Raw genomic sequence first — 288,358 nt, 5'->3', positions numbered from 1 at the left:
GTGAAGTGGGGAAAAAGTAAAGGGGATCAAGCAATAATTGAATCACTGACTTACACACACATACACACACACCCCACACCAGCCAATGGTTCAAGTCTGAGGTACGTGAGAAAAGGAAGCCAATTTTTCCTCTGACCAATGCAAATGAAATTACATGATTATTGATTATTATTATTTGCATTACTGTAGTGCCTAGAGGCTCCAACCTACATTGGAGACCCATTGTGGTATGAACTGTACAAATAATAGTTATAAGAGACTGTCCCTGCACAGAAAGTCTAAATTGACAAGACAACAAAATGGTGAGAGAAAGGGACACAACACACAAGCTGGAAATGGGGAACTGAGTCAAAGAGAGATTGATTGATTCACCCAATGTCAAAAAGAGTGTGTGGCAGAGCTGGGAATTGAATCCACATCTCTTCAGTCCCGGTCTGCTCCCTTAACTCCAGACCATCTTCCTTCCCTCCTTCCTTCCATTCAGAATAATATTGTATTGTACATACTTGTGATGGCTCTTCTTCAACTACAGTTTGGACATCTCTCCTACAGACCATGCTCCAGCCCCTGGCATAACATAGGCACTCAAATGTTTTTGTGCCTGCCCAAGCCTTGGAAAATGTTGCCTTTAATCTCTCTTTGCCTCAGATCCCTCTCTTTAAAATGGGGATAATAATAATACTAATTCTCTATCCCAGAGAGGTATTGTGAGGACAAATCTATTAGCAATTGTGGGGCACTCAACTCGTCAGTGATGGGGCCACACAAGCCTGTTGGTACAATGTCTAGCACAGTCCATGACCAGAGTTCCTACATGATATACCACAATACAAATAATAATAATAATAGCTATATAGAAAATAAAAAAGGAAAAAACCTGACTTATTGGCTCTCCATTGAGAGAGAAACAAAGATCGAAAAGGTGAAACCACAAAGGAGTGAAGAGGAAGAGAATGAATGTTCCCTCAGCCCTTGCCAGCAATAATACTTCAATATGAAATGCAAACAGCACTCCATATACACACAAGCACTTGCCATTCCTGTATGGACTCATACATTAAAAGGAAGCACCACATTTCATTGTAGTACAATTCTGTTGTTGTTGGAACACACTATTCTCTCATTCAAACAATTTTTGCCATTTGTGAAAGGATGGATGATTCATAGTCTCCCTCCCTTGATAAGCAGGGTCACGTAGCAGCTTGTGTGTGTGCTTTCAAGTGGTTGTTAGAAACAACAGGGAGAAAAACGTTATAAAAATATCTTCCCCAGGACCCTTTTAACTAGAACATGCCAAATGCCAGGTTAGGGTCCATGAACCTGAGAAAGGACATTCATTTCTTTCAGAAATCACTTATGGGAATTACTGAAGGATGTTAGCACAAGCCTCAAAGACAAAACATTGATCAGAGGGAAATTTTGTGGACCTGTACCATTGGCTATAATAGTTACACAGTACAAGCTATACACAGTAGGAAAACTCCTGCGCCATCATCTTGGCTGACACTGCCTACATCTGGGTATATCTATACTACAGCCAGACATCGATTGGGCTTATCTTGATTTATTTAGCTTAATGCAAGCTAATAGGAGGCAGTGTCTCCACATTCAACACACAATCCTGTGCAGCACAGTTGCTGTGACATCTTGCAGCCATGCTAGTGGTGTACTCCCTCCACAGCTGATCTTTCAGTACTTGGCCGCAAAGGAAACCTTCACACCACCTTCAAAAGGCAAAGCCTGGGAGCTTCAATTCATACTCTTTTAGAGACTAAAAACCATGCACTTAACAGGGATACTGGTTTGATGGCTCTTTACAACAATTTGTAACAGACACCTGCCTACTAACCTTAATGGCCCAATTCAACCTCCTTTCGGATAATAATCTAACACTTATTGCCCACTCCCTTTCAAGTGGCCCCCTACAACATGCATTATTAGCCCTTATGCTTAACAATCTGTCCCAATTTGTATTTAGATCAGATACTCTGATTTCCTTCCCTTCCCCAGATCTGAAGAACTCTGTAGTTCGAAACCTTGTTCCTGCCACCAACAGAAGTTGGTCCAATAAAAGATATGACCTTACCTCACCTGTCTTGTCTCTCACAAGGTCTTCTGGGCATCTATCTCAACGTCCTATACTCTGTTGCCACCTGCAGCACTCTGGGTATGACTACGGTGGGAATGCTGGGAGAACTTGTTTATCCAAACCTTGGAAGAACTCCCACAAGGAATGCACATAGGCTGTTGCTGGAAGCCATATTCCATATTTCATTTTTCACTCTGCCTCCCAGCCTGTGTCCATCCATGAAGTCTGCACTGGGCACTAATATGCTGCTATTAGTGGCAACTTTCATGGAAATCATGGTGTTTTGGCAAGCTAGTTTTTAGGGCTTTTGTAGATTTTTAAAATCCAATAATACCCTCATTCATCTTGTTCTAGCTCCACAAAAACTGTTCATGGTGGTGAGCTGACACCTCTGTAGGTTTTTTTTTTTTTTTTTTGCTTGGGGCGGCCAGAAAGCCAGAGCCGGCCCTGCAGACAAAGGAAGGGTAGTGTAAAGGAAAAAAACTCAAACTGCTCTCTAGTTGAGAATGTAGTCCATGATCTTTCAGGTAAAGAAAGAAGAACATCTGTATAGGTATTGTGTTATGAAAGTATCTCACCTAAACTTAAGCGCAAGTAACACAGTCCATGTAATAAACAGCATCTGTAACACCAACTTTATCTCTCCCTCCCATTTAAATGTGCTCGTAGTAGTAAGTGAAAGTTTGTAAGGGTAAGATGACAGTTTTGTGTCATAATAAATAATATATCCCTCCCATGATGCGAATATGCATCTATGATGTATTTAGACGTAATACATTCTACTTTACTGACATACTGCAATGACATTCTAATGATCACTTAGCTCAGTGCACCATTATGGAGGGAAAGGAACAGCTTTTAATCAGTAAATAGTGATCAGCATGGAAGGAAACACAGGTCACCGGATCTGTTCTTCCCTTGATGCATGTGTATCAGTTTCATTCAAGGACATGCACTGAAGGGAGCACCTAGCCTTTTTCTTTAGAGTATGAAAGTGTATTCTTTCCAGGGCCGCCTCTGCTTAAAAGGTTAGTGAATTAGACCTGCCTGAAGCTCTAATGGGAACGGTGTACACAGCCATCTGAGTCCAATCCAACCCCTTCCCTCTGTTGCACAATAGGATCCAGGGATAATATAGCAGCAATGCCTGTTCACCAGGCATAGGTGCTGGAGGGAGGGTTGCTGGGGGTGCTACTGCACCCCCCGGCTTGAAGTAGGGATAACAACCCAAATACATGGTTTCTGCCTTTAACATCCCCATTATAAAAATTGTTCCAGCCCCACTGCTCTTCGGAGGAAATAATTGTCCTACATCTCTCAGTAGTAGCGTCTCTAGCCTGTTGAAGATGAGTGCTAACAGGTGCCATTATCATAACCAGTCTTTGTGCAGTCCACCCTCAGTACAGCTGATCAACATTTTCCACAGTTTCAAATGTCAATGAAATTTGTCTAATCTTTCACACTAGAACAAAAAAAAACTGAGGTGTGTATGTTCAGCTGACTTTACAGCTTAGCCACCAGAGGAAGGCTGGGACTTAGAGGGAGAGGGAAACCAGAGGAATTATAGGGTCACTGGAAATCTCCTCAGATTATAAGGAATTTACTGGACCTAGATGTCCAAGGCAATTTCCATAAAATCTGTTTTAACAAACTTTACTAGCAAGAGTAACTTCTCTATCAGTCAGCTTGAAATGAAGTGATCAAATGGAAATATTTTGTTGCTGTTCTGCATATAAAGTGCTAAGCACCTTTGTAAGTTGCTCCAACCAAATTCAGCTAGTTTTTAGGGCTTTTGTAGATTTTTAAAATCCAATAATACCCTCATTCATCTTGTTCTAGCTCCACAAAAACTGTTCATGGTGGTGAGCTGACACCTCTGGAGAAGTCCACCCACTCCTATTAGCTTTCCTTAGAATTATAGCCAGAGTCTTATTTTTCTGTATCCTGACATTCCAAGGGTACTCTTAAGCAGCTTTTCCATACCTCAGAGCTAGTGGGAATTGGTCTACAAGTGCAGTACTGTTTTCTTGGCTGATCTGAAAACAGTGTTGTTTTTTTTTAAAGCACTTACTTTCACAGCCCTGATAGAGGGCTGCCAACTGCAAGAGTTTTGTTTACCTATCAGAAACCACAAATTACTGCCAAGTTACTAACAATAAGCTTTAGAGACTCTGCCTTTCAGCTGGATCTGATCACAGTTACAGAGACAGAGCTACAAACCTTCAGAGGCCCTATGATAGGACACGCTGCTTATCTTTAGAACTGCCATTCCTTGATCAAGGACAATTTTTAATAAGGAAATCTTGTGATCACCATGCTGAAAACCAGTTCCAGACATCTTGCTTTAAAAAGACCACTCAGCATGTTGGCAGTAAAAAATCCTGTTCTACAGAGCATGAGGTAAACAGTAGAAAGCAATAGGATAATAACCAGACACGGAAAAGCCTTGGTAGCTCATCCAGTATGTCTCCCTGCCACTACAGATTGTTACCTATGCATATTCACCATTCATTTTCATCCACTTCTGTATTGCATACCTCCTATATAATGGAGCTGCTAAGAACTTCCCTAGGGAGAGTGCTATGGGACTTCACTGTTACTGTAAGTTTTCCATTGGTCAATTTAATCTGCACTATGCCTAATTATACACATTTGGAGCAAAACAAATAATTTCCCCTCTTTCAGTGGTGGTTACACATTTTAAGTGTTTGGGGGGGTTTCATATTTTCCTGAGTCTTCAGTTAGCCGAGCTACATGTACTTTGTTCTTTTAATCTTTCCTCACCATTCACTCCTTCCAGCTGCTGACCCTTTTTTGTTGCTTTCTTTACATTCCCTCCCATTTGACAATATCTTCCTGATATCAAAGGGCTCATAACTGTACACCGTATGTTAGGTGCAGCCATCATTTTCTTGTTTAGTAACAAGATTCCTTTCTATGGAGCTTGATCCTGTACTCACTGAAGTCACTGGTAAACCTCCCATTGATTTTAGTGGTACAGCAAAATCAGGCCTCCGATGCAGACCACAAATCATACTGACTGTTCACTGCCATGTTACACTGCAAATAGCTAACTAGTAGGGCACTATTGCTCTGAGGTCTTTTTCATTACATAGGCACAATGGGGTCCTGGCCCATGACTAGGCTCCTAGGTGCTACAGTAATACAAATAAATATGAGTTTTCAAGTACTGAATCTCCTACCAAAATACACTTGTACACCTCTACCTCGATATAATGCCGTCCTCGGGAGCCAAAAAATCTTACTGCGTTATAGGTGAAACTGCGTTATATCGAACTTGTTTTGATCCGCCAGAGTGCGCAGCCCCGCCCCCTGGAGCCGCTGCTTTACCGCGTTATATCCGAATTCATGTTATATTGGGTAGCATTATAGCGGGGTAGAGGTGTATTTAGCTTGTTGCAGGTTGGACAGTCTATGGATGAAATACTCGCCCCATTAAAGTTGATAGGAGTTTTGCCATTGAACTCAATGGGACCACAATGTTTCCTTATGTTTCTATCCTCTCTAGGTCCCATAGCGTTAAATAGGACCTTTCCATAAGGAAGAAATAATTTAGTAGACAGTGGTAATCTTTCTATAGGTTTTTAAGCATCCTATAAAATTTAATAAAGAATTACATCCCTATTATATTAGGATGGTGAAAAGAAACTTACACAAAGAATATCATTATCTTTTAAATTCTGTAAGCTTTTCAGGTAACTTCTATAGAACCCTATTACATCTAATGCAGATCTAATGCATCCAAGGGTGCTGAGGGAGTTGGCTGATGTGATTGCAGAGCCATTGGCCATTATCTTTGAAAATTCGTGGCGATCCGGGGAGGTCCCGGACAATTGGAAAAAGGCAAATATAGTGCCAATATTTAAAAAAGAGAAGAAAGAGAACCTGGGGAACTACAGACCAGACAGCCTCACTTCAGTCCACAGCAAAATCATGGAGCAGGTCCTCAAGGAATCCATTCTGAAGCTCTTGGAGGTGATCAGGAACAGTCAACATGGATTCACCAAGGGCAAGTCATGCCTGACCAACCTGATTGCTTTCTATGATGAGATAACTGGCTCTGTGAATATGGGGAAAGCGGTGGATGTGATATATTTTGACTTTAGCAAAGCTTTTGATACGGTCTCCCACAGTATTCTTGCCAGCAAGTTAAAGAAGTATGGATTGGATGAATGGACTAGAAGGTGGATAGAAAGCTGGCTAGATTGTTGGGCTCAACAAGTAGTGACCAACAGCTCGATGTCTATATGGCAGCCGGTATCAAGCGGAGTGCCCCAGGGGTCGGTCCTGGGGCTGATTTTGTTCAACATCTTTATTAATGATCTGGATGATGGGATGAATTGCACCCTCAGCAAGTTTGCAGATGACACTAAGCTGGGGGGAGAGGTAGATATGCTGGAGGGTAGGGATAGGGTCCAGAGTGACCTAAACAAATTGGAGGATTGGGGCAAAAGAAATCTGATGAGGTTCAACAAAGACAAGTGCACTTAGGAAGGAAGAATCGCGTGCACCGCTACAGGTTGGAGACCGACTGGCTAAGCAGCAGTTCTGCAGAAAAGGACCTGGGGATTACAGTGGACAAGAAGCTGGATTTGAGTCAGCAGTGTGCCCCTGTTGCCAAGAAGACCAACGGCATATTGGGCTGTTTTAGTAGGAGCATTGCCAGCAGATTAAGGGAAGTGATTATTCCCCTCTATTCAGCACTGGTGAGGCTACATCTAGAGTATTGCATCCAGTTTTGGTCCCCCCCCCCTCCCACTACAGAAGGGATGTGGACAAATTGGAGAGATTCCAGCGAAGAGCAATGGAAATTATTAGGGGGCTGGGGCACATGACAGACGAGGAGAGGCTGAGGGAACTGGGGTTATTTAGTCTGTAGAAGAGAAGAGTGAGGGGGGATTTGATAGCAGCCTTCAACTAACTGAAGGGGGGTTCCAAAGAGTATGGATCTAAACTTTTCTCAGTGGTACCAGATGACAGAACAAGGAATAATGGTCTCAAGTTGCAGTGGGAGAGGTCTAGGCTGGATATTAGGAAACACTATTTCACGAGGAGGGTGGTGAAGCACTGGAATGGGTTACCTGGGGAGGTGGTAGAATCTCCATCCTTAGAGGTATTTAAGGTCCGGCTTGACAAAGCCCTGGCTGGGATGATTTAGTTGGGAATTGGTCCTGCTTTGAGCAGGGGATTGGACTAGATGACCTCCTGAGGTCTCTTCCAACCCTAATATGTAAAAGTCTGTATATTTGTTTCATCCTTTCATCCTAAATTTGCTAGGATTGTACATTTTTTCAGATTCTTGTGGCTAACTAACCTTAGCAATTGCATTAATGTTTTGGGTTTTTACATTTAATATTTATACATTTCTATAAACAAACTTCTAACTCAAAAAGTTTAGAGGGGAAAGTGTTGGAGTCTTTTTTTATATAACAAGGGCAAAATTATTCCCATGAACCCCAACCAACCCCATACCCAAACTGTAGATGGGGAAGCATGCTCAGTGGAAAAATTTTACCTGGAGCCCTCTCCTAGTGGCCAGTCAGCTTTTCAGCTGAAAACTGGTTAGTCACCCGATGACTTATTAAGTTAATGCAAAACACATCAGGGATCTGTGCAGCGTGTGAAATTTTGATTAAAATATATGTGATTTTTGCATACATTTTCATATTTAGAATGATCACATTTTATATGGGTTGAGTGGGAAATTCAATGTAGTGCAGAGGATCTGCACAAGGCTGATTGCTCCAATTTAAGTCTTGTTGCTCAGCTGTTCTGCAGGGGTAGGGCCTACCGGCAGAGCACCCATGCACAGGGACGTCCACACAATTGTGTGGCAATACAGCCATAGAGCAGTTCTCCTTAGCATGTCTTCATCTAGAAGTATATAAAATGGGGGTTGGCAGTGCTTTGAATTATACTGGTGATGTCATAACTTTAAACTACCTTATAAATGCACTGTTGCAATGGGATACAAAGCTTTTCAAGACTTTGATATGGATTCAAATCCAGCCCTGGGGTGTGCTATAAGCAAAGGTAACACTATTTTCAAAATCAAAGACCAAGACATTTTTCAGGGAGGCTAGCGGGGCAGGGGGAGGGAGCAGGGGGAGAGAGAGAAGGGGGGCAGCCAGGGCTTCAGCGGGGCGCTGCCACGCGGCCCCTCCCGCCATGCCCCCTGCCGGGAGGGCTCCACACCGCTCCCGTCGGCTGGGAGGGAAGGACGCAGGCTGCCCTGCTGGGCTTGCTGCAGGGGGCTCCAGTCCTCCGCGCCGCTGCCCCCTACAGGGAGGCCGGAGTGGAACAACAACAAACAAACAAAAAGCGGCTGTGCCACCCTAGGATTGGGCGGAATGCCGCCTCCTACAAGCTGCCGCCCCAAGCACCAGCTTGCTCGGCTGGTGCCTGGAGCCGGCCCTGTTTGTCTGGTATCACTTGACGTTATATCTAAATGTAGACCAAGGTTCGGCTTGTTTACCTGCTACATCTGCAGGTTCGCCGCTCCAGGACAATGGGGCTGTGGGAAGAGGTGCGGGCCGAGGGATGTGCTGGCTCCCGCTTCTCGCAGACCCCATTGGCCTGGAGCGGCAAACCGCTGCCAGTGGGAGCCGCGATCGGCTGAACCTGTGGACGCGGCAGGTAAACAAACCACCCGGCCCACCAAGGGCTTACCCTGGCGAGCCGCGTGCCGAAGGTTGCCGATCCCTGATGTAGACTGTAAGCTCCTCAAGGTGTGGACCATGTCTTATCTATGTTCTGTGAAGTGCACAGTACACTTCACATGCCTCTATGGAAGCACCAGTCACAGTTCTATAGTTAAGACTGCATTGATTGTTTCCATTTAAAGTGGAAATTCAATAATTTTATTATTTAAAAATATAGCATCACTTTCCAAAATTATAGTGCTTACTCTGAGCGCAGAATGAATTTTCTGAAAAATCTACACATACATGTCAGTTTGAGTTAAAATTAATTTTTAAAAATCTTTAACACATAGGTCCTCAAATGATGGGGTATGCCTCTCTGGGGCTGGGGGGCACAACAAGGTTATCAGGGGTGCATGTGCTATAGGCCAGGATGGGTGAGTAGAGGCTGGTCCCAGGGTCCCTGCCTCCTCTGGAGCCTCCATTGCCCATCACTGTGTTGACACCCTTCTGCCTGTGGGCACCAACTTTCCCCCCAATCCCCAGCTGTGCGCTGCTTGCACTGGGCACTCACCAGATAGTTTTCAAGCAGATAGACACTGACTCAGCATCTTCCTGTGGGTCAGGCTGCAGGAAGTGACCTCATCTTCCAGGAGGGCATCCTGGGCACCCCCAGCTTTGAGGCCAGTCACAGCAAAGAGTGGGAGAATGGGGATCTGGGTATGGAGAAAATAGGCCAGCCAGGGGAAGCTGGGGGAACAGGGCCTGGGTAGGAAGAACAGGGGGTGGGCACATGGTAGCAGCGCTGGGGAGAAGTGGGGGCTGACAGGGAGGGAAGGGACTTCTGCTGCTGCCAATGGGACCCAGGCTGGGGGCTCCTGCCACAGAGAGGGGGCCTAGGCAGGGGGTTGCATCTGGTTGTCTGCTGAAGGGTCAGGCACTGGATTTCCCTTCCCCAGTGGCTCTGGCCTCCCATGCACCCTAGGGAGTTGAGAAGTAGCTCCTGTGCTAAGAACGACCCCTCGCCTAGAGTGAACCCATGGGGACCAGGCACCCCCCACACACACACAGGCTCCTCTCCCTCTGCCCTAGTGACTGAGCCCTCTCCATAGGAGAGGGACCCTGGATCTCTCTAGTGATGTGGGGATTTCCCTCTCCACCCTCTCATGGGTTCTGAACTTGGCACCATGTGGTTCCCCCCTTTCCCCTTGCCAAGAGCGGGGGTGCATGGGACATGACACTCCAAAGAGGAGCACAGCAAAAAAGTTTGGAAACCTCTATTTCAAGATATTTGGGTATTTTATTGTCCTGAATGATCTCACTAACAGACTACCACACTCCCCACTGAAACTCTGAATCCACTGCATTGGCTACATTTGGAGAATATTGTTAGGATTAATGGTCATGTTATGCTGTGTTATCCTTTACAGCTGAAAGTTTCTTCTTCAGTAGACCTGTAGCAGTTAATTGATAGACCTGTGCAGACCTCCTTAATAGTAGGAAACATGCAATGATTGAGAAATGGCCTCTTCTAGAGCGTGAATGTAGCCCGAAGAGCATGCTGGGGGAAAACACAATCTCAGAAATGGACATGTTAAGATCTAGCAGAAAAGCGTGGATGTGGGAGTTCAGTGCAGCAAAAAAAGCCACCAGATATACAGTAATAGAAGGCCTCACCAAATAGTGTTGCCACACACCTGACCAACAATCACTAAAGCTGACAGAGAAAATTTGAGGCGTCCATCAAAAAAGAAAGGCATCAATACAAGCAATTGCAGCACAATCAAGATAAAAAACTTCCAACCATTCTCTAGGGAAGAAATAAGAAAGGCACTGAAAATAGGGAAAGCCTGGGTGGTTTGACAATGTATTACCAAAACTACAGCACCACCTTGGGAAGAAAAGCCAACAGTGGTTGTCCATCTTCATATCCTGCATCATACAGGAGAACATGATATCCAAGACATGGTGGAAAACTAAGGTGATACCTTTACCAAAACCAGGTAAAAAACACTCTTTAGCAGGCCGCTTTGCCCAATATCACTCCAGATCTCTATCTACAAACTTCTGGAATAGATGATTCTACAGAGAACTGCACTCCTGACAGAACAACTTTTGAGTGATGATCGTTCAGGTTTCTGAACAAATCGAAGTACCTGTGATCATGTGTTAGCATTTACTATATGCATTGAAAATGGATTTCAACAGAAGAAAAGTGGAGATGCCTTTTGACCTTACAGCAGCCTATTACACCATCTGGCACACTGGTCTGCTTTATAAGTTGTCAAGAGTTCTTCCTAGGTGGGTTGTCATGGCAATTGAGCTGATGCTCCAAGGTAGACATTTTCAGGTGACTTTGGGCCACAAAACCCACACATGGAGGTCCCAGAAGAATGGACTCCTGCAAGGCTCAGTGCTGGCACCAACTCTACCTAATGTATTCACCACTGACCTACTAAATGCCATCTCCAGGTGGTTCATGTACGCTGATGATATCTGTTGGGCCTCGAGGGACTGTGACTCCCAGAAGATTGACGAGAACTTGAACAGTAATATGGCTGAGTTCAGTGACTATTGCAAGAAATGGAGACTGAAACCAAGTAGTCAAACTGTGTCAACATGCTTCCACTTACACCACGCTCAGAGCCAGCTTGAGTTTCTCATCTTTTTGGATGGTCAGCAATTAGCACACAAGACCCTAGCAGGGTCACCCTGGATCATTCACTCCCTATCTCGCTAAAGTAGCTCAAAAGATCAAGCTCAGAAACTGTCTCCTAAACAATTAGGGTCCCCCTGGGGAGCCAATGCACCAATACTGCAAGGGGCTCACTTTCTCCTATTCAATTGGTGAATACTGTGCCCCAATTTGGTTAAACTCTGCCCACATTAGACTATTAGACCTACAGTTTAATCATACCATGAGATGTATCACAGGAACACTAAAGCTAACAAAACTTGTATGGTTACCAGTCCTGCTCAATATTTCTCCAACTAACACCTGGCATCAGAATGCAGCCAACAAACTCATAGCAAATTACACACTTGCCACTGTTCAGGGATATGTGGGATGCCCTTACCACTCACTGTGTGGCAGAAATCTTATCGGGATAGTATTGCACACTCTCCACCCAACCGAGAATATCCACTCACTATGTCAGCCAGAAAGGGAGAGAGCCTCTGCCACCACCAGAGATTCCTACATCATCATCAGGCCAGATGAATGGCTACATGGCTTTGGCCTTCCACACTGCGTCTGGAGCCAGCTTCACAAGTCCAGGTGTGCTGTGACTTGCTGTACCAAGGCAGACTATGCCTGGGGCAACAAGGATAGCCCACTGTGCATCTGAGGTTCTGTGGAGGATGCTGCACACCTGCTTGAGGGTTGCTCTTTTCATATTGGGCTTTGTGGATGTCTTAAGGGGAGCACTGCTGCCTTAGAGGCCATTGATTGGCTCAAAACCATTTAGCTGTTTTTGTTTGTTTTGTATTTATTTTAAACCTTACCTATATTTGTCTTGTCCACGTGTAATTTCTCTCTCAGGGCACGATATACTAACAATGACTTCACAAAGCTGCTCACCAGTGATGTTGAGGCTCTTGCAAATTTTCATAGGAAAAGGTGATATTGCTTAATAAGGAGTAGTCACATTTGTGTCATTTGAATCATAGGGCAAAAAGCATTAGCAAATGGAAAAGGAAAAAAATCAATAATGAGAACATTTTCAGGCTTCTAAGATGGTAATACAAATAATAGAAACTAAACAAAAAATTACAAGTGAACTGACCATATCCTTTAAAGTGCATTACTACAGTCCAGTGGTTTGCCCTGATACATATCTCTCTCTCTCTCTCGCACTCACTCACACACACACACAGAGCCTTGAGTCTAATATTATGCTCCAATAGGCTGTAACATGGCCTTTTTGGCAAGCAGTTTCATTTTACTTATAACAACTTGAATATATATAATGCAACTAATCTCTCACCCCTAACCTCCCAAACCCACCCTCTTTTCCATATTTCTCTCTAACCTTAAATGGCAGCAAATAGAACCAGCAGATCAAATCTATCTATATCTGTGATAAATGAAGTGGGGGTAGCTCCCTTTTATGGACACCCAGCCAGACAGTTAGCTATAAAATTCCTCTTAGTAGCTGTTCTGTACTTGCTTTACCTGTAAAGGGTTAACAAGCCCACCGGTAAAAGAAAAGGAAGTGGGCACCTGATCAAAAGAGCCAATGGGAAGGTAGAACTTTTTAAAATTGGGAAAGAAACTTTCTCTTTGTCAGTTGTTCTCTCTGGGCTGCAGGGACATGAGCAGCAATGCTATAAGCAGGATTGCTGTGTAAGGTTTGAACCAGGTATGAAAAATTATCTTCCATACCTAGAAGGAATCATTGGAAGGCAGGAAATGTTTAGATAGACACAATCAGGTTTATTTTGGCTTGTGGACTCCTCTGTGCTAACCCCAGATGCTTTTGTTTGCTTGTAACCTTTAAGCTAAACCCCCAAGAAAGCTATTTTGGGTGCTTAATTTTGGAATTGCTCCTTTAAAATCTAGCAAAAGCCTAAGTTCCAGATGTATTTTCTTCCTTTTTGTTTTTAATAACATTTACCTTTGTTAAGAACAGGATTGGATTTTTGGTGTCCTAAGAGGTTTGTCCATGTTGTTTGATTAACTGGTAGCAACAGCTAATTTCCTTTGTTTTCTTTCTCAGCTCTTCCCCGGAAGGGGGCTGAAAGGGCTTGAGGGTACCCCAAAAGGAGGAATTCCCAAGTGTTCCTTCCTGGGTCCAAGGGTATTTGTTTTTTGCATTTGGGTGGTGGCAGCATTTACCAAGCCAAGGTCAGAGAAAAGCTGTAACCTTGGGAGTTTAATACAAGCCTGGAGAGGCAAGTATTAATTTTTAAAATCCTTGTGGGCTCCCATTTCTGCACTCGGAGTGCCAGTGTGGGGATTCAGCCTTGACAATATCTCTACCCAGAAAAGGAGTTGGGCCCCCTTGCCATAATAGGAAAGTAGTTGAACTGTGTTCTGTTCTTTAGTTTAGCCTAAGCCCTTTCTATCAAAATAGAAACATGTTGTACTTCCTGTCCAGGTTACTGTTTTAAAGTCTCCTTGCCTGTACTGCTAGCAGGCTGCTTTTTTAAACACTCCACCTCCTCCCGTTTTATGAAATGCTTAGTACTTATTTAGAGGAATTAGATTGTTAGCTCCAGGGCCAGAACAGGCTCAGCTGCAATGCAAGTTTCCCCCTACACTGCCCCACCAATGTGCCTCATCCCTGACCTGGAGAGACCACCTCTAAGGTGAGAGAGCAGTTCAGTGTCTAAGCCCATTTAATTCTTGGTCACGCCACTAGGACTCCCCACAAGGATATCAATCAGTGCCAACTGTCTTGGGGTGGGGGTGTGGATTGTGCTGTAGATACTTGCCAATTAGAACTGGACTGAGACCAATTAACTTCATTTTCTTTTATTAGAAGAAAGCTTATGCTAAAGCTTGGTATGGAATACACCTCTACCCCGATATAACGCTGTCCTCGGGAGCCAAAAAATCTTACCGCGTTATAGGTGAAACCGCGTTATATCGAACTTGCTTTGATCCGCCGGAGTGCGCAGCCCCGCCCTCTCGGAGCGCTGCTTTACCGCGTTATATCCAAATTCGTGTTATATCAGGTCGCGTTATATCAGTGTATCTACAATTTAGCATTTCAATGAAGAAGTGAATGTAAAAAAAATCAGCCATGTAAGGGTTGGGGTGGAAACTTCAACTACAGCTAGGGAAGTAGTTTGTTTTGTGTCTACATTATTGCCAGTGATATTGACCATTGTGTTGATAAAACATTGAAGTAAAGTTGGTGGAGCAATATATCCATAGTTTGCCTCTCCAATGGCTTCAGGGGGCTTTTGCCTGAGTGAGGTGGGCAGAGGGAAACTATAAACACATAAGAAGTATACCTTCATATAGATTTCTAAACATTCTCACAGAGCAGAAAGCATCAACCCTTATCAGTTCAATCTTGAAACGTTTTCTGTCTTCACAGCTCAGGGGAGAGGTCTGAGCAGGCTGTGAGAAACCTTGGTGAATGTGGGATTCTGGGGCCAGACAGCGACTAGTCTGTTTCCTGCCATAAGTTATGCCAGCCCGAAACCTGCTGTAACTCGCCCCCAGTGACCACTCAGATAGTCAAGAACATCCAAAGTGCAAAGGTTCCCCAGTCTTGTGGTTGTCTGGAGAGCGTTGGTGTAGAACTGCTGCACTGCCTAGGTGAGTCCTTCTATTGCCAACTGAGCTAGCTTTCCAGCTGCTCTGAGACATGGAAGCAGGAGTCAGAGCCTGGCCGACTGTCTCCTAACTCCCAGGCTCCTTCCATAATCACTAGACCATCTCTAGCTTCCCTTGTGGCAACAATATACATCTGTCGTTCATTCCATCACTAAATATTTACAGCTGGGTGCATAATTCCACCCTAGAATGTATCTGAAGGCAGAATTTGGCCCTATGTACAATATACAAGAATCATTTTACATACCACCTGAGGGAGCCACAGCTGGAAAGCTACAACTGGTTACGAGTGGACAGTAACACTACATGCAAGTTTATAGCAGTAGCTTAATAAATAGCAAACCGTTTAAGCTGAGGGAGTTTACAATAGGTAGGCAAAAAGCATTTCTCCAGACTGGCCCTTGGGCAGGACACTGGGGATAAAACCCCTATTCTTGCAAACATTGCCTGGGATACTTTATTGACAGAGGGTGAGGACTTTGGTTCTAGGTCTTATTCCTCCTTCCCTACATTGTAGCACTGGTTTAGCATCAGATATGCCTATATGAGGGGACGCCATCCTACCTGTGCAAAGGGTCAAGTTAAAGTATAGGCAATATGGATGTGTGCCTATGGCCCCATCTTATGAAGTCATGTGACTACATCAGCACCTCAGATTTTTTTTTTTTTAAGTATGCATGCCTAGTTTGTTAAATGTGTAATCAGAAACTTCACTCAATTTAATACAATCACTGGAAATGACATGCCCTGGGTGTTATAGTGATGCTTACTCTGTAACATGGTGATGCCCTGTTAAACAGATTATCTATACTCCTAGTGCATAACATCTCTTTAAATAAAAGCTCATTGTTGTAATCATTGTTTGGTTTCTGATATTTCCGTGGCAAGGATTTGAAAATGTGTTAATACTTTCTAATACAAGATACATTTCTAGCCCTCAGGGTTGCATAGACAACCTTGAAAACACAACCCAACATAACTAATGCAGGGAGTCTGCAGATAGTCTGGAACAATAGCCCTAAGAGTTGTAAATCTCATCTCAGTGGGGTGAGAACTCCTACACCCATGTCTCTTGGAGACCCTACCAATGCCACCCTTGCAGGTGTGTGTGTGTTTATCAGGAGGGCCAGAGGGCAGCAAGCTCATCCCACCCATCCAAACACATACAGTGGAGCTCCTGGGGTAGGTAGTGCGGGGAGGAGTACTCTGCTGCCACTCTTGCCTCTCTCTCGGGGAGTGTGACAGGGTCCACTCACTGCTACGGGCACCTCCTCCTGGTGGATCTGGGGATTAGCTCCACTCAGGTGCTGTGTCCTCCTCTGGTGGATGCTCCATCTGTCTCTGCAACTCCAGATGCTCCTTCTTTGCTACTTGGCCCTTTGGCCAGGTCACTATGCATGTTGCCACCCTTCTGGGGTATCAAAGTCTTTCAGGGCAAACCATCCCAGCCAGTCTGCTCTCCACTGTTTGTTCTGTGCCATTCCCCAGTGGCTGGTAGGGGAACCTAGGCCTGCCCTCCACCCTGGGTTCCAGCTCAGGGGCCTCTTGTCAGCAGCTAAGATCTGCCATATCCTATCCCTAGCGGCTTTGCCCCTAAGACTTTCCTACCTTTCTGGCTTTCCCCCTCCTCTGGGTTTGCGACCCCAAACTTCCTCCTCCCAAGGAGTAATTATAGGCCACTTATCTCTATAGCCCCAAACACACCTCCCTTCTCCCAGGGAGACTACTTCCCCTGGAGCCTCCTCTTTGCTCACAGCTTCTGGGCTTTCTATAGGCCCAACCTGTTCCTATATAGCTGAGCTTCAGCTAACTAATCCCTGCACCCTGGCTCCTCCTCCAGGTGCAGCCTGTGCAGTTAATTGGCCCATCTGGCCACTGTAGCCACTTCAGGTCTTATGGGTAAACAACACCCTATCACAGGGAGAAAGGGGACCCCTGCAGCTGCAGGCAGAGGGCTTCCTGTTGCCACTTCTTGGGGGGAGAAGGAATGCCCTATGCCATTGTCCTTGCTTCTCTGGGAGGAGTCCACTGCTAACACAACTCTAAATGGGGGAGGGCCATGCTGCTGAGGCCCTTCTGTGGGGGAGGTTGGGGGCCATGTGTCACGGTGTGCCCAAGGCACCAGGTTGAAATGCTCTGGCATGGCCCTGGCAGAGGGGTAAATCTAGTGTGTGGGGGGAGAAGGGTGTTCCATCTCTTATAACACCCCTGTGTCTGCGTCTGTCCTATAGATTAACATATAAAGAATGCAAGACGACGTTAAGTGAGTGATGACCTTGAGCCACACAAACTGATTGTGTCCTGCAGCTCTTTGAAACTGCTGGGGTTTGGTTTGGTTTGGTTTTTAGTTGTCAAACAAAATCCTGTAACCACTCCTAGGATTCTGAATCAGCCTTGGGGAAAGTGCTCTCTGCACACATATTGGAATACGAGACTTGAATTAAAGCAGAGAGAATTTGTTTATCCAGTGAACACACCGGGGCACAGTGAAATACTAGATTCATAGATTCCAAAGTGAGAACAGAGCACTGTGATCATCTAGTCTGACCTCCTGTATAACCCAGGCCATAGACCTTCCCCAAAATAATTCCTAGAGCAGATCTTTTAGAAAAACATCTAGTCTGTATGTAAAAGCACTGCTTGTGCTCATTTGATATGCAATGCTGACTTCTTCAAGCAAGACACCTTTCACATTATGGTAAATCAAAAAGAAATGAACAGAATTTTACCAAACTTTCCAAAATCATTTACATTTTGGACCAAAAAGTTTGAAAGTGACAATCACCTAAGCAACCCTCAGGGTGTGTCTATAGCTAGGTCCCTACCAAATTCACGGTCCATTTTGGTCAATTTCACAGTCATAGGATTTAAAAAATCACAAATTTCATGATTTTGGTTATTTAAATCTGAAATTTCACGGTGTTGGAATTGTAGGGGTCCTGACCCAAAAAGGAGTTGGGGGGGGGGTTGCAAGGTTATTGTAGGGGGGGTTACAGTACTGCTACTCTTACTTCTGTGCTGCTGGGCTGCTGGAGAGTGGCGGCTGCTGGCCAGGAGCCCAACTCTGAAGGCAGAGTATGGTATGGTATTGCCACCCTTACTTCTGCGCAGCTGACTGCAGAGCTGGGCCCTCAGTCGGTAGCTGTCGCTCTGCCATCACCCAGCCCTGAAAGCAGCACAGAAGTAATGGTTGGCAATACCGTGACACCCCCCTACAATAACCTTATGACCCTCTTGCAACTTCCTTTTGGGTCAGGACCCCCAATTTGAGAAACGCTGGTCTCCCCCCTGAAATCTGTATAGTGTAGGGTAAAAGCACACAAAAGACCAGATTTCACTGTCTGCAACGTGTTTTTCATGGCCATGAATTTGGTAGGGCCCTATCTATAGCACTTCAATAGCAATACTGTGTTTTGTGCACACACATCTGTGCATTAGACTGATGATGCATGCCCACACAATTTCTATCTACTTTATCTTCCTACCTACTGGCTTATAAAGAGACTTCCTCAGGCTGATTCCAAATTCCTGAAGTGGAATAAGATTCTTCAACAGAAAGAAGGGGCGGGGGGGGAGGGGAAGAGGTGGGAGAGAACGCAGCAATTTAACAAAGCTTTAGGACAAAATTAGTTTGTACTGCTTGAGGTCATGTGTTAACATCTTGAATTATAAGTCAATTCACCCTGAAAAGGACCACACCCCACTATTCTTCCTTGGCCTTTTACATGCCCACACATTACATAACAAGGCTAATTAAAGCTGCACTCCTGGAGATGCAAAGAGGATCAAAAGGGCCTTTAAGAGACAAGTTTTGTCTCTCTGCCCAATATTCTCATATCTACAAATCAAACAGTGTTCGGACAAGAAGGCAGGACTGTACAGTACCCTCAAGCTCAGCTTCCCTTCACAGAGCTTTGAGATAAGATACATTCATTCCTGTACTGTACTATAAATATTGTGGCTGTATAGCATTACTACTGAAGGTGTGCATTCTCAGAGTACCATGATAGGTCCCAGTCCAATAATGGGACATCTCACGTACTTGAGATAATGCAGATGCTGAATGTGTTGCTGGATTGGGGCCTTACAGCATAAAGAGTTAAGCGTATATTTTAAGCATCGAGACCATCATTCTATATATAACATTGTCAAAACAAAGCTTACTCCAGTGCATCTCTTCCAAAGGAAAGGAAGCTTTTTACCTTATTCTAATTTGTCCTGTATTTCCGCCCTTCCCCATCCCTCCCCTCAAATAACACTGACATTTTGCTATTTTTAGACGTGTTTGTCAGAATCTTGGACAATCTCTATAGTCAGGTATTTTGTTTACCCCTGGCTTTTAGGACTGACAGCAGATCTCCCCGGGGGCCACGAAAAGTCTGTTATCCTTAAAGGAAAATGGTAATTTGTTTTCTCCTGTGAGAATATTTTTGAGATTTTGGACAAATTTCCAGCATAACTAGAAAACACTGATTCATTTAAAATGCTTTTATTACTGAAATTTGCCCTGCAAAATATGCAAATACTGCATCTTCTATGGAGGGTTTTGTTTTGTTTTGTGAAGAGCAGCGCAGTGGAACTTCACAGTGAGGTAATGAAATGAACAGTTATGGAATAACCAAATGGATGAAATCGTGTCTAGCTCCGTCCACAACAGTTTCAAGACTAAATAAAGCATCCTCCAATAACAACCCTCCACATACAACCTCTAAGGCGTTTACTTCACATTGCACTAATGGCTTGGCTACACTTGCAGCTGTAGAGCGCTCTGGGTTAAAGCGCTCCAGTCTGTCCACACGGAGAGCTGAAAGCGCACCGGCGTGGCCACATTTGCAGCACTTGCAGCTGCATTGGGAGCGGTGCATTACGGGCAGCTATCCAAGCATTCAAGTGGCTGCAACATGCTTTTCAAATGGGGGAGGGGGGTTGGAGTGTGACAGGGAGTGTGTGGGGAGAAAGGCTGGGGTTTTGGGGTGCTGAGAATGTGTCAGCACGCTGTCTTATAAGTTCAGACCCCCCTCCCTCCCCCGCCTCTCTCTCACTCACTCAAAGCAAACATTAGCTGTTTGGTTTTTTTCTTGGAGCAGCCGGCACTCCGAAATGGAGCCCTCCCGCCTCTCTCTCACTCACTTAAAGCAAACATTAGCTGTTTGTTTTTTTCTCAAACCAGATAAGCAGCAAGCACTCCGAAACGGAGCTTTGAAAGGGCACTTCCGCATCCCGAGTTCACAACAAAGACAAGAGAGGCCATTTCAGTTAAGGGGATTATGGGACGTTTCCGGAGGTCAATTAGAGCGTTGTAACATTCTCGTTTACACTGGCACTGAAGCGTCTCACCTAATACACAACAGCTGTTAATCCTCTCGGGGAGGTGGAGTACCAGGAGCGCTCCAGCCAGGGAGTCAGAGCACTGTACGTGCCTTGCCAGTGTGGGCGGGGAGAAAGGTAGAGCGCTCTGAGGGGCTTTAATGCGGTATAACGTGCAAGTGTAGCCAAGGCCTAAGGAGCCTGAGCTCCTTCTATCTATACTTCTATCTATGCTACTTATGTGGCCCCTATATTGTAGTATCTGAGCATCTCTCAATCTTTAATTTATCATACCAACATCCCCGTGTGCTATTAACTTCACGTTGCAGATGGGGAACTGAGGCACAGAGATGCTAAGTGGCTTGCCTAAAGTCTCTCAGGGAATATGGAACAGAGCAGGGACCTGAACCAAGTCCCAGACTAGCACCTTAACCCCTGGACCCTCCTTTCTCTCAATGCAAAGACACCCACAGACTTCACTTGGAGTTGGATCATTGAAGGAACATAAATCCACACCGTGTAGAGGTGAAGCATAGGAGTTTATTACGCACAGCGCTGGCGGAGTGTCACCTTGCTTATTAGGCTCAGAGACACTGTCAATCAATTGATTAAAATAGAATATATAGATTTTCCATGGGCAGGGGCAAGTGATGGGGTAGGCAGTTCCATACCCCTGGATAGGTTTTGCAGCAAGACAAGATAGCACATTAGCCAATGGTTAACAGGTTACATAATGTCTCCGCCCATGGTCTCAAGTTAGCAAGTTAACATTTAATTAATACTTTGATAAAATGTATTAGTATAAAATATATATATGTTGAATTCAATTTGAGGTCCATAGGAATGAAGCAACTCCTTTGATTGTGCAACAGGTACAGTCCTAGGGGTTAAAGCAAAGAAACAGTGAAAGTATATGGCAATCAAGATTGTCTCCTTCGTGCTTTAAGACAGGCATTGGTCCCTGGGAAAGGGAGGTGGGAGGAGGCCATATCTTATACTGACATGTGCCAACCTTTCATAAACTCAAGGTTGGATATGTGGGAACAACATCTCCCCACAGAAGAAACTAATACAATAGGAACAGGGATTCTTTGTTCAATTTGCAAACCCTGAATAAGACACAATTATTTAGTTCTCAGCTCCAACACCTGGCAATTTGCTGACTAGGCTTATTTTGGCAAAGGAAGGTTATCTGTTTACCCCAGCTTTCTCTTAGCTAATCGCTATTTGCTAGGCCTCTGGTCTCCTGACCAAACTCTGGACTTCGGGTCTGGAAAAGAACTGGCACAATCCATATACCAGGTTGTTATATAAGATGCACATGGATTTTAACCCTTTAATCATGCCTGGTGAGTGCCCAGTTGATGTCAAGGGGAATTTGCCTTTGTAGGAAATGAAGGAAAACTTTGTAATAACTTAAGAACTTGGCCCAAGAGGGGAACACTACACAGAATGAAGTTTCATTGGCAGCTTATTTTTTTCCTTACAGGAAACATGTGACTTTCTAACTCTGCCTGAAGGGCATGTCTTCACTGGCAACGTTAAAGCACTGCCGCCGCAGCGTGGCTTGTGTAGTCGCGGCAGAGCGCTGGGAGAGCTCTCTCCCAGCGCTCTAGAAAACCCACCTCCATGAGGAAAATGGCTCCCAGCACTGATGCACTGTCTACACTGGCGCTTTACAGCGCTGAAACGTGCAGCGCTCAGGGGGGTGTTTTTTCACCCCCCTGAGCGAGAAAGTTGCAGCGCTGTAAAGTGCCAGTGTAGACAAGCCCAATCTATGTCATACCAATCACCCTGGCATTTGAGCATCAGACAAAGCAATATAAATTCAGCATGCAAATTAGCTTTAGGTTCTATCCTGACATCACCAGCAGAGATGGAAAATTTCTCCCCACTTTTTCCTTCTCTCGTCTATTCCTTTTCCTCCTTCAGAGTTTCACTAATATGCTCTACTTTTACCACTTTCTTTTTACAGCTGTTGGATATTGGGGAAAGAATTAAAAACAATGGGAAATGATTAAAGGAACTTATGTTTTTCCAGTAATATTGTAAGACAGTGTTTTGACAATCAGTGGAGGCTAGTGACATCTGAAAAAGGATAGGTAAAGTAGACATGGAACGGTGTACAGTATTCAGAGCCATCTTAGCAGACAAAGAAAGATCATACTGTATAACAACAGCCTAAGAAAAGCTTATCTTGAGGAGCTGCCACTGTTGATAGCTGGATGTGCTCACAGCTTGACAAAGTCTAATTGATAAATTATTATAGAATCTCTCTGTAATGACATTAACCATGACTAATTCCTAGTACCACTATGGATGTAATATAAAGTGATCAATTAAGTCCTAATCAACAGTGGCAGATTAAACTGCCACACTAAGACCAAGGCTTTTCATTCATAGCTCGATCGTTGGTAAGTGGGAATCTGCTGTAGAAGTTTATATTATGAGATCACTTTAAAATAGATTAGGCCAGTGTTTCCCAACCTGGGATGCACCAGATGACTTCATCAGGCAGAGGAGAGAAAGAGTGAAGGTGGGAATACCACAGGATCCCAAATACATCCCAATGCCCTCCACCCCATGCTGCCGCATTTCTTTACCTATTTATAAGGTCTCCATCACGAGCAAAGCTGAGAGCCTCACAAGCATTAATGAATATATCTTCACAACACTTCTATAAGATAGAGAGTATTATCATGCCCATTTTACAGGGGGAGAACTTTGGCATGGACAGTTTTAAGTAATTTGCTTATGGTCCCACAGGAATTGTCTTCATGAGCAGACCCAGCAACTGAATCCTGAGCTCCTGAGTCCCAATCCAGTGCTTTGACCACAAGACTATTCTTCTTATCAGGTAAAGTGGCAGGGGGCTCCTGGACAGCCACTCCTGCTCCTTGCCCCCTGTCTGTCCCTTTCTGTAGCTGGCTGTGGGAATAGCTCATAACGTCTAGGCCTGCAGACAGCGGCAGCAGCCTGCCAGCCCAATCTACTTTTCTGTGTTCTGGTGCCACAGAGCTCAACCTTGTGTTGACACCGATGCACGTCCTCTCCACCCAGCAGCATGTAGCCTTCTAGTGAATGGTGGTTGGGAGGCAGGCACTGATCTGATAGGGGTGAAGCAAGGAAAGGAGACGAGTCAGTAAAAGTAAAGGAGGAAAAAAGAAGTGATGAAGAAGACAAGAAAGAAAACAGAAAAGAGGGAAAGGGACAGAAATTAGATGGCGAAAAAGACGGTGCCAGTTGTGTCAGGCTGTGGTACTAGCAAAAGAAGGCTGGGAACCACTGACAGAATTGGGCACTATTTATAAAATCCCAGTTCAATGACAGTCACTTAAAAAAAATTCCTCTCATGGGAGGGACCAAGATCTCTGCCCCTCTGACAGGAGCTTGAAAACAGTCCCTCATCAGTGTGTCCAGCTACGGCTCAGATCCTACCCATAACTATAAAGTCTGTATAATGGAAACCACTTCAAACCAGGGGGTGTGGTAGCACCCCCAGTACCCCTAGTTCCAGCACCTATGAAACCCACTGACTTCAGTGAGACTACTCATGTGTTTAAAAATTGCAGGACTGGGTTTTAAGGAGAGGGAGGGAGAGAAGGAAATGGCTATTACCTTATGTACATCTAACAAAGAGGAATGTGTCCTAGACACGTTGAAAAACAAAACAGTAGCACTGCTGCCAAGTGTCCAAAGTGAAAATATCTTGTTCATAGTAGTGAGAGCAATATGGATGAGAATTCCCAGTTAATATATAATTACAATGCTACAACTACATCCAGGGGAAATCACCTGGCTTAAAAGTACTGACGCTTGATGGGAAAGGGAAAGTTTATAAAACAATATTTGTTGGAAAATCAGCTTTCAATACCAAGCAGCACTTCTTGGCAAAAATTTGCTTAAACCTAAAATTGATCCATAATGAGGGATTTAGGTATGTGCCTTAAAACACACATTTCACCTGTTTTTTACAAATAAATATTTTATAACTGAGGATTCTCATAAAAATCTCACTCTTGGTGGTTCTGGCGCCAAGTTAGCAGATTACAGCTTTTACATAAAAGGTAAACTGAAAGGCTTTTTACTTGCCAAAACCTGCGCTTAAGGTTCTGTGTTTCCTTGGCTACAGCTGATAGCATCACTAATATCCAAAGAGTAGGGAGTATTTTCATTTTAGGTGCTTAAAATGTCATCAGTTATTGCTGGGGTAGCTCAGAACCCTAAGCTTGGATCTTGGAATCTAAATGAAGGAGAAAAGGATTTTCTGATGGTCTGTTTGTCATATAACAACTGGGTCTGAAATCTTTAGGCTCCCTGGAAGGACAAGGTTCAGATCCCAGCAGCAGGATCATCTCAGCCCTTCTCCTTCAGAGGTCTGGTAGATGAAAAGAGTGCAGTGCAGGTTACTGTGTGCAGGACCCTCAAAACCAAGATCCCATCAACCCTGGGGAGACATTAAAGACTGCTTGAGCCACTTCACATAAAGATGGGGCCTTGCCTTGGTGTCTGGCCCAAAATTCCCCTCCCTCAGTGTTCTGTAGTGGGCTGCTGCCCGCCACTCGAAAGGTGGCTGCATTTCCAGGGTGCTGCACGTACACACTGTGCGATCGTTTGGGGTGAAGAGTGCCAAGATGATTATCTGTCATATGTCTGCCCACACATGTATTCTGTTACTGACTTGCACGCTTAAGCCATTGACTACATATATTTATTTTGAAGCAAGCTTTTCAGTTCACCTTTAAATGTAGCTATTTCCTGCCCTTCTCCAGATGTCGTGTAGAGCTGAGGAAAGTGAGACCATGGACGAGCTTGTTGTGTCGGATTCCTGTTTAATGATTGTGGGGTCCAAGGTTGTATCTCTGGCCCTATTTGGTGGCATTCATCACATCCTGGTGTCTTTGTGTTGTCACTATGAGCAATAGCTACTCGCCAGAGCTCATGCTGCTTCTTTCCTGACTTGGTAAGCCTCTATGGTGCTGGGTTTTGTGTGCACATTGTATGAAGCACTGTCAGCTATATCCCTGATGGTTTTGGACTCAGGGAGATCATCCACTGAAGTAATAAACATTTCACCATCCAAGGGCCCAGTGCCAACAATTTTGGGGATAACCCTTTTCTTCATTAGTTTATCCAATGTCTCTATAGGAAAGGGATAGAGAAAGAAAACCAAGCCTTGTATAAAGGACTGAATTCTCTCCTGCATGCTGCATATTTACATTGGAGTATAAACACAGGGGGAAACCCATATGCCCACTTGTGAGGAGACATGATGGTACTTTATAGGGGCCCACATCCAGCAATCAGGTAAATTATTTATCCAGACAAACACCCAGGCTTCAGCAGATGTTCATCCAATATAGACAGAAAGGCATATGGGTCTGAGAGATGGCATCTCCTCTAATGGGCTTTTACTGAACTAAGAGTTCAGAAAAGCTTGTACTAATGACGAGAGGACACAGGGAGAGTCAGGTACAGGTACACAGGAAACACTTCCAAAGGTGGTGGTACAGGTGGGTTCAGGCAAAGTGAGCACAGGTGCCATTCTAACCTGGAGTCCCCTTTCCCCTCTCTCTCCACCCAAGCATCACAAGTCCGATCTGTGGCACCCATGAATAGTCTGAGCCTCTGATGAGCGCAGGTCACTAGTACAAACTGCATGGCCCTTTTAAGAGGACTGAGAGTGGGACCTACCAAACAGGTTTCCTTGCGACTCAGTCCAGGATTTGAACCTCTCTCTAGGAATAATGGATTATGCTGTATAATCCAGGGCAGTGGACTAGGAGATAGGACAGCTGGGTTCCACTCCTACCTTTGCCACTGACCTGAAGTCTGACTTTGGGCAAGGCCCTGCCCCTCACTGTGTCTAAGTTTCCCCATCTTTAAAAGGGAAGGAGTAATACACTCCCTTGTAAAGTGCAGTGAGATCTATGAGTGAAAAACATTGTGAGGACTCCGTATTCTTGTTCTATAATTCACGGATCGAGTATCAACCTATTTTGATAAGACTAGAAACTATATGTATCATTTGGGGAGAGCTGGCACTGAAAAAGCATGTAATTCAAAGATAATTACTATCCAGTAATGAGAAGTCCTTTCTATGGGGAGGAGAGTTGCAGTGAGTCTAGGGATGACAGCCCTGACTGGGATGATTTAGTTGGGAATTGGTCCTGCTTTGAGCAGGGAGTTGGACTAGATGACCTCCTGAGGTCCCTTCCAACCCTGATATTCTATGAATCTATTTCCTTGGCCACATGTATTGTGTCCTTTTTCTGGTGGCTAGTCCAGAAAAGGAGGACAAGAGCTCACTACTGCTATCATCTGAGGGATTTGCTGGGTTGAAATCAGCTGGTAGAAGCAGGCAATAGCGTCAGAATCGGGGAGTTCTCACTGTGATCTGTGCTTTGGAAGCCATCACAAACCAGTCAGAGCACAGTGCGTATTAGCCTAGGGCCTTGTATGTTTGTATATAGATGATAAACATGGTTGTTTGGGGACCAGCTGGGCCAGTGTAGTTTCCTCATATAATTTTTGTTGTGTAATGAGCAAAAGACACAACACTAATTATAAAGTTTTTTGTATTTATAAGACAATCAGGGGGGAGGGATACCTCAGTGGTTTGAGCATTGGCCTGCTAAACCCAGGGTTGTGAGGTCAATCTTTGAGGGGGCCATTTAGGGATTTGGGACAAAAATCTGTCTGGGGATTGGTCCTGCTTTGAGCAGGGGGTTGAACTAGATGACCTCCTGAGGTCCCTTCCAACCCTGATATTCTAAACAAGTTTTGATACCTGTGACTGTGTTCCTGTTCCTAATTTGTTTGAAAACCAAGTAGGGTTCCTATAAACGGCATAATTTATAACTGTCCATATAATTTCTGTGAAACTATCACACAAAAATGGCCATATTGGGTCACACCAAAGGCATAGGGTTTATGTCAGTGTAGTTAGGGTGATGCAGTGTCCATGTGGACACTGCGTGTTACTTTCATTGGCTGTTGGCTGATGAACTGGCCAATTTCCTTGGCTCCTGGCTCCCCGTTCCCTGCTGGGAGCCTGGCTGCACCAAGGCTCCCCAAGCATTGGGAAGCGCCCATGAGCAGCGGGTATAATAGGCCTAGTGCAGCCAGTGCCACAGGACCCTGGTTGCGGGCTTGGCAGGGAACATTTTTGCTTTTTATTATGGGGCAGGGCAGAGCAAAAGCACAGGTTCTTCTGCCAGGAGAGACAAAAAGAGAAGAGATTTTGATTTTTCACAGGGCGGCTTGGGGCCTGGAGAGGGGAGGCGCGACTGCGGAGGGTCTGGCCAGCCTGGGGCTCCTCCAAGCAGGTTGGATGGGGGGGGGGCTTAGGGCTCTTGCTGGCGGGGGGTGGGTGGCAATGGGGCTTGGGGCTCAGGTGGTGGTGGGGGGTGTCTCAGGGCTCCGGCAGTGGACTGGGACCAAAGCATCTTAGGGCTCTGGCCACAGAGGGGAGGCGGGGGGCTTGGGCCTTGCGAGGGGGGGAGGTCTCAGGGCTCCGGCCGTGGGAATGGGAGAGGGGCTCAGGCCACGGCAGGGAAGGGGGACTCGAGGTTCTGGCCACAGAGGTTGGAGGGGGCCTCGTGCTGCGAGGGGTATGGGGGGGGAGTGGGAGGAGCTCGGACCATAGGGGAGGGGCGGGCAGAAGGGGCAGAGCTGGGGTCTAGCCTCCCCAAAGTGGGGTTCCACCTGTTGCCCCTGGACCCACTCAGCGGGGAGCCAAGAGCCCAGGGAGCAGCCTCCAGACTACTGAATGGGACCTGGGAGCCTCGGGGCAGCACCTGGGCTGCTGGTGGGGAGCAGGGAGCCTTGGTGCAGCTGGGCTCCAGGCAGAGAATGGGGAGTCAGGAGCCCGGGGGTCAGCCCGGCTGGGGGCGGGGAGCCAGGAACCCAGGCAACAGCCTGGCTAGGAGTGGGGAGCCTGGGCAGCTCTCAGCCCCCTCCCCCGCCCACACACGTAGTGCCCCTGTTAAGGTAGTGGAAGTGCTCCTGGTGAGGCCGCACACCACCGACAGAAAAAGGGCCGTGTGGACATGAACCGCCGCAGGAATTACTGCGGTAGTTTTACATTGACCTAACATAGTTCGACTTAAGTTTTTAGTGTTGATATGCCCTCTGTCATCAAGACACCTCAGCTGATGAGTCCCAGGTCTCCTCAGTGTCTGGGGAATCTGCACTGAGACAAAGGGTCTTATGGTTAACACACACGTGCACTGGGCGAACGTCAAAGCAAAGCAATTTCCCCAACACGATTGTTAGTCACTGTTGGACAGTGGGTACCACAATGCATAAGAGGGAAGGCTTCTTGAGGCTTGATGGTTACTTTGTCTTTTGGTGGCACAACCGAGATAGTGGCCCCATTGTGCCAGGCGCTGCACAAAAAACAGAGATTGTCTCTTTAGAATACGAGCTCTTCAAGGTAGGGACAAAGGGGGGGAAAGGAACTTTAGGCAAAGAAGAAACTTGCTATTGTAACAAGTTACTGGAATTATCAGCTGAACTGTAAAAACTTGGAGAAAGTTTCTAAAGTGTTACAATAACCTCATACAATAAATGCTGGTGGGAAAAGATGTAAATGCAAACTAAAAGACTGAATGAGGTGTCAACCACCCACTTCAATTTAAGGGGTCCTCTGCAACGTGTGTGTATCCCTTATGCTTAATCTGTATCACCTAACTTGTAACACTGGACATTCTGGTTCCCTTCTTCAAGGTCCAGACATGAAAGAAGAGCTCTGTGAGGCTTGAAAGCTTGTCCCACCCACCAACAGAAGCTGGTCCAATAACAGATACTACCTCACCCACCCCGTCGCTCTCATATCCTAGGATCAGCAGGGCTACCACAACACTGCAAACAAATGGGTGTGTCAGAAATTAGGCCTAATTGGTGAAAACAATTACCCGGAGATGGGCTATTTTGCACTGTATTTCTTCTTGGGGTTTTTTAAAAAGAAAAAACTTTTGGGGACAAAGTAGAGGAGGGGGAGTGAATGCAACAACTCCTGATCGAAAGAAGCAGCAGCTGTGTTCCAACAACTGCTCCAGTGAACTTTACCACCATGGTTGCAACCTCCACCCTCACTCAAGACCCCAAATCTTCTTCATCTTAACCACTAAGAGATGTCCTAATCAGATCAGGCCACTGGACAAAGTCTGGCTTAGCTGGACAAAACTGTCATAGTTTGCAACATTGCTGTAAGCCTGTGGTCAAAGAGGCAGCAAAAGCACTGCCCAGAACAGCCCAACACTGGTACACGTTTGCCAGGTAGGCCTCCAACTGGCTTATCAGACTGCGTGCCAGGCCTGTATTTTTCCAGTTGCTGAGGCCGCAAGGAAGAGTCAGTCAGAGACAGAAACTGCATGTTCTATCTTTGCTGTTCTTTTCTCTTCCCTCTTGTGTAGGTTTGTCTTGTTTCATCTCCTAGGAAACAAGATCGGACTTTAATAACAACATCAACAACATTTCAACTAACTGCTTCTCTTTTCCCCAAAAGGACAGTTATTAGCATCTTTAATACCATCTAAAAGATGGTTAAACAGGGGGTTTCTTTGTAAAGACTCTCTCTAGCTAAAGGGAAAGGGAACAAGGGACATTGTTCAAATAGGAGCCTTATTTAATATTTCACATTTCAAACGCTTTAACTGTTTTTCCTTCTTTTTCTGTATCTTTAATAAAAGGTTAGAAAGAATTTTTCATGGTGTTTGCCATGGTACTAAGCAGGCTGAAATCTCCGCATACCAAACACCAACCCTTATTTAACAGTGCTTAATGTTGGCCAGTGAAGGTTCATGTTAATACCATTGATTCCTTGGACCCAGACACTCTACCTGAATTAATACAACATTGCCTAAGTTCATACAGCAGCTCAGTTGATATGAATAAGTGAAACCAGGGGTTACTGGTAAGGATGGATGAATCACTGGGTGAGATTCTCTGGCCTGGGATATGTGGGAGAGCAGACTGGTTGGTCAGAATGGCCTTAAAATTTTGCCCATTGTGGTGCTCCTAGTGCTGTCTCATTTCATCGGTGTCAGCACGGTAACCAGCCAGGACAGCTTCAGTGAGAGAGTGTATAGAACAGGGCAATTCTGGAGAGATCCACCCAGTCCCCTTCTGGCAGTCAGAGGTATATTGTCACCCTGAGCATGGGGTTACATCCCTGACCATCTTGGCTAATAGCCATTGATGGACCTATCCTCCATGAACTGATCTAGTTCGTTTTTTAATGCAGTTTACTTTTGGCCATCAGAATATCCTACAGCAATGAGTTCCAAAGGTTATCTGTGCGTTGTGTGAAAAAATACTTCCTTTTGTTTGTATTAAACCTGCTGCCTATTAATTTCTTTGTGAGCCTCTGGTTTTTGTATTGTGGGAAAGGGCAAATAACACTTTTATATTCACTTTTTCCACACCATTCATGATTTTATAGATCTCTATCATGTCTCCCCTTAATCATCACTTTTCTAAATTGAACAGCCCTTTTTAGTCTCTCCTCATATGGAAGCTGTTCCATATCTTTGATCATCTTTAGTGCCCTTCTCTGAAACTTTTTCAGATCCACTATCTCCTTTTTGAGATGAGGCGACCAGAATGAGATACAGTAGTCAAGGCATGGGAGCACCATGGATTTATATAGTGGCATTATGATATTTTTTTGTCTTAATTTCTATCCCTTTCCTATAGTACCTAACATTCCGGTATGATTTTGGACTGCTGTTGTGCATTAAGTTGAAGTTTTCAGAGAACTATCCATGACAACTCCAAGATCTCTCACTTGCGTGGAACAGCTCATTGAGAACCCATCATTATGTATATGTAGTTGAGATTAGTTTTTCTAATGTGCTTAGCACTCACCTCTCATTTTGTTGCTCAGCCACTCAGTTTTGTGAGCTCCCTTTGTAACTCTTCACAGCCCACTTTGGGCTCAGCTGCAGCACCCTCGCATTTCACTGTGAAAAGTTTGCTGGTGTTACCAGAACCAACCTGGCATTATTTTGCAATTCTTGTGAATCCCGGAGCTGTGCTGCACCCCTGTGGTGAGAACAGGAATTGCGCATTTCCACCTTGCATTTGAACACACGGCTTACAGTTTCGTTAGCTGGCTTTCCGCCCCCCTTTCCCCCCCCGACTATAAAAAGTTCTCCAGCGCCACTGGGCTTGTTTCAGCAATAGGTTACATACCACAGATAATAGTTCTGCAATTTCTTCTGGCAACTAGCAGAAGTTGCTAGATCGCAGGCCCTGGTTCTCATGGGAGACTTTAATCACCCTGATATCTGCTGGGAGAGCAATACAGCTGTGCACAGGCAATCTAGGAAATTTTTGGATGGTGTAGGGGACAATTTCCTGGTGCAAGTGCTGGAGGAACCAACTAGGGGCAAAGCTTTTCTTGACCTGCTACTCACAAACAGAGAAGAACTAGTAGGGGAAGCAAAAGTGGATGGGAACCTGGGAGGCAGTGACCATGAGATGGTCGAGTTCAGGATCCTGACACAAGGAAGAAAGGAGAGCAGCAGAATACGGACCCTGGACTTCAGAAGAGCAGACTTTGACTCCCTCAGGGAACAGATGGGCAGGATCCCCTGGGAGAATAACATGAAGGGCAAAGGGGTCCAGGAGAGCTGGCTGTATTTTAAAGAATTCTTATTGAGGTTGCAGGAACAAACCATCCCGATGTGTAGAAAGAATAGTAAATATGGCAGGCGACCAGCTTGGCTAAACAGTGAAATCCTTGCTGATCTTAAACGCAAAAGAGAAGCTTCCAGGAAGTGGAAGATTGGACAAATGACCAGGGAGGAGTATAAAAATATTGCTCAGGCATGCAGGAGTGAAATCAGGAAGGCCAAATCACACTTGGAGTTGCAGTTAGCAAGAGATGTTAAGAGTAACAAGAAGGGTTTCTTCAGGTATGTTAGCAACAAGAAGAAAATCAAGGAAAGTGTGGGCCCCTTACTGAATGAGGGAGGCAACCTAGTGACCGAGGATGTGGAAAAAGCTAATGTACTCAATGATTTTTTTGCCTCTGTCTTCACGAACAAGGTCAGCTCCCAGACTGCTGCACTGGGCAGTACAGCATGGGGAGAAGGTGACCAACCCTCTGTGGAGAAAGAAGTGGTTCGGGACTATTTAGAAAAACTGGACGTGCACAAGTCCATGGGGCCGGATGCGCTGCATCCGAGGGTGCTAAAGGAGTTGGCGAGTGAGATTGCAGAGCCATTAGCCATTATTTTTGAAACCTCATGGCGATCGGGGGAGGTTCCAGATGACTGGAAAAAGGCTAATGTAGTGCCCATCTTTAAAAAAGGGAAGAAGGAGGATCCGGGGAACTACAGGCCAGTCAGCCTCACCTCAGTCCCTGGAAAAATCATGGAGCAGGTCCTCAAGGAATCAATTATGAAACATTTAGAGGAGAGGAAAGTGATCAGGAACAGTCAGCATGGATTCACGAAGGGGAAGTCGTGCCTGACTAACCTAATTGCCTTCTATGATGAGATAACTGGCTCTGTGGATGAGGGGAAAGCAGTGGATGTGTTATTCCTTGACTTTAGCAAAGCTTTTGATACGGTCTCCCACAGTATTCTTGCCGCCAAGTTAAAGAAGTATGGGCTGGATGAATGGACTGTAAGCTGGATAGAAAGCTGGCTAGATCGTCGGGCTCAACGGGTAGTGATCAATGGCTCCATGTCTAGTTGGCAGCCGGTTTCAAGCGGAGTGCCCCAAGGGTCGGTCCTGGGGCCGGTTTTGTTTAATATCTTTATTAATGATCTGGAGGATGGTGTGGACTGCACTCTCAGCAAGTTTGCAGATGACACTAAACTAGGAGGCGTGGTAGATACACTAGAGGGTAGGGATCGGATACAGAGGGACCTAGACAAATTAGAAGATTGGGCCGAAAAAAACCTGATGAGGTTCAACAAGGACAAGTGCAGAGTCCTGCACTTAGGACGGAAGAATCCCATGCACTGCTACAGACTAGGGACCGAATGGCTAGGTAGCAGTTCTGCAGAAAAGGACCTAGGGGTCACAGTGGACGAGAAGCTGGATATGAGTCAACAGTGTGCTCTTGTTGCCAAGAAGGCTAACGGCATTTTGGGCTGTATAAGTAGGGGCATTGCCAGCAGATCGAGGGACGTGATCGTTCCCCTTTATTCGACATTGGTGAGGCCTCATCTGGAATACTGTGTCCAGTTTTGGGCCCCACACTACAAGAAGGATGTGGAAAAATTGGAAAGAGTCCAGCGGAGGGCAACAAAAATGATTAGGGGTCTGGAGCACAAGACTTATGAGGAGAGGCTGAGGGAACTGGGATTGTTTAGTCTCCAGAAGAGAAGAATGAGGGGGGATTTGATAGCAGCCTTCAACTACCTGAAGGGGGGTTCCAAAGAGGATGGAGCTCGGCTGTTCTCAGTGGTGGCAGATGACAGAACAAGGAGCAATGGTCTCAAGTTGCAGTGGGGGAGGTCCAGGTTGGATATCAGGAAAAACTATTTCACTAGGAGGGTGGTGAAACACTGGAATGCGTTACCTAGGGAGGTGGTGGAGTCTCCTTCCTTGGAGGTTTTTAAGGCCCGGCTTGACAAAGCCCTGGCTGGGATGATTTAGCTGGGAATTGGTCCTGCTTTGAGCCTCTTCTACTGACATGTCAGTGTGGGACAGTACTTCAGATCTGTCACCCACATCAGAGCTGTTATTTTGGGGTATCTCCCCTATATCCTAAGCAGCCAATACTGATGCAAAGAATTCATTTAGCTTCTCTGCAGTGGCTTTGTCTTCTGGAGTGCTCCTTTACCACCTTTGTTATCTAGTGGCCACTGGCTCTTCTGCAGGCTTCCTGCTTCCAACGAATGTAAAAAAAATTCTTATTGCTAGTTTAGCAAATTGCTTCTCAAATTATTTCTTGGCCTGCCTAATTATACTCTTACACTTCACCTGCCAGCATTTGTCCTCCTTCCTGTTATCCTCACTAGGTTTTGACTACGGCCTTGGCTACACTTGCAGATGTACAGCTCTGTGAGTTAAACCTGACTTCGTGCAGCTGAGTAGGGAAAGCGCTGCAGTCTGTCCACACTGACAGCTGCCCAGCGCACTGTCGTGGCCACATTTGCGGCAATTGCAGCGCTATTGGGAGCGGTGCATTATGGGCAGCTATCCCACAGAGCACCTCTTCCCATTCTGGTGCTGTGGGTTGTGGGAAGGGGGCGTGGGTGTGGGGGATTCTGGGTCCTGTCTCAATGCCCCGTGATGCATCGCTTCGCATCCCAGAAATCCCTTTGTTTCCGTCCACCTTTGGCACCATCTTTCAACGGTTTCTGTGCAGCGCGATCTGTCTGTGGGAAATGGAGTCTGAACTGCTGAGGCATATGCTGATGAGTCTCGCCAGCACGTCACATTTGGTTGTCGAACTATTCCTTAAGATCCAAAGTGACAGTGAGAGTGAGGAGTCCGATGATGCTATCGAGCCGCTTAACGTGTACGACACGAAATTGCTTGTGGCATTCACGGACATGCTCAGCACCGTGGAACGCTGCTTTTGGGCTCGGGAAACAAGCACCGAGTGGTGGGATCACATCGTCATGGAAGTCTGGGATGATGAGCAGTAGCTGCAGAACTTTCGGATGAGAAAAGCCACTTTCATGGGACAGTGTGAGGAGCTTGCCCCCACCCTGCGGCGCAAGGACACGAGATTGAGAGCTGCCCTGCCAGTGGAGAAGCAGGTGGCTATTGCAATCTGGAAGCTGGCAACACCAGACAGCTACCCTACACAGGGAGCCTTGACAGCAGCAAGGAACAGTTCAACTACAGGCTGAGCCGGTGCCGAATGACTGTGGAGTGTACCTTTGGCCATTTAAAGAGCCACTGGCGATCTCTGTATGGGAAGCTGGACTTGGCCAAAAACAACATCCCCGCGATTATATCCGCATGCTGTGCCCTCCGTAATATTTGTGAAGGGAAGGGTGAAAGCTTCACTCAGGCATGGACCTCTGAGGTTCAACACCTGGAGGCTGAATTTGCACAGCCAGAGAGCAGGGCTATTACAGGGGCCCTGCGCGGGGCTGCAAGGATTAGGGATGCCTTGAGGGAGCAATTTGGGGCTGAAAACCAGCAGTGATATCTGGTGCCCTGCATGGGAGTGAAGTGCAGTAGTTCCAATATTTAAGAATCAGTGTCTGCTTAGCAGACAAGCAGACTTGAAGTGCCTGTTTATTTCCTGGGCTAAGGAGTCTTTTACTTTATGCAATAATAAAGAATGTTTTCAAAGCCAAAGAATCCATATATTGAAAAGAAACAAAATTTATTTATTGAAAAGAAACAAGGGGGTGGAGTGGGGAACGGTACAATCACAGATTCGTGTATGTCCTGTCTGGTGTGCTGTGCAGTGAGTGCTGCACTTCAGGATAGCTATACTGCATGGTGATGGAGGTTGAGTGCAGAGAGTAAGGGTCGTGGTTTTCAGGGCTGGGTGGTGAAGACACTGGTGTTGGAGGCAGCGGGTGGCGTGAAGAACAAGGAAGTTGGGGAAAGTGGGCTAGAGGTGACAGTGGGGCACAACAGAAAGAGTTTTGGGACAAGGGCTGTAGGGGGGGTGGCGTTTGCGTTTGCGGTACTGCTCCTCTTTCTGCATGGCTACCAGCTCCTGGATAGCGTCTGCTTGGCGCTCTAGGATGCTTATGAGCTGATCCGTGCTTTGCTGCCAGTGCGCTGCGTTTTCCTGGCGGATCCTGCTTTCTCTCTCCCTCCAGTCCTGTGCTTTCTCATTCTCTTTAATAGATTGCCGCATCACTTCTTGCAGCATGTCTTCTTTCCTTTTTCGCGGTCTCTTCCTGAGTCTTTGCAGTGACTGAGCAGGCGATAAGAGGGACAGCTGAGGTCTCAAGGTTGATGCAGCTGTACAGGCAAAATGCAACATTTAACAGAGGCAGCATTGTTTATACCAGACAGAGTAATGATTCCCCCCGCTTTTAAGGAGTAGAAAACACACAGGGTCTACACAATAGCATAATTTTCCCGTCCGAAACAGAGCACACATATCCCATGGGAGCCTCAAAATGGTGAGTAAGGGGGACTGATTGTTTCAGGGCTGCACTGTCCTCTGGGTTTCTGTGCCTTGGGGAGAGCCAACAGCTTCAGGGGGCACCTACACTGAACACTGTCCCAACATTTTCCACAGGAGTTCGTCCTGGACGATATCTCGCTGCTGAGGGTGACCTGGGAAGCAAGGGAGGGTCTTCTACTGCAATGCGGCTTTCGCCCTGGCCCATATGCAGCTTGCCTGTGTGCAGCAATGGTCCCCCTACCCCTCGGGCACAGTGGCGCGGACACGTTAGCCTGGCTGGGACAAGGACCACGGTGGCTCTCCCGATAAACCTGCGCAAGTGCATTGCACACGTTCTGGATGAGACATTCGAGGAGATCACCGAGGCCGATTACCGCGATGTGATAAACCACATTAATGCACTATACTACATCTAGGCATGCATGCCTAACCCTCCTCTCCCAAAGAGCCCGCACCGAAAAAATTCCTTCCCGAAAAAAAAAAAAACACTTACCGGGAACCTGCTCTTTTGTTTGTCCTCCACCAAGTACCGGCCACTGCGACTGGCTACCTTCCTCCTGGCTCGAGAAGAGCTCCTGGCTGCATGGCTCCAGGGATTCTGGGGTGTCTCCATCTGGCCCACCACCATCACGCCCGTTTTCCTCCTCGTCCCCCCGCCCCCCAGCTCTGAATTGTCCATGGTGCTGCTCAGAGTGGAGGTGGGGTTAACCCCAAGTATCACATCCAACTCTCTGTAGAATCTGCAGGTCGCGGGGGGAGCACCCAAGCGGCCGTTTGTGGCGCGGGCTTTGCGGTAGGCACTCCGCGGCTCCTTCACTTTAATCCTGCACTGCAGGGCGTCCCGGTCATGGACCCTTTCCATTATGTCCTTTGATACCTTCCTGAAGGTATCGTAATTCCTACAGCTGGAGCGCAGCTGGGACTGTACAGCTTCCTCCCCCCAAACACTGATGAGCTCCAGCAACTCGCCATTGCTCCATGCTGGGGCTCGCTTGGCGCGTGGAGGCATGGTCACCTGGAAAGATTCGCTGATAGCACTCCACGCCACGCTGGGCTGAGCAAACAGGAACGGGATTTTTAAAATTCCCGGGGAATGTAAAGGGTGGGTCACATGGTTGGTTACCTGAGGCCAGGGCAGTAGAGTTTGATCTGATGACCAGAGTGGCTAGAACAGGCATTGTGGGTGTGACGGGTTGGATCACAGAAACCCCCTTGGGAGCTGCCACCCGATGTGCAAAAGACCACCTCTGCTCCTGTCCTCCCTGCCAGCTCAGGACTCCAGCACCCCATCCTGTCAAGCCAGACACCCCCGTCTGATCCAACACAGACCCAGGGTCTGAACCACTTGCCCCAAAGCTGCAAGTTCACCTGAAAACAGCCCACAGAAGTGCGCCTGTCCCCAGCTCTCAGACGCCCAACTCCCAATGGAGTCCAAACCCAGATAAATCCATTTCACCCTGCATAAAGCCCATGCAGGGCAAACTCACAAATTGTTCGCCCTCTATAACACTGATAGAGAGATATGCACAGCTGTTTGCTCCCCCAGGTATTAATACATACTCTGAGTAAATTACTAAATAAAAAGTGATCTTATTAAATACAGACAGTAGGATTTAAGTGGTTCCAAGTAGTAACAGTCAGAACAAAGTAAGTCACCAAGCAAAATAAAATAAAATGCGCAAATCTATGTTTAATCAAACTAAATACAGATAATCTCACCCTCAGAGATGTTTCAGTAAGTTTTTCCTAAGGCCTGGTCTACACTACGACTTTAATTCGGATTTATCAGCTTTAATTCGAATTAACCCTGCAACCGTCCACACAACGACGCTATTTAATTCGATGTAAATGGCCCTTTAAATCGATTTCTGTACTCCCCCCGACAAGCGGAGTAGTGCCAAAATCGATTTTAGCAATTCGAATTAGGGTTAGTGTGGCCGCAATTCGATGGTATTGGCCTCCGGGAGCTATCCCACAGTGCATCATTGTGACCGCTCTGGACAGCAATCTGAACTCGGATGCACTGGCCAGGTAGACAGGAAAAGCCCCGCGAACATTTGAATTTCATTTCCTGTTTGCCCAGCGTGGAGAGCACAGGTGACCACAGATAGCTCATCAGCACAGGTAACCATGCAGGCTGATAATCGAAAAAGAGCACCAGCATGGACCGTGAGGGAGGTACTGGATCTGATCGCTGTATGGGGAGAGGATTCAGTGCTTGCAGAACTTCGTTCTAAAAGACGAAATGCAAAAACTTTTGAAAAAATCTCCAAGGGCATGATGGAGAGAGGCCACAATAGGGACTCTGAGCAGTGCCGCGTGAAAGTCAAGGAGCTCAGACAAGCCTATCAAAAAACAAAGGAGGCAAACGGTCGCTCCGGGTCAGAGCCGCGGACATGCCGCTTCTACGCCGAGCTGCATGCAATTCTAGGGGGGGCTGCCACCACTACCCCACCTGTGTTCGTGGATTCTGGGTCGGGGATAGCCTCATCAGCGACGCCTGAGGATTCTGCCGATGGGGGAGAGGAGGAGGATGAGGATGAGGATGAGCTTGCAGAGAGCACACAGCACTCCATTCTCCCCAACAGCCAGGATCTTTTTATCACCCTGACTGAAGTACCCTCCCAAGCCTCCCAAGCCAGTACCCAAGACTCTGACCCCATGGAAGGGACCTCAGGTGAGTTTACCTTTTAAAATATAAAACTTGTTTTAAAAGCAAACGGTTTTTAATGATTACTTTGCCTGACTTTGCATTCGCGGTCAGTTCAGCTACTGGAAAAGTCTGTAGCTACTGGAAAAGTCTGTTAACGTGTCTGGGGATGGAGCGGAAATCCTCCAGGGACATCTCCATGAAGCTCTCCTGGAGGTACTCCGAAAGCCTTGCCAGAAGGTTTCTGGGCAGTGCATCCTTATTCCCTCCTCCATGGTAGGACACTTGACCACGCCATGCTTGCAGCAAGTAATCTGGTATCATTGCCTGACAAAGCCTGGCAGCGTATGGTCCCGGTGTTTGCTGGCATTCAAGCAACATCCGTTCTTTATCTTGTTGTGTAATCCTCAGGAGAGTGATATCACTCCTGGTAACCTGGTTGAAATACGGGAAATTAATTAAGGGGACAGAGGTGGCCGTTCCTACTGGGCTGTTTGCCTGTGGCGGAAAATAAATCCTTCCCTGCAGTTAGCCAAGCGCAGATGGGAAATTGGCCCTGAGTTTTTCGCGTTTGGCTAGCAGGGATCTTCCCTGTTACCAGCCACGCGGTGGGGGGAGGGGTACCGTGATCATCCCAGAGAATTCATGGCGGGAGGGGGGCGGCGGCGGGGGGGGGGTAGTTTGGTGCCTGCAGGGATCTTCCCTGATACCAGCCACGCGGTGGGGGGGAGGGGTACAGCGATCATCCCAGAGAATTCATGGCAAGAGGGGGGGGTGGTTAGTTTGTTTTCTGGTGCTGCTGAATGTTAACAGAAAAACCGCAGCACTCTACTTGCCTGAAGGGGCCCAGACAAGCCCCCCCACACTGCCCCCCCCCCAACTGGCTGAGATTGGCCAGGCTTCTGCAGCACTCTACAAGCTATGCTTGGTATGTGGGAAAGGAGGGCGCAGAAGCTTACCATGGCCGCATGCAAGCCGAATTCTGTTGCCCAGACCTGTGATCTCTAGCAGCAAAGCCACAGGCACTCAGCATTAAGAGGCAAAATGCGACCTTGCACAGAAATCACATGTGCTATGTAATGTGAACAGTGTTGGTCACCGTGAAAGAGTATAAGCATTGTTCTGCAAAATGTAGCTTTTAAAACAATTCTCTCTTTTTTCCCCTCCCTACAGCAGCTGCAAATTCCTCAACCCTCCCTCCTCCATCCCGAAGGTTATCACAGATAAGGCGTCGTAAGAAGAGAACGCGAGACGACATGTTTTCGGAAATTATGGAATCCAGCCGCAGTGACAGAGCTCATCTGAATGAGTGGAAGGAAACAGTTTCAAAGTATAGGAAAGAAGTCAGTGAACGTGAGGACAGGAGGGACCAACGTGAGGAGAGGAGGGACCAACGTGAGGAGAGGAGGGACGCTCGAGATGAGAGGTGGCGGCAGGAAGACCAGAGGATGAAGGATGCAACGCTGGGGCTGCTCCGGCGTCTGGTGGAGGTTCAGGAACAGCTGCTGGAAAACAGACTGCCGCTTCAGCCCCTGTTCCACCCTCCCCCCTCCCCATGTTCCGTATCCTCCTCACCCAGACGTGTAAGAACGCGGGGGGGAGGCTCCGTACACCTTCCCATTCCACCCCAGTAGACAGCCCAAGCAAAAGGCTGTCATTTTTTTAACCTTTTCTTTGTGGCTTTTTCCTTCCCAGCAATCCTCCTCCCAAATACCACCCGGGTTCCCTCCCTCTTTTTCTAATCTATTAATAAAAAATAAATGATTTTTAAATGATAGTGACTTTATTTGGTTTGAAAGAAAGCTGGGGGAAGGGGCAGGGTGGGTTCCTTACAGAAAATCAGTCAATAAAGGGGGCGGGTTTTCATGAAGGAGAAACAAACAGATATTTCACACTGTAGCCTGGCCAGCCATGAAACTGGTTTTTAAAGCTTCTCTGATGCACAGCGCTTCATGGTGTGCTCTTCTAATCGCCCTGGTGTCTGGCTGCGCGTAATCAGCAGCCAGGCGATTTGCCTCAGCCTCCCACCCCGCCATAAAGGTCTCCCCCTTACTTTCACAGAGATTGTGGAGCACACAGCAAGCAGAAATAACAATGGGGAGATTTCTTTGGCTGAGGTCAGAGCGAGTCAATAATGATCTCCAGCGACCTTTTAAACGGCCAAATGCACATTCTACCACCATTCTGCATTTGCTCAGCCTGTAGTTAAACAGTTCCTGACTCCTGTCCAGGCTGCCTGTGTATGGCTTCATAAGCCATGGCATTAAGGGGTAGGCTGGGTCCCCAAGAATAACTATGGGCATTTCAACATCCCCAACGGTTATTTTCTCGTCCGGAAAGTAAGTCCCTTGCTGCAGCCCTTTAAACAGAGTAGTGTTCCTGAAGACGCGAGCATCATGAACCCTTCCCGCCCAGCCCGCGTTGATGTTGGTGAAACGTCCCTTGTGATCCACAAGTGCTTGCAGCACCATTGAAAAGTACCCCTTGCGGTTTATGTACTCGGTGGCTTGGTGCTCCGGTGCCAAGATAGGGATATGGGTTCCGTCTATTGCCCCACCACAGTTAGGGAATCCCATTGCAGCAAAACCATCCACTATAGCCTGCACATTTCCCAGAGTCACAAACTTTCGTAGCAGCACCTGAGTGATTGCTTTGGCTACTTGCATCACAGCAGCCCCCACAGTAGATTTGCCCACTCCAAATTGATTCCCGACTGACTAGTTGCTGTCTGGCGTTGCAAGCTTCCACAGGGCTATCGCCACGCGCTTCTCAACTGTGAGGGCTGCTCTCATCTTGGTATTCTGGCGTTTCAGGGCAGGGGACAGCAAGTCACAAAGTTCCATGAAAGTGCCCTTACGCATGCGAAAGTTCCGCAGCCACTGGGAATCGTCCCAGACCTGCAACACTATGCGGTCCCACCAGTCTGTGCTTGTTTCCCTTGCCCAGAATCGGCGTTCCATGGATAGAATCTGCCCCATTAACAACATGATCTCCAAAGCACCGGGGCCCGTGGTTTCACAGAATTCTGTATCCGTGTCCGTGTCCATGTCCTCATCATGCTTGTCGCTGCGCTGCCGCTGCCGCTGCCTCCTCACCTCGTTTTTCTGGTCCTGGCTGAGCATAAACTCCACGAGAACGCGCGAGGTGTTTACAATATTCATGACTGCTGTCTTGAGCTCAGCAGGCTCCATGCTTGCCGTGGTATGGAGTCTGCAGTGTTCACCCACCCAGGAAAAAAGGCGCGAAAATGGTTGTCTGCCGTCCGTTGCTTTCATGCAGGGAGGGAGGGAGGGAGGAGGTGAGGCTGTACCCAGAACCACCTGCGACGATGTTTTTTGTCCCATCAGGCACTGGGATCTTAACCCACAATCCCAATGGGCGCGGGAGACTGCGGGAACTATGGGATAGCTATGGAATTGCTACCCACAGTGCAACGGTGCAGAAATCGACGCTAGCCCCGGTACTTGGACGCACACCACCGAATTAATGTGCTTAGTGTGGCCGCATTCATTTCGACTTTATACAACCTGTTTTTCAAATCCGAATTATCTAAATTCGGATTAAGCCCGTAGTGTAGACATACTCTAAGATTGGACACCTTCCAGGCCTGGGCACAATTCTTTCCCCTGGTACAGCTCAGGTGATAGCTAGGGGATTCTTCATGATGGCTCTTCTCAAGGGTTGAGCTCACAACCCTGGGTTTAGTAGGCCAATGCTCAAACCACTGAGCTATCCCTCCCTCCTATGCAAAGTCTAGCTCCAAGATGGAGTTCTGGAGTCACCTGGGCAAGTCACATGTCCCTGCATGACTCAGTCTTTACAGGCCGAAGCCATCGTCCACGTGGTATCTTGCATGTCTCCAGGAAGACTTCTTATGTGGATTGGAGCATTCCAAGATGCATTGTTCCCCAAGTGTTTCCTGATCAGGTACTTAACCTGGCGAATTCCTTCCTAAAGAAGCTGACCAAATGCCTCCCAAAGCTTACTTAGAAACCAAGCAAGCATACAGCCCATATTCTTAACCTCAAGTAGAAAATGATATACATGTACAAATAGGATGAATAGATATAGTAGACCATAACCTTTACGGAGATATATTACATGGCACAGGCAGCACAAAACATATTCCAGTTATGTCATACATACATTTATAAGCACCCCATCCCCATAAAGCCTTATGGGGTACACTGTCACACCCTCCCCCTGAACTTACTGCCAGAGACTTGGACACTGTCCATGGCGGAGGCAGTACCTGTAAAATTTCTGTTGGTCTTTGGTCACACTCGTTTTCAGTACCTTGAAACCATATGATGTCAGTCCTAGGGGTTCTAGCCCGTTTTGGGGTTCCTGGTCCCCAGATGCTTGCAAACAAGTTGGGATGTATTATTGCTAACAGAATGTAGACAGCAATATCTGTTAAAGTGGAGGTGTCTTGGCATGTAGCCACCAATGCTATGAGGCAGTGTGCTCCAGTTTCCCCTCTACACACCAGCATGGGCCTGTTATGCTTTTGCTACTTTTTACAGGTATGGACTGTAAAGTAACATGCTGGTGGGGCTGTCTTGTGACCATACCCAGCAGGTACAACAGCTTCTTCCACAATTTAGGTATGTCCCACATCTTTAAAGGGTTTACCACTAGTGTGAATTCTTTTGTTTTATCCCATAGGTGAATTAGCAAAAGACACAACGTTAACAGCAAATCTACGGTGGACAGGCTTCGTTCACTCAATTTGACTTGTTTAGCATTGTAGTGAGGTGGTGGGCTACCCCACAGCCCTGCTGAGGGCCGAACCTCCCCTAACTCCAACGTGGGCGGAGCCACCAGGTCCGGCGCCCGCCCCTCCGAGGTCACGGCCCCGACCCGGAAGTATAAAAGCCCGCCTGCAGAGCTCAGTGGAGCCCAGGCTGGCAGAGAGAGCAGATGTCTGTGGCCGAGCTCCCGCTTGGGAAACAGCCGCAGGCTGTGACCGGCCTGCTGTGTCACCGGGCCGGTCAAGCCTGCCTCTTGCCAGGTACTCCAAGGAGGACTGGCCAAGCCTGCCCCGTGCCAGCTACCCTGAGGAGGAGCCAAGCCTGCCCTTTGCCACCTACCCAGAGGAGCCAATGCTGGTGGAGAGCACCGACGACAGCAAGATGGCCCAGGTACCATCCAAGGGGGAGTGTGGAAGTAGCCCGGGGGCAGCCGACCCCAGTCTGGCTGCTGCACTGCCAGAGCCGATGTCAGTGTGTTGCGGCCAGGATCCCCACTGACAGCAGTGAGTTTCCGTCACTGCTAGGGCCCCGGGCTGGGACGCAGTGGAGTGGGAGGGCCTGCATCCCCTGCAGTGGGAGGGCCCACCCCCTGCATCCTTGGGTGGCAGACTCCCCCGTTTTTCCCTGGCCTAGAGAGGCTGGGGGCTGCCACAAATTGGCCCAGACCCTGCTTAAAGGCCTGGATACCTGATTGACTATTTGATTGCTGCCCCACCCTGATTGGGGGCTCGGGGCTCTTTCCTGACTGTAGCAAGGCGGTGGGCTACCCCACAGCCCCGCTGAGGGCTGAACCATGGCCCAAAACTACTACAAGCATCTATTGCATTTTCCCAGTTCTCTGTGCCCTCTGGGAGACACTCTGATGCAGATTCTTCTACCTCTTTGGGGAAGACTTCTAGTTCAGGCATGTGCTTGGGTCTTTGGCCAGGAAAGGGTGTACTACAACCATGCTTGCCTTCAGCCCCTCCCTCTGGAGTTTCTCTGGGCTGGACCCCACTCCCTTGTTTCAGTAAGTTTTTCCTCAGACTGGACACCTTGCAGGCCTGGGCACAATTCTTTCCCCTGGTACAGCTCGTGTTGCAGCTCAGGTGATAGCTAGAGGATTCTTCATGATGGCTCCTCTCAAGGATTGAATTCGCAACCCTGGGTTTAGTAGGCCAATGCTCAAACCACTAAGCTATCCCTCCCTCCTATGCAAAGTCTAGCTCCAAGATGGAGTTCTGGAGTCACCTGGGCAAGTCACATGTCCCTGCATGACTCAGTCTTTGCAGGCGAAGTCATTGTCCACATGGTATCTTGCATGTCTCCAGGAAGACTTTTTATGTGGTTTGGAGCATTCCAAGATGCATTGTTCTCCAAGTGTTTCCTGATCAGGTACTTAACCTGGTGAATTCCTTCCTAAAGAAGCTGAACAAATGCCTCCCAAAGCTTACTTAGAAACCAAGCAAGCATACAGCCCATATTCTTAACCTCAAGTAGAAAATGATATATATGTATGTAATCGGTCCTAGCCGGGGCTCAACCCTTCCGGGCAGGAGGGGAGCCACACTGACTCACTACTGTGGGAACAAGCAGTCAGTTAGTCCCGAAGCTCCGGCTCTTTGATGCAGGGCCGGAGCAACCACAGTAAAGCTCAGGCCCTTGACTGTAGGGGCGGAGCGAGCAAACAGTTCAGAGCCCAGGCCCTGGATCAGGGCGGGGCAAACACAGTTAAGCTCAGGCCCTTGTTTGCAGGGGGCTGAGCGAACAAGCAGTTCAGAAGCCCAGGCCCTGGGTCAGGGCGGGGCAAACACAGTTAAGCTCAGGCCCTTGTTTGCAGGGGCCTGAGCGAGCAAGCAGTTCAGAAGCCCAGGCCCTGGATCAGGGCGGGGCAAACACAGTTCAGCTCAGGTCCTTGTTTGCAGGGGGCTGAGTGAGCAAGCAGTTCAGAAGCCCAGGCCCTGGATCAGGGCGGGGCAAACACAGTTCAGCTCAGGTCCTTGCTTGCAGGGGGCTGAGCGAACAAGCAGTTCAGATATGGCACGCCTAGGCTTTCTGTAGCTGAGCGTTGGGTGAGGGGGAAGCCTGCCACCAATGAGTGGGGGTGGCAGGGGGGAACGCAGGCCCACCCACTCCACTGCGTTCCAGCCCGGGGCCCTAGCAGCGGTTACTGCCGCTGTTGGTCAGTAGGGTATCCAGACCGCAACACACTGACATAGGCTCACACTCTGTTGCAGCTGGACCGGGGTCGGCTACCCCCGGGCTACTTCCACGATCCCCCTCAAAGCCTACCTCGTTCATCGCACCGGGCTCGGGCCAGTCCATCTGCATGGGCTCCTCTCTGCCAGGGCTCGGTGGCAGGTCCGGTAGCTCTGCCGGGAAGTCAGGCCAACGGTCCTCAGGCGGCTCCTCTGGGTAGCAGCAGGGGCGGAGGGGTTCGGGTACAGTCTCACCCTCAGGGTTGGTGGGGTGAGGTCCCCAGGGATTCTCCCAGTGACGGGAGCGGACGGGCTCCGGTGGCTCCTCCTCGTAGCGTGCCCGGGGTAGCTTGGGCCAGCTAGGGTCCAGGCCTCGGTCTTCAGCGGTCTCCTGGCCGGGAGCTCCCGACCACACGTCTGCTCCCTGCGGTGGCTGGCCGCCAACTAAGCTCTGGCGGCCGGCCTTTATACTTCCTGTCCCGCCCCTTGACTTCCGGGGGGCAGGGACAGGTGGTGGTGGTCCCACCCACTCTGGTGCCTGCACGTGGGCTCCCTCTTCTGGGCAGGAGGGGATCCACACCGACTCACTACAATGTACAAATAGGATGAATAGATATAGTAGACCATAACCTTTACGGAGATATATTACATGGCACAGGCAGCACAAAACATATTCCAGTTATGTCCTACATACATTTATAAGCACCCCCTCCCCATAAAGCCTTATGGGGTACACTGTCACAGTGGGATACTGCCGAATAATTCTGGAGGCCACTCACAGCGCATTGGGCGGCCACACTGGCGCCGCAGCGCTGCAGTGGCAGCGCAATACACGCTATTCCTCTCGGAGAGGTGGAGTACCTGCAGCGCTGCAACCACGGAGATACAGCGCTGCAAATGCCTTGCCAGTGTGGACGGGGAGTGAGTTACAGCGGTGGGGGCGGCTTTACAGCGCTGTAACTCGCAAGTGTAGCCAAGGCCTTCCAAATTTTAAAGGTTTTACTTTGTTTTGTTTTTGTTTTTTGGGAGGGGTTGTTTGTTTGTTTTTGCCTCTAACCACCTCCATTACTCTGCTGTGTAGCCATGGTGGCATTCTTTTTGTCTTTTTATTGTCTTTTCTGATTTGGGTATACATTTAATCTGAGCCTTTGTTATGGTGTTTTTAAATAGTCCCCAGACTGTTTCCAGGCACTTAACCCTTGTGACAGCTCCTTTTAATTGCCATCTAACAAGAGCCCTCATTTTTTTTGTAGTTCCCCCTTTTAAAGGTACATGTTACCATAGTGGGGGGTTTTAGTATTTCTCCCCCTACAAGGACGTTACATTTAATCACATTATAGTCACTATTGTCGAATGGTTCATCTAGTTACTGCTTTGACCATCCAATCAGGATTTGAAAATATCAAAAGATGCAGAATCTACTACTTCCCTTGGTAGTTTGTCCTAACAGTTAATCAGCCTCTTTGTTTTAAAAAAAAAAAAGTGCTTTATTTCTAATTTGAATCTGTCTGACTTTAACTTCCAGCCATTGGTTCTTCTTATGTCTTTCTCCACTACATTAAAAAGAGCCCTTTAGTACCCGGTATTTTCTCCCCATGAGAAAGTTCTTAGACTACACTAGGCTTAGTCTACACTACAGTCATAGGTTGATATAAGGCAGGTTTTCAGTGTATACACTACAGCCTTTCTCCCACCGATCTAAGTGTCCTACCACACCGACATCATAACTCCACCTCCACAAGAGGCGTACAGCTTATGTCAGTGTAGTTAGGGTGATGGAGTGTCTGTGTGGACACTGCGTGTTACTTACATTGGCTGTTGGCTGTCATACTGGACAATTTCATGGGCTCCTGGCTTCCTGTTCCCTGCAGGGAGCCTGGCTGCACTGAGTCTCTCCACGCATTGGGAGCCGTCCAGCGGGGAGCAGACACAAGTTTAAGTGCTGGGTTTGTTAAAATAATTTGTGTGGTCCTGGAGATGGGACCATTTAACCCTAAAGATACCGAAACATTCCATTGTGGGCATTATGGGCTGCAGCTGGGACAGAGATGACTGGAGTCAGGACTGCACTTTGGAGGCCCTGGTTTCTCCCAAGCCATTTGCTCACTGTGGCTCCCATCCTCTCAGGCTCCACAAATAGAATTAGTTGTTTTATTTTTTCTGGGTTTTTTTTTGTTTTTTTTGTTTTTGTCTGTTTGGAAAAAGGAAAAATGGGCAAAGATTCTGGCAAAGAGACTGAGGAGAAAGAAAGAAAGGAGCTTTCTTCTCCTGAGTTAATGAAAGGCTGTGACATCACCTGTGAGCCCCCTCATAGTACTGAATCAAAACGAAGGGCATTTTGATTTGGCTTTGAGATAAAGTTATGAAGCAAACTGTCCTGATAGTTGGCTGTATGCATAATAATAGTTGAGCCTGTCAGACAGTACATCAGACACAACATTTCTTAGAAAACAGCGGCATCAGGTGGTGTGTGACTATACTTTGGTTTGATGCTGCCTTTCTTGGTGGATAGACAAGTCTCTCTGAATCAGCTCTCACGTGCTCCTCAGAATAATCGTATTAACTGAAAGATCCATCTTCATTGCAACAGGATACATTGTGGTGACAGGTGGTTTAACTTATATCTTTACCCATTGGGGCTTCTTCGGCTCCCCATCCTGTTCCTGTGGGTCTCAAGAACAAACAGCATGCCGTTTGGTTATGGACTGTCATCATGGACTTTATCATCTTGATGGTAGATGCAAACGCTTGACGTCTACAGATGCTGCTGCCATGATAGAGTGACTACATCACTTACCCAACATCTAATTCATTGTGCCATCAGAAGCCATATGCCAGAAAAACGGCAAGGTCGGGGGGGAGGGATTGATACATTAGAGATGTCAGTTGCTTTCTGTTATAATGGCTTTATATATATATATATATATATATATATATATTCAAGCTTGTGTCCCTGGAAGAATAAGTGGCACTTTAATGCCACGTAGGGCTTGTTTACACTAGAACTTATCACTTACCAGAACACTAATCCACATCCCTGAGCGATGTAAAATATACTAACCTAAGTGCTGGTGTAGACCGAGCTATGTTGGCGGGAGAGCTTCTCCCACCAACATAGCTACCCAGGGCTGCCCGGGGGGAGAGTGAGGGCGAGTGGGGCAATTTGTCCCAGGCTTCGGGCCCCGCAGGGGCCCCCATGAGAGTTTTTCGGAGCCCCTGGAGCGGGGTCCTTCACTCGCTCCAGGGGTTCCGGAAAACTCTCGCGGGGCCCCGGGCCCCGGAGCTTCTTCTGCTCCGGGTCTTCAAGTGCAATTTGGCGGCGGGGGGTCCTTCCGCTCTGGGACTCGCTGCTGAAGTGCCCCAAAGACCCGCAGCCTGGGGTCCTTCTGCCCCAGGACCCGCCGCCGAAGTGCCAGGTCTTCAGTGGCGGGGACTCCAGTCCCTCTGAATCCTCTGGGCAGCCCTGTAGCTACCGCCTCATATAGAGGTGGAGGTGTTATGCTGACAGAAGAGCTCTCTCCCATCAGCTTAGAGTGTCTTGAATGCTAGCGAGAGCTGTAGCACTTCTAGTGTAGATTAACTGTAACACTGGATCTCAGCCTTGACACCAAGAGGCAAGGGGTGTGGCAAAATCTCTCTTGGCAACTTTGCTCCGCTTTGCAGGCTGGGACTCATGTTTGCTGCTAGTTGTAGGTGTTTTCTAAAAAGAACTTGTGGAATTGCAGTCCGAGCCCAGAGTGTGACATGGGTATGAAACAGCCAGGGGTCTTGGGGCAGGGGCAGGGACAGAGATGGGATCCTGTGTGAGAACAGACAGCCCAGAGAGCACTGTTTCAGGAGAGAGAGAGAGAGAGAGAGAGAGAGAGACTCCTAAATAGAGAGGATTAGAAACCAGTCCAAGCAACATCAACAAATCAAACTGATCAGCACACAGGGCCAGTGTCTCCCCGTTCCTCAAGCTGGGGAAATCCATGTCCACACCTCTCTGTTGGAGGGCGATGATGAGCTGTGACTTTATCTCACTGTTGTCTCATCGTTCCTGGATAGAATGAAACAATACAATAGAATTATGAGTCTGAAATGGCTGCACTGCCATGTGCGTAACAAGACCTGCAATCTTCCCTGCAGTGCTGACTTTGCCATGTTCCAGTCACTCTTGGAAGATGATGTGGAGAAGCAGCCATCTTGCCTTTCTTTTTGGTTATGCCAGCTGCAGTTCAGCTGAGTTGTAATCTGCTTTAAACCATTATTCCCACTCAAGAAATGGAGGTGTTAGAAATTTGAACTAGTTAAAATCTCCAAGAATACTCTGTGCTCATGCTAAGCTTTATTGTGCAAATTTACTAGTAGTTAAATTGTTCTAACCTTGGTCATTGTATATGTGACATCTGTCAGACGCAAGATGTATGCTCTGTTAAGGTTTGCCAGATATGAACTGTGTGCTAGGTACAGTTAGTACAAATATTTCTTTGGTTTTATGCTACTTGTGTGCTATCCCCAGCTAAATTGTTGTGTGCATAATTAGATAAGAAAAGGTGTGTAAAGTCTGTGGAATCTGGAATTTTCTGTCTTCTAAATGAGGACAATATGAGCAAAACATACAAATATGAGCAAAACTGAGCTCATAGTTTGGAACAGGGTGAAGACATGACTGCTGCAAGACAGTTCTCCAGATTGGGTATATACTGACCTTTCTGTATTACTGTGATAGTCTGTACCTCTATGTTCACCCCTTATCGGGATTATGATAAATTTTGTACAAAGTATGCCTTTTGAGGTATCCTTTGAAAACTCAGTCTGCTGAACATCATTGTCCTGTTAAAATATGTGTGTGGCAACATTGTATGTAAAGTGATATGATTCTACTGTATGATGTTACTTAGACATGTTGCAGTTCTGGAGAAAACCCACAGACCAGTTCCTCAGCAACAAAAAGGCAGACTGACCCCTCAGCCAGATGTCAGCAAAATCAAATAGACTATCACCTGGTTAAGTGGCTGTTCTTTGGTAGGAAAAAGGGTGTGAGTGAGAAATCTGCATTTTAACAAAGGAACAGCTTAAGGTTATATGAGCTTTATATGAGTTTGTATTGTCCAGGAGAAGGCTGGACAGTATGTGAAGTACATTTCTGATGTACATTTCTGGGACGAGGAATTTGCTGGTATTGCTCTGCAGTATAATTCAGGAGTCACTGGCTATAGGATTCATACAGTATTGCTGAGAGTAATTTACATGCTGGAGGCTGTGTGAGAGCAGACCAGGAGTGGTTGCTTTCACAGCGAAGCAGTGTAAAAGGCACCCCTGATTGGAGAACAAATAGTCACAGCTGTTCAACATTCCACATTGAACCACAGGTAAAGTCACAATTTATTGATTGGAAATAGTCTGGTTATCTGACATCTCAACTCACTTACTATGAAACCCAAAGCAGATAAGAGTTATTGTGCGTCTCTCTCCCCTTAGTGACGCTGAACTGTACTAAGACTGAACTGCCTCAGGGGTATTTGTTAGTTTGCCAGCCCCAATTGGTTAAAACTCATATTATTTTTCTAAAATAATAAAAGTTGGAGGTTTTTACTTGCTTTAGGTTTCTGAGTTGTTAGGGGTCCGTGCCCTGGTTTCAAGTTTTCAAGGTTTTCTCTGCTACCTTGAGGGTTAGAAACTTACCTTTTGTAATGAAAGCTGAAAGTCTCATGCAATTCAGCAGAGACAACCTGAACCCCTGCTCCACCCATACCCCCTGGGTGCCATCCCCATCCCTCCCCTCAACCAGCCTTGGCAATTTCTGAAGCAGACACTCTCCTGGTGTGTTATCTGGGCTTATGTGACAGTTGCTGAGTGATCAGCATGGGCTCCAACTCCTATAAGCTTTAGCATCAAAAGCCCTTCAAGAAATTACAGAGAGGGGGGACATTTTCTTTTTGAAAACCTTTTATAATGAAATTTGGACATTTTTGAAAAACTGAATTTTTGGAAAAATATTTTGATTTGAGATTTTCTTTTTTGTTTTGATTTCATTTACTACTTTCAGTTTTTTAAGGGACTTAGGCAGTAGCCCTGTTAGCTGCTTCACCACCTAAGATGCTTGTACTGGCCAATTGCAGTGGTTCAGTAGCTGCATTGAGATGGTTAGGATTGCATAAAGTCTGAGAGTGAGTCTGTCGCTTTCAGCTCTCACGCAAAAGCTTTTTTGGTGCCGCATTATTCAATATCATAGAATCATAGAATATCAGGGTTGGAAGGGACCACAGGAGGTCATCTAGTCCAACCCCCTGCTCAAAGCAGGACCAATCCCCAACTAAATCATCCCAGCCAGGGCTTTGTCAAGCCTGACCTTAAAAAGCTCTAAGAAAGGGGATTCCACCACCTCCCTAGGTAACCCATTCCAGTGCTTCACCACCCTCCTAGTGAAAAAGTTTTTCCTAATATCCAATCTAAACATCCCCCACTGTAACTTGAGACCATTACTCCTTGTTCTGTCATCTGGTACCACTGAGAACAGTCTAGATCCATCCTCTTTGGAACCCCCTTTCAGGTAGTTGAAAGCAGCTATCAAATCCCCCCTCATTCTTCTCTTCTGCAGACTAAACAATCCCAGTTCCCTCAGCCTCTCCTCATAAGTCATGTGCTCCAGCCCCCTAATCATTTTTGTTGCCCTCTGCTGGACTCTTTCCAATTATTCCACATCCTTCTTGTAGTGTGGGGCCCAAAACTGGACACAGTACTCCAGATGAGGCCTCATCAATGCAGAATAGAGGGGAATGATCACGTCCCTCGATCTGCTAGCAGTGTCCCTACTTATACAGCCCAAAATGCCATTAGCCGTCTTGGCAACAAGGGCACACTGTTGACTCATATCCAGCTTCTCATCCACTGTAACCCCTAGGTCCTTTTCTGCAGAACTGCTGCCTAGCCATTTGGTCCCTAGTCTGTAGCAGTGCATGGGATTCTTCCGGCCTAAGTACAGGACTCTTCACTTGTCCTTGTTGAGATATATATTCATCTTGAAGGCAGTCTGAGGCATAATGGACATGGGGACACACACACACACACACACACACACACACACACACACACACACACACACACACACACACACACACACACACACACACGTATTTCCCTACCTAAGTGTCTGCAGAGGAATGTGTGTGTAAGTAGCATCCACACAGTGCTTGAATAGTATCTCTATGCAATGAAGTGTCTATTTTTGTTGAAAGGAACACCCTCTAGTGTCTGTAAATAGAACAGTCCATAAAGGGTCATTTTAGTTAGCAATAAACAATCCAAGTTGTCCGTATCCCACTAACCTTATGGCATTAAAAATAGTAAAAGGTTACTCAGATTTCAGCACTGGGAGCTGCACTCTCTTCTTTTCATCATCAGCTAAACATAACTAAAATATAGCAACTACTAACCATTGCTCCTCACAGACTCCCTCTCAACACTTCCTCTGACTCTGTTGGGTGGTGCAGTATTCATCTGCTCCTTTGAATGACAATGGATAGTCACCAGTCCAGGGTAAGAGTGCCTTATAATTAGCTATTCCATATTTTGTGCTTTATTCCACTTAAAGGGAAGTTCATTTAATTCAGGCACGCAATCAAATGCTAAACAGGACATGCAGAAGTACTTAAACCCAACACACGCGCTCTGAGCTGCACCCACTCAGCCCTGGTAGAAGAGCAATCCAAATAGACTAGAACTGAGAATCTCATCTCTCTATGAATAAATGGCGGAGCTTGCGTTTGAAAAGAAGACGGCCCAGACATAGCTGGCACTTACCAGCTGACTGCTAGCTCCAAAGTTAAAAGGGGCATCAGTCAAAACAGTGAGTAAAATTTTCAGAAGGTCCTGGGTCCCAGTAACCTGCAATGAGTGTCCAAATGGCTGTTGAAACTGGTACTTAGGCCCTTTTGGAACTTTCACCCACTATCTGTAACTGTCTGATGTGCTGGCAGAGGGTGTCCATTAGCCTGTAGGTTAGCTATAGAGAAGCTTTGTGTGATGTTTCACTCCATATTCTTTATGAAAATATGCTTATAATATGGATCTGACACAACAGATATACTTACACAAGATGGCTCATATAAGATATCATTGGAAAGGTTATGATTTACTGAATGTGATTATCCAATTTGTATGCCTGTATCATGTCTGTATCTGAAGTAAGGAATATTAATTATGTATCTATTTCAAATGTGTTACTTTGGGTGTCACCCCCAACCAGCCCTTCAGGTACAACAATGAGAAAGCCAGACAGGCTAATGGGCCATTAGCAGAGACAATGGACTGTAAAAGAGCTTAGTCTTCCTGTTGACGCTGGAGACAGCCTACGAGCAATGGCTGCCACAGCCATGCAGAGACATGGGGTCTGAGTAACCTGGTATGGATACCCTTCCTCCCCTTTTGGAATGCTGTTGTTTTTTCCACTGGAAGACAAAGGGTTCTTGCCTTACACAAGAACTATACAAGGCAGAGGGGTGACATCATCATGGTTCTCCTCTGCCTCCCCACCCTAAAAAATACCTGGAACCAAGAACTGAATTGGGAGGAGAAGAGTTGAATCATAGAATATCAAGGTTGGAAGGGACCTCAGAAGGTCATCTAGTCCAATCCCCTGCTCAAAGCAGGACCAATTCCCAGACAGATTTTTGCCCCAGATCCCTAAATGGCCCCCTCAAGGATTGAGCTCACAACCCTGGGTTTAGCAGGCCAATGCTCAAACCACTGAACTATCCCTCCCCCCTAGCTAGAAAGTGGTCCAGTTTGTGAGTAATAATATCTGAGGTCGCAAGCTGGAGACCAGTGCAGTTGCCTTTCAAGCCTTTATGTAATCTGACTGCAACAATATCTAGGGTGAGAAATTACTATTTGTAACCAATTTCTTTAGTGAAACAAGCTTAGTTTGTGTGTTTGGTTTTATTTGCTTAGTAATCTGCTTTGTTCTGTTTACTATCTCTTTAACTACTTAAAATCCACCTTTTGTAGTCGATAAACTTATTTCCGGTTTATAATATAACCCAGTTTGTGCAATTCATAATTGGGGGTGCAAGAAGTTGTGCATATCTCTCTTCACATTAAGGAAGAGGGCAAATTTTATGAGCGTGCGCTGTACAGATATTTCTACACAGTGCAAGACAATATTATTTTGGGTTTGTCTCCCAAAAGGGGTGGGCACGTGAGTGCTGGAGGAGTCCTCTCACACAGAGCTGACTTCAGTCTGTGTCTGTAGCAGGGTGTGACTCTACCTGTGTGTGTGTTGCAAGAGGCCGGAGAGCCTAATTCAGCAAAACAGGGAGAGGGAACCCAGGCTGGTTGAGCAGAAGAGGCTCAGTGAAATCCCAGTACATCAGGCGGTATCCGTCACACTTTGTTTAAATATTAACGAGAGAGCTTAATTTTTAAAAACATGAGTGTGCTCTTTGCATCAAATGAATATTGAAATAGGAAGAGAAATGGAGTCACCAGCTCTGCCTTGCTGTCCATGCCTTAGGGATCTCCCCAAAGCCAGCTGCCGTCTGTGTCAGCTGAACTATTTGGAAATGAGTGCAGGAACATAGGGTTTGGCATATCACTTCACACCAGTGCTACATCACATCTAGACTCTGGCCTCCAGCAGTGGCCCATGCCTGAACCAGAGGGAGAGCACCTTCGCTAAAACAAAGCTACTGAATCATGCAGTGCTGGACACTGGAGGCTGGAGACCAGGCATGTCAGATTCCTTCCTGGCATCGCTGTAAAGTTAATAAATAGACTCCTGGAACAAGAGATCTGATTATTGTTGTTTTAGCTTGCGTAACTAAAGAATGTTATTAATGCTCACATAAGCGTCCTGCTCTCTTAAATCCCCTTGCTGTATTTGACCCATAACCGCCTGCAGTAATGAACTCAAAAGGTTGCCAATACTCTGTGAAAGAGTATTTCCCCTCTGTTCATTTGAAAACATTCCCGTCCATTAATTTGAGTAAGCTTTTGTATTAACAAGAAAAAAGGAACAATCCGCTTTTATCATCTCTGCTACCACCTTAAATACCTCCATGCAAACCCTCTGCAACTCTCTTCCTTTGCACAGTCACACAGAGGTTTTTGGGGGCTGGGACAAAATTTGAAGGCCCCCACCTCTTTCCAAAAACTTTACCATCGAGATGAAAGAGTTTAAAAAGAATACTGTTGAAAACTTTAAAGGGGATTTATTATCACAAAAGACAAATCACATTAGGTGTAGCTTTCTTGCTTTTTTGACGCTATCATAATTTAAGCTCATTGCAAGATCACACACTGTTGACAGCATCACTAAGACTGATATGCAGTCCTGGCCCATGGTAGATGGGAGGCAGTTTTTCTTTTTTTTTTTTAATCAGAGCTAACTTGCTAAAGGAGCATTTCCCCTCAGAAGCCAAAATCGGCATTGAGTTGAAAATCCTTAGAGTGACACATCTGTGGGAAAACATTCCACAGTCCTTTTTCATAAATCTTGTTTAATCACAGAATCATAGGACTGGAAGGGATCTCAAGAGGTCATCTAGTCCAGTCCCCTGCACTCATGGTTCAGAACTAAGTATTATCTAGACCATCCCTGACAGGTTTGTCTAACCTGCTCTTAAAAATCTCCAATGACAGAGATTCCACAACCTTCCTAGGCAACTTATTCCAGTGCTTAACCACCCTGACAGTTAGAAAAAACTCCAATATCCAGCCTAAACCTCCCTGGCTGCAATTTAAGCCCATTGCTTCTTGTCCTATCCTTAGAGGTTAAGAAAAACAATTTTTCTCCCTCCTCCTTGTAACAACCTTTTACATATTTAACTGTTATGTCCCGTCTCAGTCTTCTCTTTTCCAGACTAAACAAAGCCAATTTTTTTTCAATCTTCCTTCATAGGTCATATTTTCTAGACCTTTAATCATTTTTGTCGCTCGTCTGGACTCTCTCCAATTTGTTCACATCTTTCCTGAAACGTGCGCTCAGAACTGGACACAATACTCCAGTTGAGGCCTAATCATCGCGGAGTAGCGTGGAAGAATAACTTCTTGTGTCTTGCTTACAACACTCCTGCTAAAGTCCCAGAATGATGTTTGCTTTTTTTGCAACAGCATTACACTGTTGACTCATATTTAGCTTGTGGTCCACTATGACCCTCAGATCCCTTTCCGCAGTGCTCCTTCCTAGGCAGTCATTTCCCATTTTATCTGTGTGCAACTGATTGTTCCTTCCTAAGTGGAGTACTTTGCATTAGTCCTTATTGAATTTAATCCTATTTACTTCAGACCATTTCTCCAGTTTGTCCAGATTATTTTGAATTTTAATCCTATCCTCCAAAGCACTTGCAACCCCTCCCAGTTTGGTATCGTCCGCAACTTTATAAGTGTAGTCTCTATGCCATTATTGAAGTCATTTTTCCAAATACACCTCTACCCCAATATAACGCGGTCATGGGGAGCCAAAAATCCCTACCGTGTTATAGGTGAAATGCCATTATATCGGGGTAGGGATGGCAGGGCTGCAGCGGTGATTTAAAGAGCCCGGGGCTCCAGCTGCAGGGAGCCCCAGGCCCTTTAAATCGCCAGCGGAGCCCCGCTGGCACAGCCCTGGGGTAGGGGAGGCAGGGTTCCAGTGGTGATTTAAAGGGCCCGGGGCTCCCCGCAGCAGCCAGAACCCCAGACCCTTTAAAGCGCCGCCGGAGCCCCACTGCTACCGCGTTATATGCGAACCCGTGTTATATCAGGTTGCTTTATAGCGGGGTAGAGGTGTAGTATCTCTCCCAGCTTGTTTAAAAGGTAAGTTTCTTAAAAAAAAAAAAAAAAAAAAAAATCCTTTCCTATCAAATCTCTTGCATAACATTTTGATAAATTTTGAGTTTTGTGTGATGCTGTAATTTGGCATCATTAGTAATCTGGCTCCAAATAAATGAAAACATGCTGTTGACTTATGTTATTGTTGTTTCAGATCTCCTTATAATTTCATGGATAAGCAAGTTTAGAGCAGTGTAAAAAATATCAACCTTGAACTTGGTTTTCATGGCTATAGAGAGCGGTCCTGTCTCATCATGGATTTCCCCCCTCTTTTTGCCTCTTTTCTTCTTGAAATCTTGTTCAAGGCTCAGGTGAGCTGCTACAAGTTTTGACTCGTGAAGAATAAGAGGCCAGGATTCTCAAAGGCACTCCCATTCGCTTAGAAGTGATTTCATCAGCCTTTAGGGTGACCAGATGACAGGAAGAAAATATCGGGACACAAGGGGGGGTCACTGGCGGAGCAAAAAAACCCAAAAAACCGAGTGCTGCCGGTGTAAGGATACAAACAGCTCCCTCTCCCAATTCCCTACTGTGACCCAGTGCTGCCGGCAGTCGGGGGCGGGAGCTGAGAACAGCCCAGGGCTGCGGGCAGTCAGAAGAGATTATGCACCCTTCCTTAGGTATGCATACCTTCAGCCTCTGGTTTTTAGGAGGGGGAGGGGGGAGAAACCAACAGAGAACAGCTGAGTGCTGCCGGCAGTCAGAGGAGAAGAAAAAAAAAAAGCCGAGAACAGCTGAGTGCTGCCGGCAGGCCGGCAGAGAAAAAAAAAAAAAAAAGCGGAGTGCAGCGTCCCGACCGAAGATCAATCGGGACGCGGGACAAATGCCTAAATATCGGGACGGTCCCGATTTTATCGGGACGTCTGGTCACCCTATCAGCCTTGGGAGCATAAGCTTTCGTGGGTAAGAACCTCACTTCTTCAGATGCAAGCTTATGCTCCCACGAAAGCTTATGCTCCCAATACTTCTGTTAGTCTTAAAGGTGCCACAGGACCCTCTGTTGCTTTTTACAGATTCAGACTAACACGGCTACCCCTCTGATTCTTCATCAGCCTTGATTCTTTACCAAGTGTAAGCCCAGAGTTTTGAAGAAAACTACTTACGTTGTCAATAGCTTGTAAAGTTTTAAACCAGAAAGTGGCCAGTAAAATGAATATGAAAGATTTTAACCAGTCAGTCAGGTTCTTCCTCTGGTTTCACCAAAGCTTGTAGAATTTCCCTCACGCTCTTCACTAGTGGTTTCACTGCTTCAATCCTCTCACTCCACCGAGTCAGCGACATACCATACAATATAATGTTTGCCACTTCCTGTCGGATTTCCATTGTGAAGGAAAAGAACTGCACAAGTCCACTGATGGCTGGTCAGGGAGACAAATTTTTTTGTACCTTTGCTTATTTCTACTGAAATATAACCCCTCTGCCCCCTTTCATCTGATTCCCTGTGTGTGACTGGCATATTTAGAACTGTAGCCCATCCTTTTACTAAAACTGAATGCAAGCTGGATCTAGGCTGGAGCTCCTTCGGCACTTGCCCTTACGGAGCTTAGTAATAAGTAAAGGTTCATGCTATTCAAGGACTGTGACCGTGTCACATGCAGGCTGCACAGAAAGGACTGCAGCAGGCCCTCCCGCATGTGTGTGGAGTCCAGCACAGTATTCTCAGCATTTCCTGCATGTTATTGTCTTTCAAATTCATGTATAACCAGGCACGGAGGACTGCCATTGTAAGTGTAAGTGTGTGTGTGCCCTTAGTGCCACCCCCTCCCCCTGGCTATACCAGCACCCCCCCTTCTCTTCTCCTCTCAGGTGCCAACCCCCTGCCACCAGCAGCCTGACCCCCTGGACCCTAAGCCCCTACACATACCCCTTCCCAGGAGCCTCAGGCCTCGAGGGAGCTCTCCTACTATTTCCTTCCAGAAGCCCCTGCCTTCCCACCCCATTCCTTACCTTACCCCTCCCTGCTGGCAAGCCTCAACCTCTGGTGGCAGGTCCATTCTGTTGACACAGGCCAGCCATGGGTGTTTAATTGCAGTGTAGACCTACCCTAAAGTGCTAGTGCAAACTACCGTTTTAGGTATCTCACCTTGGAGAACTGCACGCAAGATTGTCTCCACCAGTGCCAACAGCAGCCATGGTAGAGAGGCCACTGTATTTTTCTCCCTTTCACCCACTATCAAACTCCAGTCCTGTTCAGTGGGAGAGCCCAGCCACACTAGTAGAATATCCATATACAGCTTTGCCTCTACTCAGCTACTTCTTGGAGTAGATTGAGATTGTCTATAGCGAGATATTTCCATAAATCAACCACATGACCCCATAGATAAGGAGTCGAAGTGGGTCAATAAGCAAAATGGCTCTAGATAATACCACTTAGACACAGATAATAGCTCCTGACACAGCTATTGCATAATAGATTTATTTCAGAAAAGGAATCATTTCAAGAGTTTTTTTTTAAGAAGATGGATAAAAAAGCTTCAAGAACACATTAGGGGGACTTTGGCTTATTAGCCCGTCACATATCAGAATGCAGCCTAATGCAGCTTGCAGATCAAGACTCATACATTCTCTTCCCAGCACTGTCAGTTACCTATCGAGTAACTTGGTCAAATCACAATGTGGTGTTGTGAGGACTGGGCCTACAAATTTACTCCAATTGTGAGTTTAACCGTAAAAAGTGAGTGTAAATTCGTAAGGTGTCACAATAACCTAGAAGAACAAATGTTGTAACAAGTGTAAGAAGCTGGATTGGTCTAAACCAAAAAGGCCATGCTGATATATTCTAAAGGCTGTTAAAATTATGCTTGATAAAAGCAGGAGATGTGAAGCTTGAAGTTAATGAGCCAAAATTGGTATATTAGATATTAGGCTCAATTGCTGGACAAAATAATGAGGTGATGGAATATTCTACCCATCTCTCCCTTCCTGAGTCCTTAAAAGAGATTTTGTGGGACAAGTATGAAAGAACAAAAAGGACAGATGGAGGTTACTGGAGCAAACATAACCCCCATGGAGGCGACACACACACACACACACACACACACACACAATCTCCTGGGACCCCAGGCCTTCTTCAGCCTAATTCTGAGGGATGTCCTGAGCAGATAGAGCCAGAGAGAGCGATCCAGATGACATCACCACCCCTACCACCTCCAGCACAATCCCAAACTCCTTCGGGGATGAAACTGGATCGGACTTTAACAGCAGCAGTTTCAAGCTGATCTTAACCAACTTCATTTCTTTTCCCCAAAAGGATAGTTATTGCCATCTCTAATACCATTTCAGAGATTGTCAAACAAGGGGGTTTGTCCTTCTAAAAACTCTCTTCAGCTAAAGGGAAAAGGAACAAGGGATGTTGAAATAAAAAAAAAATATTTAATACTTTTCATTTCAAATGCTTTAACTCTTTGCCCTTCTTTTCTGGATCTTTAAAAACATTGTGTTTGACGTGGTACTAAGCAGACTGAGGTCTAATATACTACATTCTTTAACACTGTTTAATGTGAGACAGTGATTAGGTTATGGTAACACCTTTTGCCCATGTATTCAACCTAAACTGATGCAACATTATATTAATACAGTTAAGACAACCATGTCTGTGCCTCATTATCTCCACTTACCAGACAGGAAAAGACTGACCTACCTGTGAAAAGTGCCAGCTTGACACCTCCAAAGAGAAGTCCTGTATTTATCCAAGGAAAACAGAAAGCAATTGCAGTGAAAATTTCCACTGCTAGTGCGCTTTTAACTCTGAAATGGCAGAACCCCTCCTAGAGATTGACTCTGTCTGAGCACCTCTGCCAAGTTTGCTAGTTGCTGTCTGCTACAGATGATGGTAGGTTTTTTTGCAATGTGAACAATCTGTGTACTAGGAACTAGACAAATCACCAAATGCATTTCACCGAAGTCAGTAAAAAACCAACACATGCAATATGCCAACCCGCATGTTTCTTTTCTCCCACCTGCTTCTAAAAAAGCATGCATTAGCCCCAGCTAGATTGGATGACAGATTGCTTTGATCTAATATGGCAGTTCCTATACAGGACTAGGTTTATTTAGTGCAACGAGACCTAAGGCTCTCCCATGAATTCTCCTATATTATTGACTCTCAGGTTGGCACTCTCCTGGGCAGGCAGAGGGGCATGTGCACAGCCAGGGTGACAAGACGAAGCGGGAAGCCACGCTGACACCAGCGGGATATGGTGTGAGTCAAGCTGACATGGTGAACAAAATATGGCAAAATAGCAGCATTAGCAGGGTCTTGCTAACAGTAGGGGGCACTTTCATTCCAAACACTTCAATTCAGTTGCTCATCACATTCAGCTGAAAATCATCTTTTCTGAGAAGTATGGCATTGTTCTCTAATCAATATTTCCTTTAGAATTAATGACCCCAAAGTGTTCCTGGGCTGTGAGGCATACTTTGACACAATAAACATTCAAGAAATAAATACAACTCCAAAGTTACCAATTGTTCCCGTAGCACACACACAGAAGTGGACCTGCATTGAAGTGAATAGCCATATTATTCTGTTAAATTATAGGGAATTCACATCTACAGAGAAAGTTCTCGCTGCTGTTTTTTCTTTCATTGTGATATAAAGAACACTCAGCAGGTTGATGCTTTGCTTGCTCAGTAACATAATTGCACATAAGGTGATGCTGGCTGGACATGGATTCATACTTGCACCTCATCAAACTGCATAAGTACATCTGGATTTTTTATGAAACCCCTCTATTGATTCAGAGAGCAAATACAGCATCTGCAGGGTGAGCTTCCCCACAACTATGTCCCTATGAGACTACCTGGAACATGAGGAGATAGGTAATCATTTGTATACCTTTCTTCTGTGACTATCAACAAGATGCCCAGTTGTGGTGGGGGCTGGGACAGGCTGTGAACATTTGCCCACCAGACATTGGAACGAGACCTGTCACTTGTTCTACAAAATAATTTAAGGCTGTTTGGTGAAACTTTGATGACTACCAACTTGGAACAGATACTGACCAACGCCTCAATCCTCTGAACTAGAGGCTTGCAACCTGACCTGAACTTGATGGAACCCAACTACAAGGGTCAGGTTCAGGTTGGAAAACAACCAGACACCCTCGGCTCAAGTTGGGTTGTCTCTCACCTTCTCCTGCTTGTGGGGTTGGTGCAGCTGCAGCCTCTGCTCCTGTCAGCTGCTACCTCCTCGCTGTGCTGCGTTTGCTGTACAGTGAGCGTGCCGAGTCGCAGCACCTCTCACTCCACAGTGCACATAGTCCAGCAGGAGCCGGTGGCCGGCAGGAGTGGGACTCGAAGCTGCCACTGCACTGAGCCCACGGGGCAGGCGGTGACTGGAGATGGATTGCAGGCACAGGGGGTGGGGAGTGGGAAGACCCCACCAGGCCTAGTCCCAAGGAGAAGACAGTGGTGCTGACATAGGTTTGAGGGGAAGTGTCAGGTTCTGCTCAGGTCTGAGAACGACTTGACTCTCTTGGGCTTGGAGTGGGCTCAGGTTAGGTTTCAAAATTAGCCCTGAGCAGACCTCTACTCTAGGGACACTTTCCCCCTATTTGTCTTTGTCACCATTAACAATATACCGTGTGCATTGCTTAAATACCATCCTTCTGCTTTACAATGATGATTTGAATTCTAAGGAACAGCAGGAATTTCACCGCAAGTTAGATCAACCAGTTAATGTCAAACAAGTTACCCCTGGATACAGGGGTCATTGTGAAGTTCTCTGGCAGGTGTGACACAGGAGATCAGACTAGATGATCTAATGGTACCTTCTAGTCTTAAAAATCTCTGACACTAGCCCGGGGGAAGGGGTGGACTTGAAAGCCCAAGCCACGTCTCCACAGCTCTTTTTAGCTTCCTAACATAAGCCCGTCTAGCCGGGCTGGGAGGCTCTCTCAACAGGTCTTTTGCTCAGTAATCTTTTACTACTTTGACAAACTACACGGTGGCTTGCTGTGTTTTACCTTTCTTGTGATTGAGCAAGAGAAAAATCATAATTAACGATGCATGTGAGGTGAGCACTGGCCCCTCATTCTACTATACTCTTAGTGAGATTTGCATATGAAGGACTCCAGAGATAAATAGGTCATTAAAAAACTCCAGGTAAACCGTTTAGGAAAAGAAACATTTTATTGAAAAAAAAATTACATTTCACGTATACACCATGAAAATAATTATTTGTGTTTAATCTTCATAAGAAGAGGTTAAGACTTTCACAAAAACATACACTCTGTATTACAGCATTACTCTATTTGATAACAGATTCTGGTGGCCTCTGCCCTGTTCATTTACACTGGACAGCAGTACAGCAGGATTAAATGTGCTTCAAACTAAAGTCCTACACATTGGCCTCTTCCAGATGCTACCACCTTTTGTTAAGAAGAAGAAAAAAATCACCAATTGGGTCAATATTTAAGGTTCATTTTATATATTTTAAGTAAGGCCAAACTTCAGTCCTCCTTTTCTTAGTTAATTCAGAAATCAACAGCCTGGAGAAAACACCAATGGAAGATGATTCCAAACTCCTTTTTCTCCAGCGATTGAATAAGTGAAAAGCACAGTAAAATGGCATTTAGGAAATAATGTTTCTTCATTTTCCAAAGTGAAAGTGACATAAAAAGGCTACATTTAAAATGGCGCCAACAGCAAATTGTAAGGTCACGATTCAATGGCATTAGAATATCCAGAACTTAAACCCTTCTATCACATCATCTCTCTCCTAAAATGACAAACCATACTATAGTTTTCCAAGATTTTGATAAGTCAGGAGAAAATATTGTTCAATCAGTATTGAACATTTCTTGTATAAATATCAATTCTGATGGAGCCACTTGGCACTTATGGACAAAGGCTTCAATCTAGCAAAGTGCTTAAGCACATGCTTAACTTTAAGCACATGAGTAGTATCACTGAAGTCAATGGAACTACTCACATGTTTAAAGTTAGGCTCATACTTAAGGGCTCTGCTAGACTATCATGTATATACATCCACAAGTGCTCTTCTACAATTGGTCATTTATTAATAGGTTCTTCAGACAAAGTAGTACTAGGCTGACAGCTGACAATGACAACTAGTATTATACTGCCTGAAACTATATCTTCTGGAACTCCCTTCCTCATAGGGATACTAGTATTATTTTGGTTCAGGACGTTTTTTTTTTTAAATCTGTAAATAAAGAAAAAAATACATATTAATGCCACTCAAGACTGGGAGACTTAAAAAAAGGAACCCATTAAATGCTGAAGAGTGCAGCACAATTCAAATCCAGCACAGTGTTTTCGACAGTGAACAGCAGGGTTTATTGGGTGCCTTACATTTTTCTTGTGCGAAAACTATGAGTTCAGTGTGGCAGGTTTGCTGCAAGAACTACAATAATTTGTTCTACAGAAACAGTCTAATTTTTAAACAATTCTTGTCAGATCTGGATAACACTGACAATGCGCAACTACTGTGAAAACAGGCACTGTGAAAGCTACTTCACACTACTTTACCTACATAATTATAGTTGTAAAAGGCAATCCCTATCCAGTTCTAGTGGATCTTCCGATGACAATGACAATCACTGAACTACAAATTGTGCAACTGTGTAGTGGTTTTGCAGTGGGAGAGAGGTACTCGGTTGAAACAATCAAACTGAATTCACTTGAGAGCACTGAGATTTCAATATTGGTTAGTGATTAAACACCAAAGTTCTTCATGAAATAAGTGGGGCCCACCACACCAGCTGGCAATTCAGTATCAAGCATATCTATTCTTTCAAAATGACATAGCATTTGGGTGTGGAAGAACAGATGATGTTAATTGTATCTTAGAGTGTTCTATTAGCCTCATACATACTATTGTAAAAGTTAATGAATATAATTTAATATATTACATCTTGCAAATGCATTCTTAACCTTTAATGCATGTGGATAGCCCCATTGACATCAATAGGACCTACTTGTGCACATTGAAGTATAAGCATGCACATGACTATTTGCAGGATCAAGGCGTAAAAGTTTTTGTTGCTCTTAGAATTGGGCAAAATCCTGCCCCTAATTGTGTTATTGATTTCACTTTAGAAATATACAAAAAGAGGTGCAAATGATTGCCGTATGCAAGCACCTTCCATTTATTTCCCCTATGTGAATCTAAGGGCTCATGAAAGCTATGCCACTGTTGGAAGTCTCATATGGTTAGAAAGGCAGCAAGTGACCCATGAGGGCCCCAATACAGCAAAGCACATAAGCATGTGCTTTAATATCAAATGCATGATTTGCTGAATCAGGCCCTGGGGGCTGTATTTGAAAATAAAACCAAACAAACTTGGCTCTCCCTGCCTTAGGGTTCCAAGCTTCCAAGAACTGGTCCATTTCCTCCTGAAGGGCAGTGCAGATAGAGAAGTAAGTGCATTTTGATACTGCCATCCCTCAGGGGCTCTATTCTCTCCTCAAGACTCATCACACATAAATTGTGCCCACAGATCCCAATGGGAGTCGGGCATGTGCACAGTAAAGCACAGAATAAAGCATACCCTCCTCTGTCCCATGTCACATGATTAGATGCTCCATCAGGTTTTTCAGTTCTTTGCTATTTCTACAAAGCAGAAGTAGCACTTTCTCAGGCCTGGATACGAAAAAACTCCCAAGAGAAAACAGCTGATAAGTTCTTCCCCAGCTACTGGAAAAAGTGAGGTATTTATAAGTGTTTTTAGGAGACTGGACTGTTTCTTTAGAAAAATAAGAGAAGGGAAAGAAGACATTATTGTTTACTGTTGTCAAATAATTTCTCCAACCTGTATGTATATATGGCTGGGATATGGATACAGCATCCAACATTGGACTTCAACCCTGTTTATCTATGCAGGCAGCCCCTCGCCCCTGCATGGAGGCCCTGTAAAATAAATGTAAAAAAAACGAAACCAGTTTCTTGATACTTAGAAGTGATTTGCTTTTGTCCTATTCTCCCAGCCCTAAAAATTAAACATAGAAAAAGTACATCAAGGTAAGAAATAATTGGTCTGACCGTCAAAGGTGCTGGAAACCCACAACTCCAACTGAATGGGATTTATTGGTAACTCAGCTCTTCTGAAAGTCAGGCCATGTATTAAAAAAAAATGTTCGTAACACTTCAAATTACTACAACTTGCTGGCCAAAAAAACCCTTCACTTTTCTCCATCCATACTGTTTGTCTATTTTTGCACTCCACTCTGCATGGGCAGCTAAACAAAGCCAGCCAGCTTCACAGTCAGTTTTAGTTCAGTCATGTTAACTTTGATTCTCTTGACTCATCTCAGCACCTCCGAGACATGTTTAAATCAAAATCCATACGTTTCTAACTTACCCCAGCTTTATTTATTAGTACTATTAATGCAACTCAAAACTGAAATTTGGGGCTACTGATGTTTAAAAAAAAATCAATGCACAAATTACAGTGGGCTGGGCAGCAACATTTGGCCCTTTATCTACTGTACTACTGCACCCCTCCACAATTAAGCATATAAGCCTTTCTGTAGCAAGAACAAAATGCACGAGAGCCAACCAGAATAGACACAAACACTATCAAAGCCGACATTTTCACCAGAAATTAAAACCATTACCATTACATAGCACTCTGTTTGTCTGGCATAAAATTCATTTACTTATTTTATATGCCTCAAGGACAATCTTTAAGAGATGTAAACATATAACAGGGTCAGCTATTCAATACGAAACACCACACAAATGTCAAGTACATAGAAAGTTAACTTGTAAATATTTCTCTGTTTAACAATTTAGAACTAAAAAAATATTACTTCAAAGGCATATTTTATTTATTTGTAATCTGTCCAGGGCTGTTGGGGTTGTACTTATCCCTACCATGTCATAGCCACCTTCTGCTCTCCTCCCTCACAATGTTACGTTCCTGGAAGAGGCAGATATGATGTGGCTAGGACTTGAAGCCACAGTGCTGTCTATAAAAATATAATTCGTAAGACTTTCTGCTCCCATTCTGAAGGCCTGCACAGCCAGCCCCCAAATTCTGCATTTTCCCCCCACTGCAACTAAAACTTTAACACATATACACAGTACATATGCTACATTCTTCTAGACACAGATTTTTCTAAATAGCAATGCAACAACAAAGGCAATACGTACGTTATACAGGTAATTTCAGTGATAACATATGGCACAGCCTTCAAATATTGTTGGTATTTTCTTCAATGTGCTACCTTATTCTCTACAAATTCAGGGATTTTTTTGCCTCAAGACCTGTGGTTGCTCCCAGAGGCACCAATTGAGCAATATGTATCCTTATTCAGGAAAGTACTTCAGACACATGCTTAACTGTACATATATGTTTACATCCCATTTACTTAAAGTTAAGCATGTAAGTGTTTTCCTGAATCAAGGCCAGAGTGAGCTTGTAGCTGGAGCAACAAGTGCCAATTCATAGGATCTTTTTTTTGGTATCACTATCGAGGCCTGGGATTGGTTTCCTGGTTAACTGTATGGAAGCTGTGGGGCTGCTATACAGCTTATATGTTCTTCTCTTCTGGCTAGTTTCCTTTTGACTTAATTTAAATGATGAGCAACTAGCTTGGGATCTCATTCTGAAGAAAACATATGTTAAAAACAACAGATTCCCTGTAAGATCTGTCTTCAAGGCTCTTCTTTGGTAAAATAAGTACCCATTTTCATGTTTCTGATAAGCATCGGGGCATCCTGTTTACCTTAAATCTTCTAATATAAATGTGCATAAACTCACCGATTGACCCAAATATTTAAAAGTAAGAGATTTCTAGTTTCAAAGCTTAACAACTATTGCAGACTTGAAATTTTAAGTTGCTGTGCACAGCAAATAATTTATTTCAGAATGCTATGGAACAGAAAACTGTCCTCGAATAAAGGGACTCATTTGTCAATAGTTAACACCAAGAGGAGAGCAGAAAAATGTATTTTCAAAAGCCATTTTTCTTTTGAAAATATTCTACTCTAAATATTTAATTAATAAATCTGTTCCATTGACTTAAATAGGCGTTGAAAGGTACTCCAACAATGAAAAGCTGCAATCTGATTTAAGAGAAATGATTTGTTTAGTGTTGAAGCTTCAGTCAAGAAACATTTTGGTTTCTAAGTAGCTGGACTATGTGTTAGTTTTATACCAGCGTCTAACTCAACTTTTTAAAGGGGTATAGGGGAGCCATTGTTTCATTTAATTGGGGGGCACCAATTTCATTTGGCTAAGTGACCAAATCAGCCTCTCTGACTGGCACCGGCATTTTTCAGAAGTGACTTCTTTAATAGAGGAACTCCCATGTTTCTCACTAAACTGGATGTCTGCCTTCTTCCACTCACAGAACGGCCCGAATGTGTAAATTATGCCATATGGATATAGGCCAGGGGACCTGACCTGGCACTGCACTCCCTTCGATTTCACTGCTCAAGAAGCAGACCAAGGAATGAACTGTGGTTCTTGTTCTGGAGCCCCTAATCCCTGATGAGGGCAAAATACTCTCTCACCCTAAGCTTTCAGTAGCACGTATATGGGAATAGAGATGCAGAATGCCAGAGTCACTTTTCAATTGGAACATGTAGGTTTCCCACAGGCAATTATGGAGCTAAACTTCCTCTATAAATCAGTCTAGCAACCTCGAATCACTAACGCCATCTCCTCTCCATTAGTGAGCTTTAACCCGTAACCTTCCAGCAAGTTCCTGCTGCTATGAAAGTTATTCAAAGAAATGCGCAGAAGACAGGCCTCTTATTCCTGCCCCCTCCCCCAATCCTGTGGTTTTATATTGGGACCATTTAGGTGCCCAAACGTGGGCTTTCCCCTTATCCACCCAAGCTTTAGATCAGATACTAATCAAATCTTAATCAAATCCACTTACTCAGGAACACTGCCGAACTGTTCTTGTTTTGTTTAATTCTGAAATGGTCAACGTATTCAGAAATAGGAGCTAACAATTTTTATGCACAACCTATTAACGTAGACATTTTTATTACAATCTTTCTTGCCACAGATTGTCAAATAAAATAGACTAATACAATCACTGTAACAGTATCAGACAACGAATTAACATCAACCAATCCAGATACGTATAGGATACTCTTAACAAGGCAGTATTTTTAGCTAGAAACCTTGGTCCTCTGATTCTTTTGTATGGTATGTTGATTATAGATTTCTTGCGTTTTAAATAGAAATCAGCAAATGAACATCTACATTACCAATTTTAATGCAGATTTTTAAAACGTGTATGTATGCCAAGCATGAATAAACTTCCACAACACTTTTTTAAAAAAAAACTTTAAAGTGTCGTTATGCATGTATCTTCCAAGGAAGTCAGCAGAAGTTTTATGCATAAAAAGGTTGGGTTCCAGTCCAGAATAGACTAGATAATTAATTTTTAAGAGAGTTTTGGTCCATTCTGCATCAGGCTCCACAAATAAGTGAAACTATAATAATCAAAATGGCTGCACACAAAGAAATTCATTACAGAAAATGGGTTCAAACACAATTTAATTAGCTCAAGTAACACCAGCCTTCCATTTTGTGACAGATGAAAATTACTGAACAGAATGATTGAATCTACTGCTCTCTGCCAAGTTGCTTGTACCTCTGCAGTCATTAGAGACATTCATTTTAGTTTGACAGCTTTTCTTTGGATAAGGATCTGCAAGTGGATAAGACTTGACCCCTGTGATAGACTCATTTCCTTTAAATGGATAATGGGCAACTGTGCTAAAGGCCAGAGTGAATACTGAGCCATTTCCTAGCTGCTCTGGAAGTACGTATAATTTTTGTATCAGTTACATCCAAGAGAAAAGAAGAGGGAATAAAAGAATGATTGGATATGATTGTGTTGAGTTTGTGCAGTGTGGCACATACAGTTTGTTCTAAAAACACTAGGAAAAAGTGCTGCATAACATTTCACTAGTAAAAATGCCTGCAAGTTATATGAATTGCTTTAACATTTAAAAATACCTTTGTCCATATGTTATGACTACAATGTACAATGTTACAAGGTAACTACAATGTGCACTTACGGTCAGTTTCTCAATGCTTCTTCAATTATTAGACATTGAGCCGGCTTCTGCAGCTGATGATCTAATTAAAGTCCCGGAAAGAATATCATTGACTTCAATGGGAGTTCATTCAGATATCATACAAGCATCTCCCATTGACTTCAACAGAAGATGGTAGAAAGAAGTGGCTGCAAATTGTGGCCAGTTCATAACTGAACTTCTCCAAGTTCAATTCTGCATTTTAATGTCTTTCCTTTCCCTCTGCTTTCCTGTGGGTATTGTGTCAGTTCATCACAGATATTAAACTAGAAGGGCCTTACTGGAGGGAACGGGGGACGAGGAGAGTCCGCCTTCCTCTGAAGCATCCGGCATAGGCCACTCCTGAGGTTTGAATATCTGATTTAGACCACAGGTCCAAGCTGATATGGCAAGTCACAGGCGCCTCGTATTAGCTTGCCTCTGTTTTGCTTCATAGGAAAATTCATTTTGGCTAAGTTTTACAGATAAAAATTCTGTATTGAATTATTGTCATTTAACTTATTAACCCCTTTCATGGAATCTATTATTCCATTTTCCATATTAACCCCTGCCTTTTTCTAGAAGCACAAACCAATGTATTTGCTCCTAAACACCAGAAGAGACTCCTTTTGTACCATCTTATCGCAAGCTTGCCATAACTATGCTCTCTTGATGGCAAGAAGCTTGGATCTGTATTGTTACTGCTGCTTTTCAAAAAAGAAGAGGATTATGAACCTCTCTCTTTGACCCCCTGACATGACGAACAGGAATTTCTCACTAAGCTATGGAAAAGCTGAAAATGCTGTAGGGTCTAGTCCTATAAGTTTAACACTGTGAGGCTATTTAAAGAATCATTGTATGAAGAGATGGAGCAACAGTCTGTTGATCATAGCTTCCCAAGTCTCTGGGAATGACTGCAAATGTCAACATGAAATGTTATGAGTTTAAAAAAATGAAATAAAAAAGGTTTATGCTTATAGTTATCCCTGGGGTGGGCTACATGGCCACTAAGTGATAAGCACTTGGTAGTGGTAAAAATGTATTTGTGTTGAAAAATAAGTAGAAAGCCCTTGGAGTTGTATTACTGAAATATAATTTTTATTTAAAAGCTATGCTCTCTCATTTGAAAGTTGATTACATTTCCCATGCAGCTTCCACAGCAAACATTGTATGATAAAAAGGGCAGTTTTTATGTAATAAAGATGAGTTTTTAAACATATGGGAATTAGCCATTAGCTAGAAGGAAAACAGCTTTAAACTATTTAAACATACAGTGCTGAGGACTTTGAATGCTGGACAACAGCCATAAGCTCATGCGCTGAAGGAGACTGCTATGCTTTATTCCTATTACCAGAATTATTATTGCTAGGCAGTGATTTCATGGTGGAGGTTATTGTAAATTGTGGCAATACAGTCAAGTTTACTAAGTAATTTCCAGGTTCTTTTGTGTGTTTCTTATGTCAGAAGAGCAAATTTTTAACTTTTAATTGCTGAGTGCATTGGCGATGATAAAGTATTAGCCACTTAGAGCAAAAGCTGAGAGTTCTTCTCTTAAACTTACTGCAAAATGCATTAGCATCTTGCGTGTTATTTGCTTCAGAGATGCTGAAAGAGAGAGATTTAAGAAATCTATTAAAATTGGAAAACTTCCACTCTATTAAAAAGAAAAACATTAAATCTGTTTGGCCTAAAATTAGTGATACCTGTGTAAATTCTCTCCCTGAGGTCTGCTAGTAGAAACAAAATCGGGGCTCCGATGGCAGAAAGTCCACTTGGATGTTGGATGAACAAAGACTACAGTGGCACAATCTACCTACAACCCAAGCACTGCTGAGGGACCTAGACCTAGCCAGTTGACACAGCTTAGTAAGACCTAGCCAGTTGACACAGCTTAGTAACTGGGCAGGGCTGGCCAGGAAGAAGTTTCTGGGAAGGCACCCAGGAAACACACAGATCAAATGCTTTTTCTGGGCAGCCTCAGGCAGAGGATGGGACTTAAACTACCCTCCTTTTAGCATCTCCCTCGGTGCACAACTGCTCCCTGCTACTGCAAGAGGGTGCAATTTGTATCTGTGTCCCCTAGGATGAACAAATCAAGCTCACAGACTGTGTTTTCAGGTTTGGGCACATACAATACACTAGGACTCATTCTCACAGGTGCAGAGAACTTGCAATGCCTGTTGAAGTCAAGAGGAGTTGCAGGTGGTCAACATCTCTCAGGAATATCCTCACTGCCTAATCAGCACCCAGAATATAGAAATTGTCAAGAAACTCATTCTGAGAGCACTTCAGGGAACAGGATTTCGGTACAAAAAAGTTAACCAATAAAAATTCCCCAGTTGCCTCCATGGAAGGAGGGAAAAAACTAGATCAGGAGGAACTTTATACTGAAGTGCTTCGGTACTATGGATGATAATAAGCAGTCTCATAGATTCTTAGATACATTCGAACATCCTGCAACACACATTAAAAAAAAATTGCTATTTGTTTTGGAGAGCAAGCATAAAATAATTCAGTAAAATTCAGATCATGAAACTGTCTGAAGAATGGCATTATGAACCAACTAATCTCTCTACTTATGTCTGCAGGCAAGTGTAGGCAACTGTTCACTATTTAGTGCTTTACTGATGACACTGTTGTACAGTGCTCATTTTTGTTAAGCAGGTGCACCCTCTGAGGTTTCTAAATTGAACCATCCATGAAGGGTAAAATGCCCTCAACAAATAATGAATGCTGTCAGTATCCCAATGACTTGCTATCCGTTAGAATACTAACAGGGTTACTTTTACAAAAGGTAGCCACATCGTCTTCCTTTCTTAAAGAAGCTTTGTCTTGAAGTCTTAATAAAAAAAGAATTAAATCTGGTCCCAGAGGTAGAATTACAAATTTCTACTTGGTGCTACTGACTGGCTAATTAGATTAGTAACGCTGGTCTTTTCTGGAGTGGAACATGGGGACAAAGTGATGTGGATACTTGTGGTCACTGGAAATAAAGGGATTAGCGCCTATAGAAATTGGAATCACATATTCATTCACAGGCTAGAAACAGGAAAAGTTATTAGCAACATGAAGTTGTACTTCAAGACCTCTTCAGAGCACCTAATGCTAAATATCTCCAAACTGCTCCCCATACACAGCCTGAAGTTGTGTGCAATTTCAACCCTACTGAGTTTCATAGAAGTCAAGATAGTGAATACCACAATAAGCTGCCAAATGCCTTCAGCTAAGGGAGTAGGTAGCTAGTGAAATTGGCACTAGATGCTTTGCTACAACATATATGCCAGTCAGTCAGTCATTCCACTAGCAAATTCATACCCAAAGCCTTTCGCGAGGCAGGAACCTGTGTATTCTCTTGCCTATGGTACACAGACTGAGTGAATTTGACAGCCATTTTGATAACTGCGAGTAAGTTTTACTACTCACTTTTTTTCCCCCCTTAAACCAAGCAAGGCCAGCACATGTTTGATTGTGGATATCTGCCTATGCAGGGCACTATTTCATGGAAGTCAGGTTTCTGTCACAGATCTAAGGCAAACATTACAATTTACAGGAAAGAAAAAGAGGACATCAATACATTGTGCGTCATTGGGAGACATACAGCCTTTATAATTCAGTAGCTTTTATTATTATCTCCGGGTTTTCTATGTCCTTTTTGCTTTGGACCATTCTCAATTCCAGCTGGGCTGGGCTAGGTTTGTTTCCTTTTCCAGCGTGTGCTAAAAGAAGATATTGAAGTGTCAATAATAAACAAACAAACACACACAGACACACGAATGAATAACGTTTCTGTCCTGTCCCCATCATCACTTTTTTCTCTTCTCATCCACTGTGCTACCACTGCCCATTGCCTCCACCTGAGGGTATACAGCACATTGTTGTTTCCCCCTCCCTCCATCTCAGGTACTTCTGCAGCTCCACCATTATTTAGAGACTGATCCTAAGAAGTTCTGAGGGCCCTCAACTCCTCTTTGGATCTTACTGCGACTCGAGGGAGCTCAGCAACTTGTATTCTAGGTGACAGGGACCAGGCTGTGTGGCAGTATAGTAAAACAAGATTACTTATGTGCTTCCAGCTGGTGTTTTTAATTCCTCTTCCCAAGAGAAGACAGTTTGAAGAATAATTTATTCAACTAGCATAAGACAGAAATTCACCACTCATTAATATTTGAGGAATCCATCCCAGTCCTAACATACACAGAAAAGGGTAACTGAGGCAGCTGGTGCATCCAAAAATGGAAAGGTGAGACTCCCTTGTCCATTACACTCAGCATTTTCCTCAAATTCTCCCACTCTTGCTCTAATAGTAATGCAGTCCCACCACAGGTGCAGCACTACTATCTACTGGTCAGCGCATTTTTACCACTGTCATCTAGAATAGGATTAGAGGACACAGCAGTAAAACCATCGGTGCTAGAATTCCCTAAATTCTGTTTTGTGGATGTTGTCTAATAATAGGCCACATTTAGTGCTGAAAACAACTTTCCAGAATGTTTATTCCAATGAGGATGTGAACAGAGTAAATTCAGGAACAGGGTGTAAAATGATTACCTTTTGCACACTTGATGGTCCTTTGCAGAACATGCTGCATAGCTGATACAGTCTTTTCACATGCCACCTGCAATTAAAAATACATATATGTTTAGGCTTACCAACATTCCAATCATAAGAACATGAGAATGGCCATACTGGGTCAGTCCAAAGGTCCATCCAGCCCAGTATCCTGTCTACCGACAGTGACCAATGCCAGGTGCCCCAGAGGGAGTGAACCTAGCAGGTAATGATCAAGTGATCTCTCTCCTGCCATCCATCTCCACCCTCTGACAAACAGAGGCTAGGGACACCATTCCTTACCCATCCTGGCTAATAGCCATTAATGGACTGAACCTCCATGAATTTATCTAGTTCTTTTTTAAACCCTGTTATAGTCCTAGCCTTCACAACCTTTTCAGGTAAGGAGTTCCACAAGTTGACTGTGCGCTGTGTGAAGAAGAACTTCCTTTTATTTGTTTTAAACCTGCTGCCCATTAATTTCATTTGGTGGCCCCTAGTTCTTATATTATGGGAACAAGTAAATAACTTTTCCTTATTCACTTTCTCCATGCCACTCATGATTTTATATCTCTCTATCATATCCCCCCTTAGTCTCCTCTTTTCCAAGCTGAAGAGTCCTGGCCTCTTTAATCTCTCCTCATATGGGACCCGTTCCAAACCCCTAATCATTTTAGTTGCCCTTCTCTGAACCTTTTCTAATGCTAGTATATCTTTTTTGAGATGAGAGACCATATCTGTATGCAGTATTCAAGATGTGGGCGTACCATGGATTTATATATGGGCAATAAGATATTCTCCATCTTATTTTCTATCCCTTTTTTAATGATTCCTAACATCCTGTTTGCTTTTTTGACTGCCTCTGCACACTGCGTGGACGTCTTCAGAGAACTATCCACAATGACTCCAAGATCTCTTTCCTGATCAGTTGTAACTAAATTAGCCCCCATCATATTGCATATATAGTTGGGGTTATTTTTTCCAATGTCCATTACTTTACATTGATCCACATTAAATTTCATTTGCCATTTTGTTGCCCAATCACTTAGTTTTGTGAAGTTCTTCACAGTCTGCTTTGGTCTTAACTATCTTGAGCAGTTTAGTATCATCTGCAAACGTTGCCACCTCACTGTTTACCCCTTTCTCCAGATCATTTATGAATAAGTTGAATAGGATTGGTCCTAGGACTGACCCTTGGGGAACACCACTAGTTATCCCTCTCCATTCTGAAAATTTACCATTTATTCCTACCCTTTGTTCCCTGTCTTTTAACCAGTTCTCAATCCATGACAGGATCTTCCCTCTTATCCCATGACAACTTCATTTACTTAAGAGCCTTTGGTGAGGGACTTTGTCAAAGGCTTTCTGGAAATCTAAGTACACTATGTCCTCTGGATCCCCCTTGTCCACATGTTTGTTGACCCCTTCAAAGAAATCTAATAGATTATTAAGTCACGATTGCCCTTTACAGAAACCATGTTGACTTTTGCCCAACAATTTATGTTCTTCTATGCATCTGACAATTTTATTCTTTACTATTCTTTCAACTAATTTGCCTGGTACTGATGTTAGACTTACCGGTCTGTAATTGCCAGGATCACCTCTAGAGCCCTTTTTAAATATTGGCATTACCTTAGCTATCTTCCAGTCATTGGGTACAGAAGCTGATTTAAAGGACAGGTTACAAACCATAGTTAATAGTTACGCAATTTCACATTTGAGTTCTTTCAGAACTCTTGGGTGAATGCCATCTGGTCCCGGTGACTTGTTACTGTTAAGTTTATCAGTTAATTCCAAAACCTCCTCTAGTGACACTTCAGTCTGTGACAGTTCCTCAGATTTGTCACCTACAAAAGCTGGCTCAGGTTTGGGAATCTCCCTAACATCCTGAGCTGTGAAGACTGAAGCAAAGAATTCATTTAGTTTCTCTGCAATTACTTTATCGTCTTTAAGCGCTCCTTTTCTATCTCGATCGTCCAGGGGCCCCACTGGTTGTTTAGCAGGCTTCCTGCTTCTGATATACTTAAAAAACATGTTGTTATTACCTTTTGAGCTTTTGGCTAGCCGTTCTTCAAACTCCTTTTTGGCTTTTCTTATTACATTTTAATTTGGCAGTGTTTATGCTCCTTTTTATTTACCTCACTAGGATTTAACTTCCACTTTTTAAAAGATGCCTTTTTATCTCTCACTGCTTCTTTTGCGTGGTTGGTAAGCCCATGGTGGCTCTTTTTTAGTTCTTTTACTGTGTTTCTTAATTTGGGGTATATGTTTAAGTTAGGCCTCTATTATGGTGTCTTTGAAAAGTGTCCATGCAGCTTGCAGGGATTTCAATCTAGGCACTGTACCTTTTAATTTCTGTTTAACTAACCTCCTCATTTTTGAATAGTTCCCCTTTCTGAAATTAAATGCCACAGTGTTGGGCTGTTAAGGTGTTCTTCCCACCACAGGAATGTTAAATGTTAGTATATTATGGTCACTATTTCCAAGCGGTCCTGTTATAGTTACCTCTTGGACCAGATCCTGCGCTCCACTCAGGATTAAATAGAGAATTGCCTCTCCCCTTGTGGGTTACTGTACCAGCTACTCCAAGAAGCAGTCATTTAAAGTATCGAGAAATTTTGTCTCTGCATTTCATCCTGAGGTGACATGAACCCAGTCAATATAGGAATAATTGAAATCCCCCACTACTATTGAGTTCTTTATTTTGATAGCCTCTCTAATCTCCCCTAGCATTTCATAGTCACTATCACTGTCCTGGTCAGATGGTCGATAATAGATCCCTACTGTTATATTCTTATTAGAGGATGGAATTACTATCCATAGAGATTCTATGGAACATGTGGATTCAGTTAAGATTTTTACTTCATTTGATTCTACATTTTCTTTCACACATAGTTTCTCCCCCTCCCCCCTCCCCCAATCACCCAAGTTAGTCAAAGTGCTTTGCACCATAATGGTCAGAGGCCAACTTGATTGATCCGAAGGTTAACAAGAGTCAATGAGTTGTTTTTTCTCAACTCTATGAGGCATATACAAGTTGGCAGCTGTATTTAATGCACAGTGTAAAAAGCTGTAGAATTTCTCAGTAACTAGAAGCAAAAGGATCCAAATTATGGACACAGTCTCCAAAATTAATAAGTAAGAAAGAATCAGCATGCAGGACCCTTATTCTGATAACAAGTGCCAGTACTGTAAAAATCAGTTATGAACCAAGGATAAAAAACAAATATTTTTAATTTATAGAGTATCTTTGATTTGGTAGAATCCCCAAATACTTTTACAGACTGTGTAGAGAAAGACACCTCATCAGCCATTACTGAAATGCAATCACCCAAGCAATACTACTCAAAAATTAGTGGGTTTTTAGGGGGAGGGAGGAGGGAACTATATCTATAGGGGACATTTTTAAGTATGTATAATGTTAAGTGTCCCAGAGATGAAATTTGGTCAGTGGAATAGCTCACACTCTTGCAAGAAGTGTTATTCTATATTCCGAATATTGTCTGTCCTGCGTTCTGTATCTATATTCTGGGGACTAACAATAATAAAATGAAAGAAGTCATTTATTAAAGCAGTTTCCTGCCAGAAAAAAAAACCCTCTCTCACACCTTAAGATTATTTGGATGTTTGTGTGTCCAGGCCAAGAGCATCGCAGCAAACAAGTCTCCAGTTCCAACGAAATCAGCATCCACTTTAGGAGACTCCATTCGAATTCTCTGGGTCACCTTGGTGCCATCCGCTCTAGCTGAAAGGCAGACATACAGTTAAGAAATAGAACCTCTCCCTGCAATTAATACAATACTTACTAAAATTTAAAAGGCAATTATTCCTGTAGTGCTTGACACTTAAAGTCAGCAGTTCCTTTGGAGGATCTTTAAAAACTTGAAACTATATACCAGCTCTTTCAAACTATTTTTCTCCAAACTTTTCCCATTTGGGAGCCACACCTGCAGCGTGAGTGCTACACATAATTTGGAAGAGACAGCTAACACCATCATCTTCCATACAGGAGTGCAAGCCACAGCATGCACAGGTCCCCAGCATGTATTTCTCCATCTTGACCTATTGGCAGCTGGTTCGGTAAGGATGGTGAATCTGGAAGCTGTTTAAACCAAGATGGAACACTTAGTATCTCTAGGTTGCACCTTGGTTTTAAATGTAAGGGCAGCCACAGGCCACAATGGAGAACAGAGCAGCCTGTACCTGACCCATGATTACAACAACATGAATGAAAAAGCAGCTTACGGTCCATTTAGTAGACTAGAATTTTTAGGTGGTGCCAAGAAACACCAATTGGTTCTAGAACAGGTTTGTATTTCTTAAGTAATCATCCAACTTGTTTCTTTTGGCAGCCCAGCATGCAATGTCTACATTTACATCTCATAGATAAAGAAGAAAGTGGGATTATTCACCATCCTGCTCAGCAGCACTCCTTTAATATGAGAGCATTCAACGACAATTTACCGAGCACAGACAGTGCTTTGTGCTATCAGAAGGCGGGAGAGACGTGGGGAGAAAAAAAAGGCTTAGGAAAGAAAGAAACAAATTGTTCCTGTCCAGGTTGTTTACAATCTATTTGGTCAAGAGGACAGTGCGATTTTTCTTCTTCACTGACAAGCATCTTAAGTTTCCATCTTCCCACCCCACCACCACTGCAGGTGTCTGAATCCATATGATTGAGCTGTTCCCATGTACTCCAGGCTGTTTTCATGGAGTGATTTATTTTTAAATCAACAGAAACAAATGGAGCAAGCTGTTCAATAAAACAAGACCATGACTTACTTTTCCTTTGGCTCCCTAGTGCAATTAGGAAGTCACTTCCTAGAGAACCCTGTAGGTCTGAGCTTGTGATCACCACTGTCTCTGGTCCCATAGCATGAAGCATATCCATTACCTTCCCGTGCACAAAACAACAAGAACTAGTTATTACGTGTTACTGATAATGGAGTTGTGTTCAGTGACTGCTGCCATTTAATAATGCTGAAGAACAGTTTTGTTGAATACTTAAAAACTTCACTGCAATCCTCATAAAGATTAAATAGTTTCCCCTCAAACAACTAATTTAAAATATTAGGATTAGATGTAGAGATCTATAACATTAATGCACTTATTACAATATTTTAAGTTTCTCTGTACAATTTTCAGATCCTCTTCCTATACCATGAGTTCAACTGTACAGGCCACCAAAGAGGAGAGCGAAACCATAAGTAATAAGAAACTTCTAATAATGTGGCTCCCCCCCCCCCCCCACACACACACACAAAAAGCTCCATGATTTAAGATCTTATTAGACGGGGGAGAGTGAATCCACATATACATGTGTGAGAGCGCTAGTGTCTTGTAATAGTTAATAAGATTTTGATACCTCAGTTGCTAGAGAAGTTGGCACACTGAACTATAATGACAGAATGGCTTATATAGCCAGCATCATAAGATAGTGAAAAATAATAAATTTAATAAGGCTCAAATAAAGGGAATTTATCTGAGCTTCTCATGTAAAAGTTTCTCAATCTCCTTCTCATTTTGGAACCTAGGTACCGTATGTTTCAAAGGCATGTGTGTATCTGCAGATTATGTGTGTGTGTCTAACATTTTAGGTATATTCTCCCCTCTAAGCATTTCTCACCAGAAATCAAAATCCCTATTTGTGACTCTACAACTGGCTGGTGTGGAAGTGATTTTGATTACACAAAGAATGGATGACTTCAGTACTGGATTTAGCATAAAAAGCAGGTACAAAAAATAAATTCCCCTAGAAGAAATCCTCTCAGCCTAGCTATGACTCATGAGCAGCTGAATAATAAGGGCTTACTTCTCCTGTTTTTATTCTGTATTGCCTTCCTTTCTTGTCTGAACTTCAAAGTTATTTCCTCAACTGTCAACTTCCTAACACACACAGAGTTGGGAAAAATCAGTAACCCCACCAACTGGTGCCAGTGCATTGAATCTATGAGGTGATGGCAAGTCCATTTTCATCCCATATTAAATGTTTTACCAGAGTTTCTAATATTCTTGTACTATCTCAATCAAAACTTAAAAAATTATGAAAAGTGGAAAAAAAAAACTGAAAAGCCTCTCCAACAGAGACTTGGCTGTACCCTATAAATAGATGCCCCTGCTCAGGAACCAGTCAATGGCATTACTGATGTTACCAGACCAGTACATACATACTGTGATCTCTCACTGTGCGCAAGAATTCAGAGACCATGAATAGTAATTCTGAGACCTGGTTTATAAATAGTCTTTTAAAAGGGGAAAGCAAGTGGATTGCATCTGTGGCAGAGCTGTTTCTAATAGCAACCCAATTCATAATTTTCCATGAGGCATCAGTTGTGCAACGCTTTTATTCAAGGTTATAACATGGTTGACTCCATGATTGACTAACAATGGTTAGTACACGGTTGCTAGGTGCATGGGTGTCCCCTGTTTCCACTCTACTTGGACGACTCTTTATCTGACTGTTGTAGCAAAGTAATAGAATGAAGATTTTTCTGTCTTTGAAGAGTGAACAACTACCTGGCTTAGGGCGAGATCTTCACTACAAAGGAAGTCTCAGCAATGCAGACATAGCACAGTTAAACATTCAGGTTGGTGTTCTAGTGCAGAAGAGAGAATTCTGACTGTAGCATGGTCATTCCAAGGCAGGTTTATCTAAGACGCTAGCATGATTTGTTCACCTCTACAATAACACTAGACCATGTATAATTATGTCAAGGGATTATATAGTGCTGCAATTGCTCTTGCTATTAGAGCTGGCTAGGTAACATTAATTCTATTTTGGAAAAAGTTTCAAGGTTCCAAAAACTGTTTTCATTCTGCCTTCAAGCCTTGGGGGGAGAATCATGAGACTCCCCACCCCAAGCTTTCCAGAATAGCCAATTGCCATGTGGTTAAGGCACTCATTTAGCATATGGAAGACCCAAGTTCAAGTCCCTACTCTGCCTGATTCAAAGCAGGGTACCCTAACCACAAGTTATTTGGGGGTCACTCTCTCTTCCCTCCCCACCAACCTGAGAAAGCTTCCCAACTCAATTGTCATGAAAATAGAAACATTTCTGTGAAAAGTGTGTTTTGATTAATCAGCATTTTCGAATGAAAAAAAAAATTTTTTTGTGTCAAAAAATTCCTAACCAGCTCTACTTGCTCTGCACTTGAGGTAAAAGCCTGGCCCGGCTGTTGACTTAATTCCCATTGACTTGAGTGGGGCCAGGATTCCAGCCTTGGTCTTTGCTGTACAGATACGATCATGTGGAACAGACCCTGTGTGCTGCAGGCAGCTGAGGAAAAACATGGCCAGAAGGAAAAAAAATTCCTACCAGAAATTAGTTTTCAAATGGGCAAGGTACATTTATTACGACATGGTCGCCTCCCTGGCTGAGACTTCATTGTTTTTGAGAGATTTTTATCAGTAAATAAGGGTCAGCATCCAGTAATCACATCGCTTGGTAGAGAATTCATTTGAAAAACAGTTACTCAGTAGCATATTATCATCATTCTTGTGTAGGACTGGAAAGTACAAACTGAAAGCTAATGGCTTGTAAGCGTGACTAGCAGCATAACCACTCCACGCTACTCAGGGTATGTCTAGTCTAGACGCAATAAATGGACCCCCGAGCGCTCGCACGTTGACTCCTGTACTCCACCGCTGCAAGAGGCGCAGGCAGAGTCAACGGGGGAGCGGCAGCAGTCGACTCACCGCAGTGAAGACACCGCGGTGAGTAGATCTAAGTATGTCAACTTCAGCTACGTTATTTACGTAGCTGAAGTTGCGTAACTTAGATCGATTTCCCCCCAGTGTAGACTAGGCCTTAGGCTCTTTCAGGAGAATAGCAAAGACGCTGTTATAATTAGTGGTGAGTAGCATGAGGGGTATTCCCTGGATAGGGCACACTGTGGGATGCAAAACAGGAATAAAAGTAAAAATGTCTGCGATTTTTTGAGCTGCTTTCCGCTGGGGGGGGCGGGGGGGGGAATAAAAAAAACAATCAGCAACTGACATTCAGATGGCTTTGCTGGAGGAAAAACTGCAAATATCACGGCTGCTGTAGGTTCGTTACTATCCTGGGCGTCAGCATGACCATTGGAATACAATTTTCAGATCAACATTAAAAAAAGGTGAAAAATCAAATCAGGAGAAATATTTCCAGAGTCCTTTATTGAAGGATTCAATTGTATTCACAGAAAGGAAGCGTGTGTTAGAATAGAACTGAGCCCCTCAAGTCAACATTACATCAAATCCGTAGTTTTACACTTCAGGGTTCCAACCCTGCAGACTTCAGTATTTGTTCAGCTTGCGTAAGAACAAGAGGATTTAACCCTACAAGGACAAATCCTTACTGTAGAACGGGATGTTTGTGAAACCTGCAGCTTCTAGTATTGTCCGATCAGGATGCTAGCTTGCACAGGACAAGGTTCAGGTTCCTCTGTGCCTGCTATTTGGAAGCGCCTGAAGACCATAACTGTAGCCTGGCTGCTAGTCCTCTACACTACCGGGGTGAGCACCACAAGCCCCATCCTGCTGCCCAGCTCTCTGGGTATAAGACACCCAGCCCCTCTAAAAATTAATGTTAAGAACCTTCCAGCCACAGCTACCTCCAGCAGAATAGTATCCAGAGCCCAACCCTTCCTGCACACAGTTTCCTCAGTGCTGTTCCCTGCTGCTCTGCAGAGCTTGCTGGTAACTTTTTCCTCTCTAGCAAGCCCTGTGGTAGAGTGAAAGCTGGCTGTGCTAGCCCTGCAGTGTTTCTATCACAGTAGTCTCATGCTGGCAGCAGGGGGAGCAGCTAGCACACCACATCAGTTATTTGAATGAAGAGTATGGTTTTCATCTTAATTAGTGCAGTTCTCCATGATTGGCAGTGTGATCATTTATAATATATGGTGGCTTCTTCACCCACCACCCCATCCTTACATCTCAGTGGCATTAAGTCCACAGTGCTCTATTTAATATAATTGTTTTGGTTTTATTTACATCTTTTTAAAAGATTTTCCTTCAACATTCCAACAGTAATTATAAAAAGTTTTTTGTGCATGAAGTGTGACCTGAATCACTTCAGCTTTGCAGAGAAATTACAGAGAAGGAGAGACGGGAGGCTATATGCAAGCTTTAAGGACACAAATTATAAACTGCAAAATTGCAGGCAGACCTCCGGACACACACACCTACGTACCTCTAAAGCTTCTTTTTCTGTGTGAATCTTTCTGCCAGTGAGCAACCTAGAAATCAAGAAAGAAGATTAAAAAGCATATAAACTATGTACAATCACTGTTTGCTTTTCTCACTAAGATTAAGTCTCTGAATATATGGTATCTTGTTTACAAGAGGGCCTGAGCAAACCATTGGCTATATTAAATAGCATGTAGTACCAGACTGTCTTTCAATGTCTTTGCATACAACAGATAGAAATTTCTTATCTTATTGTCAACTGACTAAAATTTAAAACGCTCTGTACATGAAACCAATGGGTGGTCTAAGTTACATTGCAGGGAACTGTCTGCATCACAAACACCACCACTTCACAACTCGTTTTTCCATCTCCCATGATGAACCAAAGACATGGGACTCCCTCAGTAAAAGAGGCAAGACCATGATGCATCACAGGAGATTTAAACAGATCAGGGAGCCTAGACTAGAGAGGAGAAGGGGATCATGAGGTGTTGCTATGGTATTTCCAAAGCCAACTATTTCAGTCTTCAGACAGATTATTCTGGGGAAAAAACAAAACAAAAATAAAAAAAATTGATTTTTTTGCACCAGGAAGGTGGTGGGGGACAAAAATATTTTCCAACAAGCTCCAGAAATGACCTTTGGACACAGTCAATTAAAAGTAACTATAAAATTCAGATGTTTAAGAAAATAGAATATTTTGGGGAGTTATTATTTAAAAAGATGAAATTCAAATATTTTTTTTAAAACAAGCAATCTCCAATATTTACTAAGGAGCTCCATTTAAAAACAATAAAAAAAAAACAGTAACAAAACCCATAAACACAAACAAAAGCCAATTTATTGAGTATAATGGGAGGAAGGGAGGTCATTTGTTCCTGCTTTTAGCCCCAGATTTACCAAGCATTAAGAGAAATGAGTACTGTACTTACTCAGCCTCAAACTGATTAGGAGTTATTATATCTGCAACGGGTACAACTCTGTCCCTGTAGACTGGGAGAAGATCCTTTGGCACATACTGAAAAAGAAAAGGAAAATGATAATGAACTCTGCCAGAAATTACTTTGGAAGTTACAGGGGTAATTTTCCTTCATTTAAATTTGATTTCCATACATTAACATACATTCTGTAACCTAGTGGACTACTCAGTTTCCAACCTGCAGGAGTATTTAGAAGTTAGAGCAATAAATGGAGTCATAACTCCTGGCTTCTCTTCCTAGCTTTGCAACTGACTTGTTATGCGACTTTGGAAGAGTCTTTTAACCTCTCCGTGTATCAGTTTCTCGCCTCTGTTAAATGAGGAATTGTTCTCCACCTGGCATGGTGGTTGTAAGAATAACTTCATTAATGTGGGCTGGGAGGGGCCACCAAAGATTCCTGGCTCAAAAACACTTTCCAAAAAAAAAAAAAAAAGAAGTTAGTTACAACCATTACTATTTATCTTTGAGACGTGTTGTGCACATATACCTTCCACTGTACCTGTGGGTGCACACACTTGACATAGAGACTTTTAGTCAGCAGTGCTGTTGGGGGTAGTGCACACGCCAGCCCATGTGTCCTTATGCCTCCAACCAAGGGCATAAAGGGAGGCAACTCCAATCTCCCCTCAGTTTCTTCTCACTGGTAGCTTGGCAACATTAGTCTCCGAAGAAGCAGGGAAGAAGGGTGAGTCATGGGATATGTATGTGCACATCTCCAATAGTTACTGTACAGAGAAGTAACCTTTTTTCCTCTGAGTTGTTGTGCACTTCAGGTGATTTACAAGCACTGCTCTTTCAGGTGGCGGGAGTTTGGCTTCTACTTGAATGATGACTGTAGAATGGAAGCTATTCTGACGGCATAGTGCTTAGCAAACGTGTAGGCAGATGACTACATTGCTGTTCCACAAATGTCCACAATTGGGATGTTGGGAGGAAAGTCCACCAGCACCTCAGATTAAGTGGTCAACAGCATCAGTGCCATGGTCAGCAATGGAATTACTGATGGTATGAGGTCGGCACCAGTCAATGGAGCGGGTGTTGAGTGTGTCAGTTCAGACAGTATTGCGGAGCGGCACTCGACGGCACTCACTCTCCAGTTGGTGCCAGACAGCTAGTGCGAGCCTGTATCACAGGGATGGGAAAACTGCGGCTGGTGGGCTGGATCTCGCCTTTCAGGGCTTTGGATCTGGCCCACGGGATTGCCAACCCCATGGTGCCACGGAACTAAGGTAGGCTCCCTGCCTGCCCTGGCCCTGCACCGTTCCCAGAAGCGGCTGGCAGCACATCCCTGCGACCCCTGGGGGAAGGGGAGGAGGGCAGAGGGCCGCAGGGACATGGTGCCGGCCGCTTCTGGGAACAGTGCAGGGCCAGGGCAGGCAGGGAGCCTACCTTAGCCCCGTGGCACCATGGGGCTGGCAAATTCTTAAAACAAACAAAAAACCCACCTCATTCCACAGCTTATTTACCCATATATCATTCTTGGGGCCTAGTCCTGCAACTGGATATCTGTGAGTGGACCCTGCACCCAGCCGGGCCCCTTTGCCATAAATAAAATAGTGCTGCCATTAAAACAACAAAAGTTTCCTTGGTTCTGATATTGGATTTTAGATTTGTAATTTTTTGAATAATACACAATATCTTTAAATAAAAGGCTATTCCTGCTTCTGCAACATAATTGGAATATATACATTAAAAACAAAATAATTCTTTATATCCCCACACAGTTATCTAAAGTGCCACAAGTAATTCTTTCTTTGGCAACTGAATAAGAGACTAAGGTCTTCACCTAAAAAATACTGATATTTCCCTCTTTCCCACCTGTACCCTCACCCTGTGTTCCCATCTCTGAACATCCTGACAGCAGCACCAGCAGCGACTACTTGAAGTACAATTACTTCACTACCTGGCATGCCTGCTACTTTTCACAACAAGAAGTTTCATGCTGAGGTGGAAGTCTAGGAGTTCACCACCCCTAACTCAACTTGTATCAACCCAGGAAGCCACATGCTCTTCATTTTCGACCCTCAGTCTGTTGTACAGTAATTTACAGGTGAAAACAGTCTAATATTTTGTAACATTTCTGCAGGGTTTTGATAAACAGATTGTTTCTTTAATACTCAGCACTTCTGTCATGAGGGACGTTAAAAAAGGACGTATACAGATTCCGAACCAAATTAAGCCTTGGCATAAATAGAAGCAGTGTTGTATAAAATCAATGGGAATGCAGCAGGGCTGGATTTGGCCCATTAGCTCTATTAAACTGACTGTTCGAGCAGACAACAGGTGCTGAACAAATACTAGGAGCCTACCAGGTTGCTGCTGTTAATAGCCTCAAACAAAGACTAATGTGTAACTTAGCATTTTACATTCTAGCAAGTCAATCTTACTCGTTAGCCCCTTAGTGAACTTTGGCTATCTAGTCTAGAATTTTGCTCCTGTTGTAACTTAAGTTTATTGATTGCCCGTTAACTCAAGTTCACCAACCCCTTTAGGAATGTTTGTGGTTTACTATAGGCTGCGACTTTCTGTGCCTCAATTCCCTATTTGTTAAATGGGGACTATAATACCTCCTTTCTTCCATCTTTTGTCTGTGTTGTCTAGTAAGCTTGTCAGCTCTTCAGGACAGGGACAGTCTCATACAGCATGTGTGCGGTACCTAACAATGGGACCCCACTCTCAGTTGTGGCCTCTAGGTGCTAGCATAATACAAACAGTCATTGAACTCAACCATGAAGCCCTCGTTCAAGCCAAACTTCCACTGGTGCCAATGGCCAGAGTAAGAAATGCAAGACTGGGTCCATTCTAACTCAACAAGGCTTGGGTGGTCATTTTGTCACATCTTCCAGCAGGAATGAGATGGTGGGTTAGGTGGTCATGTTTTCTTCTTTGCTTCCATATAGCTCTGTCTTACCAAACCTTCTGTAACTGAGAGGAAATTACAACCATGGGCCCAATAGCTCACCTAGTTCTGTTCCTGGCACGCAGGCACTGCCCTTGCCAGTTTCCTGCCTTCCAGAAACTGAGACTGTGGAGTTGAGGCTTTAGTTTATGACTTGCATTCATCTAGACTGTAAAAACAGGGTGGTGATGCTCCAGGAAGCTGTGGCAAACAGCTTTTTTTAAAAAAGGAACACTTTCAAAACAAACCCGTAATGTTAATTTACAGTATCCTATTCTTTTCTGACTATGCAAGTGGAAAGCACAGGGACAGCACACACTGCACGAGTCATGAACTGAAGTAGTGAGAACACACATGCAAAGGCAAACTGTATTACCATTAAGTGAGAACAGAAGAGCTATTTTATGTGGCAAAAATCTAATACCTTAGCAGATAAACTATAATGGCACAAAAGACCCATAGTAGTCCTGGCTAATGGCTGTTGGGAAATCTATGTGAAATGAGTCACCCCAGACTAGTTGCTAGTAGGCAGGTGTTCAATTCACAACTGGCAGTTTTGTTGGCATTGTCAAGGGAGAGGCCTTCGCAATGATAGATGGCTAATGCACTTTGAGCGGCGTGGAGGAAATTTTTCACTGACAGTCCGTATGCTAGTTGTTCTGGGGGTTGATAGGAGACCACAGTTCCCAAGACTATCCGTCTAGCACACTTCCGAAGCACTAAGTTCATTCAAATAAAGTAAGAGCGCTATAAATGTGACACTGGAATTCAGACTCAAGTTTGAACAAGGTAACTTTGTTCTGGTATAAGCAGCTTGTCAATCTAAATATGGTTCAAGCAGACGATTACCAACCATAGAGCCTTCTCCATTCCATTTGTCACCCATCACTGGATCACACACTGCAACAGAAAATAAAACCAACCTTAGAAACAAAGGACCCCTGCGAGTCCCTGTGGGGAGATATACTTTTACCCAACAGTAGCAGACATGGTACAACATTGTCATTTTATAAACTTGTGTCATTTGAACCACTCTTGCAGTACATCGGAGCAGGAGTTTGTGATCCATGAAGGGTAAAGGGGGAGGAGGATATGAAAAACAGGCATCAGAGGGTTGCGACCACTCTGCCCTCTCCATATTGTTAAATTTTGGGGGCGAGATGCTTAGATGTGGAGGAGGGAGTGTTGTGAGATGGAAAATGCTGAGAACGACTGCCTCGGTTCAGAGCAATAAAAATTAGTGAAATATGGGAAGAAAAGGGGAGGAGCTTATATTTACACAATGCATCACACAAAAGCCTTATTTTATTTTAATTAAGAAGGAAAATTCTTTTTCTTCCGGAACAGATTTGGTAGACATGTACCAATCATGATAAAGTTAGGATTAAGACAGACATTTATGGTGCAGTCTCAGGATCATCAATCACATTAATAGCCTATTCAGAGTGACCTTAATTTCAAAATAAGAGTGGAAATTGTCCAGCAGCTAGTGATGTGTTCTGGAACAGCAATGCTGTCCACAGTATTAAGAGAGTCACTGTCAAGATACAAATCATGGGACAAATCCCACGGTACTTATTCAATGTTCAGTCAGTCCTTGCTCAGGCAAACTTCTATTGGTGTCAAAGGGAACCTGTCAGAGAAACAACCTCGGCATTCGGCACCACATAAAAACAAATTCTTTACCTCTTACCAGCACCAGTGTCACTCGCTAAACTGAAAGAATTCTAAAAATTAAGTTTATTTCCTGCTATTTTGCTGCCCACTTTTTATATTTCTTTCAGATGGTCAATGAACTACCATTAAATGGATACATAATTGGTTAAACGATGAGTAACTAATAACTATTGATGGAATAATGTCAAATTGGAAGGAGGTCTCACGTGGGGTTCCACAGGGATCTGTTCTGGGTCCACTGTTATTTAACATAGTTATTAATGACCTGGATGTAGGTACCGAAAGTATACTGATCAAATTTGCAGATCACACAAAGCTAGGGAGGGGTTGCAAACATTGTGGTGGATAGAGCTAAAATTCAAAGGAGTCTTGATAAATTGGAGAGCTGGGCTACAGACAACAAAATGAAATTCAACAAAGACAAATGTAAGGTGCTACACATAGGGAAGAAAAACCAAAAGCACAAATACAGAATGGGGGATAACTGGCTTGGCAGCAGCACTGCTGAGAAGGATCTGGGATGTGGTGGATCACAACCTCAACATGAGTCGGAAATGCAAATGCAGTTTTAGGTTGCATTAACAGAGGCATAGCATGCAAGTCCCAGGAGGTAATAGTACTGCTCTTCTTGGCTCTAGTTAGGCCTCAGTTGGAGTCCTGTGTCCAATTTTGGTCACCAATGCATAGAAAGGATGCGAAGAAACTGGAAAGGATCCAGAGGTGAATGACAAAGATGATCAAAGGGATGGAATGCAAGTCATGTGAGCAAAGGCTGAAGGAACTGGGTATGTTTAGTTTGGAAAAAGAGGAGGAGAATAAGGGGGGACATGATAGCGGTCTTCAAATACTTGAAAGGCTGCCATAAAAAGATGGAAAAAAGTTATTCTCTCTTACCACAGAGGGCAGGACAAGAGACAATGGGTTCAAACTACTAATTTATATTAAATCTCATGAAAAACTTCCTAACTGTAAGAACAGCAGGACAATGTAACAGATGCTTAGGGAGGTCTTTGGCGGTTTTCAAAAGGAGGCTGGATAGAGATCGCCATCTGTCTTCAATGGTTTAGACACAACAAATGCTGCATCTTGGCAAATAGGCTGGATGACCCTTGCGGTCCCTTTTAACTCTAGGATTCTATCAAACTGAACTGGGTGGTTCTCGTTTCTGTTCATAGTCTATTTTCAGATTTCATGCTCTAGAACAAAGCTCTTGGGAGCTTCAGAACATATCAGAGAAATATTTTCGCTGAAGGTTTAAACAAAAAAAACACCACCACTTATGAAAAAATATTTTCTTCATATGTGTTTCATGTGTTTTATTTTGTTTTTTAAACACACACACACACAAAAACAGTTTGCTTTAAAAAAAAAAAATGTTAAAGCACAAATTCTGGGCCTAAATTTAAGTTGTGGTGTCTAACAAAAGCCTGATCCAAACCACATTAGCCAGAGCCATGTTTAAACATGGTTCTTGGGTTTATAGTGCTGGCTTTAGGCCAGCCTACCCAATAATCGTTACCATGTCAAGACAGTGTTAGAATGATAGACTTCCCAACCATGTTATACACATTCCCTTTAAATGGTAGAAGCTGCTATGTAGACTGCTCCAAATCCTGGTATACACAGTACTAACCATATTACAAAATGGTTTTATAAAGCCATGGTACAGCCTGGCCCTCTTCTAGGCTATATAAAACAATTCACAAAAACCAGTGTAACAATCAGACATTTATGCTGAGATTTGATACCATGTAGGCATGTTGTTTCCATCATGAACTGTTTAAACATGGTTTAGTTGGAACTCCAGGATAGACAGAGTCTTTTAATTACAGCAGAATTATTGTGTATTTCATGGTGTTCATAGAAGGTTCTTAATGTTGTTGATTATAAAACTGTACCACTGATGCTTTTATTTATTTCAGCAGGAAGTGTCTGCTACTTATAATACATCTGTTAAAACCTATATATCATGACTGAACGAGGCACTCATTTATGTGCTACTCTACACAACACATCAGAATAAATCTGAGTATTTTTCACCTAAAAGACGTTGAAATCACTGCTCCGCTTTAGAACGGGGCGAACAGGAACCCCCTTCCTCCCCGCAGTTTGACACCTCATGGACATCTTAGATTGGCCAACATAGGGTGGTTACAATTCTTCAGCTCTGCAGGCCAAAGTCAGTGACTGAAATCTAAGTGCCGCTGGCTCAGATGAGACATATGCCACAAACCAACGCCTATCAGAATAAGAATTCTGTTAGCTACAGGAACCATTTATTAAATCCAGTATCTGAGTCATCTATTTCAACTGATAATTGCTTGTGAATCATTTGGGGAGTGTTCTGACCAGGCAGCTCTATAGAATCTGAAGAGCATTGGGTCAGGCCATCATTTGCAGTCCCTATTCACGGAAAGCTCCCACTGACTTGACTGTGCAACTTTAATGGGAGTTCTGCCTGATAAGGGTCTGCAGGGTTTGACCGTGGCCGTTCAAAGTACCTACAATGATCAAGGAACTGGATAACTCAGGGGACTGGTAATGGGAAATGCAGGCTTTCGTCCCTTGATCACTGTTTTGAGCCAGGCCAGCTATGGGCAGCTGAACATTACTGTCATCTGCCAGCCCTCATATGTAATCTCAGAGACAGGTCCAGAACTAAATGGTCCTGGAGTCTGAACTGGCCTTTCAGAAATAAAAAGGCCAGGGTGCTACCTCCAGGATGTAACTGACACCTTCACAGGACAATGTGGAGAAGTCTATATCTGAGGATCAAGAGAGGAGGTTTTTAAGGTCAGGCTTGACAAAGCCCTGGCTGGGATGATTTAGTTGGGAATTGGTCCTGCTTTGAGCAGGGGGTTGGACTAGATGACCTCCTGAGGTCTTTTCCAACCCTGATATTCTATGATTCTAAGACATCAGTTTCCAGTATTATCAGTACGTCTCTGGCCCTCATTGCTAAGCAACAAACAGCAGCAACTAGATAGGATTTCATGGGATTTTTCTAGATAGAGAGGATCACGCCTTAAGGCATATCTTTCTTTGGCTAGCATGCTGCAAGAAAAGCACCAGAAGGCACAAAAGTAGAAAGAGAAAAAAATAAATCAATTTTAAACTGACATTCCAATGGAATCTCAGCAAGATTAAAACAGGACATTGTTGTGAAATTCAGAATAATGTCAGAGCACTGACTTCACCTGAAGTGATTTCAACATGTGTACAGAAAATAATTAGACCGAAAAGGTTAAAAGCCATCAAGTCCTTACCGTACACCAGGTCAGAGTTCTGTTGCTTCAACCCCTGAACGATATCAACCACCGTTGCAAGGAATGATGCGTCCCTTGTGTAACCTTTAGGCAGAAAAATAATTTTTAAGTTAATTTCAGAGAGCAATGTTTTGTTTACATCAGACTCATCTCTATGCAGAAAGGAATGTCAGTCATTTCTTCCCATTCCTGGAAAAAAAGTATTTAGAACTGAAAACATCTTAATATTTTATTCAGGGATAAACAGATATGGAACAAAATCAAGATCAACACTTGCTAACTCACCCAATTGAGCCTCTAAAAGAAAACAAGTCTCAGTAAATGAGTCTTGCCTGGGAATTGCCCAATACCTGGTCCAAATGCTCAGACATCAAAAAATTTGTTTAAAAAGAAAACACACCCCCTTTTGTTCAAAACACCAGTTTGAAAGTTCATAGTATAAACAGCATTGTTCAGGATGCAGCAAATGAGAGAGGGAAATATAAAGTTTTAAATTTCATTAGCATTTCTGAGACTTGTGCTAGAGGCAGCCTTCTTGTTGAAAATCAATGTTATCTGTGAGACTGCCAACGTCCTAACCTAACAGAAGAAAACGTAAACCCGGGTATGTCTACTCTGCAATTACAGGGTATGATTGCAGGTTGTGTACACATACCCAAGCTTTAGTCCAACTAGCTTGGGGATGGGAGCAGTGAAGCCTTGGTAGCGCTGGCTGTAAAAGGCCCACCTGGAACCCCTGAGTAATTACTTGCATGGATGGCTCACAATGACATGCTAGTCATTCAGCTAGGACATGCTGCCATAGCTTCACTGCTACAGTATGTGAACTAGCTTGTGTATGTTTACACAGGATGCAATCATACACCGTGACTGCACTATAGACATCACATACCCCCTGTCTCTAGCCTGTTTGGATAAAGGTTTAACCATAGAACTCATTTTTAGTATATTGTATCTTAAGTTTTCTTCAGATGTTTAATACTAAAGCAAGTTGGAAATGGACTTCATTTCATCTCAGTGGGCTCTCATACTACTAGCATCACAAGTGACAGTGCTCTTTAGCAAAACGGTCTCCCCCAGCTTTTGGCTCAGAAATGCCAACTGTAACTAAAAACTTAAGTACATGTCAGAGTTTACATTTAGTCACAGAAGTGCTTCTTTCTTAGAAGCAGAGAAAAATGGGTGCAGTTTCCACGTCCATGAAATCGGGTTTACTTCAGCAAGGAGGCACTGGTGTCACAGGGCAGAACTGGATTTGTAATGAGCAGCCATCAGTAGGCTGATCTCTATAGATTATGCTAACAACCATTCACCTTCTCAGAGAGAGTGCATTAGTAAATCATTGACACAAATCTCTCAAGCATTCCACAGAACTGGGGCTAATTTTTCCCCTAAGGTGCCTCTTGTCAAAGTAAGGTAACTGTGACAAGATCTGGGAGCAACCTTTCACAGAGGCAAACATAACACAATTTAGGTTCACACAGCAAACATAACACTAGCTCTTCTCCAGGTAACCCAGCAAAATGAGGGATCCAAGTGACAGTCAAATCTGTCTGCCCCCAAATGGACTTCATTTCACTGTTTGGTTTAATAGCGGGTGTGATCCAGGAAGCTCTTTGTGCCAACTGGCAGACGGCAGAACAAGACACAGAGTTTTAACAGGGATTCCCTGGCTCAAGAATATGCAGATTAAGTTTACTAAAGAGAGGCATGCAAGGTCCTTCCTACCAAGAGCCAACTGCCCACTGGTCATCACGATCATTGCAAAATGTCTGTATGGATAATGTTTAAGAAATTATGTATCTGTACTGAAAATTATGTTATTAAGGTCTGTGAATTAAAGTAAGTCACCAGAAGGCAATAAATAAGGTTAAGATTCTGTCACAGGTATTTTTAGTAAAAGTCAGGGATAGGTTGCGGGCAATAAACGAAAATTCACAGAAGCCCATGATCTGTCCCTGACTTTTACTAAAAATATATAGGAGGAGGTGGGGGAGAGGCAAACAGAGTGCTGCTGGGGTTGCAGCTGCTCCAGGCCCGCTGCTGCTCCTGTGGCAGGGAGCCTAACCCAACCCTACCATTGCTCCGATAGCCCCAGGACTGGCCGCTGGTCAGCTACTCCGGCAGCCCCTGGGCTCACAACTGCTCCAACCCTGCCCCAGAAATAGTCATGAAGTTCCCGGAAGTCACAGAATCCTTGACCTCCATGACAGAACTGTATCCTTTGTCACGACAGAACTGTATCCTTCGTGATACACATGAACCTGTCAGTTATGAGGGAAGAGATGCTTATTTTTGTCTGGTCATGTGTGTATAGCGTATTGTCTGCTTCACAATGGAGGACTATTTGCATTACTTAGCCTGGTGCTAATCGAGAGATTGTGAAATCATGAGAAATTAAAGCTGCAGGAAAAAAGGGGGGGGGGAAACATAGCAGGGAGGATCATGTTTACAAGTAAAGACACAGATTGTAGGAGTATAACTGAGATATGGCCTGGATCTTTCACTGAGGAGAAGAACTATCATTGTGTCCTGCCTTATGAAAGGAGGGTCACAGCCAACCTGGTTGGAAAATGCTGCAAAGACTTTCAGTGAGCTAAACTTCATTAGACAAGAAAGTACCTTGTTAGTTAAGTCTAGGCTTTAGAATGCAAGTTATGATCTTATTTTACTTGTAACCATGTATTTCCAGTACTTGGACTTGCTACTTCTTGAATCTCTATAGTTTATTAAATAAACTTTTACTTGATTTCACTATAATCACATCTAAGTGCTGTGTGTGAAGCAGAGCAGTGATCTGAAGTGGAACTGGTAAGTGGCGGTGTTCTGCTTCTTTGGGAGCAGCAAATCAGCAAACCCTGTGAGTGTTCAGGGAGACAGGGCTTGACCACTCTGGAGGTGCACTCAGAGGGCTCAGGGGTTGGAGCATGCCTATAGCTAACCTGGAGAGAGAGTGTGAGGCCTGCACAGGCCTGGAAGATAGTGCTTGTGTTGCCCATGGCCAATGGAGATGGGGAGCTGACCCCCAGCAGACACAGACAAGGCTTCTTCGTGTTAAAGGCTGGTGGTACTGAGGTGCCTCACAACCCTGGGAACCCCAGGAAGTGTCACAGCAGGTTACTGCTAAAGATAGCAAAGCACCGCTACACTGGATAACCTAGTAACATCCAACTCCCTTCTTTGGGGGTAACAGCCTCACTTATGGCCCTGGAAGATAAAAGGCTGAATTCCAAACTCAGCCAGGAGTAGAGTGAGAACCCAACGTTGAAACAGGGGTTCTTCTGCCCATTTCTCTTGTTTTTCTAAATGGGAATTGAGGATCCCATGCAAAGCTGGCAAAAGAAAAAAATAACCTACAGACCAAAGCCTCAGTCACAAAACATTTGAAGTATTTTCCAAAATCTAGTTTAGAAATTTTTTCCAATTTTTGACTCGAATGTTTTAGCTTTGAAAATATGTTTTTTCTTCCTCCCCTCACCCCCACCTTATGCCACTGAAAAGGAGGGAGGGAGGAAAACTAAAAACTTCTCATGTTTTGTTGGGGGGGGGAACTGAGCATTTTTGAAAAATTCAAAACAAAATTCCAATTTTTTATTACAATATTTTTCATTCAAGAATATTTGACAAGCTCTAATCACAAGGCACTGTTTGCAAAGAGCAAGGCAGAGGTTCTCAAATTTGTCGATCGTGTGGTCCACACCTTATTAGACAGAGGACAGTCACAGGGACCACTTCATTTCTAATTCACAATTGCAAAAACAGACTTGCTTACAGCGGAAAATATAAATGAGCAATACATTTTTATAGCTGCCTTTTAAGGTGATTTAGCACTTGGGAAAGTTAGCATTGTCCAATCAACAAGCTCTCGCCGGACCATGAGCAAATACACTGCAGACCACCAGTGGTCCATGTACCAAATTTTGGGAAGCTGTGGAGGAAGATATAAGCCTCCAGCAACCAGGCCAACATTCCACTCTCCGAAAAAACAGGCTCTAATGTCCAAGGCTGGGAATGAATATATAAGATAAATATACAACTGCTGCCATTTTTGCATATATACAGTCAGCACTGACAGGGCCAAACAGACTTGATATAAGCAGGTGCAATCCCATTCATTTCAACAGAGTTGCACCCCACTTACTCTGAATTTGGCCCCAAGTATCCTAGCTCATCACCCTGTAAAGTGCTATCCAGAATCAGGCCTTCTCAGAGGTCCAAAGGGGCCCGGGCCACTTCCAGCTTTTGAGGCCCCTAGCCATAATAAAAATTAAAAAATGACACATGAAAACAAAATAAAGGACCAAAACAAGAGTGAGACATAATCTGAATATTTTTTTTATTTAACAAATGCTTTTCTAGCCTTTTTCTGTGCAAAAAAATTGTCTTTTCCCAAATCACATCTCTTATTTGCCAAAAAATTAACAAGTGTCTAAATTTGAGGCCCCATTTGAGTTTGAGGCCCAGGCCAAATGGCCCTCCCAGCCCCCCCCCCCCCCCCCGATTGGCCCTGTCTGGAATACAAGAGGCACTGTTATCAATTAAAAAAAATAAAAAAATAAAAAGTGTTTTACATGCCACAGACACTCCTGTAAAAAGGAAATGCCTCCAGATTGTTTCATGGACAGTAAAATGTCTGAAGAATAATCTTCTGGAAAATCTTGCAGTACATTCTGTTTTTCCTGGAAAATTATTCTACATGGCTGCAGACTAACCCTTCGCTCAGGAAAAATAATACATGCATGTGCCTCCCAACCAAATGGAACCCATTTGTGCTGATATTCATTACCACATTAGTGTCACCTCATTCCGTGTGCTATTTAATATCTCCTTTACCTTGGAGAGCTCCATAGGAACAGGAGGGGAAATAATTCAGCAGACATGCAGTACCCTTCATGCCCGAGTGGTCGTTATGGGTCATAATCCCAGATCCATACAATTAAAGTCTCCTGTTATTCCTGACTTTAAAAACACCTCCCTACATGCGGAAGTCATGTAATCAATCAATCTGGCAATCAATTTCTGCTTGAGTTTTAGAAGCAACAGCTCACTGCTATAAGAAATACAGGCAATGAAATTTAAAATAGATGCACTGCACTCAGTGAAGTGGAATGCTATTTATAATCTACCCTGATAGAGCAGGAGACTGGATACTTCGATGGGTGTGCAGCTTTTATTATAGACTGCCTATCTTCCCTTTTAAACCAACTCATACAAGGGTTCCTTGTCTATATATGTATACACACACACACACACGCACACACACACACACGTTAGATTAGATAGATAGATAGATAGATAGATAGATAGATAGATAGATAGATAGATAGATAGATAGATAGATAGATAGCGCCACTGTGGTAAGTGAAAGAAGATACTGCACAACATCACTATATGGTATGAGGCTGCACACTCATGAAAGGTTAAAGGAACATCATATCAACAGGAGCAAAGCTTGAGAAATACAACAGGGTTGAGAATAGAACCCAGGTCTTCTGACTCTCCACCCTGTGCTCAAAACACTACCATTCACAAAGATCAAGAAAAAATCCCCCCAGAGCACATCATGTATAAAAAAAGGATAAAATCCAGTGATTTAAACCATAAAGTTGCATCACTGCAGATTTTAGGAGTTTAAATCCTTACATCTTCATACCATAATATATATAAAAATAATACTCTGCATTTCTATTGCTCCTTTCATTAGACTATCACACGGCACATTAACACTTACCCCAACCCATATTCAGGGATCGCATTCCCCATTCCATTACAATGCAGCCACCTTTGGGCTGGAACAGAGCACCTGTTTCACAATGTACAGCATAAGCAGCTAAAGAATACAGTATCCAGCTGACACTGTAGGAGGAATTTGAGGAGGGAGAATGTAATTAACTGGTTTTGAAAAAGGCAAGGACTTGGGTTATCACTTTTACCCTTGTGTAAATATCATGGGCTCTCCAAAGAAACACGAGCACCTACCTGTGAGTACGTAGTCATAGTGGTTGACATTGTTCAGTTTAAGTCCTTCATACAACTCATGGAGTTCAGCTGAATTTAACATCTGGCCCTTCCAGTGAGCATAACCTGAAAAAGGAAAGCCAAATGGTTTATCAAAGCCTCATTTTATATTTAGGATCACATATTATACATACAGGAATTGGCTCCCCCTTCACCCCCAAAAATAGTGTTGCTGTCAAAAATTAGACAGGTGAGTTGTTAACAGAACAGTTACATTCTCAGCATTCTCTTAACTCTCTTATCCTTCTGAAAAGGAATTGTTTGTTAAAGGGGCCATCCTGACCACTCTAGAGACTCAAGTTCTTCATGTATCAGCAAAGCAGGTAATATACAAGCAGAGAATGCAAGCTTTCCCCTCTACAGCCTTCACCAACCAGCCCTGACCTGGAGGTCAGAGGTTAGTTTTAGTTTTCTTAGATTATTAATATAAATTATTTTATTTCATATTATACCAGTGCAACCTGACAGCAGCCAGACAGCTTGATAACAGACGTATTTCTGGAGAATAAACTCTGCACATTGCAGCCACTCAGAATCTAGCTTTCTCTCCCTCTCTCCCTCCGCTAGGCCCTCTAGCCTCACTGCATTATAGTGGAAAAGAGGTTCTCCATTTAGTGTAGCAAACAGACTTATGTGCTTCAGTCTATCAGAACACAGCTATACAAAAGTCATACAGAGAGCAACTACCACACTCCATTGCACCCCACATCACATAAAATACCCTTCATTTGGTATGTGTTAGCTGGAATCCTACGGTGAAGGAACATCCTATGACAGCGTTCCATTACAGTGACTTTATTTCAAGTAGCAGGATTTGGGGGATTTTGGAACGGCCCTGTGGGTATCAGTAGGGCTTCAGAAATGACTATTATGAGCAAAGAAATAACTTTCCATGCACTCTTATCCCCAGAAAGGTCTAAGAGTTATAAGTATGTATTTGAGACTTGGCTCAGCACCCATTGCAGTCAATGGAAAGAGTTCAGTTGACTTCAATGGACACTGAATCAGGCCTCTGGGATCTTTAAGGCAGCATGTACCCCGTATACATATGTCTACCTGGCCAAGATTCCTCTCCACCACACGGATCTCAGACTGCAGTTTTGGCCCTTGTGGGCCACTGGCAGCCACTATAAGTCAGAAGATCACTCGGGCTGCTTTAGCTGCCAGCTCTGCACAGCATCCCATGAGTTAGGCATTATGCCACCTGAGCACACCTCCCGCTAAAACTTGATCCTATGCTTCAGGTGAGGATTTGACCTATGGTCTGAAACACTATATACTGAAGGGGTCTCATTAGTATAGTTATAAAAGGGAACAAAATATAATTCTGTATTTGCAGCCAAAAAGATACAGGATGCTGTTTTGATGTCTAGTTTTGGCAACAGGTGCTATGCTACCACTGAGCTTGTGCACAAGCAAGTAGACTCTGGTCTGCAGAAGGGTCAGGAGACAAAGTGCTGCTCATCTGGGATGTGACTGAAGGGAGGCTACTGGCCTCAGCCATTTTTAGCAGAGCATGAAATTAAAAAAAAAAAAAATGCAGCTCATTCCTTAGGAGCAACCCTGGAAAGAAACACAAACTTTTCCTTTGAAGAAAGAGCATATAGGAAAAAAGCCAACTCCCTCAATGAAATAAAATAATAAGCTGTTAAACAGCCATGTTCACTCAGAATTTGGTCTGAAGAGGCAGCATCTGCAGGGACAAAAGTGAAGACTAGCACCACATGCAAGACAAACCACAGAGTGGCTACCACCACCATTCGCCAGGCCAGGTTTGGACCAGGAAGATAGCTAACACTTTTTAAAAACACAGACTTAACGTATCTTAACTAATATTTTTAAACACTAGTGTTGATGGGTGTAAGGTTATGGCTGACTCCTGCCTCTTTCTCTCCCTCAGCAAGGCCCCTTTAAGAACTCATCCAGTCCAAAAGAAATTCAAGACAGACCCAACAAGCAGTCCCATTTATTTACTCTTCTGGGTACATACTGGTCCTCCAGTCTCTCACCCGACAGCCCAAAATAACAGCATCTTTGAGAAACTAAACACAAACTTACATAGTGTCAACTGGGCACAGCCCCCCCTTTTCTGAGCGTCTGTCAGTCTCTCTCCTGCTTCTTGGGCAGGGTCTCTCCCAGGCCTCCCTGCCGTGGGAGTTTTATCCTGCTTTTGTCAGGCTTCCTGGCACCCCCAGTCACTTTCTCCATCAGCCACATGCTGCAGTTTCCTGTTGCCTTTTATATTAAAGCAGTGGATTCAACCCAGGAGTGGCTCATCCTGTAATCAGGGCCAGCATAGTCCCTGGCTCTCCAGCTCATTGGGCAAAGTGCCCTGTTACAACTGGGTTTCAACATCTTTAAGAATGGATTAGCTGCTCATGGGAGGCAAGGGGCAGGGAAACCTAGGTTTGCCCACAACCAGCTAACACATTTTAAAGTTACCAAACCCTGTACACACTAGTCACATTTTTAAACAGGACTAAATTCCCCAATCTAGTCTAGAGATGCCTTTAGTGCAATGTTTCAATCAACCCTGTATTCAGTGCACTGCATATTGTATCCGTTTGGAAAACTCAGAGTCCCAGCTGAGGAAGTTGTGCTGATACCACGCTGACCACAAACTTGGTGAAGGTGACATTATGACCCAAAGCTCAGGGTGCAAAATAGTGACCTTTTAATATGCCAATTCAAAAGGAAACTGTCAAATGGGCATATGAATTTGTGTATGGTACATTCAAGATTAACGGCCTATCTGAAAAGTTGCTACAAGAAAACAGTGTGTCTCGTCAGTCTCATTCAGGATTGGTTGCTAACTCCTATAGTCCACGGAGTAGATACTGTCATATCTGCCTGGTCCTCGTGGCAGAGATAATTTGCATTGTATACATGCTTTGGACAGATCTGGTGCTTTAAGCAGGTAAAGTGATGAAAAGTTGCAGAGCTAAGCAAAATTACTCTGTGGCTTTCTGATCTGCTTTCTCGGGGAAAAGTAACTTTTTTTTGTCCAAGTATTTCATCATGGCAATCAGGGTCTCCCTTGACCAGCCAGAAGGCCATCTCATGTCAGGGTAACTAAAGGCACAGATTTAGAATTAGATTTCATGCCTCATAAGGTCCAAGGGATAATCAACTCATGGCAATCATTACCCCTATTATTGTTTCATTAAATATATTGAAAATGTGGTGAACTGCAAAAGAAAGCAAAACCATTTATTTGTGTACATGCTGTAGTTCATCCACCTACATGCCATAGCCCTACCATGAAATAATATTTATATTTTGGCACTTAGCAATAAGAAAGTTCAAGGTTGCACATTACTTGACTATTTATGCACTTCATATAAAAAGGGGAGCCAAGAAAGCTTAGATAATAAACAATTTGTACTTAGAAAAATGATTGCACAACACTAGGGCAGACTGCACTACACTGATAACATCAGGGGGTGTTGGGTCGGCAGTGACTAGGTCAGTGTACTAACCTTTTATCTTTGGAAGTCAAATTCAATTCCTGGCTAACATTCTCCAGAAAGGAAAACATGAGCCCTCTCATCTTAATTTCCTGTTGTTAATGTTACAAAACCACCACACAATTTTGCTTATTCAGAAGTTTCTGCTCAAGTCAAACCCAGGACTGGAACAGCAGAACATTGCAAATCAAGATAGAAGACTACATTTGCAGAGCTGTTTGGGAAAGTTTGCAGTAAACTTCTCCAGATGGTATCCAGCTCAAGTCATGGTATAAGTCTCTCTCATTCATGAACACTACATTCACTTACAAGTTTTAGGGGTTTTCTTTAATGTAAAAGCAAAGTGCTTTTATAGCCTTTCCTTTCATCTGGGTGTGATTTCTTTTTGAAACTCCTTATATTCCAGATTTATTTTTAAGCCACAGAAGTATCTTGGTGTGCAATGTCTCTTGCCCTTCAACCCCCTATCATGATGTGTGAAGTCATGCCTCTCCAAGGAAGGGACCAGGTTAACCCATCTGGATTAAAAAGGGACTATGCCAATGAAGCTTTTGCACATATTTTTCCCTCCACCACTTTTTCTTCTTTAAAAAACTTACTTATAAACTTGGAAATTGCATTATAAAACTCAAAACCAAACCAAGCCATACCCCACACCCTTCTGGGGGAACAGAATTTTTTCAGGGACAAGAAAAATATTTCTTGAAAATAGATATGTGAATCTCCGCTGTTTTCCCCCTTCTTTCCACCTCCACCCCCTATCCCACTACACACACATTATTCTGAAGCCTGAGTTTCTCCTCTAATGTTCCCCAAAATTGTACTGAGTGGCTTGAGTGAAAGCAAGAATCTTTAGAAAGCCTTTAAGGCAGAAAGAAGATCTTGTGTTTATGACACATGGCAGGCAGGAGATCTGAGTTTATCCCCAGCTCTGACACAATTCATCAGGGAATTCTGTTAAATCACTTAGGGCTCATCTACACAGCAAGTTATTGTGCAGCAAGCCAAGGTGTGAATGTACAGCACACCTGCTAGACACACAATAACCTCTCGTGTGAACATTGCTACAGTGCAGCAGAAGTCCCGGAGCGTGGTTTAGTGACTACACTTTCAAACAGCAGTACGCAAAGCCGCACCCTGGGGTTTTCAGTATGCTGTTGTAGTGTCTGCATGGGACACTACTGCGTGGCAAGCAGACGCACAGCAGATTCACACCCTGGCTTGCCACACTGTAATTCACAGTGTACACTCGGCCCAAAACTCTAGCACAGAGTTTCTCAGTCTGTAGCTGCAGGCATGGAGGGATGCTGTGACACAGGGGAGAGAAAGATGGGTAAGGCACTATCAGAATGTATCACAGACCAGAGCTACCAAGAAAACCACAGAACCTAACTCCCTTACTGTGGAAGTCAAAAGTTCCTTGCCTTTAAAATACAGGCTATTTCTCTGGAACAGTTTCAGGCATGGGATTCAGAGTGACCAAAAAAAAGCACATAAAATACATTCTGCCAACTAATCTGCCAATCAATTCTAGAAAGAAAAGCAGCATACAAAGATTTTTTTTTAAATGCTAAATAAAGCCCTCCAAACTAGATTTGCATTCTTACATAGGAAGGGGGTTGTTGAACCAAACAAAAAAAAAAAAAGAGAGAGAGAGAGAGAGAGAATCTTTGTAAACCGTGTGACAGTTTCTTTTATGTGCGCATGAAGCACAATGTCGTTTGAAGGTGAGTCAGTTACTGTAATCATACAGGAAATACTCCTCACCAGGCAACATGGCAAACTGCTTCCTGGGGTTTTTGATTAAAAACACTACCTTGTATTTCAGAATCGCCAGAGACTATAGAAAGCTGCATTTTCTGAGCAGTAGTCGGCAATGATAATCTTTTGTTTTATTGATTGAAAATGAAAACAAAAATGGCAAGCACGATTCAGAAGATCAGACCCGTTAGTTGATAACAAATGACAAAATACAAAGAGAGATAACAAGACCAAGCTTAAAAGAAAAGGAAGGGAGAGAAAAGAGTGAGAGGGACTGAAAGAATACAGGATCTAAAATGTCACAGTGGACTTTCCCCCCATACGTATATAAAACACACACACACACACACAGTGTTATCTGTCCTCTCTGGGATGTAGCACTCCCTTATAACTTCACAAAAAAAGAGCAGCTGAATGTCAGCTCTTCAACAGAAGTTCAGCCATTTGCCTTTCTCACAACAGTGCAGCTGAATGGACTCTCAAGATCTTTGCCTGTAAGAAAAGGCAACTCTGATCTGCCTCACTTCATTCAGTGCAACATTTGACTCTGGAAAATTGCTACAATATACAAATAGTAAACTAACTTGGCAATCAGCGCTGCTTTCCCTACAACAACAAAGGCGCTGTGCACTTGGTTATCTACATTTGACTGTGTGCACACATATGCATGCATGGCTCAAACACCAGAAGGCAAATTATTAAAAAAAAAAAAAAAAAAAAAGTTGCGTTTTTTTAATCTCATGATTCTAAAGGCAGTCTCATCATTTTGAGCTCTTGGGATGGTCAGTACTTTGCCCTTTTAGAAAAAAGAACCGCTAATTTGTTGCTCCTCCCACAATCACCAATAGCTGCCAAACCTCCCACGTGGCCAATCCCCCCCGCTGGCAAACCTTTCCAAATCCTTTGGTGACACTACTAAAAAAACTAATATCCCTGTGTTCATTTCAAAAATCTGATCATGCTATTGATAATTTAATGTGCTGGCCTTCAGAACAGCTTCTCTTTAACTTTATGGCCTAATTAAAATCTCAATCTCTTAACACTCCATACAATTAATTTATTCTTGAAACAAAAGCAGTAAAAAAAAAAAAAAACCTAGATGAAATCCCCATCAACTATAAACATTTAGCTAGCTATTGCAAGCAAATCTGTGACCATCTACATTTCTGGAGTTTACAACCATTTTATCAAGTTATCAAAATACTGAAAAACATTATTGCACTAAAAGTGTGAAAGGAATTTAAATCAGCTCTATGGCTTTTGGACTCTAGCAATGTGAGTGTATTTTGTACTGGTCAAAGGCAACCAGTCAACTAAGCAGCTTTTGGTCAGGGCCAAGTGTATGTGAAAGAAATGTTCTCTATGTTTAATTATTACTCCCTCCACGGCTTCCCCAGATGACCGGTATACTTTGGCTTCCTAAATACTCTTGGGACAATCTTTCACCATCCTGACCTTGCACCAAAGAGTGAACTGTTGGTTCCACTGAAGTCTATGGCAAAACTCCTAAGGACTTAATGAGGCCAGGATTTCACTCAATGCTTCCTACCACCTTGACTTATCCTTCCTGAAATCAATGGATTACACAAGGTGAGAGAGCAGAATTTGGCCCAGGGTCTAGATTTAATGAGAGAGACATGCTTCAGTGAGTGCTTGCTCTTGGAATTTCGTTGGCAGTTAGTTGAGAGCACTAATTCTTGTTGCTCTAGGAGCCTTCTGCACACTGCTTCCAGCAGTGTTAAAAATATCCCAACTCATGCAATCCTTTGAAAGATGTTAAAGCTAGGGCTGTCGATTAATCGCAGTTAACTCATGCAATTAACTAAAAAAAATTAATTGCGATTAATCGCACTGTTAAACATAGAATCTCAATTGAAATGTATTAAATATTTTTGGATGTTTTTCTACATTTTCCAAATATATTGATTTCTATTACAACAGAGAAAACAAAGTATACAGAACTCACTTTATATTATTTTTATTACAAATATTTGCACTGTTAAAATGATAAAAGAAATAGTATTTTTCAATTCACCTCATACAAGTACTGTAGTGCAATCTCTTAATCGTGAAAGTGCAATTTACAAATGTAGATTTTTTTTGTTACATAACTGCACTCAAAAACAAAACAATGTAAAACTTTAGAGCCTACAAGTCCACTCAATCCTACAGTAACTCCTCGCTTAACGCTGTAGTTATGTTCCTGAAAAATGCTACTTTAAGTGAAACGATGTTAAGCGAATCCAATTTCCCCATAAGAATTAATGTAAATGGGGGGGAGGGGTTAGGTTCCAGGGAAATATTTTTCACCAGACAAAAGACTATATATATATATATATATATATATATATATATATATATACACACAGACACACACAGACACAGACACACACACACACACAGATATATACATACACACACACAATATAAGTTTTAAACAAACAATTTAATACTGTGTACGGCAATGATGACTGTGAAGCTTGGTTGAGGTGGTGAAGTCAGAGGGTGGGATATTTCTCAGGGAATGCCTTACTGCTAAATGATGAACTAGTACTCGGCTGAACCCTCAGGGGTTAACACATTGTTGTTAATGTAGCCTCACACTCTACAAGGCAGCACAAATGGAGGGGGGGAGACAGCATGGCAGACAGAGACAGACACCCTGTGTGTGAGATAAAGAGAGATGCGCATTGCCCCTTTAAGTACACTGACCCCACAGTAAGTACACTGCCTTTTAAAGTAGATCAACAAGTTGAGACAGCAGCTGCAGCCAGCAAGCTCCCTCCATCCTGAGCCCTGTCATGTTCCCCTGTGCTCTATGGAGATGGGGTAAGCAGGGGGCAGGAGCAGCGGAGAGGGGGACACCCTGACATTAGCACCCTTCTTTCCCCCCTGCCCCTGCACAGCAAGCAGGAGGCTCCCAGGAGCAACTCCAAGGCAGAGGGCAGGAGCAGCACATGGTAGTGGGGGGAGGGACAGCTGAACTGCTGGCAATAGATAGCCTGCTCGGCGGCTGCCGCACAGGGAACTTAGGGGAGCGGGGAGCTGATAGGGGAGCTGCCGGCCCACCCTGGTTCCAAGTCCCCACCAGCTAGCTGCAATGGGCTGCTCTTTCTGCAAGCAGTGGACAAAGCAGGCAGCTGCCAAACAACGTTATAAGGGAGCAGTGCGCAACTTTAAACGAGCATGTTCTCTAATTGATCAGCAACGTAACAACAAAACAACGTTACTCGGGACGACTAAGTGAGGAGTTACTGTACTTCTTGTTCAATCAATTGCTAACACAAACAAGTTTGTTAACATTTACAGGAGATAATGCTGCCTGCTTCTTATTTACAATATCACCTGAAAGTGAGAACAGGCGTTCGTATGGCACTTTTGTAGCCGGCACTGCAAGGTATTTACGTGCCAGATATGCTAAACCTTCATATGCCCCTTCATGCTTCGGCCACCACTCCAGAGAACATGCTTCCATGCTGATGATGCTTGTTAAAAAAAATAATGCGTTAATTAAATTTGTGACTGAACTCCTTGGGGGGAGAATTGTATGTCTCCTGTCCTGTTTTACCTGCATTCTGCCATATATTTCATGGTATAGGAGTCTCGGATGATGACCCAGCACATGTTTGTTTTAAGAACACTTTCACAGCAGATTTGACAAAACGCAAAGAAATGTGAGATTTCTAAAAATAGCTACAGCACTCAACCCAAGGTTTAAGAATCTGAAGTGCTAACCAAAATCTGAGCGGGACGAGGTGTAAAGCATGCTTTCAGAAGTCTTAAAAGAGCAACACTCCAATGCAGAAACTACAGAACTCGAACCACCAAAAAAGAAAATCAACCTTCTGCTGGTGGCATCTGATTCAGATAATGAAAATGAACATGCGTCGGTCCACACTGCTTTGGATCGTTATTGAGCATAACCCATCATCAGCATGGACGCATGTCCTCTGAAATGGTGGTTGAAGCATGAAGGGCCATATGAATCTTTAACGCATCTGGCACATAAATGTCTTGCGATGCTGGCTACAACAGTGTGATGTGAATGCCTGTTCTCACTTTCAGGTGACGTAAACAAGAAGCGGGCAGCATTATCTCCTACAAACTGTAACCAAACTTGTTTGTGTGAGTGATTGGCTGAAGTAGGACTGAGTGGACTGGAGGCTCTAAAGTTTTACATTGCTTTATTTTTGAATGCAGTTATTTTTTGTACATAATTCTACATTTATAAGTTCAACTTTCACGGTAAAGAGATTGCACTACAGTACTTGTATTAGGTGAATTGAAAAATACTATTTCTTTTGTTTTTTACAGTGCAAATATTGGTAATCAAAAATAAATATAAAGTGAGCATTGTACATTTTGTATTCTGTGTTATAATAGAAATCGATACATTTGAAAATGTAGAAAACATCCAAAAATATTTAAATAAATAGTATTCTATTATTGTTTAACTGTGCGATTGTGATTAATTTTTTTAATCACGTGATTAATTGAGATTTTTTTTAATTGCTTGACAGTCCTAGTTAAAACAAATAACTTTCTTAAAAAAAGCTAAGAATTCTCTTTGTCCATAGTTTATATGCTCTTAAATGCTGTGATACCACCTGCAGTTGGTAGGGATTTTTCTACTAAATTATGCACAACAAAGCATAAGAAAGAGAAACCTAAAGAGCCACTGTTGCCAGCTCTCAAAATTGTTATAGCAAGTCTCACAATACTGGTGTTTCTCTTCAAGCCCCAGTGAGTGGAATCATTAGATTATGCGAGAATCTAAACTTTCATTTTTAAAAAGTTTCTAGCCCTCACGGATGCAGAGAAAAGCTTGAAAATGTGACAGAAATGCACCCAAAAGGCTCACCAACCAGAAAGCAAATATGAACCCAAATTGTATTACTTTAAAAAATAATACACCATTTTAAGCCACTCATATTTTGGGGGGTCCTGCTCAGGATTTTTGAGTGTTTGATGTTAGCAATAATGGAATAACAATAAAGGAGGCAAGTGACTCACTGTACAAGTGCCACTTCTGGAAATTCCTCCTCTCTCAGATAACCTATGTTGGTGATGCAGTATTTGTGTTCTATTTCACTGCCTAAAGTCTTATATTGACATGACTTCTCCTTATGCAGTTTTATTTCTTCTAAATTGGCTAACAAAAAAAAAAATCTATCCACCATTAAGTAGCAGAATGGAACGCATTACATTTAAGCTATGTCTACATTTTAAAAACTGCAGTTGTAGCACTTCCGTGTAGCTATTTACAACAGCAACAAGATGGGTTCTCCCATCACCGTTGTAAATCCACCTCCCTGAGAAGCAGTAGCTAGGTCAACGGATGAATTCTTCTGCCAACCTAGCGCTGTCTACATAGGGACTTAGGTCAGCTTAACTACGTCGCTCACGGGTGCAAACTTTTCACACCTCAGAGACGTAGCTATGCTGATGTAACTTTTGGCACTTTAGACCAGCCCTTAGATTTAGTCCTTTATTCAAAGCCTATTGAATTCAATGGGCTTTGGCTCAAGCCTTGAACATTGTTGTCCTGTCTTGAATCCAAAAGGAAGAGATCACAGAATGTTTGAGCTTCTTCCCAATAACACGCAATCAGGCTGAATGAGTGTTTGGTAGGCCTAAAGTCACCGGAGTGGATGCACAATAGTACTTCAAGAGTATGCGTGTGTATTTACCTGTGTGGTTTGAAAACTGGACAGAATTCACAGGATCAACTTCAAATCCCAGAACCTGCAACACAGAATAAAGGAACACTATTATTATTAAAACAGAACTTTCCTCAGAATGCCACTCATATCATAAAATGGAAGACAAAGGTTACCATGGTCTGTTACACATTTAGAAGCTTAGAATGTGATTTAAAGTAAGAGCTGAGTAACCAGTGTTAAATATACAGTTCTTTAGTAGAGGAAGGGGCATGGAGAGAGACACACAATGGACCCACCAGAAAAGTGGAGCTCCATATCTGAAAGAGAAGATTTACCAGAAGGCCAGCAGGCAGAAGCTAATAGAACAGCATTCTTAGGGTCTGAAGTAAGTCTTGTCCAGGCAATGCCACAACTACAATTCAAGGGGCCAAATGAACATAAAATGAGAGGGGGTAATGGAGGGTGTGAGAAAAAGAGTTCTCATGGTTCGGGGGGGGGGGAGGGAAACAAAAACTTTTTCATAGATTTTAAGGGCATTATAGCAGGGTAGTTACCCTGCTCCAATGGGGCTAAAACAGCTCTGGAGAGGGCTGTGGCGGTGAAATGCTAGGCTGATTGGGGGGGAAGCAGCCACAGGTGGGGCCACGCCCCAATCAGGCCACAGTTGGCCCTATAAGAGGGCTGAGGGCCAGATACACTCGCTCTAGCTCCCTAGAGAGAGAAGGATCTGGCTGCCTGGGAAGTTGAGGAGGGTACCTAGGGTGGAGCAGTGCTGGGGAAGGGCAGAGGGAGCTGGGGAGCTCCAACCTAGCTAAGCCCCAGGCCGAGTTAAGGGCCCACAAAAGGGTACTAAGATTGCAGAGGGGCAGCCCAGGAATAGGCAGAGGCAGCTGGTCCAACCCCCTTGCTGACGCTGAGTGGTTAACAGACTGCCGTCTGCCCCAGGGAGCGGGGGCTAGATGATGACTGGCAGTAGCCACTGAGGCAAGGTGGGTTTAGAGGGTTGGGGGTTCCACAGGGAGGGGAGACCCAGATTGGGGGTTACTGCTGGGGCAGAACCCAGGGCAAAGGGCCCCGGGTCTGGGAGGGACACGGGGCCAGCGGCAGGCGAGACACTGGTCTGCAGGGGTGCTCCGGGCTGGAAAGAGCTAATTCCCGAGACAACCAGCAGGAGGCGCTGCACCGGTGAGTCTTTGCCCCGCCAGAGGCAGACAAGACTGCTGTGATCATCTAGTCTGATCTACTGTATAGCACAGGTCATAGAACTTTCCCCAAATAGTTTCTGTTTGAACTAGAGCATATCTTTAAAAAAGAAATAAATCCAATCTTTATTTTAAAATTGCCAGTGACGGCGAATCACCACAACCCTTGGTAAATTGTTCCAATGGTCAATTACCCTCTCTATTAAAAATCTATAACTTATTTCCTGAATATGTCTGAATATGTCTACCCTCAACTTCCAGCCATTGGATTGTGCTAGATTGAAGGGCTAGATTCTCCTTCTTCTAGCGTTTGCAGTACTTGCTGACCCACCCAACAGCAGTTTCATCACCACAATGAAGGGCCCGAAGGCCACCATGAAATCTAGTCAGTTGACATTTGTCGATAGCAAGCGCCATTGACTGACGGAGACCACAGTGACAAAGTGGGTCATTGTGCAGACCCCAAGGGCTAGACTGAAGAGCCCATTATCAAATATTTGTTCCTCATACAGGTACTTAGATTGTAATCAATAGACCTCTTAACCTTCTCTTTCTACACAGACTGAACTCCTTGAGTCTATCACTATAAGGCATGTTTTCTAAGCCTCTAATCATTCTCATGGCTCTTCTCTGAACCCTCTCCAATTAATCAATGCTCTTCTTGAATTGTGGGCACCAGAACTGGACCCAGTATTCCAGCAGCAGTCGCACCAGTGCCAAATACAGAGATTGACTAACCTGTCTACTTTTAGAATTCCCTATTTATATCCAAGGATCACAAATTCCCCTATTTATATCCAAGGATTACATTAGCGCTTTTGGCCATAGCATTGCACTGGGAGCTCACATTCAGCTGATTATTCACCATGATCCCCAAATCTTTTCCAGGGTCTTTTCTGACAGGTGGGTGAACGAACACTGTTTGCCCCCAGATTTAAATGTCACAAGCTTTTATGAAACTCAAGACCATGAGAAATGATTATTTTTGAGATTTTATTTTGGTGGCAAAGGGTTAATCCAATGGAGGCATCTTAATAAAAAAAAACCCCACAAATAAATTTCCTTTGCAATATTTTCAATCCAAATACTGCAGCAGCCAAATATGTTCTGATTGCCTAAAATGAGAGAAGTGGGGGTGGGGGGGTGAGATGAAGCCCAAAGTAAAAATTTATTTCCTCCCCCACCTCCCAGTTAAAAATAATCTATTGTGTGTTGTTATTTAAAAATACAAGGCTGGGGAGGGGAAAAAAAATCAGTGAAGATTTTTAGCTTGGCACTGTCCATTTACTAGAAATAGAAAGCAATAACTATATTTTTTTATCTGGTGTTCAAGCCATGCTACAGTTTTATCCACCACTAAAAAAAAAAAGAAAATCTAATACAAATCTGACAACAGTTTGACATTTAGTATTTGTTTTCACATCCTCTTTGCTATGGATAAAATTTCTCCTCAGAAGAAGAGCTGCTATATATGGCTCTGTGAGTCATGGGAGACAACAGTAATGATGCAGAAATAATCGTGTATGATCCATTTTCAGGCAATTTGCTAGAGGGTTAATTGAAGCTTTTGCCAGTCACGCTCTGCACTGGGAGGCACATCTCTTCCTTGTCATCAACAGCGTAACACCCTCATGTAAATCAAGACCACGTGAGCAAGTCGTGCCAGCAATAAGACTATCTGAAACACATACACACATACGCACACAAAACTGGCAGCAGGCCTGGAGCAACAAGAGGCTGGCGGAATCTGCTGCAGATGATGTTCCCGCCTCCCCTCAGATACTGTGCAGCTATAGTTTTACAGACCATGTTAGACTTCACATGGGGTCACAGAATCAATCTCTTACAAAAAGGCAGGTGTTAGTGCGCAACTAGAGGACAAAAAGAATCCAATAATAATGCTAGATAGAAAGGTGGGTTAGCGTAAAACTGGTTTGATTAAAAGTATGGGGCAGGTACTACACCTGCCCCACAGTCAGTTTGTGATTTTTTTAGCTATGTGTTTTTGTCTTCAATGCATCTTTCACACATCAACAGACAACACAAGAAACTGGGAAATGGACTATAAAACAAAGTGTCATCAAATGTACAGAGTAAACAAACTAAAAATAGATACAGAAAGTCCCCTAATTTCTTTCAGATATTATTTGGGCCACCCACGATAACAGTAGATAAATATTGTAAAGGAATGCAAAATTTAAGAGAGGACCTGTGTAACACAGATAGGCCAAGGCAGATATTAATACCTCTGCGCCTGACCACCTTCTCCATATTTCCCCAACGGGGGTTAGATGTACAGGTCTCTACTGAAAGATAAGAACTAGCTGATTGTCATGGTTATTGTGAGATGTTTGTACAGAAAACAATTTTAGACTTTAGTGTAACATATGCACTAGTATGATCCAGATCCGTTGGGAGTGAAACCTACCACCTGAGAAGGGGGAGTCTGATTGCTGACCCAGTCAACATGAGAACAATGAACATCTGTGGAGAAAGCCTATGTTTACTGTCTAGACTAGATACAGGGCAGAAACTTACAAAGAAAAACGAACCCCAGGGTGTCCAGAAGATTGTTACACTCTCATATCCTGTGCCCTAAGTGGGGTGAAAACTGCTAGTCTGCAGGAGGAAAGAGTGGGGCTCATGGAGCCCGGAATGGAACACCTGTGTTACCAGCTGCCAGTGGGTGAGGAGCATTTCCCTGGTGGGCACAGAGTGGGCTCCCTCCCATTGTAAACAGGTGGTACCAATTCACCTCAAACACTCCCAAACAGCATCAGAGTCTGTCTCTCTCTGGAGCTGGAAGTATCATTTCAATCTTACGAAGACACATCCATGCTAGCTCTGTGCTAGCATGCTACAGATGGAAGTGTAGCTATACCAGTGGTGTAAGGTGCAGAAGGGGCTAGTTGTCCCAAGCACCATCCCATTGGAGATCCTAGGTACATACTTGTGTGTCGAGCCCCTCCTACTGCACACACTGCTGTGGCTACGCTACCGTTTTTAGCATGCTAGCTCTAGCAAATGAAGTGCGGGTATATCTCTGCCAGCTGGAAATGACACTTTCCAGCTCCAGTGTAGGCATACTCTCACGCTTCCGGGTTCAGCACTTCTCACTGCTCCGTGTTAACAACTAAACGCATTTACAACTAGTGTTTTGGAGAGAGAAAGAGAAGGCACCAGTTCTCCTGGGGAAACAGAGCAATAGCTTTTCAATAACCGAGCTGCAATTCACACAAAGCCAGGAGTTGGATAGTTTCAGTATTGTCATTACTGTCAGGCAGGATAAATAGTATCGTCCCCACCCCCCACAACATATAATGAAGTTCAACCTAGTTTGTCATGACTTCTAACTTGTTTTCCAAGGCTTTGTCCAAGCTATGATTTAAAGAATGATGTTAGCACATTAGCTAATGCAGGCTAACATTACGCCTTTAAACCCTACTCTAGGCAAAGCCAAGATGAGTACTAGGACTTAACTAATATTATGTTCCTATAGCATTATGTTCCTATGTACACATACAGAGAGCACAGAATTCTGTAGCAATGATTCATCCAAAACAATAAAACATTGCTTCTCTGTTTGGAACAAGTTCTTTTTACAGAGACTCCCACCAGTACTAAAGATGTTACTCCTAGATCAGGGCTGGGGGAAATGTGGCTCAAGAAGACTTCTTGCTACTACTCAACACAAATTCAGCCTAACGTTTGAACCTGAGACTCATGAAATTGGATCCATATGGCAGTTTCACACAGTTTAATCAAGGAAGAAAGAATTCAAGCTGGTAACTTTGTCACGGTTCACTGAAGCACACAGAAACTAAAGACTTTGCCTGACAAATACGGCACAGGCCACTCAAGTGCCACCCTGTCAATTGCCTAGTGGGGTTTCTGCAGTGTGATCAATGCCCTGAATATTTTACCTGTGACAAATGGCTTTTTCCATTGCCTCCTGGATTCTGCTACAAGCAGCACCAAAAAAAAGTAGATATTAATAAACCATACACTATTTATATAACACAAATTATACACTGCCAGTCATCAGTTCACTCACTGCTGAATGCAGCAATAACACACAGCAAACTCTTCAGAAACCAGTTAGGAAGACTACTGAATCCAATTGGAAACGTGGGGGAACATTCACATGGGACCCAAGTTTAGATCTTAAGACCATGTATTTGTATTTGTTCTATAATGCACCTTTTGATCTATGTACATACAAATAATTTAAATAGAATATAGTGAGCCAGTTTGGAATGTTGCCCACATTAGATCTAATGAGTCCTGAAAGACTTTCCAATCTGGGGCTAGAGTCAGTACTAAAGGCACAGTGAATTTTAGGTTACTACTTTCCTATGCCAGCCTCTGCCTGGGGAAGAGGAGTTACATGCACACACACCCTGCCCCATTTCCTCTGGTGAGATTGCTGCCCTTAGTTTGCTGCCCTGTAGATTATAGCTGGGGCTCCACAGGAGAAGATCCTGCAAAGACTGTTTGGAGGAATGCACAGAATTATTTTATCTCCCAGTTGCCCTGGCCACATCCCCTTCCAGATTAGCATCATCCTTCCTTTGGACTGCAATGGCCCTCTACACCCCCTTTGGTAGAGGGAAGTTCATAGCTTCTGCCTCCTCTCCCCACTCCTAGCTACCTTTCTGCCTTGGACACACTCCACCAATAGAATCATAGATCCTGGATGAATCTAAGCCAAACCCAGTTTGTGTTTGAGGGTTGGGGGGGGATAATTCAGTTAATCCCAAAATAGAAACTGCAAGGTGTCCTCAGACTAGGCTCAATTCAAGCAGAGTTCTTCTGAAGAGCCAAACGAAGGCTGCTCACATTCATCTCATACAATATAACTCACCTCTACAGAAATCCTGGTGAGAGGAACTGGAGGTGTTTATTAAAAAAAAATCTCTGAAGTGTCGGATGCTACCATAGACAGATGAGTCTGATAAGCAGAAGACATGGCTGGCGGATTCCTACTATCCCCTTCTGCTAACGCTTGAAAAACTAAATAAAAACCTTCACGCTCATTGGACCAGGATACAATAAAAATATTACCAGCTATGAAACATGGAATACAACATTACAAATGAGTTCAATTTAGCTTTAAACCTCCCCCCCCAAAGACAGAAGGGAAAGAGACTGACACTGTCCTGCTTTGCCTGCAATGCAGAGGTCACTATCCTGGACCGGGGGTGGGAATGTGGGTCACCCATGGAGATGCACACACCTATTCTATAACACTAATTCTTCTACAAGACCTTTGAAAAGGGTTCAAGAGAAGAGCCAGCACAGCTAAGAAAAATGGATATTTAAAAGATATTTAAAGGACCTTTACTGATAGCCAATCTTTCCTGACCACACACAGGAAAGCAGAAGCTCAACCGAACTTCAGATGCAACCATCCTCCAAAACTTCAGGTTAGACTATGACCCTAGATCAGGATCCTTGTATCTATAGTGAAACAATCTAAAACTCTACATCCAAAAATACCTCTGAGGTTTGATATCCAGATCTGTATTGCACAGCCCTGGCTCATGTCTAAATGAAACTTTATTGTTTTTGTCTATGGTGTTTAAGTATTCTTGGGATAATTATAATTTTGCGTAAAATTTGCTTTTTTCCCCTCTCCCCAGAAGGTATTCAGGTTATATATTTCTGTTACTGATGCAGGATCTCTCTTCACCCCAGCTTCACCATTCCCAATGGAGAACAACCAGCTTAAAATTACCTCTTGTTTGAGAAAGTTTGCCTAGCTGTTGTTATGACTAGCATCTAAGCTTAGTAGAAATGGAAGATTTAGAAAAAATATTGTATCATGTTCAGTTTAATTTGTGTGTTGTTGTGACCCTAGGCACCCCTGTATTCACACCCTACACACAACTGCAATGGAATTTGTACAAAATATGCCTTGTGAGGCATCTTTTGAAAACTACCACCACACTGGTGACTATCATTGTGAAATGCATGGGGCAACACTGTATGGAATTAGGGATACTCACTGATATTATACATTAAAGTCTGTGACTAAAAGGTGTTTAAACCAGGCGTGTCAGCAGGAACTGATAAGCAAGTTCTCTAAAGACAAAGAAAAGAGACCAATACCTCCAACCCGGTGTGGCAAAGTTCAATGGTTATTCATTTGTATTGAGGTTTCAGGAAGAACATTTACCTTGTAAAATGGCAGCAGAAAGCACCACATTGGAATACACCAGGAGACACCTTAATCAAAATAGAGTTAGCCTCCCAAAAGAGACAGGAGACCAAACTCAAGGGATCAAACTGACCCTTGAAACAAAGGCAGATCTTGAGATATAAGGACACACAGAAAGAGTCTGAATTATCCTTCACCTGAGGAGACAAGGAAAACGAGCAGCTTGGACTACGTGGGGATAGTCAGCCAGCTATTGCTGGGAAAGGAAGACTGGTGAGGAAACTACCTTGAACAAAGACTGAACCTTGCTAAGTTAGTTCTTAGTAGGGTAACCAGACAGCAAGTGTGAAAAATCGGGACGGGGTAGGGGGTAATAGGAGCCTATATAAGAAAAAGACCCAAAAATCAGGACTGTCCCTATAAAATCGGGACATCTGGTCACCCTAGTTTTTAGCCATTAGAAAGTATATTTTTACTTTTGTTTGTTTGTAACCATTTCCCTCTTTATTTCTTCCACATGGTATCATTTAACCCATGTCCTTTTGTTAACAAATTTGTTTTATTCTTACTATCAATCAACTAAGTGCTGTGTTTGAGGGAAGGAGGTGTTTACCCCAGTTAAATTAATAAGCTGTCATGTACTGAATCTTTAAAAGAGCAGGAAACTTAATACCTTCTATGAATGCACAGTGATATGGGCTGTGCACTGCAGAGACAGAGCTCTGAAGAGCTCAGGGGCTGGATTTCAATGATTGTTACCTACTACGCACGGTTCAGGCTGGGAGAGCCTTGAGGAGTTTGCCAGTGAGGAAGACAGACGGGGGTGGCAAAGAGCTGACGCACAGTCAAACCTCCAGCAAAGTTCACTCTTGCTGACAGTGGCTCACAGCTCTTAGGGTACATCTACACTACGGGGGGAGTCGATTTAAGATACGCAAATTCAGCTACGTGAATAGCGTAGCTGAATTAGACGTATCGCAGCCGACTTACCCCGTTGTGAGGACGGTGGCAAAATCGACTTCTGCGGCTTTCTGTCGGCGGCGCTTACTACCACCTCCGCTGGTGGAGTAAGAGCGCCGATTCGGGGATCGATTGTCGCGTCCCGATGGGACGCGATAAATCGATCCCCGAGAGGTCGATTTCTACCCGCCGATTCAGGCGGGTAGTATAGACCTAGCCTTAGTGTCCCCAGAAGAGTGTTACATTAGGCAATTTCACTTTGCCTATTTGGGTGGTGTATACACAACAACAGGGGAGAAACACACATTTTCAAATATAAGAAAAATGTAACTAACACTACTGAAATTAGCAGGGGACTTAGAGGCAGATGTAGTATGTGAAATTTACTCATTTTTTTTGAAGTTGCATATACTTTGAGTTGATATCACCATATGCAACATTATACCATGCTCCTGAGATAGATAAGGGATGCAAAATTTTAAACCCCTAATACTAATACCCTGATATAATGCGACCTGATATAACACGAATTTGGTTATAACGCGGTAAAGCAATGCTCCGGGGGGTCGGGGCTGCGCACTCCGGTGGATCAAAGCAAGTTCAATATAACGCGGTTTCATATATAACACGGTAAGATTTTTTGGCTCCCGAGGACAGCGTTATATCGAGGTAGAGGTGTATTTCCTAGTTGAAAGTTAACAGTTTGAGACAAAAAAACAAAAAAACCCTTTAGCGCTAAAGATTAGTTCTGCATGAAAAGTAAGTTCCCATTAACAGTTCTGTAATGTACTGTTTAGGATAAAGTGAATGTTTATTCTAAGGAATGCTGAAAGCTATTCTTGTACCTACTTTTGTGTAAAATAATTATTCCTTTTTTTTTTGTTTTCTTAACTGTTGTTCCTCAAAAAATAAAAGTGTAAAGTTAGCTTGCTACAGGGCATGGAAGCAACGTTTTAATTTCACTCTATAGATGTGTTCATCTAGCAACAAATCTGTTAAACTCAAACTCCATCCACTTTAGAAAAAAGTGGCACTGGCAATTGCATTAGCTTCTAACCTGCACTGAACTGAGAGCTGAAAATTTTGGTTGGATGTATTTCCTGGAGGTTTCATCACGTGAGAATCTTTAATTTAAGATTAATCTTTAATTCCTGGAGAGAGGCAACCCTAACTGAACTTGTTTTGCTTGCTACTTATATGTATTACCATAGCACCGAACTGCCCCAGTCCTGGACCAGGATGCCACTGTGCTAGGTGCTGTACAAGCACAGAACAAAAGGATGGTGTGTTTAAAAGACAGCGTGCTGTGCTTAATGACTAGAAACAAGTAAAGTGAACTATTTGTAATGTCTATTAGATATAGATTGCCAGACAAGAAAACCATGGCTTTTAGTGGCTGTAAAACTGCAAGTATAAAGTTACCTAATATATCGGTGTTTGCTTCCAATTCAAAAGATTTCTGACCACCACGATAAAAATTGGGGGTGTGGCCAACCTGCTTTTAATACCTACTAACTTCATTAATTTTTCTCATAGAGATAACATGTTTGCACAAATTTAACCATAAAACCTGCCATGACAGTTAAACAGGTATATTGATAGAATCTTACGGAAAAGGAATCTAGTTTGTTAGAGTGAAATTCAATTAAAAACAGTTTTCTTTTCAGATGCCCTTTTTGTCCTCTGTAGCTCGGACAATGCAGCAACTGGCCCTCTCTGTGAGTCTTTTGTTCCTGCCGCCAGTTGGTATTTTAATGTGTGATTCAGATAAATATAAATGCTGTGCACATATGCAATAATGCAACCCAAGCCATTGTAAGGCTAAGGAAAAAAGGATATGAAGCAATGAGATGAAAGGAGAAGGAGGGAGAGCAGAAGAGCAGGAAGGCAGAGCTGAGGAAGAAAAGAAAAATGAGCCTGGAAAAAAGATAAATTGGATACAGGATTTTTCCTTCTCTCTGAATGAAGACTGAATATTTATTGTTACTCCTGTATTTCAGCCTGGGACATGATACTTTACTGATTTTTGCAAGGGAGAAGTGGGATGTACTTCTATATAGATGTTTTCAGCTTACCTACAACACAGTTTGGAACTTCCTGTAATCATGAGACCAATGTGAACTTTTTATTTGCATGTTAATGATATATTTAATGAAAAAGTGTTAAATGAACTCAACAAGTGGGAGTAACTTGAGAATTACGGACCAAATCCTGCACTCTTTACTTTGTTCCAGTTTGTGGATGTCAGTGGGTGTTTTACCTGAGTAATGAATGCAGGATTCAGCCTTGGGTGACTACTTACATTCCTAAGAACAAAAAATAAGACAATAAAGCTTATTTTGAAAGGATATCACTCCACTATTTTCTTTCTGGTATGAAGTTATACATCTGAGTCATAACGTATAATCCTCTGCATGATGACTGCTTGAAAAAAAAAATACTTTAAAGGATCCAGAAGTTTTTAAAAGCTCCCAGTTGAATATGGGCTACAGGACATTAGGCACAAAATAAAAGGACATCCCTTGGAATACGGAATGGGTGATTATCTTAATTTGGCTTTATAGAAGATTCTTGAGTGTTACAATTCTATGCCTTAAGAAAATTCACCCATAGGAAGTTCCTGGAAGGACTAGAAAAGAAAAGAAGTGTGGGTTAGCCAAAAGACTGCAGAGAGTGCTTTGAAGTTGAAAGGCACCTAACCACTGCAACCACACTTGTAACCTCACACTTGGATTTGACCCTACATTGGGGCACACACTTTGAAAATCTGGCTCTGTAACTTATGTGTTCTCTTTCAAAAGATTTGTTCTGAAGGCAGCCACAGTATAAGGAGAAAGGGATGTTGTCCCACTGTGCTAAGGAGAAAGAAAGTTACTGCTACCTCTAGAAGATGATAAACTTTTAGATTCTAGTTTTGAAAGGTCTCTCTCTAATATTTTGGCTACCTTGCTTTCTTTTTCCACAGAAATAAGTGCAACATGTTATTTTATGTGACTTTCATTTTTTACTTTTTCTACTGTATAGCAAAATTCTCAGTCTAGAACACTTTACAAAGCTGCAATGACACTGTTATATTTAATATTTAAGGGGAACAAACCAAGTCAGTTACTACCTGTCCTTCATACTGGAAGAGGGTTACAGATAGTAAACGTCAGCTACTTTTTCCTAAGAGCAAAGGGACAGTGGGTTAACATGGACCTTTTCATTAGGCCAAAGATATCCATGAACAGCCTAGAACAGGGGTTCTCAACCTTTTTCTTTCTGAGGCCCCCTCCAACATACAATAAAAACTCTACAGCCCACCTGTGTCACAACAACTGTTTTTCTGCATATAAAAGCCAGGGCCAACATTAAGGGGTAGGAAGCAGGGCAGTTGCTCGGGCCCCCACCTCACAGGGGGCACCGCAAAGTTAAGTTGCTCAAGCTTCAGCTTCAGCCTTGGGTGGTGGGGCTCAGGGTCCCGGGCTGCAGTCCCTTGCAGTGGAGCTTTTGCTTTCTGCCCTGGGCCCTAGAGAGTCTAATGCCCTCCATGCTTGGTAGCCCCCCAGGGGACATAACATAAGAACATAAGAAAGGCCGTACCGGGTCAGACCAAAGGTCCATCTAGCCCAGTATCCTGTCTACCAACAGTGGCCAATGCCAGGTGCCCCAGAGGGAGTGAACCTAACAGGCAATGATCAAGTGATCTCTCTCCTGCCATCCATCTCCACCCTCTGACAGACAGAGGCTAGGGACACCATTCCTTACCCGTCCTGGCTAATAGCCATTAATGGACTTAACCACCATGAATTTATCCAGTTCTCTTTTAAACGCTGTTATAGTCCTAGCCTTCACAACCTCCTCAGGTAAGAAGTTCCACAAGTTGACTGTGCGCTGCGTGAAGAAGAACTTCCTTTTATTTGTTTTAAACCTGCTGCCTATTAATTTCATTTGATGACCCCTAGTTCTTGTATTATGGGAATAAGTAAATAACTTTTCCTTATCCACTTTCTCCACATCACTCATGATTTTATATACCTCTATCATATCCCCCCTTAGTCTCCTCTTTTCCAAGCTGAAGAGTCCTAGCCTCTTTAATCTCTCCTCATATGGGACCCGTTCCAAACCCTTAATCATTTTAGTTGCCCTTTTCTGAACCTTTTCTAGTGCCAGTATATCTTTTTTGAGACGAGGAGACCACATCTGTACGCAGTATTCGAGATGAGGGCGTACCATCGATTTATATAAGGGCAATAATATATTCTCAGTCTTATTCTCTATCCCCTTTTTAATGATTCCTAACATCCTGTTTGCTTTTTTGACCGCCTCTGCACACTGCGTGGACATTTTCAGAGAACTATCCACGATGACTCCAAGATCTTTTTCCTGACTTGTTGTAGCTAAATTAGCCCCCATCATATTGTATGTATAGTTGGGGTTATTTTTTCCAATGTCCATTACTTTACATTGATCCACATTAAATTTCATTTGCCATTTTGTTGCCCAATCACTTAGTTTTGTGAGATTTTTTTGAAGTTCTTCACAGTCTGCTTTGGTCTTAACTATCTTTAGCAGTTTAGTATCATCTGCAAACTTTGCCACCTCACTGTTTACCCCTTTCTCCAGATCATTTATGAATAAGTTGAATAGGATCAGTCCGAGGACTGATCCTTGGGGAACACCACTAGTTACCCCTCTCCATTCTCAGAATTTACCATTAATTCCTACCCTTTGTTCCCGGTCTTTTAACCAGTTCTCAATCCATGAAAGGACCTTCCCTTTTATCCCATGGCTGCTTAATTTACATACGAGCCTTTGGTGAGGGACCTTGTCAAAGGCTTTCTGGAAATCTAAGTACACTATGTCCACTGGATCCCCCTTGTCCACATGTTTCTTGACCCCTTCAAAGAATTCTAATAGATTAGTAAGACATGATTTCCCTTTACAGAAACCATGTTGACTATTGCTCAACAGTTTATGTTTTTCTATGTGTCAGACAATTTTATTCTTAACTATTGTTTCGACTAATTTGCCCGGTACTGACATTAGACTTACCGGTCTGTAATTGCCGAGATCACCTCTAGACCCCAGACCACTGTTTGAGAATCACTGGCCTAGAAGGCACTGTGGTTTAGTAGACTGAGCACTGAAGAGTAAGCCAAGGATTTAATCTCCTCTCTACCACAGGTTTGCTTTATAATCTTAAGCAAGTCACTTCAGACAAAGTTTAAATAAATGTTTTTAAAGTGTCCACTAATTTGTGTTGCCTTAGTTTCAAATGCCTAATTTAGGACACCTTGGGCTGATTTGCAAAGAGACTGCACATACACAGCTCCCATCACCTTCACTTTGAGCCGATGGTCAGGCTTATCTTCACTGCAGAAGTAACACAGATGTTGCACCTAACCTAGTTCCTGTCCACCCACAATCCCTCTCACCTGAATTTGGCAGTGCTTTAAATCCAGGCTACCAAGTGTGGTCTAGAGCTCTGGTGTCGCTGTCACTTGGCTAGTAACCTGCCCACTTTGCAGTGAGGATGCAGGCTCAGACCGTCCTCCAGTGCCTTCCCACAATCCCCCGTGCCCATGTGCCCAGAAGGATAGACAGGTTATCCCATAATTCACTGGAAAACAGAGTGGCGCAGTTTATTGCAGCAGAAAAAATCATGGGATATGCTTCCCAAAAGTGCTATTGCCTCACAAGGGTGAGTAAAACACAAGTGAGACCACAGTAATTTGAATATGGCTGCTCACACACAGGCAAGGGTAACCAGGGTGCTGATCACTGGAGTCACCTTAGCAGTGAAGAAAAACCCTTAATGGGGGAGAGGAATGTGGGGTGCAGAACACCCCAGGTGCCACTTGGGTTTTTTTGTTTGTTTTTTGTTTTTTAAGTGAGGGAGCAGCATGGCTGGGCCACTACAGTTAACATGATTTGGGGGAGGGAGAGGGAATAGATCAGCCCAGGTGTGGGAGGAAGAGCCTGAGTACCTGAAGACTTCTTGTATACCTAGAAGAGGAGCAAGGACAGCCACAATTGAGCCCAGCAGATTGGGAGTTAACTAATTCTGCTTGTTCCAAAGTCAGCTGATAGAGCAGAAATTATTGGGAGGAAGGTAAAGTTACATCACTGGTATGGAGCACGACGATTTAAACATGCATGGACTAGGGGAAAGCAAATTATATTTTCACCCGGGGCTGGTAAACTTAGCACTTGAGAGACAGGGTCAAAAAATATCCAAGCCCCACAACTAGCCCCTGTACATGGAAGTGAAATATACTGCTAAGCAAAGAAATGGAAAAAGAGGCAAAGCATGGCAGCCCAATCCAGCATCCAGACACTTACTACTGACAATAAGGCATCTAAATACCCTCTCTGTTCATTTAAATACCTGTCTGAGTGTCCAAATACCAACTCAGCCAGGGGCTCCCTAACTGTAGCACAGAATTATTCAGACTGAGGATTGGGGGCTGCAAGGGGCTCTTTGCAGAACATGATATTAAAGCCATGTGTGATTTAATTATTAAGCAATCTAAGTTATTAACCAATCAGGATGCTTTTACTATGTTATTAGCCAATTGTAGAATACTTGGTCAGTCATTTTGTTGTGAGAATAGTTCTAGATATACAGAGATATAGCTTAGAGAGAGAGAAAATGAAACAATGAATTCACACCACTGTGGCTCTTTTGGGTAATGTTTATCACTAATTTGGCTCCTGAACCACTGAGGTCTGAGTATCACTACTGTAGTACCTACAGTTGAAAACAGACCCTTGTCTCTTCTGCTTCTCTCCCACAGTTCAGAATCAGGCATCAGCACCCTCTGTTTTCAATTTTAAGTGAAAATTAAGAGTGTGTGGTTAAGCCAGCTTCCAAGTCAGTTTCTTATGCTAAGGGTTGCCTCTCAAACTCCTTGTTGCATGCACTTGCCATACTGGCTTGGCTGGTGAGACCAAGCCAACTTTACAACAACTAACCCGTCCTGCTGTCTCACATGTTTTAACTCACGTGGCTGAACTCTTGATGGATATTCAAGTTTTAAACTGCTTTGGGATCCTGCTGGAAGAAAGCCAAAGCATTGCAAGTTTCCCAATACAGTGCTGTCCAACAGATGTGTTATCCATTTGACAAGGAACAGCTGAGGGAAAACGTTCACTGAAGCTGTATGTTATTCTGCACACAGCCTTACTGTGGATTTCAAGGCAGAAGCTGCAAAAAGCAAATCAGAGGCAACTTTGTTTTCTGTATCTTAGAGCATTACAAAAATACAGTAACTCCTCACTTAAAGTCGTCCCAGGTAACGTTGTTTCATTGCTGATCTAGTAGAGAACATGCTTGTTTAAACTTGCACAATACTCCCTTATAATGTTGTTTGGCAGCCACCTGCTTTGTCCACTGCTTGCAGAAAGAGCAGCCTGTTGGAGCTAACTGGTGGGGACTTGGAACCAGGGTGGACCGGCAGCCCCCCTATCAGCTCCCCTAGGTTCCCTGTGCAGCAGCCGCCCAGTAGGCTATCAATTACTGGGCAGTTCAGCTGTCCCTCCCCCCACTGCCATGTGCTGCTCCTGCCCTCTGCCTTGGAGCTGCTTCCGGGAACCTCCTGCTTGCTGTACAGGGGGTGGGGGAGCAGAGGGGTGCTAATGTCAGAGTGTCCCCCTCTCCGCCACTCCTGTACCACTAGGGTTACCATATCTCATAAATAAAAAAAGAGGACCCTCCACGGGCCCTGGCCCCGCCCATTTCCCCACCCCCTAGCCCCGCCCCAACTCCGCCCCTTCCCCACCCTAACTCCGCCCCCTCCTCCCTTCCACTCCCAGCCAGGGGGAAAGGGCTGCCCCAGTGCTACTGGCTTCAGGGTTTGCCGGGCAGCCCCCAGACCCTGCGCCCCCAGCTGGCGCTTCCCCAGCGCAGCTGGAGCCCGGGAGGGGAAGCGCCCAGCCGGGGGCGCAGGGTCGGGAAGCGCCCAGCCGGGGGCGCAGGGTCTGGAGGCTGCCCAGCAAACCATGAAGCCGGTAGCGCTCGGGCTTTGGGCAGCCCCTATGCCTCCGGACCCTGCGCCCCCAGCCGGGCACTTCCCCTCCCAGGCTCAGGCGGCGCAGGGTCCGGAGGCACGGGGGCTGCCCGAAGCCGGTAGCACTCGGGCAGCACGGCTCTTAAACAGAGCCGAGCTGCCCGAGCGCTACCGGCTTCGGGCAGCCCCTATGCCTCCGGACCCTGCGCCCCCAGCCGGGCACTTCCCCTCCCGGGCTCCGGCGGCGCAGGGTCCGGAGGCACGGGGGCTGCCCGAGGCCGGTAGCGCTGGGGCTGCCCGAGGCCGGTAGCGCTGGGGCAGCCCGTCTCTTAAACAGAGCTGAAGAGGAGCAGAGCCTCCAGCCGCGGCAGCTCTGCTCCTCCCCGACTCTTCGGCTTTGTTTAAGAGCCGGGCTGCCCAAGAGCTACCGGCTTCGGGCAGCCCCCGTGCCTCCGGACCCTGCACCCCAGCCAGGCACTTCCCCTCCCGGGCTCCGGCGGCGCAGGGTCTGGAGGCACGGGGCTGCCCGAAGCTGGTAGCGCTCGGGCAGCCCGGCTCTTAAACAGAGCCGAAGAGTCGGGGAGGAGCAGAGCCGCCATTTTCCCGGACATGTTCGGCTTTTTGGCAATTCCCCCCGGACGGGGGTTTGACTGCCGAAAAGCCGGACATGTGCGGGAAAAAGAGGACATATGGCAACCCTATGTACCACATCTCCACAGAGCGGGAGGGGGACACAATTGGGCTCAGGACGGAGGAAGCTTGCTGGCAGCAGCTGCTCTCTCAACTTGTTGATCTACTTAAAAAGGCAATGTACTTACAGTGGGGTCAGCGTACTGAAAGGGGCAATGCACGTGTCTCTCTCTCACACATGGTGTGTGTCTCTGTCTCTCGCTGCAATTCTGTCGCCCTGCCCCCCATTTGTGCTGCCTTGTAGAGTGTGAGGCTACATTAACAACATGTTAACCCTTGAGGGCTCAGCCGAGTGCTAGTTCATCATTTAGCAGTAAGGCATTCCCTGGAAATATCCCATCCTCTGACTTCATCACCTCAACCAAACTTCACAATCAGTATTGTTGTGTACAGTATTAAATTGTTTAAAAAAACGTATATTGTGTATAAGTGTGTGTGTGTGTGTATATATATATATATATATATAATCTTTTGTCTGGCAAAAAAAATGTCCCTGGAACCTAACCCCCTCCCCACCTCATTTACATTAATTCTTATGGGGAAATTGGATTCACTTAACATCGTTTCACTTAAAGTAGCATTTTTCAGGAACATAACTACAATGTTAAGCGAGGAGTTACTGTAGGTCTTTATGAGGCACAGTGATGTTGCTAAATTTTGTGCTTGTGGCAAGAGGATTTTATCAGAAAACTGTGATACACAGAAGATATATGTCCTTCTGTAAAAATGGTGTGCTTATAGTGATGACAATATGTTATCATCCACATTTTAAATAAAACAAAAAAGTCTTACTAGACATGCCAGTAGCAGGAGCTCAGATTGGAATGATAAAGCATTTTCTGCCAGCAAAGCCTTTCCTGATGTGGCACTACCTATAAATGAAGTGTTCTTCTTGCAACTTGGCTTCTTTGACATCTGAACAAAGTATTGCAAATCAGGTGTTGCTACTGCTGTCTTTTTTCCCTTTAGAGAAAAGATCAGAACAGTCTAACTGCACTGATGGGACTGAGGGATATAAAACAGACTTTATTTAAAATACAGTCTGAACTTTATCCAAAGACTAACAAGACTAAAGCTTAACAGTTTTATATATAAACCGTAGTGGTATCTTATTTTGAACACCAGAAGACTCCCATATTTTCCCTTTAACCAAATACATCAAGTCCTTCCCTGGGGACTGCACCTTGACAGGGAAGGAAGGCTCATGTGTGTCAAAGACCCCAAGAGCTATGCCAGCAGGAGTTTTAACTCCTGACAAGGTCACCCATGCTGGACAGGTCAAAGGATAGGGACTAGACAAAACACAGTCCACTGGCCCTTCCAAATGGGGTTGAGCAACCTATACTCATTTAAAAAAAATTATAGCAATGCAAACAGCCAGGGCCGGTTCCAGGCACCAGCGAAGGAAGCAGGTGCCTGGGGCGGCCAATAGAAAGGGGCGGCACTCCATCTGTTGTTGGGGTGGCACGTCCGGGTCTGCAGCGGCAATTTGGCGGCGGGTCCTTCACTCCCTCTCTTCCTCTTCGGCAGCAGCTCAATCGGGTTTTTATTTTTTTTTTCTTTGCCACTTGGGGCGGCAAAAAAGCTAGAGCCGGCCCTGCAAACAGCATGATAGGCAGGGATGGTGGAGCCTTGTTCATGCTCTAAGTGACATCTAATGGTGAGGGAAGGATTCAGATTTAGACTACTTCAAGTACAGGAATTTCATGCAAATAAGACTAGTAGTCCTTTTAGCCAGGCTTCCTGCTCTCCAGCTAGCTCAATACATGATGCTTCAGAGGAGAGTGGGGGGAAAAAAAAAAATAAAAAAAAAGATTACTACACCTAAACATTACTGTAGCTTCCTGACCTGGCCATCGTAAAAAGTACCACAGAAGCCGAAGGATCAATAGAGAGAGAGGCTATGTTAACTGTCTGGAAAGACAAAGGGCTGGTCTACACTGAAAAACATACATCTCCATAGCTATGTCTTTCAAGGGCGTGAAAACCTGAGAGATGTAGCTGGACTGACCTAACCCCAGTGTAGACAGAGCTAGGACAATGACAGAAGAATTCTTCTGTCGACCTAGCTACTGCCTCTCAGGCAGATTGATTAACTACAGTAACAAGAGAACCTCTCCTGTTGCTGTAGTGAGGGTCTACACTGAAGCACTACAGTGGCACAGCTGCAGTGGTACAGCCGTGGCACTGTAGTGTTTTAAACGTAACTATAGCCCCTGCATCACACTGTTTATGGCTAGCTGCACATTTAACCCCTTGTCTGCGCCAAGCCAGAGTATAGAACTTAGCATGATCAGAAGTAACTTCAAAGGGAATGACACCTGCATTGTTAAAGGACATCTCAACTGACTGTACACTCTCCTGCCTCTGGGCAGTTAGCTCCTGCTAGAATTAACCCTCTTTAATTGTATAATAAAATCACAGTAACAATCAAATGGATAAATCTATACTAAAGTATTATAGACAGCTCCTGTGTCCTTCACACTCTGTTTCTATGCTACTCTGGCCATAAAACTAGCTGAAGTGTGGAAAAGAGCATTTAATAATGGATAGGCAGATATTGATTTGAAAGTGCAAGAAGTTTAAGATGGGGTACAGGCAGAGGGAGATGCAGGGGGCTGGGATTGGTTCCTTTTGTACCATCCAGCCATGACCCTAGGAAATATCTTGGAAAAATGTCTGGTCCATTAAACTAGTTCCTTTACATGGTCTTGATCTGTGTGGAGAACTATTCTTCCCAAGGTGCACTTGTGATAAATAAAGCGGGGGGATAGCCCCCTTTGATGGATAGCCAGCCAGTTAGCTGTCAAATCCCTCTTGGCAGCTGTTCTTTACTTGCTTTACCTGTAAAGGGTTAAAAAATTCCCCAAGTAAAGAAAAAAAAAATAGTGGACACCTGACCAAAAGAGCCAATGGGAAGGCTAGAACTTTTTAAAATTGGGAAAGAAACTTTCTCTTTGTCTGTTCTCTCTGGGCTGGAGGGACAGAGCAGCCATGCCATAAGCAGCTTTAAGCCAAGTATGATTATAAAGCATCAGATCATGCCTAGAACTACTTATCTGAACTCGAAATGTGTAAGTAGATCAGAATGTTTAGCTAGACACGATCAGGTTTATTTCTGTTTATTTTTTAAGGCTGTGGATCTCCTCTGTGCTAACCCCTGATCCTTCTGTTTGCTTGTAACCTTTAAGCCGAACCCCCCAAGAAAGCTGTTTTGGGTGCTTGAATTTTGTAATTGTTTCTTTTAAGATTTAGCAAAAAGCCTAAGTTCCAGATTTATTTTTTCCCTTTTTGTTTTTAATAAAATTTACCTTTAAGAACAGGATTGGATTTTTGATGTCCTAAGAGGTTTGTGCATGTTGTTTGATTAGCTGATAGAAAACAAAGGAAACTAGCTGTGGCTTTCTCAGCTCTTCCCTGGAGGGGGCGGGGTGAAAGGGCTTGAGGGTACCCCACAGGGAGGAATTCCCAAGTGCTCCTTCCTGGGTTCAAAGGGGTTTTTTTTTTTGCATTTGGGTGGTGGCAGCGTTTACCAAGCCAAGGTCAGAGAGAAGCTGTAACCTTGGGAGTTTAATACAAGCCTGGAGAGGCAAGTATTACTTTTTTTAATCCTTGCGGGCCCCCACTTCTGCACTGGGAGTGACAGAGTGGGGATTCAGCCTTGACAGCACTATTTTGTTCTTCTTATATTAAACCTCCTCCCTTTTAACAAGAGTCTCATACTATCTAGATCGGGGTGGGCAAACTACAGCCCATGGGCCACATCTTGCCCGCCAGCCAATTTAATCCGGCCGTTGAGATCCTGCTGGGGATCGGGGACTGCTCCTCGTGTGTGTGCCACAGCTCTGTGTGGCTCCTGGAAGCAGTGGCATGTCCCCCCTCTGGGTCCTACATTTAAGGGTAGCCAGGGGGCTCCGTGCGTCGCCCACACCCCAAGCGCTGGCTCTGCAGCTCCCATTGGCGGGGAACTGCGGCTAATGGGAGCTGCAATGGCAGTGCCTGTGGATGGGGCAGTGCGCAGAGTCACCCCCTCCGCATAGGAGCTGGGGGGGAGGAACATGCCGCTGCTTCTGGGAACTGCTTGAGGTAAGCACTGCCTGGAGCCTACATCCCTGAGCCACTCCCAAGCCCTAACAGCCAAACCCCTTGATCCCAGCCCGGAGCACCCTCCTACATCCAAAACCTCTCACTCTCAGCCAAAGCCCTCACCCACCCCCACATCCCAACTCCATGCCCCAGCCTGGAGCCCTCTCCCACACCCTGAACTCATTTCTGGTCCCACCCCAGAGCCCATCCCCCCCAGCCAGAGCCCTCACCCTCTCCTACACCCCAACCCCAATTTCGTGAGCATTCATGGCCTGCCATACAATTTCCATACCCAGATGTGTCCCTCGGGCCAAAAAGTTTGCCCACCCCGATCTAGATACTGCCTTTTATATCTATTGTATAACTAGGCTTGGCAGAATTCAAAATTTTAATGGATAATATCATTTAAGCTTTTTTTTACTTGTATCAATTAAATTTTCACAGTTGTGGGAAATTAGGGATGGGGTCAGACAATTATTAAATAAACAGTAGATGTTGAAATTCAAAAACATTATTTATAACCATTACAATAAAACTGTCAACATAACATATCAATATACACAATGTACGTATCCTTAAATTAAACTTTAATGGTCCCAAGCAGCACTTTTCTTCTTATTTTGCTAATCTGTAAATTTCAATCATCGTCAATGGAAATATTTTCTCATCACTTTGTGTGTGTACAGCGAAGTCAACATTTACCGATACAAATTGAATCCTTCCAAGCCTAGGTATAACCATCTCTATTTACTATACTTCCACGTTGTGTATCTGTCACTGGTGAAATAATTTTCTCCTCAAGGTCATAAATACAGTATGTTGAATAGTGCTATTCCCTCTACTGAACCCTGAAGTGGTCCACTTGACATCCTTCCAGTTTGATGCATTACTGATAACTCTTAGCTTTCTATTTCCAAGCCAAGCGTTTCATTAAGATATTGGAGATACGGTGAATAGTTTTCTGTGCAGTGCATTGTCGAATGCTTTACTAAACTATATTATGTCTACTGCATTATCATTATCCACTTGGGGTGCTGCATTAAAAATCCAGAACAAGACAGAGATTGCGCAAGTGGGGAACAGCTTCAACTCACTTTTTTGACCCATGCTGGCAATTATGCAATGCTTTGCTAGTTGCCCTGTCTGATCTTATAAAGTAATTTGCTGGGCTAACCTGTATAAATAGTGAGATGACGGGTGGTTCTTTTACCTTACTGAACCAAATTACCCTTCCACCAATCCACAGCCACTCTACGGTATTCAGTTTTGTCAAACACTGTATTATTGTTAGAGGTTCCACTATACTCTACATTCAAGATCCTAGGATGCACCCTGTCTGCTCCAGGAGACTGCGTTTTTAGGGTTTGTGCATTCATGCCTTACTGTGAATCTGGTGCTTATGCTGGATTTGATATCCTTGGAGAATGAAGCCTTCTGTTTATGAGATTGTTGTTGCTCTTGCTGTATTCAGTGCAAACACCTTCGCCCTATCAGTGTGTCTCAACTTGACCTGCAAGGACCTCCTCTGTTATTGACAGGATAACTCAGTCTCCTTGACCTCTCTACCAGGTGTCAGTTTGTGGTGTCCCCTATCTCCCTTGTCCCCTTCATGAGGGCCCCAGTACAGCAAGAAATGGATTGAAAGCCAAATGGACTGAAGTGCCTAACTACCATTGAAACCAACGACTGTTAGGCAACTAGCCTGCTTGGATAGTTCTGAAAATCCCACTAGGCTCCCATATGCATCTTTAGGCACCTAGATACTTTTAAAGTTTGTCCTGAGACCATAAACTCACTTCATACAGGCCCTAGAACCACTGTCAGAAGACACTTTTCTTACTTTAATGTAGCTAGACCTTTTAAAATGTCCCTCAATAGGGTGCTGCCTCTAACTTGGAAAGATCTAGTCCCAGAAAAGCAAAATGCAAGAACTATTAAGAGTTTGTCCTCGGAGCTGCAAAACTAAGGAGTAGGGAGGGGCCTAATCTGGCAGCTCTCACTGAGGCAAAATTTCCACGGATATCAGTGGAAGTTCTTCCTGAATAAGGACCTCAGGATCTGACCCAAAGTGACAGTTGTTTTAATCTTGGAGCGGGCTGGGATCTAATTTCCCCATGATGTTCATAAAAATTTCTGGTTTCAGAGTAGCAGCCGTGTTCGTCTGTATCCGCAAAAAGAAGAACAGGAGTACTTGTGGCACCTTAGAGACTAACACATTTATTAGAGCATAAGCTTTCGTGGACTACAGCCCACTTCTTCGGATGCATATAGAATGGAACATATATTGAGGAGATATATATACACACATACAGAGAGCATAAACAGGTGGGAGTTGTCTTACCAACTCTGAGAGGCCAATTAATTAAGAGAAAAAAACTTTTGAAGTGATAATCAAGCTAGCCCAGTACAGACAGTTTGATAAGAAGTGTGAGAATACTTACAAGGGGAGATAGATTCAATGTTTGTAATGGCTCAGCCATTCCCAGTCCTTATTCAAACCGGAGTTGATTGTGTCTAGTTTGCATATCAATTCTAGCTCAGCCCCGATGCCAACTCTGTCCACATATCTATTCAAGTGACATCATCATAGGACCTAATCACATCAGCCATACCATCAGGGGCTCGTTCACCTGCACATCTACCAATGTGATATATGCCATCATGTGCCAGCAATGCCCCTCTGCCATGTACATTGGCCAAACCGGACAGTCTCTACGCAAAAGAATTAATGGACACAAATCTGACATCAGGAATCAAAATACTCAAAAACCAGTGGGAGAACACTTTAACCTGTCTGGTCATTCAGTGACAGACCTGCGGGTGGCTATATTACAACAGAAAAACTTCAAAAACAGACTCCAACGAGAGACTGCTGAGCTAGAATTGATATACAAACTAGACACAATCAACTCCGGTTTGAATAAGGACTGGGAATGGCTGAGCCATTACAAACATTGAATCTTTCTCACACTTCTTATCAAACTGTCTGTACTGGGCTAGCTTGATTATCACTTCAAAAGTTTTTTTCTCTTAATTAATTGGCCTCTCAGAGTTGGTAAGACAACTCCCACCTGTTTATGCTCTCTGTATGTGTGTATATATATCTCCTCAATATATGTTCCATTCTATATGCATCCGAAGAAGTGGGCTGTAGTCCACGAAAGCTTATGCTCTAATAAATGTGTTAGTCTCTAAGGTGCCACAAGTACTCCTGTTCTTCTTTTTATAAAAATTTCTGTTCAAGTTAAAGAAGGGAGAGGGATGTGTGTAAAATGTAGGTCTCACATTCATTGTTGAAAGGGGCATGCCTAACTTTTAAGAATCTCTTTTTCAAGAAGTAAAAAATGCATGTTTAGTATGCAACATTTAGCTCTTGGATGTTACTGCTGTACGTCAGCTGCCCATAGTTCGAGTTGTTCCTACATCAAGTGATAAAGGTCAATAGTAAAATTAACACTACGTTTACAGTAAGTTATGTTGATTAAAGTAATGAGCTCTTGCCTCTCCAAACTTAATTTCAGCATCTCGGGGTTAACACACAATTGCTATTTATACGGAAGACCCAGAGGGCCAAGTGCTGTCCTCAGTTAAACCTGTGAAGCCTCTCGCTCAAACTAGGGTGTAATTGAGGACAGAATTTTGGCTCCGTGCTCAGAGGAAAACATGACAGCCACCCCTGTGAGATCCGACTTACTAAAATATACTTAGGGATTTGACCTACTGCAAGAAATTTACACATTTAGATGCCATTTTTTACCTTTCCACTTTTTTAATTTGAATATTGTTAAATAAGGACTTCTTCCTTTACAGGTTATCTTCTATTCCCATGTGATCCTGCAGGAAAGCCATGGTGCCAAATTTGTGGCAACAGACTAGTTTTCTAAATCCATTATTATTATTGCTGCTGCAGGATCAAACAAAGCAAAAGATGGGTGTAAAATATAAACTTGTATGCAAGTTTAGTGGATATGGAAGTTCCCCTTTTTGATGGATGTTTTGAATCCAACATAATTGCTTTAATGGTGTTTAGTGGGACAGCGGTGACAATTCCACAAGCCATTCTTGTATACCAGGGGTTAGCAACCTTTCAGAAGTGGTGTGCCGAGTCTTCATTTATTCACTCTGATTTAAGGTTTTGCCTGCCAGTAATACATTTTAATGTTTTTAGAAGGTCTCTATAAGTCTATAATATATAACTGAACTATTGTTGTATGTAAAGTAAATAAGGCTTTTAAAATGTTTAAGAAGCTTCATTAAAATTAAATTAAAATGCAGAGCCCCCCAGACCAGTGGCCAGGAACCGGGCAGTGTGAGTGCCACTGAAAATCAGCTCGCGTGCCGCCTTCGGCACGCATGCCATAGGTTGCCTACCCCTGTTGTATACTCATTTGTGCTGGCTTTTGATGAGGCTGAGTTTGATCAGGTGATGGGAAGGAGGCTTATTTCTGCATCATAAGATGATTTTGGATATACTGGAGCAAATTCAGTTCCGTGGCATCTGTGCAATCCCAGTTATTTTACTATTTGTGTCTTTCCTTTGTCGTGAGCTTCTCAACTAGCCATTACATCCTCTAGTGTTTCACTGCTGAAAAATAACTGTTTACTTAGAGACTAGTGTATGTGGATTGTCTATTAACATCAATATAGTCTAGGATGGTTTTACATTAGGATGGGAATGTTTTCTTGAAGAAAACAGTCTAAAGATTTTATGCATCTCTCCTTGCCATTGAAAATGTGTGTGTTGCTGTATTGGTCAGATAAAGTCACTGTAAAGTTTGCCACATCATAGTGAGGCAGCCAGCTGGGACTACTGTGACCACCTGTTGCCCTTTTTTAACCTGAGCAGCTAGTTAAAGTTCAGAGTCCTGAAGATGTTCCAGTTGGGGGCAGAAATTGACTATGGAGTCTGGTATTTTCTTTGATGCACTCTTGTTTGTTTACAAGCAGAGACAACCCATGCCTGCCAATAATGGGGGGGCACAATGTAAAGGGGGGAGTTGCATGACTGCCCCATGTGTCGCCTCTGTGAGGAATTTTCCAGCCCCACCTCTCTGGGCCAGGGAGGCTACTCCTGGTGGCACCTGGGGATCTGAGGTCATAGGAGCAGGGAGCATGTGCCTCTGGATCGGGCCAGGGCCAGCTCCAGCCTGAGGAGTCTCACAGCACCATTGTCTTCCCGGAGCTCCCGTGCCCTCACGGACACCCCAGCAGAGGGAGGGGCGCGGGCAGTGCCCCTATGTCCGGCTAAGCAGACGGACCCTGCTTCCAGCACCTTCCCCAGCAACTCCCCACTCTGTGTCCGACCCAGGACTGCTGCACTCTTCCTGCAAGGGGGTGGGGTGGGGGAGCTCTGTCCTGCTGCTGCTGCACCTCCTCCCAGCACATTTCCAGCTCGCTCGGCCTCTGCCCCTGGCAGCCAGGCCTAGGCAGAGAGTGGAGGGAGCAGGCCACCACCGCAGCCCCAGTCAGGCTCCCTCGCAGACCACAACCCTTAGCAGAGTCAGCCAGCATGAGAAGTGGCTCCGTACCTCCCCCTCAGTTCCCTACCTGGGCCTGGCTGCTGGGGAGAGGGACTGAGCAATTTGGAAGTGCCTGGGGGTGGGTGGGAGGAGTGCAGCAGGAAGAGAACAGAGGACCCCTCCCCTGCTGGCAGACCAAGCCCTGCAATGGCAGCTCAGCACTCACAGAAATCTAGGAGGGCACGTGACCCCACATGTCCCCCTCTCCGATGCATTCTCTGTGTTTACAAGGAACATACGAAGTCCTGCTTCTCTGAATGCAGGAGGAACCAAAACAAAAAGGACAGGGTTTTTTTGCTTACTGCCCCTAGCTTCTTTACCCAACACCAAACCCAAACAAACACTCTCCCTCGCTTTTTCTAGGGTCATACACATAGGTACTGGAAGTAAGGGTGCTGCTGCACCCCAACTTGAAGTGATTTTCATTCGATACAGGGTTTACAGTTTGGTTCAGTGGCTCTCAGCACCCCCACTATACAAATTGTTCCAAGCTGCTGCTGTGACTACCAAGACCTGGTTGACACTAGAAAATTAGGTTGGCAGAACTATGCCACTCAGGGGTGTCAAAAATCTGTAGAAAGCCATTAATCTGTGGGAGCAGAGCCTATTTTGCCAACTTTGCCAGCGATCTGAAATGTAGTTGTGTTTGCTTGCTATGGCGCTAGTGTCATGATCTATTGGCCTTGAAGAGAAGCATAATAGTGAACGTATGTAGTGCAATGGAGAATTAGAACAGTAGCGCTTAAATTCCTTGGGCAGTTCACTTGTTCTGGTGTTAGAGAAAGCTAGGCTTGGGAAGCCAGTCAATATAGAATATATTATATTAATGGGTATATCTACATATATATTATCTCTCATAGAACTGGAAGGGACCCTGAAAGGTCATCGAGTCCAGCCCCCTGCCTTCACTAGCAGGACCAAGTACTGATTTTTGCCTCACATCCCTAAGTGGCCCCTCAAGGATTGAACTCACAACCCTGGGTCAATTGACTGGCCAAGTAATGTCAGTTGGCTGGTAGTTTTATTCTTTGTTACTGTTACTATTCTAATCAATTAGTGCTTTAAAATGTCAACAATGGTCAACTGTTTTACAATATTTGACTGGAGGCCCAAATGCCCAACTCTAGTTAATGGCTAATTTTAGTTAATAGTTAGTGTGCAGAAAAGGATTATATTGTATACCAATACAATGTAGATGGTGTACATTTGCCAGCAACAATCCTACAACAAGTTTAACTGGTTTATATGAACTATGTGCATTATTCCGTAACTCTGAACATTGTAAAGCATTGAGAAGCATTGTAAAAATAGTTAAACAAACAAAGACAGGGTCAGCAAGTGCATTCCTGCTACAACACTGCTTAAAGCCATGACTTGAACACACATGAAATCCTGAGAGAGTTGGCATGTGCTCACACCAAACACAGAAAAAAAAAAAAACCCAAGAAGTGACTAAGTTGTAATGCCAAATGCGGCATTGCTACAATTAGAAATGTGTTACTGCAGACTATAGGCTGTGAGCGGACGAGTATAGCACACTTCACACAAGCCTCAACTACAATCTTTTAAAACTGATTTCCATTCCTTTAAGAGTTTGTAAATAAGTAGGAAACTGAGGAGCGAAGTATTTAAACAAGAACAGAGAGATTCGTTACATAACAGTACTTTGTGATCCTTGAACTAAAGGTAATATAGAAGTGCAAAGTAGACTCATCAGAATTTTTTTACTGGAATGATTTTTCAACGCAAAATTCCCATTTTGCAGAATTTGTCTAAAATTTTTAATTTTCTATCAGGAACCATTGAAACGATAGTTCTCCAGCAGCCATTGCAGGGAGAGGCTAAGCACCCCAGCTCTCTTCTCTACAGCAGCAGGGTTTGGGGGGGGGGGGGGGGGAGGCTGAACGTTGGGCACACAGCCTTCCTAGAAGCCTGGCTGGAAGGCTCTTGTCAATGACAAAGTGAAATTGACAAGTGCCTCCCAGGTAGGCAGTCAGAAAGACACCAAAAATAAATAAATAAATAAATAAATTCCATTTTAGTTGTCTCGGGAATCCCTTTCCAGGAAAGTTTCATAGTTTTGACTTCTTGTCCCAAATTGGGACAAAATTATTTGTTTGGTTATTTTTAAAGTGTTAAATTTTTCACAGGAAGGACTTCCATTTTCTGGCAAGCTGTAGTGCAGAGTGCTTTATAAGTACGGTATTACGTAAACTTCACACTACTCGGTGCCATTAAGTTCATAACCCATGTTATATTTATTTTGTAGACAGTTAAACTAGAGCAGGCAAACAGATTAAGCAGCTTGCCAGTGTCACAAGTAAGATCAGCCTGCCCAATTTTAATGCCATCTGAACTCTTACCTAAGTCTACATGAGAATGTTCTCAACAGGAGAATACTGCACCATTTTAACTTAAGACCCACTTAGTTAAACTGGCACAACTCCCTGTGCAAACACTCACTTAGGTTTAAGAGTAGCTTATTTCAGTTTAGCTTAGACCAATTTCTAATTGACTTACTGAAATAAGCCTGATTTAAACTGAAATAAGAAAATCCACAGACTTTTGCACCCATTTAACAAAATCTATAGCATTAGTTAAAAACAAAAAACCACACTTATTTGCTCTCTGGAGCACTGCCAAGGCAAGGTTTTGATTAAGACAATCTATATATGAGCTATCTGCACTGTTCAGGAGCAATTGCTAGCTGTCAAAGTAGAATGGCATCTTAAAGGAGACTGAGAAGCAGTGATAATTGCTGTAGTTACAAGGGCTCTGGCATGGAACATACTAGACTATCCATCCCCAAATGGTTCCACAGAAGGGGTGGCAAAAGCCACCTGCACATGGGGAAAGATGAATTAGCTGCAGGATACCAAACAAATCAGTGGCCAAGCCAAGAATTGATCCCAGCAGTAGATTCCAAGTCACTCTGCTCCAGTCATGTGACTATAGTCACTGTATAAAAACAAAACTAAAATATTTGTGGATGTGTGCAGGCACACTCATTTTCAGGTTTCACAAACAACTCTCTATATTTTACACTGCACAAGACATACTGAAGGCTAATGTAAGAACAAAGCCTCTCTCTCCTGACAGAGAACTGCAATTTTTTCAGCTTGCTGTGGATTGGCTGACCTGACTGTAATAGAATGGCTGTCAAAGAAGGAAAGACTACAGCAGCTTCTCTTGAAGCACAGTGAATTTGCTCTCAGTTGGTTTCTAATTCTCTGCTTTCCTCTGAGAAAGCTCACAACATAAGTGAACATCTCTAATAAGCAGCCAAATTCAAAGGAAGGCTAATGCATTTTTTAAAATGTTCCTTCAAATCAACCTTCAAGTCACAGCATGAATATGATCAAATCATTCCATTTTATATTTCTCTTCCGACAGACTAATATTATTCAATTCAAGACACCAAGAACACACAATGCAAGCCTCTATCAGATTTCCCTGTAAGCCATTTCTTTCAGCACACGAACAAATTCTCTCATCCTGTGCTACGTACATTTTTTTTTCCCCAAAAAACCATCCTCCTGTGGCTGGATGACGCACACAGCAGTCAGCTTCTCTACCCGCGTCATACAGTTCAGTTCTGTATCAATCCAACGAACAATGACATAGAAGTTTTGATCATAGCTTCTTCACTAATCTCTGTTTGGGCATACATTTGGCATGGTATGAAATGACAGAACTGTATAGGCATTGATTAGGGGAATGGGAAGGCAAGGAAATCTCAGCATCTACTTCCCCCCTCACTCCCATTCAAAGCAAACAAAACAAAAGCCACCCTGTTCCTCATCTCTAAAGGTACATCTCTAAATGTAAGCTTCCCAGACAGGGAATGTATTTTTCCTTCCTCTGCAAGTGAGGGATTGCACTCTGCTCCCAGCATAGCAAATAGGAGTTTTGCTGTTAACTCTACAGGGAGCAGACTCAGCTTATGTATTTTGTGGTTTGCACGATAAGCTGCTAGATATTATGACATGCTATTTGCCTCAGGCCACAGATCTGAGGTGGTCTTGCTGCTTTCACCCACATCAAGGAATTCCACAAATTGATCCATGACTATAGCTAACTAGAGTCATGCGCAATACTATGCAACTAAATTTACAAGTACATATTAGCGGAGATGGGCCTTCACCAGAGCATCAGATCTGAATGTTCAGCTCTCGATCCAAACTTCATGGTGCTGGCCTATTTCTATGTATTAGATAGCATAGGAAGGGAAAAGTATTAAACAATTATCACTTTATGTATAAAACATCCATACAAATTATAAATCTGAGTTCTTTTTAAAAGCATATTGCTCTTATGGATGTTTGGGTATGTAACTGTCTGCGTGTCTTACCATTGGTATGGTCCTTAGCACTGTTCTTTTGCACAAGTCATAGTGCTCTGGGTGGGTCTGTTCTTTAAGAAATATCTAACTTAGTCAATCTTCTCCCAGGCAGAGAGGTGATAAATGGATCACACTCTAACCCACTATAGTTTCTGAGATTTCAGCTCTCTAAAAGAAAACAGCATAAAACACAATGCCAAACCTACATCAAGGAGGGAGACTCTTAAAACCAGAAAAAGGAGAACAGCCAAATACTTCATGAAGGCCGCTAGGCAGAGACCTCGCTTTGCCAATGGGAGGTGCTCAGATACTAAGGTGATGGGTGCTAATACAAAACTTTAAAATAGACAGCTACTCAGCTGTGTTTGGTAACTACTGTGTGAATGACCAAAGGCCTGATTCTGTTTCCACTAACTACAATGTGAGCTGGAACAGGCTACAAGTGAGAGTTAGTTATTGTAGTGGGGTGGACACCCACTCCTGCCTGGCAGGGCTTGAAAGCAAGCCCTCTGGGCTGCAGCTCTAAAAGCTGGGCTGATTGGGGAAGTGGCTGCAGCTGGGCCACACCCCATCAGGCCTCAGCTGGCCCTATATAAAAAGGCTGTGAGCCAGAGGCCAAGCAGACTCTCTCTGCACTCAGAGAGAGAAGGGCCTGGCTGCAGGGAGCAGAGACAGGGTACCTGAGTGGAGCAGGGCTGGGGAAAGGCTGAGGAGCTCCAGCCTGGAAAGCCCTAGGCTGTGGCCTAGGAGAAGGCCAGTGATGAGTAGGCTGATCCTACAGTCTGCCCCAGGGGTGGGGCTAGACGATGACTGGCAGTAGCCTTGCACGGAGGCAAGGTGGGGTTAGTGGGTGAGGGTTCCCCTGGGAGGGGAGACCCAGAGTGGGTGGCATTAGTAGATAAGTCACACCTTTGTCTGAAGAGGTTTTAAGTTCAGTCTTCATTGTTATTTGGAAAATCAGAAGCTTAAATTTAAAGCGTGAAGGATGAAGTAGCATGAAGGATAATGCTAGATCTTTAGATGCCTGGAATATGAAAGGACACAATACAGGAGTGCTGCAGCCACAATGGGATTTACAAATAGAGGAACTGAATCCCTTGGATTTAATTTTTTTTTTTAAATAAAAAAGTTAAATACAAAGTGTGTGTGGTGTTGGGTTGTGGAGTTTCTCTATCACCAGTGCAGCCCCACTAATGCAGACAAGCCAACATAGTGTTTTCACCACTGTTGCAGATTAGAAAACGTTGTGGTAAAAATGTATTTGCCTTGTCTACACTAGCACACCCTCCACTGTTACTACCACTCTGGTAGTGCAACACTGTAGACCAGGCCAAAGGCATCTAACACCATGCGCCAAACATAGTTACGTTAAAAGCAACAGCGCATACTCACTGATTTCTCTGGTTTCTTAATCTCGTCTGTTCACCTCCCCATGATTGCAGGGTTTTTTATCTGGAGAGAAATCACAGGGTGACTATATTTTAATTTTTGTTTGAAGAATGTGCATCACTCTGTACTCATCCAGATAAAAAAAATAGACTGTCCTAAGAGGAAACCACAGAGTTCAGAAAATGCTGCAAAAAACAGGCCCATACACTTATGGCTGGCTTGCTTTAGGTGGAGCCTACTGAAACTAATACTTTTTAAGACTTCACTGTTCACTTAAGCAAGATCTGCAACAAAAACAAATTTTTTTAAATTAATGTCTGTTCTTTTAACAGATCCTTTTCTCTGCCAAAGATCTACTGCATTAAAAGGTAAAACATTCAGGAAGGTTGGCTTGTTGAACCAGACTACAGTACTTCAGTTAATTGTACACTATTCACTTGCTATATAGTGAAGCATAGTTTACAAATATTAAAGGATCAGACCTGTTTTAAAAACAAAAAACACTACAGCATTTTGTATAGCAAGATTGTGTCTGCAATAGGCTTCTACTGTACTGAATGAATTACAGCTGGGAAAGAGATGCTAATAACCTTTAGACTCATCCAGAGATATGTTCAAAGAACATAAACAAGTGTAATGTATGTATTTTGAGATATGGCAGATTTGCTAATAAACCATAGGTGAAAGGTCCCCGTATCTTGATTTCCCCCTCCCCCCCCCCCCCCCCACACACACACACAAATGTGGAGAGGAATGACTCCCATGAGATCCTCATCTGCATTATGCATTTTGCCTTGTTAAACTTTTAAACAGTTTCTGCTAACACAGTTGTGCTGGTGGTGTGCATGGGGGCGGGGATGGTAATTTTGTTGAACTTCCTTTTTAAAAAGTTGTTCTCAAGATAGACTTGAATGCTTTCTAAAAGTGGTCTTAACAGAGCTAATTCACATCCACACAGTCTGCACAACTGTGCTAGTAAAAAAATTCAATGCTGCCAGATTTGTAATACGGAAAGGACATTGACCTGCAGAGTCTCCATTGTACATGTATATTTTCATGCAGTAAAGGTCATTTACCCTTTATGGTGGGCTGTCATGGTTTTCATGGCTTATGCAATACTACTTTCCGCTGATAGCTCATGGAAACGTAGGTTATTTTCCCACCATAATTTAACTTTTTACCGTGTGTATGCTCTTCCCTTGAAGCATTCCCTCATTTCTAAAAGTTAAAACAAAACTAGTGCCACTGAAACGTGTGGAACTGATAAGTCTGGAGACTGAAGTCCTTTTCTAACCACAGCAAAGCAGTTGCCCTGCTGCATCTGCTCTGAAGTATCCTAACCTTGACCTAGAGAGACCATGTCTATGATTTGAGTTATATCAAGGGTTCATATACTATGCCCATCACTCTGGTATTTGAGCACCTGAAAGAACAGTTCATTATTTATGTTCAGTTTTTTACCTCTGTGGTTTTTCTTTTCAACAAGATGGCTTTTGAGTTGTGGACAAGTCTCTTCTAGGAATAGCTTGTACTTTTCTGGCCTATCTTCACATAGGCCATCAGAGTAATATTTGGTACCTGCCGGATTAGTCCACATTCAGACCTGCCATCATCTTTGGAGGGCTGTTCTTAAAAATAAGAAAACTGAATGACTGACTCCAGATCCCATGAGGATGTGGCCTCTCCATGTTGGGGAAAGCAAAAAAACCATTCTTACCAGAGGATAATTTGTGTGTGCCACTGTCAGAACAGAAGTCAGAAAATGACCGTGTCTCCTCTGACGGGGTATAGAAGCTGTGGAGGTAACTTCTGGTCTGTCATGGTAGCTGTGTGATGGCAGAAGTAAGTGATCTTCCTGAGCTGTGGAACCTCTCCAGGCTACATTAGTCTGAATCAGAATTGAATAGTGCTCCAACATACTGACTCGCACTGATGTGTCACTTCTAATAACAGGATATGAAAACTATTCAAAAATCAAAACTAATCCACAGTAAAGATGACAGAGCTGTCCATACTTGTAGCAAGGTGAGCAAAAAAAAAAAAAAAAAAAAAAAAAAAAATCAGTGCCCGCCTTTGACAGGCATGATTTATAGTTCAGAGATCAGAGTCCTTGCAGTGTTTGAGAAATGAATTGCTTGGCAGTCTCACAAAGGCAGTATTCAAGCCACCCAGTGTTTTTTCCCCCCCTTCTCCTCCTCACCTTGGCTAGGACAAGTTTATTATGCCGAGTGTTAAAGAGCTTATTTTCTATATGGGTGCAATTGTGTATTAGAATTGGGTATATTTCTTTACGTGGTTGTAACTTGATGTACCACTCACCAACACTATTAATTGTCTGAATCTTGCTGTGTTCGTTTTCTCTGATAGTCCATACATTTTGGTCAGTTTTTGCTATTGTCCTTCATTCAGAAGAGGAAAGAAAAGTAGGGTAGCATTTAATAGAAAATCTATAGCTGGTTAGAACTTCAAAGTTGTACATCATTACAAAATGGTAAATTCCTTTATGGTGGCATAATTAGTACAGCTAGGCCTAAATGCTGGTAAATTAAACAACTTTCTTCACGGATTTCTTTTTTCAAAAGTAGCATTATCCTCCCTCAAACTTTTGAAAGTGTGATGACTAATGGTCTTTCAGGAGCTTCCTTTAGTTTCCATTTACCAAACCTCTCAGTTTCTCTCTTTTAGCCAAAAGAGATTAGTAATAAAAGTTAGTATTAACAAAGCTATTAGGTGCTGTAGGAGGCTAAGCAGAAATAAGATCCATTTCTGACCATGCAATCTCAAGACTTCTTGACAGCCATCTCCAATTGTAATGATCCTTTTATATGTGAAAGCCTGGAATAGTCTAACAGCAATTGTTTTGTAGTCTTTGTGCATACTTTTCTGAAGCTAGAAGAGTACACAAGCTGGGAACCTCATTACAAGTACCTTATGTAAGAAAGTCAATGGAGTAAGAAAACAGAATTTAACAAAGGAGATCCAAAAAACTTAGACTGTGGTGAGGATTGATATATGCAGATCCAACCTGCTGTCAACACTTAGACCAAGTTTTCAGGGGATCCATTGACACATTTTCAATAAAAATGTAAATAACTAGATGCAACATTTTCACTGAAGACGACAAAGAGCTAGACACTATATGCCAAAAAAATGGAGGTAGTCTAAAAATAGCCATACTTGGCCAGCCTAGCAGATTAATAGTATTTCTCCCTTCCAATACAAAAATCCATCCAAGTTTGAGTTCTGTCACTGGGCTGGTAGTACTCTGTCCTTTACTGAGTTTAAAACAAAAAAACCTCTTCCTCAATCTGTAGACATCTTGTCTGATCACTCCCAGAACTCATCAACTCTGCTGTAAGGAGCCACATTTAACTCTCCTTGATTCAGCTGATACAAGACAAGAGGGAAAAAAATTGGGGGGGCAGGGGGAATTTAAATGGGGCACATTTGAAGGGAGCACAAAGGGTACAGAACAAATCCTCAAGTCTGACACTGTCCCCTTATTAAATAAAGGATTCTTAAGATTATAGTTCCATCTCACAGTTCTGATCACTAATAAGATACCCAAACATCACTACAGCAATTTGCTCCCCACCCTTAGTGTTCCATCAGTCTGGGTTTGCACAACCTTCAAATATGATGATAGGCATATTTATTAGCGATTTGCCACAAACAATTCTTGTTATTGTTCTGGGGGTAGCCCATAGATGTAATAGTTCCCTCCAGCAATAGCTTATCATATGCCATGCACTGAGGAATTTTAAAAACTTACATTGTACTGTATGACTTCTGTAAATAGCATCCACTGCTACTTCAGTAGGTATTTTTTAAATTAAAAACACTTCAGTGTTTTCCATCCAAAAGCACTTTGCAAGCATTAAAGTTTGCCTCAAGTGGGTCGTGAGGTTGTTATGGGTTATATTCCCATTTTAGTGATGAGAAAATCGACATACACAGAGGTTAAGTGACTTGTCCAAGACATAAAGGAAGTCTGATATTGTGAGGCTAGAACCCAGGTATTCAACTCCCAGGCCTGCACTTAAGCTACAAGGCAAAAGTTATCACCAGATAACCATAGCCCCACCTCCCACCCATATGTACACTTCTACCCCGAGGTAACACGACCTGATATAATACAAATTCGGATATAACGCGGTAAAGCAGTGCTCTGGGGGGGGTGGGGCTGCGCACTCCGGCGGATCAAAGCAAGTTCGATATAACACAGTTTCACCTATAACGCGGTAAGATTTTTTTGGCTCCCGAGGACAGCGTTATGTTGGGGTAGAGGTGTATAATTAAAGAAATATTATTCCTTATATTATTCTGCCCAAACAATAGACTACGTTCATTCTCCTGGTTACAATGTCCTTATGACTTCATTTTTATTGTGGATCATAGTTACACAAGTACATAGAATTTGCCATGTAGCACATCAGATTATTGGTCCATCAAATCTGGCTTCCTGCCTCCATCAGTGGCCAATACAGGATAGTGACCAAGGTGAGAAAACCCATAATGCATATGACTATGCATAGTGCTCTACATGGGGTGACCATAGCTCCCTGACCCAGCAGTAATGAGATGAGAGCATGAAACATGATATCTGACTAAGTATGCTTTTTAAATTAGGGTAGTCAGTGTTTGTAATATGCTTTGAGAATATAAAGCACTAAGCATTATTTAAAAAACGAATATAATCAAAAGCATTTCCAATCCCTTTTTAAACCCACCTACCACAGTATTTAACTCCATGCTTTTTTTTTTTTTTTTTTTTTTTTTTTTTAAAGCCAAGCCCCATTTACAAGATTAAAAATTGGTATAGCACTCAGTATACTATTGCATCTGAAGAAGTGAGGTTTTTACTCACGAAAGCTTATGCCCAAACAAATCTGTTAGACTTCAAAGTGCCACTGGACTCCTTGTTGTTTTTGTAGATACAGACTAACACGCCTACCCCCTGATACTTGACATAGTATACTATTGAGGATTGTATAGTTATCAAATATAGAAGCATCCTGTTTTAAACCCCTTTGCACAAGGGCAAGGAATTGCTGGTTACTGAAATGTACCTGTTTTGTGAATCTTAGCCAGTCTGTATTAACAGAGAACAGCTTGGCTTGGTTTACTTTACCCGAAGAAATACACTGGCTTGGCAAATTGTGTCAATAGACAGCTGACACCGTTACCGCCGATCAAGGAGAGTTGTGTCTCACACACACGGCCAACCCAGCACACACACTTCGGACCCTTCCCTGCCCGGGCACCACCGCCGCGCCCGCCTGGCAGCGGGAAAGCACCGAGCCCGGGCAGCCTCCTCCCGCAGCGCCCGGCTCCGGCCCGGGGAAGGGGCGATCCCCGCCGCCGCAGCAGCCCGGGCCGCTGCAGGGTCCCCGCCCGGCCCCGCTCACCTGCAGCGGGAAGCTCGCCGCCTTGTTGCCCACGTAGCCGCACACGACATGGCTCTGGATAGAGAGCACCCGGCACCGCGCCTCCGCCGCCTCCATGCCGCCCGCGCGCCCTGCCCTGCCCCCGGAGCCGCAGCTGCACGCGGCCGGGCCGGGGCCGGACCCTCCCCTCCCCGGGCAGCGCGGAGCTGCCGAGCCGCCGCCGGGCGCACACGGGAGAGCGGAGCGGACGAGCCCAGGCGGCAGAGTCAGGCGATCGGCGAAGACACCTAAACGCCTTATACATCCGCCAGCCCTGAGTCGGAGTGAGCCGGCAGCGCCCGCCAGCGCCATTTAAAGGGGACGCACTCGACACCACACTCCCACTGCAGATCCACTGCCGCCTACACTCCCACTGCCCCCCAACCCCCACACACCTAGTGCCACCCCCTGCCCCAAACCTAGTGCCACCCCCTGCACATCCACTGCCGCCCACTGTCCCACTGCCCCCCAATCCACTCACATCTAGTGCCACCTCCCGCCCCCACACCTAGTGCCACCCACTGCACCCATACTCCCACTGCACATCCAGTGCCACCCACATTCCCACTGCCCCATATCCCCACACCTAGTACCATCCACTATACCCACACTCCACTGCATATCTAGTGTCCCCCCCACCCATTGTCCCCCATCCCCACTCACTGCATCCACACCCATTTCATACATCGTGTCACCTATTGCTCTCACACACCACACATTGCCATTCACTGCACCCACATCACTTCACCCGCAGTGCCACCCACTGCACACATACATGCACCCACACATTGCCAACAGTGCATGCCTCCACCCTATGCCAGCCAGTGCTACCCACACACACCAGTGACATCCAATGTACACACTGCCACCCACATGGCACATACAATCTTCACACCCAATGCCACCCACTGCCTCCCCCATGCTACTCGGTTCGTAGTCCCAGCCACTCTAAATACCCCAGCCCCAATGCCACTCAGTGCACACAAGTGGCACACCCCATACCACCCCATGGCACCTGTGCCCCTACCACCGACACACACACAGGGCCACCCCCTGTACACACATCTCACACACACCGTGCCATCTCACCACACACCATGCTAGCCACGCCCACCATTTATTGCACTGTGCACACACACAGCCACCCTATCACTACATACAACGGTATACCCAGTATGTCACCCTCACACCCTGCAACACCAGTCCACACACCATGCCACCCCGTAACACCCAGTGCCACCTGCCACAGTTCAAGGCCACTGCACACGTATTTCCCACTTATGATCCCTTGGAGGCTCCATGCTCCTCAGCTATCACCTCTCTCGGCTAGAGACCTGCATCTCTCTCCTACCTGAGCAAAAATTTTCCAGGCTGCACAGCTCCATGCCTATACTTTGTGATATCCCCCAGAAAGCACATTTATTCTTAAGGTAAAAGCACTACAGAGACAACAATAAAAGAATCTACACATGCTAATCAGCTTACCCAACTCCTCAATCCTTCAAACCCTCACTAAGGGGGTTTTCTGTGTCACATTCATAACAGCCTCTTAGCTCAGAAGAAGCATCCCCATGAATAGTTCAGTCTTTCCTGGATACAGCCTGAGCCTTTGATCTTGAGAAAGTCCAAGAACAGGTCATCAGCAGACAATGGTCCCCTCCTTCAAAAGGCTGGGTTTTTGTATAGCCAGAGGTGGGGAATTTGCATTCACCTCCCCCTAGAAAGGTTACATACCATCCTGGCCCACAATCATACATAAACCATTCATTTAATACAACAGACTGCAAAGCTAAGAACATAGGAACGGCCATACTGGGTCAGACCAAAGGTTCATCTAGCCCAGTATCCTGTCTTCCGACAGTGGTCAATGCCAGGTGCCCCAGAGGAAATGAACAGAACAGGTAATCAAGTGATCCATCGCCTGGTGCCCACTCCCAGCTTCTGACAAACAGAGGCTAGGGACACCATCCCTGCCCATCCTGGCTAATAGCCATTGATGGACCTATCCTCCATGAACTTACAATATTCAAGATGTGGGTGTACCATAGATTTATATAGAAGCAATGAGATATTTTCTGTCATTCTCTATCCCTTTCTTAATGATTCCCAACATTGTTCGCTTTTTTGACTGCTGCTGCACATTGAGTGGATGTTTTCAGAGAACTACCCACAATGACTCCATGATTTTTCTTGAGTGATAACTAATTTAGACCCCATCATTTTATATGTATAGTTGGGATATTTTCTAATGTGCATTACTTTGCATTTATCAACATTGAATTTCATCTGCCATTTAGTTGCCCAGTCACCCTGTTTTGTGAGATTCTTTTGTAGCTCTTCGCAGTCTGCCTGGGACTTAACTATCTTGAGTAGTTTTGTATCATCTGCAAATTTTGCCACCTCACTGTTTACCCCCTTTTCCAGATCATTTATAAATATGTTGAATAGGACTGGTCCCAGTACAGACCCCTTGGGGACACCACTATTTACCTCTCTCCATTCTGAAAATGGACCATTTATGCCTACCTTTTGTTTCCTATCTTTTATCCCGTTACCAGTCCATGAGAGGACTTTCCCTCTCATCCCATGACAGCTTATTTTGCTTACGAGCCTTTGGTGAGGGACCTTGTCAAAGGCTTTCTGACAATCTAAGTACAGTATATCCACTGGATCCCCTTGTCCACATGCTTGTTGACCCCCTCAAAGAATTCTTAATTAAATAAGGTCTCCCCCTCATAAGGAAATTGCTATAGCTGTCACACACTCCTCCCCATCCCCACATTACCACCTCCACACACACCACCCCCTTATACATCAGTGTACCCATTGCCAGGGCCGGTGCAAGGATGTTTCGCGCCCTAGGCGAAACTTCCACCTTGCGCCCTCCCCGAGCCCTGTGGCAGCCCCCCCCCGCGGCAGCTCCCCACACCCGCCCCGAGGCACCCCCCTGCAGCAGCTCCCCACCTCCCCCGGCCCGGGGAGCCGTGCAGCAGCTCCCCACCCCAGCTCACCTCTACTCCGCCCCCTCCCCGAGTCCTGCGGCAGCCCCCCCCCCCCATCCTGAGGCACCACCCCTGTGGCAACTCCCACCCCCCACTCCATCCTGAGAGACACCCCCCCCCCCGCAGCAGCTCCCCACCCCCCCAGCCCAGGGAGCCATGCAGCAGCTCCCCACCCCAACTCACCTCTGCTCCGCCTCCTCCCCGAGCACACCGTAGCTGCTCCACTTCTCCCACCTCCCAGGCTTGCAGCACCAATCAGCTGTTTGGCGCCACAAGCCTGGGAGGGAGAGAAGCAGAGCAGGGCGGCGGGATCAGGGGAGGAGGTGGGCAGCTGAAGATCTGGCCACCGCCAAAGAAAATGCTGCCCCCCAAATGCTAGTGCCCTAGGCGACCGCCTAGGTCACCTAATAGGTTGCACCTGCCCTGCCCATTGCCCATCCCTGTACACATCTCACCCCCTACCATGCCCCACACACTCAAATGTCACTATCTGCCCCTGTCCCCTCACCACATAATGCAAACAATGCCACCCCCCATATCCATGAAACTCCCCAGCATCCAATGCACACTCTCACCCATTAACTCTCACAATACCCACCCACTGCAGCCACCCCAAACACTCTCCCACACACAGTGCATCTGACAGCCCCCAACCTCCACTTACCCCATACCCACTCTCTACTGCCACCTCTATTACCCACTCACCATGGCAGCTACTCAAACACACATACCACACTGTCCATTATTGACTGCCTAGACACCATACATCCCTCAACAGCATGGCAACTTTGAGAGCTGGGCACTGAGCCACACAGTGCCATTCAATGCACCTGCTGACACCTCTGATGGACAGCAATGCAGAGCCACCCAGTGAAACATAACATATATTCAGAGTCCCAGAGAGAGAGAGAGAGAGAGAGAGAGAGAGAACCAGAATTACATCACGCACCCATCAAACTCCCACACACACACACACACACACACACACACACTTAGCCACCTCTCCCCATACACATGGAACATACAGTGAACCCGCACACTATGGCAATTCAACCACTGATACCATACATAGGCAAAGAATGTACAATACACCCTCTGGTACCACAAGAACACACACACACAGCACATACAGTGCACCTACTGACACTACACATACATAGCATGCACAATGCAATTTTCAATTGAGTTCAATGGTATTTTAGCATATTTGGCATAACCAGCTGCAAGAGTAAAGATAGAAATCTTGTGTCTGACAGACACACAATACATTAAGCTGCAGCCCAGGATAGGACTTCACAGCATGTTTGTGGATTTAATCCGCCTGCCCATTTGTCACTATTGACCATTCCTGATTCAGTCAAAGATTGACTCATAGCATGAAGTCATCTCAGCTGTCTCATCTTTCTCCTATTAATGTGCAGTTTTTAGTCAACATTTTAAACAAAGGTCTTATTTCTGATAATTTGAAGCAATATTTTCCTTATACTACTTCATACTTTGAACAATGGAGTAGAAAATGCCTCTCTTTCATTCCCTTTCCTGTCATGTCGGTTGCACGGTTGTCTCTCTCTGCATTTGCACTTCATTTTATGGCCTTCATTTTCCACCTGTAGTTTATGGTCACATATTCTGTGTTTGATAAGAGCCTACCATAGAGTTTTTCACATTTTGCTATGGTGTATGGTGATTTGTGCAGGGAGCTGTATCAGTTTAGCATGTTCTGACTTTCTGCCCAATGCACCATACTTTGATGTTTTAGTTTTTGGTTCAGTGTCTTGGATATGTTCAGTTTTGGAGAAATTTGCTCCTCAGGTCAGGAGGTTAATGGTGCTGAGGCCTTGGATAACATCATATAGGAGTGGATTATGTTCTTGTTTGGATTTATCATTTGATTCTCTAGTGCTTTGTGATAGAGGAAGTGACTGCTGCTTTGCTTGAGATAGTACCAGAAGTTTAGTATTCTTTTTCTGTATGTTAATTAGGAACAGAATTGTTCAAGTTCTACTCTGCAGCCATTGGTTATGGAGTTTTTTAATACACAAATTTATTTGCATATAGGGTTTCTAATGACATTTTGTCTCAGATGGCTATTTAAGCAGGCTTCAGGCTTGAGACTTCACTCCTATCTAGTAGAAGGAACTGAATTGTATTGTCGTAGAGTTTGTCAGAAGGTTGTATTTATGCACACAATGAAATTACACACACTAGCAGCATGCAAAAATGCACCCATTGACACTACACACAAACTCCATACACTACTCACAAATGCTACCCAATTACACAGCCTGCACAACATATAGATACATATTACACACAAAAAACTACATTAAAACTTTAAAGTTGCAAAATCAACCACTCAAAAGTTAGGAAATAAAATTAAGATTGCCCATGCACCCTTAATTCAGCCCTTTGTGTGTATTCATTATAATACAGTCTAATTATATGATCATGCTATTTTTTCCCCCCCATGGGACTGGGACGTATCAGGGTACAATCCAGACTAGTGAGTAGCTGTTTCACCCCTGCCCTCTAACCTACAATCCTTTGCTGATGTAGCCTCCAGCCGGGGCTGCTCACAAAGCCTCCAGCATATAAATCACTCCCATTTACGTGGGTGTGTTGGCTCTTACCAGCCTTGGTTATATTGCATTATGACCCTAGCACACCCCCAGTCTTAGATTTCCCCCACATATGAAGGTCTAACCTTCTCCTGGACAATACAAGTCCATTATTTCTTTTATATAAATAATATACACACAGCTTACCACCTCAAATGGAGTTTCCCAGACACTTCAATTCAAGCACACTGGATTAGATAAAACAAAACAAGTATATTAGCTACAAAGAGATAGATTTTTAAGCAAGTACAAGTAATGAAGTGTGAGCATCAGAAATAATTACAAGAAAAAGATAAAATTCTACTGGTGCCTACTTAAACTATGTTCAATTCAAGGCACAGTTCTCTCACCACATGCTTCAGCAGTCTTAGGGTATGTCTACACCCAGCCGCTAGTTCGGCGGCTGGCAATCGAAGTTCTGGGTTCGACTTATCGCGTCTTGTCTGGACGCGATAAGTCAAACCTGGAAGTGCTCGCCGTCGACTGCGGTACTCCAGCTAGACGAGAGGAGTACCGCGGAGTCGACGGGGGAGCCTGCCTGCCGCGTGTGGACCGAGGTAAGATCGAACTAAGGTACTTCGAACTTCAGCTACGTTATTCACGTAGCTGAAGTTGCGTACCTTAGTTCGATTTGGGGGGTGAGTGTAGACCAAGCCTCAGTGACCAAACTTTTTAGGTCACTAAGCCTCCCCGCCTCCATCAGCTGCTTACTTTGGCCCTTCAGGGGCAGTGAATCAATGGGCAGTGGGAGGGGAGTACCTTAGAGAGTTTGTCCCTTCTTTTTATAGTTCCAGGGACCCCCTCTTGAAAAACATTTCCAAATGGGTATCAGGAAAGAGTCTATGGGGGGGGGGAGGGGAAGGATATTCTCTGCTGCTTTTTCCCCTCACCTGTTTGAGTGTCCTTGTTTCCCTTCCTGCTTGATGACTATTTACTGCTTAAATGCAAGTTAAGCAGAGCACACATTCTTTTGTTTGAGACAGACCTGTTTGTCAACCTCAGTTTGGAACATATAAGATTCCACTGCATGGTGGTATTAACAGCTTCACATAGTGTTGCCACACATTTTATCAGGACAATACTCATCATCAAGTTTGAGTTTTCAAATGATACCTCACAAGGCATATTTTGTACAAAGATTACTACACTAGTGTGTATGGAGTGAATATGGGGGTACATTCTGTCACAGGGACCCTTACCTCTTTTAATGCACAAAGCTACTATTTTGTTTTATCCTCATTGAACAGAGTGCAGTAAATAAGGCCTGAACAAACACTGCTATGGAAACAGAATTATTGATTTCCTCAGGGGTTTTCTTGTGGCATTTCTCATTATAGAATCTAAGTGCTTCAAACAGTTTATTTTCACAACTCCCCTGTGCAGCGAACTAGCATTAAAGTCCCCATTTTACAGACAGGGAACTGAGAGATTAAGGTAAAAAATATCCACTAATTTTGGGTGCCCCATTTGAGATATCTACAACCTGATATTTCAGATTACTTAGCATTATATAGTACTTTATACGGTATGTTCAAAGCACAGCCTCCATTGAGTTCATTCGCATCTGAGTGTGCTCAGCTCTTATGCAAATCACACCACATGCTCTCAAGCATAGGCACCGACTTCCCCTCTTCCCCCTGGGTGCTTGACCCCCACTCTGTCCCCATCCCCACCACCACTCCACACCTTCCATGAGGCCCCACCCCTTCCCCACAGTCCCCACCCCTATTCCAACCCCTTCCCCAAATCCCCTCCCTGGCCCTGCCTCCTTCCCTGAGCATGCCACATTCTGCTCCTCCCCCAGAGCTAACGCCTGGCAGGAAATGCTAGGAGGTAGGTGGAGGAGTGGGGACATGGCATGCTCAGGGTGGGAGGGGGAGGAAAAGGGGCAGGCGATGAGGGGAGCTTGGCTGCCAGTGGGTGCAGAGCACTCACTAATTTTTCCCCATGAGTCTCCAGCCCTGGAGCACCCATGGAGTCAGCACCTATGCTCTCAAGTCAGACACCCAAAACATGAGGAACACATAATTATGAACCATCCATGACAAATTTGATTTGAATGACTCGACCAGCATCACATAGGAACTCTACAGCACAGGAAAGGGATAGAACCTAGTTCTCCAGGACAATGTTCAACTGCCTTAACCATGAGACCTTCCTTTCCCTCCCTGCTTCACTCACCACAGCTCTTCCAAATTCTGCAACAAATGAAACCGGGGTCTTACAGACAACATTCGGCTTCACTACACAACCGTGATTCATCTCCAGAGCAGGTCGATCCTGTGCAGTGAATGAGGCAGAGGTCCTTTGAAAAAAATACCATGGCTAGAGCACCCACAGAAAATAATTAGAGGGTGCTTAGCCCCCCACCAGCAGCCAAGCTTCCACCACTCCAGTCAACTCCTTCTCCTCCCCCCAGTGCCTTCCACCCACTGATCAATGCCTCCTCCGCGTGCCTTCTGCACACCCCAGAACAGCTGTTCAACAGCATTCAGGATGCACTGGGAGGGAAGGGGATGGGGCACACTCAGGGAGGGAGAAGGGGTGGGGCCCTGGGGGGAAAGAGGTGGAGTGGGGGGCAGGGCCAGTGGGCAGAGCAGGGGAGCCTTGGGGGCAGGCCCTGAGGCAGAGCAGAGGCAGAAAGAGGTGGGGACTTGAAGGAAGGGGGGAAGTGGGGGGTAGGCCTGGAGTAGGGGAGGTCAAGCACACCTCAGCTAGAAAGAAAGTCAGCTGCTATGTGCACAAGTAACCTTCAGTCTAGCATTTCTTAACTGGAGTGCTTGGCTTTGCAATCTTAATGTTCTTTCAACACAGGTGCAGGTCTTAAGGTGTGCCTGCCTAAGTTTCTTCTCACTAGTTTCCCAGAAATAATTCACAAAGGCTTTCTGTACAATAGCTCCCTTCCTTGGGGGTCTGCATTTATTAACAAAACAATCAAAATAAAAATCTAAAAATAAGCCACTCCCAGTCCTTTCTAGATCCCCACAGGACTCAGTGTTCCTTATCCAACTCTCTGGCTCCAAGAAGTCAGCAGGCAAACTGCACTCATGGCCTTGTCCTGATTTCTCAGAGTGCTTCCCTGGAGTCCTTCATTGCCTCAGCCCTCTCTGGGCTTAGCTACATTTCAGTCTTCCAGGCTCAGGACTAGAGCCTTGACTCCCAAGGCACTTTATCTGTTTCTGCCAAACCCTAGTTCATAGCCTTCTACAGAAACCTACCTTATCCCCTGTGGCACCTCCTCCAAACTGCCTTTTCTGCCCTTTTATAAAGCCCAGATGTCTCAGGCTATCACCTGATCTTAATCCTAGCCCTTCTGGCTAAGATGCAGTTAATTAGTAGCACACCTGGGACTGATGGAACAGGGTTGGCTAGCTCTAGGCCTCCTATGTATGTGAATGTGTGTGTAATTTCACGTTTTTTTTTAAGAAAGCAAACTGAAAAAAAAACAGAAATTCCATCATGAGGCATCAGCAGGCTTAGAACCTTCTGATCCACCACACTGGCCTCTGTCACTTGCGCTAAAAGAGTAACTGATAGCAGTAGGAGGTTGCTATCCTCTATGTGGGCCAGTATTAGAGGGCAATGGGACACTTTGCCAGTGAGTTTCACAGATAATTACTGATAGCAGAGGAAAGGTAAGACTCAGGAATCGTAAGTTCTCTTCCAGGCTCTAGAGGGGAGTGTGCTCTAATGGGCATGGATTCTTCTGCCTATTCCCCCAAAATGTGATCCCTTCTGACTCCCACCTCTGGCTCCTCACCCTAGTTACAGTCTCATCTAGTCAGTTCCAGTCTCCACTCCTCAGGCTTCTCATTCAAGCCACAGTCTCCTTGCCCAGCCAGTTCAATCACTCCTGGCTCCTTGTCTGATCTGTCTCTGTTTCCCACTGTGGCCTCCAGTCGCCTCCTCTCTACCCACGTTCTCCATCTCTACTGGCTCCCCGTTCCAATCTTCCTCCTCAGGCTCCTTCTCACTGCCTCCTTATCCCCATCTATTTGCCTAACTAGACTCAGTTCTTTCCCCCCCTACTCTGGCTTCTCATTAGCTCTGTCTTCCCTTCCCCTTCCCCCTCTTCCCCACCTCACTGATTCTCAGTCCCATCTCCCCGGCAGCTTCCCATCTGATTTCACTTTCTCCCCACAACCACTGGCTCCCATTCTCCTGGCTCAGCCTGTCATATTCTCCCCACAAGCTAACTTTCAGTCCCAGTTTCTGTCTCCTACTTCTTGCCAGGGCCCAGTTCCCACACACACCCCACGCTTCCCAGGCTTGTTTTAATCTACCTTCCTCCCTCCCCACAGGTATGGCTCTTGTCCCCCTCGGCATCTGAATCAGGCAGCTTGGTCCTCCACACTGCCTGGGCCCAGAAGGGAGTCATTTTGAGCACAGGACAGACAGGCAGGCTCCCTGCTGTCCATTCAGGTAGCTGGACCCACAGCAGCCGAGAGATGCAATTACTGGGAAAACCCTGGGCTGTAGCATGCTTGATATGGATGGGATCTTCAGGAAATTTAGCTGCATACATCTGGTAAGTCTCCATTGAACATGTGCAAACTGCAATTTTTCACAGGCTTATAACTGAAAAATTGGGCAGATTTTCACAGGGATGGCAAAAGTTACATCCCTGACGCAAAGAGTACCCCCTGGCCAAATATTAAATTCCTGCTCCACAGCATGGGGGTGTCAGAACTTTTCAAATAAAAGGTCATCAGAATTTTTTAACATGGGCAAAATAACATATTTCCTCCTATCTCATTCTCGGAATCAACTTAAACATTTTTGCTGAAATTTTCCACAAAGCATTCAGTCTGAGGCAAACAACTAGCATGGAAAATTTCAGCCTAAACTGTTAAAGTTTGGCAAAGTTATAAGTTACTGAAAACAGAGTTCTATAACGGGAAGTGTCTGGCAACTTTAATAAGAGACAATGTTACCAGCCCCACCTAAATGTATCCATGAAAAGTAACAGTTTCATAGAACATGCACATCTACACAAAACATACACTCACACACACACACTATATATATATACACACACACACACACAAACACAATATGCTACCTGCTCATGCACACACGGTAACCATGAATAGAAACAAATATGCAATTGTGTAATACCACATTGCACCATATGCACCCCATGCATTATATGCTCACCCAAACAACACATAGCACACTCTGTAAATATGCATATATGTATAAAAATGACAGCATGAAAGCCACACACAATTTGGACACCAAACACACTGTGTGAAGGAAGTTTGACTGTTGCTTTTCATTTCACATTTAACAATCAGAGGTCTCCAGTTGTACATGTGTTTCCTGAACTTCAGCAGGCAGTGGTTGAGGTTTTGGGTTTACAGCGATGTTCTTTAGAACAGAAGGGAACAGTGCAGAGCAGCTTTGTAGTCTTTGCTATTCTGAAGTCTGCCTCAAACATCTCTCAGACAGCTTTACAGCCAAACCTCAACCAACCTTAAAAGTATATGAAGGAGAAGGAAGAACTAGCAAGTAAATGCTAGCATTAGGGTTTTCAGATAACTGCAACATAATGTGGAATATTTCTGAGAGTCCAAAGCTCTGCCATAAAGGGCATATTCTCCGCTACATGCACATGTAAAACTCCATAAACTGAAATGAAAATGACTTGCACTCAGGGAGAGAATATACACATAGATCAGTGCTGGAATATATCTCATTGAGCTAGTACATTTTGATATGGGATAAAACAAACATTAAAGAGTTTACCACCAGCATATATGACTGCTTTGAAATACTGGGTTAATTAAATATCACTTCATGTCGTCTGATTCTTGGCTGCTTTTCTCTGGCTCGTGTCAATTTAGAAGCAAGTCTCATGGGTAATTAGTTAAAGACATACTGATAGTTTCTTTTGCATTTGTGTAATGTTGAGATTTGATTACTGGCCATTGTTTTCAAAGCCCCTTAGAATCTGGAAAATAACATTTCTTCTGCCATCCTACTGCCTGGATTGTGATAAGATTCTATTGCACTTTCTCACTCCCAGAACGTGAGGGGGCTGCGTGCATTGTTCTAGCCACATAGGGTGTGGGAAGGTGTGGGGGCATATACCCCTTTTTTGGAGGAACTCAAGAAAATAGCTCCTGTAGGGAAGCAATACATGTAGGAGACCCTGAGTGTCTATTAACATAGTTGTGCATTGACATTAACACGTTCTCTCTACATGCCTCAAGCGCCTGCTGCATGATGCCTCTCCTTCCTCCTAGTAATTATTTCCTCTTCATGGGCAATCCAAAGGAGACGTCAGTAAGTGGTTCTGGCATTTCTGATTGCCCTTTCAACAACTGCCAATGTGAGTCTTGTGTTCTCATAGAATCGGTTCCTCTCCCCAGAAGAGCAAAGCACCTATCACACTTGTAGCCTGTCCTTCGGGTTTTGTGCCCAATTCTGGCGGCCTCTAGCACAGGTGCTCCAGACAGGGACCAGGCTCAGGGAGCCCTCACACACCTGTTCAGGTGCAGGCAGCTAACAAAGCACTGCTTGCATTCCTGGTGAGCGAGGGGAATTACAGCATCATTAGATGTGCCCAAGCCCCTGCTAAGGGAATGAGCACGTGTGTGCAGGGCTCTGCCCGTCTCTGTGCACTAGCTAGCAGGCTAAGGTTATTTGCTGGGGGGAGCACATGCTGCACCTCCAAAAAGGACATGTAGAAAGCAGTCCTAAGCACCCTCCCCTTGCCTCACTTCTCCGTGCACCTAGAGGTCCAAAGGCAAAATACCTCTAGTCACTGCTACCCAAGCTCTGCACCTCTACACCCAGCCGGGTGCACTAAAATGCCTAATCACTCTTGCTAGTCTAGACAACCCCTTAAGGTGGCAGAATTGGGACCTAAGTCAGTACAGTTCTGCACCCCCTTAATCAGAAGTCCGTCTCTGCTAAGACATTAATTTTGTTGGGTCATTTGAGTGGTTGCTTAAGATTGATTGTACTGTACAAAATGAAGATTTACTACATAAGAGTCCTAGCAGTGTTTTATTTATTAGGCCTTAAGTCTTCGGTTCAAACAGAAATCCCATTGGACCAGTATTAAAATAAATAATGTTGTCAGGAACTGTCAATGAAGATGGAAAAAATGCTCTTCTCTGGCTAACAGGAAGTAGATTAGTGAAAATGGATATTGTCACAGAGCTCACTCTGTGCTGGAGTTATTATGGACATTCTAAATGATTTGACAGGGAGGCTTGGACTGATGGCTTTTGTGCAAAAGAGGCAGCAATCAATGCTATTTCTCAGAAAGTTTTAAATAAAATGGAACGGCAAACTAGCAGGACTGGCATGTTTTCTGCATTGATGCAACAGAACTGGTCTGAAGAATGACTGCCGGACTTAAATCCATATTGACTGCAATAGTGATTATAGTGCACTGAATAGCATTTATAGATGTCTTAACTTTCTTTAGATCAGAGAACCGGTCCCTGGAACAGATGGGTAAATGATGGAAAAATAAAAAACCTATCATTACTGCCCTCAGGGCCCGATCCTGCAAAGTGCTGAGTGTCCACACCTCCTATTGACTCCAGTACTCCGCAGGGTCAGATCCTAAGCATGTTTTTTTAAACACTAGCCTTAGTTTTGAAGTCCACTTTAAAAGAACACTGATGAGTTATTTTTAATATTTTAAAGAGAGTGTATGGCTCAGGGGGTTAGTAATGGGCTACAGAACTTCTCAATGCTTTTATGCCTCCAGTTCAAATTGAGCCTAAGTCCATTAGTGATCAAAAGTTACCATTTGATGTTCCTCCGGGTGCCCCAGCCCCTAATGCTACCAACTAGTTTTCTAGTTGGAATTCTCAGGAGACAGGCCAATTCCCCTTTTAGCCAGGTCCGAGTTGGGGCACACGCATGAGGCAATGGGAACCCTGCCACACATTGCTACTGTCCAGGGTTTGTGATGTCACTAACCCACAACAGATCTGTACAACTAGTCAAACAGGACTGTGGTACATAGTACAGCTTAGGGAGATCATTAAAACACACTTGCATTACAAATGTGAACAGGGTTTTAATTGTCACCAGGGAATTGTAACCAGTTCCAACAACCTGACTGTTTTTAGTGTGGAAGGGCCTCAAGAGTGTTGATGTTTTAGGGAGGCGATTGTAGGCGGCATAGGTTTTGTACACACAAAAATTAAGTTTTGTAAGTGAAAATCAGCCCGTTTGTGCCACATTAATCTATTTACTGGTAGAAGCAGCAGTCTCTCCAGTTGGAAAAATATACTGATCATAAGATCATTGGTCATGTGTGTTCAGTATTCGATGAAAATAAAAGGTTAATGTTTGGTGTTCATCTGCATGCCCCCCCAAAAGTGAATCCCTGCAATCCCTGGGCAACTGCTACTTTAGGAGATTAGCCACAATGCAGGATTAATACTCATTAATTATATAGTGAACAATTTTATTCCTCTTTGGCAGCCCACCGTATCATTTTGCAGAGCAGCCTTTACAGTGGCAACGTATCCTAATCTTCAAATGTAGGACCTGATCTTGCAACCTTTATGTGAATCATCCAATTGAAGTAAATGGGATGACTCCCATGAGTAATATATGTAAGAATTTTGGGCCCAGAAGGCTGAGTGCCATGAAGAGAACCAGGGCAATGACGACATTAGGTTAAAATACCTGAAATGCAAACTGAAGACAGTCCAGAGTTTTGATGTTCTACCTTTGCCTGACACTGACCTCTTCCAGAAATGAGGCTAGAAATATCCTTCCAGTCAAAGAAAACCCCAGAATGTTTCACTCTGTGTATTCTAAGATGTACATTCCTTACTCACGTAATATCACTTTCCCTGTTACCATAAGCCATAGTATTCCAATTGCTCCTGCCTTCTACATGTTTTTGTTCCCAGTCGATATTGAAGTAAAAAGTTAAAGTGAACAGAAAGCAGAAATCTAGACCCAGATATTCTACCAGTGTAAATCTGCATGACTACTGGAAACCAAAAGACCGACCCTGTTTTATATCTGCTGAGGATCTGGCTCCAAGTTGTTTATATTAGCTGAATTAAGGACTGAATCCTATTATGCTTAGATCTACTATCAAAACTGTGGAAAAATAACTTTTCCCTATTATTTTTTTAACTAATTGCTTTTAGTTTATTCACTGTACAATATCTTGCCATTGTTATTTATGTAAAATGGTAACTGTACATGGCCCTTAACTGACAGGTACATTTTTCTAAGGCTTTGTCTACACTGGCAAGTGAAAGACAAAACTTTTGTAGTTCAGAGGTGTTAAAAAACCACCACCAACAACCCTTCCCCCAGAAAGACAAAAGTTTTGCTGAGGACAAGCAGTGGTGTGAACAGCGCTTTGTCTCCTGCCAACAATGCTAACACTGCTCGTTGGGGATGGAAGTTTTTTGTCGGCAGGAGAGCTCTCTCCTGCCAACAAACAGCAGCTACACTGCACGTCTTTTAGCATCACAGCTGTAATGGCACAGCCGCGTTGCTAAAAGTTGCGTAGTGTAGACATAACCTAACAGTGAGCAAAATCCCTGTTCAGAGCCACAAGCATCTACAGTGCAATGTCATACAGTGCAATACAGTGTGGCATGTGGTAATTATAGTTTCATGAGAAAGCTGTGTTTTCAGTGGGCTGGGTTTTTTTTAGGCACTTTGCTGTTTTTTGTTTTTTTTTTATTTAAATCCTGCTGTTTTCTGTAATTTAGATCCATATACATCTTGCTACATAACTTGTATTACTTAACCCTGAAAAGAGTTGGGAGAGAGTTTATATGAGAGATACTGTACTAAATACATTTGTATTCTAATGCATGCTATGAGCTGGAAAAGAGCAAGCCCTTTGCTGGCAGTAAGAATAAAACTCCTAGTTGTAAACTGTCTCTCTCAGCAGTTTGCTCTGTGTGTGTGTCTTGCGTCACATGCTGTCGTCTTGCAGTCATGAGTCACTTACTTCAGTTCCCATTGCTCTGGGATATAAGCTTGGTGAAGCCATGTCTCTACATATTTTATTCCCTGTAGAAATGTGCACACAAAGCAGTAGAAACTCAGGCCACTGCTGTGATTTAAACGGAACAGATTTGCATTTGAGTTAGAACTCCAGGGGGTGGATGGTAAGCTGAGTAATATTGCATCTATTTTCAGTCTTGTTACCTGGGTGATAGTAATTGTTTTGTTGTTCTTTTCCTACAGTGCTCGAAAAAATATCCCCTCTACTTGAAGTGAATAGAATTTAGATTTTTAAAAATTCAGTAGCTTCCCCAAAATTTTAACATCACTGTGTACAATATAACTGATCAGCAAAATGCCAAATACCCAATATAAGACAAAATCTTGGAGTTATAAGGATGACTGTTTTGTGTCACATTGCACTTCCTCTAATGAAGGATGTAAATATATTTTAAAAAGATAACCATATAAACTATTAAGATTATATCGTTTAACTGATTAAAGGGAGAGGGGCCCCAGATACCTAGTTTGTCTGGATTCAGCCTCTGCAGATGCTCTGTGCCACCCCAGCAGCAGCAGCAGCTTCCTTTCACTGGCACAGGGGGAGGCCAGGGACTATTTTATCCCCCACAGAACCCATAGCCCCTGCCCACACTCCCCGGCCTCAATGCACTCCCCCTTCTCAATTGGCCATCCCCCACGAAGCCCCTAGCACGGTCTGGGGCGCGCCAGGGCTGGCCGGTGTGGCCTGGGGCTGGAGAACCGGTTCGAGACCTGCACCCAGAGTGGGTAACAGTTAGGGTGGGTTAACGATCAGACCAATACTTACCAGTTAACCGTTTAATATTTTACATTCCTACCGCTAACTTGCATTTGGTTTGCCTGTGTAATAATGCAACCTTTATGATATCATAGCTCTGCATTTACTGACTAGCCGTGGCTGTATGCTTGTTTAGCTTTGAAGGATTCCTGCCCTTCCCTATCTACTTCAAAAATATATTTCTAGGGTGAAATCAGTTGATTTAAATGAGGCCACGATTTTACCCCTACTATCTGGTTTCGCTCCTGAATATAACAGGCAGAGCTGTGAATGGTTTCAGAAGGATCCTAGGTTTCAATAAACTAACAGATTTATTTGGGAAGATAAGGTTAGTGGAAAAGTAAACTATGGCTTTGATACCTGCTAGCATCCTCAAACAACCCCTCCCACCGCCCGCTCAAGTAAATTGCAAATTCACATGAACTGTCAAATCCAGGCCCAGATCATCATAAGTATATGTTTTTCCATTCTGAAGTCATGCTGTACCAAATCCCACTCTGGGGAACTAACCGCAAGCATTTGGGAGAGCCCAGAATGTTCAGTAGGTGCCATAATCTGTATATAAATCCCCCAAATAATCTATACCATGTTTCCATTATTATTCCTACACTTGTGCAAGGTGACAAATTGTAAGAAAATGGAAGGAAGGCCTGTTAGTACTGCCCCTAGTTTAATTAGCTCTTAAACCCCAAACTGTCAAAAGGCAATCCATGTATGCACGGCTGTAGTCATGTTGGTCCCAGGATATGAGAGAGACAAAGTCGGTGAGGTCATATCTTTTATTGCACCAACTTCTGTTGGTGAGAGAGACACGCATTCAAGCAACACAGAGCTCTTTGTGACCTGAAGAACAGCTCTGTGTAGCTCAAAAGCTTGGCTTGCTCACCAACAAAAGATGGTCCAATAAAAGATATTGCCTCACCTACCTTGTCTCTGTAAAAGGCAATAGAGGCAGTCAAGTGACTTAAAACGATTCTGTTCTGGGGTTTTAGAGGAACAGGTAATGACATCTCACGGTCATACCCTCGAAAGTCAGAGATGCAAAAATTGCGGTTCCATTTTCTTTTTCCCTGAAAAAGTGTTTGCTCTCTGATATCAGTAAACAACCTGAAAAATTCAAAGGCAGCCCCAAGAAGTTCTAGTAGCAATTAAAAGGATGGAATGAAAAACCAGAGAAACGTGGACATTCAAATAAAATAGAATAGAATTATAATTTGTTTGAAAGCCACAGAATCTGGATTTGGATAATCTAAAGAGAGAAATCATGATTTTGATGCATTTTAGCATCAAAGGTGGGATCCATGAAGGGACTCAGGCTACAACACTGAGTATCGTGGTGCCTCATTTTTAGAAAATCACAGGAACAACACTGACATCCACCAAGCTGAGTTAGGTGTCTAAGATCCCTGTACGATGAATAGGGAGAGATAGGTGCCTAAGAATGGGATCCACAAAAGCCAGCACTCTAGGCAGGGAGCTCCCTAAGCCAGATAATGTGAGCTTCTGTCCTGGGGGCTGAGTGCTAAACCCTGTATCTCCTCGGAGCCTAAGGCCAGGCTGCAGGGACATGTGCATCTTTGCTTAGCGATCCACAAAGGGGAACCTGCTACATGGAGTCAGGCAGGTGCTGAAGGTGTTTCTGGAGGGAGGGAGTTCGGCACTTGCCTTGCTCCACCCAAAATGACTGAAGGAGCAGTACAGCCACCAAAGCTCTAACTAGTTTCTTACATAGCTTATATAGCCCCCATTACCTGCTATATGTTAATGACAAAAAGATGTTAAAATTAGGCCCTGGGAGGTGGAGTTTTGCTCATCATGCGCTGCTGGAAAGCGTAAGATCTCCATAATCTTGAAAACTTCCTCTTGTTTACATTCCTTGTACATCACAGCTGTGCTGAGGAGTTAGAGCCAACACATAACATCTCCCTTGGCTGATCTTAGGCAGCAACTATAATTCTATCCAGCTGAGGAAAGCGATATCCAGCCCAAATGTGCGCACACGCAGTCAGAAGACTAAGGGACTAAAACTAAAAAATTCCATGATGGCTGGAGTTCAAGATCCAGTTAATGCATAAACAGTGAAAGCTAACCCAAAGCTGCAGCTACATAGGATTTTGAGGCACAAAATTTTCCCAGGGGTGTATCTCCACTAGTGGAGACTGGAGTGTATTCAGGGCTTGGGCAGGCTCAGACATTTTTTCCATTATTGTCTGACCCAATAGAAATTGGTGGAACTGCACCCTCAGCCATTAGTATTCTGAAAAATCCTAGATTGGGCACAACTTCTTTGACAACTTATTAAAAAAATGAGGAGGTACCAGTATGATTCCACAGGGGAAGGATCTCAACATCTGCAACTGGGAGGGCAGGACAGGGAGACAGCAAGATGTTTAGAAGAGTGATGTGTATGAATCATAGAAATGTGGGGCTAGAAGGGACCTTGAAAGGTCATCAAGTCCAGCCCCATGCCCTGAGGAAGGACCAAGTAAACCTCTTAGACCATCCCTGAAAGGGGTTTGTCCAAACTGTTCTTAAAAACCTCCACTGATGGGGATTCCAGAGCCTCCCTTAGAAGCCTATTCTAGAGTTTAACAATCCTTATAGTTAGAAAGGCTTTCCTAATATCTAACCTAAATCTCCCTTGCTGTAGATTAAGCCCACTATTTCTTGTCCTACCATCAGTGAACATGGAGAACAACTGATCAAAGTCCCCTTTGTAACAGCCCTTAATGTATTTGAAGACTGTTATCCAGTCTCCCTTCAGCCTTTTCTCAAGACTAAACATGCCTAGTTTTTTTAACCTTTCCTCATACGTCAGGTTTTCTAACCTTGTCATTTTTGTTGCTCTCCTTTGGACTCTCTGCAATGTGTCACTATCTTTCCTAATGTGTAGCATCCAGGACTGGATACAGAACTCTAGCTGAGGCCTCAGCAGTGTCAAGTAAAATGGGACAATTCCAAACTGTCTCTTACATATGATACTCCTGTTAATACAACCCAGAATGACAGTAGCCTTTTTTGCAATTGCATCGTGTTGACAACTCTCATTCAATTTGTGATCCACTATAACCTCCAGAGCCTGTTCAGCAGTTCTTCCAGCTTTCCAGTTATTCCCCATTTTGTAGTTGTATGTTTGATTTTTTCCTTCCCAAGTGAAGTACTTTGCACTTATTATTACTGAATTTCATCTTGCTGATTTCAGACCAATTCTCCAATTTATCAAGGTCATTTTGAATTTTAATCTTCTCTTCTAACATGCTTGCAACCCCCACAGCTTGGTGTCATCTGCATACTCTCTACTTCATTGTCCAAGTCTATTAATGGGGTCTGGCTAATTCAGCTCTATAGCCATTTTCTGTGGCTTTTGCTGCCTTATTCATGGTTCCATAGCACAGCCCTTGGGAAATGTTCATTGTAGAATGCAGACTTGAGATGCAAGTGCTTATAGTAATTTTTGATTACTTTTCACTATGAGCAAATTTCACCCAGGTGAATGAGCCCATAACAAGCCCTTCCACATCCCTGAAACCTCATGACAGGAGGGGCAGGAGCCACAGAGGAGGTCTCAGTGTTAGATCCAAATTGGGTGACACAGAGAGGCCATGAGGGAAAATGCCCTATGATTTTGCTTACAGATCCAGTCACCAAGAATCCTTATGCAAGAGGCCCAGAGGGGCAGCAGGTGCTAATGCTTGTGAATAGTGACTGTGGAGGCACAGTCTTCCAGCCCTGTAGCTGGCCTGTGATTTGGGAGGAGTAAATTCCACACCCCTCCCACAAACGCACATACAAAGGCCAAGTAATGGGATTGTGTGTGAAGAAAGGTTGGATTTTATTCTAACTAAGCAGAGAAAGTAGGATTCTAGGGACAGTACTGTGAATACTAGGTGCAGTTTTTGTTAATGAGTTCTGCAACTATCCTAAGGCATGGTTAGGAATGACACCTGCATCATATTCACACCCTAAAAACTCTGCGGGCTGGTCTACACTGGAAACTTACCTTGGCACAGCTCACTCTCTCAGGGGTGTGAAAAATTCACCCCGCTGTGAGAAGTAGCTGGGCCGACCTAACCCCGGGGATAGACAGTGCTAGGTCGACAGAAAATTCTTCTGTTGACCTGGCTACTGCCTCTCCGGGAGGTGGATTAACTACAGACACAGGAGAACCCCTCCCATTGCTGTAGTGAGTGTCTACACTGAAGTGCTGCAGCTGTAACACTATAGTGTTTTCAGTGTCGACATAGCCTCAGGCAATGCTATTGGTCTACCAAGAAGCATGTTTGATGGCAGTGATATTTACGTGAAGGAGCCTTTATTTAGTATTGACAATACCTTCTCAGTGAAGGAGGAGGTTGTCTGGAATCATTCATACAGTATATCCTTCTCCATGTAGCTTTTGTATTCATTTAACTTGTTTAATGATAAACATTGAGCATTGAGATAACAATTGGTTGCCCTTGTGATAAACATTGGTTGCCCTTGTGAAATCTCAGAGTTGTCTAAATCTTTTTGCCAAGGACCACATGTCTGGCTCTTTTTACAGAGGAAGTGGCGCAATCTACTGGTTTTTCTAATGCAAGGCTCAGCAAAGGGAGGGATTTCATAGGAAATCACAGAATGATGTGTGTGCCTTAAAAAAGAATAAACATTTGGGGTGGGATCTACAAAAGTACTTAGGCACCTAAACCCTAGACTTAGATGCCTAAGTCCCTGTTTCAGGCATCAAATTCCATTTTGGCTCGACTATGATTCACAAAACTTCTGCCGACCCTATATGTGCCTGCTTTTTGCTGTAAAGGTTCCCTGGGCGCCTACTTTCCTGCCTCTGTGCATGTGCACTGCAGCCTGACTCTGTGTGTCCAGATGCCTAACTCTCACCTAAGCCCCAGGGTGATCCATGAACTGGGGAAAACAGGCATTCGGCTGCTTAAGTCACCTGCAGGGCACTATCAGATAGGTGTGCTCAGAGGCCACTTACTATATTGGGTCTGATTCAAAATCTGGCAGCTGGAGGAGGAGGTGCCTACCTTATGACTTTAAGACCAGTGGTTAGAGCACTTGCCTGGAATTTGGGAGACCCAGGTTCAATTTCCTCCTCTCTGCCAGAGGGGAAGAAAAGATTTGAGGTGGCGGCGGCGGCAGCTGGCTGCGTCATTTCCATGGAAAGTTTCAATTTGGCTGAATCAGCATTGTCTGCAAAAAAAAAGCTCAGAAAGGAAGCTATGCAGGAAATTCTTTCACACGGTTTACAAAATAGTAACTTCAGGCAACTCTTATTTTTATTATTTGATATGCACATCTGAAAAAACATCTTACTAAACTGTCTATTCAGCTCATGAACTGGATAATTATACCAGGCTGTGTTTTGGGTGACATTTTCAAAGTGCTCAGCCTTGGCTTAACTCTGCTCCCACTGGAGTAAGTGGGAGCACTTTTTCACACAACTCTGAACTAGACTCTGGAACTCACTGCCACAGGAAGTAGTTGAGACCAAGAACATAGCAAGATTTAAAAAGTCATGGAACTTCTATGGACAAGAATATCCAGAGTAATATCAAAAAATTTGGAAGAGATATAAACCTCATGTTTCAAGTCTTAAGCCACTCTCTAACTAATAGGTGAGATCTAATGTGGGGGACAGATTATTCAACATCTGCCTACTGTGGGATTTTTACATTTTCCTCTGAAACAGACGGTACTAGCCACCTTTGGAGGAAGGATATGTTTTGCCAGATTTCAGTGGAAACAGAGTTAGACCAACATTGGGCACTTGAAAATTCCATCCTTCCAATTTAGTGTTACATCTGCTGGATTTTTGGAGGGCAGATGGTATTTACTATAAAGAGACAACGTCATCTTGAAATCCAGGTAAAAGTAGTTTCAGGTAATATACCCCTCAAAGTTCCCCTGCCAACTTATGTGTTTTTACAATCACATTTAAAGTACCTCTCTCCTTTGCTACTACGTGAAAGACCCAAGCAAAATAAAATAAACTAATTGTATGTGGGAAACCACACCCTAAATTTTTCTAAAGTCACTAGAGATTTTGGGTGCTTCCATTTTTTGGTGCCCAAATTCAGGCCCCTTATAAAGGGAGCTGATTTTCAGAGGATGTGAACTCAGCACTCTCAAAATCAGACTCCTTTAAGGTGTCACAAGTTGGGCACCTAAAAATTACTTTTAAAAATCTGGGCCGCCCATGACTATACACCAAGTGCTGTCAAATATACAACTGAAGACAGACACATTTCTTCTCTAATCTTTCAGTTTTAGTCATCTTTAAATAAAAAAATGTAGACAGACGTGCTGGGGTTTTTAATCCAAAAGAAAATATCAAAGAATAAAAAAGGTCACACATGGTAAACAGAACATACAGTGTATATACAGCATAAAAACAAGTGGTAGTTTGTGTATTCTTAATTAGGAAGAGAGTGACCTTACAGAATGCTAATTTCTTAATCCAGTTTAAGCTTTATCATATGTGATTAAGGTAGCTTTGCATTCCAAAATCGGTAACATGAATTTGCTTTTAAAGCTAGTGACTTTTTCTATGCCTCAACCCCACCAGATTTTCATAAATCACCTGCATTTGGTGCATTAAAATCCCCCCGCCCCCCAGGTCATAGCAATGGCAATCCTAGCAACTAACACCCAGCTTGGCAAAGATGGAGGAGTACTTGTTAACACCTAACAAAGCTAAATACAAAGAGTCTCATTTAAAATTAAGTTGCAGTGTTTCTCCGGAAAAACAAACAAACCTCTCTCTCTCTTTTTTTTTTTTTTTTTTTTTGAGAATTAACCATATATGATTCAGGAACTCAATTGTTCACAATCTCTCCCATCGAAGTCATGGATGGAAAAGCCTGCCCTATATCATGTGTTTAGAGTGAGGTAAGAGAAAAAGAATTTGATATTAAGTAATCCTATAATTCAGAAAAAGACTTTTTGCACATACTGAAAATCAAATGCTAAGCTTATTAGTGTTAGAAGCATAGAGATCTCTTTGCCAGATCTCCATGCAAACATAGCTATTAAGTTTAGTCCAGCACTTAGTAAACTCTAAATGTTAGCCTGTGGCCAAACTAACCTTACAATGTACCCTATCTCATCTGTCTTGGAAGATAACCAGCTTCACACTTGATGAGCACTTGGATGGAAGCAGCATGATTTTTAAGAAGTGGGCTGTAGTCCACGAAAGCTTATGCTCTAATAAATTTGTTAGTCTCTAAGGTGCCACAAGTACTCCTGTTCTTCTTTTTGCATGATTTTTAAGGTGTTTCTAGCTTAGTAACGTTTCCTTGACTGAATTAATTGCTTTGAAAAAGAACTATTCTATGGGAAGATCTTAGTCAGATGGCATCCTCCCATTGCTAGCTATGGTGTTTGCTGCATTCTTCTTCTGGAGATGAGACAACAAAGAGAAAAAGCCCACAGTCAGGATATAAAGAAATGAATACAAAATAAAGATCAATTCTTAACAGTGTATTGGACAATTTGCAGCAATGTACATTAGAAGTGAGCCTGTATACTTTAGTTAAATATTCTTATTTTTTCTTGGTCATAAGATACAAGTACAGCTCAGTGTGTGCCAGTGCAGAAGTCTGACACTAGGTGGTGGCTGCAGGAAGTACAGATTGAAAACCCGTGTTCTTTTGTTTTTGCCAAATACTGTAAAATGTATTCTTCTTCGAGTGATTGCTCATATGTATTCCACAATAAGTGTGCATGCTAGCCACGTGCACCGGTGCCGGAAGTTTTCCCCCTAGCAGTATCCATGGAGTGGCGCCTGCCTTGCGCGGTATAAGGGGAGCTGCGCGCTCCCCCCACCCTCAGTTCCTTCTTGCCGCCAGTGAAGGTGCGTTGGAACTGCTCTGCTCCAGCTTCGCTGCAGCTCGTCCCCAGAACTGTTTGTTTGTTTAGTACCTGTAGTTAGTTAGCTGTTTAGTTAATCAGTGAGCCCGGGGCGGGGCATGCCCCGACCCCAGGATTTAAGTCTTGCGGTTCTTGTTGGCATTCTATGCCAAGGAGCGACCCGCACACAGATTGTTTGTACTGTTTGGGAGAGACCCACATCAGCGAAAGGTGCAAAATTTGCAAATTGTTTAAGCCCTGGACCAAAAGGGAAAGAGACATTAGGCTCCGGGTGATTCTGATGGAGTCGGCGCTGACCCCAACCCCGGCACGCCGCTCCGAGACGGTACCGGGCACCGCGGTGTCAGTACGCGGCGATCAGCCGGTGCCTTCGACCAGTCGGCACCGCTCTCCGTTCACGGGACACGCTAAGAGGACCAAGATTCCCTCCTTGCAACATCACCGAGGGAAGTCTGGGAAAGATGCTAGGCCCATGTCGGGCAGTCTTCGATCCCCATCGGGCCCCAGGCCTCCAACTCACGTACAGCGGAGTAGCCCAGCCTCTTCAGAACAGGCCTCTCCAGATGTCCGGATACCTTCCACACCCAAAGTCCTCCAGGCGGCCCAGGACGTCATGTCCATGCCAGTGTCCAGAGCCCCGTTGATGTGAGCCCAGTGCTCCAGAGGCAAGCCGCCGCTGGGATCTCTGCAGTTGTCCCCGGTTTGGTACCAGTCGCGGTTGAGGGAACGTTCCCAACGCCGATCACCGCCCAGCGTCCACTCGGGGCAGAGTCCATGTGGATCACCCCTGACGCCGGCTAGGCGGTTGGGCTGGGTTCCGTCAGGCCGGGACTCAAGGCACCAGTCCTCCTCAGAGGGCGGATATCGACAGGACCAGAGCGGATGTCGTCGTCGGTCATCGTCCCGGAAAAGATATTGCAGTCGGTCACGGCACGGTCGTCAACGCCGTTCCCGTTCGAATTCCCGCTCCGAGTCTCCGCCAAGACATCTCAGCCCCGGGCGTCGATCGCCAGCGTCTTGCTGTCGTGGGTCCGCCCATCGAGGCTCTTCACGGAGCAGCTATTGCCATCAGTACCGGTCCTCCACGTCGAGATCGCAGTCCCATGACTGTCGCAGATCCTGGCATTGCCGCTCCTCTTGGTCAAGAGACAGCAGCGGATCCTATGCCAGCCGGCCCCGTCGGTGCCACAGCAAGTGCAGTGGCATTGAGCGTTGTGGCTGGCCCAGTGGTACCAGTGGGCACCGTGGCCTCCGACGCAGCCCCTGGTGGGGCTTCAGAGGGAGAGGCTCCGTCGGCCTCCCTCTCCAGACCCCCAACGAAGGAGTCGGTGGGACGTACGTCCTTGGCACTGTGCCCAGAGTCCGACCGGGTGGTGGATCCTCCGGTGCCGGCTGACACCCAGGGCACCGCGCCGGCCTCTTCACCCTGCCTGGAGGAGGCGATTGTGGCCCCGCCCCCCTCCATCCTGCAGCAGGGCTTTAGGGCCCACCAAGACCTCTTAAAGAGGGTGGCAGAAAGCCTCCACCTCCAGGCAGAGATGGAAGAGCCTGCGGACTCCCTGTTTAATGTGTTGTCCCCATCAGCACCAGGCAGGGTGGTCTTGCTGCTCCATGAAGGGGTGGCAAAGATTTCAAATGCCCTGTGGCAAACACTGGCCTCATTGGCCCCTACATCAAAAAAGTCTGAGTGAAAGTACTTCGTACCCGGTAAGGTGCATGAGTACCTATATACTCACCTGACGCCCAACTCCCTGGTGATCGAGTCAGTCAACCACAGGGAACGACAAGGTCAGCCAGCCCCGACCACAAAGAACAAAGACTCTCGGAGACTGGACTCTTTCGGAAGAAAAATTTATTAGTCTTTGAGCTTCCAGTTATGGGTGGCAAACCACCAGGCTCTCCTGGACCAGTACGAATTCAATCTGTGGGGCTCCCTGCCCAAGTTTGAGGACTCCCTCCAGGAGCGTGATAAGAAGGAGTTCAAGGCGCTTGTGGAGGAAGGGGCAACGGTAGCTCGAGCTTCCCTACAGGCTGCTTCGGATACTGCGGACATGGCCATGCGGTCGATGGCCTCAGCGGTGTCCATGAGACGGGCATCATGGCTCTTACTCTCTGGGCTGTCCAGTGAGGCGCAGTCTTCCATGCAGGATCTCCCATTTGATGGGAAAGCCCTGTTTGCAGAGGAAACAGATACAAGGCTGCATGGCAAGAAGGACTCCCGCACGACCCTCCAGACACTGGGGCTATATGTCCCGGCTCTGGCTAAACCTAAATTTAAGCCGCAGCAGACCCAATGGGGAGCGTTCAGACCCAAGGCCTGTGGTCGGCTCCAGACCTGACCCTACATATAAATGTCAAAGAACAGAAGGGCGGTGCGGCTGTCGTGTATGGCCTTCCGCTCGCTGGAGGGCAAGGTAGTCAAGATCCTCACAGACAACATGGCCTCCATGTTCTATATCAACAGGCAAGGCGGGACCCGGTCCTCTGCCCTCTGCCATGAAGCCTTCAGGCTGTGGGACTTCTGTATAGCCCACGATATCCACCTGAAGGCCTTCCACTTACCGGGTGCCCGGAACAAGAGGGCGGATCACCTAAGCAGGGACTTCTCCTTGCAACATGAGTGGTCCCTCCACCTGGCAGTGGCCCACCGGCTCTTTCGAAGGTGGGGAACGCCCCAGGTGGACCTGTTCGCGTCTTGACAGAATCGGCGAGGCCCCTGTTCTGCTCCCAGGGAGGCCTGGGAAGGGGCTCTATCTCTGATGTCTTTCTCCTGTCCTGGTCAGGTAGGCTCCTCTACACTTTTCCCCCGTTCCCTCTAATCAGCAGGGTCCTGGAAAAGATAACGTTAGACAAGGCCCAGGTCCTCCTGATTGCCCCCGCGTGGCCCAAGCAGTATTGGTACGGGACCCTCATGAGCCTGGTGGTAGCTCCGCCGTGGCGGTTACCGCTCCGCCCAGACCTGCTCTCACAGGATCAAGGCTGCTTCCTCCACCCCAACCTGGCGGCTCTCATCTCATGGCATGGCTGCTCAACGGCTAGGGGGAGAGGAGAGAGCGTGCTCGGAACAGGTTCAGCGCGTCCTCCTTGAAAGTAGACGGCCCTCCACTTGCTGTGCTTACTTGGCTAAGTGGTCACGATTCTGTAAGTGGGCGACAGTGTCCCCCCAGTGTCCGCCCCTATCCAGCTTGTCCTTGATTAGTTCCTCCATCTGAGGAGCCCGGACCTGGCGCCCTTGTCGGTCAAGGTGTACCTGGCGGCCATATCGGCCTTCCATCTGCCAGTGCAAAGGCACACGGTGTTCTCCCACGCTATGATTGTCTGGTTCCTTAAAGGTCTGGAATGCCTCTTTCCATACTCTAGACCCCTGGTTCCACAGTGGGACTTAAACCTAGTCTTAGCTTGTCTCACGGGGCCCCCGTTTGAGCCATTGACCACATGCTCCTGGTCTCACCTTTCGTGGAAGATGGCATTTCAGGTTGCTATCACGTCAGCTAGACGAGTCTCGGAGCTCAGGGCCCTGACCTCCAAACCCCTGTACACGGTTTTTCACAAGGACAAGGTCCAGCTCCGCCCACACCCCGCGTTCCTCCCTAAGGTGGTCTCCACATACCACATGAGTCAGGACATTTTTCTACCAGTCCTCTAACCCAAGCCTCACACATGCATTGAGGAACGCCGCCTCCACATGCTCGACATACGGCGAGCTTTGGCTTTCTACCTCAAGCGGACTAAGCCATTCAGAAAGTCCTCGCAACTGTTCATCGCCTCAGCTGAGCATGCGAGGGGCCACCCAATCTCCACCCAGAGGCTTTCCAACTGGATCACTTTGTGCATCCGGTCCTGTTATGAGCTGGCGGACATTCCCCTGCCACCCATTGTGAGGGCACACTTGACCCGGGCGCAGGCCTCATCGGCTGCCTTCGTGGCCCACATCCCCATCCAGAACAGTTGTAGGGCTACCACGTGGTCCTCAGTTCACACGTTCACCTTGCATTATGCAATCGTCTCCCAAACCAGGAATGACGCTGGGTTCAGCAGGGCCGTCCTCCCTCCTGGGAACTTGTGAACTCCTACCCACCTCCAACAGATATAGCTTGGAATCACATACTGTGGAATATACACAAACAATCACTTGAAGAAGAAAAAGCAGTTACCTTTCCGTAACTGGTATTCTTCGAGATGTGTAGGGGAAAAACTTCCAGCACCGGTGCATGTGGTGAGCACGCATACCTACTGTGGAATAGACATGAGCAACACATCTCGAAGAACACCAGTTATGGAAAGGTAACTGCTTTTCCCAGGTGCCTTAAAAAAAAAAAAAGACACTTAGAGGAGAGGACTGCAAGAAGGATGTATGCAGCTGTTTAGTACCACTAGAGATCCATATCCGTTCTTTAAAAGGGACATAGTCAACCTCAATTTTTTGAAAACTAATTTTCCGTTTTCCTGATATAAAAACCCTGTAACTAGTATGTCCTGAAATTTAAAAAAGTCTTAAAGGATCTTTAATAAGTTTTCCACTCTTCTACTTATAAGAAGTAGGGTCTGTTCTGCAAGTTAACTCACTATACGGGGAAACAATGAAAATTACTATGCACAAAGTGCTGTCAAATGCACAAAGTAAACAGACTTCTTCCCCTGTTACTCCACCACTAACTTCCTTCAGTTTTACTAATCTTAGGGGTTACTTGCAACAACAGTAAGTTAAAAAGTTTTCAACCAGTTATTTCACTGCTCTACAGCCAAAATGCTTCTGAAATAAATGTAGTCAAACTTTACTAATTCTGGGTCACTGAGAACGAAAATGATGCTTAAAATTGTTGATTGGCTCTAGTTGTCAAGTTATGCTATTGGGTCAGTATATACGACCCTTGACTTGGGAATGGTGGAGGATAAGTGAGTTATAAAGGGAAGGGATCTCAATTTAAACGAGAAATGACTAAAATACATCTTTGACTGGATCTATGAATAAATCTATGACTGGGTTTGGACAATATTTGCTTTTTAGGCAAAACAATGAATGATGCAATCTGAAGCTGGTATTGCATCATACATAATATGAATTGCATCATGTTATTCCTAGAAGTCATGGATGATGCAATCATAACGAAGCTTACATCACTCTGCTGAACAAATTGCCCTATATCAGCTCTAGAAATCATACAGTATCGTGCTCTCTTATTTGTCAGTGTTTGATTTTGCAAAGGGACACATTTCTGTTTAGCCAAAGTGAGCAGAGATGCCTCGTACTTGTGTGAACAGTGCAGATAACTTCTGCTATGTTTGTGGTGAAGTGACTTTTGCATCACAAAAGCGCAGTATAACCACTATGGTTAAGAAAGCCTATCACCTTTATTTTGGCTGCAAAATTGGAGATCAGGACAAGAGGTGGGCCCCACACATATGCTGCAACACTTGTGCAACAAATCTTGGCCAGTGGTTGAACAGGAAAAGGAAATCCATGCCTTTTGCAGTGCCAATGATTTGGAGAGAGCCAACAGATCATACCAGCAATTGTTACTTCTGCATGGTGCCTCCAGTTGGGAAAGGTTGTCAAAGAAGAAAAAGTGGACTGTGCATTATCCAAACATTCCATCAGCTATACACCCAGTACCCACGGAGAAGGACTGCCGGTTCCTGATGCACCAGAATCATTCTCACTTGAGTCAAACGAGGAAGAGGATGAAACTTCTGGTCCTGAACCATCAATGTCACAGGACCCACATTTTCTCCCATCCTCCTCCTCTGAACCACACCTCATAACACAAGGTCAACTGAATGACCTTGTCAGGGATTTGGAACTACCCAAGAGTAAGGCAGAGCTGTTGGGCTCCAGACTATAGCAGTAGAATCTCCTGGCAGGTGATGTTAGGGTTTCCATGTTCCGTGACCGTCAAAAGGATCTTATCCCCTTCTTCTTCATGGAAGGTGATCTTGTAGCCTCCAAAAACGTCGATGGTGTGATGGCAGCCCTCAACATCGTTCGCGATCCAGATGAGTGGAGACTTCATTGATTCATCGAAGACGAATCTTAAAGCTGTTTTACTGCATAATGGCAATGTTTTGCCATCAATTCCAGTTGGTCATGCAGTCCATATGAAGGAAACCTATGACAACATGAAACAACTTTTGAGGTGCATAAACTATGACCAACATCAGTGGCAACTTTGTGGTGATTTGAAGGTTGTTGCTCTCTTGCTTGGTCTGCAGACTGGATACACAAAGTACTGCTGTTTTCTCTGCGAATGGGATAGTCGTGCAAGAGATTTCCACTACATCAAGAAAGATTGGCCACTCTGACAGTCATTGGAGCCTGGGAGGAAAAGTGTTCAGCATCCACCACTTGTTGAATCAAGGAAGATTTTGTTACCACCCTTACACATCAAGCTGGGTCTGATGAAGAACTTTGTCAAGGCCTTTGACAAAACACAAGCAGCTTTCAAGTACCTCCGTGGAAAATTTCCCAGGTTAAGTGAAGCTAAGATAAAGGAAGGTGTCTTTGTTGGTCCTCAGATTCGTGAACTTCTTCGAGATGATGCATTTGACCATGGACTGCGTGGCAAGGAAAAGACGGCATGGAAAGCTTTCCAGTTAGTGGCAATAAATTTTCTCGAAAACAACAAGGCAGACAACTACAGGTTGTTGGTGGAAAACCTCCTCAAGGCATACAAAAGCCTTGGTTGCAACAGGTCACTAAAGATACATTTTTTGCACTCTCATCTAGATTTTTTTCCACCGAACTGCGGAGCAGTGAGCGACAAGCACGGCGAGCGATTTCACCAGGACATTGCAACAATGGAGAAACGCTATCAGGGCAAATGGAGCCCATCAATGCTATTGCTGGACAGTGACAAGAGATGCTCCATTTAATGAATACAAGAGACAAGCCAAGAAGCGCCAAGTAGACACTGAATAGGACTAAACTATGTACATAATATTTTTTTGCCTTTTGTTTCATAATAAATTTTATTTATATAACCCTTTTGCTGATTTTTAAAGTGTTACATAAACAGAACAGGTGAAATATTATCATGTAAAGCAACCATAAACACATGAAAAGACCTAGGTTTACAATTTATGATTAAAACTCTACTATCTACACAATATACATAGACGTAAAATGTAAAAACTTAAATATCTTAGAAACAGTAGCCAATCAGTTGTTTTAATTGTCATATTTGAATTCAGCACATCAAAATACATAATAAATAGCACATTTTATCTCTGAAGCAGACGACTTCTCAAAAATTGTAGACCAGTGTTTTTAGAGTTGACATCCTTTTAACTTTCATATGTCAAATGTTTGATGTTAATTCTTATAAAGGAGAACAGGCTCCTCTGAAATATCCCTGCTGGTTACAGGAAGGTCCAGATATCTTTCAAGTTCTGTTACCTGAATTCCATGAACCATGAAATCCAAGTCTTCAGTCAGTGCAGTGGCTATGTAGGCCTGATACCAGTACACTATTGTCAAATAAATATGTTCTAGGGACAGATAACAGGGGTACCGCAATTCTGGGAACAGGTCATGGGCAGTAAATAAAAATTCATGGCCTGTGACCGGTCCATGACTTTTACTACATATCCTGATTAAAACTTTGTGGGGACGGACTGCCCGGGGGTGCCCCGGTGGCCTGAGACTGTCCCAGCAGTGGCTGGTGCAACTGGGGCAGGGGCTGCCTGAGCTGCCCCTGAGCCAGGCGCATGGGCCACTGCAGAAGTCACGGAGATCACGGAAAGTCACAGAATCTGGGACCTCTGTGACAAACTTGCAGCCTTATTATTAAGTAATGAAACCCAGGACAGCTGTAGTAAGATTCCAATCTTAACTGCAAAAATATTTAAAATAGTTATGCTGTCACTTGAAAAATACACAGAGAGTCCTGTGGCACCTTTAAGACTAACAGATATATTGGAGCATAAGCTTTCGTGGGGTGAATACCCACTTCGTCACATGCGTCTGTGACCCCACCCAAGACATTTATTAAAGTCTGAAGAAATGTATTTTTTTAATCTTTCACATGGCAAGAGATCTATTGCCTATAACAGTTTTTATTTGGAAAGAAGTCACTCTTCCTGGGTTCTTTAGGATATTCATTTTTTTACATTACTCCCACAGCCTGTTGCTGTGGGTGGACAGATCACATTTTTGTGACTGAAGAATTAGATTTCCAGTATCTCTCAGATACTGAAGATTTAGTTCTTCAGTCAGGAAAATGTGACCTGACAGTGTCTTAGATGCATGCATTTAGCATAGTTCTTGGAATTCTTAGTACTTATGTGATCGTTGTAATTGAATACATTATGTTTTACTGCTGGAGAATATGCAGAGAACCATCACATTGCCCAACTCTACCCATTTGGGCATCTGAGTGAAGCATAGGGATTATAGCTTTGAGGTATACCTCCTCCCACAATACTTCCTCAGCTTGGAGTTTTAATTGCCAAGTAGTTATGGCATCTTACTTTGTTTCTTTTAAGGAGTCTATTCTTCTGTTGACATCTACTCAATGGTTCCTATTACAACGGCCAATGTGGACAGGCATGTTCAGCCACTAACTTCTTTACTTCCAATATGCACCTCCTCAGTTCTGGGTATTACAAAAAAAAGGAAACAGACCCCAGGTTGCTACCAAAAAAAAAAAATTAAAAATTCACTCCAAGATACAAAATCCACAGAAATGAGTTTTATTGGACTTGACTAAAAGATCCAATGTTTAACCATCCATATTTATATTAACAGTGCAGTTGAAGATGTACACAAAGTAATGCAAGAAACAATTTCCTGCCTGCAGTAAAAGTTATGTTCAGGAAACAAGAGAATAAAAGGAACAAGAGTGCACAAAGCTTTAAGCTTTGATAAAAAATAAAAGCTTTTACAGCCAGATATTTTAAATACAATTTTAAACAGGTTTTCCTAGAGGATTCGTTCTGTGCTTTTGAGTTCATCTAAAATTATAAAGAATTACAAACCATCAGAAAAGTTTCACAAGTACAAAGTTGTCCAGATTTATAAAAAAATGGAGAGAGAAAGAGAGATCCCCATTACAAAATATTGACCTTTTAATCTTAACCACATTAATTCCATCCTTCTGTTTATTTCAACTCTCAATAGGGTTGGCAGCTGCAGATTTGGAATCAAATTATTAAGTGATATCAACCTGATTAGAACCCACTTCTTTTAAAAATCCATCTCTTTGTACTACAATTGTGTTTGCACAGTGGGTATCCCAGATGTTGCATTGATTTCTCCTTTTATTTATCTTCAATGTTTACTGGAATTTCCGTTACTGAAATGTTCTGGGTAATTTAATCAATTTAATCTAGCAATTGAATTGACAATTTTTGGGGTTTTCTTAAAAACTTGTCCTTAATGAAATTCCAGGCACCACTGAAGCAAATGAAATACATATTACACATGCATATTTACAAGACATTCCACCAATATAATGGTACAGACACAGAATGCATAAATCCATGAGCCCCAATGAGCAATGATATCACTACAATATTCATTAAACAGTGACTGCCATTTTTACCCACACCATTTAGCATCTGTGGGAGATAGTACATTTGGACAAGCACTTGGTCACAGGATCCAGAACCAGTAAAGAGGGACGAGATAATTTAAAGATGCTTGCAGAAAGATGAAAAAAAAATAGACATTTTGTTCAAACTTCTGATCCCCAGTATCTCTATACACACCAAGTTCAACCCCCTGATTGTGTGGCATCTACATCCTTGGAGGAATACTGAATCTCAAACATAATGCATTAAAGTCCATGCACCTACAAATGCTATTATGCATATTCCACAAGAGACTTCTTACCCACGGTACAAGATAAACAGCACAACATATTATTGATTAGTCCTTGTTAACTCCTACTCACCACTGTCTTCTCAGAAGAAGTCATTTTCTTCGATAATGAGAATTTCTCATATTTATAAATTAATAATGTACCAAACAGCAAACATTAATATTGTCGTCAGATGTATGCTCCTTAGTTCTTTATTGAGCAGCCAGATCAATAACAAAAAATACAGCCCACTGAAATTCAGTCCTTCATTTTGACTGAGTAGTAACATTCAAACAGCAGGACTAAACGATTTTCTAAAGCTCTTATGTCAGTACCACAAGCCGTGGACTGGCATTAATTTGGTGTAATAGCAAGAGCCATTTAACACTGAGCACCATCATTAATTTACAATTATACAAACATTTTGGAGAAATTGTAAATGAACTGGTTTCTCAGAAGGTACAGTTTCATTCTGGTAGCTTTTGGAACTATTCGTCAGAGGACAGCAGGCACCAAATACTGGTCAAAAGATATGGATCTATCTATCTTTCTAGATAGATTTTACATATTTACTCCGCTGGCTAAAGTAAACATCTGCATTTTGATATGACAAGATAATGATATAGGCTTTCTGTGCCTATGGATTCCCAGAGGAAACGGAGGGAAATTAAATGAATAGCTGTGTCCTGACACTCCACTGTGCTTTAAGACTGAAGTCCAATGCAGAGGTCTGGTGCAAATTCTTTTTTGTATAGGTAGGTCTTTCAGAAAAGACCTACTGCACCAGATTATAGAATAGTTTCTGCATCATAATTTGTCAGAATAAATTAATGGTCTGTTACAGAAGTTTCTCTCATTCTTGACTGAAGTTATAAGAGTAAGAAACGAAATTAAAACAAAGTCAAATGATAGGGATAATCATAGAATACCTGAGTATTCCATGCAGAATAAAACATACCAGAAATAAATCCTGTAGAAATAATTCTTCTGATTCTATCTTAAAGAAAAAGCTATGAGCTGCTTGGGCTATAAAGCTCTACCTTGTATTTAAAGGCACCAAGGTTTTCAGAGAGATGCGTATCCTAAACAAAGATGTACTACTCTGATCTAGCTTGCTTTAATATGGTATAAACTTCATTCAGTGAATGAAAGTCTGACCTCTGCTCAAATGTAGTAACACCAATTGATAGAGGAGGAAACAAAGATTGTTTTGAAACTTTTGCAATCTCTTTGGGAAAGAAGACAGAACTGAACATTAAAATACAAGAGACTTCTCAAATATGATAGCATTATTTCAGTTGTAGTAGGTAAAAGGAAGAATGTGGAGGAGCCAACTCTGGCACCACAAGTGATAGTGAAGTACAAGTCAGATTTGGCACTTGTTTTACAGATATTCATGTGGTTTGCATATAAGCAGCTGATTGGCCAATCAATATCAGGGGTTTATGGATGAAATGATCATCTGAACAGCTACTTTATTTCGAATCCATGGAAACGTTTGGATGCCATGAGTAAGGCTACTGAAAGTGAAGTGGTCCATTAAAACAGACACTAGGTTTTCATTGTCAGAAGTCGATTAAACAGCTCATTAGCAGAAACAGGCTAAACCAGAATGCCAGTGATCAGAATGACACGAGGCCAGAGTCAGGAGCAAATCTGTAAATACATTGACAGCTGCCTAGTAGGTTTAAACATCTACATTTTCTCTTTAACATCCTGACCTGCTGAAGACAGTCAGGAAGCTTGAAGAGCAAGTTTTCTTAATCAGTCTCAAAGTACTGACCCTAACAGTTCTTTAACTAGCAAGTCTCTTGAGAATGTCGTGGGGAGAGACCACACCTTTTGGAAACCTAGGCAGACTCTCATTTTAATCCCTTTTCTGTAACACGTGGAACAAGGTACTTCACAAGGTACAGCTGAAAAGGTGGTAAAAGCAGCAGCGTCACAGGTCACAATCAGAACCTTTTATATACAGTTCAGAGCAATTTAAAAAAATAGAGAAGTCCAAAATACCTCCAGAGAAAGTTCTAGTTTCCTGAAATGTCATGTACAAAAGTAGGCCACTCTGAGTTAGCTTAAAAGAAGTCCATAGCGGTTGGTCTCTTCTTAGCTGGTGTTACAAATGATTTCTTCATCTGGGGTTCTGCTGTGGGTGTACCAGGTGACTTCAGCACCCCATGGGGAGGCTTTTGTTCAGGGTTGAAAGCCACCCGTGAGGCTCCTTCTGGGCTCACTAAGATACTTTTGTCTGTCTTTTTAAATTCTGTCAAATAAAAGTTAAAAGGACAAAGTTATTAGAGATCCAGACATTGAGAGATTTAGGAAGTTCCACAGTTCCCTGATTGCTCTGGCACCCAAATGGGTATCAAGGAAATCTGCCATTAATGCACGAGATCCAGACTGTTAGCAAAAATCGAAAACGTAAGATTTGCGGGGATGGGGTATGGAAGAGGTCAGCCTGAATCACCAGCTCCTGATGGTGCCTTATCACTCTCTCTTTAGGTTGTGCTACCACCTCCAGCTGTAACCCATGGACTGACTGGTGGTACCCAGAGAGAACTGGCTGGCCATGTGGTGCAGCTCTCCTTGTTACCAAATCCTCTATTGTGTTAAAAGCCAGCTAAATACTTCCCTCATATTCCTGCAGTTGCCAGTTATTCCACGATTGTAAGTGGGAGGCAGGGTGCCCACAAAACAATCTCTCTGTAAAGATGCAATTGAGACTGAGAGCCCCTGATCTAGGTTTCTTAACAAACTTTACATCTTCTCATTGAAAGGAAGGAAGGGAACAAGCACTATTTATACTGTTTAAATCCCATGGTCCTAGCGGTTGATGACCATTGCTGGCAGTAGGGTTTAAGATGGTTTATGAGCACACACACTTACTGTGGTAAAATATACAGAGTCTGCTACTCCAGTGCTGAAATAATAAGATGTGGTCTACATCTTAGAGAGGGACGGAAAGGTAAGAAAATGGATACCTTGCCTTATTACATTAGAAATCAATTTCAATTTTATACACATCAATAGTCCCCAAGAAAAGTATGAACATGTAAGAGTTTGTGTGTGGGGATAATTATTTGTTAATATCATGGTCAGTAGAGGCAGCCAAAGTAAAACTGGAATTTTTCCGTAATAATGGTGATTCCCCTGCCTTGAAGACGAGGAGCTTCACAAAATCACAGAAATGTCAGACTGGACAGAACTTCAATAGGTCATCTAGTCCAATCCTTCCGCAGTGCAGGGGATTAAGTATTACCTAGACCATCCCTGACAGGTGTTCGTCATTGGAGGTTTTTAAGAACAGGTTTGACAGAGATTTCACAACCTCCCTAGGTAATTTGTTCCAGTGCTTAACTGTTAGGAAATTGTTCCTAATGTTTAACCTAAATTTCCCCTCCTGCAATGTAAACCCATTACGTCTTGTCCTGACCTCAATGGAACAGGAGAACAATTTATCACCCTTCTCTTTAAAACAGCCTTTTATGAACTTGAACACTTATCATATCCCCATCAGTCTTCTCTACTCCAAACTAAACAAACACAATTTTTTCAATCTTTCCTCATAGCTCATGTTTTCTAGAACCTTTAATCATTTTTGTTGCTCTTCTCTGGACTTTCTCCAATTTGTCCACATCTTTCCTGAAGAGTGGAGTCCAAAACTGGACACAGTACTCCAGTTGAGGTCTTCTCAGTGCTGAGTAGAGTGGAAGAATTACTTGTCATATCTTGCTTACAACACTCCTGCTAATATATCCCAGAATGATCTTTGATTTTTCTGCAACAGTGTTACAGTGACAACTCATATTTAGTTTGTGATCCAATATAACCCCCAGATCCCTTTCTGCAGTACTCCCTCCTAAGCAATTTCCCATTTTGTATTTGTGCAATTGATTACTCCCCCCTAAGTGCATTTGATCCTTATTGAATTTCATCCTTTTTCTCCAGTTTATCAATTTGAATTCTAACCCTGCCCTCCAAAGCACTTGCAACTGCTCCCAGCTTGGTATCGTCTGCAAACTTTATAAGTGTGCTCTCTATACTATTATCCAAATAATTTATAAGGATATTGAATAGAACCGGACACAGGACAGATCCATGCGGGACCCTACTTGATATGCCCGTCCAGCTTGACTGTGAACCATTGATAACTAATCTTTAAGAATGGCTTTCCAACCAGTTGTCCACCCACCTTATAGTAGGTTCGTGTAGGATATATTTCCTTAATTTAGGAGACACATTAAACTCACCTGCAGTCATGTTCTTATTCAATCCAAAGGTGACTTTTTTGGAGCTGGAACATTGCAGCTTGTTTAACTACAGAATAAAATGAAGATGGCAGATAAAGACTGATTTGAGGCAACATTACGTCTGCTTCCCTGCTGGAACTCTGAGGAGTCCCAGTTTCTTCCCTTGTTGTAGATGCCCTCCCCACCTTAAAGGCCTGGGCATCGCAGCCTTTGCTTAGCAGCCACCATCGTAATGGACAAGAAGGAATGATATTTCTTAAAGTTGACTAGATAGCTCGCCAACAATCGAGAAGATTGTCTTTCCTCCCAGATGTTAAGTACGCTGGCCTCACAGCACTCTTAGCCCACCCAGCTACGAGGGTGTTACAAAGCATAATTTTAATAGGCTTAGAAAGATTGAGAGAAAGTTTAAGAGGCTTGTATGGAAACAAGTTGGCGGTTTCAGAAGACCTCTTCTGTTACAAGCTTCCATGAAAAGAAAGAACTGCAAAAACCGCAGAGCCCATCTGTAAGAGCAATAATTATTTGTTCTTTTATTATTCTCAAAATAATGTAAACCCTCAAAACTACACTTTAGACAAGAGGGATTTCTTTTAAACAATGAAAGATGTCACCATCCCAATTTGTCAGCCTTAGGAAATATGTCTGAATCAGCTTACACTACTCAAGGGGTTTGTTTGGTTATTTTATTTTTTTTTAATTATTTTAAAACTGCCTATCTTAGGCAGATTAGGTGTCGAGAAGATTAGTGCAGTTTCTTGGGGGAGAAGGGGACAGAGGAGACTAAAGTGGTGGCAGAGTTTGGTTAGACGTAGACAGAGGCTTCACTTTCCACCTTACCCCCTGAAAAGGAAGACAACCACCAGCAAGAGCAACCCAGATAGATGATGTTGCAACTGTGGGGATGATCATTCTGATCAACTCAGATGGCAGATAATCCAGCCACATACAAGCAACAAGTTACATAATATTACTTTTGAAGAGTTTAAACTGCTCACATTGACAGCTTTGCTTTTGTGTGTAGGGGCGCGGGGGGCGGGGGAGGAGGGGAGAGGAAATATATGTATATAGATTAAATTCTTGAATGGACAATTAAAAACCCCATGGCAATCACAACTCTATCTGCTGAAGAGCTCCAGACCCGTTTTCATTGAGGTTAGGGTTCCCAAACTTTTATCAAGTATGAACAGTGCTGAGAATTTGTCAGGAGCCGCAGGGCCACATCTAGTTTGCACAGGATGGAGCAGACAATAGCTGCCCTTCCACAGTCATAGATGCTGTCTATGGAGACTATAGGTCCCAGCAAAACTAGATTGAGACACTGGTGTGATCCAGATGGAGTATCACAGGCTGAGACCCGCATCTGGGTAAGCTGGGTAAGCTGTTTTCAGATGCGGGTGGCCATGAGCCACATCATGGAGTTCCGTGAGCCATACGTAAGGCAACCCCCCAATTTTGGCAGACCAAATCAGGGTCACTTTACCTGCATGGAGGCTCTGGTTGAAGAGAGGCTGCCTTTGGCTTTCCTGAAGAACACCGGCTTTGGTAAAGTTGTTTTTTCAAATTTCACAAAGTCATTCCCTGTCTTTGCCTTCGTTTTCTTTAATGGAGTGAGAGTGCCACCAACCTCCTATGAGGGGAAAAATAAATCAAAAGTTTACTCAGCGTGAGAAAGAGCAGCAGCTAACTGAGAAATAGAGGGTCCTAGGGTTAGTGCTAGCCATTTGCCAGTGGTGGCCATAGTTAAACAATGGTCACTCGTCATGAATGAATGCTAGTTAGTGGTCACTTGTTAGTCCCCTGGTTAACATTTGCCGCCATTACAAAAATGCCTCATAAGTTTGCATGATTGGAAGTCTCTGTTCAAGAAAGGTCAGCGCTGGAATAGCAAGACTGTTGAATGGGAAGAGGAGGTGCATTGACGGAGTTCTGGAAGGTGAAGGGAACTTGTAAGTTCCCTGTCAGGGTCCAGATAATGGCATTATTTTCAGGAGCACAAGGTTCCCCTACTCCCTTCTATGTCCATCTGGGAGCTCTGAAGCTTTCCCTTTTCCCTCTGCCCCACTAGGGTCAAGGATTACATGGGATTGCTTCTGGGTCTGTTTAACTCTACTCCTTTAGCTGGATGGACAGAGATGTGGACAGGATGCTACTGAGAAATACAAAGCATGCTTTCCTCTCTAGGGTCTGAATACGCAAACAATACATTTTAGCCTGGGGACCAAGAAAGCTACCAGGAACGAAACCAAAGTCTCTGGCAGAGCACTGGCCACTGAGTGGCTGCCCTCTCCTCATAGACAAACTGAGTAATGTTAGTTTAGATTATTTTAAAAATATACAAATAAATAAAAGTTGGTGGAGATCAGAGGGGTCCCTTTTCAACGCAATCTGAATCTCATGGCCACTGGGACCTGAACTAATAAAATTATGCTCCACTTTAAACAATGCAGAAGTCTTAGCTTCCCAATTTTAGCAGGCAAACTGTGAAGCAATTCTGAACATTCATGGTTTTGCCCTTTCCTGTTCTTTTATGATGTATAGAGTTAGCTTCTTCCGATTCTCGAAATTTTTCATGCTTGGGAAACCAAGACTCAAAACATCTCCAACTCCTCTCTGCTGGAAGCAGGGCAATTTGCAATTCAGGATACAGCTTTGCGGGACATCATTCTTGAGTTCTAACCTCCTCCATCAACGACAGAGAAGTGAGAACTTGATATTACACAATTTAAAACAAGATTTTAAAAAAGGGGAATCCGTCTTTGTACATCATAAAGGAGTGAAGCAGTATTTAGTTCTGCACCAGAGATAGGTTTAAAGATCCAATATTTTGCAAACTCTCCAATGGCAGAAATGTGAGATTTGCAATTTGGAAATGCCAATTTCCAATACTATCATGAAGCACTCATTCTCTGAACACATAGCCCTTTAAAAAAAAATTATCACAGTATTACATATAAAAAGCTCTGGAAACTTTCTAACAGTATCATATGTATGAGTTATTAGTCCTCCAAGGACTATACCATTAGTCCTCGTCTATACACAAATTTGCACAGGTTTAACTAAAGATGTGTATTAAAACTTGTTTAAATTGGTGTGTAACCAAGGCATACACAGTACTTAAGTAGCCTGGTTTTTAAGGCAGAGGAACAAAGAACGTGCATAAATGTTTGCAGAATAGTTTCCTTTGAACCACAGCAAAGACAAAAAGAATGGTGTGAGGTGCAAAACTTGGACTAAAATGTTTGAAATACATCAGTAAACAAAATGAAAATATATAACTTGTAAATATTCAATAATTTTCATTAAGGAAAAAACTCTGAATATTTCAAGGAAAAACTGCCAGGATTCCTGCAGTGTTGTCTAAGTCATAACCTGCAAAGTATTTTTGGACCTTAAATGCTTTCTAAATTCAGACTGCCTCCACTTACCCACAAGGGAGGGTGTAGGGGCAAAAAACAAAATGACCATAAATTGTTGCAAGGAACTATTATTGCTGCATCAGAGATGGCCTCCTGGCCACGAACAAGTTGAGCACAGCATTGGATGCAATGCCCTCCTTCCAAGAATTTGGCCCATTCACACAAGTAATCATGGAAGCACTATGAGCAATGAAAGTCCCCACCTTAGATTCAGATCCATGACATTCCTGAGTGGTGAAATATACACATGGGACCCTCCCACTGCCTTAATTCCCAATTGATATTGGTATCCCTTGACAAGGGGAATTTAACACATGTAAAAAAAAAATCCCATAAACCACTCAGCTCATACTGAATTCAAACAAGCCTCACAGGCAAAAGGCAATTAGAGCCCTCTGCTTACACTCTTTTTGCTTTTCTTGCATGCAGCCTCAAGAACTCCCTTCACTTCAACAGAGTTTATCACCTCCTTGATCTTCCTCTTCTTTTTCAGGGATGGTGGTTTCTGGTTTGAGACCCTGAGCCCATCTAAACTGCCCAACTTAGGTTTTTTCTTCCATTTGACTTTTTGGGGCAGTGTGGATTCAGAGTCCCCGTCTCCTGTAAGGCTATTCTGCAAGCTTTCCTGTTCTGACTGCAGAGCAGCCTGTTCAGATAAGCCATTGAGTAAGACAGTCCTCATTTTCTGTTTCTTTTTCACCATCTTGGTAGTAGTTACAGTGGCACAGTCACTGCCATCCCACAGGGCATTGGCATTAGCTGGTCCATTTTGAGATACAGGTTTTACATGAACCTTCTGCAGTTTTGTGTTCTTTTTCTTGAGTGGTCTCCTTTTAGTCTGCATTACGTCAGTCCGAGCATCCTGTGCACAGCTGTCACCATCTCCTTCGCTGCCAGTTACCCCAATTCCAGTCTCAGTTGCCTCTTTGTCTAGAGATTTGTTTTTTCTTTTTCTTTTACTAGTTTCTGGTGCTCTGCCCTTGTTAGGTTCTTTGGGTCCAACTGCATCAGGTACCCCCTCTTCACTTCTCCCATCAGCTGTGCTGGAGTCTGCAATTTGACAGTCCCTCTTCTTCCGCCTCTTCCTCTTCTTCTGGAGTCCTGATGCATCATCTTCCTCTGTACTTGATGCCTCTTTTCCATCCTTCTCTGCAAGGAGGCAAAATCGGAAAGCAGCAACATTTAACCCAAACATAAAATGAAAAGACAACTGCAATAGAGGAGTTGCTTTCCTTACATCCCTAAATCTTTACTGCACGTACGGCCACAGAGTCCATATCATTTTTTCCAGGCCTATTAATGCTTTTCTTGCCTTTTTTCATGTTACTGCTGGGTTGCCAGCAGTTGCCCATGAGTAGTTCTAATGTAGTAATATCTCCACCCCGTCAAGGTGCTCTCTCTTGGAGGCCTTCCTGCTGGTAAACCCATTAAAAGGCAGCTCATGTGTCAGCTGACTCTGGTAGATTTTCTTGAAGAACATTAAGCTTGTAGCAATGTAAATGCAAACCCTGATGGTAGAAACAGCTGTAAAGCCTCCTAGATAGCTTATTTCCATTCCTCTCTTCCAGACATTCCCCCTAATTGCTAATGTTCTAATGGCATTCCTCTTTCAAGGGGACAGAGATGTTCTTGCTTTCACAGTAAATACCCATAGTGCTGCTTGACTGGGTAAAGGCAAAGCAGAGCTTCTTCCCAATCTGCCGCTCCACTGGGTGAAATCCTAGCTCCACTGACGTCAATGGCAAAATTCCTGTTGACTTCAATGAGGTCAAGATTTCAACCTTTACCCTTCATTGCAATGAGACTCAGAAACTGGTGAATCCCAAGCAACTGATCACTCACTTAAACAACCTCCGCCTGTTATGTTGCCAAGCCACACTAGGTATGTCTGTTCTGCAGCTGGGAGCAAGCCTTCCAGCTTGGGTAGACAAACTTGTACTAGCAGGGTTTGAGCTAGCGTGCTAAAAAGAGAAGTGTGAGCACTGCAGCTCAGTCTCTCAAACCCACCGGACCCCCTAGGCTTGAGAACCAGAGTCTCAGTGAACCACACATCTATTTCTAGCTTGAGCCCTGCTAGGCTGAGTCCATCTACGCAGACTAGGAGACTCACTCACCGCTGCAGTGTAGACATACCTACGGACTGGTGAGAGTGGTCTCACTTCCCTAGCTTTGCCTACTACCTTTCTCTTTTTCCAGCTTGGCTTTCTCCACAGATTTGACAACTTTTTTCTTTCGCCTGCCCCTGCTGAATGTATCGTCATCTTCATCTGTAGAAACATCTTCAGGGAAATCATCTTGTGGGAAGATTCCTGTTGAGCAAAAAGTCTGATGAGACGTCTGAAAATATCCCCTTTCCCCCCCAAGTAGTTTCTGTGTTCACATACGGCACAAGGGGCACAAACACTGATTCCCCACTCCACTTGTCTATCAGTACGTTTAAAGCACTGCAAAGAAATGTGCACAGAAGTGTGCGGTTTCTTCATGATTCTGAATCAAACTGATCGTGTTTCTCACTTAAGAAGCAAAGCATTTGAATAGAAAGGCAAGACCTCGGCTTATAAAATTACAATGCTGCCCCAAGTTGTGAAGCATTAGGGTATGTCTACACTTACCGGAGGGTCCGGCAGCAGGCAATCGATGTTCTGGGATCGATTTATCGCGTCTGGTTTAGACGCGATAAATCGATCCCGGAAGTGCTCGCCGTCGACGCCGGTACTCCAGCTCGGTGAGAGGAGTACGCGGCATCGACGGGGGAGCCTCCCTGCCGCGTCTGGACCTGTGGTAATTTCGGACTAAGGTACTTCGAATTCAGCTACGTTATTAACGTAGCTGAATTTGCGTACCTTAGTCCGAAGTGGGGGCTTAGTGGCGACCAGGCCTAAGATATGGGGACCTGACTTCCTTTGTGAATCTGAGCAAGTTATACCTCCTAATGAGAAAACCACATCACAGCAATAACCTCTGAAACTAATATCCTTCAAATATATGTAAAAACAACACACGAAGACAACATTCACTGCAAATCTACACTGAGAACAGGATGAATCATTTAGCAGAATAAAAGTGCTTCTTTTTTGATGCTCAATTCTCACCTTCTGCTAGGTCCTGGAACCTGAAAAAGTTAAAAAAAAAAAAAAAGTCTTACTGTTACAATATTTAACTGAAATGTCACCACGTTACTGCATTTTTGATGCACACTTCCCACTTTTGAGGAAAGCATAATACATCGGAGGGCTACAAAACGCTAGCTCACCAAGAAATCTGCCTCAGAACTCCAGCAACTCAAAGCCAAACTACTGAAGAAGTCTTGGCAAGAGTGCGATTTAACACTGCCGCTCCCCTCCCCTGCAGTTTGAGCACAGTGATGTTCAAATACTGCATAATTTAAGCGAGGGTGGAGTAATCTGCAAAGTGAAGGCGTGGAAGCCTGATCCAGGGCTGGCTCTGGCTTTTTTGCTGCCCCGGGCAAAAAAGCCTCCCGCCGCCCCCCTCTTCGTGCCCCCCCCCCCCCCCCCCCGGGGAGCGCCGGGAGGAGGGCGGCGAGCCCGGCCGGGGCTCCGCTCTCCCCGACCGGCCGGAGCGCCGGGAGGAGGGCGGCGAGCCCGGCCGGGGCCCCGCTCTCCCCGACCGGCCGGAGCGCCGGGAGGAGGGCGGCGAGCTTGGACGGGGCGGCAAGCCCGGCCAGGGCCCCACTCTCCCCGACCGGCCGGAGCGCCGGAGGCGGGCGGAGAGCCCGGCCAGGGCCCCGCTCTCCCCGGCCGGCCGGAGCGCCGTCCCCCCTCCAGGTGCCGCCCCAAGCACGTGCTTGGTAGGCTGGTGCCTGGAGCCGGCCCTGGCCTGATCTTGAAATACTTAGAACTATACAAGACAAAGCGCTTGACAATGCAACGCAGGGAACAATCCTAAACTGATACGAAGTACAGACAAGACAACTCAAATCCCTTCCAACTCTAGTGTCTAGGAATCTTTGAAAAACACAAAATCAAAACCAAAATCGGTCTCAGACCCATACATATATCCATGTCTGACAGAGATTTTATACCCATATTACCACATACTGTAAGCAACGTCTTCTTTCTAAGATATCTGGGCCAAGTAGGAATGCGCTGGACAGTAAATTCACTGCAGAAACACTTTCATTAAAAGGATAGCAATCTCTTGATGTGGACACTAGCAGTAGAGGGGGTTGGGGAAACAGGATGTCAAGTCTATTTAGACAAATCATCATACTGAGCTTTGTTTCAAGAGAACTCACTTTTTGACCAATTTGTACAGACGTTTTCTGTTAAAGGCAGGTGTATTTTTTCTGCTGGCCAATTCAAAGAGTCTGTCAGCAACAGCTTTGTAGTTAAACTGCCAAAAGAAAGCAAGCACAATACAGTATCTTTGTTAGGCTATCATAATGAACCGCCAAGTATAGCTGATGTTATAAATACTTCAAGCAGCATATGCTTTTTACTACTTCCAATTCCTTCCACTACACTTGATCTCTGCCAAGATTCAACTCCCGAATGCACATGCTAGCTTTATGAATGGGTTTTGTCTGACTACATAACAATGGGAGAAACCAGGTGGGTGAGGTAATATCTTATTGGACCCACTTCTGTTGGTTGAAGAGACAACCTAAGAGCTCTGTGTAGCTTGAACACTTGTGTCTTCCACCAAGAGAAATTGGTCCAATAAAAGATACTACCTTATCCACCTGGTCTCTCTCATACCCTGGGATAAACATGGCTACAAAAACATTACATTACAATGAAGCATTCAAATAATATTTTTTCAGAATACTTCTAAACTGGACTCTCATTCAGAAGGAAAAAGCAAACAAATAAGTGTGCAACATTTTAGTCCCTGCTTAAGAGCCATAGCCCAACACAAGAACATGAGGCATCTCTGTTGTAGCATAATCCTGGATCCCAGCAGTTTGTTCCAACAAGTTCATAAGATCTGTCACGCGTTTTAGTGCCCAGCCCCATCTCCTGTGTACCCTCCCACCCTATCACTTGTGCTGTCAACATCAGTAAGGGATATGCTGACTCCTGGGACAGACAGAACACAATATGCTTTTAGCAACTTTTTTGGTACCTCTTGAGCAGGGCCAGCTCTAACTTTTTTGCCACCCCAAGCAAAAAAAAAAAAAAAAAAAAAGGCGCCACCGCGCTGTCGCCGTAACACCCCCCCCAAGCGCCGCACCGCCCCACCGAAACACCCCCCCCAAGCACCGCGCCACCCCGCCGAAACATCCCCCCGAGCGCCGCCCCCCTAAAAACTCCCCCGAGCACCGCCAAACCAAAAAGAACAAAAAAAAAACCTTGAGCGCCGCCCCGCCAAACAAACAAACAAAAAAAAACCCGCAACAACCCCCCGAGCGCCCCCCCCAAGATTGGACGCCCCTTACAAGCTGTTGCCCCAAGCACGTGCTTCGTCGGCTGGTGCCAGCCCTGTTCTTGAGGTGAAAGGGGGAAAAAAGGGGGCAGTGGACAGAGAAGAAAAAGAATTTGGCACATGTATGTCTCTTTTGTCATTTGTTTTGTAACCTACTCACAAGAAATAGGTTATTAATATGACACTCAGCTGAAGACATTTAGGCTATGTCTACACTGTAATTAAAAACCCATGGCTGGCCTGTGGCAGCTCACAGGGGCTTGCGGGGCTGTTTAATTGTGGTGCGGATGTTCCAGCTTGGGCCATACCCTGAGCTCTGGGACCCTCCCGCCTTGTAGGTCCTACAGCCCAGGCTCCAGCCCAAGCCCAGAAGTCTACACTGCAATTAAACAGCCCTGCAGCCTGACTCAGCTGGCCTGGGCCAGCCACGAGATTTTACTTGCAGTGTAGACATACCCTAAGAGATGTGTACCTTATTATTCGACTGGTGATGTCTCCACTATCCAGTAAGTGACAAATAAAAAAGGCCTAGGATTATTCATGGAGATATCATGTTAACATGAAGGAAGCAAGGCACAAACCTGGAGAACAGGACCAATGTTTTCGTCAGCATTTTCAGAAAGGTCCTCTTGCACTTCAATGCCCAGTGCAGATTTTTTTGATAAACGTTTGTCTGTTATTACACAAAAAAGATTTTAAAGATCAGTCGGAAAGAATGGGGGAAAGCGCTGTCCAATACAGTAGAATAAGAGGAGTACTTGAGCTATGAAACTCTCCCCACAAGCAGGGAGATGGGATGCAGGTATCATTTAGCATATGAGCATAGGGGTGAGTCAGGAGACCTTGATATTTTTCCTTCCTCTAGCACAGACATTCTGTGTTACCTTCGGAAGCTAATGCAGATGCTCTACACCTCAGTTACCTGCTCTTTATATTGGGAATGATACATACCCATTTATATCCAAGCGTTTTAGTTCTAAGGATGAAAAAGCAATTCAGAACAGCAGTATTGTTTCTGGGTCTTTGAAATGACCATCCCCATAGTAGAAGAAATAGCTTGGAGCAATTCCCTCCTAGAGCATTGCCACAAAATACTAGTTTTTGGACAGTCCTGGGTTCTCTACGGTTGTTGCTGTAAGTAGACTGAAATGTGGAACCGTATGGCCTGGTATATAAAGGGAGCACTAATATGTTTGTAATTGACTAGTATATGGTTACTTTGTCTACTAGATAACCCGAAGAGAACAGAAGCAAGATTTGCTGTTCCTGTATCACCTGCGTGCCCTAAGTTGGCTGAGAGTAGGAATGGTATTTTTAAGAGGTGGGATACATATTTGGATCTTGGCAATAGTTACCGTATTTCTTTAAAGTCTGGGCTAAATTTTCATCACTTCTTCCTCACCTTTGGTCACTAGTGGCTCCTTGTTTTCAGCTTCATCTCCCTCGGACAGCTCAACATCGCCATCACAGCTTGTTTTCAATTCTTTCATTAGATCTTCAATGGCAAAAGGGGACTGATCCACAATGGCTTCAAAGATACCCCTGGCTACTGCCTGCATCAGGTGACGACTGTATTATATAAAAAAGGATGAGAGTGGGAGGGAACACACGCAAAGTGTTAAAAGCCCCTTTTCCTTCCCATTTACATTTAAAACACTTTGAAGACGGTGAGACAAGGAGAGAGAGAGAGAGAGAGATGCATCTAACTTTGGGGAAAAAAGTCACCAATTACTTAAACCAGTTGCTTAACTCCAAACAGATTTTCCAGTTTCGTATTTGGTTCTTCCAATGTTATAGCTTGGAGACTTTGCTTGGTTTATTAATTAATATTTTATATTCCAATAGCACCAGATCAGAGTCAGGGCTCTGTTGTGTTAGGTACTCTATAAACACAGGTATAGGTGGTTCCTATATTTACACACCACTTCACTTATGGTTTTGAGGAACATAAAGGTGAGTTAAGCTAGCCACAAAGGCCTGCCCAGGCAGTAGTTTCTCTATGACCTGAACTTTATTATGTTCTTTGCTTTGCTTCAGTCCATTTGTTTATTATCTTTTGAAATGGCATTTCAAGAACTTCCTAGATCTTAGACTAAATAAATAAATAAAATGGAAAATCCAATATTTATCCATCAAACTTACTCTTTAGATTTGGCAGCAATTTTGCAGAATGGTTCAATAAACTTGAGATTCTGGTCTGCTGTGAGCTATGAGATTAGGAGACAGAAAGACTTAGTATAGTAGAGCAAGCATTGTAGATTGTGAGGTAGGAGATCTTTCTAAGAGGCTACACGCCAGCACTTTTCATTGTTTTCCCCCCACTAAAATTGACACGAGTAACACTTCAGCACCACCACCGAGATATCTGATAGACGCACTATAGAAACAGAGTGCTTTGTACACATCGATTTATTAAACTGCACAATATGCACTTGATCCTCAATTCACAGATGGCAAAATGAGACAGAGGAAAAAGTTAAGTGAGTCAGCCGAAGGTCACAAAGGAAGTCTGCAGCACACTAAATCCTGGGTGTCTTCTGACTTGCAGACCTTAACCTAAAGACCATCTAACAAAATAGTAATGAACCATAAGATCTGATCCCTTTGCTAAGCTCAACATAGGAATATAGGCTGAGACTTTCAAAGCAGTCTAGGGGATTTACACACATCTTTCATTACAATTAATCTAAATCCCTTAGACTGTTTTGAAAGTCTCAGTCATAGGCCTTATGAACCTTATGCAATTCTGGGGCTGGAGGAACTGTTGCTGAATTAGAGCCCTGATTGTAGACATTGTCCCCTGCTACAGAAGCTTCCCCCCCCCCCCCCCCCCCCCGCATTGCCTACACCTGCCAACAGAATTGCCTGCTGGGCCACCCATTGCATTCTGCTGTCTCTTCTTTAGAGAGCACAGCTACAAAACTGCTAATAAGCACATCTTGTCTGTTAAAGAGAAAATAGTTACCAGGAGGGCATCTGCCAGCAGCACCATATATGGACTAGCAAAGCAAAGGCTACGAATTAGTATATTGGGGCTGCAGGGACTCCTCCCTAGCAGGCTAAGAAGAACGACATTATGGGGAGGGATTTCAAGTAGTAATGAAATGGTCAGCAGAATTCAGATTCCTGCAGCAGAATTCCACAGCAGGTGCTGTAGAATCAGACTTTAGACTGCTGCAAAATTCTGCTGCTTTGCATTAGCCAGTAAGACTTAAGTAAGAGAGAGGAAGATCTATACTGAAAGAGATAACAGGCAAACTAAATTAAAGATATTGCTGGTACCTGGCAAATTGTGTAATTTGTTCTTTATGGGGCAGTCTATCAAAATGCACATGTCTGAATCCAGTAGTGCCCAAGTCATTGAAAACAGTTTTAAAATTATATTTCTGAATCTCTACAACACGTGGTTAAACGGTCAGGTCAAGTATGGGCTCAAAGTGAATTTTTATAAAAGAAAAGAGTGATGAGAATTTTAAAAATCCCAACAGAAACAACAATTGGGTTTTCTTTTTTCCCCCCAAAGAAAAAAAAGGAGGGAATCAAAATAAAAAAGATTCCCTCATTATATTTACAATTGGACCAATTGTAGCAGAGTGTGAGAATTGGAAAGTGACCAATCTATGTTCCTTGTCCAAGCTTGGAGAAATGCAAAACTTAGCAGCATAAATAGTGATAAGGAAACAGGATTTCAGAAATGTCTTCAGTGTTAATGAGTTTATATTTAAAACAATTAAATATCAATAAACGAGGATTTAAAAACACTGATAAGAGATGGTTGTATAATACAGCAATAATAATCACAAAGAGAATTGTGTGTTTTCTACCTCCTTGGCTCCAGCTTTAGCCAGTTCTTCCAGATAGATGTCAATAAAATGGAATTTTATCCCATTGGGAGCATTACTTTCTGGGTGTATGACTTCCTTCATTAGCAGATGCAGAAATGGCTCAATCAGACTGGGGAAGGAAAAAAAAAAAAAAAGGCAAGCAGGATACATAAATTTAAAAGTCTAGGTTTAGTTTGCTTTTTTTACCAACTACTAAAAGGTGGCTTTTTGACACTTGTCAGAAATAAAGAAAATACTCAGAGAAGTCCAGTCATAATTTTTACTGCTTAAAAAAATTGTTATCATCAGAGTTTCCTGAGGTCAGAATATTGTTTGCCGGCAGTAAGGAAATCCACTCAACACAAGTGATTATAGTGGAGTGGCAACTCTATTATAGTTAAGGTTTAGTCTCTTTTATCGTTTAAAAGACTATTCTAAGTGCTTGAGAATCCATATGCTGACTCAGAATGCCTTGAAATTTACTGTGTCTCATGGTGGTGAAGGGGTCCAGATTTGGGGTCATTTGAGCCAGGGGTTCCCATGATGCAACTCCCCCTAAAACACCCGCAGCATTTTACAAAATAATCTAGCTCTTCTAATTTTGTGTGCACACCTGGGGCTCAGGCTATGGCTCTAGTCCTCTCCAAAAACTGATCTCAGCTGCTCAGAATTGATCTTACCTAGTGTCTGGCTCCCATTGCCCCTTTGGGAGTGTTATACTGAAGTTATTTAGGATTAGTTTAGGAACTTGGGGTTGGATCGTCAGTAGCTCGAGGCAAAGAGAAATACACACGCCCTGCAAAACTAGGGCCCCTTAAAAGCAAAAGGGTTTCCAGTCAGCCTGCTGTCAGGATAATTGAGTGGCTCCAGGAGATATGCTGCGATCACTGAATCTCAGCAACACCCAGGCACTGGGTGTTTGAGCCTTTTCCTTGGCAGCTATCAAAGTATGTATGTTGTCCTTGCTCTAAGCCTAGGCTTTTCTTGGAAGTTTCTTCCCCTCTGAAACCAACATTTCTGGTTTAAAAGAGAGATTTTGAAATCCACATACAGACGGATTTTATTATATAAGTACTGTGGCAAGATGGCTGATGTTAGCATGGTGGGTCCTGCGCTTTTCTTGGCTGGGAGAGGGGGGAGAGGGGGGAGAAGGGGCGCTAAGATGCTACCCCTTGCCCCTGCTCTTGGGCGCCGAGGTCCCAGCTAGTGGCCCGGGAAGGTGGTAGAGGAGGGAAGCAGGGGAGGGGTCTGGGTTTGCTCCTCACTCTGAGCCCCAGACCCTCTCAACCCCTGTGGGTTCTTATCCTCTTCCCCCTTGGGTGAGGTACCTTCGGTCCTTAGACGCTGGAGAAGGAAGTCTCCTTCCCCTGCTGGAGCAGGGTCTCCCTTACTTTGGTTCTCTGGTCTTTCAACTCTCACAGCACACCTCCAAGCTCCAGTCCTCTCTCCTTACTCCTCCTCCCCTGACTGCCTGAAGCAGGGGGGTTTATTAGGTTCCTGACAGGGCCTTAAATTGACTACAGGTGCTTCAATTAACCTGTAGGAACCCTCCCTAGTCTACAGGGACCCACGCCTTAATTAGTCTAGGGCAGGGATTGGCAACCTTCAGCCCACGGCCGCCAGGGTAAGCCCCCTGGTGGGCCGGGACGGTTTGTTTACCTGCCGCGTCCGCAGGTTTGGCAGATCACAGCTCCCACTGGCTGCAGTTCGCCGCTCCAGGCCAATGAGGACTGTGGGAAGCGGTGTGGGCCGAGGGACGTGTTGGCTGCCGCTTCCCGCAGCCCCCAATGGCCTGGGGCAGCGAACCAAGGCCAGTGGGAGCCACGATCAGCCGAACCTGCAGACGTGGCAGGTAAACAAACCGGTCCAGCCCGCCAGGGGGCTTACCCTGGCAGGCCGCGTGCCAAAGGTTGCCGATCCCTGGCCTAGGGCTTATATATTCCCCCTCTACCATTCTCCCACTGCTCCCTGGCCCTCCTGTATCACAGTACCGTCAAAGAAATTAGCATTAATCAAAAGGAAGAGGACAGACTAAAAGAAGCAATTGGGATACTGTAAACATCCTGAACAATGGTACTGAGTATGAGCAAAGGAAAGCAAGTCCCTAGGTCATTTAGTTCCTCATACACAGCACCCCTAATGTAAACTGCTCATAACATTTTCAGAGTCTTATACCTTGGTTGATGCAGTGGTAAGGACTAAAGGGGGAGGAGGCGGCGTTTTGGCAGTGAGGGGGGTGCTGGAGCAGTGCAGGGATCGTGGGGACTGGGGAGGGTGCAGGGTAAAGAATGTCAAGTGCACTTATACTTATTTCTCTGGAAACCAAGAAATATGAAGTTACAACACACAACATACCCACAACGCAACCTTAACTCTGTGCCCTGGAGCTAGCAATATTACTGTGAAGGATTCAGTAGCATGGTGCCACAATAAATAGATAAGGAGAACTAAAAGAACGCAGCATTGTTGGTGCTGTGTTCCACAGATCTGCACATCCAGCATTTATCTGCATGCACTCCAGTTGTGTTGCCCGTGTTACGTGTAGCTGTACCAAATAGTGGAGGGATTACTTGGAGCATCTTGGCAAAGCTGTGATTGTGATATGAGAAAAGGTGCATATGTCCCTTGAAGGATCAACATTTCTCAATTCAGCACTCAGTTCTGAGGATTGTATCAGCAGAAGTGCAGAAGGATCTTGCTATCAGGATGATCAGCAATCTGGTGCCCTATGTGGCAGTCACCAGGGCAGAGTGAGAGGTAAGTGAAGGCAATGTCTTTGAAGGAATACTTGAGCAAGGGTGAAAATATTGTAACATTTAGCAAGTTGGAGACGGTTTGTGTAGATTAAAATCAGTGTAGGTAGCTCCTGTTTACTACACCTGACCTAAATCCAAGTTTTGCTTTAGCAAAGAGAAGATGTAAGATTTTATCTTACAGCGCTTGTGTACTCTGCAGCATCTGTAAGATTAGTGTGTCAGTGTGCGTGTGTGTTATTGGCATGTCTGGATATTGCTCAAAGAAAACAGAGTTAAGGGTACATGGTAGGGATGGCGTGTATCTTTTGTCTTTCCTGTTTTCAGAAGCTTAAGTTTCCATTACCTTAACTCTCCATTTCCTGGTTTTCAGAGAAATAAATAAAATGCACTTGACATTATGGAAGGGCATGAGGCACCACTAGACAACCTTTCCTCTTCTTTAATTAATAATGAGAAGTACTAGTTTTGAAAGTCATCACCACTCTAAGAGAAGGCCAATCCAGCAGACTGAAGTCAGAGGTTTAGACACAGCATGGAAGTTAGACATTAGAACCACCATCTTGTTTAACAGCCTGTTGAAAATATACAAGACTGTGCATACGAAACAGGACAGACTGGACAGAGAAGTCAGTTTACAGTGAAAGACTGCTATAAGCTGCTTTTATCAAGAAATTGTCACCCTAGACAAGGAAAACGGAATTCCTAAAACATGGATAACAAGATTCCCTTTTCCAGATTTTCTGTGCTAGGACTTCATTATTATTATGCATACTTCTAAAATTCCACTGCTGGTTCTCCTGGCTGCAATGCCAAAAAGCCTGGCAACACCAGTATTCACGGGGACCACTGAATGCAAGACCTGTTATGCCATCATGCTAAAAGCCCTTATATTCAGTATGTGTACATATACCCATATAGTTTTTTCCACAAAAGCCTTACTGTGGAATGCACGTTCAGACTAATTGCCTAGGCAAACTTGAGTGTTATCAATTACAACAAATGTTTAACTTAATAAAAAATGTAGACTTTAATCTATGTATTAACTAGATAGCACAAGTGATGTGATACATAAAAGGCTTAAACAGAACAAAGAAAGCCAATGACTAAGAAGAGCCATCTAGAGAGGAAGAAGACACGTTAAATTAAAATATTTTTGATATGGGCAAACCGTGCAACTTCTTTATTATACAATTACATCTAGCAGTTTATTTACCTTTCATCCCATCCATTTCTTTTCAGTACCTCGAAAGACTGCCTCAAAACCATGCGGATTAGCTATAAAGCAGAAGATTTGTTATATGACACTACAGTTTTCTAACTATTTGAGTCAATAAAATAGCTACTCTGACAGTCACATAGGCAGACTCTTTAGTTGAGCTTTTGATGGCCTACAAAGTTTGCTGGAAAGGTTCTTTCATGAGTACATGAGAAGTCTCTCCACTACTGGGAGATGGGGTATAGGCAGCATGTGATCTGAAGTTCCAACAGCATCACTATTTGCGGTCATTACACTGCAAGCCAAACAAAATACAGTGACCATGGTACATCCCCCCCGCACCGTTCTATGCTGCTCCCCCATCCCCAAAATCCTCCAAAGCAGTTAAGGTGCATTCCTCCACTTCCCCATTTACAGAAATTCCAATTTAATAAATTCAAACCAATTAAAAATGTTAACAATTTCATACTAACGTTAGTTTGTCCTGTTGTATATACATTAATTAAGAGACAGGAACACTACACATGTAACAGACATAACAAATTAACCTCTAGGAACCTTACATTTTTGATGTTCTCAATTTGGAGTAGTTAACTTCTCAACCATAACACTACAATAATGCAAGTTTTTGAATTTAGCTTCCTTTTTTTAAGGAAATAAAAATAAAAATTGGAAGACAAAACACTAATCTGATTTTACTGTGTATTTCAATTAATAAATATTTTATGCTTAGAATATGCCTTTAAAAATTAAATTTACCTCACTTCAATACTTCAATCTAATATATTTCCTATACATAGGAATCTAGTACACTGTGGTAAGTTTAACTACTATAGACGGTAACTTTTTTTGTTTTTAAATGGCACCTCCAGAAAAATCTCAAAGTAGCCTCACTTTTATTTAAATATTAATTTTGTGAGGTAGCCATTAACATGCCCTCTGGATGTCATTGCAAACACTTATGCATGTGCTTAACTTTATCCGCAGGAGTAGTCCTACTGAAGTCAATGAGGAACACTCATGTGGTGTGAAGCTAAGCAAATGTATAAGCATGTGCAGGATCAGACACTTAAATAAAAATAATGTCATGACTTCTAGACCTGCCAAGGCACCAATTAAAGGCCTATAAACAAATATGCTTTGCATTGTGCATCCTGAAACTAGCAAAATCCTTTCGCTATAACATATGCAAAGACATACAAAGAGATGGCAACTCTCCAGTACAGCATCATCATGCTTTGTCCGTTCAAAATATATATATCAAAAAGAAAAGAAAAAAAAAAAAACCCAATCCCACCATCTGAAAAAAGTTAATATTACCATGTAGTATTTATCAAGGCGCAATCTGTCTATCCCATTCCATTCACGGTTCATGGTTTGCCAAAAGGTCTGAATGAACAGGTGCTCTGCAACAGAACAAAAATAGTGAATGTGCATGTTCAACACCAATACTATTTTATGATACTGAAAGCAGCCTAGAGAGACTACTTTTCCAACTTAATTTTTTTTCACGCTTCTCTACATACTGGTCCAGCAGTTTCAGCACCAGCCTAGAAATACATACTCAAGATTGTTGTGAGGATAGATACAATACAGACTGTAAGGTGCTCAGATACTACAGTAATAGGGAGCAAACAAGTACTTTACATAGATAGGTGTGGCAAACAGTTACAGTGACTGATCTTTGTAAAATATTAAATGCAAGTAGAAAGGCAATCTTAGGGTTTTGTGTTGTTACCCATCATTGTAATATGAGCACGTTTTATGTCAGACTGGTAATAAGCACACGTTACCATACTGCAAACAAACTTTATCAAGACAAGTCTAGATATAAATAAGAACTGATTGGATTCTGAACATGTGACAGAGAGCTGCCTCATATATTGCAATCACAAACAAATCTTGGATGACAGCTGGAAAAGAACAATGACAACAAAATAAACAACAATCCTACCTGTCTCTGTTCTGGACTCTGTGACAACTGGCTAAAAGTCCCAAAATATAAAGGCACTTTGGAGAAGAAATAGAGAAAACAAAATGAAATAGTAAACTTACGAGCCTCTATATTCTGAACGACATGGATAAGTTGGGAGATAGTACTTGCTAGTTCCTCCTTAAAAATATAAAATAAAATAAAGTTAGCACCTTGTTTCAGGGTTTAGCCTCCTTCCGATCTGCAGCAAAACAACATTGGTTAATCTAAACTTTTAAATTAACTTTACACTAAAAAAATTGTTGAGTTAGGAGGTATCTGAGTCCATGTTTCCACACACAGAATCTCATGTAGTTGTGGATATGACAAAGCATCGCCGAGCTTGAAAATGTTTTTTTAACCTACATTGTCGTGCTGTGGCTGCACTTCTGTTAGTATGGATTACACATAAGAGAAGACTCAAGGATACCAAGGATCTGCTCATCTTGACAAGTCTACAAAAGAACAGCTTTCCAGCAGCAGACAAAACTAGATTATCAGGAGAATAAATGCACACCTTTGAGTTTACACATCTGTATAAAACCTTATGGGCACTTATAATATGTAGTCCTCAATTATATGCCGCACACACTGTATTCTTTACAAAATGAATATTGGCTATACAAACGGAGATTTAAACTGTTGCAAGGAATGAAGTTACTAGGATTAGGAGTAATTTTAAGGTCAGGAATCAACATCTTCCTCTATGCATGCTTGCATAGTGTTGAGCACAAAGCAGCACTCAAGGTTCAAAGAATCTGCAGACAATGTAAGGGAAGAAAGCTGGCACTGGATGGAGTACCACACAGCCCACTTAGAACTGACGGTAAAGGAGAAAGTTATCCAAACTTCCTGGCCAAAGTTGTTGCACAAAAAAAATAGTTACCTCAATAGAATTATTAACCTTTAGTTTCCTCTCCATCCCCAACCACCTTAAATAAAAAAGAAGGACGAGGAGCTACGCTAGAGTCTTCCAAAATTCCAAATGTGGATGACAAACTGTAAAGTTCCCTGCTCCCCCAGGATAGAAACTGTACCAATACTGACTGAAGTTGCAGAAAATTATCGTTGAAGCCAAATGGCAAGCGAAAGAAAGATTGTCTGAATCCCTCGTGACAAAGAAAAGGGTTCTCTTCTGTAGCCTGACACGAAAAAAAAAAAAAAGGCAAGCAAAACTTTCAAACTGGGTTAAATCAGCGGCCAGGATATGATGTAGTTAAAGGATTCCTACTTTGTTTACAGAGGCAACTGTGGTAGGGCATACGCAAACCAATACAATTCCAGGGGGTACATATACAAAATAAAATTATTTGAAGGAAAAGGTTTTACATTTCCCTGGAACAGGCTGCTGAAAATTCCAAGTCCAATTACACTCCCATTCAGGTAAATCTACAGGTGCCTCCTTTTAGTGAAGGACTGCCAGTTGCAATTAACTCTCCCACATGCGCTTAATTCCAACTTATCCTTATGAATGAAATGTGGCAAAAGTGTTAAACTGGGTCAGTGTTGCTACCCAAAATGAAAGGGGACTACATCTTCATGGTGCATTTCAGAAGGATATCCATTATATACACAAAAACCCACTGGATGACACACCTGTAGCAGAGGTTTATCCTGCATCCACATACAGTAAAATAGTCCTTTCCATATTTTTAATAATTCTTCTTGGCTGAAGCCACCTAGAGTGCAAAAAAAACAAAAAATTATGCATAAGAAAAAAAAGACACTTCCACCAAACGCTTACAAGCAGATTTCTAATTTTCCCCTCACCCTCTTCCACCCCTTTAAATTCCTTTTGGGCAGACATTTTTTTCTCCTATTTTGAATGGAACTGAAGCTAATATGACGGTTTTGCATATGGAAAAATGTGGTTAATGCAGTGATACAGTGCCTTTAAGCCTCCAATTTGTCTCATATAAAGTATATAGTACATTAACAAGGGTTTTGAAGAAGTCAGATGGGAAAAACCTATTAGTTCATTCTGATCCATCCCCCTGCCAGCACAGCATTGCACTAAAAGAAAACATACTATAGGGAACAAAGTCCCAGTGTTATTTTTAAGTGAGGGCATCATATTTAATATTGCATGGAAAGGATGAGAGGGGAAGAGAAAGACTAAGTACCAACCAGGGAGAGTAAGTGACTTTCTCTGCACTAAGAAACACGAACGCCCAATCTACAAATTCAGAATGGGTCTGTATTTTGGAATCTTATTTTAATGTGGTTCAAACACTGAACTGATTTCTCAGTGGTCAGCAGACGTGGATGGGATAAAACGATGTTAGAACGCAGATCACTGAATCACATTTAATATTTTTGAGCATGACTCAGTCCTAAACATAGATAACGAGGCGTGCTTGTGGCACCTTAGAGACTAACAAATTTATTTGGGCATAAGCTTTCGTGGACTAAAACCCACTTGGAGACTAACAAATTTATTTGGGCATAAGCTTTCGTGGACTAAAACCCACTTGGAGACTAACACATTTATTTGGGCATAAGCTTTCGTGGACTAAAACCCACTTGGAGACTAACAAATTTATTTGGGCATAAGCTTTCGTGGGCTAAAACCCACTTCATCAGATGAAGGGATTTTAGCCCACGAACGCTTATGCCCAAATAAATTTGTTAGTCTCTAAGGTGCCACAAGAACTCCTCATTATTTTTGCTGATATAGACTAACATGGCTACCACTCTGAAACGTAAACATAGATAGTAATTAAGTTATTTTGATTGTAGTGAGAGTTGAACTCTTACCAATAGAAACCCCATGCACCACACTGCAAAAGTTATGTTTATATTAGAACAAAGTGTTTCTTTTCCTGAGCTTGCACAGCTCCTTTTTTTCTGGTTTAAAACACACTCTCCACTGTGTTTTTCTTTTAATTTGATACACTGAAGTAGCATTCCCTTTCTGTTTCGTAATCTCCTACATCAACATGGACTGTTCATTCTTTCTCCTTCCCACTGTATCTTACCACTTCTATGTACACATATTGCTAAATTTCCCTTGACCATGTTTTTAATAAAAGTTTCACTTTATATGTAGCACAAGTCAAGAGATACCTCTTAAAGGGCACCTATATGCGAGTCTCTAGTTATCAGCAAAATATGGCATATTCCCTTTTTTATTAAATCAAGCTGCACAAACAAATATAATGAAAATATTTTAGTCACAAATTAAACTTGAGGTACAATATTACCTCTTTATTTTAATTGTTCAGAGTCTTTCTGATAGTACTAAAAATTCAAGAGTCTCTAATTTTGACTAGAATTTGTGCAGTTGTCTTACACTCAATTCCAAGATATGGCATGTGGACTTTTAAGAAAAGTAACTAGAATCAGTGGAGCCAGTTGAACACCTACATATTTTAGGTTCTCTATTATTAGTGATGCTAAAAATAGTGCTCAGAGCCTTTTAAGTATAGCAGAGTGATACTAAGGTTTAGGATAGGATTTATCACCACAAGACTTGAGTGCTAGTTGAGAGTCCCTATCACTACTGTACCATATCAAACACACATTTCAGCCTGATCCACCAACATTTCCAAATACAGGAAATAGAAGTGGGTGAGAGAAACATGCAAAGTGCTACATGTGAGCCTTGAAAAACCATCAGGCTCAAATCGTAAGTTGTAATCAAAGGAGACTTATACTCAACATCAACATTTTAAAGCTGTGCCAGCTTCAGCCATCCAAGCAAATGTTCAGAAAAGACGGTGTTTTGAGACAATAAGATTGCCTTTTAGCTGGTATATAGCTACATGAGCAAGTTATGGGAATATCTCAGCAGGATCTGCTCCTCCAAAATCTTGACAAAATTAAACAGCTCCCTAGCAACTGTAAATGAGATGTGACTATCAAGCCAATGCATCTTCAGTAGAATTCAAGGTAGACCAACCTTCTGAAGATAAAAAATGGCCATATATAAATTAAGAATTGTTATTTGGAGTTTTACATAGATATCCTGTTATAGGTTATGTGTGGATTACAAAATAATTGTTTCGGGTTTTTGGCAGCTTCTCTGAAACACAGGCTTTGCTACTTGAAAGATGTTTTTTCATATGGATACTGAACCTGGGTCTGCTGCTTTACACCATTTTAAGTACACTACGGTCATCAATTTACAATAGTGTAACAGAAAGAAGGTCTGAGTGTATGTTCAACCTTCATTATAGAGTCATGACTGCTGCCTCCATAATAAGGCCTGTCACAGATTATGCCAGTTGTTACATTTTGAAAAGGTCAAGGGGAACTTTTTCATGGGTAAGGAGACAGACTTTTAAAACATTTTTATTTCACAAGGGTAACATTTAGAATGCAACACTATCAATTCCTCATGCTCTTTTCCCACAGGTGGATTATTAAAATATCATCACTTCATGTGTATGTTATAACTGAACCCCCTATATTAGTGATCGTAGTGTGCATAAGATGAGGCCTGCATTAAGTTATAGGTATCTTGTTGTGAAGGGGCAGTGTTTCAGTTAGTGCGGGTACAAATAGATTGTTAGCTACAGCTCAGAAATGGCCCTTCTACAGTGTGGGGGGATGTTGCCCTGGGTTATCTGCAAACCTGCAGTGTAGACAGAATGACGTGTATGCAGGCCCATAACCCTCTCCTTGGATTGTGGCAAAGTCCTGGACGGAGTAAAAACATGCTTAGTCTGTCTACACTAAGGGTATGTCTTCATTACCCGCTGATCTATCCAGTGGGGATCGATTTATCGTGTCTAGTCTAGACACGATAAATTGACCCCCGAGCGCTCTCCCGTAAACTCCTGTACTCCAGCGCCGCGAGAGGCGCAAGCAGAATCGACAGGGGAGCGGCAGCAGTTGACTCACTGCAGTGAAGACACCACAGTAAGTCGATCTAAGAATGTCGACTTCAGCTACATTATTCACGTAGCTGAAATTGCGTAACTTAGATCGCGCCCCCCCAGTGTAGAACAGGGCTAAGAGGTCAAAACAGGCCGCAACATATGTAGCGAGATGGAAAGAGGACCTAAAATCCCTCTTTCCATTATAATTGCAGCCGAATAGTAAGACATGCAATATGGTTGTGCACCAATCTTGTTATAATATGGCCTGGTATTGCTAACATTGATGGGACTGAATTCTGCCCATACTAGCTATACCAAGACATTTTCTAACAAGTTTGGTACACAGTCATATTGTAAATGGGTGCTACCATGTACAATTGAAGTGTAGACCCTATTGAATTGTCAGGCAGAAAACATGTAACAGCTATGAATTACACCCATTCATCTCAGGGTAGGTCTATACTGCAATGGTACAGCTATGGAGCTGCACCTGTGCTGCTGTAGTGCCATAACGTAGATGCTTCTGACATTGATGGAAGGAGTTTTTCTGCTGATGTAGTTAATCCATCTCTCCGCAAGGCAGTAGCCAGGTAGACAGAGGAATTCTTTTGCTCACCTAGCCACATTTACACTGGGGATTAGGTCAGCATACCTATAGCATTCAGGATGCAAAGTTTTACAGAGCTGACATAGCTAGGTCGATCTAATTTTTAAGGGTAGATTAGGCCTCAGTCTGTTGTCAACTCTAAAGCGTGTTGTCACTTAACGTTTCCTCAGTCATCCAACTAGGGTGCTTCATTTGCGAGCTCAAATGCTTGTATCCATCTGGCAACCATAACTGGGGTTGCATGCAGTTTCAAAACATAAATTCAATGAACAAGCTTAAAAAATTCATTCTGGTTCTAGTGATACTCCCCATTTTGAACACAGAATCTCTCTGAAACCTGTAATATTTCTAAAGCCGCAAGAAACTTAAGTGCACCCACTGTACATATGGTCCACTGAGGAAATGTGATTGTCCATGTTATAGTACTTGAAGTCTCTATGCTCTTAAGAGCTGCTAATCATCCCCTCCACACTTGTAGAACTATATTTCAGGAAAAATGCTTCCTGTGGTAAAAGTCAATTAAAAATAATATAAAATAAGGACATTGGCAATACTAATCCTCCCTAGAAAAGATGGGAGAGTACAAGACACCCCACTCCCATCTCAGCAGCAGTATCGCTTACTCTCTCCTAATTTGGCCCTGCTGTACCACACGTGTCAACCCCACATCTCCATTCTCAGAGGCTCCCAACAACTCCACGTGCCTCTCACACATTCTATGACTCCACTTCCTTTTCCTAACCCCACTGGCCCTCAGCAGTCTGCTGCCAGTGCCGTTGCCAATCCCATATGCCTGCCCTACCTACCCTCATTCTCTAATGTCGATGCCTCCCATAGCACCATGTGCTTGCCTCAGTCGCTCCGACCCTTATCCCAGTCATGTGCGTCTCCTACGCCCACCGCGTCTCCGCAAAGTTGCCACTGCCCCCACTACTCGTCTCCCCTACCCACCCTGGGGCTGCCTGCCCCAGCACCACGTGCCTGTCCCACCGCCGCCGCCCAGCACCACGCGCCTCTCCCAGTCTTTACCCGCCGGGCTCTGGGTCCTGAGGCTGATGTAGCCGCGCAGCTTCTTCACCGCCCGGTCCCGGCTCCGCTTCTCATTGGCAGCCAATCTCTGCGCGAACTGGATCTCGGGCGGCTGCACGGCGGCAGCAGCAGCGGCGGCGGCAGGAGCCATGGTCCCTGCTCCACCATCCCCCTTCGCTCCCCCGCCCTCTGCTGGGTAGAAGGCGTCCCTCCCGCCGGCCCGCTGGAACCGGCTGACGCGTTCCATCGAACGCCCGCTGATTGCGTCACAATCGCTCTCTGTCGCAAAAGTTCCAGGTCTCTCCGGGGAGGGTTCTGCTCTTAAAGGGCTAGTAGTCACTTGGAAAGGTGCTTCCTCCTGCTGGGAAAATGTGCCGGTTGCTTTGTGCCACTACACACTACGTACATTTTAACGATCCCCTCCAAATGGCTTCCGTAGAAGCGGTTCCCTAAAGTCCCCTCGCACTTTTGCTGGATACAGATGCTTTTCAGAATATAAAGCACTATCTCGTCCCTCCGGCCACTGGGCACTGCGTTGCTTGAAACTCTAGATTAGGAGAAACAGCTTCAGGGACTGAAAAATCCAGGCAAACAAGCCCCACAGGTGAAAAGTGAATGAGTTTAGGTTTTTGACAGAAATCTGAAAGCCCCTCTTTAACAAAAAGCGTTCCCCTACAATTCTAATGTTTATTTTAAATATACTAGTCATCTCTTTGCTTTGTATCAACTGCTTTGACCATCACTGCCAACTCCTATTAAGGTACACAAATATTATTATTTCCATTTTACAAATGGGGATGTGAGACAGCAAACAATGTAGCCATTGCTACAAATGGATATATACAGGTGAGTCATGTCTTCCTGTCTCCAACTATTGGCGTGGGCATCACCCACACAGAGAAATTGTCATGGTCAGGAGGGCCTTGAGTTACGGAAAGTCAAGAAAACTCTTGTAGGGACTCAAGTTGAATTTAGATCCCCTAAACGCCAGTGCAGTGCCTTAATCACAAGACCATGCTTCCTACTTTGCAATTACACAGTGTTTTTTAACTTCAAAACGTTATATGGAAAACAGAGTCTGTATATGCAGTTATTTTGCCAAATCAAGAAGAGATTGCCTAGATCTGGTCTTCTATTCTCATAAAATACTGCAATATATTGTCAGTCCACAGAATCCAAAACACACAGGCCCAGGCTCAATGGGAGTTAGGCACCTAAATACCTCTGAGGATTACAATGGAGACTTTTGCCTGCAAAAACAGAGACAGCACACTTGACACGCTAATTTTTCTACATTCTTTCAACAGCACATACCTCTGATTTTTTCTTTCAGACTATGTATTTTTTCTAATCTTCCAGATATCATGTCATGCACATTAAGCAAGTACATGAAAAAGAAAATGTCTGCAAAATGCTTTGAATATTTACCTTAAGTAGTTAATTTATTTGGGGGAGATAGATCAGTTTTGGAAGTTACTCTGCTCAAAAATGACTCTTGCCAAGTGAAAGCCAGGGAACTTCATCCTGCAATAAATTCTGTGTGGCTGGACCTAGCTACAGGTTTGGGGCCCAGCTAAAGTTGTAGCCCTAAATGTTTGTAACAAAAGGGTGAATTCTGACTTTTACTCAGACCTTGTGACTACCTTCTACTTTAAGGCACACAATCAATTTTAAATTCACACTTCTGTTTGAAACTGTTTATATTTTCTATAGTTACAAGTAATATCTAAGATTACTAGAAATGACAGAGGAATACATATTTTTTTTCCAGCTTGCTTACTTTGTGCATTTGATAACACTTAAGGCTCCATCCTACAAGCTGTTCCACAGGGACAGTGGTAAAATCACAAAGAGTAGAGGCAGTATTCAGGGGTAAGTGTATAAAAAATTAAATGTTGTTTAATTAAAACTGACTAGATTGCAAATTGGCAGTGTCTTTGTAACCTCTCAAGCTTAAGCTTAAGCTTAAAACATTTTAACAATTTCTGTGATTCCTCCATTAAGCCCAGTGTTGTAATTAATTATATTTTTAAAAGGCTGTAATGGTGATCTGGGGAATTACAGATCAGTAAGACTTACATCTATACCCGGCAAATTATTTGAAACGATTAAAAAAAAAAAAAAAAAAGCACCTGGAAGGTCATGGTATGATGACAGGGTCTAACCAGCATGGTTTCCACACAAGCGGATAAAGGAGAACCAGATGACAATTTATTTAGATGTCCAAACAGGTCTTTGACAAAGTCCCACACAAAAGACTATAAGAAGCTAAGCAGTCACGGGGTAAGAGGCAAAGCATTGTTATGGATCAAAAATTGGCTAGGAGAAAGTAAGCAAAGAGTAGGATTAGTTGGTTTTCCTTAGGGTAAAAAGTTAACAGGGTGCCTTCAAATTCCAGAGTAGGCCCTGTAGTATATTAAACAATGGTCTGGAAATAGTGGTGAGAAGTGAGGTGTAAAAGTTGCAATGACAAAGTTATTTAGGTTAGTCAGGAACAGAGAGGACTGTGATGAACTTCAGAGAGACATCAACAAGCTAGGCAAATAGGCAACAAAATGGTGAATAAAATTCAGTATTGATAAATGCAAGTAATATATACTGAAGGGAAACGTTACCTTATACATTGTATAGAGTCTAGATTAACTCTCTCAACCCAGGACAAGGACCTGGACATCACTATGAACAGCACAATGAAGCCTTTGGCTTCAAGAACTTAGTAAAATAAAATAAAATTAAAAAAAGAGATTGATGGACAATTATATCAAGAATATGGTAAACATTTTGAAAATAATATTAAAGTTGATGTTTCAAGGCTTAAACCAATTTTTTAGCTATCAGAAACTAAGATGAGCACTAATGTGGGACAGGACAGGTTATCCCACATCTGCCTACTGCAAGCGCTCTTACACTTTGCTCTGAAGCATCTTGTGCTGTCCAGTGTCAGAGATGATACTGGACTAGTAGGGCCAGAGACCTGATTCAGTATGGCACTGGCACTCCCTATGTTACATTGGCCTCATTACCACTACAAAAGTGATTTTTCCTCCCTTGGTATTCTACTGTTGAGAATATCCTACTTCCACTTTAATTGAATGGTCTCGTTAGCACTGACCCCTCACTTGGTAAGGCAACTCCCATCTTTTCATGTACTGTGTATATGTATCTGCCTACTGTATTTTCCACTCCATGCATCTGATGAAGTGGGTTTTAGCCCACAGAAGCTTACAGCCAAATAAATTTGTTAGTATCTAAGGTGCCACAGGTAGTCCTCATTGTTTTTGTTGATACAGACTCACACTCGGTGGTTTGAGCATTGGCCTGCTAAACCCAGGGTTGTGACTTCAATCCTTGAGGGGGCCATTTAGGGATCTGGGGCAAAAGCAGTACTTGGTCCTGCTAGTGAAGGCAGAGGGCTAGACTCGATGACCTTTCAAGGCCCCTTCCAGTTCTAGGAGATGGGATATCTCCATTAATTATTATTATACAGCTACCCCTCTGAAACTAGACATCAAACAGCTGCACTTTGTAGAAAATCCAAGTTGCCTGCTTTCATTCCTCTTCCTATTGACTTTACTTATTGTTACTAGCTAAACTCCCGCTCCCCTGTTTGTTCCTTTGGAGCTGAAACCTCCATAGGTATCAGTAGCCACCTAAAAACCAGCCCCCAGCACCAGAGCCATCCCTACTCACACAGCAGTAACATCTGTACCCAGCGCCCAGCCCAGGCACAACGGGCGCTAGCAATAGGGCAGGTCCTTATACCAACCCCCTTCAAACGCTCCCCCTTGATTGGCCAGCGTTGCCCACCGTCTGCTCCCCAAACACGCGCTCGCCCCTCTCCCAGCTACCGAGCTAGCCCAGGCACCCATGGGGGCGGGGCCCACGCGCTTAGGCGCAGCTCAGGGTAGGGGCTGCCCCGCCCCTGAACAACGGAGAGGCTGCCCCTCCCGCAGCGGGCCCGGCGCCCACGGGCTGCGGTTCCAACCAAGCCCGGGACCCGCCAGGCTCCGCCCCTCGCCTACGTGGACTGGGAGGGCGGGGCGTTCAGGGGAGTCACGTGGCGCAGAGACGCGTGGCTGGTGGCGGCGCTGCCGAGGTCCTCGCGCCGCGCGGCAGAGGGGCGAGGCCGGCACTATGAAGCGGAGCGCGCGCCCCGCAGGGGACGGGCAGGTAGAGCGGGCAGCGCCACCCGCCTTCTCGCGCAACCCCCGGGGAGGTGGCAGCGAGGGGCCCGGCCTAGGCCTCCCGCCCACAAAGTGGGGAGCGGGGCGTGTCCCCAGGTGTAGGCGGGGGAGCAGCGCCCTGACCCAGGCTGTGCAGTGCAGGGAGGCCCAGGGGCGCTGAGAGAAACAATCTGGCCAGGGAGGGGTGGCCTGACTGCCTAGGGGCTGGAGGTGGCTTTAAAGTGTGGAGAGAAATGTTGCAGGGCGGTTCTTGCGCGTGGGAGTTTTTGATCTTACACAGACCTGAAAAAGAGCTATAAGCTCGAAAACGTGTCTCTCTCACCGAAAGAAGTTGGCCCATTAAAAGATATTACCTCACCCACCTTGTGTCGCTAGTTAGTTATGAAGCAGCCATTGCCACACAGCAGCTGAGCACCACACGGTACCTTTGTGCATTAGAGAAATAGTAACCCCGTTTTACAGTTGGAGAACTGAGACACACAGTTAAATGATCTGCCCACTATTGCACAGGGAAGTTTGTGGCAGTGTCAGGAATTGATCCTAACAGGGCTTCTGAGTCTAGACTGGGGCCTTAATCACAAAACCATCCTTCTTTCCTCTGCAAAATAGTTTGTATCTAGTTACTTTCTTTTAAAAAAATATTCCAACATGTGGGAGGTTTGAAAATACTCATTTCTGAGTGGAGGAAAGAAAATTAAACTTGGCTGCTGTAACTGTCATGTTGCATGAGATGAACTATATTCACTGAGAGAACCGTAAATTAGAATTTTCTCAATTTAACATCTCAATCCAAATGTTCCAATAACAGGCTTTGTTAAATTTAGCGTTCAATACTGAATATATCCATCTTTGACACCAATTCCAAATTGCTTTCCATTTTTCTTAAAACTACTGATTTGCTGTTTCATCTTTGTTTGATCACTTATCTACCCACTCCACTGATTGGTCCCAGTGTTCATCTAAAGCAGGGGTCGGCAGCTTTTCAGAAGTGGTGTGCCAAGTCTTCATTTATTCACTCTGATTTAAGGTTTTGCGTGCCAGTCATACATGTTAACGTTTTTAGAAGGTCTCTTTCTATAAGTCTATAATATATAACTAAATTATTGTTGTATGTAAAGTAAAGAAGGTTTTTAAAATGTTTAAGAAGCTTCATTTAAAATTAAATTAAAATGCAGAGCCCCCCGGACTGGTGGCCAGGACCCGGGCAGTGTGAGTGCCACTGAAAATCAGCTCATGTGTCGCCTTCTGCACGTGTACCATAGGTTGCCTACCCCTGATCTAAAGTCTTGCTGCCCCATTTATCTTCCCCTCCCTCTGAGTCCCTTGAGATTTAATTCATTTTAATATTTATTATTTGTAATATGGTAGCACTTAGAGACCCCAATGTTGTTGATGGGCACTGTACAAACATATGACAAAGAGATGCTTTCTGCCCTGAGAAGCTTACAGTCTATGTAAAGAATGTTACTTTAATATTTTCATTTTCACTCTGTTGCCTGAACCAGAACAACTGGGATTTTGTTAAATGCAAGACAGCATGGGTGTGTTTTTGAAGTGGGGGTGGTGGTTGGGGGGAACCGCAAAAGAAACAAACAAAATGAGAAGTAAAAATGAAGAGGAGCATAGAAAAAGAGAGAAGAGAAAGAGGAGGAAGCAAGCAACCGAGAAGGGAGAGGAAATAATAGAAAAGGTGTGCGAGACATACAAATGCCATAGGTGTTGTCCTGATAGTTTAGTGGCAATGCATACTTGGAATGACCCTCACTCCCTCATCCAGCTGGAGGTGGGAATGTTGCAGAGACAGCTTAGCACTTTAGGGAAAAGGCTGCATGTATAGTTCTTTAGCAACCCCTTGTGGCTGACTGAAGGAAGTTTGTATGCAGTGTTGTAGTCATGCTGGTCCCAGGATATTAGAGACAAGGTGGGTGAGGTAATATATTTTATTGCGCCAACTTCTGTTGGTGAGAGAGACACGTTTTTGAGCTTAAACAGAGCTCTTCTTCAGAAGGAAGTTTGACAGGTTTGAGGAGGAACTGTTTTCACTAGAGGTTTCTTGCCAGCATGATAGTTGCTGGCTTATTTTAAACATTAACTGACCAGTGTGGGCATGCAGCTGTTAGGGCAGGTGGATTGGAAGGCAAGAGGTGATAATCAGTTGCCTATCTATTTGCAAATTTTTCAGGGTGACTATCTGAACATCTTTGACTAGTACACATCAAATAAAGATTGGGGGATTTCAACATATCTCTAAAAACAACAAACCACCAGACTCCTTGTTGTTTTTGTAGATACAGACTAACACGGCTACCCCCTGATACTTGAACATATCTCTAGTTTTGTGTCCTTTTTGGTAGGTGAGGTAGTCCCCTAATGCAAGGTTCTTGGAGAGGGAGAAGGGGGGAAATTAAGGTTCCTGGAAGGATTTTCTCTCCTGTCCCCCCTAAAAGAGCAGAATTTAAATAAAAAGGGGAAACAAGGGGAGAGAGAGACAACAAGAGAGACTTGTGGAAATGGACAGGATTGTAAGTAAAAAATTAGACACATATAATACAAAGTGATCAAAGTAGAACAGAGTAAGAAATATGTTGCTTCATTCTAGGGAGAAAACATTTGTGGATTTTTTTTTTAGCACCCAATCTAGTCCTTGGATGTAACATAAATATTATAATTGGATTGGTGGTTGAAATAAGCAAAATATCACTCTGCAATTTTGCAATCCTGCCTTTTGAAAGCATGTTGGAGAACAGATATTCCAGACAAAGAAAGCTGAATTACTTAGTGATAACTCTTGAATGTACAGCAGAGTTTTCAAGACAGTGCAATGTGCACCCTCACTGCTGAGATTTAGAGTTCAGTCCTCAGTTTATTTTGAAACTGAGATTTTTTTTTAAATCATGTTTTTTTTTTTAAAAACAGAGCTAATATTCTCAGGCTGCAGAATAGAAATGGATGCTATAGTAATAGCTAGGTACAAGAAGAGGAATTGCATGACTCTTACTGGTCTTAACTCAGAATTTGCTTGTGTGTGTTTTTGGTTCATCATGAAGGTTAATTTAATTTTTTTTAATTTAATTGATCTTTTGTGGTGAATAGAAATATTTCCAGTAGAATAACTATTATAGCAACATGGTTGGGGGGTGGTTCAGAAAACTTCTGAGTTCATTTAAAAATATGAAAGGTACAGCATAAGCCTTAGTATCAGAGGGGTAGCCGTGTTAGTCTGAATCTGTAAAAAGCAACAGAGGGTCCTGTGGCACCTTTGAGACTAACAGAAGTATAGGGAGCATAAGCCTTAGGACATTCTAAAGACAGTAGTTCAGCATGTGTATGACACTTGTTATTTTCAAAGTCCCGTGCTTTAAAAGACCACTAGATAACATTTCCTTTCAAAATAAAATTCTGTATTTCTGAACAGATATTGAACGGAGGGAGATGCATTTGTGGGAGTGAAGGAAGGATGTGTAACTAGAATACAAATGAGAGAATATTGCAGAGTAACAAAGATATCTGTGGTCTGTTCCATGTTTCAGAAGGTTGAGACCAAAGAGGAATTTGTTAAAGTCAGAAAGAGAGATTTGGAGAGATTGACAACTGAAGTGATGCAGTTACGAGACTTCCTACCTAGAATACTGAATGGCGATGTCTTGGAGAGCTTCCAGAAATTGGATGTTATTGAAACAAGTAAGTTGCACCACATTAGCAGCAATCATAAATACTTCCAACACTGTTTAGAACAAACACAGCCCAGTTTGTACAGATGGCTATAGATTTTTGTTGACACATTCTGCTTAAATATTTTGTTAAAGGATAACCCTGGTGTTTTTCAAAATTTCAGAATTAGCTAGACATATGTCAATCAATTAAATTTTTAAAAAATCTTTTAAAATTAGTTAACTGAAGACAAAACCTTTATTGACTCACGCAAGCTACCATTTTCCTATCAAAAGACAGAAAGGAAGAGAGATTGGGACAGAAGAAACTCATTCTGCACTGAAAACCATGAGAGAAGTGCAACGGCAAATGAGGCTACAAAGAAATTCAACCTTTTTGAACATAAGGCATATCTATCTGCTTCCCTTCAACCTTATATCACAAATTACTAGGTTCCCCCTCCCCCCCCCGGGCCCCCGCAAAATACAGGTTTTTTGAGATGGCAGAGGGTAACCCCTTTCCTATCCAAGCTTAACACCTGTGGAGAAGAACTGAGGGAGACCATCAAAGAGGGCCAAATAGTAGTAAAGATAGTGCTGCCAGTGGCTGTTGATGCATCATACATGGTTGCCAGATCCATGGTCATGGCCATTACACCTACATGGCTCTTGGTTGCAGACATCTGGTATTCCGAAAGAAGTACAAACTTCTATAAAAGACTTGTCCTTCAAGGAGATGAAGTACTTCAGTAACCAGGTGGATGAAGTGCTCCATTCCTTCAAAGATTCAAGAGCTCTGCTGAGGTCAGTAGTAAACTATTCTCCAGTACCATACTATAAGCTGTTCTAATACCAGCTCCTACACAACAAAGAATGTTATCCTACCCCCATAACTGCCAAGCAGAATAACCATCCAGGAAACAGTTTATTATTCCAGAAGAGACCCGTCATCTTCCATCGTGCACCCGAATCCCTTTCAGAGGCAGCAGGTTTGATGGGAGTGTTGGGAGCCTCATCAAGAGCAATCTGGAGTTGATCATCAGAAAATGCTTTACTCCCTTCCTGGGGGTGTGGCCAGAGATCACTGCTGACAAACGGGTGTTAAACATCATTGTCCACTGCTACCCCATCCTCTTTCATTTTTTGCACCTTACCTACCACCTTCTACTGTCCCTCTTCAGGGACTGTTCTTGCGAGTGCCTGTTACAGAAAGAAGTGGCCTCTCAGAAGCCACAGAGAAGGTGCTGCAAGAGTACAGGGGTTAGAGGCATGTGCTTTTAATTCTTCCTTATTATGAAGAAGAAAATGGGGTTTTCGTCCTATCCTACACCCGAGGAGACCAAACAAATATGTACACTGCCTCAGATTCAGGATTATTTCATCTCTTCAGGGTCAAGATCAGTTTGTGGCTCTCAACTCACAAGACAGACTTCCACATAGCCACCATCCACCTGGCCCACAGGAAGTACCTGAGATTTACAGTGGGGCCTACTCACTAACAGAATAAGATAGTGTTATTCCGGCTCTTCACATCACCAAGAGACTTCACAAAATGCCTAACTGTGGTGATGGCAGCAGTGCACCTGAGAAAGAGGGTCATCCATATCTATTCATGGCCAGATGAGTTAATTGGAGGCAGCTCACGACAAGCGACATTGACAAGTTTCAGTTAAATCCTCTGTCCGTTTTCCCAGCTGTATTTCCGGGAAATGTCCCTGTGGCTCGCCGCCTCCCCAGCTTCCATTGGCTGGGAACGGCAAACCACGGCCATTGTGAGCTGTGGGGAGCCGTGCCTGCAGACAGACAATGTCAGCAAAATGTCTCGCAGCCCACAAGCAGATTACCCTGATGGGCCGCATGTGGCCCATGGGCTGCAGATTGCCCACCACTGGCCTAATGTATACTTACTGGCCAGAGGACTTATGTCAGCGTGGGACCTCCGTGTTATTCTCCTAAAACTTATGGAACACCCCCCCCGCTTTTGAACCTGTCTCTTACTGTGCTCCATCCACCATCTCTCAAAACAATCTTTTTTGGTGGCCACCAGCCAGCAGAGTGCGTGAGCTTCAGGCACACGACTGAACCCCCTACACATTGTTTCACACAGACAATGTGGTACTGGGATCTTATGAAGATTCATACCCAAAATGGCTTCTGAGTTCCAGTTAAGTCAATTCATTAACTTACCCCACAAAACAACACTCAAAACAAAGGAAGAAGAAACTACACAGTCTGGATGTATCCAGAGCTCTTTGAAATTATACTGACAGGAATACATTTTTCAAAATGTCCTCTAATCAGTTTTGGCTCCAGCTGGTTGTTTCATCGGAAAGTTTGTCAAACTGGATAACACGACGTGTCTTGACATGTTACCAGTTGGCTGGTGTACCTCCCCCACCAAATATTAAGGCTCACTCCATCAGAACTCAAACAACATCTTCTGCAATTGCCTTATATTTCTCAAGTATTATTCCAAATTTGGGAGAGCAGTACTCCAATTTTGATTTGACTGACACAGCTGATAATCCTCATTCATACCATCTGGAGAAGATACTGTTTGTGAGTCACGTACAGTAGGATCCACGCTGGCACATACTTTAGGGACATATCTATTCTTTCTTCTTCAAGTAACTGTGGTTTCTTGAAATGATGCCATGACTTGCCTCCTTCCCTGCTTGTCAGACTCCTCAGCAGCACAGGCTTTGAGTTGCGAGGGAACTGAGGGAGAATTGCACCCCGTCTGCCCTTTATGCCCTCCTGGAGGAGCATAAGGAGGCACAAGGTGCATCTATAACCCGACAATCACTGCTGTTCAGAAAACATTCCGAGCTTGTGCGCAGGAGGGGCATGTGCACTTACAATAGGATCCACACTGACTGCAACATTTCGAAGAATCACAGTTACCGTAGGGTAAGTAAGTAATTCTTTCTTTGTGTGGCAGTAAATAGAGCCACTTTAAGAACATAAGAATGGCCATACTGGTCAGACCGAAGGTCCATCTAGCCTAGCATCCTGTCTTTCGACAGTGGCCAATGCCGGGTGCCCCAGAGGGAATGAACAGAACAGGTAATCATCAAGTGATCCATCCCCTGTCGCCCATTCCCAGCTTCTGGCAAACAGGGGCTAAGGACATAATAACATAATAGCCATTGATGGACCTATCCTCCATGAATTTATCTAGTTCTTTTTTGAACCCTGTTATAGTCTTGGCCTTCACAACATCCTCTGGCAAAGAGTTCCACAGGTTGACTGTGTGTTGTGTGAAAAAATACTTCCTTTTGTTTGTTTTAAACCTGTTCGCTATTAATTTCATTTGGTGGCACCTAGTTCTTGTGTTATGAGAAGGAGTAAATAACACTTATTTACTTTCTCCACACCAGTTATGATTTTATAGGCCTCTACCATATCCCCCCTTAGTCGTCTCTTTTCCAAGCTGAAAAGTCCCAGTCTTATTAATCTCTCTTCATATGGCAGCTGTTTCATACCACAATCATTTTTGTTGCCCTTTTCTGAATCTTTTCCAATTCCAATATATATTTTTTTTGAGATGGGGCTACCACATCCTTACGTAGTATTCAAGATGTGGGCGAACCATGGATTTATATAGAGGCAATATGATATTTTCTATCTTATTATCTATCCCTTTCTTAATGATGCCCAACATTCTGTTTGCCTTTTTGACTGCCGCTGCACATTGAGTGGATGTTTTCAGAGAATTATCCACGACTTCAAGATCTCTTTCTTGAGTGGTAACAACTAATTTAGACCCCATCATTTTATATGTATAGTTGGGATTATGTTTTCCAATGTGCATTACTTTGCATTTATCAACATTGAATTTCATCTGCCATTTTGTTGCCCAGTCACCCAGTTTTTAGAGACCCTATTGTAGCTCTTTGCAGTCTGCATGGAACTTCACTATCACTATTTTGTATTATCTGCAAATTTTGCTACCTCATTGTTTACCCCCTTTTCCAGATCATTTATGAATATGTTAAATAGGACTGGGCTCAGTATAGACCCCTTGGGGACACCACTATTTACCTCTCTCCATTCTGAAAATGGACCATTTATTCCTATCCTTTGTTTCCTATCTTTTAAGCAGTTACCAATCCATGAGATGACTTTCCCTCTTATCCCATGACTGCTTACTTTGCTTAAGAGCCCTTGGTGAGGGACCTTGTCAAAGGCTTTCTGAAAATCTAAGTACACTATATCCATTGGATCCCCCTTGTCCACATGCTTGTTGACTCCCTCAAAGAATTCTAGTAGATTGGTGAGGCATGATTTCCCTTTACAAAAACCATGTTGACTATTCCCCAACAAATTATGTTCATCTGTGTATCTGACAGTTTAGTTCTTTACTATAGTTTCAACCAGTTTGCCGGCCTGTAATTGCCAGGGTCACCTCTGGAGCCACTTTGTTCTTTCCCAGTGAATTGTGGGAGAACTAGTCTGTCCTTCTGAGCACATGGGGGGAATTGTGAGAAGGCACTGGAGGAAGTTTTTAAAATTAATTTTTTCCCTTCAGAATTTCACAGTTCGTTATTCAAATATAAGAGAAATTAATATTTAAAGTGATTATTCAGTTGACTAAGTGGTACTCTATGTTCAGAGGGGAGACCTGGTCCTGGTCTCTCATTCTGCAGATTGCAGTGGGTGAGACTGTCCTATGAAGACAGCCCACCTAGTGATGCAGGCTAGTTTGAAGTGGCATGGGGCTAATCTCTTGATTTGTTAGCATTATAATTGTGATAGGTTGTATCACCCCCTTGGGGCTACCAGCTGATGTGTCAAGACTACTACTGCCCCTGCTTTCCCTGCCCGCTTGGGACTCCAGCACCCTGTCTTGTTGAGCCAGACACGCCAGTTTGCTCCAACACAGACCCAGGGTCTGAACCACGTGCCCCAAAGCTGCAGACTTAACTGAAAGCAATTTAAGAAGCATTCTTGTCTTTAACACTCAGATGCCCAACTCCCAATGAGGTCCAAACCCCAAATAAATCCGTTTTACCCCACATAAAGCTTATATAGGGTAAACTCATAAATTGTTCGCCCTCTATAACACTGATAGAGTGATATGCACAGCTGTTTGCCAACCCTCTCCCCCCCCCCGTATTAATACATACTCTGGGTTAATTAATAAGTAAAAAGTGATTTTATTAAATACAGAAAGTAGGATTTAAGTGGTTCCAAATAATAGCAGACAGAACAAAGTGAATTACCAAGCAAAATAAAATAGAACACGCAAGTCTATGTCTAATATAGTAAGAAAACTGAATACAGATAAAAACCTCACCCTCAGAGGAATTCCAGTAAGCTTCCTTTTGCAGAATAGTCTCCTTCTAGTCTGGGTCCAGCAATCACTCACACCCCCTGTAGTTATTCTCCTTTGTTCCTGTTTCTTTCAGGTATTCTTGGGGGTGGAGAGGCTATCTCTTTAGCCAACTGAAGACCAAATAGAGGGGTCTCCCACGGGTTTAAATAGACTTTCTCTTGTGGGTGGAGACCCCCTTCTCTCTCCTATGCAAAGTTAAGCTCCAAGATGGAGTTTTGGGGTCACATGGGCAAGTCACATGTCCACGCATGACTCAGTTTTTACAGGCAGCCGCCATTGTTTACATGCTACCCTGAACGTCCTCAGGTAGACTTCTTATGTGGATTGGAGGCTTCCAAGATTCCTTGTCCTTTAAGTGTTTCTTGATTGGGCACTTAATTTGCACATTCCTTTTTCAAGAAGCTGACCAAATGCTTTACTAAGGCCACTTAGAAATCAAGCAAGTACACAGCCAATATTCATAACTTCGAACACAACAATGACACATGCATACAAATAGGATGAATATATTCAGTAGAGCATAACCTTTACATAGATATGGTACATAGAATATATAGCATAAAACATATTCCATTTATATCATATATACATTCATAAGGATATTTCCATGAAGCCTTATGGAGTGCAACGTCACAATAATAATTTGCACTTGATTTCTGTTTATTACAGCAAAGCACTTTAAATGAAATCATATTTCTAATAAATCTGGAGATCAGTTTCTCTTATTTAATTGTTTTTCTTTTTTCTTTAAAGCAATTATGGATCAGTTTTAGCCAGCACTATGAAGATATGCGTAGCATTTATCTAGTGTTCCACAAACATTAATACATTTGGAGTGCTTCTACTACTTTTTTTAATTGTTCACATACTTCATCCCCATAGATTAACTTCTAGTTGGTATTGGTATTTTCCTCATCTTTGCCACTAAAGTTGAGGGCAAAGACTCCCGATAATCTGCAGATTATGAAAACTAATAAAAAATAGAAAATGAACGACATTAAATATAAAGTTAATGTTCTGGGCAAAAGGGAGCTCAGTTTCAACATAGCTTACTGTACCCTGTTGTGGTCAAGTAAGAGAGATTTGATCCTTCACCGTGAATTCTCATGTATTTCCTGGTTTAAATCTAAAACTTCATGTTCATTTAATAGATTTTTTGTAATAGTTGTTTAATAATGTGACACATGGTTATAGTCCCAGTTGGCCACAAGGAGGAGGCCTGACACAACCAAATATTAAAGCAGACTCTTCATATTGCATTTGGCAGAATCTTCATGCTTAGTATAAGGTAGCTGCTTGTAACTTCTTATTCAATTTTTTCAAATTATTTTTTGCAGACATGGAGAAAAGAGAGCAAGAACTAGAGCAGGTAAGAATGGATTGTGAACACTTCAAAGCCCGCCTGGAAACAGCCCAAGCAGATTGCATGAGGGAGAAAAAGGTACATTTGATCACAAAAAAGTAAGCTATCATCTGTATGCTTGAGTTTTAGTAAGAAGTACAGGGAAATACCAGTTCAGCACTTGAACCTTGCAAGATATAATATCTCTTCAAGTATATGGCTTCTGGACAACCTGGAAAACTGTTGGGTATTGAGTTCATATAGCCAAAAATATATAAATTGTGCACCTAAAAGTTCTACGTTAATACTTTTTTATATGAAAGATTCTCTAGAACCGAAAGATCCATATAATAAGAGTAGTAAAATGAAACACGGCTGTAGTACTAATAATTATTTGAAGCTGAAATCTTAAAGGGAAACAAATTCACACTTCTGGCTGAATTTCTTTACTGCTTTTTATAAATGTCTCTAAAATAACTAATTACGTATTATTCCTATAAATGCAGTTGGGGTGAAACTAAATATGTTTGATAATTGTGTTCAGAGATCTCTCCTTTTTTTCAAACATAAAATTACACCTGAATTGGTATAATAAAGAGATTGTCTCTCAGTTATACATGTATGTGTTGCATAGTCTACAGGAGGTTCAAAATAATTTGATTTTTTTATATTGTATGTGCCACAATTGTTATGTGTCACAGGATGGATTTAGGACAGTTTTGTCCTTAAATATAAATTTCCTTCATTTTTTTTTAGATTGACTCTTTCTGAATCTGGTTTAACACACAGCACTGCAAATCTACATAAATGTGCTCTTTGTATCAAGATTGAGAAACACACTGCTTGGGTGTTCTCAAAGCTTGTTGCAAGATCTTTTCAGATAGTTGACATCAAGAGCTGTTTGGAGGAATTAGTCCCTTGAATTTAATATAACATTTCTATAATATGTCTGTTTCAAAAGGGAAAATACATAGAATATAACACAGGCTTTGCTATGCACAAAATATTGAACAAAACCGGCCCCAGGACCGACCCTTGGGGCACTCCGCTTGATACTGGCTACCAACTAGACATGGAGCCATTGATCACTACCCATTGAGCCCGACAATCTAGCCAGCTTTCTGTCTACCTTATAGTCCGTTCATCCAGCCCATACTTCTTTAACTTGCCGGCAAGAATACTGTGGGAGACCGTATCAAAAGCTTTGCTAAAGTCAAGGAATAACACGTCCACTGCTTTCCCCTCATCCACAGAGCCAGTTATCTTATCATAGAAGGCAATTAGGTTAGTCAGGCATGACTTGCCCTTGGTGAATCCATGCTGTCTGTTCCTGATCACTTTCCTCTCTTCTAAGTGCTTCAGAATTGATTCCTTGAGGACCTGCTCCATGATTTTTCCAAGGACTGAGGTGAGGTGACTGGCCTGTAGTTCCCCGGATCCTCCTCCTTCCCTTTTTTAAGGATGTGCGCTACATTAGCCTTTTTCCAGTCATCCGGGACCTCCCCCGATTGCCATGAGTTTTCAAAGATAATGGCCAATGGTTCCGCAATCACATCTGCCAACTCCTTTAGCACCATCGGATGCAGTGCATCCGGCCCCATGGACTTGTGCTCGTTCCAGGAGGGGGGCCATCAGGGAACGGGGTGGGTTGGATGGGGCAGGAGTCGGGGGGGGGCATCAGGGGGTGAGAAGCGGTGGGGGGGGGGGGGATGATAGGGGGCAGGGCCGGGCCACGCCTGGCTGTTTGGGGAGGCACAGCCTCCCCTAACCGGCCCTCCATACAATTTCTGAAACCCGATGTGGCCCCCAGGCCAAAAAGTTTGCCTGCCCCGTGCTAGCTGCAACTCCAAGTGTGATTTGGCCTTCCTGATTTTACTCCTGCATGCCTGAGCAATATTTTTATACTCCTCCCTGGTCATTTGTCCAATCTTCCACTTCTTGTAAGCTTCTTTTTTGCATTTAAGATCAGCAAGGATTTCACTGTTAAGCCAAGCTGGTCGCCTGCCATATTTACTATTCTTTCTACACATTGGGATGGTTTGTTCCTGCAACCTCAATAAGGATTCTTTAAAATACAGCCAGCTCTCCTGGACTCCTTTCCCCCTCATGTTATTCTCCCAGGGGATCCTGCCCATCAGTTCCCTGAGGGAGTCAGAGTCTGCTTTTCTGAAGTCCAGAGTCCTTATTCTGCTGCTCTCCTTTCTTCCTTGTGTCAGGATCCTGAACTTGACCATCTCATGGTCACTGTCTCCCAGGTTCCCATCTACTTTTGCTTCCCCTACTAATTCTTCCCTGTTTGTGAGCAGCAGGTCTCAAGAAGAGCTCTGCCCCTAGTTATGCATTATCTTTAGAGCTTGGTCCTCCTGAAGTTCCAGTAGTTCCATTTCTATAGCAGATGTTTCTGTAATCACGGTTTTGGGAATCGGACAGCCATCGTTGATCACATCAACCTTTAAAGGGTTTACAAGAAAGGCGAAGCAGGATCACAGCTTCTGCAAGTCTTCAAACCTGGACTGAAAGTATCAAGCAATCCTTGTCAATTACCTCTGTATTCCTCAAGTTTGTGATCTTCTACTTCAATTTCAGGGAATGTTTTTACCTTACTCTTGAGTTGGGGAAAGTGGTCGAAGTCTCTTGACACTATGTTGCTGAAGGTTTAACTTGTTCTGGAAGCTAAATACTGTCTGAGTAAGGTCAGAAATAATCTTATCCTTCCCTTGGAGTGCCAAATTGAGAGTTTGCAGATGCTGCATAATATCCGCGAAAAACATCAGATTCTGCATCCATTGCTCATCTTTCAGTTTTGGATAGGACTTTTCTTTTTCTTCAAGGAAAGCATTGAAAAGCTCCAGCAGTTCCACAAACTTATTTAAGACATTGCTGGTTGATAACCAACTCACAATACAGTAGAAAGAGATATCATTAGGTTTGTCTTCAAGATCCAGCTTTTCAATGAAATTTTTGAGCTGTTGATGAGTCTTCCCATTCGAGCAGATGAAATTGACAAATTCTAGGACTGTTTTTGTAATATTTTTGTACTTGAAGTATCTGCCTGTGAGGTGTTTACAGTGGATGATAAAATGAACGGGGAGAAACGCTGGAAATTTGGGATTGCTTTTCAAGAGTCCGATAAGGCCTACTTTTCCCCCCTACCATGGCAGGTACTCCATCCATTGCTACACTGACAAGTTTATCCAGTGGTACATGGGCATTTGTCAATGCTTTGTCAAGTGCATTCTTTATGTCAACACCACGGGTTGTTTCTTTTAGCGCCACTAAGTCCAACATTTCTTCTTTCACAATTACATCCACGGAAACATAGCGAACAAATATATCTAGTTGTGATCTATCTTGTATATCGTGGATTTATTGACAGGTGGAATGCTAGCGAATTCTTTAGATCGTTTTGCATCTTGCATGCAACATCAGCACTGATCTGGGAGATCCGCCTCTCCATAGGGTGGCGCGAAATTGGAATTTGCTTTATTGGTTGTTGAAGTTTTGTGTTACTTGGATCTAAAATTGCAACCACTTCTGCAGTATTCTTCTTAACAAATTCTCCATCACAAAATGGACATTTAGCACAAGCGATATTCCATGACATAACAAAACTAGCTTTGGTCATTGTGTCAGCTTCCTTACTGAACACAGAAAGTAGTTGACTGTTTAGGCGTGATTTTAATGCAGTTAGCTTGTTCTTCCTTAATTCTGATTCAGGAGTGTATTTAGACAAAAAGTTATTATGATTAGTTTTGTGGTGAGGTTTCAAGTTGCTCACTTTGTAGTGAGTGAGCAATACACTGCAGATAAGGCACAGGGGTTTACCACCTTTAACAGTGAATGCAAATTCTTTCTCTCATTCTGGCTTAAAACTTCAGTTTTCTTCATACTTGCGTTTCTTACAATTTGAAGATGTCATTGTCATCCACGAAATTAACGGAGGGTTAACACTTAAATCTAAAACTATTGAAATCTGAATTATGAACAGTAAACACAGCCTGTGTAGTGCAGAATGTGGGGAGATCCCAAGCAAGGAGGTCCACACAGTACTATGTGAAGCAATTTCCTGTTATAATGGGCATGTGCAGCTGAAATCCCGAGCCTGGGCACCTCCTGCAGGGCTGGACTCCCAAGCACCGGCTCTTCCCATGGGGCTACAAACCCATGTATCAGCTCTTCCCAGCGAAGCTGCAGCCCCGTGCACTGGCTTTTCCTGGCGGAGCCGCAGATCCGTGCACTGGCTCTTCCTGGTGGGGCTGCAGCCCTGAGCCTCTGCTCCTCTGGCGGGGCGACAGCCCCGAGCTCTGTGATCCGCACTCAAACTCTTAAAGAGCTGCATTTTGGCCACGCCTCTTATAGTAATTTAATCTAGACCACTTTTCCCTAGTTTGCTTATGAAAATGTCCTGGGGGATTGTGTTAAAAGCCTTACTAAAAATCAAGATATATCACAACTAGAGCTTCCCCCATTCAGTAGACCAGTAACCCTGTCAAAGAAGGAAATTAGGTTGGTTTGGCATGATTTATTCTTGACAAATCCATGTTGGCTGTTCCTTCTAATCCTGTTATCCTCCAGGTGCGTATCAACTGATTGTTTAATAATTTGTTCCAGTATCTTTCCAAGTGTCAAATTAGGCTGATTGGTCTATAATTCCCCGGGTCCTCTTTGTTCTCCTTTTAGAATAAAGGTACCATGGTTGCCTTTCTTTAGTCTTCTGTGACCTCAGCCTCCTCCAGGAGATCTTGAAGATAATTGCCAATGATGCTGAGATTGCTTTAGCTAGTTCCATAAACACCCTAGGATGAATTTCATCAGGTCCTGCTGACTTGAATACATCCAGCTTTTCTAAATATTCTTTAACCTGTTTTTTCCCTATTTTGGCTTGCATTCCTTCTGCCTTGTTGATAATATTAATATTCTTTTCTTGGTCAAGAATGAATAATCGTTTTGTAGTCCACTGTTTTTTTCACAAACTTAGATAACTGTGATGTCCCGGGTCTCGAACCCAGGCCCTAGGAATCCCCAGACAGCTGCACCATCCTGACCTCCACCCAATGATTATGGAAACCTGGTGTGCTTGAGAAGCTACTAGTGCTGTAGCCTCAGCCAAGGCAACACCTATGGGAACTCTGATTGGAGGATTGCCCACCTCCACCAGGAGGAGGAACGGGAAGTTTGTCTGAGTAACAAGGTGGTGTCCTGTTGTGGCTGCATTGGACCCTGCTTGTTTCTGCTTACTGCACCCAACCATGTTCCTGCCTTGGCTCCTGTACCTTCTTGAGTGCCTGCTCCATGCTTGATCCTTGCCTCTCCTCCTGTCTTTGCGCCTCACCTCCCAACCGCATTGATCAGTCCTGGCTCTGACCCTGACTCCTGCTCTGACTACTAGGCCAAACTGCCTACGTCTCGGTCCCTAACAATAACTTCTTTAGGAAATTAAGACACCCTCTGAACCTGAGCAAAATTGGAAGCATAAATGTCATCTTTGGTTCACTACTGTCGTCTTAACTAATCACTTTCTAGTTATGTAGTTTATCACTGTCGTAGTCATGAAGTTTGACCCTTCTTGGAAGATGTTGCACAGCACAATAACTAGTCAGTGGTGTGCACCCACAGTAGAATTGCTTCTTGGAGGGTTGTTAGTGTGTTTTTTGCAGGGTCTGTTTATTCCCCTGGTCTTGTAAATATTATTTCTGGTTTTCATTCATTTGCTATGATGTTGTTTGTGAAGAGTTTGATTTTTTTGCTGTGGCTTTGCATTCTGACAGGCTTATCCAGTTATGACATTACCAGAGTTATGTCTTATTAATCAACATTGCATTTCGCCTTTTAATGCAAAATGCAAACACTGAATAAATGCAATACAGAAAAGAAGAGGGATAGGAAGAAAGTTCAGTGTATTTGAGTAGAAGACTTGCTGCAAGATGTTGTCAGAAGCTAATGGATCTGATGTTGAGTTTAGAGAAGAGAGTAAATTCAACAACATTTTTAAGTTAACAAGATTTTAATGGCTGGTTTTAATAACAGGCTGCTTTTAGTACTCCCAGAAAATGTTCCCAAAACTATTTATTTACCAGCAACGGAAGTCCCAGATTCTTTGGTATCAGTAATTAGTGTAAGTCTATTGAGTAGACTACAGTAACAGAATATATTGTGGATTGATGCTGAAAAATCTTCTCAATACATTTAATTTGCAAAACAGTGAATCATACATTGCATTTCCTACTGCCAGAAAATTTAATCAACACAAGGGTGGCTATAAGGTGTGATGTAGGCAGCTAGATGTGGACATAGGAAAAGATCAGCAAAGTAGATTTTTAGACCAGTTATGTGACCTGAGAGATCTAATTAAAGTAATCACTTCTAACAGTAACGTATGAATCTGTGAAGCATTGTGGATGGATAGGGGTACCATGTTATAGCAGCTTATCTTTAGGTGACTTTAACTCTTTTGGTATTTTCAACCCCACAACTTCAAAAATTTAGACAACCCCCCCCAAATTGAGATCCCTAGCTTTGGAATCCTGAGCGTGGTGTTTTTCGTTTGGTTTGGATTTTTTTAAATCATATGTTTGGCTCTGTTTTTTTTTTCCATACTCAAACTTGTTAAGAAAATATACGCCCCCCTCCACCCCCCCCCGCCCTTATGTGTCAGGATGGGAAACACACAGGGCACCCACACAAACAGGATGCTTTCTTCTGACATGGACTGTACTTTCCCCATTTTTAACTCTTCAGTTGGCATCCTTTTCTTTACTGGCCCCTACTCCCTCTGCTCAAGGCACTCTGCGGTAGCCTCCCCCCCGAGAGGTGTGGTACAGCCCCCCACCACCTCCATCTCCCTGTTTCCAGTTCTTGGCACCCCAGTTGTGATGTCACTCCCCCAGCCTGTATAGCACTGCACACATTGGGATAGTCTGAGTGGCCCAGAAGCCCATACCCGTCATTCCTCAGCAAACTCTAGCAGTGCCCCTCCAACTCCCATCCTATACTCTAGCAGTGCCCCAGCTCCCTCCTCCCTTTTAGGCCTCAGCAAGTGCCCCCCATCCCAGCCTGCAGGAAAAGCTCCTATTCTGGGAGTAGGGATGGGGGGCTGCCCTGTCGGGATCCCCCCTATCTAACTTAACTTTGCTACCCCAATGTAGTGGTAATGAGCAGGAGACTTGCTCACTACTTCAGTGGGAGAGGGCTTCTCTGGGTATGTTTACACTACAGTTAAAAACCCCGCTGGCCCGTGCTAGCTGACTCTGGCTAAGGGGCTGTTTAAGTGTGGTGTAAACGTTGGGCTCGGGCAGCCTGAGCTCTGGGACTCTCCAACCTCACAGGGCCCTAGAACCTGGGCTCCAGCTTGAGCCTGAACATCTATACAACAATTAAACAGCCCCTTAGCCCAAGCCCGAGTCAACTGTATGATTGCAGTGTAGACATTCCCCTCAGTGTTGCGTGTGCTCTGTTCCCCACTGAGTGGCCAGGCGTGCTCAGGAATTGCATGCAGCAGCTATGCTGCTGTCTGTACCACAGGTGCCAAAGCAAAAGCTGCAGGCTGCATGTATGAAATCCTGAGGTGCATATGGCTGTTCGTTTATTTATAAGCAGCTGCAAAAACTGCCCCCAAACCACAATGCTCAGAGTATCTTCACAAGTGTTAGTAGCTCTGCTCTCTCTCTCCTTGAGCCATCGTTCATTATTTACTGTGATGTTGGTTAGGCATCAATTTGGAAGGGTTTTTTAGGATATTGGTACCTCTTGGTTTTCTTTGTGGTCTGCTCCTGTCTTTCTTCTTTCTTGTCTGGTCAGGCTAGTCTGTCTGATTAGGGAGTAAGGATTAATTTAAGACTGAATGAGACTTCGGAGTATCTTCATTTCATGTCCCTCTTTCTGCCAGCATCCCATATGGCTGTGAGAAATATTTGCCGCTCCAAAATACTTCCAGGTCTTGTTGAATTTACCAATCAAGTGCTCTGTGAGCCAAGCACAAAACCAGTTCACCCAGCACTGAAGCAGACAGACCCCTGATGGGACTGCTGCTCCTACACCATGGATCACATATCCTTGGAGCCCAGTCATCTGTGGTCCTAAATTTGGAGGCCATTCCAAACCTCGGGCCTAGAGCTTAGCGCTCCAGGGATCCTGTCTCATTCTGCCACTGCATGTCAGGGAAGTATAGCCTCTAGCTTCTCTTAGATAGGCCTCTATTTTATTCTGGGGCATCTATTCTAGCTCACAAGCAACTTTATCTCACATAGCTGAGATACTTAGCAGTTTTGCACAGGACTGCTACCCCAAGACTCACCTGTCTTGCTAAAATCTCTTGTCTGTCAGTGAGAGATGCAATTCTTTGTGTAGTAGAAGCTGATTCTACTTTAACTTGAACCACTGAGGGTATTGTAGCTGTCATTGTTTAACTCTAGCACTGCTCCATAAGTTGCAGGTGGCAGACTCCTAGTTCCTGTTGACTTCCCTAGCACACAGCATGGTTATTCAGACTGCTCTGGAGAGAGAATTTAGCTCTGTGGAAGTACTGTGAATTGCTGCATTTTATATATGGCCGTAATATTGTCTCCCTTTCTCTGGCTTAGTGGTAGAAACGTAGTTGGGATGCTTTGAAACCAAATGAAATGCCCTTCAGTATTAATCTCCCAAAATTTACTTATATTAATTTTAGGAGAAACTAGCCTTTCGACAGCAGCTGAATGAGGCAAGACAACAACTACTGCAGCAGGCAGAATATTGTACAGAAATGGGAGCTGCAGTCTGTACTTTGTTATGGGGTGTCTCTAGCAATGAGGAAGCAATTAAAAACATTCTAGGAGGGGTGAGTACTACAGATGTATACATTTTAGTGGGAATGCTTAGGTATTCTAGGTAGATAACGTGCTGTAGATAACGTATCTTAACACATAGGTGTATTTCAGTAATTGAACATATAGCAAAATAATTCTCTGAATTGTTTATTCTTTTTGGTCTATCCAATTTTTATAGTCTATAAATGGTTTAAGGTAGAGCAAGCAGGGAACAAACAGTAATTTAATATTTGATGTTAAAAGACACAGATAAGAGGGACATTTTCTTCTCTCACCAGCTATCAGACTGAAAATGCAGATTACTGCCATCACAGTGTAAATAATTTTGCAAACCCACCACCAGGGGAAAAAAATCCCTCACATTACTTCAGCAATTCCCTTGCCCACTCATTCTCCAACGTTCATACCTACCAACCAGTCCTCCGCACTGCAGTGCTCATCAGAAAATGCGCAGTCTACCTCTCAGGCCATGAAACACAAAGAACGATGGGATGTTTCTTCTTCTGTTCTAGCCCACAAAATTAAAAGTGATTGTTTTAAAACCAATTTAAAATGGAGAAGAGTGGTAGAGTATTATGATCGACTAAGATTCTAACCCGTGTTTCTTTGGTGAAGGAAGTGCATGTTTGGAACTACTTCGCCATACTAACACATTTCATTCAAAACATCAATTATGTCACTTCCTAAGAGGAATATTCCATGGATCATGATTTTAAAATATCTGCACTTCTTGCACATTGATAGTAATAGGCACCTAGGATATGTTGTTTAGTTTATGTGGAATATACAAATATACTGTCAGTGCACTGCGTTAAAGTCATTATACTGAGGATGAATTGGCTACTTATTTCTCAATGCCCAGGAATCGTTTGGAGAAAAAAAAAATCATGCCAAGTGTAAATGGATGCAACTGCTCCGGAACTCTCTGGGTGACAAATGGAAATACGGTATACTCCCAATTTTCCCAAACCCTATTATCTGAACTTCTGCATGATCCAAATCCCTTCCTTGCTCCCTGGGATTTGGCTAATGGAAAGGTTCGGACAATAGAGCAGAAACCTTCAGCCATGGGAGAGGTAACCCTGCTGGTGAATGGCTCCTGGGGCAGTGCAGGGAGCCCTTTGCAGCCCCGCTGTCACAGGAGTGAGTGAGCAGAGCCATGACAGCACAGCGTCAGACGGCTCCCTGCACTATCCTAGGGCTGGTGACACCCATTCCCTGCAGATGAAGGTGCAGGGAATGCTGCAGTCCTGGTGGGTCAGAGCAGAGTCCTGGTCTGCTCTGCCCAGCCAGTACAGCCTCCTCCCCAGCACCTTGCAGAGGGCTCCCTGCAGTGTCACTCCTGTCCTCTTGGTTATCCAAACTCCTGATTTACTGAACAAAATTCATGTCCACCTTGCTATTCAGATAATTGGGAGCATACCGTATAAGATACATTTTTGGTATAAATTGACCTTAATTTGTCATTCAGTGGATGTGCAAAATGAGTATAACTTACACAGCTTTATCTTACACTCTGTTATCAGTTGCTTTTTCTGCAATGCTGCTTCTGTCCCTGCCATATTTAAGTTGCTCATTTTACTATCACACTAAATGCCACTTAGATGAACTCCAGTTGCACTACTTTACCATTTTTGCCAGTTTTCTGATCAGTTTGCACTCCGCATTTAACAACTTCTACCGTTTATGTAACTGCTGAATTTGGCAGCTGAGTTGTAGTCACTGGAGGATGTCTCATAAGGGAGGAGTTCTGCAAGAGACAATAAACTATAGCATGTAAAGAAATATGACATGTACAGTGGGTAAAGGCAACATTTGTATCCTATTGTATGTTCCTTTCAGTATTACTTAGTGCAACCTGTGAAAGTGAATGTTTTCCCTCCGCACTTACAGAGCAAAGCAGTAAAGTTTTTCACAATCACGGGACAAACTATGGAGAGCTTTGTGAGGTCACTAGGTGAAGATACCAAACACCAAGATCTGGATTCTGATGAAAATCAGTTTGTATTAGCTTTGGCAGGGATTGTGACAAGTAAGTCAGTTTTGTATGTCAGGACTATATTCCACATGTACTGTAAGGCGCATATATTGCAGTAAATGTAGGATGATGCATATCTAGCTGTTTGACTAAATGACTGATTTTTTTAAAATGTTGGTATCATTTATGAATCACCATTCTCTTCAAGTTCTAGAAAGCTTCATTGTCTTCTAGCTGTGTTGGTTCTGCCATGCTAAGAAGAGTAAAACATGATAAAACTTAAAGTAAGTTGGTAAATATGATTCTGAATTCACCCTGGGAGCAGATCTGTTGAAAAGAAAAATCTGCCATTCAGATTCTCTCTCGCTATAATCACGCTTTGAAATCAGAAGTTTAGACAAGGCTTTCACTTTTAATATAATATTAGTAGAAGACATAAGCTAATTATCTCAACTTCCAGAAGGTTGATATTCCTCACAAATGGTTATTAAGGAAGCCTGATATCCTAGGGTGAGAAGTAAAAGATAGGAAGCCAAAGAACTAACTGTTTGCTCTTGGCATGGAAAAATGTTAAAAGCTGTGTGCCCCTGGAATCAACATCGTGAAAGAGGGCCAAACTATTGAGATGGAAGCATAGAGAGGATTGTGAAGAACTACACAAATTCCTAATAAAACTAGGAAAACTGGCCAAAATGATGGCAGATGAAATTCAACATTGGCAAGTACAAGATGTTCCAAATAAGAAGAACAACATAAATTATTCATACACAGTAGTGGGTTCTGAATTTAATAACCTATTTTTAGAGTGGGATGGTGGTGATCTAGGTGTCACTGTGGCTAGTTCATTAAGATATCTAGTAAATGTAAGTAAGATGAAAGACTATTAAGAATAATATAGAAAACATTATTTCCTTCAACAAATTAAAGGTGTGATTTTATTCTGCCTCAGATCACTTTATTTATAAAAGCATAACAGAAATAAAGGTCCAGAGACTGACAATGTTTAGAGGTTTGTGGAATGAGGAAGGCTTCGGTGGGAGTTAAAAATAAAAATAATATTGCCAGTGACTTCAGTGCTGCTGAGATTTCACCTAGTATGTCTATTTAATTTGGAAAGGAGAGTGTTTAAGGAGAAATATGGTAAAGGATACACTGTAATGAATGATTGAACCTTAATCCTGGTTTTGCAACCTTAACATTTTTAAGGTAGGTTTTTTGGATATAATTTCTTAATGAAAAAACAAAAACAAAACAGAATTTCCATCATGTGTAACCAGATTGGCCTACAATGTGGGTCTTCTAAGTTAGATTAGGTCTGCTCGAAATTGGGAGATTCTGGTCTCCTTGCCTCCCAACACAAGAACACGAGGGCATTTAATAAAATTGAAAGGTAGCAAATTAAAAATTGATTAAAGGAAATGCTTTTTAATTCAACATGTAATTAGACTGTGAAACTCATTGCCCCTGGCTGCTGTTGAGGTCAACAATTTAGTAAGATTGAAAGAGGGACTGTATATTTATATAGCTAAGATTATCCAGATTTGTTATAGTTACTGCAAAAAAAAAAAGTTGTTGAAGGGAGACAATATTTTATGCTTCCGGGTTTAAACCAGTTTTTATCCATTGGGGATTAGAGTGAGATCTTCATGGGATTCCATATTTGCCTGCTGTAGGTTTCTTGCACCTTCCTCTGACTCTTCTGGTGCAGGCCATTGTTGGAGACAGGATACTGAACTAGATGTATGTAAGTCTGAGCTAGTATGGGAATTCCTCTGTTTCTGTGTCTTTTAAGATACATTTTTATGACGTATGTTGTTACTTCTTCAACTGGTATTCTCTGTCTTTAATGAGTTCATTGGGTTCAGCATCGGAAGTGTATTCATGTGAGAGCGATATTTATTGTTACTGAAATGTCTAACAAATTTGGGGCTAGCTGCCTGAAGATACAGAATGGTGAGCAGGACTTTGAACCCAACCAACATATTAGCATTAGTACAGGCCCTGAACCTATTTTAAATGCTTTTGCCCTCTCATCATCTCCATCTCTTAAAATATTAACACATACAGTGATACTCATAGTTTGACATTTGTCATTTTTTTCATGTATAAAAATGTCAAGTGGGCATCTGTGATTTTTGTATCAAGTGTTTTCCCCAGATTTTAGATATAAAATTGTCTCGAAATTGGTTTGAAGTGAATGATGTAGTAAGTTTGTTAATTATTTTTAATGCTGCTTTCTCCTTTAGAACAAATGAAGAAGAAAAAAATCTTTTATGGTGATTTTTGTAAAAATAATTATTAAGCAGGAGAGAAAAAAAGAAAACAAGACCAATGTGGAGTTTCAGAAACAGTAAACCAGTCCAGCAATGATTTACTCTTCCAGACAATCTAAACCATCAGTTGATTGCAAAATCATTGTTACACTGTCTAGAGTAGCCCACAACTGAGAGTGCCAATCTCAGGTCAGACTGTCAGAAAACAGGGCAGACCCCCCAAACTGGTAGTTTATTATATAATTCGATCTCACCACACCAGTAGCACATGTGCACTCCTGGATCACTATATTAGTCTTACCATGGAGTCACAAACAGTCCCCTTAGGCTCTCCAGCACATCTTGCCACCCAGACAAACTAGACTTTGTGATGAAAGGTTATTAAAACCAAAAATCACCTCACATTAGTACTCCCAATTCCAAAGGATCGGTCACTTTTCCCTAGTCAATGGATAGTCTCAATCTTGCACCAAAAACACTGGCAGCCAATTTCTCAAGTAATCTAATTAAAGGTTTATTAGCTAAGACAAAGAAATGAGTTATTGAGAAGTTAAAGCAGGTAAAACACATTAACAGGTGAGTCTAAGTTTGTACATCCAAATCAGTAGCAGAGATGTAGTAATATGCTAGCTTTCCCTAAGTCTCTCAGGGTTTATCCAAATAATTCTGGGGATCTCTGTCTACTTGCTCAGTATTCAACCCTGTCAGAATCCAAACAGTTCAGAGATTCAGGATCATTCCCTGGATCCATTCTTATAGCTGTCTTCCCTGGAAAGCAATTTGGCAAATGTTTCCATTACAGAATGGGCTTTTCCTCGGTTGACTAAATGCAGACTGGGTCTGTGGATTTCCCATTGTCGAACACAATGACCCATGCTTTGAAGTTAGCATGCTTCTTCATTTATATTTCCAAGGCTTCAATCCCATTTGATGGGCAGTCCAATTACAGAGATATACACAATGCATTTAGTTACAGCAATCCAAACAATCTTTCATTAGTTTTCATGAAGTTTACACATCAATTAAATTCTCACTAACATACACTTTTGATCTAGGGTTAATTAAGTACAGGGTATACTTAATGTAATGCGATAGTAAACAACAGATTATCGGTAAGTGAAGACAATAACATTAAAATTTCTTTGGTATTCAAACCACAAGTGAATTGGCCTATGGCTTTGATTTGAGCTGGTCTCTCAGCATCAAGCTGAAGTGGTCTGTCAGTGTCACAGTCATTACTTAAAAGCACCCTGCAAATGTTAAAGAATCAGCAGTAAAAAGAGCAAATAGGAAAAAAGATGCCTGATACCACCTGCCAGATTTTCTTACAGTAAATCCATTCCAGATGAGGGTTGTAATTTCTAAAATGTCGTGTTTTTGCACTTATTTCTCTTTCTTTCCGCTCTACTGTTGGTGAATGTATATTCTCCCTTTTTTAACCATTTTGTGATTGATAATATAGCAAGACAACATGTATATATTCTCATAATTTTGTCATGTTAATGTGAGGATTACAATATATTTTCTCTTTAAGGGTTCAGTGTGTCAGAATACACTGTAATGGGCCTGATCCTCATCTCACTCCAGTTTTACACCTGCCATGACTCTGTAGGTTTCAGTCAAGTTATTCCTGATTTACAGCTGTCTGAGGAGAGTCAGGCTCATTTTTTTTAAAAGCAAGCTGCTGTAATGTTGTTTCATTCCTCACTGCTTAACATTTGAACTTGTTTTGCTTCCTATAGTACAAGAAGTTTATTCAAGAGAAAACTGTATCCTTAGCAGAGTAATAGCCTTTCTGCATTTTTTGCCTATTGTGTTGTCCACTGCATAAGGAAGCACTCCTACAAGAGCAGGGAAGATCTTGCAAATTGACCGCTGTTGCTGCTTTAGATGTGTACTCTAGCCGGGAACATAGGGGAATAAATATAAAACAATCTACATCAGTAGTGGGCAACTCGCAGCCCCATGGGCTGCATGCGGCCCATCAGGGTAAGCTGATTGCAGGCCGTGAGACATTTTTGCGGACGTTGAGTGTCCACAGCATGGCCCCGGGCAGCTCCCAGTGGCTGCGGTTCACCGTTCCCGGCCAATGGGAGCCGCAGGAAGCTGCAGGCCGCAGGGACATGCTGGCTGCCACTTCCCGCAGCTCCCATTGGCCGAGAACGGCGAACTGCGTCCACTGGGAGCTGCGGGGGGCTGTGCCTGCGGACTTTGAGCGTCCGCAAATTGTCTCGCGGCCCGCAATCAGCTTACCCTGATGGGCCACAGGTTGCCCACCACTGATCTACATCTTCCTTCCTTTAAAACTGAGACCATTAGGATCAACTTTGCATTATTTCCACAGATGCTGACAGTTCAGAGCTTTTTGAATCATACCTGTTTCATAACTCATTGCATTACAAATTTTGCTACTGAGCCACCCTGAATACATATTTTAATGAACAATGTATAATTATAAACAGTTTTTTTGACTGCTAGGTATTGTTTACTGCTTCAGTAACATATTATACAATTCTGTATTGACTCTGTCTCTACATTTAGGAAAAGGTTTATAGATGTTACAGCTCAGTCTTCTCAGTTCCTACAGGTAGTTAATATTTGATTGTATTAGATACAAACTAATTTTCCTGTTTTTTGGAATGTGATTTTTATTATTTTATTTTGTGTTCTGTTGTAGATGTTGCTGCATTGGCATGTGGCCGTGAATTCCTGGTTAATTCAAGTCGGGTGTTGTTGAACACAATGATGCAGCTTCTGGGAGACCTGAAGCCAGGACTCTGTACCAAACTGAAAGTGTATGAAGGCCAGATATTTTTAAAATAACATGCTTCATCTTACAATGTAGACCATTATTACTACAGCTCTTTACCTAATGATCCTGTTAAGGATCTGCTCCCATCAGAGCGCCCACTTTGGATGCTATTTGGAAAGTAGCATTCATACAGATCCGGTCCTTTTAGCAGGAGCATTTGGTGACAGTCTAGCGGTGGAGGGCTCTCAGCCCTCGTTTTGGCTATATCTCCCCTTTTCCAGAGTAACAGGTGAAACAATCCAAAGGCTACAAAAGGGAAAAATAAAAAGGAAAACGTGTAGGTCTCCAGCACAAGTTATCGCATACAGTCTCTTCCTCCTTTTGACACAGGAGATCTGTGTTCCCTTTTTGTGAGGACCGAGATTCTGCTAGCTATCAGGCTTCTTCCTGGGAGTTGGGAAACTTAACAGTCTGCTCCCCTTCAGGGCTGCCCACTACTGAGTGGAGCTTACTCCTTTCAGACTCCTCCATTGCTGGCATGACTTGCAGGTGTGGCGTGATGAGGCTTCTCCAGCCCAAAGCAGTGCCTTAACCGCCTCCATAATGGGGTAGGGTTTGCGTACCCTCCCTCTCAAGGTAGGGGCAAGGGTGCCATCCCCTGTGCTGGAATTGCTGTCTTGTGAAAAAAAAGTCAGCATTTTGATGTGCCTTATCAGGTCAGTTGAGTACCTGGAAGCTATAGGGTTGTAGTGGATTATCCTTGGATTGGTGTCTTTCATGGTGTTCAGACGCCTAAGTGGAGTGTGGTCTGTGATTTTTTTAAAAAAAGGGTTTCCCAGCAGATAGTATCCACTGAATCCACAGCCCATTTCGCTGCCAATGCCTCCTTCTTGATCACGGAGTATATTTTCTCTCTGGGGAACAACTTTTGGCTGTTGTACAATACCAGATGTCCTTCCCCCTCATGTTTTTGCAAAAGGATCAACCTTAGTCCTATATGTGAGGCATTTATTTGCAGAATAAATCTTTTTGAAAAGTGTGGATTAAAAAGGACTGGCTCCTTACATAAATGCTCCTTTGGTGTCCAAAATGCCTTATCGCAGGCTTTTCAACCACTGGACCCTTTCTGGGCATCTGTCCTTTACGAGATCTGTGAGGAGGGCCACAGTAGTGGTGAATCCCAGCACAAAACGTTGATAACAGCCTGCAACTCACAAGTGCCATAATTGGTTGGGTTTTTTTGTTGTGGGAACAGGACGATCTATCAAGGCTTGGACCTTGTTCAATAGGGGTCGTAGTTGGCTTTCTCTCATGGTGTAGCCCAGGGGTCGGCAACCTTTCAGAAGTGGTGTGCTGAGTCTTCATTTATTCACTCTAATTTAAGGTTTCGCATGCCGGTAATACATTTTAATGTTTTTTAGAAGGTGTCTCTCTATAAATCTATATATAATATAACTAAACTACTGTTGTATGTAAAGTAAACAAGGTTTTCAAAATGTTTAAGAAGTTTCATTTAAAATTAAATTAAAATGCTGATCTTACGCCGCCGGCCTGCTCAGCCCGCTGTCGGTCTGGGGTTCCGTTCACCTAGGCCAGCAGCAGGCTGAGCGAGGCCTGCGGCCGGAACCCCGGCTGGCAAGGGGCTAGCAGCCAGAATCCCAGGTTGGCAGTGGGCTGAGCGGGGTTGGGGGCCGGGACCCCCAGACCAGCAGCCGGTTGAGCGGCTCAGCCCACTGCCGGTCTGGGGTTCTGTCTGCTGGCTCCTGCCGGCCCCTCTCAGCCCACTGCCGGTCTGAGGTCCCGGCCCTGCCCACATAGAGTAGGTACCTACCTTCTCCCTGGTTCTGGCCCATTCTCTTCCTCTCTCTGCACTGAGCTGAGGGTGGGGGTGCACTGAGCACAGGGCTGGGGGTGAAGTGGCAGGCTGGGGGTTGGGGTGCAGGGTCTGGCCAGGAGCTAGAATGAGAGAGGGGGCTCAGGGTTGGGGCAGGAGGTTTGGGCGTGGAGCGCTTACCTGGGCAGCTCCCATTTGGTGCGAGGGGTGCAAGTGGGAAGGTGGGGGGGGGGGTGCAGGAGCTCCAGTTTGGTGCTCAGGGTGGGGTTGTGGGGGGTGCAAGAGTCAGGGCATGGGGTGTAGGGGGGCTGGGTATGTTTGGGGAGTGCAGGAGTCAAGGCAGGGTGTATGAGGAGGGTGCAGGAGTCAGGGCATGGGGTGTGGGGGGCTGGGTATGTGTGGGGGGTGCCAGAGTTAGGGCTGGGGTCGTGGGGGAGTGCAGGGGGCTGGGGTCGTGGGGGAGTGCAGGGGTCAGGGCAGGGGGCTGGGAGCACCCCCCCAATCCCAGCCCACCCCTCTGCCCTGAGCGGCTCATGGCAGGGGGGCTAGAGGGATACACCCTGATTCCACCCCCCTTCCCCAAGGCCCCGCTCCTACCTCTTCTCCGCCTCCTTCCCGGTCTGAGCAGCGATGGCGCTGGGGCGCCTCTTCTCCCCTCCCTTGCAAGGGCCATCCGCGGCAGGGAGGGAGAGGAGGCTGGGCTCCACGCAGCACGCTGGGGGAAGAGGCGGGGGAGGGGGAAGCTTGGCTGCTGGCGGAGCCTGCCCTACAGCAGCAGCCGTCAGGACCAAGCTTGCTTCTGCCCTCTGCCCCCGCCAGAGAGAGCGGTAGGTGGGGGGCGGAGAAGAACGGGCTGGGCCGGGCAGGATTTTTAAGGGCACGCTGCTGCCTGCTGGGGTCCCGGCCATTGGTCCTGCTCAGCTGAGCAGGGCCAGCGGTGGCCGCAGCGTGCCATTAAAAGTCGGCTCACGTGCCGTCTTTGGTATGCGTGCTATAGGTTGCTGACCCCTGGTGTAGCCTAAGTACGTGACATTGCCGTTCCCGGCCTTACTTCATCTGCGAGGAACTGGAGCGCTGCTGTGACCGTTCTTAAGTGACTGTCCCAGTCCTGGCTGGAGAGAACTATATCATCTAAGTAGGCCACTGCATACTGCCCATGCAGCCACAAGATTCGGTCCGTTAGCTTCTGGAAAGTTTCCGCTGCCTCAGAGTGACCAAAAACATTTCTTGGACTTGATATAGACCAGTGGTGGGCCGTAGGTTGCGCACCACTGATATAGACCAAAGGATGTGGAAAAAGCTGTTTTTCCCCCAGTTTCTGGCAAAGGTATTTTCCAGTACCCTTTTGTGAGCTCTAAAGTGGATATATTCTGGCAGCTCTCAGCCATTGTAATAGTTCATTCACTGTTGGCTTTGGCTATGCATTACATTTTGAAATCACATTGACCTTTTGAAAATCAGTGCAGACACATGTCATGCCAACAAGTTTTGGCACTAGCACAGTACTCCTCCATTCACTGAGTGATTCTTTTACTACTCTATGGCTCCTCTGGATGCCACTTGGAAAGTAGCAAATCCAGTCCTTTTAGCAGGAATGTTCAGTGACAGTCTAGTGGAGGTGGGCTCTCAGCCCTCCTTCTGGCAGTTTCTCCCCTTTTCAGAGTCACAGGTGAAACAAACAATCCGAAGGCAGCAAAAGAAGTTAAAGGCTATGTCTGTACTACCCACCGGATCGGTGGGCAGTGATTGATCCAGTGGGGGTCAGTTTATCACATCTAGTCTAGACGTGATAAATCGACCCCCGAGCACTCTCCTGTTGTCTCCTATACTCCACCGGCGTGAGAGGCACAGGCCGAGTCGACAGGGGAGTGGCAGCAGTCATCTTAGATCGATTCCCCCAGCCCCCACCCCAGTGTAGACCAGGCCAAAGAAAGGGGCCAAGAAAAAAAGAAAACATATAGGCAGTTCTGACCAGGATATTGACCTCTTTCTTCAGAGAGGCCCTGGATGGGTCATAGTCCACTTTAGAATCCTCTGGGTCTCCAGCACAAGCTATAGGACAAGTCTCTTCCTCCTTTTAGCACAGGAGATCTGTGTTCCCTTTTTGTGAGGGCAGAGGTTGCACTAGACATCAGGCCTTCCTGGGAGCTGGGAAGCATAGCACCCTGCATTCTTCCAGGGCTGTCCACTATTGAGGGGAACTTCCTCCTTTGAGGCTCCTTGTCCATTCCTGCCATGACTTGCAGGTGCTGCAGGATGGGCTACTCCAGCCCCAAGCAGCTCCCTAACTCCTTCCATGCTGGTGTGGGGTTTACACACCATGTCACAGATTTATTCATTATTTACTTTACTGGAGAGGAAATATGTCCATTGGAAATAATATTCACAGCATCCATTCCTCACAAATATACTAGGTGTGGTTGCAAGGCTGGTGGCTACATACCGATTCCCCTCAGCCAATGTTGCAGGCACATCAGTGTCTCTGCAAGGTCTATCAAGCACCAGAATAATAGGCAATGTGGAGATGTGCCCATTACTGCCTTGGGAAGAGGTAGAGTTGCTGGGATGAATGGTATTTAAGGGAGGCTCGAGTATTAAAGTAGGGAAAAGAACTGAGAGAAATGTAGGACTCACCCTGTATCGCCATCCAAAATGAAAAATAATCTGTTAAAATACTATGCCTGGTTAATTAAATAAATAGCTTACATATGTACCAAATCTGCATTTATCTTAGGCCAGCAAAGCATAAATGACCTCCTGCCACCTTATTACTCACAAGTTGCTATCATCAACATTGGTAAAGGGGTGTCTGTAAAGAAGCCCTGTGAGACAAATGAATCTATGATGCTATGAAATATTGTAAAGAAAATACTATGATACACAATCCAAAAAGGGAAAAAGTCAGACTTTCCAGTAAATGAAGAAATGAAACACATTAACATTCTTTGCCATTTTCTGAGCAATATTACTAATTGAAGCAAGTTGTACCTGACAGGTATGAAATTCAGCTTGTCTTAGACATATGTATATAGCGCTTGGATACTACAGGGATTGGGAGCCTTAATATGGTTATTGTGAATATTAAGATACAGTAAATTAATAAGATAAATATTATTGATGTGAATAATCTTTGATTCATGTATGCAGTATTTTATTTTAGTAGATATTTGAATCTTGATCTGTGAAAAAGCATAAATATTGAATGACCGTGTTGTTAATGATTTGTTATTTATGTATATCATTACAGAGAGCCTTAGCATTACTTAATGTCTATCATGCTGTTTCCCAAGAGTAGGGTTTGGAAGTCAACATTCAAAATAGGATAGCCAACTTTCATATTATTTGGTATTTTTCTGAAAGCCCCAATTTCTGAAGACATATGATTATGTGAGAATCACAACTTTCATTTTTTTTAAATTCAAGTTTCTAGCCCTCATGATTGCAGAGAAAAGCTTGAAAATGTGACCTCTAAAGCAGTTGTTCTCAAACTTTTCTACTGGTGACCCCTTTCACACAGCAAGCCTCTGAGTGCGACCCTCCCTTATAAGTATATTAAAAAGTGTTTTTAATTTAACACCATTATAAATGCTGGGAGCAAAGCGGGGTTTGGGGTGGAGGCTGACAGCTCACAACCCCCCATGTAATAATCTCATGGCCCCCTGAGGGGTCACGACCCCCAGTTTGAGAACCCCTGCTCTAAAGACTCAAAATCCATAAGGCAAATAAAAAGAGCCCAGACTTCTACAAATCTTTTGATTGTTAAACCAATATTATGAGTTTTGGGGGCTGGCTCTTGATTTTTGAACACTTGGCAATATTGTCATCATTCAGTGTTTCAAGGGCTTCCTTTTGTAAATGAGTTTTAAAAATAAGTTCTTTATTGTAAAGACAACTAAAGCTGATTGCCAGACAGTTTCTCATGGTGGTGTAATCTCCAACTACCTCGCAACAGCCATTTGAAAACATGTGCAAGTCAATCCTACAGACAAACCAAAGACTCAGCAGGGGATATCTAGGTTGTAGAATATCAGTATATGAAGTCCATCAAACTGGGTTAGCATACAGCCTAGAAGAGGCACTGCACAAATTAATTTTACAGCAGTGCTACAATAAATTTTACAGTATCTTACATAATGCAATGATCATCTTTGATCCTATTTACATTGTGTTCCCACTCGTGCCTTGAAACCTGGCTCTTGTGTTAGAGAGTTTGATAGTCAAACTTGTGAGGCCTGTACAGGTTGTCACACAATTTACTTTTAAGAAACCAGTACAACTAAAAGCTGTAGAAACAAGTGTGAGTCCAGATTCCGAAATCAAATGACATCTTTTCTACTGACCAAAGGAAATACTGGTTTGAAACATTTTGGGTTTTTTTCAACTAATTACTTTATAAATAAGTGTAGCTACTTCAGAGATGTGGTGACTAAGTTATGCATTTCCAATTTTTCTTACTTGGAGGATGGGGGGAAATAACAAAAATAAGAGTGAGAGGAATATACCGTATATACTCATTCATTAGCCCATTCGTTTATAAGCCAACCCCCCCAAGATGGATAAGGAAAAATAGCAAAAACTGTATGACCCTTTCATAAGCCGACCCTATATTTCAGGGGTTGGAAAACTTTGGCTCCCAGCCTGTCAGGGTAAGCCGCTGGAGGGTCGGGACGTTTTGTTTACCTGGAGCGTCTGCAGGCATGGAGCCTCTCAGCTCCCTGTGGCCGCAGTTTGTCATTCCCAGCCAATGGGAACTGCGAACTGTGGCCACAGGGAGCTGAGGGGCTCCATGCCTGCAGATGCTCCAGGTAAACAAAACGACAGTGTATTAGATATTCAATTAATGATTCCATAGAGCAGGGATCGGCAGCCTTTGGCACGCGGCTCGCCAGAGTAAGCACTCTGGCGGGCCGGGCATTTTGTTTACCTGCCACATCCAGAGGTTCGGCTGATCACGGCTCCCACTGGCTGTGGTTTGCCGCTCCAGGCCAATGTGGGAAGCGGCACGGTCCGAGGGATGTGCTGGCCACCGCTTCCTGCAGCCCCCATTGGCCTGGAGTGGCGAACCGCAGCCAATGGGAGCCGCGATTGGTCGAACCTGCGGACGCGACAGGTAAACAAACCGCCCCACCCCGCCAGAGTGCTTACCCTGGTGAGCCACGTGCCAAAGGTTGCCGATCCCTGCCATAGAGTTTAAAATCATTAAATTTCGGTGTAGACCTGTTTATAAGCCAACCCCCGCTCTTTGATGCATCAATTTTTTACCAAAAATATTCGGCTTATGAACAAGTATATACGGTAATAATAGGGAGAAGAGCAAAGGAAAAACAGTGTGTTTATATAGAGAGAATATAAGGAGCAGTAGAGCTGAAAGTGGCATAAAGAGTTTTTCCACATTATGGTGTTGTTAATAATATATTATTACTTTGGGCTTAGATCTTCTGAGTGGCTACCAAATGGGTTTAAAACTCAGAAACTTTCTTCTTCTTCTTCTCCCCACAACATTCCAACATTTTTAGCTCACCACAACCAGTCCCTCTGCTCCACACAAAACAAACAAGTGAAAGAAAAATACAAACTAGCAGTGTCCTTTTACATCATTTTTAATCTGTTTGACATTTTCATTGAGGAACAGATTGAAAGACCATGTCCAAAGATATTAACCTTTTCTGTTGTAAATGTTTGCGTTTTCATTCTGCTGCATAAACATTAAATGTAATTTGACTTTAAAAATGTGTGTGTGTGATGCCATGTCAAATTTTTTGATATATAAATAAAAGATGTTTTTTCTAACTGCTAGTCCCAGAGACTCAACCTGTGATCTGAAAGCTAAGCTGGGTTCTTTCCTTTTCAGACATCAACACCAAAAATAGAAAGGCCAACAGAAGCCTTCAGTTACATCCTATGAAAACCCACTGAAGGCTTGTGGGGTTGCACAGGTGTTAAGGTATTTGGAGGCAGTGAAGTTATGCAGGTATAAGTGAGAGCATCATTTGGTTTACATCATCTTTGTGACTGCTGCTGATGTGTGCAAAGGCAAGAGTGCATTTTGACTCAGATGCAGATTGAATTTGCAGGGCTGGCAATTAAAAAAAAAATCTTTTTACCTGTAGACTGAGCAAATTTGATGTGGAATCCATAAGGCACAATAGATCCATGATGAAATTTAAGAGTCAAAAATACATTTTTCACAGTATAGCCACAGTTTAAGGACCAAATTGTCTGGCCCTGTGTGAATGCGAAGGTGTTTGGGGGAGCACATGGAGACATTGACAGGGACAGTACTGTATGGCTGGTGGGTGCAAGTACTGAACTGGGCTGGCACTGTCAGGAACGATCCTCTCTGAACTGGTGAAGGACTCCTAAACACATTTCAGAGGGTGGCAGAACAGTGGCTTCCTTCTCAGTTCCCCTATACAGGAACGGATGAGTTCCCATCCTGTCACATTATGGGGGTTGTGTTAAGTTGTACTTGCAGGGGCCCTGGGTAGATGCTTGAAGAAGGATGGCTTAAGTCGTTTCCATATGCCAGGGACAGATTCTGTGCTGTACTTTCTGGGAGGTGCAGCCCAGGGGGCAGTGGTGGCTTTACATCACCGTTGCATCCTCTGGCTTCTGGGCTGCTGCCAGGGCCCCTGGTACAAATTAGAGCATCCCTGCAGCAGTCCAGAATCCCTTGGAGTACTCTGTGCTGTGGGTATGTCCCCTCCCTCCATATCTGCCCTGGTGCAGGCCCTATGCTAGGGCTGATAAGGGAGGCTGCATAAGTCCTATGCTGCTCCTATTTCAGGGGACTTCTCCAACCTCTTGCAAGTCCTATATGTTGCCAGAACTGGGGCCGGAATCGTCCCCTTCACTCTTGACATGTGGATTGGCAGTCAGCTGAGAATACAGCACACTCAAGGCTTGTTGCTTTTCTGTGGCTGCAGCAGTTACTCTTAGAGGCTTATATATGTTGGGCCTGAATTTTGCCTGGCTTCTTCATGCCTAAGCAAAGGTGAGCAGGGCAACAAGAAGTGTGTCTTCTCCCATAATACCCCCTTACCTTCTGCACAGATGCCAGACACACCGTCCTTATGAGTCCCTTCAGCACAAAGACTATTAGAGTCCAGTGCTGTTGCTAGCACTAGACTTAGTGTGGGATGAAAAAAAGATGTGTGTGGCCCCAGCCCTGTCCACAACAGCCAGTGGAGTTGGCTCAGTATGGTGGCAGAGGATACCACTGTGCCTTCTTTAAGGGTGGCACTCCAGGAGGCTTTGTATCTGCTTGGGATAATTTCATGGGCCCACTGGCTATTAAGACACATTGTTTGGCAAAGAGTAAAAATTTTATTAAGATGATGTTTAACAAAAGTGAACGGTACAGAGTTTAAACGGAGAAGTTTCAGGTTATCAGGGAATAACGTACAGATTATCAAGGGGTGCGAAGTTCGATTTAAGATCGGATGGCGTAAGGAATACATCATCTGCAATATACTACAATGGAGTCTCACCTTTTCTCTCTTAATAACCTCTCTGTCGGATTTTATTTTAGAGTGTGCTTTACCTGTAGCCTGATCCTTTAAACTGTTGAGTGACCTCAGCTCCCACTGAAGTCAGGGTGCTCAGCACCTCTTAGATTCGGGAGATCTCCTTTATCAGGATGTCTTCCAAAGAACAGATTTATCCTAATAAGGAGAATGATTGACTGCTGCTTTAATTGGTATAGAATTAGCATAAACTTTGTTTGACAGGGACACGAGTGGCCAGTGTCGGATGATTAGGAGATGCATAGCTAGGTTTTAAAGTTGTGAAATTCTAAGCTGCTGTCTTTTTTTTTTAATACAGAAGTTGTCAAAGATCAAAAGAAGAATGAATGAAATGCAGCAAATTTCATTTAGTTCTTTTGATTCAGTATAGTAATTGTTATAAAATCTTTGCAGCCTTTTTTTTTTTTAAGTGGCCCTTTCATTTGTTGAGACAAGCGGCTTAATCAGGATGATAGGCTGCCTTCTGGGGAGTCCCAGTTAAGAGGATTCTGTTGCATATGGTGAGTGATCATGAAGGCCAAATTCTGCTTGCCCTACTCATGTGACTAGTCCCATTCAGTTCAGAGGAATTTAAATGCTGTCAAATTGGCTGACTTTTACATGATTAATATATTTTGATTTATAAATTTAAATAAAATCTCTCACATTGTTGCATTCATGTACCTGTATGTATATAACATGACATAAGTACATATCTTGTATCTTATATATTGAGTTTGAAATATGCATCAGGATCTAGCCGTCTGTAGATGCTCATCGTAAGTATTGGTTGCAGTTACTGTAATGATGCAGTTTAAGATGCAATTTAATCACCTTTTTAATTTTATTTTAGGCTAATGCTGATGTCACTGTACAATGTGAGCATCAACTTGAAAGGCTTGAAGTACATTAGTGAAAGTCCAGGTTTTATTCCATTACTTTGGTGGCTTTTGAACGGTAAGATTGTTATAACAGTTCAAATTGTGGACTTTTTGATAATAGCTGTGAATAGATACAGATAATAGCTGAGTAGAAATTCAGATCTGTGACCTTGTTCTATTTATGAGATAATAAAGGTCCAAAGAGAGGGAAATAACTGAAGGGATGAATATAAGTATTTCTATCAATGATTCTAGTGTATAACATTCAATTCATGTAAGAGTTATTGATGGCAGTACCCCAGTGGGGGGAGGGGAGGAATCTGATAAAGCAAATGGAAGACAGCCACCTTTACTTGCATCTATGGACTTTAAAATAATATCTCTGATCTATGAGACACTATAAAAATGTAATTGCTGAAAAGTATGTACGGTAAGATCAGGCTTAGTCTTTGATCTTGAAACAAATTAACCTTTGCAACTAAATGCATCCCTGGTGTGAGTCCAGCTCCCATTGATAAGATCTAGCATGGTCTAGTGGATTGAAAGTCAGGAGATATAGGTTATATTCCCAGCTCTGCCACTTGTGTGACCTCATGTAAGTAAATTCTCCTCCGTGTTGGTTTCTCTTCTCACATGTCTTTTCTGTTTAAACTAAGCTCTTCAGCACGGGGTTTGTCTCTGTGTTTGTACAGTGCCTAGTGCAGCAGGGCTATTGTAGCACAAATAATAATAATAGAAGTTAATGGGAGTTGCAGCTGCTGATGCAAGGATCAGATTGATGCTTGGAGTTGTTTGATCTATGGTATTTCAATAAACTTAGGGATTTCCTATATGCTACATGGCTCTCGCATATATTTTTATGTACAAATTATGTACTCAGGCTCATTATTAAATAACTTTCTTCAAAGGATCACAGTTAGTTAAACCTCACAATACCCCTATAAAATATCATACTCATTTTATAGATTTATACATAGTTGGGGGAGATGAATCGCTCAGTGGAGGAACCTGAGTATATGGTCTTTTGCCCTACAGTACAAAGAAACCTTACACGCATTGCTCCACATTTTCTTCTTTATGACAAACTAATATTTAGGTAATTATTCTAACAAAAATAAGGTGACTGAAGTTCCCAAATGTCCCATTCAAAAGACCTTGATAGAATAAGTTAATCTTGCTTGGAGCTAGATAGTTGATGTGATTTCATTTTTTAACTAAAGTGCCTATGGTCACATAAGCAGACAAAGTATGATATACAATTGATAATATTTAGTTTGCAATTGTTGATGGGAAAAGAGGTTGAAAGGCTGTTGTGCATTCTAAAGGTGTTGCTCATCTGTGTCTGGAGTGAGGAAAAAAGACAGGCTTATATAATACCTTTACTTTCTGAAGCTGAAATTCTTAAATTCTGAGAAAGGACAAGGATTCCCAGGCAATGTGCATCTGCCAGTTCAGATTCCTGAGTGCTGGGAAGGCTTGCTTCCAGTTGACAGAGATGGTGGAGTAGTTTGTGCAACTAGACCAACAGTACTGAACAAAGGATGAGCCCAGGATCTACCCTCACTCCCATCATCTTCCTCAGCAGGAGATCCAGGCAGTTTTTCTGCGCTCAGGGCTTTCTTCACCTTTTCACCTGTGTGATATGAGCGCTTTTCAAAGGCCAGTGTCTCTGTGGTGTTGTCCTGGATAATGCTATTATATTATCTGCAGATATAAAGAAGCGCCATCTTTCTCAGCAACATACATTTCCTTTCTGATACAAAGCCTGTTGAGACTCTTCTGATTTCTTAGTGCTTCATTCCTCCGAATACAACAGGAACGTCTCATCTTCTCTCTTACAAAGTGCTAGACCAAGAACACCTTTCTCTGTTAATCACCACATTAAGCATCAAGGAGAAGTTGGCCCAAGTGTTACTGTTTGGGAGTAGACTCAGATTTGCCACTTCTCCTGGGCTAAAACAATTACAAGAAAAGGAGCACACAGGGAATTCATTGGGCTATTCTCTGTGTGACGGGGCTCAACTCACCACTACGGCACCTCCTGCTGGCTGTCCTGGGAATTAGCTGGTGGTTGCCAGTGTGCCCTCCTCAGATGGTGTCTTGCCTGTCGTCATTCCTGTTTCCTCATGCAGGACTCGCATCCTCTTCTGGACACAGTCCTCCGACTGTGCCTCACTCAGTTCTTTCCCCCCTTCCAGGGGACCAACAGTCCTCAGTCCAACCACTTGCCTCGGTGGCAATCTGCAGTCCAGGTTCTAGCCACTTGTCTCCGTGGCAGACTGCAGTCCGTGCACGGGTCACTTTCCTCAGTGGCCAGTGGTGGCAAAAGGGAGGGGAGTCTGGGCCGGTTCCCTCCTCCGGGCCCCAACCCAGGTACCGTATAGCCAACAGCCATGTACTGTCCCTCCTCCAACTCCACCATCTCCTTCCCTGGCCCACAGCCCTAGTACCTCCTCTGCCCTTGTATCAGGGCCTTAGTTTGGCAGCCGTCAGCCTGGAGCTTTCTCATACTCTGCTGACCCCACCCAGCACTGCTCTGTCCATGGTCCTTCTCCCTCACCCTTTAGGGAGTGACTGCCACCTCCTCTGCTCAGCAGCCCCTTCTTATATGGGCCAGCCTGGCCCTGATTGGCTCCTCCAATAAACCTTCCCCTAACTGGCTGGCACTACAAGCCTTTTCCTTATTGGCTGCCTCCCGCACAGCCTCCCCAGGGTTGCTTTAAAACTCCTTACATACCAATGAGGGGCAACTGTGCCCCATCACACTCTGATATTCCCCTTCATTCTTATCTCTTTATGGCCACTTTTCTTTTTTTGAACCAAAAGATTGGTGCTATTGAATTTGAACTCAGAGGTGTTACAGAATTTGGAGGGATTATCGCTGGGCCATATTCCCCTCAGATCTAGGGAAATTACTCAGGTATTTCATAAAACAAAAGAGGGCAGGAAGCTCTTGAGTGTTCTTAGATCTCTCTTCTCTCAATTTTCTCCTGAAGCGATCACAGTTCCATTTGAAAACTCTTATTGTTGATCCACGAAGTTTCTGCAAATGACTATCTCTACTCTATAGATCTCAATGAAAGATACCTTCATATTCCTAATACTCCCTGCCATCTTTAATATTTGCTTTTCATGACTTGATCCTAAACTTTTCCAATATATAGCTTTTCTGTTTGGATCGTCTGTGTGTCTCAGAATTTTTTGAAGCTCCAGGTCCTTCTCATGGTAGCACCTCTTTTAGAAGTCATCTTGGTTTTCTATTAGCTCAATGTCTTATTAATCAGATCCTCTAATTCTTAGATTCTCTAATTCTCACAGTAGCCAACTCTCAAACAATTCAAATTCTTCAGACTTTGAAATCAGTTTTCAGAAGAGTGCCCTTATCCACTTCAGGACTGCATTCATCGCAGCACTCATTTAATGACTAAGTCTTCATCCTCATGCTTAAAAACAAATTCCTCCAAATCAAGTCTCTCATGAGTAGCACAGTGAATTTATATTTGTCTTTAAGTTTAGAACCCTTTAAGATTTCTTATAAATAATCTAATAATATAATAATAAATAAAAACTAAAATATATTTTAGTGCTTCAGATTTTACTTAAACAGCTGTCTAGTTAAGAGGTACATGTACAATGCATCACTTTGCCATGTGAAAGACCTCTGGACTCTCACTTCCATGTCCAGTGAATAATCAGGTATGTTGTGGAGGAGATGGGCCACATTCTCAGCTCTGATGTGAATCTAAAGTAGCACTATTGGCTTTAATGGATTTACACGTGGAAACTAGTTTTGGTCCTAACAGATAGGATTGCTGACTGGCTGATCTCCTCAGATAGCAATGAGAACAGTCCCCTGACAAAAGGGAAGATTGAACTGACATCAGTTATACAGGAACTGGAGTTAAAAAAAGAGAGTATAAAAGGGTATGTTACATAGAAAAAGCAAACTTTCAATATTAGGACTTGTTGCAGCATAGCTCATTCTTTGTAAATGCTTTCTGTGTTAGCATTTCCCCCACTGCAGATACTTTGTTTATTATGTTTCTTCTTATCTCTTTGGCCCTATCAACAGTAGGGTAATTTTTCAAAATCTCTCTGCTACTGCCGACACTGGTTCTGGTCTACAGGCGTTAGCAATATAAGGAGCCTTTGTATGGATGGGCTTGCCTCACCATTAGCTCGACCTAGTGTGATCATGGGTAGTGAGATAGTGCTTAAAATGGGGGCAGCAGCTGGTGGCCCCTCCACACTAGATCTCCCAGGATTTCTAACTCTGATGGTGCTGAAGTAGTGTTAGCCAAGATGTGAAACTTTTGAAATATTGTCCTGGCATAGGCAGAGCCTTAAACTCTATTGCAAATCATTTGCCAACAATAAATACTGCACCCAGGTTGGCCAAGAAATGTTACAGGCACATGTACATTGGATTCACACCACTCACAGAGCCAATTGTAGATAGGCGGTTTCTCATTGATGTAATGCAGTTACTTAAACTCTGCTGTAGGGAATAGTTCATCTGAGAGCACACTCCTAATGACAGATGTGACTGTAAAATCTGCCTGCTTTATCAGCTGTTTTTATCAGTGACTGAGTGCCAGTGACATCAGACAGTACCTCGTTAACAGTTAACAAAACGTCAGCACAGTTTCTTGCTAAAATTGCATCAGTATGTTATAACTGTGGTAGGCTTATATTACACATGCTGTTCAAGACCAAGACAAACAGCTACATTTTTTCCCCTTAATGATTAGACTTGAATATGTTAGCTAAGAAATGTGTGCGCCTGTTGTTGAGAGGATGTGATGAAGTGATATGATTACAGCTAAGACTTTTTTTGGCTTCATGTAAATAAAATTACTCAACTAGTATAGAAATGACTAATTCTGGAAGCTATTGAAATAAAGATAATGCTGAGTAATGAAGATCCCTGACATACTTACTTTCCTTTTGCCTGTTCTCTACTAGAACTTATTTTCTTTTAAAAGAGAAATCCTTAATGAAACTGGAGAGACCAAAAAAAGGGCTGTTTAAGTATATTTTAAAATCCAAGTAGAAAATTACAAAAATATAAATATCCCTAACAAGCAGATTTCCAAAACCATATACAGTTATGATAAGGTGTATATGTGTGTGTTTTAACATGTATCCATTTGTGTAACTCTAAGTGTCTTGCAATACATGTAGAACAATAGAAATCAGAGACAAGAGATGCTGAGTTTATCTTATCCATACCTCTTCTGATGCAACATTATATTCACCAAGTGCCTAATATATTCTTCATTCAAGCGATTCAATCAATAGGGATTCTATGACTGCCATTGGAGACTCTTTGCAGAATCCAGTAGATCTCAATGGAAAATTTTCCTATTGTGCATCTAGATATAATTTTCCTTAGCTTTGTTGCATAGTGTTATACCTCCTTAGGCAATTCCTCTCTTCCTTAGTATGTACACACTTCTAATGTTTGCAGATTTTACTAATGTAAATGCATATAGTATTTGCTAACATAGCACCTTTCATCAAGGATTTTAAAGCAACTTATATATACTAAGCCTCACAATTCTTCTGTGAGGTACTAAAAGTCGTAGACTTGTTTTATAGATGGGCAAACTGAAACACAAGAGGGGTGTGACTACCTGTATCCAGTTCATTTCAATAAGCTTCTTTTCCGCCTCACTGGACCATATTTCACTATCCTTACTCTCAGTTCACAGCACCTTTCTCCACGACAGCCCCATTGCAAGTAATGTAATGTTCAATACAAGTAAAGGTAGCAGAACCTGGTCCTGTGTTAGAGAGAATAGTTTGGCTTTGTCATATTCTTTTTGAAATGTATGTGTTTGGATTTCAATCTCAATTTTGCCAGAAATAAACAATAAAGTCTTAGAAGCCTAAAGACAAAAATTGAAGACACATTTACAATCTTTTTCTCTTATTTTGGATAGATCTACAATCAGAAAAATAAAAACTTCTGAAAACGTTGGCTTGTGGCCTGTATTTTGAAGAGTATCCACAAAGTATGGGTACCCTAATTTGTGGGTGCTTTCAGAGGTGCAGAGTAGCTGCAGTTCTCTGTGACTTCAGCTGGAGTTGTGTGTGCTCAGCATTCTGAAAATCAGGCCTCTAGTTGTTTTCAAGTTGATCACCCAAAATTAAGGGACAGTTTTGGAAATTTTGCCATAAATGATTCCTTTAAGGTGACACAGTATTTGGTAGCAAGCTGAAAATATGATGAGATGAGGCCTCCATTATGCTAATCACTGTATAGACCAGTGGTTCTCAACCTTTGCAGACTACTGTACCCCCAAGAGTCTGATTTGTCTTGGGTACCCCAAGTTTCACCTCACTTAAAAACTCGGATTTCAGCTTCAGCCCAATGCAGTGGGGCTCGGGCTTCAGCTTCACCCCCCACGTGGTGGGGCTCAGGCTTCAGCTTTCTGCCCTAGGACCCAGGGACTCTGACGCTGGCCCTTGTGACCCCCTTAAAACGAACTCACAACCCACTTTGGGGTCGTGATCCATTGTTTGAGAACCACTGAAAATATAGAACTATATAAACAAGTCATTGGTGGAATGAAATTTGAGTTTGTACTGACATCACTAGTGTTTTTTTATGCAGCCTGTTGTAAAACTAGGCAAATTTCTGGATGAGTTGATGTACCCCTTGGAAGACTTTTGCATGCCTCCAGGGGTACACATACCCCTGGTTGAGAATCACTGGTATAGACACCCAGGCCTACTCTACACTACAAAGTTCTGCTGACATAGCTATGTCAGCTAGCGGTGTGAAAAATTTAGCCCCCCAGGTGATATAGTTATACGGGCAGAACTCACAGTATAGACGCAGCTAAGCCAATAAAAAAGTGCTTCTGTTGGAATAGCTAACATGGTTCTGGGAGGTGGTGTTACTGTGCTGGCAGAAGAACCCCTGTGAGAATACACAGTGTCTGCATTAGGGGCCTAGGCTGGCATAGCTATGCCAACATAGTCTCTGTAGGGTAGACATGATCATAGTCAGAGACTGTCACTGCCCTTATGAGCTTATGATCTAAACAGAGGAGGCAAAGGGTGGGAGAAAGGAAATATGTTACCCCATTGTACAGCTGGGGAACTAAGGCACAGAAAGATTGTGACCTGTCCTCAGTCACACTGGAAGTCTGGCAGAGTCAGATTTAACTAACATAGTGTTAAAATTTCAAGAAGCCACCAGTGCTTAATGCCTGTTCTGCTGAACTGTTGGCAGTGCCAGTGGGAATTTCATAAAATTCCCCATCTAGACAAAGCTTTTGTCATTTTTTGACTACATTTCTCATCTTTCTAGGCCCTGTTCTGTTTCCCTATCCTGTTTGGTGTTTTCAACACCTCCCAATTTAATGTATGTGATGCATTAGTTTAATGCATTCTGCTTACCCTGATTTCAGATCATTAATAAAGGTGTTAAGTAAGCTGACTAATAAGAGAACCTTGTTCTAGCCCACTTGACACCTCCTTCCAGCTCAAGGCATTGTGATTTATCACTGCACTTGATTTGTGGTCCTACTGCAAGACTTCAGTCCCCATGGCAATGCTGGTATGCAAATTAATTTCAATTAATTTTTCTCGACATTTTCGTACAACACTCTGTCAAAGGCTTTCCTGAAATCTAGGTATGACCGTGACAGACATAGTAGAAATGCACAGCACGTGATACAAATAAATAGATATTTTAGCTATAAAATACTTTAGAAATACAAGTTTGGAATATGCAAAGTAGAGAACATAAAAATAAAAGGAGTCACCTACTGGGTGCGTCTAGCAAAGGCACAAACAGACACCCAACAAACTGTTGGATATAATTAAAATAGAATCACTCCTAATATTTCAGTAGTAATAAATGCATCCTGTTCCTTTAACAACGGAAATCAAAATTAATTGTACATCTTCCTAGGCATGTTTTTCTGACACGTTCCTAAGTAGTTAAACCAGATTTGTCCCACTACCATAAAATCAAATATACCCAACACTTCCGTTTGTGTCAACTGAATTTTTAGTATTTGGAGGACTGTCATATTATTACCAAGTGTATTTGATTAAAGTTGAGATTTTATTGAGTTTAAATGGAATCTGAATCTTATATAGATAAAGAAAAACTTTATAAGAATTGCAGAATGAGTGTTTTAAAACAGACTAAATAGTAATGGGACATAGTTTATCCTGCTCCAAGTGAAACTGCAGCAAACTAAATCTTGGCTACTGACAAAGTTGTTGATAAACCCACATATCTGTGGGATTTGCTACATTTGGAGTAAAGAAGAAGGGAACAAAATATTCCTGATTACCAGTTCCTCCCAACCAGTGCTTAGCACAGGGAACGGAGGAGGAGTGCAGTGGTGGTTTTAAGCCACTTTTATATCTTCTCATATTCTGGGGCTGGCCAGCCCCAAAGGGCCATTTCAGCAACTGAGAATAGCAGAACTTCAGCCACTCTCCCTTTACCAAGGGTCCATGGGGGATGGTGATGTAGAGCTATAATGTTAGTCCTGGCATAAGGGTGCATGTAACAAGTAGCTGGAATCGTTTCTTCCTCATTTCTAGACCCAGATACAGAAGTATGTCTGCATGTTCTACGGCTTCTCCAGTCTGTGATTCTAGAGCCAGAAGTTTTAGCAAAGTCAGCACCTGAGATGCGTGACACCTTGCCATTTCAGCGTATCATAGCGCTGTCAAAGAGCCGCAACGCAGAGCTGCAAACACTGGCGCAAGAACTGCTTGAAGACCTCAAAATCCTAGAGTGTGAAGTGTAGAGACATAGTCGCTGGAGTATTATGACATCAACTGTTTACATTTTCCCCATATTTTTATGCTGCAAAGGTATGCAAAATATTATAGCAGATTAAAAATATACAAGTAATTAGTAGAGGTGGACTTGGATTGAATCATTTCAATCTAGCTAGTTACCTATATCAGAATCCCTGCCACTAGCTAGATAACCCAATCCAAATACGTGGGGAAAAAAACAGTGTGTTGTTTGTTAGGTGCCTGAACATAATCCTAGAAGAGCTCCCAGAAGAATGACAGGTTTAATTTATTTCATAGGGTTTGTTGATAACGTGTTTCAAAAGTGATCCAAACCATATGACCTGCTGGTGATACATAGGGAATAAAATAATCATCTGAACTATAGGCAGCACATTCTTTATTTTCAAGGATAGCCAACCTTTTTGGTCCAATTCAGTCCATCTCTAATAATTAGTGTGCTAAAAGTCAACTTTGATGCTTTTTATAACTCTAGTGTTTCAGAAGACAAGAAATTTCATTTTTATTGTAATTGTTTCTTTTCTCTATCCTTTCTAATCAAAGACAATTGGAATTGTGTGGAGTGTATTAGATTCTGCTTTAGAATTTTTCATTCAAATTCAGTGGAGCTGCTGGAGAACTGAGTTTGCAGCTGCCATGAATAATAGCAACTGAGCTTCCCATAGGCCCTGCAGAAGGGAAAAGATTGCTGTGGTCTCAATATACCTAGTTCCATAGCCAAAGAGGATAAAATTAATTACTGCTCTGTCATGAACACTGGTGTATTTATTTGAAATTCTCATTATTTATTAGGGCTAAGCTTGCTTCCATCAATTAAAAAACCCCCAAACCAGCTATATTATATACTTTGTAATGCTATGATTTATGTCTATCAATAACGCTGTCATTTCCAGTTTTCTTGTGTTTGTAACATAGTTTGCAATGTGACAGTGTTGGAAACAGTGACAGATAAGATACATACTTTTACAGAAACAACAACTTCCTCTTACCCACTGGTGTTATGGTTCTTCGCCGATGAAGCCAACACATTAAGAAAAATGAAGATCCCAACATATTAACAAAAATGCAGCATTGGTGTCTTCTACTTTTACATCTGTGCAGAAGACTCAGAAGACAATCTTCTGAAATCAGTTTTAGACAATTTTGTTGATGTGTCTTGCGTCTACATCACGCTACAGCATTTTTTTTATTATTCAGATAGTAGCACAAGACAAAAAACAATGTAAAGCTTAAAAGTTCCATCCCTGTTCAGCAAAGCACTGAACATAGGCTTAACTTTGATTTGAGATTTAACCACAGGCTTAAAGTTAAGCACACATTTAAGTGATTTGCTAAAGTGGGGCCCCAGTGCTTCTGAACTCATTGATGACACAATGCAGCATAATTGGTTACATTAAATCAAGTGCAAGTCAAGTCAGATAATAAAAAGAATCCTGTAGCTACTTCTTTTTAATATATATACAAACTTGTTCTGTTTAGGGTGGAGTCCTTAGAATAAATGCATTTTGTCCCTTAATTAGCTGTTATGGCTAATGGGTCGTTTTATAGCTGAGGAACTATAAAATGCATTAGATAAGGACATAGTTGCAAGAGCTTCCATGAAAAGGGGTTTTGCACAATGCTACAAATATTCAATGTTAGAAAATTTAGTAGAAATGGCTGTAAAGCGCCTCGTTGCAGAAATTTGCCAATATACTAAAAAATTCAGTGGATCCTAATTAGCACTGAATGAAAAAAATACAATATATAAACTTCCCAGAATATATGCCATAAATCAAAGGGCTATCACAAAATATGAGACTGATATCACAAATGAAGTTAGATAGGGGTGAGTAAAAGAAAAAGATGCCAAGAGCACTTAGTGGGAGTCATACTATTTCTGATCCAAGAATATACAATACTCACTATGGGTAGATGTTGATCAGAGTAAAATCTCACAAGTTATTAAAATACATTTTCTTTGGATTTATTTTCTTACCTTGACCAAATACCATCCCATGATGAAATCAAAATGGTGATAATTTTGATGTCATCACTCATTTCTTGAGTTGATAGTCCAGGAAACTCTAATTTCCTGAACTATCAACTCAAGAAAGTGTTTAATTTTAAAGTATAGTAAAAGGCAAAAAACAAAGTCTAATCACATACTTTTCAACTGAGGGGTGTTCTCCCATTAATGTTTTTAATCAAACCATTGGAAGCCAGTAAGCAACAGGAAAAAAAAGTGTGATTGTCTGCGTGTGTGTATGTAGGCACACTCAGCACTTCCATCCACATTGGAGGCTTTGGTAAAAACCTTCCAATTTTATCTTACACGTTCATCGTACCTAGTGTTACTAAAGCTGGGAGCTCACCATTTGAAGAACTGTCAGTTACACCTGCTCTGAATTGAATGTTTTTGTAGTGAATAGTCTTCATTTAGTTCCTTGATTTATCTCCATGTGACCAGTCCTGGAAATTAAGCAGTTAATCTGATAGTGAGCATCAGTACCTCTCCCAGCTCCCTTTCTCCAAGATTTAACTTGCTGGGGCTATGGCCCCCCCATAGTCAGACATAATGCTATGGATCCACCAACTTTGAGGAAATGCCTATTTAGTTTTAAAAGTTTAATTATGATATTTTAATAAATAAGTAAAAGTATAGCTGGTTCTGAAAAACTCACTGCATCTTCTGAAACACTTGAATTATGAAAAAGTCCAGAAACAAACAGGGATAAAACAGATAATGTTTTAAGATGGCTATTACATTTTTAAACAAGTTTTTATTGACATGTTCAACCTGTTTATTACAGTTCTTAGTGAAATTGTTGTTCATTACTTGGTTTTATGCAAATGACAAGGTATTTTGTTTGGGTTTTGTTGGTGTAAAGGAAATGATAGTTCAGTATATTGCTTTTTTCAGTTCACACAAAAAAGTTTGAGAGTCACAAGGGCTGAACTGTTTTGAAGTCGGATGAACCGGTTTTAAATTTGTTTTTCATGAACGCCTTCACTCTTTAAATATTGTGGTGGAATAAATAGTACCTTACTAGCTGTAGTACTTATCAATAGCTTTAATATCTTGTTGCCGTCTTTTTCTTCCTGTATCCCAGATTCAGTAGGCTCAAGAGTCAACCTCCTTCTCCAGATTGCTGAGCTCTGGAAGCAATCTGTTAGTGGTTACATTTAATAGAGCCTTTTGTAGTGGGAGTAAAGTCTGATGGCTTCCAAACACAGATCATCTGACACACCCTAGTTCTAGTTGTTTTCGGGTTTGATGTCCATTTCACTAGTAATAAAACAAGGCAAACAGTTTATCTTATCTAGTGTTAATAAAGCTGGGAACTCACCATTTGAAGCACTGTGTCAGTTACACCTGCTCTGAATTTAATGTTTTTGTAGTGAATAGTCTTCATTTAGTGCCTTGATTTATCCCATGTGACCAGTACTGGAAATTAAGTACTTAGATTATTGTGCCCCCCCTCCCCCTAAAATTATACATTTTGGGGAGTTTATAAATAGGGGAAAGAAGCTTTATTGAAATAAACAGATGTTACTCAAAGGACTTCGAAGTGTGTCCCAAGATCCAAAGTAATGTCACTAAGCATTATGCATTACAGTTGGTTTTTGCAGTAGACTGTGGGACATAGGGGAATTGTGGGACTCGGGTCAAGCGCCTATGATCCCTCCTGCAATATTCCATGCTTCATCTTGTTTTCATTAACGAGAGCCATTTTCAAACTGCTGTCACGCAGCATGGAGGAAGCACAGTGATCCCGTTTTTTAACGCAAAACGGGTGAGTAACTTACTGGCAGCATGCAGCCGGGGAAGATTTGCAGATCACCATCACCAGTGTGATTCCACACAGCTACTTTTAGAGGAGGAAGTGGAAGGCCCCAGGTAGGCACTCTGACAAATTCCTTGCCCAGCTGCACTTGCTGGAGTGATGCTCCTGGACCTGGCTGCCGGCACCGAGTGGTAGGGAAGGATAGTGTTGCACACCTGGGATGACCAGCAGTGGCTGGAGAACCTGGATGCAGAATGCCACTTTCCTGGAAATCTGTGCAGAGCAGCAGTGCTGGGCCCTATGTGAGCGCTCGCCTCTGTATGAAGAGGCTTGTAGCAAAGCTCACCACCCCGAGCACCACCATTCAGTTGTGATGAAGGTACATGAGCTACTGGGTCAAAAAGCTTAGCAATGCACAGAGAACAACTGATGCCTTTGAATGTTTGGGGTTCCCAAATTATACAGGGGCCAGTGATGAGACCTATTTTTTGCCCCCTATACCAGGCTTCAAAGTTCAAGAGAAAAGGATATGTCTGCATGGTCCTGGAAGGTCTGTTTGATCACCACTGCAAGATCACTAACGTTAGTGTGGAGTAGCCTGGAAAAACATCCATGAAGCCAGAATCTTTTGAAACTCACTCTTATTTAATGCAATGAAAAGCTAAATTTTTGCTCCTGGCAGACACCATGGGCATTAATGGTGTTAAAATGCTAACTGTCATCCTGGGAAACCCAGCTTACCCTGTGCTTCCAGGGCTTAGGAAGCCTTTGAAGGTGCTGTTTAACTATAGTAAAATCTGTGGAGTGTATATCTGGAAGACTGTTAGGAAGGTGGAGGTGTCTCATGACATGACTTGAGGCATCCTAGAGGTAGCTGTCTCGTGTTACTGGTGCTTGCTGAGTTTTGCACAACATTTGTTAAAGGCAAGGGCCTCATGGATGCATGACAGGCAGAGATGGAGGGACTGTCAGAGTGTTATGAAGAACTGGAGATGGTGCCTGTGCCCAACATCTCCGCTATCCAGTCCAGATGACCCTAGAGTGCACATAGGTAACCAAACAAGCCATTCCAGGTGTGAAGCAATGCACTGTATGATACCAGTGGAAGAACTAACTGTAGCGGTATAGTTATGCCAACACAGAGATAAAGTCACATGAATCTTTTACCTATAGAAGTCCTACTGAAACAGAGCGAAGTCACTTCCAAAAAGGTGTAATTATTCTGATAAAAAGTATGAGACAAACCAAAAAGAGACAAAATGTTGGTGAAGTCTAGGTAGTTTCTGCTGGAAAAAACAACAACAAAAATATACCATTGCAAACTATCTGATGCAGACAAGGCTATAGAACATAGATGTGTCGGTGCCCCGGGTCCCCAGAAGGGTTAGAACATGATTGTAACAAAATTATTAAGGCCTATGTTGTATGTTGCCACAAACCAAGTTCTAGTTATGTTTGTATCTGCATTTCCAACTCATTTAAAACTTGACTCTAAGTGCATTGGCTGCACTTGCAAATGTAGCGCACCAGAAGTTAAACCAGCCCTCGGAGACTGCAGCCGAAAAGCGCTGCCGTGTATTCACATTGTCAGCTGCAAGCGCGGTGGCATGGCCACATTTGCAGCACTTGCAGCAGCATTGGGAGCAGTGCATTTTGGGCAGCTATCCCACAGAGCATCTCTTCCCATTCTGGCACTGTGGTTTGTGGGGAGGCGGAATGGGGGGCGTGCGGTAGCCTGGGTCCTGTCCCAATGCCCCGTGATGCATCGCTTCGCATCCCAGCAATCCCTGTACTGCCATCCACATTTGGTACCATCTTTCAGCGTTTTTTTTTTACTGTGCGCTATCTTCCCTTTTGGTCTGCGGGAATGAATCCCGAACTGCTTAGGATTATGCTGATGGGTCTCGCCAGCACGTCACGAATTGCAGTCGAGTTACTCCTTAAGCTACAAAGTGACAGTGAGGAGTCTGACGATGATGTCGACACACATAACGCAGCTTTGCAGCTTTTCGGCCATTTTTAACAAGGATGGCTGGGATCTCAGGGTTGCATCTGTAAAGCCAAAATGCAACATTTAACAGAGGCAACATTGTTAACACTAGACAGAGCAATGATTTTGCCGAACTAAAAGACAAGCACAGTGCAAGTAGCAGAAAGTGCCTGTCCCAAAGCAAGCGCACATAACCCACAAGAGTTCTGACATAGTGAGTAACCATAGAGGCAAGGGTGACTTAATGTTTCAGGGCTGTACCGTCCTCTGGGGTTCTGTGCCTTGGGGAGAGCCAACAGCTGCAGGAGACCCCTATACTGAACACTGTCCTAACATTTTCCACAGGATGAGTTTGTCCTGGAAGATATCTCACTGCTGAGGGTCTTCTATTACAATGCCGCTTGTCTGTGTGCAGCAATGGTCCCCACAACCCCTCTCAGCACAGTGGCACAGACATGTTAGCCTTACTGGGACAAGGAGCACAGTACTCTGCCAAGGAACCTGCGCAAGCGGATTGCCCAGCTTCTGCATGGGATCTTCGATGAGATCACTGAGGCCAATTACTGCGATGTGAGAGAGCACATCAACGCCCTATTCCGCATCTAGGTATGCACACAGCCCTGACCCTTCTTTCTGCAACCCTCCTCGTTCCGGCAGCCCGCACCGAACAACTCCCTTCCCAAAATAAAAGCCGCTTACGCTGCTGTTTGTTCTTTCACAAGCACCGTCCACTGCGACTGGCTACCTTCCTCCTGGCTTGAAAACAGCTCCTGGCTGCATGCATCTAGGGATGCCGGGCCGTCCTCTGGCTCTGGACCCCCCTCCTCAGCACCCTCGCTCCTGTTTTCCTCCTCCTGCCTTGTTGCACTCTGGGCTACCACGGCCTCAAAGTATCCATGGTGCTCTTCAGAGTGGAGGTGAGGTCACCCCCAAGTATCTCGTCCACCTCTTTGTAGTAACGGCAGGTCATGGGCGCAGCACTGGAGTGGTGGTTTACGTCCCGCGCTTTGTGGTAGGCGTTCCGCAGCTCCTTCACTTTAACCCTGCACCCTCGCTCCTTCACTTTAACCCTTTCCATCATGGCCCTTGATATCTGCCCATAGGTATCATAATTCCTACGGCTGGAGTGCAGCTGGGATTGAACAGCTTCCTCCCCCCAAACACTGATGAGATCCAGCACCTTGACATTGCTCCATACTGGGGATCACCTGGCGCATGGAGGCATGGTCACCTGGAAAGATGCGCTGAGAGCACTACATGCCTTGCTGAGCAAACAATAAGGGGACTTTCAAAATTCCCAGAGAATTTGAAGGGCGGGTCTGACTGTTGGTCACCTGAGGACAGGACAGTAGAGTTCAAAGTGATGACCAAAGTAGCTAGAACAGGCATTGTGAGACACTTCATGGAGGCCAATTAGGGTTCATTTATTGACCAGGGTGTCCACACTAGCACCCTGGTGCTCCAGCCGGGGCACAGCAAGCTCTATGCTTCTCGTGGAGGTGGATTACCAGGGGGGCTCCAGCTGCGGAGTCCGGGTGCTCTACATGCCATGCCAGTGTGGACACCTCAGCAGTTAGGGCACCCAGGGCTGATTTAATGCACTCCAAGTCAGAAGTGTAGCCAACGCCTAAGCTTCTAGCAGCAGATCCCCTGCTGATGTACATTAACTTCAATGGAACCATGACATGAATCTTCCGCTAAGCTCCAGTACAGACAGAGCTTGCAGGAAGCATCAGGGAAGTTGTTCGATGAAGAAATCCTTTAAAATGTGACCTGAATGACTGAAGCTTTTAAAGCCAAGCTTTGCTCACCTATAGTACGTTAATGGTTATGAAAGCTTATAAGACAAAACTTAATAGGTCCAACAGAACTCAGAGAAGTCTGCAGTAAGAGAGGGAGTATTCATGCACTGATACAAATGCTAGGCTAGAGCCTGTTGTTAGAAAGTTGAGTGTAAAGGGAATGATAAAATGACATGAGTTCTCTGACCACGCATGAGGAAACAGCAGAGACTGTGTGTATAACAGAACAAGAGTGAAATCAGACCTGGCCAAAGTTTAAAGTAAATGCTCCTTACAATTGTCCCTGCAATGGACGAAGCGTGTTTTACAGGGCAATGCCCGCTGATAAGCTGTAAAAGCAGCACCAGTAATAAAACAATATGAAGATTAATATAGAGAAGGAGAAATCAAAGATTACTCAGGGCTTGACTTCCAGTAGGTTGCACCAGTATAACTTAAGGTGTGATTTTAAACTGGGCGAAAGAGTTGGTGAACATGCTTCCTTCAGATAGGTTTATTTTGGTTCAGTTTTAGTTGACTAAGAACTAGTTTAAGCTAATCAGCCAATTTTAAATGGAAAAAAGTGTCCACAGATGGGTTTGTGTCAGTTTAACTAAACTGCTGTAAAAACAGGTTTTAAGTTAAACCTGTGTCACTTTCTGATGCAGACAATAGCTGAGTGCTGATTGTCTATTTAGCACAATCTTGTAGCCAAACATGAGCCAGTGGAGATTGACAGAGACCAGTAAATAAGGATGAGTCCATTGGGATAACTCTGAGTGTCATGAACCACGGAGTGAAATGCAATTCATAGTTTGATGGAAAATGTGAAACCTTAGGATAACTAGCCCTGTAAATTTTGCTCATCCTATCACAGGCACATGAACACATTGCAACACCGGTATGACATATTGACAACTGGCAAAGAGCCCAAGGCTGCATTTCATTTGCATATAGATGTGTAGACATTTTGAAATAGCAGTAAACCCCCTACAGTCCTAATATTTACTTGTTCTTGTAGTTGTGCACAGCATTTCAAGACCTAATTGGCCACAGCTGGCATTTGGGAAAATACATTGGACACTCCATACTGTGTACACCACAAAGAATTCCAAAATCTCCATCCACGTATGTTACTAATCTGATAAGAAATGAACAGTACTACTCATCCTGTATATCAGGGGTCGGCAACCTTTCAGAAGTGTTGTGCTGAGTCTTCATTTATTCACTCTAATTTAAGGTTTCACGTGCCAGTAATATATTTTAACGTTTTTAGAAGGTCTCTTTCTATAAGTCTATAATATATAACTAAACTATTGTTGTATGTAAAGTAAATAAGGTTTTTAAAATGTTTAAGAAGCTTCATTTAAAATTAAATTAAAATGCAGAGCCTCCCGGACCGGTGTCCAGGACCCAGGCAGTGTGGGTGCCACTGAAAATCAGCTTGTGTGCCGCCTTCGGCACACGTGCCATAGGTTGCCTACCCCTACTGTATATACTGCTTCCCTTCTTTCATTCCAGCAGTAACGTTTATTCTGGCAGAGTAATAATCATGAACACAATTATTGCTCTGCTGCAGCAGAAATTTAATCTCTCTGAAATACGAAGAGCAGAGGAAAAATGAGACGTTCCCATTCCAGTAAGGAAGCCTTCACAGGAAGTCTCTCTAGAAATTATGTCCTGATCAGCCATCGAGCTATTCAACTCTAACAATGCTGACAATATGTAAGACTGCCCCGGAAACCTTAAGAGATTGCATGTCTGACACAGCCGGTGTCTCCAGTGCCCAGGCAGCTAATCTAGCGTCAGACAGATCTTGGTTAAGGAAGCAGAGGGAAAGGAGGTTCCCCCTCAGCAGCCTTGATGCAGTGGCTCTGAATGGCAGGAGACCAAAAGGTGCGGGAGTAGTTACATAAGCAGCAACAGCAACCCTGAATGCAATCAAATATGAGGCCTCATCTAGGGATCAGAAATCTTAAAAGTCAGCTGGAAAGCTGAGCTGCTAAAAACAATAGATCTACTGTAACTGGTTTAGGGAGGGGGGAGCATTCAAGGTTAGGCTAAGAACGTGAGAGCAGAATGAAGCCCACATTAAAATTACCCACCAGGAGGCACCAATTAATGAATAGTTTTACTTCAGAGATGCTGTACAGCAAAGCCCCTCTGACTTGGAGCATATTGTGAGCCTTTTGCTCAGCACAGTGTTCTGAAATGCCACATGGCGATAAATGTTTTTCAGGATGTGGAAAGGGAGAAAGTGCTTTAAAATTGATTTTTAATTATAATGGCTTTTTAATTGTAACAGGCATTTTCAATGGTTAATGGATATTTTAGAGCAGGAGGCTGCTGGTGGTGGTGGCCATTGCTGAAAACTGATCTCATTTTCGATGTTGTCATTCATTATAAAGGGCCAAAGTAAGAGGCTGTAAAACAATTATCAGCCCTGCATTAACAATCAGAAATTTAACTTTACTAAACAAACTGTAAGATTTGTGTTTTAACCATTGAAGTGGGTTTTTTTAATCCAGTATTTGATTTTCTTGGAGGAGATGAGAGGTCCTCAGCTTCCCTACTAAGGGATCCTCTAACTCAGTGGTTCCCAAACTTGTTCTGCCGCTTGTGCAGGGAAAGCCCCGGCGGGCCGGGCCGGTTTGTTTACCTGCCGCATCCGCAGGTTCGTCCGATCGCGGCTCCCACTGGCCGCAGTTCACTGCTCCAGGCCAATGGGAGCTGCTGGAAGCTGTGTGTACAGTGCCTCGCACAATGGGGCCCTGAGCTTAGTTGGGACCTAGTGTAAGGCAAATGAGCAATAATGATGAAAGCGATCAACAGTGCCAAATGGGGCAGTCGCTACCCAGATATAAATGTTGATGCTTTTCAGCTCAGTAGACACTGCCTTCACCATGGTATAGAAAAGCAAATGAAAAAAGTGATGGGCAAATTTGTCCTGCCTAATTTCAATCTCACTCAGATGTGGTGAAGTTAAATTAGGCTGTGAAAACAAGGGTTTTAGAGCTGGTGCTCTGAAGTCAGATTGCTACTGCTTAGAGCAGCAGCCATAAGCTACAGGCGGAGGGCATCAGTGCTCTTACTATTCCCCACTTCCCCAGGAGTAGATTGGGGGAGGAGAGAGAATATCCCCAGCCTCATCTCCTTGGCCCCAGTGGAGAAAGCTGGGAGAACTCTGCGAAGATCCCAAGTTCAAGGAGCGGGGCAAAGAGGAGGACAATCTTTTCTGGAGAGCCAACCCCCCCCCCAGGGGGTAAGAATGGGAAAGAGGACAGTACAGCGCCTAGGTATGGAGGAGAGATATGACCCCTGTCCATGGTGTTCGATCAACCCCTAAGCAAAATGGAGGAGAAGGAAGAAGGAGGCTCCATTGGCTTGAGAGAGCCCACTTCCAGGAAGCAGGGTAAAGAAGGAAGGGGAGAAAGGGGGAAGAATTCGATCTCCCAGGGAAATGGGAAGGGATAAGCCCACCTGGGCAGCTCATCTTCCAGGGTGCCAGAAAGAGACAAACCCCGGAATGCCACCAAATGTGGACACAACTTCCTGTGGGCCCTGGGAAGGCATTGGCTGAGGGTAGGATTTTGCTCAGGACCAGGCCCTTTAAAGGCCTGTGTGCACTCATTCATTCTCCAGCTGTGCTCCCTGACTGAGCTCTGGCTGTGCTCCCTGCCCAGAAGATTCCTGGTGAGCCAAAGGATAATGGTCTCCTTGAATAAGGAAGTCAGGGGTTGGACAGGCCTACTTGTCACTCTTGAAAGACTTCTGGAAAAGGGAATGGGTTAAAGGCCACTGTTTCCTCTACCACAGGACTCGTAAAGGTATGTTTGAGGGGTGGGTGATGCAGGGTCTGGAAATGTGTAAGATGACCATACGTCCCTGAAAACGGGTTGTCTCATTTATTTTGTAACTCCTACTGACTGGGACCTGAGGGAACTGGCTGAGTCTATGACATTGACAATGGACTGGCTGGAAATGAGTGCATCTCCAGGATCTCCCTCTAACATCTCTAGGGTTGTTGTCTGTTCAGATTTTCCCAGGATCATCCATTTTTTAAATGTATTTTACTGAGAAATCTGCCAGGGTGCTCAGTATGCACTGTCGGCTGTCCAGTTTTGTGGGCTCAGGATCATCCCAGATATCCCCCCCCTTTTTTTTGTACCTCAGAGGTGGCAACCCTACCCATCACCCTCTCACCCTCCACTCCATGTGGGACCTCTCATTAAGTCTTCCCCACTTCACAAGACCTTGGACCAACACTCCTTTACCACAGACTCCTTTGAGTCTGGGTGCATAACAGTTTTCAAGTACATAAAAGGTTGTTACAAGGAGGAGGGAGGAAAATTGTTCTCCTCAATCTCTGAGAATAGGACAAGCAACAGAGGGTCCTGTGGCACCTTTAAGACTAACAGAAGTATTGGGAGCATAAGCTTTCGTGGGTAAGAACCTCACTTCTTCAGATGCAAGTAATGGAAATTTCCAGAGGCAGGTATAAATCAGTATGGAGATAACAAGGTTAGTTCAATCAGGGAGGGTGAGATGCTCTGCTAGCAGTTGAGGTGTGAACACCAAGGGAGGAGAAACTGCTTCTGTAGTTGGATAGCCATTCACAGTCTTTGTTTAATCCTGATCTGATGGTGTCAAATTTGCAAATGAACTGGAGCTCAGCAGTTTCTCTTTGAAGTCTGGTCCTGAAGTTTTTTTGCTGTAAGATGGCTACCTTCACACCTGCTATTGTGTGGCCAGGGAGGTTGAAGTGTTCTCCTACAGGTTTTTGTATATTGCCATTCCTGATATCTGACTTGTGTCCATTTATCCTCTTGCGTAGTGACTCAGTTAATTTGATAGTAATTTGAATGTTTGTATTGCATAGCTCTGATTGATTGCCATTGAACTCGCTTGAATACGAGTAATTTTACCAGGTGTCCTGTATTCAGCATAAGGAAATATGGTCACCCTAGATATGGATAAATGGAAATCAACAGTTATATAAAATAGGATTTTAAAAAATCCACAAAATTTGGAAGGGATGTAAACCCTCCTTCCCCAGAACATATAAACCACCCCATACCTGGGGAGCAGGGTTTGGAAGAAACTTCCCTTAATAGTAGGTTATTTCTTAGTTGCCTATTTCAGGGTTTCTTGTAGCCACTGGTACTGGCCACTGTTGGCGACAGGATACTAGACTAGCTGGACCATAGGTCTTATCCAGTATGGCAATTCCTATGATCGGAAACACTGACTGGTTGTTGATGTTTATTGCTTAGCTACTATGTCCATGAAATGTTAATGTGGAACAGGAGCAAATAATTGCATAGAGAACAAAATGGAATAAACAAAAAAAGGATTTTGCATTGAGCACAGGGGGATATGACAGTTTAAATGGCTCTGTTTAACGGTGACATTACAGTATCAAGTCAAATCATATATGACCTAAAATGCTTCTTTCTGTGGTCAATAGCAGTAGACCTGGAATCTGTTTGAATTTTAGGCTCTGTTAACCAAAAATGCCTATGCAAGAGATGCAGTCAGTGTCAGTTATTTATTGACCTGGAGGTTTTTAAGTGAACACCCCATTGTATGAGGGAACTCGATAGCAATGGTGATTTGACCCATTTTGTGTTATGATATACTGAGGTTTAACCAGCTTTTCTGTGCAAGGCCAACAAATTGTGCGAGCAAACTTCATCAGCAAATGCTATGAAAGGTACCCAGTCAACTGGATACAGACGTCACCCTGGGGCTGCATGTGCTTGCTCCCTCTGAGCCAGTCACGTCACTACTTCTGTTTGACTCTTTTCTATTATTTTTAAATGTTAAGAGAGCTAGCTGAGAGTAGTTCATTTAAGAATATAATGCTCTGTGACATGTAATAGGTTCTATGAACTAACATCCCCCTTAGTAAGTCCAATTTGTGTGTAAAATTGGAGTGAACTGGATTGCTTTCTTTAAATTTTCTGAAGCTGGTGCTCTTTCCATTTCCCTCGCTGACCTAGGAGTCATGATCACAGAATGCCATGTGGTGTAGATATGAACATGCAGAAGGGTAGACAGGATAGTTCTCCAACAGAGGGCACAAAATAAGCTTGACTTGTACATTTTTAAGTTCATGTGACTGGCAAACTTATTACAAATAATCTAAAACCTTGTTGATCCTGGAGCCAGCCTTTGTGACTGCGCAAGTCCAGAGCTGCTCGTACATCATCGACAGTGCCATTACATGTCTGTCCGATGTGTGACAGGACGTTCCACGCCCGAATCGGACTGATCAGTCATCTTCGGACGCACAGAGCCCAGTCATCGAAAGAATGAGTTGTTGAGGTCTTCATCAATAATGATGGACGAACATCCATGAGAGTGAAGGATCATTTTCCAGGATAGGAATGCTTTATCAAGCATTCATAAAACTACAATACCCACCTGGGGAAGTGAGGAAACAGATTGACAGAGCAGGACGGATACCCAGAAATCACCTACTACAGGACAGGCCCAACAAGGACAATAACAGAACACCACTGGCCATCACATACAGCCCCCAGCTAAAACCTCTCCAGCGCATTATCCACGATCTACAACCTATCCTGGAAAATGATCCTTCACTCTCACAGACCTTGGGAGGCAGGCCAGTCCTCGCTTACAGACAACCCCCCAACCTGAAGCAAATACTCATCAGCAACTACACACCACACCACAGAAACACCAACCCAGGAACCAATCCCTGTTGCAAACCTCGTTGCCTAATCTGTCCCCATATCTACTCTGGCGACACCATCAGAGGACCCAACCACATCAGCCACACCATCAAGGGCTCATTCACCTGCACATTCACTAATGTTATGTATGCCATCATGTGCCAGCAATGCCCCTCTGCCATGTACATTGGCCAAACCGGATAGTCCCTCCGCAAAAGAATAAATGGACACTAATTGGACATCAGAAATGGTAACATACATAAGCCAGTAAGTGAACACTTCAATCTCCCTGGTAATTCTATTACAGATTTTAAAATCACTATCATTGAACAAAAAAACTTCAGAAACAGACTTCAAAGAGAAACAGCAGAACTAAAATACATTTGCAAATTTAACACCATTAATCTGGGCTTGAATAGGGACTGGGAGTGGCTGGCTCATTACAGAAGCAGCTTTTCCTCTCCTGGAATTGACACCTCCTCATCCATTATTGGGAGTGGACTACATCCAGCCTGATTGAATTGGCCCTGTCAACACTGGTTCTCCACTTGCGAAGTAACTCCCTGCTCTCCATGTGTCAGTATATAATGCCTGCATCTGTAACTTTCACTCTATGCATCCGAAGAAGTGAGGTTTTTACCCATGAAAGTTTATGCCCAAATAAATCTGTTGGTCTTTAAGGTGCCACCAGACTCCTTGTTGTTACTGCAGAAAGTAACAGTTAGGATTCAACATTAAGCCTAGAATTCTTGAGACTCCCAGGCAAGGATTCTCTCCAGTAATACTGATGCTTGTGAAAACACTGTAAAGGTCTGTTTTGGCTCCCACTGGGAGCTTTGCCATAGATCAGGGGTTCTCAAACTTCATTGCATCACAACCCCCTTCTGACAACAAAAATTGCTACATGCCCCAGGAACGGGGATGGAAGCCTGAGCCTGCTGAAGCCCCGCTGCCCCGGACAGGGGACCAAAGCCCCAGGGCTTCTTCCCTGGGTAGGGGCCTATAATCTAAGTCCTGCCACACAGGGCCCTGGGCCGTGGGGCTTGGGCTTCAGGTGGTGGGACTCAGGCTTTGGCTTTGGCCCCAGGCCCCAGCCAGTCTAACACCAGCCCTGGAGACCCCATTAAAATGGGGTCATGACCCACTTTGGGGTCCTGAGCCACAGTTTGAGAACTGCTGCCATAGATCTTAATGGGACCATGGTTAGTCTCTTAATCTCTAATGCACCGGTCCACAGGGCCGGCTCTAACTTTTTTGCCGCCCCAGGCAAAAAAGAAGCGCGCCGCCCCGCCGTAACACCCTCCCCCCTGAGTGCCGCGCCGCCGACTCTCCCCCCCCCGAGTGCCTCACCGGGCCGCCCAAACCCCCGCCCCCACCCGAGCACCTTGCTGGGCCGGCCAAACCCTCGGAGCGCCGGGCCGGGCCGGGCCGGCCAAACCCCCTCCCCCCTTCCCCCGAGCGCCGTGCTGGCCAAACCCCCGCCCCCCTGAGCGCCGTGCCGGACTGCGCCGCCCAACCCCCTGCCCCCCCCCGAGCGCTGGGCTGGGCCGCCCAACCCCCCACTTCCCCCAGCGCCACGCCACCAAAACAACAACAAAAAAAACCCTCGAGCGCCACCCCGTGAACAAAACCAAAAACACCACGAGCGCCCCCTGCCACCCCAACATTGGCCCCCCCTTATAAGGTGCCGCCCCAAGCACGTGCTTAGTTGGCTGGTGCCTGGAGCCGGCCCTGCCTGTCCAAGCTTGATAGTTTATTACAAATTTTAACTTTCCAGAAGTCGTATCGTACTAGTGCCATCAGAAGGAGTGATTTTTAAGGACATTAACTTGGGCCATAATAAACAACTAATGAGAGAAAACAATCTGTAAATGTCATATTTGTTTAACTGCATTCTCCAGCTTGAAAATGTCATTCTGTTGGAAATGAAAGTAAAACACTGCTGTTTATCTTCACTACTTTGCTTCGTTTCCGCTCCCCTGCTCTACACTCGCATCTGCTTGACTTATTCCCAAATGTCCTTAAACACACTGACTGCAGACATAGCTCAAGGCAGAACTAAAGACTTCAGGTTCTCCTGCTGCTGAGCTCTGATAACAATGATTTCACTTTTAGGACAAATGAGAGATTGCCCCTAGCTCCCGAAAGCAACAACAAAAGCTTGGGAGAGTGGATAGTTATTAATCTCCCAGTATCAGCAAGAAGAGGCAGCCCCACCAGTATAACCAGACTTGAGGCAAGGTCTTCAAAAGCAAAAATGACTTTTTGGTCAAAATTAGAATTTTTTTTGAAAAACATGTTGATTTCAGTGCAATTTCATTTAGGAAAAAAACCAAAATGAAACCATTTGATGCTGAAACATCCCGTTTCAATAATTTCTGAATGAAATGTCTTTGAGTTTTTTGTTTCAAAACAAAATTCATTGTAACCTTTTTAAGCTTTTATACAAATATAACAATCAGGACTCTGTTATTGTGGGGAGCACCACATTCTTATTCCAGATAAGTCCTTTAGGCTATGTCATGTTAGAAGCAGTTTAAGCTAAACCGGAAAAAGCCACCCTTGGAACAGGAATACCCACATGGGGGGACTATACCAGTTTAACTATTCAGTTTAATTCACACTTTAGGCCTGGTCTATGCTGAACAGTATCGCACCATAGCTACATTAGTCAGGGGTGTGGAAAAAACATCATTTAGGCAACTATTAAAAAAGACCACCTCCTTCTTTCCTAGGCAGGTATGCACCACTACCCAGACAGACCCCTCAGCTGAAATATCCATTCCATTCTATCATATGGTACAGAAACTCCGGGCTAGCGACATATCCACAAACAGAGCACCAGCACTTTTGTCACACTTAGGTTACGAGTGTGATGGATCTGCTAAGCCCCTCTCCCTGTCTCACCCCACACCACTGCATTTCCCTTTCCCCGTGCCAGGCAATGGGAAAGGTCCTGAATCAGGAAGTGGCCAGGCAGGCTCTGTTAGGAAGCAGTGGCCGCACGGCTAGGCAGGAGTTGTAGAGAAGCTGGATGCAGAGAAGAATCCCCAGGAACTGTACACAGAGCGGTGTGTGGAACAGGCTGTGAATGCTGGACATTACAGCTGGGTGCAGGGCTGTGTGAGACAAAACATTTCAAATTTTCCTTTAACGTTATTGAACAAATTGAAAACATATTCAAGATCTAAACAAAACATTTAATTTGACCATTTTCATTTTGACAATTTTTTTCAACTTTTTGATTAGCCAAAAATGTTTGCTTTTGGTTTGACCTGAAGCAATTTTTTTTTTTGGGGGGGGGATTGCCAGCATAGACTCATAGACTCATAGACTTTAAGGTCAGAAGGGACCATTATGATCATCTGGTCTGACCCCCTGCATGCTGCAGGCCATAAAACCGTCCCTGCCCCTTCCCTGGACTCTGCTGCTGAAGTCCCCAATCCTGTTATTAGTGACTTCAATCGGCAGAGACCCTCCTGCTAGAGATCCCTGCCCCATGCTGCGGAGGAAGGCGAAAAACCTCCAGAGGCTCAGCCAATCTGCCCTGGAGGAAAATTCCTTCCCGACCCCAAATATGGCGATCAGTAAGACCCCGAGCATATAGGCAAGAGTCTCCATCCTGACCCCTTTTAGCCATTATGCTATTTACCTACCATTGCTTGGTTTTCCTTGACAACCATGTTTTACCATTAAACCATTCCCTCCATAAACTTATCTAACTTAATCTTAAAACCAGACAAGTCCCTCGCCCCCACCGTTTCCCTCGGAAGGCCGTTCCAATATTTCACCCCTCTAACGGTCAGAAACCTTCGTCTAATTTCAAGCCTGAACTTCCCCACGGCCAGTTTATATCCATTCGTTCTCGTATCCACGTTAGTACTAAGCTGGAATAATTCATCTCCCTCCCTTGTATTAATCCCTCTAATATATTTAAAGATAGCAATCATATCCCCCCTCAGCCTTCGCTTTGTCAGACTAAACAACCCAAGCTCCTCTAGTCTCCTTTCATACGACAGGTTTTCCATTCCTCTGATCATCCTAGTGGCCCTTCTCTGCACCCGTTCCAGTTTGAGTTCATCTTTTTTAAACATGGGAGACCAGAACTGCACACAGTACTCCAAATGAGGTCTCACCAGCGCCTTGTACAACGGAAGCAGGACCTCCTTATCCCTACTAGATATACCTCGCCTAATGCATCCCAAGACAGCATTGGCTTTTTTCACCGCCACGTCACACTGTCGACTCATAGTCATCCTGCGGTCTACAAGGACCCCTAGGTCCTTCTCCTCTTCCGTTACTTCTAACCAATGCGTCCCCATCTTGTAACTAAAATTGTTATTGGTCATCCCCAAATGCATCACCTTACACTTTTCACTATTAAATTTCATCCTATTTCTGACACTCCAATTCACAAGCTCATTCAAGTCTCCCTGCAGGATATCCCTATCCTCTTCCGAATTTACAACGCCTCCCACCTTCGTATCATCCGCAAACTTTATCAGCCTACTCCTGCAATCGGTTCCGAGGTCAGTTATAAATAGATTAAATAAAATGGGTCCCAAAACCGAACCTTGGGGAACTCCACTGGTAACCTCCCTCCAACCTGACAGTTCACCCTTCAATACAATTGTTATTAGTACAGCTTTATTTATTTGTTTAAAAGATGTTTGTTCCCTTTGGCTTGAGAGAGAGTCCATTTTTAACTACAGTATATTTCTGATCTGATGGAGAGGTCTTGTTTTTGACTGGGGTGCATGCATAGTTACAAAGTTTTTTTTTTGGTTGTCTCTTTCTTTCATTCATTATTTTCATAATTAGTCCTGTAGCTCAGCTTGGTAGCACAAGACTTTCAGAAATGATGCATACTTCTTTTTCCTTTGGGATGATGTCCAGTAGCTTTGATCATTTAAATTGATTAATTCGACATGAATTTAGCCAGACTTGGGGGAGGGGGAAAAACAAATTTGATTTTTAACTGTAGAAATATTGACAATTTGATGGCACCCATCTTAAAGGGACCTGATTTTGCTGAATCCAAAATTGCTGAATACCTGCTCTTTGGAAATCAGGCTGCTTACGTTATTTCAAGCTGAGCCCCTAAAATCACTCATCACTTTTGAAAATTTAGAAACGGATCCAGGAAGAGAATATAAATTTAGGTCTAAAGTATTCTTATAAACCAAAAGAAATAAAATCAGTCAGTTAGTTTCAGGATCATTATAACAGAAACAGACCAATAAGGAGGGGAGGTCATTTCCTGACAAAAACGACTTGCTGACTGATGGGCCTAAAGGCAAAGACCTCAATTTCTCCGGATGGTTGCCAGGAAATACCCTCCCCATCTGCTATTTTCTGCTTGAATAATTGTGTGGGAGGGAAAAGTGACACTCTTAAGCACTATGTGATGTACTCCATAATGTACATCCCATATCTTGTATAGAGTTAGGCTGCCAAAAGAGCTGATCAAAATGTCAGTTGGTGGGTGTGTACCGTTATGAGATCCCAGGGAAAAATACACATATTTGGTTAGAAATACGTAGGTCTAGAAAGAAATATTACACTGTAAAACAGAATGCATTTTTCTAGCCATAGGCCCTGATCCTGCCAACATTTGCACATAGGCATAACTTTAATGATGGGACTACTCATGTGAGTAGAGTGAAGCATGTATATAAGGGTTTGCAGGGTTGAGGCACTAAGACACTAATTTCCTGAAAGTCTAGTCCAGGAAGGGAAAAGTCCTGTTGAGGGAAAGCCCTGCTGGGATTTGATTTATGAACAGGACATCCTGCTTAGTTCTGAGATCTATACAATCTAATTCTAGTGAGCCTAAGGCTTATTGTGAGGGCAAAGAGAGGTGCTCTCCTTCTTACTTGTCTGCAAAACCCACTTGAATCTCTTTGGGCATCTGTGCTAAGCACTTGTCATATTTTATTGCATTTCATGGCAAATGTCTCCAGTACAATGTTAAAAATGTATTCATCTTCATGCAAATAAGCCAAAATACCTTGATGTAATAGTGAACTGTATGTTATCACTTGTGTCATCAAGTTTGAGGGTAATGTCATGCTCTGTGCGGACAGGGCTATTGTCTAGTGGTTGGGGAAGGTGACTGGGCACTTGAACTCCTGGATTCTGTTCCCCAATTCTGCCAACACTGTGTGACCATGGGAAAGTCATTTAGGCCAAAGTTCTAGCAAGTGTCTATTAGTTCTGGGCAGGGCCGGCTCCAGGCACCAGCCGACTAAGCACGTGCTTTTTTGTTTCGGTGGCGCGGCGCTGTGGGGGGCGGGGGTTTGGGTGGCCCGGCATGGCACTCGGAGGGGGGGTTGGGCGGCGCGGTGCTCTGGGGGGTTGGGCGGCCCAGCGTGGCGTGGCGCTCCGGAGGGGTGGGGGTTTGGGCGGCGTGGCATGGCGCTCGGGGGTTTCGGTGGCCTGGCCTGGTGCAGCACGGCGCTGCGGGGGGGGCGGGGGTTTGGGTGGCCCAGCGCGGCACTCGGGGGGGGGGTTGGGCGGCGCGGCGCTCTGGGGGGTTGGGCGGCCCAGCGTGGCACGGCACTCCGGGGGGGTGGGGGTTTGGGCGGCGTGGCATGGCGCTCGGGGGTTTTGGTGGCCTGGCCTGGTGCAGCGTGGCGCTGCAGGGGAGGGCGGGGGTTTGGCCGGCGCAGCGCTCCGGGGGTTTGGGTGGCCCAGCCCGGCGCGGCGCTTGAGGGGGAGGGTGGCGGGCATGGTGCGGCGCTCCGAGGGTTTGGGTGGCCCGGTGTGGCGCTCAGGTGGGAGCGGGGGTTTGGGTGTCCCGGCGCAGTGCTCGGGGGTTTGAGCGGCCTGTCGTTCGGGGGGAGGGGCAGGGGTTTGAGCGGCCCGGCGCGGCGCTGGGGGTAGGGGGTAGGGGTTTACGGCGGGGTGGCGCTCTTCTTTTTTGCCTGGGGTGGCAAAAAAGTTAGAGCCGGCCCTAGTTCTGGGTTCCTCAGTTTATGGGAACCCAGTTCCAGCCATGTGGGGTCTGATTTGCAGAGTTGTTGAGTGTTTGGCACTCCCATTGATTTCATCTGGAGCTGTGTGTGCTTAGCTCCCTGGTGCCTCTGCCCAACAGAAAAATAGGGATAATACTTCCCTATAGGCATATTGGGATGTTTGTATAGTGCTTTGAGTTCCTTGAAAGATGCCATAGGTGCAAATTATTAATAAAACAAACAGGTAGCCATCTTACAGCAAAAAAACTTCAGGACCAGACTCCAAAGAGAAACTGCTGAGCTCCAGTTCATTTGCAAATTTGACACCATCAGATCAGGATTAAACAAAGACTGTGAATGGCTATCCAACTACAGAAGCAGTTTCTCCTCCCTTGGTGTTCACACCTCAACTGCTAACAGAGCACCTCACCCTCCCTGATTGAACTAACCTCGTTATCTCCATACTGATTTATACCTGCCTCTGGAGATTTCATTACTTGCATCTGAAGAAGTGAGGTTCTTACCCACGAAAGCTTATGCTCCCAATACTTCCGTTAGTCTCAAAGGTGCCACAGGACCCCCTGTTGCTTTTTACAGATCCAGACTGACACGGCTACCCCTCTGATACAGGGAATGATATGTTTTGGTGGTGACCCATCCAAGCAGCAGGGAGTTGTCACCCTTCCCTGGCTAGCTGATCGTGTAATGTATTTCTCAGTTGACACCCACCCCTCCCCTTTGCACCAATCCAGAAAAGTCAATGGACAACCATCAAAGACAAACTGAAAACATCAAAACCATTTGGGAGTGAAAAGGAATGATAGGACAGCAAGGGGAGCACCCTGTCTGTGAATAAAGACAAAAGACTGATTCAGGACATCACAGGGTGGAGAAAGACACTCTGGATCCAGTCACTGAGGAGGTCCCTTGATGAGGGGGGAGGGGTACTTCATGAAAGACTGGGTCCTAGCTCCTTGGGGCTGGCAAAAGCCTGAACCGTGGGGTGAGAATCTGCTTTATTAGCTAGGAAAGGTCACTATTAATAAGTGCAGGCCCCACTTCACATTTTATGATTTTTCTTTTGTGTGTAACCACTTGTTTCCATCACTCACGCTTGTTTCTATTTTAATCTCCATTTCTTTTTAAATAAATTTTCCTTTTGTTTTACTAGAATTGAACTCAAATGCTGTGTGATATACAGGAGCTGTGGGAAAGCTGGTAAACTGGGGTACACTGTTCCTCTGGGAACAGGCTCTGGGATTTCTGTGGGCATCCAGTGGTCAGGCCCAGGGCACCCCTACTTTGCAGGGACTTGGGGGCTGGGGTGCATTTGTTGCCAACCTGCAAGGCCAGGGCAAGCCTGGTAGAGCCCAGAGGAGTGTGCTTGAGTGGCAGACAGGCTGGTTGTGTTAGCGAGCTAACGCCCAGCTGACATAGGGAAGACTCCCCGCACTGGAGGCTGGTGGCAACAAGGTGACTCGCAGCCCTGGGTGCCCTGTGAAGCATCCCAGATTAGGCGCCTACTGTTAGCTGTTTAAATAAGTAAATGTACCCAGCCAACTTTTTCCCTTGTTTGTTTCTAACATGTCTCTGCTTGTCTCTCTTTCCTTTTCTGGCCCTGTAATCCTGTGACCCAGAGTCACATTTTCTCCATTGCTGTTCATTGCAGAATATAGAAGTCAGCCGTATTATCAGCAGATCTAAATCTTCCTGGTTTAGGTTAACAGCTGAACACTCCATGCACCGTGTACTCCCTTGCGCTTGCATTGCCATTGGGCTGAACAGGGAAGCAGCATCATTGCTGTTAATCTCCCTGCTTGGTTGTTTTATAGAGAACCAGGCAGTTCATTCTTACCACAAGCCAAGGCAAAACAAACAAGGCAGATGACTCACTGCCACCCTGTTTGAAGGTGTATCTGCCAGTGTCCAGAAGGTGAAGTAGAGTGAGTTATGGTCTATCCAAAGCAAAGGAGCCCTCGCCAGATTGGATACCCACAGCTGTTCAGTCAGAAAACACCCATTTCTAACCTTGGCAGCACAGATCCAGAGAGCAAGCATGCCCAAAGTATGTGAGATTGCTAAAATTAAAACATCTTCATCCAGAAGAGACATCTAATTATGTGACAGCTGCCTGACACTTGAATCAGCTGCTGACCTAAACCAGGACGATTTAGAACCGCTAGCAATAGGTACACGTCACAGCTATCCTGGAATTGATCTTTGATGTAACAGGAGGCTTCGTGAAACACACCCCTACTGAGTGCATGTGAATTCATCAAATGCTTTGCATAGTTATTTCCGGTATTTATACAACTCCCAGTCTTAGAGCCTGTCGTCCAGATTCCCAGCTGGTACAAATTAGTGTAGCTCCGTTGATGTCAGTGGAGCACCCTGATTTACACCAGCTTAAGATGTGGCCCTGTACATTGGTTCTAAATCCATTTACTGTTGTAGTTGTCACTGCACGTGGGACCTGATCCTGTGAGGTGCTGAATGCCTCGTGGGAGGGTCTTGAACTCCCTCAGCTCCCAGTGACCTTCGGCAACAGCAGTGCAGTTTCTGGGCCAAGGAATGACAGTAAGGGCATTTTGATGACAGGCAAGTCAGATACAAGACCTGGGCCTTTTTCTAGTATCCAGTTAGGGTATTGAATTAAACAAACACATCTGCAAACAAACCCGGGGCCCTGTGCTTCCTTCCACTGTGTGCCATAGGTGGCAACAAATGCATGCTTAAAATAGAAGTGCATCTGGGGCCTGATTCCCCACTGCCTTGCTCTCTGGGTAGTGATTTATATCTGCAAATAGTGCGTCTAAAATGCCACTGACTCAGAATTCTCCACTCACTTACACCAGTAGTAGCATTTTTCCCTCCCTTGGACAGCAGAAATGACTCGACAAGGGTCAAGGCAGTGGAGAATGATGAGGCTATGCAGAAGAGAAGCACCTAGTGAGCCCAAGCCCCTGCTCCCATCCCCTCCCCTCCTCCTCCCACACTTACCCCTCCCCACAAACAATGAGCATTGGGGGCTCCATGGGAAATCAGAGGCATGCTTGACTGAAGGGAAGTGCGGAACTGGGCATTGGCCACCATAGCAAACACATTTCATGATAATAAGCACAGCAGAATGTCCTGGAGCTCAGAGGAACATTGGTTTGTGCTCTGTGGTTTCTGCACCAGAGGAGGTAGAAATGTGCAGGGGTCATGTAATGGTGCTGTACAATTAAGTAGCTGTTCCCTTCTGTAACCGCAGTTGGGGTCCTATCGTGTTAGGTGGTGCCTGTATATATAGTAAAGAATAGACCCTGCCCAGAAGAGGTCTCAGCCTAAATAGAGAATACAGCAAGTGTTATGTCAAATTTCACAGATGGAGAACTGAAGTACAGAGAAATTAAGTGACATGCCCAACACAGCACAGAGAGTCAGTGGCAGAATTGGAAATCAAATCCAGACCTTGGGAGTTCCCAGCTAGTGCTGTAACCACAAGTCCATTCTTTGGCTATGATGACTGAAAGGAATCCTAAATCTACATGCCTTAGAATGGAACCTCCCAGGGTGTTGCAGTGAGGTTGAGCACATGTTTGCAAACCATTCTGAGCTCCTCAGCAGGGGTGGCAAGTTATATTGACTCCACCAATGTTGGGGGCCGGGTCTCTCCCCCGGCCCAGCCTGCCGCTCCCACCATCGGCGCCGGTGGGTGCCCGCACCCCCTACCTCTGACCCTGCCCTAACTCCGCCCCCTCCCTGCCCCTATTGGATCCCTTCCCCAAATCCCCGCCCTGATCCCGTCTCTTCTCCCAGCGCGCTGCATTTCCCCTCCTCCCCCTCCCTCCCTGTCCTGCAAATCCAGCTGTTTTGCGGCGCAAGCGCTGGGAGGGGGGGCAGAAGCAGGACACGGCGGCGTGCTCGGAGAGGAGGCAGTGGTAAACTGGAACAGGGGGGCGGGGCAGGGCCATGGGGAGCTGCCGGTGGGTGCTGAGCACCCACCAATTTTTTTCCGTGGTGCTCCAGCCCTGGAGCACCCACGGAGTCAGCGCCTATGGCCCCCACGCGCCTCCCCTGGAGCGTCCTCCAGCCCAGCCTGCCACCCCCGCACACCTCCCCCGGAGCATCCCTGTGCCCTGCACAGCGGGTGGCTGCCCTGCCACTCCGCACTGTGCTTCCTCGCTGGCCGCCGCTGGCTACAAAAGGGAGCGGTGCCAGCGGCAGACTGAGGCGGCGGCTGCACTGCTGCCTGAGGAGGGGAGGAGGCGCACAGGTGATGGCAGCCCCCCCTCCCCGTGGCACCCACCACAGGGAAGGCAAGGGAGCTTCCTGGACCTGAGAGGGGCCCTAAGAGCACATGCAGTGACAGTGGTGTGGGGTGAGTGTGCTGCCAGGGCGGAGAGGAGGGTACCTCCCCCCAGAGCTCGTTGCTGCCGGCAAGGAGAGGGCTGGGGGGAGTCCTCCTCTCTGGCCCCAGCCCCGGGGCACTCTGCAGCCCCAATCCCTCATGCCTGGCCCCACCCCGGAGCCCTCACCCCCAGCCAGAGCCCTCATCCCCCCCACACCCCAACTGTCTGCCCTAGCCCTGAGCCCCTCCTGCACCCCAAATACCTCAGCCCCACCCCAGAGCCCTCACTACCAGCCACAGCCCTCATTCCCCCATCCCACCCCACCCACCCCACATTGTGCAATATAGGAAAACTGTTAAATGCTTACTGTTTCCAGTCCATTTTTACATTATTTTAAAAAATATATATATATTGGCTTACAAAGGGAGTGGGGGGGGGGAGGGCAGGACTTGGACCCGTTCTGGGCACCACCAAAAATTATACAAACCTGCCACCCCTGCTCCTCAGATAAAGGAGATTCCGTAGAAATACAAAGTACTGCTGCCACATCCTTGGAGAGACAACAGCAAAGTGAGTAACCGGTCTGAAAGTTGTAAATAAATGATGAGGACAGATGGAGGGTGTGTCCTTGGCCATGTTTTCACTGGCAAAGAAGACTTAAAAGAGTTTTTTTTCAAAATGATGAGAGGACTCCGTGAGCTGGACAGAGAAAGGTTTATACCAGGGAGGGTTTCAGAAATGAAATGATGAACATTAAACCTTAGGGGCCAGATCCTCAGCTGGTGTCCATCAGCATCACGCCATTGACTTCAACAGAACTTCACTGATGTACACCAGCTGAGGATCTGGCCCCTAGCAAATGACAAGTCAGTAGTGATCTTAGGCTAGGGTGACCAGAGGTCTTGGTTTTATAGGGACAGTCCTGATTTTTTATATATATATATATATATATATATATATATGCTGCTATTACCCTCCCACCCCCTGTCCCGATTTTTCACACTTGCTGTCTGGTCACCCTATCTTAGGCACAACTGCTTCATTGTCAATATATTGAAGAAATAACCAGAGGAAGCATTCGACTCCCTATGTATGAATCTGAGGCCTAGAGATTTTGTTTTCCTAGAGAAGACCAGAAGAATTACAGTGCAAAGACCGAAAGGTGGGAATAAATACCATAATTCAAGCAAACAAGGCTGGGCTGGTTTGGCCAGATCATAACCTTTTCCTGATACTATGTTTCTCTATAGTTTTCCAATATATACCTGCTATAAAAATGGTGTTAAAGAGTTTCAGGAAATGGCAGTGTGAATATCCATTTGTAGAATCTGGACCTGGTTCCTCGTATCATGTAAAACTGGTGTCACTTCACTGGCATTACACAGCCATAAAATTGATTTAACGGAGCGGAGACTCAGGCCCGATGTGTATAAATTTATCAGGACTCCGCTTTTCTAAAGAGAAAAATGTGGCCTGCATTTGTATCTAACCTCCCAAGGTATGCGTATGGGGTTTGCAGGTAATTCCTATTCTAGGGTTACCATATTTAACAAATAAAAAAAGAGGACCCTCCACGGGGCCTTGGCCCCGCCCATTACCAACCCCCAGCCCTGCCCCAACTCCGCCCCTTCCCCGGACCCTGCACCGCCGGAGCCCGGGAGGGGAAGTGCCCGGCTGGCGGCTGGGGTCCGGAGGCAAGGGGGCTGCCTGAAGCCCATAGCGCTCGGGCAGCTCGGCTCTTAAACAGAGCCGAAGAGTCAGGGGAGGAGCAGAGCAGCCGCGGGAGGGGAAGTGCCCGGCCGGCATTTTCCCGGACATGTTCGGCTTTTTGGCAATTCCCCACGGACAGGGGTTTGATTGTCGAAAAGCCAGACGTGTCCAGGAAAAAACGGACGTATGGTAACCCTATCCTATTCACTCAGACTACTTTACTTCATCAAAACACAGAAGTTCTCCCCAGCACCAGCATTTCACCTTGAAATGTTCATGCTCTATGATGTGATGAGCTTTTCCTCCTGCATAGCCAACGTGTAAGCATTTTGTGTGAGTGGAGCAATTGTCCAGCTTTACACAAATAAGAAACCCCTTCAATATTTGCACTGTAAAGAGACTTCAGTTTCAATGGGCTTCATGATTGCA

General features: G+C 43.9%; 3 protein-coding genes across 9 annotated transcripts; 1 reads left to right on the top strand and 2 right to left on the bottom strand.

Moving 5' to 3' along the window:
• Nucleotides 1–69,725: 69,725 nt before the first annotated feature.
• Nucleotides 69,726–148,313, bottom strand: PDXK (pyridoxal kinase). 3 transcript variants are annotated; one of them, XM_042860629.2, is made up of 12 exons: nucleotides 147,995–148,108; nucleotides 142,590–142,649; nucleotides 110,275–110,329; nucleotides 99,318–99,422; nucleotides 93,339–93,422; nucleotides 89,249–89,295; nucleotides 85,449–85,534; nucleotides 84,521–84,566; nucleotides 80,133–80,244; nucleotides 78,959–79,095; nucleotides 75,351–75,417; nucleotides 69,726–74,518 (listed from the first exon to the last, which is right to left on the bottom strand). In XM_042860629.2, the coding sequence occupies exons 4-12, from the start codon at nucleotides 99,397–99,399 to the stop codon at nucleotides 74,406–74,408; spliced, it is 774 nt and encodes a 257-aa protein (XP_042716563.1). In that variant the 5' UTR covers nucleotides 99,400–99,422; nucleotides 110,275–110,329; nucleotides 142,590–142,649; nucleotides 147,995–148,108; the 3' UTR covers nucleotides 69,726–74,405. The 3 variants fall into 3 exon arrangements, with proteins under 3 accessions (XP_042716563.1, XP_005306879.1, XP_065434351.1); XM_005306822.5 differs by lacking the exon at nucleotides 142,590–142,649 and having other exon boundaries at nucleotides 147,995–148,313; XM_065578279.1 differs by lacking the exons at nucleotides 110,275–110,329; nucleotides 142,590–142,649; nucleotides 147,995–148,108 and adding an exon at nucleotides 101,415–101,569.
• On the top strand, nucleotides 130,178–263,750 carry HSF2BP (heat shock transcription factor 2 binding protein). 4 transcript variants are annotated; one of them, XR_010594894.1, is made up of 9 exons: nucleotides 215,328–215,526; nucleotides 219,071–219,221; nucleotides 225,866–225,969; nucleotides 234,536–234,685; nucleotides 236,568–236,706; nucleotides 241,603–241,720; nucleotides 251,870–251,973; nucleotides 260,472–260,747; nucleotides 261,663–262,477. XR_010594894.1 is itself a non-coding variant. In XM_065578263.1 (8 exons), exons 1-8 carry the CDS (start codon nucleotides 130,271–130,273, stop codon nucleotides 260,678–260,680), a joined length of 1,029 nt encoding a protein of 342 aa, XP_065434335.1. In that variant the 5' UTR covers nucleotides 130,178–130,270; the 3' UTR covers nucleotides 260,681–263,728. The 4 variants fall into 4 exon arrangements, 3 of the variants coding, with proteins under 3 accessions (XP_065434335.1, XP_065434340.1, XP_065434333.1); XM_065578263.1 differs by lacking the exon at nucleotides 215,328–215,526 and adding an exon at nucleotides 130,178–130,324 and having other exon boundaries at nucleotides 260,472–263,728; XM_065578268.1 differs by lacking the exon at nucleotides 215,328–215,526 and adding an exon at nucleotides 157,982–158,160 and having other exon boundaries at nucleotides 260,472–263,728.
• Nucleotides 180,951–215,378, bottom strand: RRP1B (ribosomal RNA processing 1B). Of its 2 annotated transcripts, XM_005306820.4 has the most exons (18): nucleotides 214,900–215,378; nucleotides 213,972–214,068; nucleotides 211,357–211,714; nucleotides 206,494–206,576; nucleotides 204,981–205,038; nucleotides 204,246–204,331; nucleotides 202,923–202,984; nucleotides 198,954–199,083; nucleotides 197,272–197,336; nucleotides 196,532–196,698; nucleotides 195,711–195,802; nucleotides 194,000–194,097; nucleotides 192,837–192,856; nucleotides 191,925–192,053; nucleotides 190,148–190,893; nucleotides 187,809–187,955; nucleotides 186,326–186,392; nucleotides 180,951–184,338 (listed from the first exon to the last, which is right to left on the bottom strand). In XM_005306820.4, exons 2-18 carry the CDS (start codon nucleotides 213,978–213,980, stop codon nucleotides 184,151–184,153), a joined length of 2,505 nt encoding a protein of 834 aa, XP_005306877.3. In that variant the 5' UTR covers nucleotides 213,981–214,068; nucleotides 214,900–215,378; the 3' UTR covers nucleotides 180,951–184,150. The 2 variants fall into 2 exon arrangements, with proteins under 2 accessions (XP_005306877.3, XP_042716565.2); XM_042860631.2 differs by lacking the exon at nucleotides 214,900–215,378 and having other exon boundaries at nucleotides 190,211–190,893; nucleotides 211,357–211,717; nucleotides 213,972–213,995.
• Nucleotides 263,751–288,358: the final 24,608 nt, after the last annotated feature.

Source organism: Chrysemys picta, chromosome 1 (assembly GCF_011386835.1).
Source record: "Chrysemys picta bellii isolate R12L10 chromosome 1, ASM1138683v2, whole genome shotgun sequence".
Lineage (NCBI taxonomy): Eukaryota > Metazoa > Chordata > Testudines > Emydidae > Chrysemys > Chrysemys picta.
Note: the sequence above shows the minus strand (reverse complement) of the source record. Positions and strands in the feature narration are given on the sequence as shown.

Coding starts and splice junctions, on each gene's coding strand:
- RRP1B (XM_005306820.4), bottom strand. Junction 199,084..202,922: donor AGAAATGGATGGGATGAAAG/GTAAATAAACTG, acceptor TTCCTTCCCCAG/TCTGATTGAGCCATTTCTGC. Junction 196,699..197,271: donor ATTGCTGCCAAATCTAAAGA/GTAAGTTTGATG, acceptor TATATAATACAG/TCGTCACCTGATGCAGGCAG.
- HSF2BP (XM_065578263.1), top strand. CDS start 130,271: ATGATTATAAAGCATCAGATCATGCCTAGAACTACTTATCTGAACTCG. Junction 219,222..225,865: donor ATTGGATGTTATTGAAACAA/GTAAGTTGCACC, acceptor TATTTTTTGCAG/ACATGGAGAAAAGAGAGCAA. Junction 251,974..260,471: donor ACTTTGGTGGCTTTTGAACG/GTAAGATTGTTA, acceptor CCTCATTTCTAG/ACCCAGATACAGAAGTATGT.
- PDXK (XM_005306822.5), bottom strand. CDS start 148,090: ATGGAGGCGGCGGAGGCGCGGTGCCGGGTGCTCTCTATCCAGAGCCAT. Junction 110,330..147,994: donor CGGCGAGCTTCCCGCTGCAG/GTGAGCGGGGCC, acceptor TCTGTGTTGCAG/GTTCTGGGATTTGAAGTTGA. Junction 99,423..110,274: donor CCAGTTTTCAAACCACACAG/GTAAATACACAC, acceptor TTCCTTTTTCAG/GTTATGCTCACTGGAAGGGC.